This window comes from Erpetoichthys calabaricus, chromosome 5 (assembly GCF_900747795.2).
Source record: "Erpetoichthys calabaricus chromosome 5, fErpCal1.3, whole genome shotgun sequence".
NCBI lineage: Eukaryota > Metazoa > Chordata > Cladistia > Polypteriformes > Polypteridae > Erpetoichthys > Erpetoichthys calabaricus.
The window spans coordinates 112,269,715-112,558,072 of NC_041398.2; the positions used below are offsets into that span (position 1 = coordinate 112,269,715).

At 37.9% G+C, this 288,358-nt stretch overlaps 1 protein-coding gene across 1 annotated transcript; it reads right to left on the reverse strand.

Annotated features, from left to right (window-relative positions):
* Positions 1 to 230: 230 nt before the first annotated feature.
* Positions 231 to 204,169, reverse strand: LOC114652646 (putative methyltransferase NSUN7). Its single transcript, XM_028802998.2, has 12 exons — positions 204,037 to 204,169; positions 169,124 to 169,449; positions 151,206 to 151,264; positions 131,964 to 132,091; positions 130,119 to 130,271; positions 120,418 to 120,601; positions 106,027 to 106,237; positions 103,471 to 103,614; positions 103,255 to 103,356; positions 36,105 to 36,222; positions 21,217 to 21,342; positions 231 to 369 (listed from the first exon to the last, which is right to left on the reverse strand). The coding sequence occupies exons 2-11, from the start codon at positions 169,407 to 169,409 to the stop codon at positions 21,225 to 21,227; spliced, it is 1,503 nt and encodes a 500-aa protein (XP_028658831.2). The 5' UTR covers positions 169,410 to 169,449; positions 204,037 to 204,169; the 3' UTR covers positions 231 to 369; positions 21,217 to 21,224.
* Positions 204,170 to 288,358: the final 84,189 nt, after the last annotated feature.

Here is a 288,358-nt window from a genome sequence, read left to right on the forward strand (position 1 = left end):
TTTTCTGGGTCTCGCTGGCACAGGCTGAATAATGCTGGCACCTTTATTAAAGCTCCGCCGGGGACTCGTCAAAGATGGACCCGGTAGTCTCCGGGAGGAACTGGCCATATTAGAGTTTAATTGTGCACGATGAAAATTGTTGCCACCAGTATTGTTGTGCACTCGGCTGTTTGTTCCTTCTTTACATTCTTGGTTTATAAACTCTGCAATTTTGGCTTGGGTCCCGGTGCTGGAGAAGTTTAACCGTACTGTTGACTTCGATTTTCTTCTGTCTTTCTTTGGTGATTTTGGAGGGCTGATACCATCTAAAATTCCTTTTGCCATCGCCCGAGCTATAATGTGTTTAGGAGCAGTAACTGAAAGATCTTCCTATAAAAGGAAACATATAAAAGATACAGTTATTTTTAAGTTATAACATGATATAGAATCATCTGCAACCTGCTTAATCCAGTTCATGGTCATGGTAGCACTGGGTGCAAGGCAGAAAACAGCACTGGAAAGTCCACCACAGGGCTGAACTCGAACACAACTCTACGCAACTCTAAACTGAGTCGACATGATTGTATGTGTGAGTGTGATGGACGGCCTTCTGTTTGGCACCAGATGATCCCCAAGCACTTTAACTCATTTCGCCTTGCATTGACTCCACTTTAATAAACTAAATAAATATTCCTTTATATAAAGAGCAATTCAAAACAAACTGACCACTTTCACAAATGCATTACACATTGAGGTATCACCTGAACATGCAATATGCACTAAACTCTAGGCATAGCCTTAGTTTTTTTTGTCCTGATTTAGATGCCTGAATGTTGTATGCACTGCTGTGTCAGTCATTAATGCTGCTACGCTAGAAAGTCACTGGGACAAGTGACACTACAGGATTGACGAGTGACTTGAGGGGGCATATTTGTATGACTGAGGGCACCTTGTGCAGATTGGTTTAGACTACACGCTCGTATGATGCGGAGTTACTGACTTACACTTCTCCACTAAGTTTTCAATTTGCTTTGAATGCCCCCTGCACCTTTGTGGGCATTGTATGGTGACAAAATAGTTTTTTTTTAAATCATTAGATTTCTTTTTATATATTTAATATTTGCAGTTTTCTGATTGGTCCTTACTTCTTTACTTTTAAATTTTTCATTTTAGAACTTTTTAGTATATTTTGAATTCTACATTTTTACTTTTTTTGTACTTTATTTTTTATTTAGACGTTCTACTTTTTATATCTTTTAATTTTTTTTTGTTTTATCACTTTATTTAAATAATACAGTATATTAAATCTTTCATTGTGGCTAGAATGTTTTGAAAATTATTTCACCACAAAACGGCAGTGTGCAGGCAGAACCAAAAAGGTATTAACCTCCACAGCACTGATCCCAAGTGTGACTCGGGCTTGGAATTCTGAGTAATTACAGTTAACCCCAAGTCAACCTGGAGGGATCCGTAATGATCCACTTTACAATGTTAAGCCCAAATAACTCACAGGACTTTATTCTGCTGCTACCTAGGGGATGAAACACCATTATGCTGCAAAAAAGCCAAATTATTTGTATGTGTTTTGCCACTCTAAGGTAACATGATAACGATTCATGAGTGGGGCGGAGCCTTCAACCAAAGCACAAAGATATGTAAACAAAATGCTGTAAAGCCAGTTTTAGGACAAACTGAAACTGAACAATTAATGGAATCAAGTGATAAGTGATGACAATTAGTGATGAGAATCTGACATTGACATAGATAGTGAAACTGATGTATACGGTACTGCATGATTGAATCGACATGATATGGCAAAATGATTGCGATCAAGTAGAAGGACAAAAAAATGACGTTAGCCCTCTAAGCACTATTTACAATGCAGCAACTGTCAATGTTGGTATCCGGGGAAATGTGGATGCACTCAGCTAGCCCAGGGGTGGGCAGATTCAGTCCTGGAGGGCCGCAGTGGTTGCAGGTTTTTGTTCCAACCCAGTTGCTTAATTAAAAACTAATCCTTGTCAATTATTTAATTGCATGGCTTGTTAGTGCTTTAACTCTGCCATGTCAGGTCATTCTCATATCCTAGATTTATTTTTCTTTCTAAGGATATCATCCAAATGATTTGAAGTCTAAAACAGATGAGTAATTCTCAGTGCTTCACTTTTTTCTCTTCACTTTCCTTCCAAGTATTTAATTAAACCAAATAGTGCATGATAAATACACCCAGGTGTAAATGAAAACAAGCTAAATGGAGAAATGCTGGTCTCTTTTGTCATTTGCATGGTATTGCTAATTAGGAGCAATTAAAAACCAAGAATACAGCTGTTTAAGACTAAAATAAGCAATAAGGGTTCAAAATCTTAACGAGCGAGACAACTAAAGTGAAGCTGAAGTGTTACTTGAGCAATAAGCGCTTCTTAGTAAGCAACTGGGTTGGAGTAAAAACCTGCAGCCACTGCGGCCCTCCAGGACTGAATCTGCCCACCCCTGAGCTAGCCTATTATAACAGAAGGGGCACATCACTGACTGTGACTGTATCAAAACATATCACATGAAGGTCATATGCTGATTCTACATTAGTACAGCAGGGGACACTGGATATGCCTTTCATAATGTATTTATGTTGACGTTTTGGCATTTACGTGTTTCTGTTACACATAATAACATTTTTTGTTGTTGAAAAAACAGTCAAAGATTTTTACTTACTTTTCTGGGGGTAAACAAAAGAGGCAACAGTACAAGAATCTTTGAATTATGTCAGGTTAATTGTTGAGTTGTAGTTGAATCAGAGCTTCTGCTCTTTTTAATTTATATAAATGATTTCAATAAAATATAATTAACATAGTAGTTAAAATTACAGAACATAATACACTTGATGGATTTGCAGATATCATTGACCTTATCTAGAAAATAAAATTCTGCAATGGCCATATGTATATCCGACAATTTGTGTTAAATGTAAATAAATGTTACATTTTATGTGTAGGACATTCATAACATGAAATATAATTACACAGCTAGGGATGTGGAAGTGCAAAGTATGCCTTAAGAGACAGATGTTGGAGTCCTAGGAGACCCTCTGCTGGAGTCTGTACAGAAACACCAAGTGATATGGCGTGCTGTGCTAAGCCTAAGCCAAGGGGGGCGACTGTTATCACACACACAGCTGGAATACAGCATGCTGTTGTGGCCTCCATATTAGGAGGGGAAGTAGGAGATAACAGAGCTGGAAAGAGCCCAGAGAAACACTACTTGACTATAAGCTATGGGCAACAATTGAAGGAATTTAACTGTTTCATTCACACAAACAGAAACTAACAGCTGATACAAGGCACATGAGTCTAAAAGCAGCTGTCATGTTTATTTGCTACTAAGCACTTCATCGTCCTCACTAAGTCAGGTAGTCTAAAGTCATTGATATAATCATCCCGTCAATTAAACAGGACTTGAGGTCATTTTATTATCTGAGACAAAGTCATCAAAGACACCACGCTGAAATGTTCAGCTAAGGAATGAATGGTCTTTTTACATTTTTTCAAGTTTAGTGCTGAGTTATGCAGTGCCACAGTTAAGAAAGTATGAGGTTCCCTCTCACCAAAACTGCTCTGTAGTTCATTCCATGTTGGAGTTATAGCAATCATGCTCTACACTTTGGTGTAATGTTGTGACCAATGGCCCTAGTGTGATATGTTTGAGAATATAAAGTATACCCAAACAGCATTGTTCTTCATTAATTCTGCATATTTTTTACAAAATATTTGGCATATTAGATGCATTTGTGCCTTTTCTTCTAAAGATAAAAATCTTTTTGTTGCTATGATATACTTAATTGAAAATTGCTTACATTTTGTACTTTTGTCCACATTAAAAAATGAAATGAGACACACAGTGACACTTTCAACTTTCAAGTAAAAACAAAATGAGAACACTGAGGTGACACTGTGGCAAATTCACTTCAAATAGTATGTTGGCAAACCTTCACAATAAACACTATTACTGGTTGGGAAACAAAACCTTCTCAAAACTACTGTAATTCAATTCAGGGTCTTGGGGGATTGGAGGTCAAGGCAGGGTGGCAACTGTGAGAGAATAAAGGGAATCATCAAAGGGTAACATAGCTTTTTGTAAATGAAGTGTTCTGAATGCAGTACACATAAAAATAAATATATAGCATTTGTATTAAAAATAGTAAGAAGAGACTAATGCAAAGGTTGGGTAAACAGATAAATGCTCTAGGAGGTTTAAGAAGTGACTAAGTGTCACGTGCACAGTAAGACTTGTCAGTTGTCATGTATTCAGTTTTCTTTAAAAGAGCTGAATTGAAGGGAAATTTAAGGAAAAGAATGCAGTACAACGAGACTTCTGTTTTGGGTAATCAAGTTGGCTATGCTCTCTGCTGAAAACATGTCTTTTAGCCAATCAGAGTAAATAATCAGATGGTGTAAGCCAATGAACCAATATGAGTAAATGTTAGGATTAATTCAGTGCTATTATGAAAATTCAGTTATCAGTAAGTATGAGCTGCTGTCTTTGTTCTGTGACCATTTGCTGACAACCTCTGTCTATTAGTAGGCTGCTGCAAGAGGATGCCCAATTTTCAGCGTTTGTTGAAGAGAAAATAAAAGACAGCAATGCCTGGTTGCTGACTGAAAGAGGTCCTGGTTAAGGACAAGATTTCCTTCTTTAATATATTTCCAATTTAATTTGTACCACACAGGCCACCCACTAGGCTCAATCACACACACGTGCAAACACGGTCACTCACAGATCGCAGATTGACTACTCACACCCTTGGATTTTGTAACACGCCCCCTTTCTGTTGTGTTTTTATTTTAAGCTCAATTTTTTCGTTTAATTTCTGTTAATTCTTAATTATTGATCATCTATTCCTTGGTCCTTATCTTAGTTTTATCAATTAACTTTGGATGATATTCACCGTGTTTTATTTATTACAAATAAAATGATACATGGTACATGATGGCTACCTTAAGCACCTGTGGCGACATTACCTTGTGGTGGTCTGCTCTTTTATTGTTCTCTTGAGTTTAGGCTTTGCTGTCTTCTGAATAGTTGTTCTGGTAATTATTATTTGCTAGTTTTGCATCATTGCACCAGCTTGATTTCCGTTGGTTTGTGTGCTCACACAGATGCAGGAGGTCGATGAGGTAATTGAAGCGAGACGCACCTGCACGTGAGGGGGCAGTCTCTCTCAATTGCTTCATTGGCTTCTTACGGTACGAGATTGAGATGCAACACCCATTGAGGCATATAAGGGGGAGCCGGCACAAGGATCGAGAGGAGAATCACTAAGAAAAATGAAAGGAGGTTAAAAGAGAGAAGACAGAGAAACAGACAGGAAGATGGGAGAATGCCAGTGCGAGAGAGCAGGAGAGGAAGCAGGCAGCTGTGCGGAGAGCCCCCGGGGGAGAGTGTGGCCGACACTCAGGGCGTGATGAAGGGAATAACTCTGACTGAGCTGTTTGGAGCTGGGGTGAGGCAGTGCTGAATGGTGCAACTCCCTGCATAAGTCTGGGAAGGCAGCAAGAAATGGTGAGGCTCAGATGGGGAGCCCTACAGAAGCTATGGGCAGTAGGGACGCGAACCTGAGTTCGGACTTGGAAGCCCTGCTTCAGTTTTTCAACAGACCAGAAGCATAAGTGTCTGCCGTGGACGCAGAGGTCTGAACAATACAGAAGTACTTACTGTATATTCTTAGCTTTAAACACTGACAATGGGGAAGTAATTTCTTGTTGTGAACTTTACTTTTTTCTATTTATAATTCCTCACAGCAAACAGCAGTAGCCATAGATTAGTAAAACAGACGCATTTCTTGTCTATCAAGTTCACAACCCATATTTACATTTAAAACTGAAGTTCATTCTATGGCCTTGTACTGAACTAACCATGAAAGAAGCTCGTGGATTGAGACAAAATGCCTCAAAATAAAAGTGTGTAAATAAAATAACTGATATGCACATCACTGTTTTCTTCATTAGTCATCATGTATAGGAGTGATTAAAAATGGTCAGACTGCACAAGCAAAGCGATAATTCAATCTCGGATCCCAGCTGAGGAGAACAAAAGCTGTCAAGTGACTTATGCTGAGGAGACAATCAATAAAGGCTTTACTATTGGATTATCCTGCATAATGGCCTACTAAAAAATGACTGGCCAGGTTTTAATGCTATTTTATTCATATTTGCCAGTAGTGGGAATAACCACTTTGAAATGTCATAAACAATGTTATGTCTGTCTAGGGAGTTTTAATGTTTTTTCAATGTTTAGTTTTGTTGTGAAAGTAATTTTGAAATTTTAAAATACATTAATAATGCTTAAAGCCAGTGGCCTTCAAATCCCCATCAGTTTCACTGTTACTCAGCTATTTTGCCTATAGGTGATCTCATTTCATTAGATGGTCATTTTTTTTTCTCTTCAGAATTAATAATAATAATAACAATTCTTTATATTTATATAGCGCTTTTCCCACTACTCAAAGTGCTGTCCATGAAGGGAGAACAAGAGTAGCGAACCCACAATCTTCTTACCACAAATCTGAAGCGCTACCACTGCGTCTTGACATGGATTTCCTAAGACACTGTGCCTTGGGTGGTCAGTTAATCGGACAAATCAAAGGTATTAAGTAATTAACTGAGTATTTTTCTGTATATGTTATTTATTTATTCGTTTTTTTACTAATATTATTAGTTCATCCGTTCTCCTTACTCTTAAATATGCTATAATTGCCCAAGAATAACACATATTTGCCATAGCTCCTGCTTTTTCCAGTGATTGACCTTTGTTTTTGGTGATGGTCAGTGGAAAACACAGCTTTATAGAAAACTGCATGCTTTTTAATTCAAATGGGTAATTAGGAATTATGGGAATTTTAGGTATAAATATAATTTCACCTTGTAGCAGATGCTGAAAAACTGGTAACTTGTATCAGATTATTAACTGACATAAGGCATCAGTAATTTTGTACTGCTACAAAGTTTTGGAGGGTTTACATCAACAACAATATACACTTAATTGTGATATAATTTAAGCTACTATTACAGCATTGACGTTTGCAGGCTGTACATTTACACAACGTATTCAATGAATTGAATGTTTAAAGTACTGAACAGAAAGAACAGGTGAAAGAAAATAATGTGGTGAAGTATGTACAATGTTCACCTCCGTATAAACTTACTGAGGCATGTTTTGTGTTTAACTCAGAGCTTCAAGTGGGCTGGCATGCTGTACTGTCACTTCAGTGTTTCTGCTTTGTGAACTAGAGTGTAGCGGCACATCGCAGTTCCTCACAATACTGCATGTATCTCAACCAACCTATTCTTTGAAGTATATGTATGTAAGCACAATCAACAACTGAAATGTGACAGCCCTTCCCGAGTTTATATGTATTTTATACTGCATCACAACAAAAAGAAGAAGCCAACAGCGTAGAGACTGCTGCTTGTACAAAAGCACACGACTTGTTAAGCATATCTTCTTTGAGTTTTGCCAACCTTTGGTGTCTCCACTTTGCTTCTGGTAGCGGCCTTCATTTGCTACCCTATTGCTCTGCACGATTACAGCCCCGGTGCTCAAACTAAAAAAGCACACATGGCTTGACAATAGCACAGCATTGTTATCAAAAAATACTGACAAATAAAATAACAACAGTTGGCTAATTTTCTTTTTTCTATAATGTCACCAAATTTAAATTAAATCACTAAATGCATTTTTGAGATTTTGAGGTCTTTCGTTTTTCTCTACTGGGGGGGTGGGGGTGGTTTACGCCTAAGTATTGATATATCGATATGTTCTTTTTTTGCAGTTACTTACTGCCCTAGATGTACCATCCTGCCAAATTTCAGCTTTTTAACTAAATGAAAAATAGTGTTTATGTTGATGAGTGAGTGAATGAATGAACTTTGCAACATGTATGTAAAGAGACAGAAAAAGTACAGCAGTGTGATTTTTACGTTAAGACATTTGGAAATATTTATATTTTTGCTATAGCTTTAAATGTTTCACACTATTGCGTTATTTTCTTATTAATTTGCACTTTTCTGTGTAATTTGCTCCAGTATTTGTTTCCTGACAATAACAATTAATCATAAGCAGAGCAGACGCCTGGGCAGCTACTTTAGTGTTAGACCCTCTAGAGTGCTTATAAGAACAGAATTTATTAAATAAGCAGAACACATGTAAAAAAAAAACCAGAACGAAAATCATGATGATAATCAAAATTTTAAAAACCAAGTAAAAACACTAAATCATCCCGATGTAATATACATAAATTCTTGATACATTCAAAGAACAATTTACCAAGTTTGGTTTTGTCATTCTATGTTTGTGCCAAAATACAGAATCTGTGAAACAGCAGCTTGCTCAAGTAGACTACGGGTCCAATTCAAAACAGATGGTTGGAACAAAAACCTGCTGCCACATTTGGTCTGGGGACTAAGTCTGAGAACTGCTGCTTAAAGGTAACCAAAGCAAAAGCAAATATGGGTGGGAAGCAATTGAAAGATGTCTGCAAATATCATGCATTCATAGTACTCGATCAGTGGGCACATTAGATCAACTTTTACTGTAAACGCTTTAAAAATATTTAGGATATGTTTCTTTAGAAAATACAGGGTGGCGCAGGAAAATGGGAAATTTTCAATTGATATTCAATACCTGAATACACACATTACAAAATACATTTAATGATGAAAAGTATTGTACAGGATATGCAATTAATGATGGTCATCAATATTCATTCAAAATTCATTTTATGTTTTGAAGAAAACATCATGAATGTGTTGTCCATTTCTCTGTACACAGCCTGTTGTGGAAATTTTGCCTTGCGCGACATAACATGTTAAGAGGAATGCCAGCAGTTTCCTCTTCAATCCTCCCTTTTAGTTCAGCAATGGTTGCAGGATGTGTGCGGTACACTTGGTTTTTTAAGATGTCCCCAAAGAAAAAATTTACAAACAGTGAGATCAGGGTGTAGCAGTGCTACTATTAGTTAAAATCGCATCTCCCAGCAGTCCCTGCAGGGGCTGTTGGAGTCAAAGGTGGCCAGAGGGGCTTAAAAGGAGGTCAGGTGTCCAAAGAGAAAAAAAGGTGTTTTTTTGTTGTTGTATTTTGTGTTCCGTTTACCTGTCGGACTGCTTCCTGTTGATTAAGTCGTAATTAGTCTTTGTGCCCTGGATTATGTCGTTGTTGGGGTCTGGATTGTCTTCTGTCAACCTATGTGCTGACGACTGATAGTGGATTCATTGGCTTCCCTGTAATAAAAGGAGCGCTCTTGCACCATCCATCCGTCTTCACCCTTACAGTGTCTAGCGGTAGGACTGTTTTTTCACTCCCTTTCAGCGTGCAGATCTCTGGACTCACATTCGTCATCCTTCATTGCATCTGGTGTTGTTTCCATGGACTGTTGTGTGGAGTTGTTTGTGTTTATATGTTTAATGTAATATCGCCGTAGGGGTACAGGGGTGGTATTATTGTTTTCATTTATATTATTTAATTTCATTATATTCTTAATTGTTGTTAGTTCCCAGTGTGCTTTATTTTGTCTCTGTTTCTGAGAGTGTGCGGGCCAAGGCTGGGAGCGTCCCAGGGATCTCCTCTACAAAATATAAATAAATCACCATCATACTGACGGTGTGAATCTTAGCGGCACTGGACTGCTACATGGGGATCTCGGAGGCCATGGAATGTCACCGTTGCGTGAAATGACACACCTTCCAAACAATCGCTGCCATCAATTGTTGGGCAGTATGCGAAGTGGCTCCACCTGGGGACTTTTTTTTAAGGCTAACCCATTTCTTTGAAATTAGACGCCCATGTCGTATGAGCAGATGGAACACGATCATGACGTCCTAACTGGTAATGACGCCAAAATTTCATTTGCTCAGCAGTCACACTATCACCATTCTTATAAAAGGCTTTCACAGCAAATGCTTGTTGCGCACCACTCCACTGCTCCATTATAACTAATGGCAAGGTGTTCTAAATGAGGTCGCATTGGTCCCAAACAACTGCTGACGCCCCAGGGTTGCCAACATCTAGTTCCAAAATTTTCTGTTTCTTTGTGCCACCCTGTATAAACTCAACAACACTCATGAAAAAGTATGAAAAGCTTTCGTATCCCATGTTTGTATTTCTTACAGCGAATCCCAAAGTCTCTAAATGGAGCACACTTAGATGATGTGCAGACTCACTGATCACTGAAGGGGTAAGCATTGTGCCAGTGTTTCACCTATACAGATTTATTTTTATTCAGTTTATACCTTTTTACACTGTGGATTGCACAGTGGTGTGCTGGGGAGCACTGCTGCCTTACAGTACCTGAGTTGTGGATTTCAATCCCAGACTGGCCCTTACTTGTGTGGAGTTTACACATTCACCCCATAGCTGATCATTTTTTTCTGGGTTCTCAGGGTTTTCGTTCATCCTAAAGATGAACATTTTAGTTTAGCTGAGGACTGAAGTGTGGACGATATGTTTAAATAGATGTAGTATATGTAGTATGACCATATGTATACATCTGCAGATGACACCAAGATAGGTGGATTGGCAGATAATCTGGAATCTGTTGAATCATTACAAAGGATCATGGATAGCACACAGGTTTGGGTAGATTTGTGGCAGATGATATTTAATGTCAGTAAATGTAAAGTATTTCACATAGGAAGTAAAAATATTAGGTTTGAATACACAAAGGGAGGACTGAAAATCGAGAGTACACCTTATGAGAATGACAGTAGTTGTAATGGACTCTATCACTATCAACTTCCAGATAGTGTTCAGAAGCCATTAAGAAGGCTAACAGAATGTTAGGTTATATAGCACTCGGATGTGTGGAGTACGTCCAAGGAGGTTATGCTGAACCTTTATAATACACTGGTGTGGCTTCATCTGGGGTACTGTGTGTAGTTTTGGTCTCCAGGCTTCTAAAAGGACATAGCAGTGCTAGAAAAGGTCCAGAGAAGAGCGACTAGGCTGATTCGAGGGCTACAGGGGATGAATTATAAAGGAAGATTAAAAGAGCTGAGCCTTTTCAGTTTAAGCAGAACAAGATTAAGAGGAAACATGACTGAAGTGTATAAAATTATAAAGGGAATTAGTACAGTGGATCGAAACTGTTACTTTGAAATGAGTTCAACAAGAACACAGGGGCACAGTTGGAAACTTGTTAAGGGTCAATTTCGAACACACATTAAGAAGTTTTTCTTTACACAGAGAACCATAGGCACATGGAATAAGTTAGCAAGAAGTATGGCAGACAGCAGGTAGACAGTAGGACTTTAGGGACCTTCAAAGCTAGACTTGATGTTATTTTTGAGGAATTAAGTGGATAAGACTGGCGAGATTTATTGGGGTGAATGGCCTATTCTTGTCTACATTGTTCTAATGTGCATAAATACATCCCGTGATGGGACTGGCACCTCATTCAGAGCTGATTCCTGCCTTGAACCAAATACTCAAGCCTCAATGACCCTGATCTGGAATAAATGGGTTTGATAATGTTATTGTGCACAGTTTTCCAGTTATTCACGTTGTGAAACACAGTGAAGCTAAGCCCAGTAACCAAACATATCAACAAATAACCTTGATGTGGACAAGAAAGCTTTGACATCTGAGTTGTGTTCAAACAGTTGACTCAGACAGGAGCCCCAAAAATGGTGGTTTAAGAAAATTAGATTCTCTATCAAATTGACAAAGTTTATAGCAATTAGAATAATCCTAAAAAACATTGTGTTTATTTGAAATGATATCAGAAGTTGAACTCATTTGAAGATGGCATAGCAGTAAAAGTCACATTCAGTAAAACAGGTAAACACAAATACAAAATGGCGTTCAGTGTGTTAAACAGCGTGAACTGGGGGCTTGCTGGTGTGAGAGATGGCTGGCAGTTTATCCCGGCCAACATCCCCAGGGCGCTAGATGTAGTCTTCCCTGCAATATGGAGGTGCCCCGAATTCCTGCAGGGCATCATGGACAATGAAGTTCAGCTTCACAGCCCTGCTGGATACTGTGGGGGCCGCCAGGGGACACTACAGGGAGGCACAGGGATTTATATTTTCCTTATAGCTCGGAAGTACTCCCTAGTCATGGAGACAGAAGAAATTAAGTACTTCCGGGCTGAAGAAAAAAAAGAGTTTCCATCTGACCCGGAAGTACTATGGAATCACATGGACAGAAGCACTTCCGGGTCGATGACTATTTAATGGACTGTGGGAAACCCAGCAGATGGAGCCGGAGTTTGGAGGAAGTGCGACAGAGCTGCTGGGTGGAGAGGAGGATTTATTGTATTGATTATTGATTTATTATACTGAGTATTTTGGAGGTGGAGGTGCTTTGTGCACAATATTGAAGAAATTAAAATTATTTCTGATACTTTTACCTGGTGTCTGGACGCGTTGTCTGTGGGTTTGGAGGTGTTACGGCGCCCCCTATTGTCACAGTGGCATAGCTGGCAGGATTCTCTGGCCGTCTGTTTGGCAGAGAACCTGATAAGAAAAAAAATTTCTGTGCAAAAAACCCAAAAGACAGCGTCATGACACACAGGAAAATCGCCAAACCATACAACAGACCGTCATGGGGAAGAAGAAGACAAAACAGACCAGCAACCCAAGTGGAAGTCAAGTGCTCGACATTGCCTGCGGTCAGGACGAGACACGGAGTGGCTACGCGTATCGGGAAAAGCTTCCGGATGATGGCGACCAAAACAAGGTATGTGCCGGGGAAGACATTGAGAATATATTTAAAGTAATGCATTTTGTCCCATGCTCATACCTTGTAGAAGATCATCCGGAGGTTCTGCGGGAGGCAGGATATAATCTCGAAGACGGTAGTGTGCTCACACTCGATCATACGATCGAGGACTTCCGCATGCAGTGTGCTGGCAAGGGACACGTGACCTACCCCGAGGACTTCTGGGAAGGAGAAGTTCCATGTCCTGCTGCGTTCTACTTCGCCCAAGAAATGACGGACTTGGACTTTCCGAAGGGGAAGGGGGAGGCGAGCGAGGCATCGCTCACCCCATGTAAAGGTAAGGAGGTCCGGGAAATGACTGATCGGTCATCGGTAAATTAAAGCAGGCGGATAGCAGTCAGCCGAAAACGGCACCGCGGACCTCTATAGAGAACTCCAAATCCCAGCCGCCATTGCGAAACCCAACAGAGCACGTGCCAGGAGCGGGCGTGCTCATTGACTCACGGCCAGGAGGTAGGGCTGATGATGGCTCGAGCCTACCTCCAGCCGATTTAAATAATAATATGGATGTGCAGGAGCTAGAAAAACTACTCCAGCCCATACATATTTTCTTACAGATCGTAACCACAATTAAGAAGATCGTGGAGGAGCTGGGAGCAGCGGCTGAAGCGCCTTTAAAAGGCTGGATGAATACCTGCGGCGATTTGGTCGGGAGCTTCCAGAGATGATTAATTCAGCGGTACAGGTAAGGCTTACCGGTACCGTACATGAAACAGGGACGCAGAGTGAAACGGGCCCGCGATTAATTAGTAGCGGGTGCCAAGTAACCTTGAGCCCTACAAAAGACTCTGGAGTAATGACCGAGTCTCCGTTGGAAGGATCGATCGAGCCGGAGCAGCGGGATAGTGCTGCCACCCGAAGCAAAGTGATCCTGAAGACATCATTTACAAATCTAAAGGGGTTCAAACAGCAAAGGGTCTCTCTCTTACACATAGATAGACTCAGACTGTGAAACAACCCCAGATTAAAAAGGAGATCCCGAAAGAGAAATGAGGGTCTCCTGATAATAGAGGAGACGTGTCTGGACGCGTTGTCTGTGGGTTTGGAGGTGCGACAGCGCCCCCTATTGTCACACTGGATTATAGTTTTGAGATCAGCTTGGTCTTTACCATCCAGACCCCCGTTCAGACTCCATTTTTGGTAAACATAAAAGTTTTCTTATCCTTGTTTTCTGCCATTTGCTTTTTTTGAAGGGGGACTAAATGCTCTGGACTGCTGAAGGAACATTCCTTTTTTTTCCTTTTAATTATATGATATTTGATATTTGTCTCTTTTGATTGCTAATTTCTTATATCTGATTTCGACTTCTTCCCTACACCAGATGTTGTCTGAATAGGCTCTGGTGAGTTCAGTAGATCATAATTTGATCATAAATGGATGAATGAAAACCATCATTTGTTAAAAAAATGAAATGTTTCTAGCTTGTAGTCCAGAATGTGACTCTAATGCAGAGTTGTGATTTACTGGAATTTTACATCAAGTTTGAATGACTTTTAGTAATCTACTACATGTAATATTTGCTATTTAAAAAGACATTTTTCTAAGTTGCCTGTGCAATGTCAATTTAATAAATTCTTTGTGCTCTGTGTGTGAATCACTACCTGCTTCTTAAACGGGCTTTCTTTTTCTCCAACAGGACACATAATCCATTACATTCGCGATATTACAGTTCTCTCTGAATAATTAAAATACTGAGATGTATACGTGATATCTTTTTCATGATGATAGGAATGAAAACATGTTATTAAACATTGGAACACTGTGGCGCAGTGCTTGTTCATGTCTCACGCAAGAGGCTTCCTGCGCCATGCGCGACCTTCAGTGAAATAATTTATCACAGCAGTACTGTCTCTTTCAGACGTACTAACCTCCAATTCCTGTCCTTACTTTTCTTTCTCCAAATACCCAATCGCCACACAATCAGATATGTAATAGACGTGAAGCCATTTGTAAGCTTAGAACGCCGATTCTTCAAAACTTTTAAGGAACATTGAAATATCTTCGTAGTACATGTTTAATTACTCTATCCGTCTGTCTTTCCAGTGTCGCATCAGCACCAGCAAGAATACAACGCAATGCAGGAACAATCCCTGAACTAGCTAGCGCTGTGGCACCATGTCCTCACATGTTTAATTATTAACAATACAGATTATTTAAATGAAGTTAAAATTTTATCTGTATAATATAATCAACATATTTTGCTGCATTTCATCTTAAAAATGAATACCGTCATCATATGTAAATACGCGCTTTATAAAGTGGCGCAGGTTGTGCAATATTATAACTGTAGTGCAAGTTTACAGTGAGGTAATTGTACTTATAAGTAAACAGTTCTACAAGGAGCACTTGATGGACTGATTGAGTGCGTTTAGAGTTCTTGGGATGAAACCTTTTCTAAACTGTGAAGTCCGTACTGGGAAGTCTCTAAAGCGTTTGCCGTGGCTGAGGCAGCGTCTGCTTCATGGTGTATACTATTTCTCTTTCCGATCAGCTGCTGCTGTGATTCCCCACTCAGATACAGTGATATAAATACTCCGAGTGGTGCAGTGAGAGTAATATGGAAAAAGATGATCTGCTGTGGCAACCCTTAACGGGAGCAGCTGAAAGAAGAAGAAGATGCAGTAAGAGTTACAACGCTAAAGCAGTTAAGGTATTTGGAATACTATGGCTATTCCCTGGACCATTATATTGCTGCAGGTTAATTACAATCAGATGCATTACACTAATAAACAATATGCAGTTAGTTTCAGTGTATTTATAAAGCCACATCAGGAATGTGGGTCTAAGAAAGAAAGGGTGACCACGCAGGAACAGTAGCACTGCTTTGACGCTGGGTGCCGGCAGTCTGCAAAACCGATTGGAGAAATTGCGTACGCCAAGGTATGAGTTACCGTGGAAATGTGCGTGGCTTTACGGCAAGTTTAGGTTTTATACATCGCGATTTGAGCGTGGAAACGTTCGTACGCAACATTTCTGTGCGTACGCACCGTTTATACATGAGGCCCCTGGTCTGTGGAGCTCAATTAAATGGAAAGCACCTGATGAATTAAAGGAGAAAAACACACATAAACTGCTTTAATAAAGAAGTGTATAAAGAGGGTGAGGACTGTGATATGCTGAAAAAAACACACACACACATCCTACCAAAGGTGTTTAGATGACAGGTTTTGTTGGCCAACAAGTTTTACCTTTGCCTCTGCTGAGAGCTGCTGCCCAGTCACATCACTCAACTGACAATGAAAGGGGAGGAAGTGAGATGGCGCAGCTCTTTATTAAATGTCTATCAGGTTGTGTGAATTACCTTGCTATATAAGCTGCTGTGTAGTAACTGATCCAAATTTTAAAGTTTAAAAATGTGTATAAGAAAAACATTATCAAAAGTGCTTTACCATACTATAGCAAATGCATACTTTGCCATGTGCAAAATACAATTGTTTTCTTTTTTTGCCAAATCCATCCTGAGTTAAATGGGAAAGGCCATTTGCAGCTTTGAATGTGCTACTTTCTGTATTGAATTTTATATTTTTAAGTGGTCTTGAAGCTGCAAGCCTATGCTGGTAGTGAGCTGAGAAAGAACACAGAGGGAAAAAAACGGGTTCTCAGTCTACACAGTGCTTAAAAAACATTAGCATGAAGTTTTTCATGTGGACTTTTCCACTGGGCACCTAGGAGAATGCTCTAATTAACAAAGTGTCCAGAAAACATCCATGAACTTAACCACTGCTTTAATGAACTTACAACCATTTGTCATCTTGAGGAGTTGAATGCGTCTTCTTTTGACATTTATTTCTGTTGTCTATTTTAATTATGTTTATTGGTCTTTGCCTGCTGTTGTACCATGTACATCCACACAGGGGGCGCAGTGGTAGTGCTGCTGCTTTGCATGAAGGAGATTGTAGGTTCACTTCCCGGGTCCTCCCTGCATGGAGAGCACTTTGAGTAGTGAGAAAAATGCTATATACATGTAAAGAATTATTATTATTTATAGTAATGTCACTGCATTAATGTCCCTGTCCAACTGTGACTAACAAGTAAAGCAATTAATTGTAATGTAAGCTATAATGACATTAAATGAACTGAATTAAGATGAGCATATGGACTCAGGAAGGAAGGACTCAAAAGGAATGGCATGCCAGTCTGCTATTTAAATGGCGTCACAAGGAGGTAACAATGCTTAATGGGCTACCCTGCGTACTCATTGCACTCTATATTAAGTTTATAAATGTAAAGTTCAGCTCATTTATAATCCAAAAAGTTTGTTCACTTCATTCCCTTGATATTGTAGGCAACATATAAGAAAAAATATGCAAACTGAAACAGATGAAATTCTACCACCACCTTGGGGAATGAGATTAAGTAGATTATTCCAACCCTTAAAATATGGGCGATGAGTCCCTCGGTAAAAAGTGCATACAGTTTGTGAGCTGAGATAGTAGAATACAAAAGTGCTTTTTTCATCATTAAATATTTAAGGTCCACCTTCATCATACACTTGATTGAATCTTTTATTTGCTGACTCTGAATGAAATAACAGAATGTGGTTTGTCAGAAAGGTATAAAGTACTTGTATTATGGAAAAAACTCATCTTAAGGAATCTCACAAAATGCCTAATTCTATCATAAGACTATGTGAAATTATTATGAAATAAAAATTCTTCACGCCCACTGTCCTATAAAAGAAAAGACACTTAAAGATCTGCAACTGATGTTACGAAATTACTGATTTTAAGTAGAAAGTCTACTTGTTGAACACATAACTAAAACTAAATGTTGAACACATAACTAAAACAGAAACTTTTTTCATGTTATAGTAATAATGACAAAATGCTGAAGTGAAGTGTATAATTTATGAAGACTTTAGTCCAAATATGAAATAAACACTTTTACAAAAGGTATAATGAAACAAGTGTGCAAGACTATAACCAAAGAAAAAGAAACCATTCAATTCAAATCATTCAATTTTGTTGCTGTCAATGAGTAAAAACCCAAGCCCAAATTGTCAATCGACAGAAAGTTGACAAGTATGCTTGGCTGGTGCAGACTAAGACCTGCTGCATTGTAATCAAGAGGTTGTGGGTTCAAGTCTGAGCTTTCCTTGTATTGAGTAGTTATGTGTTCAACATTTCTTGCCTCGCATTTCCTGTCATTCAACATTTATCCAGATCGTTGTAGACACAGAACACACATGAATTGTATGCATTCCAAATAATAATATATTATTTACCCTATACAATTCCAGACACCTCACACCCAGATAAAGATACTTGAGTTGGGAGAACTTTGTGTCCAACTGCAGCTGCACCGGTGGGGAATGGGATAGCAGGTTGCTTGTGCTGACTGACATATTTACAAAACAAAAGATGCTGATGAAGAGGTGCGAAGGAATTTAAGGTGGCCTGGCATTACGATTTTTTCCATAGGCTTAAGAGATTCTAGTGTTAATGGGGTTTCAGTCTCACCAGGAAATATTTTCGGACCACGTCTACTAAAGACGGGAAGTACACCCTAGTGAGAGATAAAAGGAGCTTCCTGCCTCATGTGGACAAGCTAAAGTGATGTGGAAGGTGGATGAAGCTTGCCTGGAGGAGTGGAGCAGGCAGTGAGCAGTGAAAGACAGAGAGAGAAAGGAAGACAAAGATTATGTTTATTGTGCCGAGCTGTACTTATGGCTGTGGTGATGGGAGACACTTGCTTGAGAGAGTTTCCACAATAAAAGACTCTTTGTGCCTTTTAACTTTTATCTGTGCCTGTTTGTTTTGGGTGTTTGGGGAGCTGGAGCACCCACTGGTGTCCGCAATATATACAGTATATATATATATATATATATATATATATATATATATATATATATATATATATATATATATATATATATAGTGAAATATAGAGGCACTGTCGTCCCCTTGAACCCTCAGATCAGATGTCAGACACCAGATAAAAATCCAATTATTATTTATTTTATAATAATAATGTGCACCAAGCACCCTTCTCTCCACAATACTCATAAATAATCACCAATAATCAATAACAATAATCACAATCCTCCACTCCCAGACGCGTTGCCACCCTTCCACCCAGCTCAGCTCAACGTCTGGGATTTTCCCATAGTCCTTTTATAGTCCTTGACCTGGAAGTGTTTTGCCCTCTCTGTCCACGTGACTAGGAACACTTCCGGGTCAGAAAAAAAATCCTTTTCTTCACCTTTGACATACTTCTGGGGCGTAGGGAAAATAATTACTGCTCCTCCCTGCAGCACCTTCTAGCGGCCCCCGTGGTATCCAGCAGGGTTGTAAAGGAAAACTCCAATGTCCATAATTCCCTGCTGGCATTCGGGGTACCTCCATACTGCAAGGAGAGCTCCACCTTGGGGGTATTGGCTGGGATGAATGGCCGGCCATATTCCACAATATATTTATATATATATTATATAAAAAAATCTTGGGTCGAGATGTGATCATCTCAGAGAGACACTTTGAAGTCCCATGAGACTACTTGCATGTCACGCCATACTTACTAACAATTTCTCGGAGACACTTTAATGTCCCGGGAGACAAGGAAGTGAGACAAAAAAACAGCTGCTGTACAGGCTTTTAAATGATCATCGCACAGTGCAACATGCAGATCACGCAGCTCGTCCGCATCTCCTTAGTGTGCGTTCAGCTTTACCCCCCCTTCACAACATGAGCGGCAGAGACGCGAAATGGCGAGCGTGAAACGCATCCCCAGAGAGAGGGGTTGGGGGGGCGAGCAAAATGAGTAGGGGGCATATATATATATATATATATATATATATATATATATATATACATACAGTATATATCAAAGACAGGTAATAGACAGGTATTTTTGTGTCTTAACCTCTCTTTACTGTCTTCCATCTACTTTTATACTTCTCATCCTTGAAGGCGACTCTCAGCATGCCTCCTTCACCTTTCCTCCTCCTTGTCTTACACTTACTCTTTCAGTCACATTATCAACTACAAACTGACCAATCAGATTGCTCAGATGAACTGGATACACACACACAGACCTTAGCATTTTATCATATACTAGATATATATATGGTATGTGTGGAGAAAAGTAAAAAAACAGCTTGAATAAGGACAGAAGATAAGAATGCCTTGAAATGATAGAGAACTGAAAGTAAGACACAGAAGAATAATCAAGAAATAAAAGAACCATAAAGGGTAATGCAAAATGTAATAAATCTACACTGTGCTTTATCCCCCTTGTGGCTTGTTTATTTCCTGCTTATTCTCCTATTTTGCATTCTGATCTTGCAAGCTGGGTTTTGTTTTTAACAGACAGTTTTGATATCATTATTAATACAAGAGAATTCCCCAGATCAAACTGAAGGCTGCTGCTGAGGAACAGACATTTACTTCAGCTGGCTCAGCCTGTTATTACTATAAATCTCCAGTAGGACAAAACAGTATAGAAGATGAGGTTGGATAATTCTGATCAAGAGTAGGGAGGTAGTGGATTCTCTGTAATGTTGTTAAACAGTACAAAAAAAAGATCTCTTTAACAATAAAAATGAAAAAGCTGTTTTCTGTACAGTATGTTTATAGTCACCATGGGGATAGGATGAATTGTTCTATAAAAGGGACGATATATGCATACAAATCTGGTCCCAAGGATGTGACCCTTATATAAAACTGAATTAATTTTGGAATTTATGTGAATCTAAACAGTTAATCTGTCCAGGAGAAATTCTAAGTTTACTACTATATGTATACACAAAGGCTACTGTATAGAGCAGCAAAGCCTTTACATGCAGCAATGATGAGTGCGATCAAAGAACATGTTAACAGTTTTAAAAGTTAAAGGTCAACTGTACAGTTTTTTGTTTTGCTTAATGGTCACAACTTCAAACTAAGAATAAAATTACCAATTCAATCCTATACATTCTGACAAAACTTTTTATAAAAGGATATTATTTCTCAGACTCATATGCACTTAAAATCTATTTATATTGTAAAAAAAAGATAATTTATAATTGTCAACATTTCAACTGCATTAAGTCAGCAATGCAAATTTTTGGCGCAGATGTTTTCATGTCTCCATCTAAAACCTAAACACCACTTTTTTTTACTTGTTATTTTTTTAATTGACACATTTTTCAAACACATTCACCTGAGAAAACGGAAGGTTCCTGACAAGAATGCTTTTAACTGAGCTCTCAGTATCCAAGGAAAGTGTGAGCACCATTACTAACACCTTCAAGAATAGTGATTTTTATAGACAAATATATTTGGTGAGTACCAAACATATGAGAAAGATGTACTTATAGGAATAATTGTACACTGTGTTTGTTTTTTACAGTATTCAGCATAGAAAATGCAGTACAGTATTTTGACTTTTTTGAAAATGGCATACAGTATTCAAAATTAGACCTGTTAATGTTACAGTGCTTGCAAGTGAAATACAGCATTCCAGTAAACTCTAATAACAAAGGCTAATGATACTTACTGCTCGTGTTAAAACAGCCACAAAGCAGGCATTGGCAATCTCAGATGGATCCATTTTGAAAAAAAAGATTGCGGGGGGCTGTTTAGATCAGAGGCACAGGGCAGAGGGAGTGATGGTGGGCTGATCCTGCAGGGGTTTGGGAAGATACAAATTAATCCTTCATATAACATCTTCAACTAATGAAAAATGTTGTTTTATTCTAACAGACATTGGATTTTTTTCTAAAATTTATTATTAATTAGAATATCTAAAAACAGTAGAAAAAACATTAACTTATTAATTCCCAAACCCACTTAATCCAATTTACAGTTAAGGGAGCCTTTCTAGGCAGTACCAGGCAACAGTAAGGAAGCAGTGCTGGACAAGAAGTCAGTCCAACGCAGAACGCAGGGGAAAAAAGCACCATTGTACCATTTTACGATATAAACTAAAAGCTTTACACATAATAACTTTTTTATAATGATTTAAAGGGTGATATAGACAGTAGGAAACCCCTGTGCTCAAGTAAAAAATGTTGGCATTCATTGTACTCAACTAAAATATATTATAAAAAAGTGGAGGTTGGATAATTGTGAGCTTTTAACTTTTAATATGTGGTCAAACATTTTTGCAAATTGACTTTGCTGTTCCCAACACTTCTTCCTATTCTCGACTGTTTCTTGCCACCAGTCACAATAACTATAGATATATAGAACTTTATTTGCCTCAAAGGGGAAATTTTGCTTTTTTTTAGAAATATTAGAACAAGCAAATGACAAGCCTCCTCTTAACAGAATACAAGAATAACAAAAAAGAAGAAAACGTCAGACTTGGCTAATGATAAGAGAGCAGTCCCAGTGAGGCATTATGCAGGCGTACTGCTGTTGGTGTGAAGGAGTCCCAATAACGTTTCTTGACACACTTTTGCTGAACAATTTGTTGGCTGCAAGTGTCAGTGTGTCAGAGAGAGGAAGGTCAGTATTGTTCATAAAGCCACTCAGTTTTGTTTTCATTCTCTCCACCACTACCACCTCCAGCAGGTCAAAAATGTGTAGTGGGGCCACTTTGTTTCTATGTAAGTATGTCCTGTTGAGTGTTTGTTAAATGTGAATGACAACACAGGGTGCGCTGATTTCTGTTTGTAAATTGGGGTCGTTGTCTTTAAACAGGTTTACACTGATGCGGAGGGGCCTGTGGCATTTGTAGTTTGCGGTTTGTATGTACTGTACCAATAAAACCGGAAGAGAAGGATGTGGAGGGACTTTTCGAGTGGATCATTTTCTAATCAACATCATCTAAACATATTCAGTTACTGGACATTCGTAGCGGAGAAGGATGATGCTCAGCCACCAGACATAAGGATGGTGGTGGGTTCTTTTCCTCCCAATCCAGTCCTTTGATGCTCTTGGACAAGAGGCGCCCCTCCAAAGAGTGTTCTTCTGGACACCGGTGGTAAGACAGAATTTCACTATCCATATTCCGGGAAGCAGTTTATTGAATAGGAGTGTTCCGCACTTCTTTCCATCATTTAACCCTAGTTTCCATTTCCAGGATCACCCCCCATCATTTAGAGTAAGGACTTTTTTTTTCCAGGACTGTAATCGTCGTCGTGTGGGGGTTTGTTTGTGGGGGGTATTTAGTATTTGTAAACAGTTATTCTAGCAAATAAAGATCAATTTATATATTTGTGTGTTTGGTGTATTTAATCTTAAGGGTTTTTTTCCTGGGTGTTGTTAATATTCGGGTGGCAGGGTGGAAATTTGGTAGGGCTTAGGTGTTGGCCTGATTTTATCCGTCCCTCATTTTAAAAGCGTAGCTGCTTCCTTGCTACACAAATCTGGTAACACACTCTGCACAAGCTTTAAGCTGGGGGGTATGCTACAAGTGCATCCTGTAACTGAGTCTGTCTTCTTAATTAGCGTGTTGATTTGGTGGGCTTCTGTTACTGCCCAGAACATAACAGTGTAGAGATTCACACTGGCCATCACAGAGTTGTGTCTCTGAATACATTAATGGAGTGCAATCTCCTTAATAAACAAAAAGCTGGCCTGCACTTTGTTATATAGCTCCTCTGCACTATGAGACCAGTCTAGTCAGTGATTGATGTGGACCTCCAAGTACTGTAGCAGTGCACCACGTCCACATCCACTTAATGAACAGTGACTGGACATAGAAACTGTTTGGTGTGGTGAAAATCAATAATCAGTTCCTTGGTTTTGCTGAAGTTGAATTACAGACAATTCTTTCTACATGAAGTTTTCCACCTGACTCTTCTGTCCTTTCTTATCTTTTTGTCTTCTCTGTGTCTCATAATTAGATATATTAACCATATAAAATACAGTATGTGAACACATATTATAAGGTATATTTGTAGAGTTAACTGACTTGCAAGCTATCAAATGACTTTCTCCAGGTACTTTGTTCAAGTTCTGGAAACTTTAAATTTTACTTTTATTGGATATTACGTCTGTCAGTACAATGTTTTAGATCATAAAGCAATGTCTGCGTAAGGCGATGCTTCATACAGAATTTAATTTTCATTCAAAAATACAACCAGACACCAAAGACATCAGTGACTGTCTTCCTTATTTTTCAAAGGTTTACAATATCAGAAATGCAAATATCAACATCAAAATTGTTGTATAGAGAAGATTTAGGGTTTATTTATGGGAGCTCCACGAAACATTTCTGTATGAGATACACTGATGAGGAAACAGAGAGCAATCTTGTGGAAGAAGAGAACTCATTGAACATGTATCATAGTTTGACTCTTTAAATCCTATACATTAAAAAAAATCTGGGATCCCTCCTATAAACTTATAGTCAAAAATAAAGTATAAATTACCTTCTCAGCTAAAATGTGGTGCTATTTTGTTTTATTTAAACATAAAAATCATTAAACAGCAATCTACTGTGCATTTTGCAATCTTCCTAAGTGATCATACAGCAGGTGTGGGAGTGTTGCTGCAAAATCTTCCACCCCTCTTCACTCTGTACATAAACAGGTCCATGTAGAGCTGTGTTTTGTGTAACACTCCCTCTTAACCACCTTCTCAAAGGATTAAGTGCTAAGAAAAAAGAAAGTGACAAATCTGCAGTAATGAAGAGTTTTGGTTGTGATGTCTTGGTAATTGGACTGATAGCATTCTGTTTCCAGAGGTTTAGGCCTCATCTGACATCTAGAATATGCAGAGGAAACATCCGTCCACTTATTCCATCTAACTCAGAGTATTCTTGACAAGTCTGTTGGTGATTGTCCTTCCCAATGTCTGACTCATTTGATGCATGATCAAACCATAGATAGAAAGAGCTGAAAGTGAGCCTAACCATCATTAGTATTACCCGATCACTGTCTTTGTTATGAATTTCAAACTTAACCAAATTATTTCTCTCTAGAGTTATAGCTACACATTAAAATACCCTGAACGTTCTGTTTGGCAGTGGCTATAATTTTTTTTTTATAATCTGTGGCTCACTGTTATAGAATTTAAATTACATTTTTTAAATCAATACATGATAATTTTTACAATTTAATACAAGCATATTCTTAAATGAAGTTGTAACAATGGATTATTAAAAGCATAAGGAAAAGGACTGAAGGTAAATAAAAGGTTAACTGAACGCGACTTGAAGCTTGAGTATGTGAGGGTTGCCTCATCTTAAGAGGAACCATCAAGGTAATTAATAAGACTAAAATGAAGTAAATGAGTAATAAATACCCCCTTAAAAAGAGAGAATAAACTAGTGAGAAGCCCAACACCCCTATTACGAAGAGGTAACAAGATCAATGGGAAAACCCACAGGACACCCCTATTAATGAAGCGATGTTATGAAGAATTGACATGTATACGAAGTTACTGGTGGCTGTTGTTGATTGGCTAAGATGATGGAATTCTGCATATTAAGAGTCAGATGATGTGATGTATTAGATAAGGTAATGGTAATAGAAAAGTATAAAAGGGAATGAATTGTATTAATGATTACTCACTCCATGTACTGAGACATTTGTGCATATCTATGTGCAAATAAAGAATAGTTCTACATTTTCATCTGGTCTCCAAGAATGATTTATTTGAAAATAGAGGAAAGTTTTTTCCCACAATATAATTAGGGGATGCCTTATTTGATTGGTCCAAGCATATCATCACATCATCACAAAATGAAATGTAACTGGATATGTTGTGTCATCATCAGTATGATTATGAAAATATGAATCTTTAAAGACATTCACCAATCAAAATAATGTTGCAGGGTACTTGTCAGGCTGTTAAGTTACAAATGGGCCTACACAAAGGAAGGAGATGATTTCAGTGGGGATTTGGTTTTAAATATTTCCATAAAAAGCAGTCTGCCTTCAGCACTTTCACAGATGTCATAATGATAACAGTTCCCTAGAATTTACATTTTATTTAGTAAATGTTGATGTAAATTGCCCAAATTACCATTATGGGCTTGTGCATAACATTCGTGATACAGTCAGACATTTCAGTCACTGCTGCTGTTAGATGAATATTCAGAGTGGGATGAAAGATTTGTGAAACTCCCTTGGTAAGTAACTAGGAGTGGGGGTTAGTGAGACAGCAATCTAACATTCTTAGTGCCATAACTAATTTATACCATTGTGGTTTATGTACAGACTGATATGCCAACTGTGTGATTTATCTTTCTAAAAGATTAATGGATGGTGCACCAATTCCATCATTCATCACCAGAACCTCATCAGTTAACAAAGTTACAGTAAACCAAGTGCATCTGAAAAACATAAAAAGATGTGAAGCTCCTCCATTTCTTTTCACAATGATGTATCATTTGCTTTCACAACTAGTCTTTCAGAAATCCCCTCTCTTCTGCATCTTTTCTGAGTATATGAGCATTTTAAAAAACAAGGCAAAATAAAAATGAAGCTTTACTGAGAAACCCAGGAGCAAGTAGTTGTGTGTTCTGCTGTGTGTAATTAACCTAGATTGTTCAAGAAGACAAACTTCAAAACCTGAAGCCAGATGGAAGTAAATCCAAGTTACAAGACAGGAGGACATGAGCTTTCAGAACTCATTAGCTTCCCAGCAACGTCATCACATCTCAATCGCCAATAATGGAAGAGACGACCAATGCTTACAATTACAAAACCAGTACAAAAGAAGCACAGTGTGCAAAGCTCATCTTATATATTAATCTAGATAATTCTTAAGGAGTTTCTTTTTTTAAAATATGAATCTTATGTCAATCGCTGACTGGGAGACTGTTTTTAAATTTTATTTGGTTATGCTGCAGAATTTTGCCTACTTTTGTGTTAGTGTAATTTAAAATGTACAATTTGCATCTTTTCTGTAGAAATTTCTTTAATAGCAGAATCATTATGCAAATACCACATTCTGCTTGAAAGTATTAGTTTTGAAACTGGAAAGTGTAAATTGGCCCAGTATGAGTGAATCATCTATGCACACCAGTGGGCTCTGTGATAGGCTGGAGCCTCCTCTGTCATTGGTTCTTGCATTGTACCCAAGGCTGCTGAACACCTTCATGTATTTTTGACACTTCTTAGTCATGCTTTCCCAATACAAAAACAAATAATTTGAAATAATGCAAAATATGATATGTGCAATGGATAGTAAAAGGAGCTGATTCAGATGCTGTATAAGACAACTCAAGTGGAGGGGCTGATTGTCAGGATTTTATAACCATGTACTTTTTAAGGCCCATTTATAGAGCCTTTATCATAAAATGGTTTACACAACACTTGATGACATAAAATGTCCTAAATTAATCCCATCAACCTTAATTTCTGAGTCTACCTTATATATTTTGAAATAGACTTCTGCAGTTTATTTGTATTTGTGCTTTGTAATGACAAATTTCAGTTGAAAAAGTCTCAGAACAATTCAAAACTTTTATTTGGAATGCATGCTCAGTTTGCATACACTTTGGGAAAGCAGGTGATCACTAGGTTCAAAAGTCAAAAGCAAAACTTAAAACTTCATACCTAGAAATGTGAAAGTATAATTAAAGCAGAAGTAGTTCATTTAAATGGCAAAGCGTCTACCTGACTGTGGCCTCTGTGAAAGTAACTGTCACTTAAAGTTCTAAGTGCTAAATGAATAATGACCGTGTTTCAATTCAACACAGTAAAAAGCGCCTGGCGATGAGTGAGAGGAGATCTTAGAAAAATTAAACAACTGAGTACTATGTATTATAGATGGCAAGGTCAGTTTTGAAATGCAGTAAAGACAATGTGGGACTTCCTTTTGTTTGGGTATATTAAGACATTAGCAGAGTGATATGAGGAATGGTAGATGGATAAATAATTCTATTAATAAACTATTAAAGGTTTGAATCATTAAAACTAGAATTAAAGAGATGCTAATAAAGATTATGAAAATTAGAATCACTACTGTAAGTATGGAGAAACTTCCATTTTGATCACACCTGGGAAATGGACGGGGGTTTTCCACAGGAATAAAGCTTTGAAGGTTCAACACAGAGCACCATATTGTCTGTATTCAATGACGCAGAAAATACAAATCTTCATCCTAACTGCCAGGAAGTCTCAAAAATCCATATGCTTCAATCTTCTATATTATTAAGGATTATTATTATTAGATTTTAAAAAGTACTCTTTCTGTAGACTGCTATTAAAACCACAACATGGGAAAAATTCTACTTCTCTGTAAAGATATCAAAATTATGTTGTAATATTTGTATTTGCAAGATGTTAAGAAAAATGCAGGAAACTCTCTTTTAGGCTACTTAAACATACACACAGTTTTCATTTCAGTCAAGATTGGCTTGCTTCAGGAGTGGTGACGGTAACTGCAGGTTTGCAAACAATTTTAAATAACTGCCATTCACGGCTGAATATTACATTAGCAGACACGAAGTTAATATGATACTTCTGGGTGGAACTACAGGTAGTCCCCAAGTTACGAACATCTGACATACGACTTACGAACGGAGCCGCAGCTGCTCCTTCATCTGTCTGGGGACACGACTAGGCTCCTCAGTAACTGCCGCTCCGTAATCTTCGGCCTGGGGACGTTGCAAGCGGTGGCTGGACAGAGACTGGAGGGGGACGATTTCACTGCTCACGCAATGTAGTGTCCCTTGGGCAATTTCGGTTAATGAATGGTGTGGTGGTAGCCGCACCCCATTCTTTCTCAGTGGGTGGCTGGGTGGAACTACAGGTAGTCCCCAAGTTACGAACATCTGACATACGACTTACGAACGGAGCCGCAGCTGCTCCTTCATCTGTCTGGGGACACGACTAGGCTCCTCAGTAACTGCCGCTCCGTAATCTTTGGCCTGGGGACGTTGCAAGCGGTGGCTGGACAGAGACTGGAGGGGGACGATTTCACTGCTCACGCAATGTAGTGTCCCTTGGGCAATTTCGGTTAATGAATGGTGTGGTGGTAGCCGCACCCCATTCTTTCTCAGTGGGTGGCTGGGTGCACGGCAAGTGGTGACCCGGGGTCCATAGTTGCTGGGGCCACAGCTACCGCTCTTGTGCTGGACGGAGGCTTGATGGAGTGGTTTGCTGCCCGCCCACCACGCCGCTGTAGCGACTGTTCCTGACTGCCCCGTTCATTCTCGGTGGGGGGCTGGTGATGCTGCAAGTGGTGACCCGGTTGTGGCTGAACAGAGGCCATTGAGGGTGAATGGGGTGGCGGGGGGCAGCATTGTATAATGTGCCTCGGGGGGCTGCCTGTTGAATGGGGGTGGTGGTGGGCGATTCACTACCTGCCTCTGGCCACACCCCTGTTCATTCTCGGTGGGCAGACGCTGCAGGAAGCATATTGTATGCAAGTGGAAGCAGGAAGGTACATAGCAGGAAGTCGTCTCTCGTCAGTACACCAGATGGGCTGACAAGGGGTACCTTCCTGCTGTGATAGCGTGTACAGTGCTGTGCAGAAGAGCTCAACTTAACCTTTTGTTTTCACCCTTCAACAATGTCTCTGAAACACAAATCTGATGCAAGTGCTGGTGATACAGTAAAGAAGAGAAAAACTATCACCATTGAAAATAAAGTAGAAATACTAAAAAGGTCAGAGAGAGGTGAAACTCCATCATTCATTGGCAGAACACTTGGTTACAGTCGGTCAACAATAGCATTTAGGCGGAGTGGTGGCTCTGAGGCTAGGGATCTACACTGGCAATAGGAAGGTTGGCGGTTCGAATCCCGTAAATGCCAATAGGGACTCTGTTCTGTTGGGCCCTTAAGCAAGGCCCTTAACCTGCAATTGCTGAGCGCTTTGAGGAGTGAGAAAAGCGCTATATAAATGCAAAGAATTATTATTATTTATTAAAATAATGTACCTGTTCCGACTTACATACAAATTTAACTTAAGAACAAACCTACAGTCCCTATCTTGTACGTAACCTGGGGACTGCCTGTACAGGATTAAATTTTTCGGCGATGTTAAGATATAATCCTCTCCTCCACACCACATTGTGCTCCTTGCTCTTTGGCTTCATGGGAACTTCAAACTTCTGAAAAGCTTCCTGACATCAGATGTCTTTAAAGCATGTATGTACATGTGTGTTTTTATATTATGTGCTCATGCATTAAAAGCACATATATTTATTTACCAAATAATTAATAAACCTTTAAATAGTGGCAGAAGGGCCTGATCTGCATGTAAAAGTTAGGGCGGAGTGGTGGCTCTGAGGCTAAGGATCTGCACTGATATCCCGAAGGTTGCCGGTTCAAATCCCCATCACTGCCAAAAGAGATCCTACTCTGCTGGGCCCTTGAGCAAGACCCTTAACCTGTAATTGCTCCAGGGGCGCTGTACAATGGCTGACCCTGCGCTCTGACCCCAAGGGGTATGCGAAAACTAACAAATTCCTAATACAAGAAATTGTATAAGGCGAAATAAAGAACAAAAAAAAAAAAAAATGACAGACTGCACCTATCATGGTCTTAAAACATACAGGTAAGTGATAACAACACCTAACAACACTGTCTTGAAGTGGAAAAAATGATGATTCCAAGGTGCACTGTGGTGGAGTGATATGTTGCATATAAATTGATAGATATTTTGTATGTCTTTATTGGTAGAATTAGCATTTTATTTGTTATAATGTTTAAAGAGCAAGGAAGATGGACAGTTTTTTTTTTACCTCCAAAGTTTTAGGAATGCGGCTTTTTATGACTGAATTGCCAGCCATCTGTGACAGAGAGGGCTAGTTTTATTGCTTAATGACTTGCATTTCCTTTCTTGGCTGTTTGTCAGAGGGATGCAGACAATAAACAAAATAACTGGAGGTGCAGGAATACGCCTGAGCTATTCAATTGGCGAATGGCCCATGGAAGGTGTGCGTGTTTGTCAGAAGCTATACAGGAGCAATAAAGAGAGAGGCTTGCAAAGGCATGTACTCTCTGCCATTTTGCAGACCAGATGATGACCAGAAGAAAGCAGGCTGCCTGGGCCTGTGCAGATGATGAGCTGACCAGGAAGAATCAAATGAAAGCCTAAATTATTGTGCCACCTGAAATTACACATCCAGCATTATCATCGTCTCGGTTTACAAAGTCTATTTGCTTGTATGTCACTTGTTCTAATAAAAGGTATTACTTATAATATACAGTTAAAAGTGTAACTGTTTCTCCTGTCTGTTTTTCACTTTTTCATTAAAGAAGGGATGGGGGGAGGATATGCTGAACTGAAGTACTCTATTTGACCCCAGAGAGGTAAGTGTATGGATTTTGAAGCATTTTGGTTAAGTCTACACAATAAAGGATATAAAGGGAAAAATATGGTCACCATAGGACCCTACAAAATAAAATAAATACACAAAACAATGAATGAAATGCAATTACAATAAAATGAATCTTGGCTGAAACAGTTTGTGACAGATCTTTAAGAGCCTTAAGCAAACAAAGGAACTAAAAAATCATCACTTAATGCAATCAGTGTCAATGTGAAACAGTCAAATGCACTGACCTGATGTACTTGGGAGGATGGGAAGAAGACGGCCTCTGTGCTCAAAAAATGGAAGTGTCCAGGAGGTATGTATGTGTTGGGTGCTGCAAAGCAATATGAAGAGGGAGGCTTGCAAAGGCTTGCTGTTTCTCCATCCTGAAGAACATTAACACTGTCTCAGTAGGCATATTGAGACAGGGTGGTTGGCTGGCCCTGAGTAGATGATGGGATAGCTAAGAAGAAGAATTGAGTGTAACTACAAGTTTATGTGCCACTTGAAACTACACATCTAGTACTATCAGGGTGTACTATTTTAAACCAGTACTTAAATGTGTTCTTTGTTTATTGTTTTTGGCATAGTATCAACTAGCTGTCCCCCCGCGGCTCGTACATAGTAATGAAACAGGACAAACATTAAAAATCAATAAAAAATTTTTTTTTAAAAATTAATAATTTATATTGAGCAGAATTTATATTGATAGCTTTTGTATCCGAGGGCCCCTTGAAATGCAATATTTTTTTATTTTGCTATCAGGGGCAAGAATACAGTTGGAATCTCTTTGCCAAAAATATAAAAAGTTGGCAAGGTACCTCTGGCCAAGCAGAAGGTAGGTACGCTTCAACATCAAATGTTGCCACGGTACCTGACTGTATTCAACTCTGATGGGAGAGTGTCCCCCACGTGGGGAGAAGAGCAAGTGGCCGTGATATCTCTGCCAATGAGCAGGTAGCGTCTAAAACACATGTAGCTGTGATCTCTCAGTCAAAAATGTCAAACGTTACTCTTTAACAATCTTTAGATGATAATGTCTGCTGAACAAACACGGAGGCAAGGTACGCTCCAACACATAGGGAGAGGTAGAGTGATTTGAATGGAGGCTGGTGCATGAGTGAGGATGACCCCGCACGGCTCCCTACTCCTGAGGTCCCGCCTATTCCTTTCCCTTGGCCCACAGCCTGTCTCAGATTTGTATGAATAAATCGGTGCCATAACCAAACTATAATACTTAGTGCAATGAGAGAAGTCGCAAAATTAACCGGAATGTTTAAACAAATTATAGAAAAAAACCTGATCTAAATCCATTAAGTAGTTCTCTCGTGAAAAGCAGTCAGACATACAGACATTGGATTTTATATATAGAGAGACTAGTTGTCCCCCACGGCTTCGCCCACATGGTAATGAAACAGGACAGAGATGAGGGCCCTGCCCAGCTCCCCACTACTGACATCACGCGTCCTCCTCCCCTTGGCCCGTAGTGGCTGTCTCAGATTAGTGCAAATATATCACTCTTGCAAGAGAACTATGATTCTTAGCACAATGAGAGGAGTTGCAAAATCATCCCGAATGTTCAAGCAAATTATATAAAAAACCGCGGTCTAAATCAAATTAAGTAGTTCTCTCGTTCATTAGCTAAGTGGAGGTAAGGAATGCCCCAACGCTGATGCGTGAGTGAGGAGGGCCCACCCCCCTCTATTCAGCCTGCTGCATGTCGTTTGGATTCACGCAAATAAATCGGTGCCGTAAGTGAACTCTGATACGTAACACGATGAGAGAAGTTGCAAAATCAACCGGAATGTTCAAGCAAATTATAGAAAAAAATCTGATTTAAATCCATTAAGAAGTTCTCTCGTGAAAAGTGGACAGACATACAGACACACAGACGCTGGATTTTAAATATATATATATATATATATATATATATATATATATATATAGAGAGAGAGAGAGAGAGAGAGAGATGATATATAAATAAATGTGTAACTTACCTCCTGCCTGTTCTTTCACTTTATTTAATTGCCTGATGTTATAGATGTAAAAGGGAAAGGAGAGGAAGTCCAGGAAGTGTGGTAAGTGTATTGGATTTGAGTCACTCTGGTAAATTCTACATAATTTACAGTATAAATGGGGAAAATCGGGTCACCCTGGGACCCCCACACGACAAACCACCGTAGTACAGATATCAATCACTTAGTGCTACAGAGTGAAACATAAACAAAGCCTCTGTTAAGGTCTTAGGAGTGACTGATCAATAGATGACCCAAGAAGCCTTTTTTATCAAATGTTTCTAAAATGGGAGCTATATTGTCACAATTGCAGACACTGTGTTTCGTAAACTGCCCTTAAATAAGTATGTCAAAAAATAAATTAATCTTCACTGTCTAAGTAAAAAGATTTTTCTTTGGAAATGGAATATCTGTGGAAAGAAATTTCTTGTTGTCAGCTCTGTAATTCAGTCTCTAGATTTGCTCATAATTTATGTGTCATTTGACTCAGACTTGTCACTTAATAGTCATGTCAACTCACTATCAGAGATTTTCTATCTTCATTTCAGGAAGCCCATTATTAATATTATTTTTTAATATTCAGGAAACAAAAAAAAACAGATTAATGCATTCATCTACTGCATACACTTTATGTGAATTAAATGAGTTTTAATGGTTGGCTTTCAGCTAAAATCATTCTGCTCTTTACTTTACAATTGCCATAACTCAAAGCATGTAGCAGAGATAATGAAAAGAATTAGAAGGTATGATCATATTTTTCCAATTGTTAATTAAGTCCCATCACAGATTTCCAATTAAGCTGCAAAGTTGAAAAACATAATTTTTACTTATAAAGCTGTGAAAAGATTTCCTTTTACTTTGATGAACTTATTAACAATTACACATCATAATGTACTTTGTAATCATGTAAAGCAGCCTTATTATTCATAGTTTAAAGGAAATGACTCCAGGGAATAAGGCCTCAAACTATAGCCAGCTACTTATTGTAACAGACACTCCATTGCTCTCAGCTTTGAAAGCTGGCCCGCCATCTTACAACCAGTCAAACAATAAACTGTTTCTATTCCTTGTCCTTAGTCAGTATTTCAGTGTACTTTTCGATGAGATATATTCTTTAAGCTACATCATTCACTACTGTCATATGTACTGACAGTTCACACAATTCATTGAAGATTGGATCATCTGTCCACCGTTCTGGTGGTTTCTTGAGAAGGAACTACAAAGTTTGCACCATCTTTCATTTGTTTCTGCCGAGTCCCTGTCATAAAAATGGCTAAAATAGAAACTTTTACTTACTACTGTAATGTTCTTCAAACTCCTACTTTATACTAGAATGTATTGGAACCGTCCACTTATTACTAGAATGTTGTTTCTTTTTTTTGTTTACCAATCACTTAAGCCAATTAGGAAACCACAAAAGAGTACATACATAGTAACAATACAAATAAAATATTAAAAATTTTAAAGGTAAGGAAATTATCACTAATGGACAAAAATAAGCTTATAAACATCAGCTCTTTGCATTGGTTTGTGGACCATTTACAGTACATACGTAGTGAAGAGGGTTCATTGTTGCTTGCTCTAACATTACAACGGACAAGACACATGATCTAATTGACTTTAACTTGGGTGGCATTGATGGTGCCACATGTATGTGGTGGATCCAGCATCTCAGAAACAGCTTCCCCCCTTAGTTGTCATGCACTATAGTCAGTAGCTTTTACAAAGAATGGTGAGATAAACAAAAAACGTAGTGAGCAACAGCTCTGTGGGAGAAAGCAGCTTCTTAATGAATGAGGATAGACTTGGTCAAGCAAGCAGAAACACCACCATTTTGAAGCTCTTAATAAACAGAGGTGTGCAGAATGTTCTCTCTGAACACAATGCATTCAACCTTAAAGCGGATGGGACACAACAGCAGAAGATCATTCTGGTTTCTGGCACTCTTGATTTTGTGACAAGGCTTTTCTGAACAGCAGATCACTTAGTGAGATAGGATGAGCTCTCAGTTGCCTCTAGCTAGGAGCTCCTCTAGGCAATACTCTTACTCTTTCTGTCTAGTCCTCTCTGAGACAACATTCTACCTCTCTACTGAATGAGACCTATGTCAGCCAATCACTGATTTGTCCATTTAGCTTGTGATACGACTTTCCTGTACAGTGGCTTTATTTCTTAGCCTGGTTGCAAGTGCCATTAGATCAGCAATTCACAACAAGCTCTCCAGCTGTCACCGGTGAGGAGTCGCTCAGGGTGTCTCTCTGTATTTATTTGTCCTTCCAGACACAGCACTGGTGGGATGTGAATCTTGGGTTGTAGAAAACATTTCAACCAATCAGCTAAGGGAGAACCCCATCAGCCAGTAGTAGCTTGTATCATGCATGTGTGTCCAAGGTTCACCTTCTGGGATTGTCTGAAGTAAGCACTGGGACACCAGCGGGCGCGATCAACTCTTGTATCTCTCTTATCACCCACAATTTATAAAATACACCCACTGACGATCAATTGACCATGCCCCTATAATAGTGAGGCGGTCCCAAAAGATTGCGTCTCATGCAGGAGATGAGTTGCCTGCCTTACGTACTCCGACCCTATGACTGGACTGCTCTCCAGAGCCCATTATTTTAAAGCCAATGGCTAAACTTTGCTTTGTTAACCCTTTGAGCTATCAGGTACCTGTTGTTTTCAGTTCTTTTTTTTTCTTTGCAGGTAAATGGCTGGCACCCCAACATTTCTTTCCAGTCCTGTCCTTACCTCAACTGATGACAACTGTAAAATAGCTTTGATACACAGTGGCTCAATCATTTGGCATGACAGTGTGCTGCATCACTTACAGACCACCGATAGAAATCAGAAACATGTGGTTTGGCTGGAAACATACAACCTTATCCCAGAACTCCAGATGGCAAGCCAGCCAACAAAAACAAACACAGAAATATTTACTGGACAGCCACAGAGCCTCTCCAATAATATAAGATAGGATATTTTTTACCTTCTTATACAGTATCTTTGATCTGAACTGTATAAAACTATAAAAAGATTACAAGAATTTGAAGATATTAAAAAAATCACACCATATGTTAATATTGAAGCATACATTCCAATTTGTAAAACAAATGTCTTCCAACATTCGCACATGAAGTTTTTTATGACAAAATGTTAATCAGTAACTCTGGACTTTTAATATTAGCAAGTGGTGGTTTCCAATACCTGTAAGGCTGTAGTTTATTCCCGTCAGGTTGGTCCTGCAATATTTTCATCACAAGCTCTTCATTCTCTTCTGGGTAAACTGAACATGTGCTGTAGACGACAGCTTGCACTTTAGGAACTACAAAACACAAAAATATAGATATACAAAAAATGAACAACGTACTCCAGCTTGGAAATGTGAATACAGTAATCCCTCCTCCATTGCGGGGGTTGCGTTCCAGAGCCACCCGCGAAATAAGAAAATCCGCGAAGTAGAAACCATATGTTTATATGGTTATTTTTATATTGTCATGCTTGGGTCACAGATTTGCGCAGAAACACAGGAGGTTGTAGAGAGACAGGAACGTTATTCAAACACTGCAAACAAACATTTGTCTCTTTTTCAAAAGTTTAAACTGTGCTCCATGACAACACAGAGATGACAGTTCCGTCTCACAATTAAAAGAATGCAAACATATCTACCTCTTCAAAGGAGTGCGCGTCAGGAGCAGATTATGTCAGAGAGATAGAGAAAAGCAAACAAATCAATAGGGCTGTTTGGCTTTTAAGTATGCGAAGCACTGCGGCACAAAGCTGTTGAAGGCGGTAGCTCACACCCCCTCCGTCAGGAGCAGAGAAAGAGAGAGAGACAGAGTTTGTTTTTCAATCAAAAATCAATACGTGCCCTTTGAGCTTTTAAGTATGTCAGGAAGCAGCTGCACAGAAGGTAGCAACGTGAAGATAATCTTTCAGCATTTTTAGACGAGCGTCCGTATAGTCTAGGTGTGCGAACAGCCCCCCTGCTCAATCCCCCTACGTCAGGATCAGAGAAAGTCAGCGCAAGAGTGAGAGAAAAGTAAGCTGGGTAGCTTCTCAGCCATCTGCCAGTAGCGTCCCTTGTATGAAATCAACTGGGCAAACCAACTGAGGAAACATGTACCAGAAATTAAAAGACCCATTGTCCGCAGAAATCCGCGATATACATTTAAATATGCTTACATATAAAATCCGCGATGGAGTGAAGCCGCGAAAGGCGAAGCGCGATATAGCGAGGGATTACTGTATAATATCCAGATAAAACAGATGGCTTAAAGTGCAAATACACTGCCACAGCTGATCACACTGCAAAAAAAATTTCATAAAATATAATGTAGGTTACAATTAAAATGGTACTTTATTCATACAGAGACTGCACACTAAAACACAAGAATGAGATATTGGCTGCACTTCAGTGTTTAAGCTGTGGTTACTTTAGGAAGGTGTTTCATGCTAGCTTTGGTGGGTGTTTTTGGGAGCACTGTGAATTCTGTTGCCAGTGAGCTCCAAGCAACAAATTATAAAGCATTTAGTGCTAATGCAGAGGAATCTCTGAAATATTTTTCATGATAAAGTACATCCATTTCAATAATACATCTAGTTATTTCTCCAACACAATTTCCCTTTTATTTTTCACTAATTAAAAAATAGTTTGTCCAATAGATTATTTCTTTATAACTTTTCCAGTGTATCCTTGTAATTAGTATTATCTGTCTGTGTTTCCGATTTCTGAATATGATATGTATTGAACAGGGGCAATCACAGCAACGCCATACCAAAGGCCCCTTACAGGCAACTAAACCAGGATCCAAGCAGAACAATCCCAATTGCTGCACCACCGACATTAGATACATTATTACTTATTGGATTTTCTCGGCATATGGACCACAAGGGTTCCAGAAATGGACTCATGGATCAATGGACAGCTTGACAGTAAAATGAGCTTTAGTGACAGCAACAAAATTGCCTTCTGGCTTTTGATCATCTTCAAAATTCGACAGTTGATTGTCAATCAAATGTAAACACATGCAGATTCTTCAAAGAGCAACTTGATGGCTCATCGATTCAGTATGGAACAGTTAACACATCCTTTGCTGACTAACCTTTGAACTACATTTTGTAACTCATTAAATAAAACAGATTTGCTAAGACGGTGAAAGGGATCACTCCGCAAGTTATCATGGCTAAAAGATCAACTTTACTATCTAATGTAAAATCCCTCCTGAACATTTACAATGTCTTTCATTTGTTTTTATTCCAGAACAAATACTGGTGTTGCTTGTCTACTACTATTTGCTTATCCAGCTATGGTTTATGAGTGTTCTATTGCTCACCTGTACAAACAAATGAAATGCAAGCGGAGGACTGTCTCCAAATCTTATGTAAGTGTATAAGTGTGAACCTCTGTGATTCTCTCTGTCTCTCAATATGAATATTTATATATACAGTATATTCACTGCATTAAAAATTGCAGTACAACATCAGTAACCTGATTTACCACTGTTAATAGCAGCAGTGATATTTCTGCATAGCAAATAATTTACTTGTAGATGTAGAGGTGTAAAGGAAAAACAACAGACCCAACTGTCATGACATGCATGCTGCTTGTTCTGAGCAATTGACTCATTCATTGAAAGAGCATGTTCAAAATAATATAAGTGTGGAATATAATTAGAGAATTCATTAATTCTGTGAAAAAAACAGGTGTCATTAATTGTCCTTTATTAAGAAGGAAGGGAAGCAAATGTTTCACATATTGTTATAAATTATATTTCCTGCTGAATTGCTAAGTAAAGTGGAAAATTCCAAACATTGCTAGGAGGAACAATGAAAGTTGATTAAAAAGTTGATTGGAGAGGAGAAAACGTATAAAGAAGTGCAGCATATTATAGGATGCTCAGCTAAAATGGCCTCAAATGCTTTAAAATGGCAACCAAAAACCCAAAACACTCAGAAGAAAACGAGAAACTACTGTTAAAATGGATCGAAGAATAGTCAGAATGGCAAAGATTCAGCCAATCATCACCTTCAGAAAGATCAAAGATGATCTAAAATTACTTTTAAGTATTGTTACAGTCAGAAGATGTTTGATCGAAGTTAAGTTATCAGCATGAAGCCCCCGAAAACCACCATTGTTAAAATTTGCCAAGGAACACATTGATTGGCTCAAAGAGAAACGGCGTAACATTCTGTGGACTGATGAGAATAAAATTGTTCTTTTTGGGTCTAGAGGTCATTGACAAAGTACACTGTGAAGACAGTGAAATCAAGCTCTGTCAGGGTTTGATGGTGATTATCGATGAACATCCATTTTCAGGCCTCTCCAGAGATGTTCATTTAAGTTCAAGTCCAGGCTCTGAGTGAGCAACTCAAGGACATTCCCAGAGAAGACCCTAAGCCACTTCTGTGTTGTTTTTGCTTTGTGCTTAAGGTCATTGTCCTATTTGAAGATAAACCTTTGGCCCAGTCTGAGGTTCAGAACTTTCTGGAACAAGTTCTCATTAAGGATATTTCTCTGTTCAGCTTTCTCTCAACCCTGGCTAGTCTCTGAGTACTTGCGCCAGAAAAACATCCCCAAAGCATGATGCTGCCAGTATCATGCTTCACCACTGGAAATGTGCAGGTGATGAGTGATACCTTGTTACCCCCAGATGTGGCACTTCAGTTGAGTGTATCAGTTATGGTTGTTCTTCTGGAGGTTTCTTCCATCTCGTCACAGGTTTTCCACAGATCAACACTCATACCCAGGCTCTTCTCCCCCAGCTGCTCAGTTTGGTCAAACATCCAGCACTAGGAAGAGAGGTGGTTGTTCCAAACTTATTCCATTTAAGAATTATGAAGGCAGCTATTATCTTGGGAGTCTTCAATACTGCAGGATTTTTCTGTAACCTTCCCCAGATCCAGCCTTATGCCTTGGTTTTTGCTCTGATACATACTGTCAACTGTGTGACCTTATATGCAGGAGTGTGCCTTTCCTTATCAAGTGCAATTGAATGAATTGATCACAGGTGGACTCCAAACAAGGTGTAGAAACATGTCATCGATGATCAATAGAACTGGATTTACTTGAGAAATATTTCAAGTGTCATAGCAAAGGGTCTGGATACTTGTGTCAAAGGGACATTTCAGATTTTTTTTTAAATAAATTGGCAAACATTTCTGAAATACTATTTTCGTTTTGTCATTATGGGGTTTTCAGTGTTGATGTGGAAAAATAATAATTTAAATTATTTCAGCATAAGGCTGCAACATGACAAAATGTGAAAAAAGTTAAGGGTTCTGAATACTTTCTGAATTCATTGTGTATATATATATATATATATATATATATATATATATATATATATATATATATATATATATATATATTGTGATGGATGGCCTGCATTTCAGTCTGGCCGGGACGTCCCTCAACTAAGAGAAAGAGCCTTCTTAGGACACTACATCCCCCGGGACGCTAGATGGCAGCTCCCCTGGATGGATATGGTTCCCCGGATTCCCGCAGGGCAGCATGGGACATGGAGCCCGGTTCTTCAGTCCTGTTGGGTGCCGTGGGTGCCGCCAGGGGGACCTCACCAAGAAACCGGGGACTATTATGGTGACGTTAACCCGGAAGTACTTAGGAGTCACGAGGATGGAAACCCGCAGTACTTCCGGAACACCTTAAGAAGGCGTTTGACCCGGAGACAGAATACTTCTGGGTCATAGACTTTAAAAGGATTGTGGGAAACCCCAGCAGGTCGAGCCGGAGTTGGGTGGGAGTGTGACGGAGCTGTTGGAAGTTCAAGGATTGTGTTTATTGTATTATTGATTATTGATCTATTAAGGAGAATTGTGGAGTGTGCAGTGCTTTGTGCACTTTATTTGAAGAATATTAATAAAGAATTATTCTTGGTGCTTTTAACGTGTGTCCTGGACGTCTGTCTGGGGGGTTCAACGGGGGGCGCTTTAGAGTGCTTTATTCCACTATATATATATATATTATATATATACAGTATATATATATATATATATATATACAGTATATATATATATATATATATATATATATATATATACATATACAGTATATATATATATATATATATATATATATATATATATATATATATATATATATATATATATATATATATATATATATATATAATAGCTGCATAAGCCTGAGCTGTAAACAGCCTGGGGTCCTAGAAACTATTGAAATCATCAGAAAAAAACTGAAATGTAGATGTCAGGTAATTGAAAGGAACTACTCTGGGCATCTCTCTCCTAAGTTTCATTTTGCCAATTTGCTCGTCTTGCTTGCGTAAGAGTTTCTCTGTTTTCTCTGTGGGTTTACTTTGGCAACAGAGACGCTTTCTTCTTCCGACTCGTTCACTTGGGGCCACCTTGCCGGCTCTCTGAGCTTCATGCTGTAGTAGCCTTGCACTTCTGGGCTGGACAGACAGACAGACACGCACACTTCCACACGTAAACATTTAGTTTTCTATTTCCTCTGAGGTGGAGCCCTTACCCCGACTCCACCTCTCACTTCCGGGCCGGACAGACACACACACTTCCATGCGTAGACATTTATATATAAGATAATCAATCTGAAGATGTTTGACATAACAAAAAATTCATTAAAATCAATAAAGTATTTTAAGGATGTCCTCTATTTTTGAACCCTTTATTCTACTGAAATAAAGTCATAGAGTCTGATATTTATTTACATAATCAACCAGGCATGTAGGGAATTATAAAGGAACAAAATGTATGCCTTTATGCTGAAGATGATAATTTGCTGCTTTATATGAGAACTTACTTAGATTCATCACTTCAGTTTATTTTAAACTGAAAGGATGAGTTCTATAAAATCTCTGGATTTGGGATTAAATTGAGTAAGAATATATTATTTCCAGTTATAACCGCTAAATACAACTCTAGCTTTGAACATTTCCCTTTAGCAATTTGTTTCTGCTCTCATTCTAGGGATCACAATTACATACTGACTTCTGTAAACACATCTTTAGTAATCTTCTGTGGCACTTGAAAACAATTTGCTGGTTTTGCGTTCATCTAATATTAGCCTGGAGAATTTAGGTCAAAGCTACATACTGTTGGCTACATTTTTTCAGTGCTGTGTGGTTTATATAAAGAAGCCTTTCTTTAAAAAAACAGAAGACATAAGAACAATTGCCAAATAAGAGGAGACCACTCCATTCATCAAGCGTGTTTGCCTAGCTATTAGCTAACATGCCCTGACTGATATCTCATCCAGATTTTACTTAAAGGTTGTCAAGGTTTGTACAAGTACTTCAGCTTCATGTCTCATACTTCAGCTTCATGTCTCATACTTCAGCTTCATGTCTTGGTAGTTTGTTCCAGAGTCCTACAACTCTCTGAGTAAAGAAGTGCTTCCTGGCTTCAGTCTTAAATTTATTCCCCTTAACTGTTTGCACAGCCACAACTGTGTTTATATGGAGCAGTAAAAAGCTGTGATGATGAAGAATTATTCCTTAAGAGACCAAAACAGAAAGAAATGGCTAATTCTGAGCAGCAAACATCCACACTTTGAAACTTAGAAGATTAAACTGCAACTAGAATGTTATTTTTTCCAATGTACATTTTTTCCTTTCATTAGATATATTTAAAATTGTATTTTTCTACACGTTATAACATGATAAGAAAAAATAATACATCATTTGTTTGTATTGTTTAATTGTACAAACTTCATTTTTAGCAGAGATATTGCAGTCTTTTGTGTTGTGTTGTTTATACACTGAGCAACTCACTAAAAGAGATAAATACAATCTGAAAGAACAAAGCCTGGCAATCACTTAGACATACAGAACTGAGTTGAGTAAACAATTATGAGGTTGTGGTTACTTTTTTAAAATAATTTAAAATATGAGAAAAATACTTCTACTGTACTTCCAAACAGAAAAATTATACATATTAGTTGCGGACATTAGAAAATCATGTTTTTCGTTATTCCCTACTAATTCTGTGGTATTGTTATGGTGTCTGGAAACTTATTCCAACACGAAGTAAGAAAAACATTCAAAGTATATTTTTGGTAGAATTATTGTTAAAGTTTACAATTTATTCTGCTGTAATCTATGTAAAGGTTATAATTTTATAATGGGAGGCAAATATTCTGAAAGAGAAATGTTTGCCATTTATTTGAAATATGAAACATGAATATTGAATGAGATGTGAGACAGTTATGAACAATTAAATCAAAGTAGCAGAAAATGGCCAAAAATGTAGTAAGAGAGTTTAAAATTACAGAAAATCACATTTATATTGTAGGCACAATTTGATAACACTTCAGGATATTTTAACTACGTATTTTTGTCCCCTTCAAACATTACTGTCTACAAAAGTCAGAGAAAATCCTTAATCGCTGAAAGTCAGCTCCTCTGACCTTTCACTACATTTCAATTCTCATTCTCTCCTAATTGGTGCGAAACGAGATGCTTTATCAACTCTATTTATTTTACTGAATTACAATAAGTATTTTTTCTAGGATACTTTGAAAGTTGAAATAAATTTAAAAGAGAAAAAGAAAATGAAATAACTGTTTGCAAGCGGATCTATTTTTTTCATTTTTGACCTAGAGAGCTATGCTCAAAGTCTTTAAAAACATTAAGCTATGTACACCATCAAGAATATAGATTATGCCTATTAAATAATCATGCAATGAGGCAATTAATCAGGCACACAAGTTAATGACATTCATTGGTTTAGTTTTAGTACTGAAAATCAATAAAGTATCACCATGAACATGTTTCTGTTTGTCAGCTGCTTAGGAAAGATTTATAATCAGACTTTGTAAACTGTTTCACTGTTAATTTGATGCTCAGCTGGCTAAAAGGCTACTGGTCTGTGCAAACACACCAATTTCATAAATTGTTAAGTAGAGACATTTCACTCATAATATAAAGTTAGCTAATAATAAAAGCATTGCCTGACATTTGCCATCAATAAACAAATTACCTACTATAGCTCAGGGGCAACATATTAAGTTTTCATACTCTGTCAGCATTTAATTTACTAGCCAGTGAAAGCTGCTTTCAATAGTTCAGGAAAAGACACAGCCCTGCAAATCAACATATGCTCATGCCTAAGGAAATGGAGGTAGAAATGTTGGAGTAAACATTAATCAATTAAAAGTATTTAGTGCACTTGAGTATTTGAAAAATGAAAATACAGCTACTGTTAGTTATACTTCTGGTTATACAATGAACTAATCCTACTAGCTAAGAAATCACAGATGACTGAAAAAGAGAACAAACTCCAGCAAAGCAACAGAATGATAAGAAGATGATCATTCAAAATAGCATTTATTTGCTGTTTATTTTCACAAACTGTACAATTATGTGTGATGGTGTGTGTGTGTATGTGTGTAAAAAATGAGAAGGTGACATCACAGTTGCTGCAGTTAACACCTAAAGAAGTCTTCTAGGATAGAGAACTGCTCCTTTAGCTTGGCATACTGGTCACTTACTTTTGTTGCTTTTTACACATTCCCTTCTGACTGGCTACAATGGTCAGTAAACAGGCCCATTTACTGTAGGTCAGTAATGAGTAACATAAACATAATTAAGCACTTTAGAGCACTATGGCAGTAGCACTAGCCTGCTTTGCTATCCCTGCCAACCTCATTAATCAGTAGTCTTTTAAAATGAATAACTTCTGTTTTGAGAGCTCAGTCTGCACGTTGTCCCAGTGTCCACAACTGTGCAAAGTGCAACATGAAAACAGGCAGATACATGAATCCATTTATTTTCTAACCTACTTGCATATGTTAGGATCAATGAGAACCAGGGCATATCCCTGCAGAGTCTGAGATGGGTTTAAAAGCCATTCGTAACAATTTGTCATCAATCACTCCACTGTTTGAAAAATAACAAATGCAGAAAAATTCAAACCACTGGCAATCTACCCAGGCCAGATTGTCCCACCAAATTCAGCACAAGATATGACCAAAAGGTGGCACAGGGATTATTTAACTCTTTGAGCCGAGTAGGCTGAATTTTAGGCCAGCTCCAAAGAAGTATATTCTTGAATGGCCAATATAATAACCCACATATCTACCATCATAACCCTGCTGGACTTAATAACAATCTACTCATATTTGTTACGCTATGCTTCTATTATGCTACTCTACTCTCAAAATCTTACAGTCCGATGCTGCAGAGTCATATTTCTGAAAGGCTGTTACACCTCTCTGCCATCATAACCTGGCTGGTCGAAATGTCAGCTTTCACCACATTAGACTGGTCTTGTTACTCTGTTACACTACTTACACAAGTTACACTGCTGTTTTTAGCTGCAGATCAGTTTTGTTTTTTCTCAGTTTCAAAAGGAAAAAGAAAAGCATTTCTGTTATACTTAGTGGAGGATCAACTCAAAACAATAGATGCTTAGTGTGTGCAGAGAAATACAAGTAGGCAAGAGAACTTTTGCCCTTCAGCGCCACAGGAGGTTTCATTCCTCCCTGAGCTCCTCATAGTACATCTATGTTATACTGTGACAGGTGTACCGCCCCAGTCAAACTAACCACCTGCCACTGTCCTCAGAGTAGGTTGCACTTGCTCGAGGGAGTTCAAGTGCTTGATGCCAGAAGTGAAAGCCCCACGGGACATGGTTAAAACTGTGTGAAATGTTCTTGTGCATTGCTTCTGGGACTAAAAATCTGTTGAAAGGTGCAGTTTTGGTATTAGGACCCTACAATGAATGATAGGAAATTATCAAAACTGCGAGACTGAAAGACAACAAGATGGCTTGTCCTATAGTATTAATCAGTTGTTATAACATTGTGGCTTATCATCACATAATACATTTTATTTTTATAAATCAAAACTTTCTTTTGTGAAGGTTTAAGCTCCTCCTTGAGGCTTGCCAACAGCTGAGGGGAGGGCCATGGTTATAGTGCCAAAATGCTGGGTAGGAAAGAGTTCAAAGGTTTAGCACTAGAATCCCTGGAAGCTGCATGTGTTTATTTGATATTTGAACTAAAGTCTTCACACATTATACACTTCATGTCATTATTAGTATAACATGGAAAAAGTTTCTATGTAAGGTATGTGTTCAACATGTTCTTGCCTAGCATTTCATGTCATCCTACACTTACACATATCTTTGTAGACACAGAACACACATGAAATGTATGCTTTCCAAATAAAGATATATTATTTACCCTATACAACTCCAGGCACCTCACACCACCAATAAACAAGACTTGAATTGGGAGAACTTCAGCTCCGTCAGGTGTTTAGGGGAATGGGAAAGCAGGCTGCTTGTTGCTTGTGCTGATCAATAAATTTACAAAACAAAAGATGTTGATGATGAGAGGTGTGAAGGAATTTAAGGTGGCCTGGCTCCAAGTTTTTTCGTAGGCTTCAGAGATTCTAGTGTTAGAACTTTAGGATAACATGAAGGGATTTAAAGGCAAGTCTTACTTTGGTCAACATCAATGTGCATGACTGAACCATTGAAAAGAGATTGATCAACTCTGACCTACATTTGAGGTCATGAAGGAAGAATTTTTCTGCTCTAGATGGATGAGACAAAGGTAGGGCTGTTTGGCCACAATACCAGATGTCATGTTTGGCAAAAACCAAAAGCTGCCTTTCACCAGAAGTACATCATGGTGGGAGTGGAAGCATTATGGTTTGGAGCTGTTTTATTGCATCAGGGATTTGCCCACATATCATTACAGTGTCAACCATAAATTTAATATTGCAGACAGTACTTGAAAAAGAATATAAATCTGTAAAAAAGCTGAACCTTAAAAGGATGTTGCAACAAGTGAATATCATAAAACACTCAAGAAATTCCACAAAAGAATAGTTCCCAAAGAAGAAATGGAGATTTATGGAATGGCAAAGTCAAAGCTCAGATCAATTACCCGCTAGAAACACTGTGATGGACTTGAAGCAGACAGTACATGCAAGAATACCTTCAAAGGAAAGAGAGACGATCTGGAGTGAGGATAAAAGTAAGGTGGAAAGGTTTCTTATCTAACTGCCTCCACATAATAAGAAATGTTCAATCACTGTTAAATAAGTTGAATGAATTGTCACATCTCATAGTGGGTTACAGTAAGTTCAGGTACTGTGACATTTTGGGTAATGTGGAGAACCAACTTAAACGTCTTATTTCAGATGCAATTTTAATGCTGGATGGGTTTCATCTGATATGCACAAACAGAATGAAAAAGGGATGAGGGGGACTGGAGATTTAAGTTTAAGAACAATGGTAAAAAAGCAAGCATATTTTAATTAGAATTAAAATGTATAATCCTGCCATTGAAATGCTAATTGAATGTGTCCATGTCACTGCCTCCTGAAATAAGTTACATCACTCTTGTTAATGTTTATAAACTCAGCAAGGAGAAATGAATCACTCTGTTACCAACACTATAATAATGAATCATTCTGACATTAGAATACTGGTGACTTCAACCAAGGGGAACATTGGAAGGAACAAACCTCTATCATCATGTTCCCATTTGCGAACACAAGAAGTTGGACCCTGTTCTATCTAAATGGTCAATGACTTTAAATATAAACCCATGACACAAATGGGAAGATTTGACCACAGCTTACTGTCCCCCACAAACCGTCTTACCAAGACAGCAACAGCAGGCCTATTGCATCCAAACATGAAGTTATCATTAGTGAAATATAAATCTATATAAACATCAGGTAGCTGTGTAGGGTGAAATTTTGAAGGAGACTGATAGACAAACAAATAGAATAATTTGAAATATTCTGCCAAAGAGAGTGAACACTCTCTATTGTAGCTTTTGTTATATTGTATTGTTTTTCATGGTCACACAATTGAATTTAAGTCTTTTTGTGAATAAATGTTAGCAAATAATAATTTTCATTGTTATACTGTAGATTTTTTTTCTATTTACATTTACTGAAATGAGGATTACTTATCCAGTCATTGCAAATATAAGCATATTGAAGAACATATCTTTTTGCATAGGGTGCACTTACATTTCACATCACAGCAACTGTTGCTTATATTGCAGATTATTACAATATGTTCCTAATACCTTTTCGTTATCAGTGGTTTAACATTCATATGCAAATGTCACAAATGAAGGGGCATTAGAAATAGATACATTTGTTCCACACTGGCATCAAAAGACAGTACACTCCAGTAAAAACTGATCCCAGAGGTTTTTCTATTTATGCCACCACTATTAATGGTTTTAACCTTCATGATATCACAAATTACAGATGAGGTGGATGAACAGGGATGTGTATATAACCCAGGTTAACCTTTTCATCTTCACTGATCTGTCATCAATGTTAATTTTTTTGTAAACCAGACTAACTCTGATTCTACAATCAAATGAATTTTGCAGAGAAATGTGAAGGTTCAAGCCACCCATAATCTAGCACAGGCATGAGTTATCTATATTAGACTACAGCAAAATGCTTATGTGAAACAAAATGTTCACTATTATGAAATTTTTGTAGCATTGATGGCCCTTATCATGCTGTTGTAGCAGTGATTTACAATCAGTAGTCCACAACATGCTTGCCAAATATCTGTAGAAAATCTATTTGAATCGTTCCCAGCTCCGTGCTCCAGGGTGGTAATCTTGCTTGGCTATTGAATCCTTTAAGGTTAGCCAATTGTGTATTTAGGGTGACTTCCCAAGTGAGCTACTGCTGTTCTCTGAGATACAAATATAATCACTTTCTCTCTTTCCCTTTAAAGTAATGAAGTCTTTGGTCTGTAGGCTTGGCTGTCAATAAAATATACAAGTTCTGTAGAAAGACAAGATAATTTTTTCTTTCATTCAAGGTTTCATATCCAGGTGGAAATGGATTTAATAAGTGAGCTGTCTGTGGTTTTCTCCCTGCTACAGTACATCATTTATTTTAGAGTAGAATTGAGAATACATTTTATTCAATAAAAATGAAACAGCTTGATACCTTGGATTTTCTTCAAAACAAAGAAGATTAAATGAAAACTTCTCTCAGACTAAAAGTGCACAGTAAGAATGTTGACAGGTATTTTGAATATTTCTAGAGGTTTAGAATTAGAGATTCTCGACATTGTTTTAGAATTCATGATAGCTGCACAATATGATTAGAGTGAGACTGGAATGCAGTAAAGTGCTGCAGTAAAATGCATGAGATAATGCGGTTAATCCCTACTCCAAAAACATTCACTGTTTACTTATGTCATTTCTACATTTGCATTACACTCTCAACAGATGTGAAAGCGAACACTTACGAAGGTTTCATCTTTGAAGGTACATACAGACCAGCTTCCTCTACAGTTCAAAGACGCATCATGAGGTTAAGTGGCTGCTTTAAACTGGCAGAAAAGGAGAGTGTGAACTTGTAATAAACTGACAATCTTGTTCAGACTTGATTATGTTCTGTACCCAGAGCACTCTGCTTTTACCATTACAATTGACCAACATGAAGGCAGGTATACAAAATGGATGAGAGGTCGTTAAAGGGCTGAGGTTTGGTTTGTAAATAGAGAGACCTATAGATTTATCTTTTAATTTTAAATAGTTTTACTTGAACTAAACCTGTTAGTTTAGATGATGGTGCCAGACATGGTGTAACAGTGTGAGGCGGGTGCTCGTGTAGGATGTGTCTGGGTCAGGGAAAGCTGCACAAGGCTTTGTGTGCATGTATGGGGGTAGAGATGCAGATAATCTTGGCATGTTGCGGGTGCTAGGGAAACAATAGTGGGTTAGTTGCTGCAGAGTTAAAAGAGGCGGCAAGAGGCAAGTGAAGGTCATGAGGTAAGAGAAGAAAAGGGTACCTGGGCAGGTGGCCAGGTAGTTGCCTGGATGGAGGAGGTGTTGCGTGCTGGTATGTGCACATGAATAAATTGGTAGTACTAGTTATAGGAGTTATGACTGATTAGTTACGGTTAGTTGCACGTGTGGTGACGAGAGCTCCTATTAGTGGAGATGGGGATTAAAAGCTCTCAGGATTGGCTCGAGGAGTCTGCAAGCTTTTAAAACAGTGCTGCACGCCACGTAGTCAGTCAGAAGAGAATAGAATGTAGTTCAGAAGCGCTCCTGTCTGAGCTTGTTGGCTGCTTGTGCTAGCATCTTTCTGATTTTGCCAAAGGAGAAAAAGGTGGGGGCACGTGTGTGTAGCAGGAAGATCATTCTGAATAATTGGTATAGAGACATTTGGATTTTTTGCCAGAAATGAGACATAGAAGAGCATGTTAGCATGGAGATAGTTCTGGGGAAATGTACAATGAGCTGAGTGATAAATAAATAAATGGCTGATTATTTTTATTTGTGAGAAAATGTTTTTGCTGGAAATTGTGTGTCCTTGACTATCTTTCAAGAAGAAAGAATGGAAGAAGTCTTGCGCCTTTAAGTCTTATCTTTTTATATTTTTATGAATTTATTTTTTTTATATCACTTTTGCCGATATCAAAACACATGCACTTTTTTGCCGAGTACTTGCTTGGCACAGAACTATGAATTAGTAAAACTTTAGTTTAGGTACTGCAAAAAAGCATTTATTACTCATTTACTTTTATGTAACAAGACCTTAATAAAGGCTTCGTTTGGTCTTCATAACACTTCTATAACATCGGGACCGCTTATTCATCTCTGTACAGTGTGGCAATTTGACTTGTGGGCAAATTATTTGTTAATATGAAGGATTCACAGGTCTTATACTAAATAAGTAATAGTAAGAGAAATGTGTCTTAGTTAGGCCAACCTAGACAACTCCAAAGTGAAGATATGTTATTAGGTCACATTGCAGAGATGAATAAACTCTTTACTGATGCACTGGGCTATGAAGCCTTTGTTAAAGTCTTGTTACATAAGGGTTAAATAGGGAACAGATGCACTTTTGCAGTACCCTAAATTAAAGTGTTATCTTTGAAATTAATGGCCACTTGAAAAATAAACATTTTTTTTTATCTTTTATCTGTGATTTTCTCTACCACCTTGGTTTATCCTTGGTACATGAACTAAAATATGCCCAAAGTCTCTGCTGCAGTTCTTGCAGCAAGGAGCGTCTGGACTGTAAAGTTATATAACACTTGTGAGGTTAACTACATACAACAGTGGTCTTCTGCAATTTAGTATAAATGTACATACATTTTGAATTAAATAAATTGATTGCAGGATGTACAGCACAGTATGTTTGAAATCTCTAGTAAGATCTGAGTAGTTAGCAGCTTTTGGAACAAGGAAGAAACACTGCTTTGATTGTATCTGTATATTGTAGGAAACATTCATCCACACACTGTCACCAAACACACCCAGGACAGCCTTAGCATTAGAAAAATGCATCATATATGGGGGTGTGAGAGGACAAAGGAAGAACATGCAGACAGTGACCAAGCTGCAGATCAAAGTCAGCAGAACTAACCAGTATGCCACCCTTATTCATTACAATGCTTAATCCAAAAAATTGAATTCCTAAACACTCAACAATTAACTAAAAACTTAGAACAATAAAAAACAGCATTATATAAAAGTCAATACTGAACATATCAAATCTGCTTGAGCTAGCAGAAACAGAGTATGCTTCTGTTAAATTTACCACCCTTTGTTAATCCCTTCAAAGCAAAGCCTGTAGGTAATTATATTAGTTGAATTGAAAAACATACTTTTATATGTAGTAATAAAGGTAATGTAATTATGAAATGTAAGTAATATTACATTAATTTAATGAGTACATTACTAGAACATTGTTTGGTTAATGTGTCGCTTGTATTGTATCCATCCATCCATCCATCCATTATCCAACCCGCTATATCCTAACACAGGGTCACGGGGGTCTGCTGGAGCCAATCCCAGCCAACACAGGGCGCAAGGGCAGGAAACAAACCCTGGGCAGGGCGCCAGTCCACTGCAGGGCACACACACACACACACACACACAAACACACACCAAGCAAACACTAGGGACAATTAAGAATTTGCCAATGCACCTGACCTGCATGTCTTTGGACTGTGGGAGGAAACCAGAGCACCCGGAGGAAATCCACGCAGACACGGGGAGAACATGCAATACTCCACACAGGGATGATCCAGGAAGCAAACCCGGTCTCCTAACTGCAAGGCAGCAGTGCTACCCACTGCGCCACCCGTGCCGCCCCGCTTGTATTGTATAGCATAATATCTAACTATATTTTATATATTGTCATACACGAAGAACAGGGAGTGTCACATGGGTCGCTGTCAAGAGGAAACAAATGGGGAATGGAGGAACACCCACAGGATGAGGTCTGAAATCACTGCCAGAGAATTGTCATTTGCCCTACTTCTTCTACCTACTGCCCTATTTAAGGATCTCGCTGACCAGAAGTCAGTGTTCACTTTGTAACCAGTTACCAACAAGGTTGGATCTCTACTAGGCAGCTAATTACGTGCACTGAAAAGCTGTGCTTAGCCAATGTGCTGTATTTATCTACATTTATTTTTTGGATATTAAAGAGGGTATCCCAGACTTTGTGAATAAAATCTGGGTCCTGTTTAGTGTTGTCATGCTGAACATAAGTTTAATGCATTCTGGGAAAGCTTAAAGGCAAAGCAGGATTTAGAGTATTTTGCTTAGTTAGAAGTGCAGCTTTAGAATCCCACGAGAACAGAACCTTGACATTGTGATAATGACTCAGTAACATTATGTGCGTTTTGAGAAACTATAGGCTCTGCTGATGTGATGAAAATAAGTAAGGCAGTGTGAGAAGGGAGGGAAGAGCAACTGCATTTTTTTTTTGAGAATTTTTTCAAAAGATGTTTCCCTCAGTTCAACTTTTCATGAAGCCTTTAGTTTAGTTGCTGTTTTTCTGACACTTTTTGCAAAGTGCTTCATTTGTATCTAAAGAGCTGGTCCACCTAGAATATCTTGCTGATATGACAATGTAATCCATCCAGTCTGTATAATTCTTTGTATTGATTATATTTTGCTGCTATTGGTTTTGATTGCAAATATATATAATTTTTAACTAAAACCTTAAACTTCTTAGGTGTTAAAACCAGACTACTCTGGTTACTGGTAGGTGAGCAAGTGATCATGGATCCTACTAAGTGTGACCATAGCAAAGGACCTTACCCCGGCACTGACAGCAGTGTTATCCGCCTGTATTTGCTGCAATCCAGGTGATCATCTTTCCCTTTTCAGATAGGGACAACCAGAACCGTTATCCAGTCAGTTTGGATGATGCCCATTTCCCAAATGGAAGCAAAGATTGCTTGCAATGCCAGGAGGACAGCCTTTACCACCTGCCTGGAGAAGTTCACCCTGGATACTACAGATCCCTGCACTTTTCCCTACCCTCAGCTGATTCACCACCTGTGCAATAGCTAATTGGAGGATCAGTCTCAAGAACTGTGGACCCGGAGATGTCCAATGTCCTAGCTGGAGCATCAGCTTTAAACAGCTGCTCAAAGTAGCCAGCCCAGGGGGTTCACAACTTCAGTGTCATCCATAAGGACTGTTCCATCACCTGCCCTGACTGTGACTCTCCAAGGAATAGATTTGGATGCTTCGATTCCTCTGTAAGCAGGACGTGGGTCACTAGGCCATAAATGGTATGGCAGTTGCTCACAGATTCCTCTAACACACACCTCCTTATCTGCCCCCAGAGCTCTCACAGCACATCCTTAATGATTCCCGGTACAGACCAGAGTTTCCATCAAGGCCATGCACTATGACTCCTCTCAATAATATCTATACTAGTCCAGTTAGGAAAAAATAAACAATTTAGCATTATTCAGGTATGAATAGGGAATTATCCATCAAAAATGAGCAGAACATAAGAAATACATTTCCCAATTTTTTATAAAAGAAGAAATAAATGGAATGCATTACACAGGAGTAAAAAATATTTTCACAATATTTTAGCTTGAGAAAAATATGTTGAAGATTTTAAAGATGTGCAAGATTTTAAAACTGAAGAGTAAGACATGTTTAAGAGACAGTTTGTTTGTTCAAATCTAGTAAAACCTCCAGTCTAATGGGATTTTACCAATTGTTCAGAAAGAAATGAAACACGTTTTTTATAAATCTTCAGCAGACATTACTAGCAATCACTTTAGAAGAGGGAAGTGCCAGATGACTGAAAGCATTCATATGTAACTCCAGTCTACACACACAGTAAGCAAACTGTAACTATAGACCCATAAGCCTTACAACTATCCTGCATATAATCAGAAATTGTGTCGAAGACTGATTTTATTGATGCATTACGGAAAATAGCTAGTGTGTTCATAAGAAAAAACTAGCTCAGCCTATCTGTTAATCCGTTTAGTACAAGCCACTAAGTGTAACAGAGAAATTGTAAAGCATACAGCATAACATTTGGAAAGGTTCTGTACTGAAAGTTAATTCTGAAGCTATAATCAACAAAAAAACAGGGTATCTTAAAAACTGGATTTACAGCTGCTTGACACACTAAAGAAAATTAGTCCAGACAGCAAGATAATGCTCTACATGGGGCTAGCATTCAGACATCAGGGAGTGTGGTAGGAACATTACTCTTTCTGCAGTAAGTTACTTAATGACGTACTGTAGATTCTGGATGTTGTGAGTGAAGTGGTGCAATTTGCAGTTGTATCAAAATTGGGAGGAACACACATGCTGAAAAATAAAAATAATTCTAGAACACCTGGATATTCATCACAACTAGATAAACATGCAGCAAGAGTAAAGTGCTACAAGAAGGGCAGAACAGTATTTCCAAGGAACACTGATGCCTTATTGTCATCCTCCACGTAGTGGTCAGATCAATTAAGAAAGGCGCATAAGATGTTATTCTAGTTTGTAAAAACTGGTTGAATATAATCAGTGGGTATTATTGTCAAATTCTATAATATTATGGAGTACTGTGCACAGTTCTTGTCACCTTGCTACACAAAGGACATACTGTAGCTATGTTACACATTGTGCAGAGAACAGCAACCAAGTATATCCTAGGACTAACTGACATGCCCTACTCTAACAGGCAAAAAATTAAACTGGACATGTTTATGTAAGGAGCTAATCCAGGTTTTCAAACAGTTGTCAAGAATTGAAAGTTGAACAAGCTTTTTCAAGGAAAAAATGAATCTCATACTCAAGGACAAAAGTGGAAGTTAAGTTAAAATGCATTAGAACATGAAGGGCCATAGCAATTAGTAGCAAAATATGGATTCATGTCATTAAAGAAGAAACTCTGAGCTCTTTTAAAAAGAACAGGACAAGTTAATTACAAGCTAACAAAGGTATTTGATGGTTTGAGTGGTCTCTTCTTGCTTGTCAAATGTATCATGTTCTTCATTTTATCAGTACAGTAACAACCGATTCTTTCAAAAGTACATGACATATTCTGGTGTGATGATTTACCAAATAATTCGATAATTAAATTAAAACCTAGAAGTTTTAATTTGGAGCCTTTTCTTTAGGTTGACTTAATTATAAAGGCCTTTACTTTCATAGCTGACTGAGACTGGGATTGCATGGACTGAAAAATACAGACAGTTTGGGTTTGCTCTTTTTCTTTAGGTTCTGCCCATCTCTTCCTCTGTTCTATATCATAATAATGCCACTTTCCTTCTCAGCAATATATTTTCTAACTTCACAACATTGCAGCTCAAAATACAAACAGATATTGATAAAGATAAGTAACTAACTGAAGACTCATCCTACATTTTTATATCCCTTTAAGACTACTGTAGAACCTACAATGGCAACAGAATGCTCTAATCAAATTATTCACAAGCTATCCTTAAGACTGCTTTGTCAGCTAGCACCAATTCATTTTCTAGTTTAGTTTCTTCATATTTAATTTTCCTTTCAGGCAGAAAAAATAAAAATGTGATTAAACTATATTCTTTTCACCCCATTTATCTACTTAATGTGGACATGTTGTTAAGTACAATTCATAAAGTGAATTGATTTGCACACATTTGAAATTACTTTCATTTAAGTTTTGTGAAGAGTTAATAAAAGGTTATTTTGTTACTATTATCCATCTGTTTTATGAACCCACATAGCAAGATCATTGGAGTATCAAGCATGACTAATTCAAAAAATTGGCAGCATGGCATTTAAAATGGACAAGATATGAAAGGCAGAACATAGTCTATTGGAGATTAAAGTGAGTGTTTATAAAAATGCGTACAATATTCCTGTATCTATCAAAAATTTTACAAATGTATCACTCATTATTAAATGCTTAGGGTGCAGATGTGTTTATATACAGTATGAAGTACCATATGGCCTAAATACACTGTATATTTGAAAAGAAAAAAAAACCTGAAGACTTTCATAAAGCACAGTCTATCTTCCATCCATCCATCCATTTTCCAACCCGCTATATTCCTAACTACAGGGTCACGGGGGTCTGCTGGAGCCAATCCCAGCCAAAACAGGGCACAAGGCAGGAACCAATCCTGGGCAGGGTGCCAACCCACCGCAGACAGTCTATCTTGAAAGATCAAAAGAAACCCCCAAAAAAATTAAAATTATATAAATAATGTAACTAGCCAGAACAGGTTTCATATTCAACTGTACATTTTACCAAACACTCTGACAGTTCATAAGTTTATTCTTGCCATGTGGAAGTTGAGTTTAAATGCATTTACTCCTCTACTCCATATTAACTTTCAGATGAAAGAGAAGAATACATGAAAGAGTTTGATACTGTACAGTATATGTAGTGAATCCGGTGTGCCTCTGGCAAGAGGGGGAAGCAGAAAAGAAGAAGGCAGATTTTTTTATAAGTTAGACTTTTTTTTAAAGATTCCTGAACTTCTCAGCTGTGGTGAAAAAACAATGGAAAAATAATTGTCTTTGTTTTCTGATTGATTCTACAGCACAGTATCTATAGCATTGATAGCATCTAAAACAAAAATACATTAGGAGACAGTTTTATGAACTAAGGCAAATTATTTTAATAACAATGTAAAGCATTATGGCATGGGAGAGTTATTAGTAATAGTCATCACTTGAGTCATGGTGCCTAGGATTCTAAATAATTTAATTAGAATCACTTCCTCCTTAACTTTTTTTTTCTTAATAAGCTTGTGGCTAGTTACATTTCAGTGTAGGAATGGGAACACAGAAAAGTGACCACAAATTTACACAAGCATGTAAAACAGATATGTGACTGCGTCATGATCATTAAATCGACACATGTGTTATGGTGTGTTAGCTTTCAGGAGGGTAGCTAGCCTTCTTGACCGCACTGGTTTTCAAATACCCCTGTACAGCACCAGTTTTTCTTTTCTTTTCTTCTTCTGCTAATTATGTTACTTCATCTACAGGTTATTATTTTTATTTTAATTATCATTATTATTCTTTACTTTCCTTACACTTTTCTGCAAGATAGCCTGTATTTACCTCTACTTATGTCGCTGCTGCCTCTATTCAAGGTGACCAACAACATTTGTGATGCAATTGGTTACATTTCTTTTTTGTTTTTCCATTTGGAGCACAGGCAGATGAAGCAACTTGCTCATGGTCACACAGTGAACTTACAACTTTAGGGTTTGTAGTCCACAAGGCCTTCCTAAAGTAAAACCACACCATGCAAAAATGGTTTACAAAAGCAAACCATAAGATGGTACATTCTATTTGAATGATTAGAAACTAAAACATTAAAAAGTAATAGGAAACACAATTCAAAAACTAAATAGAAATAACTAAATATGCTGCATGAAAAATCAGAATTCAAACAACAACAAAGCTGCGTGACAGTTAGTTAAGTCAGTAAAACTGTTGATATCCAGAAGAAGAGCAAAGCACTTGGAAGTCCAGTCAGTCCTGAGATGCACAGGATACATGGTGGGCCTTCACGCGGTGCCTGGACAGGTGGGAACAGGCTGGGTGTTCATAGCTGACTGCACAGTTTAGGAATAACAACTGGCAATCATTGTGCAAATTTAGAATTTCTTGAAGAGCAACAGTCATCAGAGTGGCTGAAACAGAACAAAGGCGTCTTGTGGGGGCATACAATAACATCAGGGACTGAAAGCACCGTGCTACCGTGCTGTGAACAGACTTTACTATTAAAAATATAAAGAATCATAAAAATTAATGTAAGTTTAAAAAGTGTAAATGTACCTTAAGTATTGATATATTGTGTAAACTGCATTTTGTATTTTTCTATTGCCTGAATTCTTTTAAACTAGTTAAAGAGACATGGGGGCCTAGACTGCATCCTGACACAACGCAGGCTCCAGTCCTGAATGAGTGGTCTGAGATGGCTCAAGTCAATATCCTTGTTTCACAAAGAAGCTTTTCAGTATAACCTGATTATTCATTTACTGCAAATAAAAATATAAAAAGGAACAGGGTGCTTACTCACTGTAGCAATGCCTCTAGTCTGTAAAGCTGAGACTAATATTCTGCTCGTTTATTTTATGCTTTTAAATTTGTCTCTTTTGCACAAGCTTAGTGTAGCTTTATAGCGCCTCATTTATCATCAATGTGCATTACAGCATGAATTTGTGCATATATTGTGCACTGGAATATTTTTACAGAAATAGGCATGATTCATCATTTTTTTTAGTATGAGAAACCATTCTTTAATGTGAACCAATTTTAATGAGCTGCTCCACTTCACATGGACTTTTCCTCTTTTGCAAATGAATATTATTAAATGCATAAACGTTTTTATAATGTTCTGGTTCATACCTTGATATAATCTAAAAAATAATCATTGAAAAATTCATGCATCCATTTTCTAAATCGAATTATTCCAGTTAGCACTAGCACACCCTGTCAGTGACAAATACAAGGAAAGAAACCTCCCTTGACAGGAGGGGCACAGGACCTCACACAAGGGCACAAACAAGCGCATAATTCATAACACATGACTGTTGACCTTGATATTACAATTGTGATTATTATTTTTGATAATAGCATTACAATGAAATATTTATTTTGTGTTGCCAACTGTATATAATGTATTAACATTCATACTGTATACACATAGCACAGAACAGCAGGACCCAAGTTTACAGGATTTCTAGGGAACCACTAACAGAATTGTTAATATAAAGGTGTTAAATCTGTTGGCAATTTTATAGTAGTGCATAAAACACTGCTGCTTAATTTTTTTACATTAAAGAGAAAGCACATTTAATAGAAAAAAAACTGTAATACAGTATAGTACATACAGTAAATGAGTGATATTTAAGTACAGCTCTTCTTTCTAAAAACAGCCATCACCATCACTTAAACCATCTAAAAAATGTTAAAAACGATGGTGTAAAATTGGGGTTCTGCTGTATTAGGAAAACTAAAATGTATTTAATATCAAAGCACAGGAAATAATTCTCAAATTACATTGTAAGGTTAATGTTAATTTAACCACAATTTGATAGTTTTATTGTGTAGATACGTAAAAACATGAAATGAAAAAGTATGAATATGCCATAAGTTCATGAAGTATCGGGTGATATCACATAGTTACAAGCTACTGCCATTGTGTCCTTTGTATAATTGACTAGTATAGGTATACAACATCAAAACAAACAATTGTATAACATTTGGAGACTTAAATAACTGATTTGAAAATGTATTTTTTTTAGTTGAGTCAGCTGTCACATTTCTGTTTATTAAATATTTCAATTCAAAAATAACAGTGATAACAGGATGCAGTTACATGAATTAGTAGACTTCATTAAATCCATCTTTTAAACATTGCTTTACAATACCATATAGTTAGCCCAAAAAAGCTTGTGGCGGCTCAATAGCTTTCATAGCCTGCAAATTCCAATTCAAATTATGTAAAAATGGCTGGTTGTGTTTGTGTAAGTGTGCCCTGGGACCTCCAGTCCAAAATTCGCTTGTGAAATCATCAGTCACCACCTATGAACCAATGATATCTGGGTAACAATGACCTACTCAGAAACAGCCCCTTAACTTGTTCAGCGAGAGGGTGCATGAATCTGAATTTTTTTTAACAGATACATATGGACTCATAAAGCATCAAATAAACAATGAAAATGGAAGATCTTGGTAGAAAATACAAGGAATGTGGATTTTTGGTGCAAATCCGTTTTTCAAAATCTAACTGATCCATTTGCAATGGGAATGAATGACTGATACTTCACATTCAATTTTCAAATGAAATTCTTTCAAAATTTTCTACAGATCCTGAACCCAGCCTAAGTAGGCCTACCACCATGTATGACTATGTAACATTTTATCTGTTTAATGTCTTGGTGATTTTTTTTAAGTTTGAACTGCTGATATTCTTGTAACAATCAAGTGTAGTTATAATGTTATTCATGAAACATGTATTTGTGACAACTGCAAAGTCAATGCATAGCGATCTTGTTTAGCAGTAATTGAGATTAACCACCCTATCCATGAAAATATGATCAAGCTTTGCTTACATTTACATCTAACCTGACAGTTGATTCTTGTAGTAAGGTATTGTATTGATAGCCTTTGTTTTTGAAAGTAAATGGAATTATTTGGTCAGAGAAAATGATTGCAATAGTTTGTCACACATGAGCACTGGAGGACCCCCTCGCAGACTCAGTATGCAATAACCTGCAAAAACAAGAAGGGCTGCTACTGCTAATGTTGTTATCTCCTTCTTTCCCCACAGTGTTAAGAAGCCACCCAGTAAGGTATTTGAACCCCCCTTTCGGTCATGTTGCCATAAAACTCCAGATGTCTCAGAAAGAGGCCTCATTACTGGCTAGACTAACCTGCCAGATGAATTTCTGCTAGAGTGACTGTAACCCTGCTACTCTTTGTTTTCCTGAATTCCCACATACTTGAAATTCATTTTATACTTATGCCTGAGCCATTGTGTTGGGTGTTTGGTGAGCTGGAGTGCCCCCTGCTATCCACACACGGTACTTTCTAGAATACACCAGCATTCATGACTCTGTACATTCCAAACATTTATTTATTTATTTACCTAATCAGTTTTATTTTGTTGACGATTTAACACAATACTATAGGCAATACAATCAATAATGTTGATATACAAAAGCCAATTGCCCTTTCAAAGCTTTTCCCAAAGTTCCTCAATGGAAAAAAGAGTGTAACTTTTAATGTACAATTTAAAATCTTACAATAGTCTTATATTATAAAACACTGTCTCTCATATAAAATGTAATAGATATTATAGTCTGGCAAAAGATGTCTAGACTAAATTGTCTACTAAGCACTTATCACATCACTGAATAACGTTAAAAACTGTGTGCCAAGCATCCTTTTCTATGTTAAGCACTTCTGTACACCATTGAAACCAACAGGAATGAAAACTGCCAAGTGCATCCAGATTTTTGAATGTTTCCTCACACAGTATTATCTGCTTGTGTAGCACAAAAAGGTACGACGTTTTGCTATAAGGAGGTCACTTCCTTGTTGATTTAGCAAAGTTGCATGTTTAAATTGCTTGCTATCCATCAAAATCTAAGACAAGATCAAATGAAACACCCTGTACTCAAACACATCCAATGAAGAAAGTAATTTTGTTACAGCAAGATTAACAACCTGGTGCTAACGGTTTGTCACTTATATTGTTTTGCAGTGTCTTATCTTAAAATTCCAGCAATTGGGAAACAGTAGACATCCAAAGATTCAAACCATAAATATGTCACAGTGAAATATGACCATCAAACAAGCCACTAAAAATGTGATCTTTAAGCTATACCATTCAAAATGACTCATTTCTCAGGAATATAAAAATAATCTTGAAGCAACTGTAACAAAACAATTGACAACTGCATTGTCAGCACACTAGTTTTGAGCATGTTCATTTAAATCATTGTAAATATTAGGTGAAATGCCACTTAGCAAGCAGGCACATCAATAACCAGTAGCTGTATACAGTACTAAGAGGCTTTCCAATCCATTGTTAACTATAACAGATGCTACAATACATAGCAAGAGTTTCCTTTAAAGTTCAGAATCATATAACATGAAGAGGACAGCCATGGGCATAAATTTGGCATTTACAGAAAGTTAAAAGCTAAATTAAATGTAAGTACTGTATATTTCTGTGAAGTGGATACTTACTGTATGTAATTTTGGGTTTAGACCATCTGGAAACATCTGGGCTTGTGACATTGTGGATTATGTCCAGTTCACGATGGACTTCACAATATTGTTTGCAGGAACGTTTAACCCCTATTGAGTTAACATTGACTGGTCACCTGCCCTTTTGAGTAGACAGACATGGATGACTCAACCAAAGATTAGATGATTTAATCACATTTTACTTAACTTATGCATCTTGTCCTTTACTTTTATATGTTGCCAGTTCAAAGATGTAATTTATAAACATAATATTCACTTGTATGCTGATTTATATTTCCATTTACACCAAATAAAGCAGTGGAAAAAAGCAAATTACTGCAAATGTAATTACATTCAGTTCTTTTTGTGAATAGTTACTCTGAAAATAGTAAGGCATAAATACTCTTAAATTAAGGTTAACTGAATCCATGCAAAACCGCGGTTATCTTCACTCATCAAATGTCCTTTGTTTTCTATACACTGCATTCCCAAAAGTAGAAAAATTACAAATTAGGATGGTTTCCAAAGCTTCAGGATGTTGAAGTGCTAGTTTATTCTTTTGTCTCAAGCAGAATTGACCACTGCAAATGCTTTATGGTCAGACTGCTGGAATTGTTCACTGGCTAGTCTACAGCTGACAAGGCAGGGATCACAAAGGGTGACTCCAGTTAACTTACTTCACTGGGTTCCAGTAAAGTTAAGATCCATATTTTTGCATATTAATCTTTAAATAGTTTAGTTTCTACCGTACATTACAGAATTTATTAAATGTCCATACTACAGTGTGCAGACTGTGATCTCAAGAGGCAGGTCTCCTTTAATTTTGACAAATCTTGTGTAGGAGGGTGGACCTTCAGCTATTAGGACCCAAAATGTTGGATAGCTCTCTGCCAATATTAGGGAATCACTAATAGTCTCAGTGTGTACTTCAAATCTCCTTAATTTAGCATAGCATATTCTAGGTAGAGCTGCTCCTGTGCTTGTTTCATGCTACTTTCTTATATTGCTCTTTAATAGTATTATTTTTTAATTTGTTTTTGTTTTGACCTTACTAGGTCTTTTCCTTCTCATTTTTATGTGGTCCATGGTGGTATTTAGCATGCATCGGAGTGCATGTGTCATGATTTATGATGGACCTATTTTATGATGTCTTCTATCCAAATAAAACTGCAATCACCTTCCTATAGAATGATTATTTTTAGAAAGCAGCTTAAATATGAGAGAGCTGAAATTGTGACATATATACTTATGCAGAACATTCACTGTATATGTATATACATTGTAAGATAGGCGCTATATTGCGCCCGACCCGACACAGACTGGACACGGAGGAACTCGTAAAATAAATAAACTATTTATTTCCTTCCCCTGTGGGTGCACATCTTCCCCGTGTCCCACAGGCAATACACAGTCCCAAGCACAGCACTAAACACCAAATAAATCACTCTCTCTTCCTCCACCACTCCTCCCTGGCAACCTTGTCCTCCTCCTCCCGATTCTGGCTCCTGAGTGGTAGTCGCTGGCTCCCTTTATTGGGTACCAAACCTGCCTCATTGATCTCCTTAAAATCACCATCTTGAGACAGTCTGATGATGACAGTCTGAAGAAGACTTATTTGCCCTTAACAATAGTTTTTTTTTTTTTTGCTGTCAACATCATAATATACTGGGATCAGTTTGGTGCTTCACACCTTTATAATCTTTTTTTGTCTATAATTTTACAATGTATAACATAAACATCAACAGGATTTATGGATGGTGATTTTATGCCTGTTTTACTGTTCAAGGGTATGTCTTTTTATCAGGACAATATTGCAGTTGTTCATTTACCACTGATTTTCTTGGTTTCCAGTATGTACTGTTTGTACAGTACTTGATCCTCATTTTATACTTCTTACATTTAAGAATAATTACTAATGATAAAAAATGATATTCTTTTATGTTTGTAAAAACATCAAAATAAAAAATAGAAAAGGCAAAATCAAACATCAAGCTTCTGCTTACTGCATGTTGTGAATAACCTTAAATTGCCATGCCCTGCTGGGGATTCATGAGTGTGGAAGACAGAGAGAGATAACACTCACACATGCACAGCAGACCTTCATTTGATTAAATCCAAACACAACCTTTAACTCACTCTTCAAAATTGTGCTTTTCATTTATTTCTGGCAGTCATTGTAGTTAAACTTTCATTTACCAACAATACTCAGTTAATTAACTTGGTCCATGTAAGCAGAGGCAGAGACGTGTATGTCTGTAGATGCCAGTCCTGTGCAGGACCTAAGGCAACAAAGCAATGACGTGTCTTTATATAAGTGTTGTTTTAAGAACCACCTTTTGCACCACAAAAATAATGTGCACAGAAAAATGTAAATCTGCTAGAGAAAGATTAGGGAATAAATATACTGAAAAAGAATAAGGAAGGAAAAGTAAAAATGTAAACTGTCAACATGAAGGCTGATTGCACTCTTGTGATCTTTTGTCAATTATTGATAAATATCCTATCAAATAGCTTAGACCATGTTATATGAGTATACTTGGCACTTGTAACGTATTGCTTTTTTGTTTAATGTCAGATTGCATCCATATATGTTTCGTATTTTATTATTATACAACCTTGAATCTCAGTGGTTTTAATTGGGCTCTTTGTAAACTGATCAACAGAAAAAGACTCTTTAATGTTGAAGTGAAAAGTGAAATTATTTTGTGTTTTACACTTGTAATAACTGTATTTTTCACTCCATAAGAGTGAACTTTTTTTCCCCAAAAGTGGGTGGAAATATCTGTGCGTCTTATGGAGCAAATATTGAGTCACAGACTGTGATATGTATTAACTGACCTGACTCAGATGATGACAAGGGTTCTACATCGGAGAAAGAATGCGCGTCGCACTTTTGCCGTCACTGTACTTTGTATATGTACACAAGAAGCTCTGCAGTCTACTTATGACTTTACGCTGTACGAAGACAAGTAAATAAATCAAGTTAAATAGGTAAATAACATTCGATCTGGCTGTTATATACAAAGTACATCGACGGCAGCTTCCACCTGCAGCTATAGACTCTTCAGTACGCGAGCGACTCTCCATGCTAGTGTTTAGATCTGGATGATTCATGTGCCCAAAAAAGAAGTCTAACTGCATTCTCGTACCATTGCTTGCAAACTGAAGTGTCAGCATGCACTTTTCATGGCATTACACGTGTATTTTTTGAGCATGCCTGTGACAATCAAACACAGGAAGCTCTGCAGTCTACTTATGACTTTACGCTGTAGGAAGTAAGTAAATAAATCAAGGTAAAAAACATTAGATCTGGCTTTTATGTAAGTAACACATAAATGTTAATGTTTTGGGCACATGCACCGTCCAGATCTAAACACTAACGTGGAGAATTGCTCGCGTACTGAAGAGTCTATAGCTGCAGGTGAAAGCTGCCATTAGCAATGCCTTAGATAGAACTGAAGATAGTATCATTTATGAAGATAGCGAAGAAAGTGATATCAGTGATTTTGAGCAACTGAGCTTCATAAATTCTGACACTACTAATGAGGAGTTCTTGGGGTTTCCAGAAAACTATAAGAGTGCTTGAACCTTAAAGTATCTCCTCATTTGTTAATGACAGTGATGATGGTTCTTAATACCGCTGTTGACTTTACATGGTTGAAATATCATTCTGCTATATTTTATTAAATATATTAGTACACAATTTGGTTCAGAATATTTCTTTCTTGTTTTCCTCCTTTAAACCTAGGTGCGTCTTATGATCAGGTGTGTCTTATGAAGCGAAAAATACAGTAATTTAGATATCTTTGCAGTGATCTGTTTTCATTTCAGCATCAAAGAGTCTTTTTCTGTTGATCAGTGCCAAAAAAGCCAAAACAAATCCACTGTGATTTAATGTTTTGTAATAATAAAATATGAAAACCTCCAAGGGGTTGAATATTTTTTATTGTATATAAATAAAAGCATAGCATAACATTCTCAAATTTGTTTTGTACAATTCATGATCTCAGGGGTACAGAAGCAATAAAGAGTTCCTAAAATCTCCAAAAGCATTTCCAAAAATGCCCACTAGAGGGGGATTTCAGAGCCAAACCTCAGCTAGTAATAAGGACGCACTCAGGATCTTTACAAAATAAAAGAGTGCTCATTAACAAATCCAAGCTCTGTAGAGCACAAAAGGCAAAAGGAATTGCCTGAAGCAGAAGCAATCCAAGTCAAGCAAAATCTCATTGCAGCAATCCAACACAAGGTCAAAAACAGAGATTCAGAGATCAGGTAATTCAAAAAAGTAATGATAAATACAAGTAAACTTACACTCTTCACCACACTCGAAATAAACCACAGGAACTGTGGGATACTGTCCAATTATAAAGGGCTGAGGTAAGTTCCTGGCAGTAACTGGCAGGTGGCTCCACATCTTGAGTGACCACCCACCAAACACGTGGAATATAACAAAAACATTTTAAATAAATTAAAAAAAAAAAAAGAATGATCCACATAAACAACATAATCAAAGTATCAAAAATCAACAAAGGAGACATAAGGCATGAATTTGAATCCCAGCCAGGGAAGGAACCGTGGGTGAGACATGACAAGCAGCTGCACTAGGATGAGGCAGGAAACATTCCTAGACAGGATGCCAGTCTATCACAGGGCCTACTTATGCACACCCACACTCACACATGGCCAAACTGAAATCAGCAAATAACCTAACATACACGTGCTGTATTTCAGGATTTTCTCTGAGCACCACAGGAAAACAAATACAGACATAGGGAAAACATAAAAACTCCACATGGATAATGACTGGGCACATGATTAAAACCTTGGATACTGGATCTGTGAAGCAACATAACTAATCATTGTGTCATTGTTAGATTAGAGATTTTTACTGTAACATCTTCTGTGAGAGCGTAGTGAAATTCTTGTGTAACAGTTGCAGTGAGGCATAAATAAATACAATAAACAAATAAAAGTAGCAGAAGATACATAAATAAAGAGAAAAAATAAATAAAGTGAAATAAATATAGAAAAAAAGAGTGAAAAAGGTAACATATACAGTAGTATAATTTCACATAAAACAGCAGGTGAGTACAGTATGCAGTGCAGGGCAGTGCCCAATACAATTATTAAAACTGTTTAAAAACTATTTAAAATGTTTAAAAACTGGAAGTACTCCCGGATCTGACATAAAAGCGAGTCGTCCAACCTCCTCCGGTGAGTCAGAGGCGGGAGGCAGAAGGCAAAGCTTACCTGGAGGAGGTAAAGGAGTATTTATTGGAAAATTGTAGAATTGGTTTGTATACAAAGTATTTTACAAAGATAAAAAATTTATTTGGCACCTGGGATTGTTTAGTGTACTGTGTCTGGGGTTTTGGAGCTCAGTGGTGCCCCCTGTCTTTTACAATGTAAAACACTTTTAATCTAGCCCCACAATATTAAGTCCATCTGTTTCAGTCACATTATGCATTATGTACGCCTGTTGCCCAGATATGCCTTACATCAATTCTTTCTTTGTGCTTCTTGTTGCCTTTCTGTGTCGGTAGTTCCAGCCCTGTCGTGGACACTGGATGGCATGATGCAAAGATGTATGCCTCACAGTTTACTATCTCATACCAGCCACTTGCTCTTGTTTAATCAAACATTCTCATCCTCTTGTAGTTAGAGGATATTATGCCTGGGCAGTGGCACAGACAATAGATATACTTATTGCTTTATATATAGAGAGACAGGCTTTGCTGCATATTCCTAAAATTTGCCCTGCTAAAATAAAATGCTACTGGTTTTGTTTGAGAATATGCACTGTGCCAAAATACTGTGACATCTGTTATACTGAATTATGGTCACTTGACCCTAATGCTTCAATCACCTTTATCCCTTCAATACTATCCTGGATAATTACAGAATACTAAATCTAGATATGTCCCAAACCCCGCTGGTGCCTTAACATACCGTGTTAAAAAACAGTCACTGATTGCATCTAAAAACTCCCATTCTTGTGCTCTACTATTTTAAAGTCTAGATAGTCTAGAACAGGGGTCTCCAACACATCGCTCGCGAGCTACCGGTAGCTCACGATCCCTGTCAAAGGGTTAATGAATCCTACATAAATTTCAAAACTTAATTAGTCAAATTAGGGGTGGGCGATCTTTCCAAAAAATCATATTACGATCCTTTTAACACAAAATCACGATCCACAATCTGAATTGCAATCTATGTTTTCGATTTGGCATACACTTAAGAGAATATCCGGACTCAAACTCATCAAGACCTAAGTAGCACATTATTTTAAATATCAAACAAAGTTGAATTCAATTGTTCTTTCGTTCGCTAGCTAAGCGGAGTTAAGGAACACACCCCAAAGCTGGCGAATGAGTGAGGAGAGCCCCTCTCCTCGGCCCGCTGCATGTTTCTTGGATTCGCACAAATAAATCGGTACCACAAGTGAACTATGATACATAGTGAAATGAGAGAAAAATCAACTGGAATGTTCAAGCAAATTATAGTAAAAAAACAGATCTAAATCCGTTAAGTAGTTCTCTCGCAAAAAGCGGACAGACAGAAAGACATTGGATTTTATATATTATACTGTATATTAGTAAACCTTCAAAATAATGTGCAGTTAAAGTCTCAACAGCATTCTCAGCATTTCTGGAGCTTAGTAGAGCCAGATAACTATAAGAATCTTCACCAAGCAGCTCTGAAAATGTCTGCTTTGTTTGGGTCTACATACCTCTGTGAGTTTGCCTTTTCTGACATGAATGTTATAAAATCAAAGTTCTGAACATGACTGACAGATGAACATTTAAATGACTCCATAAGAGTGAACCTAAGTGGCTATACTCAGTAGTGTCAGTCATCTCACCAACTAAAAAACACATCACACATGCAACTGGACATGTGAATATTCTTTTGAAGTGAAACAGTGACATGTAACAAAATGACAAATGAATAAGTAATATCTGTGTATTTGTAATTGAATTGTTTTGTTTTGACAGCATTCATGTTTTAATTCAATAGTGTGAGATACACTAGAAAATGCATACTGACATACAAAATGCACTTGCAGGTGAACTAAATATTTTTTGTGATGTTTTAATGCAAAATGTGAGGTTGTGGACACCAACATTTTGTAAATGTTCAGGCAAAACAAGCTTATTCAGCTTGTTTGTGTTGAAATAAGCTATGAGTATAAACGTTAGAAAACATGAGTAGCTCTTTTTCATTTTCATTTTGTAAAAGTAGCTCTCACGGGAAAAAAGGTTGGAGACCCTTGGTCTAGAACAAGTTAATGTTTAGGTAATTAAAGTCCCCCATGACTATAATACCCCACTCTAAACTTCGCTTTTTAATATTATTAAACAGATTTAAAAATTGCCCCCCTTAATGCAAACAATAGTTAACTAAATGAATCCAATTTAGGGATATGAGGATATCAGGGGCCTATCGTAGAAGCATCATGTGCAAGAAAGAAACATTCTTGGACAGCTCACCAGTCCCTCATGGTCACAGACATACCCACCTAGTGCAAATATGATAATTATGGTAATAGAATATATACTGTATATCAACAAAATAAAAGCCTGTATATAAGTCAGGTGGACTGCTCATTGAGGTGGTGCATAACATTTTTATTCCAAGTGTCTACAAAGCAGATACTAAATGATATATGACCTTCAGAAATAGAAAACTGTATTTTTACCTATTAAGTTTCTACAACAAAAGTTGGAAATTGGGTCCCAGTATAATAAATTTAGAACTTACATCAATAATTATGCAAATTTAAATATTATTATTTAATCTATACATCCTAAATTAAATCAGTGTTTATTTCACCTTCATAAATTCAGATTGTTTTAAGTGAGAAGGGAAATCATGCTATCATTTAATGGCAGTGTGACCCAGTCACTTTCACTGCCTAAAATCAAAATCTGAAGAAACTCCAGCAAGTGGTCAGACAGCCCAACAGAGCAAGCACAGGTCAGCGAGTGATGCTATGAAAAATGGGAATCATCCCAGTTGAGGCTATATACTCGCCTTACTTTTAGGGTAGAGAGTTGCTACAAATCATATACAAATTATCCAAGTACCATACAGCTTTATATTATGTTTGTCTGAGGACACCAGTCACCACCTTCTTATTGTTTGCACCTATCAAAAAATGTCCCGTAGAAAAGAACGCTAAGGTTTTGTCTCCACTCCTTACTGAAAATGAACATAAAGTCACACAATTAAAGATTGATAGTCACCTATTCATTTTGCTTTTAATCTATTAAGGAGCTTAACACTGACTGTACATCTTCTATGAATGAAGTCATTTGTGAAATTTCCCAGCCTTGAGCAATACATATTATTGTAGTCTAAAAAATGTCTAGTTCTTCAAGATCAATATTATTTCAACTGTGCACTCTGCTTAAAAATTAGCATAATTCGGGTCACTATTAGATCAAATGAAATGCATCAATCATACCGTTCATTTTCCTGCAAAGTCCAACTAAACATGCTACTTTAAATTTTAATTTTGTACCTCCTTGGGGCTTTGCAGGCATACAGCAACAAATTTCAGTCAGAAATACTGATTTTATGCACTTTTCAACTCCAATTGACTAATGAAACAAATGTAGCATGTACCCTTTATATACAGTACATTGTACATACTCATTATATAAGGTCCATTTATCACTGAATTAGCAACTTCTTAAAATACTTAAGAGAAACTGCAAGTCACAGGATTTTAAAGAATCCTTTTAACTGCCATTTCTGAAAGCTAAGCTTTTTTTCTTTTCTTTTCAATAAAACTCTGACACAGAATGCTGAAGCACAGAGAAAAGCTAATGCAATAAATGAAAATGACAAGTTGAGATTCTGCAGTCACTCCAAAATGTTAACTTTTCACCTATGTGATTATTATTATTATTATTATTTTACTGTTGGGGAAGAGTTCTTCTTAGAGCTTAAAAGTTACCAATTATTCATGTTTTACTACCTTACTTTTGTACATTTTCTCAACAATAAGAACCTCAAATGTCAAATATTGACCAAAGACTCTTACTCTTAACTGCCTAATTCTTAAAAATCTGATTTTACTATAAAACATCCACTCATCTATGTACAATATCTAATTAATTAAATGTTGAGTAGTGAAGAGCTTGAGTCTATCCAATCAGCACCGAAAGCAAAATGGGAAGCAAACCTGGAGGGGTTACCAATCCATCATACTTACTCATAAAAGGCCAGATGAAAATTGCCAAAAGACTGATTTTTTTCTTACACCCCAAAGACAAGCATATTACAGTATTAATCATAAAGGATGTTTATATAGAGGACAAACAAGGGTAGTACTATAATGGTGCAGGACAAGAGATAGTGGAGGAAAGGACCACTAAAAAACAGAGAAACCACACTAGTAGGGAATACTTCAACAAATCAGAAAGTTAAGGCAGGGGTCACTATGGGGAGGATAACTTGTGGCCTCTTCCTAGCCCTCCATGGCCTCTCTCTTTCGCCCAGCAAAAGTTCAGGCCCAGCAAGCAACTGTTGGATCAACTTCCTTTTACCACCCATTACATACTGTATGTCCTCCAGGTCTTATCTCTCTCTCTATCCAATGCTGGCTGGTGCCTTTTTGGGACACCTAGGACATGCCATCTTTGCCTTCTCACACTGGCATTCCAAGCTATTCTGTTTCTGCCAGTGGAGATCCCTCAATGCACCACTCTTCTTTGTTAACATCTTTACAAATAGTTTTAAAACTCAAAAAAATCAGCAGATAAGCAAAAATATTGTGGCTAAGGGGTGCAAATCTGCTCCACTGATAGACTGAGGATATCGTTCCTCCCCCAAACTATGCGACTTTTCAATTCTACCCCTGGTAAACGTTAACATTATTCAAAGTTATTGTCTGTTTTTACCTACATTTTTATTACTCTTTAATTTAATATTTTTTTTTGTGTCAGTATGCTGCTGCTGGAGTATGTGAATTTCCCCTTGGGATTAATAAAGCATCTATCTATCTATCTATCTATCTATCTATCTATCTATCTATCTATCTATCTATCTATCTATCTATCTATCTATCTATCTATCTATCTATCTATCTATCTATCTATCTATCTATCTATCTATCTATCTATCTATCTATCTATCAAAACTACTGCAAATGCACAGAACTGATGATGCCTAATGCACAGCTCCACAATAAAAAGAATGTATCAAAATATGTAACACGGTATTATTTAATAGTAAACAAAATCAGCTTACCTGATGCATTCCTTATCCTCATTTCAACAGTATTATTACTGTTAATTTAGTGACTTGATGCAAATACAGTACATATATTGGATTTGCATTGTACAGTTAAGAGTTAACCCCATTCATTTCCAACAGAAATATCTGGACACCTGGAAGCTCACATGCTGTAGGTTTTATACAGTATATAATACTTGACCAAAAATCATGGAAGGTTTGAGAATATACATCTGCCAGTACGTATGACAATACTTCTACTACTCCAAATGTCCTGGATAAAGTCTGCCAGATATTGATGAAGGATCATATCTTGCCACAATGTTAATTCTGTCTTAGATTTTCTAGTTAAAAATTGCTCACGTCAGCTGCCTCTTGATATTTGCTCCACTAAATTCTCAAAATACCCACAGCATTTACAATATGTTAAATGCATTTAGAATAATCCTCAACAATCTTAGATGTATTAGACATGACTTCATACATAATTGAAAACCCACATAGCAGTGCCAATTTAAATGCTTAAATGCGGTGTTCTACTAAAGATACAAGTTGAATATGAAAGACCATTGATCTGTTTATTATTAATTTTCTTTTTCCATAACACAAATTTAAAATAATGGAAACAAAAGATGAACAGAAAATTTGTGGTTATCAAATTTTCTAAATGCACGTTATGCATGATAGGCTTGTGGGATGTCAGAATCTATGAGCATTTTGCATAGCACAGGACCTAACCTGGCCTGGATGTCCGTCTATTGCAGAACATAATGTACTGTACATCCAAACACTTACTCCTACAAGGTGAATCATCTTTATTGGGATATGGAACAAACAACAGGGTGCCTGAAGACAAAAAACAGTGGGAGACTGTTACTTTGTAAGGCTGTTAGCGCCTGTCTTGTGGCCCATGCTGTCAGAAAAAAAGTTTTTGTTTCCCTACAACTTGTAATGGACAGAGAAGGCAGAGAAAATGAATAGATGGCGGTCCTAAAATAGAAACGGGCAGCATGTGGAAATATTTTACTGGTGCGCAAATTTCAAGATTGTTTAGCATATTTGCAAAAACAATTTGTCTGTAGCATTAGAACACATGACACTAAGAACTATAAAAGAACCTTGGAACAAGCATTTGCATTTGAAACTAATTACACGTTGCTTCTGTGTATTTAAACCATGACAAGTGCCTCCTAAAGGCATATTTATTGCAGTAATTTAGAATGTTTACCCCATCACAATAGTTCCACTTTACAAAACAACACATTCTCCAAAACAATGTATGGCACGGAAAGTGAATTCTTAATTTCTGTAAAAGCTGTCACGTAAAGGAGAAAGACTGAAGCATGTTCCTATGACAACAACCTCATAAAAGTCTCCCTTTTATTCAGCAGCCACATTAACATGATATATGTTGGCTCTGGCAATTCACTGAAGTGTTAAATTGGGCATTTCTCTGCCACAGAATACGACTGCTGATACTCCTTTCAACTCTGGATATATTAAAGGAGAAAACACTTTTTTTCCAAAACTAGACAGTGCTCCTTGCAAAATGCAAGGTCTTGTGAAAAGATTTTGCCTCAGCGATAATTTTTTTATTTATTTAGTTATGCACATTTTAGAAAGAGTTTTCATTAAAAAGTGAAAGTGCACATTAACTCACGATGTTTTGAAAAAAATACAATTATACTATATATGATTCGATATCATGAAAGCTTATGTGGCAGCAAAGATGTCTAATTTATTATATGTGTCTTTATGGAGAGGCCAGTGCAATTTCTGCCACTCATATTTGCAAACCCTCTCTTGTTTAGTCTAGTAGTTTGGGAATTTGTGATGTGATGAAAAGCAGAATTCAAATGTTCCAACTTTAACTGGGTTGCTTAAAGACACTGGGCCTTGTATACGGAAATAAAAACATACACAAACACAAATCTGATTGTAAGCAAAGGAGTAAGACAACTTCTAATTATGAAGCACACAATGTGGAATAGTCGGTCCGGGGCTAAGCAGCATGGGCTCTGTTTTTAAACAAATAAATAATTGAATAACTGGCTTGACCTCCATGGGTTGGTGTGCATGCTCACGTGGTTATGGGAGGTTGGTGGGGTAACTGAGACAGAGCACACCTACACGTGAGGGTGTGATCTATTTTGATTGCACCATTGGCTTTCGATGGTCCGCAAATGAGGCGTTGCGCTCATGGAGGCATATAAGGGGGAGCAGAACAGAAAGAGAAAGAAGGAGACACAGGTTAAAGAAAGGAGAGATGAAGGCAGGGTGTGCAGACAGCCAGTTTGAGAGAGAGAGAGAGAGAAGGCAGGCAACTGGAAGGAAGTATCTAGTTAAGCGTGTGGCTAAAGCCACAGTAGGTCACAACACCTGAATGATCAGGGAGCGGGAGCGATGCAGTGCTCGATATAGCGACTCGCAGTATAAGTCTAGAAGAATGGGAGCTGCAAGGGTAACAGAAGGCTAGGTGAGGCGTCCTCTTGGGGAGCCATAGACTACAGTGATGCAAACCTCGCAGCGGGAGTTGAAGGTTCGGTATGGTGCCTTGCCAGTGCCACAGATGGCTACAGGAGCCCGATCCCAGGAGCAAGGTGTTTAGGTGTGGTGTTCTGCTGGGAGTCTTGGGCTGCAGGGATCTGAACTTGGTGGAGAACATTGACTGAAATGCCGCTTAGGTGTCTCCTTGTCTGCAAGGTCCTGTTTGGGAGTAAGCTGAGGAGACATCAGTTTTAAAGGGACACAGTGGATATCGAGTTTTAGACAAGAGATTCCTGCATAATTTTAACCTTGTTTTATGGATTATTTATCTGAACTGATTTTTAACCTCCATAAAGACTGTTGTAATATTGGATTATTTATTTATTTACTGAACGCTTGAACCATTGCACTACTTATTTGGACACTTTGATTTGGATAATTTAATAAAAGCACTGTATCACTTTTACACCTACCCCTTGCCATGTTTGTGTCCTCATTTTCCAGGCTCACAGGCAAACAGGAGCATGGAGCCAACCTTCAGCATCACACGCATACACTCACAAATTTGATTGTACAAGAAGTTGTGGGATAATAAATCACACCTGAGTGTAGCCAACATGGGCATGCACATTTCAAAATAATTAAAATGATAAATACTCAAGAACATGATATTTGATCAATATATAATTTCAAATTTCACATGACCATGAAATTAATTCACAAAAACAAACATAGAATGGGAAAGCAAGACAAAAAATGTAAGCGTCTTAACATGTTTCACAACAATAAACAGAGTAAGAAATGAAATCTGTTTGACTGCTTAAGTAGTGTGGTGTCAGGCAAAATTGAAATATTTTGCAACAAAATTGTAGATCTTTTTTTCCACATTAATTTTAAATTCTTATTAATTGAGTCACAAATAAATACATGAGAGAAAATATGTGGGCTGATTCTTGCCATACCTACAAGTAAAACAGAAGGAGATGTTTATGTAGTGATTGGAGTTTTGCACAGGTACTAAAAAACAAACCCAGACAAACTCCATTTCAGATATCCATTTCAATTCTATCCAAACCCACCTATACCCGCCACAGTTTGTCGTCATACAATAATTCAACTGTTTGTTGTAACTTAATAATGAATGAAGTAACTGTCCTCAGTAAACTGAGACATTTGTGTTCGAATGTATTTTAACAACTCTAGAGTTATGTGTTCGTATTGCAGATACACAGAGTTAGCAATACAAGCTCTTATGTATTCACTTGGGTTTCCACACATGTCCTAAACATATAGTAACCCTGTTAGGGTTGATTCTCGCTTTCAAAGGGGGCCTTTAATATACAAAACACATAAAACTGTCTAGAAAAGCATCCCTCAAAAATTAGCCCATCTTTAATTTATCCTGTAGGCAAAGTGACATCAATATACATCCGCAATGTTTTGAACATGGACACGTTATTTGCTCGTGCTTTTGTTGCAACATAATGTTATTAAATTTACTGCTGATTAAACAGGATTGTTATACTTACCCTTTAAAGATAGTTCCCTGATTTTAAGTAGTAGTTTTTTTGTTAAAAATCACTAAACAAAACAAATAAACAAGCAGAAAAAAAATCAAACCACCAACTGTATTCTGTCACTTCACCAGAGTTTATGCCAACAACACATGCAAGATAGAGTGTCATCCTAGACCAGATGCCACTACATCAGAGGCCTCTATCATATATAATTTACATACACCAGAGCACTTCTACAATCACTTGAAAAAAACAATTTGTGTGCTTTTGAACTATGGGTAGAAATTGAAACATCTAGATGACAATACAGAAGTACCTGAGGAATATGCAGTCACAGGGCACCAGTCCATTGCTGGGTCTAAACACCCACAGCCAAATGGGGCCAATTTAGAATTACTTATTCTTCAAACACATATCTTTGGTGGTTCTGGAGAAAAAAAAACTACTCAAATCATTCTTTACACAACTTTCAGTTAATTCAAAATGCTGCTACAGGAATTATTATAAGAACAAGAAAGTATGAACACATAACTCTAATTCTTAAGTCATCACACTGGCAGATTTCAAAATCCTCCTTTTAACATACAGTATAAAGCCTTACACTGCTTACTTATCTGAACTTATCATTACTTACAAACAAGAGCACACATTAAGATCTCAAGATGGTGATCTGCTTATGATTCCTAGGATTAACAAAATAACAGTGGGAGGTTGAGCACTTAGTTACATGGTCCCGAACTTGTAGAATGATATGCCTGCTACTATAAGAGAAGCCCATTCAGCCTCAGCTTTTAAATCCTGGCTGAAGACTCACTACTTTAGTCTAGCATACCCTGAGTAGAGCTGCTGATTAGTTGTGAATACTGCATCTCTGTTGTAAGTCATTAGTACTAAAATTTAATTAATATATTTATACACTGTTACTAATGCTCACCTATTCTGCTTCTCTTCTCAATATTCTCATAAAAGCCTAGTTTTTACATAATTAATTGCGCACTCACGGCTTAAAAAGGAGGCGTGGTAGTGTGGTCCTGAAATGGTTCCCATACACTAAGTGAGGCAAATGTTTCTGCGCTTAAGTGCACAGGTGAGGAGTCGTCCGCATCCGTAATTAAAGCCGGGAGCTGTTAATCGTCCCAGGATAAATAGGAGAAGTGCGAGACGGAAGAGGCAGAAGTGAGGGAGCAGTAAAAAAAAAAAAAAAAAAAAAAAAAAAAGAGGGATGATGAAAAGAAAGTAAGAGGCAGAGAGCAAGAGAGAAGCATTGGGGAAAAGAGATAGATAGATAGATACTTTATTAATCCCAATGGGAAATTCACATTCTTCAGCAGCAGCATACTGATACAATAAATAATATTAAAGAATGATAATAATGCAGGTGAAAAACAGACAATAACTATGTATAATGTTAAATGTTAACGTTTACCCCTCCCGGATGGAATTAAACAGTCGCATAGTTTGGGGGAGGAACGATCTCCTCAATCTGTCAGTGGAGCAGGACAGTGACAGCAGTCTGTCGCTGAAGCTGCTCTTCTGTCTGGAGATGATACTATTAAGTAGATGCAGTGGATTCTCCATAATTGATAGGAGCCTGCTGAGTGCCCTTCGCTCTGCCACAGATGTTAAACTGTCCAGCTCCATGCCAACAATAGAGCTTGCCTTCCTCACCAGTTTGTCCAGACGTGAGGCGTCTTTCCTCTTAATGCTGCCTCCCCAGCACACCACTGCGTAGAAGAGGGCGCTCGCCACAACTGTTTGATAGAACATCTGCAGCATCTTATTGCAGATGTTGAAGGACGCCAGCCTTCTAAGGTAGTATTACCGGCTCTGTCCTTTCTTGCACAGCGCATCAGTATTGGCAGTCCAGTCTAATTTATCATCCAGCTGCACTCCCAGATATTTATAGGTCTGCACCATCTGCACACAGTCACCTTGATGATCACTGGGTCTATGAGGGGTCTGGGCCTCCTAAAATCCACCACCAGCTCTTTGGTTTTGCTGGTGTTCAGGTGTAGGTGGTTTGAGTCGCACCATTTAAGAAAGTCATTGATTAGGTCCCTATACTCCTCCTCCAGCCCATTCCTGATGCAGCTCATGATAGCAGTGTCATCAGCGAACTTTTGCACATGGCAGGACTCCGAGTTGTACTGGAAGTCCGATGTATATAGGCTGAACAGGACCGGAGAAAGTACAGTCCCCTGTGGCGCTCCTGTGTTGCTGACCACAATGTCAGACGTGCAGTTCCCAAGACGCACATACTGAGGTCTGTCTTTAAGATAGTCCACGATCCATGCCACTAGGTATGAATCAACTCCCATCTCTGTCAGCTTGTCCCTAAGGAGCAGAGGTTGGATTGTGTTGAAGGCGCTAGAGAAGTCTAGAAACATAATTCTTACAGCACCACTGCCTCTGTCCAAGTGAGAGAGGGATCGGTGTAGCATATAGATGATGGCATCCTCTGCTCCCACCTTCTCCTGATATGCAAACTGCAGAGGGTCAAGGGCGTGTTGAACCTGTGGCCTAAGGTGGTGAAGCAGCAGCCTCTCCATGGTCTTCATCACATGTGATGTCAGAGCAACAGGCCGAAAGTCATTCAGCTCACTAGGACGTGATACCTTTTGGACAGGGGTGATACAAGATGTTTTCCAAAGCCTCAGGACTCTCCCCTGTTCCAGGCTCAGGTTGAAGATGCGCTGTAGAGGACCCCCCAGCTCCGATGCACAGACCTTCAGCAGTCGCGGCGATACTCCATCTGGACCCGCTGCTTTGCTGGCACGAAGTCTCCTTAGCTCTCTGCTCACTTGCGCTGTTGTAATTATGGGTGGGGATGTCTTTCCTATGCTGGTATCAGCAGAAGGATGTGTGGAGGGTGCAATACTCTGAGGTGAGTGTGAGAGTGGGTTAGGGTGGTCAGACCTGTTAAAGAAGTTGTTCATTTGGTTTGCTCTCTTCACGTCTCTCTCGACGGTGGTAGCCCGCTTCGAGCTGCAGCCAGTGATGATCTTCATCCCATCCCACACTTCCTTCATGCTGTTATTCTGCAACTTCTGCTCCAGCTTTCTCCTGTACTGCTCCTTCGCCGCCCTGAGCTGGACTCGGAGTTCCTTCTGCACGCGCTTGAGCTCATGCTGATCACCGTCATTAAAAGCCCTTTTCTTCTGGTTCAAAAGGCCCTTGATGTCACTTGTAATCCATGGCTTGTTGTTAGCATAGCAGCGTACTGTTCTTACTGGAACTACAATGTCCATACAGAAGTTGATGTAGTCAGTAGTGCAGTCAACAACTTCCTCAATGTTCTCACTATGAGATCCCTGCAGGATATCCCAGTCTGTAGTTCCAAAACATTCTCTCAGAGTATTCTCAGCCTCCGGGGTCCACTTCCTGAATGATCGTGTGGTTACAGGTAGGACTCTAACTTTTGGTTTATAGTGAGGCTGAAGCAGAACCAGGTTATGATCTGCTTTCCCAAGCGCAGGCAGCGGGGTGGCGCTGTATGCGTCTTTAACGTTTGCATACAGTAAATCAATAGTCTTATTTCCCCGGGTGTTACAGTCCACATACTGGGAGAATGCAGGTAATGTTTTGTCCAGCGTCACATGGTTAAAGTCTCCAGCGATTAGCACAAGCGCCTCAGGGTGCTGCGTTTGTAACTTAGCAACAGCAAAATGGATGATGTCACTTGCTGACTCCTCATCCGCCCGAGGAGGTATGTACACGATGACAACAATGACATGTCCAAACTCTCTGGGCAAGTAGTAGGGACGTAAACTTACGGCCAACAGTTCGATATCCCTGCAGCAAGTGGAGATTTTGACGTTAACATGTCCAGAGTTACACCACCGTGTATTAACATAGAGAGCGAGTCCTCCTCCTTTGTGCTTCCCACAGGTACTTGCATCTCTGTCCGCTCTAACTGTGCTAAACCCGGGTAGCTCCACGTTGGCATCTGGGATGGTGTTATTTAGCCAGGTTTTGCAAAAACACAACAAACTGCATTCTCTGTAGGTCCTGACATTTTTCACCAGCACAGCCAGTTCGTCGATCTTATTTGAGATTGATTGAAAAGAGAGTGTATGAACCAGCCAGCTGAGAAAGAGAAAGGTTAGTGCGGTCAGGGGTCCCAGATGGAGCGAGTGATAGGCGCTCGTGGGACAGGATTATATCCACTGAGTTAATAGAGGAGTGGGTACGTAGTCCGCCCTAGGGATCCAAGGGAGGACTTCGAGTGTGAAAAGGAAGACAGGAGGACAACCGACCCCGGGCGATAGAATGAGGACCACGGTGGCTGAAGTCTCTCCCACTGAATATACCTTGTGTGAGCTAGAGAGACTGAGAAGGAGCAGAGCTTGGCTGCTGTGACCCCAATGTTGTCAGCAGGATTTTAATCTCATTTTAGTCTTGTTTTAAACGCCTAGGATTTTTATCTGTGTTTTATTGGATTATTTATTTAATAGCATTTGGATTGCGTTACTGACAGCATTGGGTTCAAGAGCTCCATGTTCTTCTACTAAATTGTTTGCCTGCCTATGGAAAAGTCATCTTAGATAAAGGAGCACTGAAGTTACCAGGTAAACGCGACCCTTCATCAGACTAGCTGGCCAAGCACTGACTCAGCTGTGGAATAACCAGTAGGGGGAAGGCAACTTCTTGGACAAGGCCTCTAGGACTGATGGACAGATATTGTTGTTTATTAGTTTTGTTAATTAGTTTCTACTTTATTTTTGATGTATTTTAACAAATATGTATGCTCATATGTGAAAGTTCTGTATTTAGTGACAGGTGTAACTTGAGAGCTGTTGCAGTGCTCTGCCCCACACTTGGTGAGTTGTGCTGTGCAACAACAAAGTAGTTTGTATTGTTGTATTGCACTTCTAAGGTGGCAATGATAGATTCACCATCTAGCTCTGTGAAGAGGGTTACTTATGTTCTGTATTGTGTATTGTATTTACCCCATTTTTGACATACATTGCACACCCAACCTACCTGGAAGGGTGTCTCTCTCTGATTTGCTTTTCTTAAGATTTCTTCCATTTTTTTCCCCGCAAGTTTTTTTTTCTGAATTTTTTCTTGTCTTCTTAGGGAGACAAGGCTGAGGGGAGGGGGGTGTCAGAAAACATGGCCTGCTAAAGCTAATTGAGACATTCCTTTTGTGATTTCGGGATATACAGTACAAGAAATAAAAGTGCTGTTGTTGTTATTATTTCAAATTGCTTTATAATTGAGCTGCTACAATGGAGGTGACACCTAACAGGCAAAGATTCCAAAATGACTTCAAATATGTACAATGACAAATATTTATTATCATTACTTATTTTCATTATTATCACGATTTTCACTTATTATTATATGTTTTCTGTTCACTATAAAGGTATTTTATGGGCATGGAGGGGGGTAAAACTTGCTTTGGAGTATGTTTGGTAAACATCTACAAACATAGAAAGAAGGAGACAAGAACTGCTTGATGCTTTATCACTCTACAACCAGATGAAATGTGTGTATGCAAATCTAAGACTTGTCACAGGAAGTAAGCTAAACTGCATAATAAAAAAATTATGAAATTGATTGTAAAATGTTAATTTCAGACACCCTTATATGGTATGTTTGCTTACTTTACTTTGTAAATGTCATGCATTCATTTATATTTTTAAAAGGACTCCAAAGTAAATCTGACATTGTAATTTAAACCCTGGGGTTTTGGGTTCAAATGACACTAGATAGATAGATAGATAGATAGATAGATAGATAGATAGATAGATAGATAGATAGATAGATAGATAGATAGATAGATAGATAGACACTTTATTAATCCCCAAGGTGAAATTCACATACTCCAGCAGCAGCATACTGATAAAAAACAATATTAAATTAAAGAGTGATAAAAATGCAGGTATAACAGACAGTAACTTTGTATAATATTAACGTTTACTCCCCCGGGTGGAATTGAAGAGTCGCATAGTGTGGGGAGGAACGATCTCCTCAGTCTGTCAGTGGAGCAGGACAGTGACAGCAGTCTTTCGCTGAAGCTGCTCCTCTGTCTGGAGATGATACTGTTCAGTGGGTGCAGTGGATTCTCCATGATTGACAGGAGCCTATGTAACCCTAACTATGTAACCCTAAGCAAGTCACTTTACCTGTGCTTCAATTTGAATTCTTCAATAAAACGAGGAACATGTCAGAATTTTTCAGAATGTTATGTTATTAATGTTTTATGTTATTAGTTTTGTGTTATGGATTTTTTATATGCTGGTTTTTGTTTGACAATCAGTGCAGCACTTTGAATGTACCTATCATAAGGTGGGCGGTATCTATATACAGAATATAAAGTGATAGGTGTTGTCTGTCAGTCACACAAAAAATCACACACCCTGGAACTTTGTTTGATCTTAGTGTCAATTGTCAAATAATGCCGTGACATAGACAACGTGACCCATGATTTAGACATCTGGACCAAGGTTGCCCCAAAATTTGGCATTAAGTCCTTGTCACAGCCACTGAGGACATGGCAGCATGCAATACCTGACAGGAAGTACATGAACATACTGTAATGAAAGCTATGAGGATGCCAGACAAAAACATAACTGAGGCGGCTGTATACAAACAAATTCATGAAACACACTATTCAGGCTGCTCTTCGAAACGCACATCGGTGCAGCTCAACTTCAACATATGAGTGTCATTGCAAAACACAGTAATACATGCCACCAACCCAGGAAGAGGATCTACACCCGTGAATACTGCTGACAGTAAAACAGATTTCATACGCCACTGACATACACATTGACCGTGGGACATAAAATGCACATGGAACAAACACTGACAGTCACCTACGCAAACTTATACTCCACTCACAAAACAAAGTCATACACACCATTTGACCACAAAAAATAACACAATCCACAACCTCAGCCAAGCACCGGCCATGAGAAGAAGGCAAAACACCACTATGCGTACAAATCAAAGGATCAACCTAAACTGAACTTATCTTGTACATACCTGTTCAGTAGAATTGTTTAAGCAAACACTTTCAAAACAGGAAAATAAACATCTCTCCTCATTTGCTTAGAAAACTACAGGATTTTATTAATGCAAACAGCCATTATACCCAGGCCTTTACAAATGCATGAAAACTTCAGAAAGAAGAAAAATTACAAACATAGATGGACTTCATACAGCTTACAGAGATTAAAAAGTTCTTCGTCATCACACAATTGAACCTCCAAGCGTGAGAGCTCCTTGCTCGAATAAAGTATCACAGCGCTTGTGATTCCAATGGAAACTGCATCCTGTTCTTCAATTGACTATTGAGCTATTGGATTACCACATGCCATCTCATGCTCCTGGATCACATGCTTCAGTACTACAATGCTCGAAACTGCCATTTTAGACATTGCATGTACTTAATCAAACACTTCCATGACCTGAAAATACATGCAGTACTGTACATCCCTCCTGCTTTGCTTAGAAAAGTACAGCCATTAATGCTATCAGATCAAAGTCTTTAAAAATAGAATTTAACTTGAAGAAGAAACTACCTGCACGGACAAATTTAATTTACCATCCAAAAGCTAAAAAGTACTCCTCACCAATTTTACACAAGACCAGAGGTGGTATAATTCATAGTACTTTAGGCTTTTACTTAATGTTTCATCACATTTTTCCATTGGTTCATCTTTGTGTTTTCCAAGCTCTTATCTTTTTTCAATAAAACATTTTTTTCACTTTGGACTTCCAAATTATACCACCTCTACTTACATTTTTCATTTCCTTTTATTTAAGGAACAGGCGATCACATCCATAGTATCAACAGCTCCATATCATTGCCATCCATGACAACCTCTCTTGCTCATCCCCTAGAACACAATGCCTACGTGTTCCGAATTCATAATCAATTTGATCATTATATTGGTGGCTTTCACCCCTTTCAATTGCTTTTTTAATAACCAGAGGTCCACGCATTCCACTAGTATAAAATGAAATTAAATAAACTTTTGAACTTTCCATCTTCGAATAATGGAAAAGAGTTTAATATGCATTTCATTGCATAATTATTTCTGACAATTGTTAATTGTACATTTGGCGAATTTTTTCATCTTTAAAACTCCTTGCATTGAGAAGCTATATTTATTGTACATTGGAACAGGGAGGCCATTCAGCTAACTGTGTGACTCTACCATATAACCTTGAAATAAACCACTTTCTAAAAGAAAGGGTGCATATACTGTAATTATGCTACTCAAATATTTAGTTTTTTTTGTTTTGCTTTTTCTGCTCTTTTGGTAAACTTTAAACTGACCACAGCTAATCTACAACAGTAATGCATTTCTAGTTTTAATTAACAATGACAAAACAAAATTATCAGTGTTTAAAGAATCTGCTGTGTAAAATTTAACCTACTGTATTTTCCATCCATACAAAGTTAATAAGGATCAAAAAGGTGTGACCCATAGTGGAACAACCTTATAGAAGAGCAATTTTTCCCATAAGAAAATTAATTGTTGTTAAAGTGGAACAAGGTTAAGAAATGTTCTCCTTAGTACAACATTATGGTATCATGAAACTGCAAGAGAGGCACTGGAGTTTTATTTGAATAAAAAATGGTAAAAAAGCAATCATTTTATACAGTAAGTAAAACTAAAATGTGTGATCCAGACATTGAAATACTGACAAATTCATCCACATTACTGCTGAGGGACATAAGTTACATCATACTAGTTAAAGTGTATTAACTCTGCAACAGAAATGATTCACTCTGTTACCGGCACTCTAATGATAAATCATTCTGATGAGGATTCTGGTGACCTCAACCAAGGCAACTTTGGAAGGAATAAACATCTAAGAGTATGTTTTATTTGTGGACCCAACAAGTAGGACCTGTTCTGTCTAAATGTTAATGCCTTTAAATGTAAACCTGCAGTACAACTAGGCACGTATGACTTAGCACCACCTACAACCCTGTTATTGACATCAGCAGCTCTCTTGTTATCCAAGCCAGAAGTTCTTATCTGTGTTTGGGGGGATGTTGTTTATTATAATATTTATATTTTTTAAACTACTATAACTAAACATTTCACCACAATTTGCACTTTGTGTATATCTGTATATCAGAAATAAAATTGAATTTGATTTTGATTTGTGATTAACATTTTATTAAATAAAGACAAAATGACTGGAGATTAAAAAAAAAACAAAAAAACATAAGATAGAAAAGAACCCAACCCTCCCTTTCCCAGCTAGGCATGGCAATGTCTGCATGAAGTGGCACATTTTTCCATATACTTATGAGTTTCCACCAGGTATTCCAGTTTTCATCCTTATGATGTGCATTTTAGGCATGAAAAACCACCAACTCTAAATTGTCCCAGTGTGAATTTGTCCTGCCATTCAGGATTAGATCCCATGTTGCACCCAACATTGACAAAACTGGCACCTGCTCCACACTATGCTACACTCAATACAAGCAGGATAAATACATCTAAGCATTATTTACTATACTAAACTCAATAAACAGGATAGAAGTGTGATGAATATATCTAAGCATTATTTACAACTGTGGCTGTTGAAAATTGACATTTTTTATGTCTTGCAGTGAACTGGTGGATGAAGTGATATGCTGGCCTAACCAATAAATTATATTGCTCTTCTGTTCATTGATTATAATAAGATCTCTTTCTTGTTAATTTCTTATTGGTGCTAGATAAATATGATGCTTTTCAGTTTCCTCTAATACATATGACAGCTCTTCCTAGGATGCTACAATTGCCAGAGCATTTTATTGTAGAGGCTTTTAGGGCAAATAAAGATGCAAAACAACTTGATATTTTGTTGCTGGAGGTGGAAAATCTTATTTTTATTTATAGCTGTTGTTATATTTGTTGGGGCAGTTGGTAATTACTTTACCTGCAATTTTTTTATAAAGGCAGCAGCTGAATAACTCACCAAGACAGAATGCTGCACAAGTATATAAGACATTATTATTTAAATTACAAAACAATATCAAAGAAAAAGCAAGATTCTTCACATAAAAGGAAATAACAACTTGTTTATGTGACATCTGTTGACAATTTGGTGTTCTGTAGCTCCCTTTTTTAAATTCTGTGGTACAGTTTCAGTCTGTGGAAATGCATATTAGGCCACTCTCAGGTCATCTGAGAGAAATACTGTTGTCAGTCTATAAAGCAGTTGCTTTTTATTAAACTTCTGACACTTGTGTCAAGGTAAAAAAAGAGTTGGCACAGTTGATGGTAGAAATTTGTTATTATTGTTCGAGGATATTTTTCGATTCAAGTGCACTGTGCATTTCAAGTGGCATTTCATTACACACCAATACAGGAGTACTAAACTGCCACCTAAAAAATCATCTTGCATTTTTTCAAAGAATTCAGCATTCAGGCAAATCTTTGTAAACGATTCTGCTATTTGACCAAATTCTAAAATGGTGGATTTCAGATTATCTTTTAAAACCTTTTAAAACGTGATTACTGCTTTTAAGATAATATAATGATAATATAATATTCTCTACAAATAGCTGGTCAGCCTACAATCGTCTGAAATTAAAAGGGCTGCAAGATGGACAGAATGCACTGATTACCCATGCAATGTTATTTTAGCATTTAAATGTATGCTTATAAATTTGAAATGGGTGTGCTGAACTTAAACCCGTTTGTCATCTATAATTTTCTTTTTAGCCATGCCACACATTTTGCAAGTTGCCAACTAATTTTCTGGTATTGCAAGGAAGAATAGAAAACAAATCCATGCTTTAATCATTCCAAGCCATAGCCAAGGTTAACCTGCAAAATGGTGCAGGCACAGCTGGTGTAGTACTGTACTATGGTCATTAAGAGCTTGTTGACGGCAAATCCTTCTGTACACTTTAATCACTGATACAAGGTCGGTGCAGCCACTTTTTAACTAAAAAAGTCCTCTGTAGAAAGCATAAGGTCAAATAGCATAAGACAAAAGGAACAGCCTAGGAGGGCAAATCTGAGGGTCTGATTGAGAAGATTTGAATATACTGACAACCTTTCTTACTTTCCACATTAAAGAGAGAGTTCTTCATATAATGAATGGTCTTATTTACAAAACATGTGGTAGGTATATCTACAATACACATGCTCTACCTTCAAGAAAACATACCCTGTGAAAAGAAATACCTTGCAACCTTTTTGGTGCTGAATTACAACAGTTGTACCTGTCTAATCTTGATAAGGCTATCCCATTTGTATTGAGCTCCAACACCAGTAAAACTATTTTCTCCTTCCTTCTATTTTCCCAACCCTGGTTTATTCTTCTTGCTATTGTCCTCTGGCTTTGGTGTATAGGCGAAAATGTTGTCATTTAAATAATTGAAGAAGTCTTTTAGCAGCTCTAAATGTATAACCAGTGCTGTAGCTGACATCCTCACAAGGCAGGGGAGCCTTCAGATCCTCCTTACCAGACCTCCACAAAGTCAGCTACAAAAAATACATTTCATTTTTACAAAAAAAAAAAATATTTTGTGCATTTTTAGGTTAAACAAAACAGTGAAAAAATGGTATGTCACATTGTGTGATGCTACAAGCAACAGGTGGGGGAACGAAAAACAATGTAGAAAAATGAGCTGGTAGATAACAAAGAGATTCATCATGATAAGAAAAATAAAATAGCTGAGTGCTGTCCAAATCAAGGAACTGACGAAATAGGCCAAAGGAAACATTTACTTAAAGCATTAGTGAGAGAGCGAAATGGTAAAATGCTGCCCTCGTCATAAACAGAACAGATTACTGTATGTCAGGCGAATCAAGTGTCATGGCAAGTGTGACAGAAAAGGCTTCTTCAGCTTGTCCTTCTTGCCCACATCTTCCCATTACAGTTGAACATAAGCTTATGTCTAGTGATGTGCACAGCAACCTGATAGCCCCAGGCCAGGGTAGAAGTAAGGATCTGCAATATTTGAATAGAAATACTTTAAAAATAACAGTGGGGTCTGAAAATGTTTCATTATTACGTCAATGCCACAGCTGCTTTCCTCCGAACAGCAACAGATTGGCCAAACACAATGAGGGTTTAATTTAGACTTAAAACATTAGTTTGATGGGCAGCATGGTGGCGCAGTGGTAGCGCTGCTGCCTCGCAGTAAGGAGACCTGGGTTCACTTCCCGGGTCCTCCCTGCATGGAGTTTGCATGTTCCGGGTGCTCCGGTTTCCTCCCACAGTCCAAAGACATGCAGGTTAGGTGCATTGGTGATCCTAAATTGTCCCTAGTGTGTGCTTGGTGTGTGGGTGTGTGTGTCTGTGTGTGTGTGCACTGCGGTGGCCTGGCACCCTGCATGAGATATGTTCTTGCCTTATGCCCTGTGCTGGCTGGGATTGGCTGCAGCAGACCCCCGTGACCCTGTGTTAGGATATAGCGGGTTGGAAAATGACTGACAATTTCTGACCCTAGAAGAGAGGCAAATAAATTTGAAACACATGAGAACACCCATGTAGTGCTTTTCTAGAGGCCAATGAGGAAATAAAAAGTGTTAAATGCAGGAAATCGTCAAGGACATCTTGGTATCTTAATACAGGTCTGAGTTCGCTATGTTCGGGATTTTTTGTGTATATTTTCACTGCTTTTTTTTTATTATTAGTAGTTATCATCTAGTTTGAAGTGGCCTGATTTAGTCTGTTTATTCTGTTGAATTATTATTGTCATTTTTGTTCTTTCCATTTGTTATTCCTTTTCATGAATGCTGCAGTGTTGTTGAGAGCAACTGTGCCATTGTTGTAAGCCAATGTATACAACCTTGCATTTGATATTTTAACCAAAAAATGCAACATTAACTTTGGAGCTCAATTCCCATTTTTTTCATTCATATGTGACAAAGATCTGATTTTTTTAGAGAAGTATGATTAGCAAAAAGTATCATGGAATTAAATATTTTCTGACAAGGTTGCGTACATACTACAGAGAAATGATGTGAAATAAAGCAGCAAACAGCATCTTTTAGTTTTTATCTTTCTGACAAAATTGTTTGACTCACATTCAAGATAGACAGATTTGAATCAGGCACAAAATTTATCTGAACAGTCAAATTAAAAAAAAAAACAGATAAAAGGAAAAAAACAGGATATAGTTATGTCTAGCTACCATGTGAACTTAAAAGACTCACTCTTCTTCACCCAAGAACTTTCTTATGCCAACAACTGCTTCCAAAAACATCAAATGAGTGAGAATGCTACTTATGGCAATGTTAAATTGAGGTTCTCTTTTAAATGCTTTTTTTCTGGGAGAGACCCCATTTATGTTTTTACAGTGAAGCACACAAATTCTGCACTATGCCATGGTGTACAACAGTATTTTTTAAAGCTTTTATGTAATTAACACATTTAAACACTAAAGCATTCAAGGCAACAAATAAGAATCTATTTTAAAGGCATTTTTTAAACTGGGAAACTCCAGCCAATTTTAGTAACCACAGTCACATTGTAAAGCTGCAACATCCATTAGATATCTTTATCAATTTCAGCTTATGTTTTTTACAGCTTGAATCCTGTACTTTTTAAGTGCATTTAAAATGGAATGGGAGAATGGAAATAAGATCATTTAAATGATTGACTGCTAGTCCTGCATTGATTAAAGTGACATACAAAATAGGAGAATGCATTATTGTATTGTTACCGTAATACACTGAAAAAAGGCAGAAGTTAGAAATAATTCAATAGTCAACATTTAAAAAAGATACAATGAGAAGCAACACAGAAAGGAATTGTTTTTTTCCTAGATGTCAAAAAGATAGATCACTTATCCAATAAATAGTTCATCTAAAACAAAAAACATTATTCCCACTGTGCAATTCCATTTTTTGTGTCTGCTTTTCATTTTACACAAATATATGAGAAAAAAATCAGAAGAAAAGTGAGGGTATAATGAGCCTGTTAAAATGCAGATTACTTAGGTGGTAGACATTTAAAGACTTATGTCAAAACTCTGACATAATTTGCTTTATGAATTGTGCTACAGCAGTTTCTATGGAATGACATCTCTGATGAGGATTTATCACAGCCTGAGAAGACAAGCTGTCTTCAAAGAAATGATTGCTCAAATTTTAAGAGACTGTAGATCAACAATAGTTCATTCATGTTAAAAATAGGATTGAAAATGTTAATATTGTATGAAAGAATTAATTAAAAATTCACTTTTTTTCAATAGCTGCACAAAAAAAGAACAGGTGCTGTAACAGTAATGTCAAAAGATCAGACCCTCAATCAAAAGCTTTTCCAAAAGTCATTAAGCTTAATCTTAGTAATAACTTCATTCTGATGCAGTCCTGAGGCTTCAGGTCAAGTCTACTTAGCTTAATTTTCACTGCAGGGAAATGATATACCAGCAATATTTCTAATTAATACCTTTTTTAGCATATCAAGCTACAAGAAACATTCTTCCAAAGGTTTCTGATTGTAACAGCACTGCTGTGTACTGGTAGTGGTAATTTCCACCCTTTGAATCAAGGCTGCATGTTCAGATGGTGTACCTTCTGTGCACTGTTCACATTCTTCATGCGTTTCATTGTTGTTTTCATGCCCATTATATGAATACAGCTTGCCTTAACATTACCTTAAGTGGTGTGGTGTGGAGATGTATAATTCTGCATATTACCTCTAGTGCTGTAAAGCTGTTCAAAGTTTGGGGCAAAAATGTGAGAAATGGTGGGTTAATGCATACCCAAACATTGCTATTGAAATGCTGTATTTTCACATGATGTTTAAGTGAAGGATATTAAAGTAGAAAATATAGAAGAAGCAATACAAGTAATTTAAAAAGTCTTAGATTGTCCAAGATCAATGATTCGGCTTAATATCAACCAAGGCATGGCTTTCCTATCAATTAGGCTTTGCAAGAAAAGAATAAAATGGTGAATAAAATGCAATATAATGTAAAAAAAGTGTTGAATATAAATCAATAGACATTATGACATTAAATGTGAACTCGAATTTGAGAATTGTATGTAGTTCTCGTCACCCAATTTAAAAACAGAAATAGCAGAATTAAAAGATGTACAGAGAATAGCAACCAAAACCCCCTGAACAAATGGGAATGACCTCTTTCTACAGGCTAAAGAAATTGAAACTCATTTCTTAGGAAATAAGAAGACATAGTGAGGAGCTTTTCAAAATTGTCAAAGGCATTGAAAAAATTCACCCAGTAGAATTGTGAATCATGCACTCAAGGACATAGTCAGAAGTGAAGTCATAAGTACAATTACGGCGGGAATCCGGAAGTAAACTGTCATACAAAGATTTGTGGGAATGAGGAACAAACTAATAAAGTATGTAGTTGAAGAACAAAAACATTGATATTAAATACTAGGGCAATGTAGCTAATAACTACTAAAGCATGCTTGATGGGCTGAATGGTCTCATCTTGTATTCTATGTATGGAGCCCACCTCTCAGTGACCAAAGTGAAAAGTGACTTAGAAATTTGGCCTTAAATAAGGATGTATAATTGTATATATAAACTTGGCAGCTTTTTCTATTATTGTATAGTGATTAAGGTGAAAGAAGAAAAATAGCACTTTTAATTAGGGCTACTGTTCAATTAAAAAAAATAATCACAATTAATCGCACAAATTAAAATTCTTTATTGAAATTAACTGCATATTAATCACAATTTATTGTATTTCCTTCAAGCATATTAATATGTTTCTATAAGGCAGTGTCACACACGAGTGTTTAGGAGACAACTAAAGGGCATGAGTACATGTAATTCCCCGCTGGACCAGGGAGTGGCGAAGTGCACTAATTCTTTCTCTCGATCTCTTGCAGACCATTCTAGGGAAATCCCGCCCAGCTATGGGGCAGCCAACGACGTCACTTCCGGTTCCGGCACTGATGACATCACTTCCCTTACTGGCCTTTAAAGCCACCATCTTGTTGATACTAAAGCAGTTCTGTTTTGGACTCAGTCGTGTGAACATGTCTGTCATATTGAATCAGTTTTGCAGCCGGAAAAAATTATATGGGTGGCGGCCCCAAACCTTTGCAATGTCTTATGGTCATTCTTGTTACAGCAGAAATAACTGGAATTATTTTAATACAAAACAGTTTAAGTAATAACTTGCTTATAGATAATAAATTATTTCAGTTAGTTTATTGAACAGTTTTTTGTAACAGAAATAATTGAATAAACAGCGAAAAAGTACTAGTCAGCAGCTCAAAGTAATGTAAGTTTTTTTTTATTTTAATCCATATCACATTAGTGTAGCACTTTGATTGGTTCTGTCAATAATTCTACCTTTAAAATGATATGAAGAAAGATATTATTGATTTTCAGACTATTTTATCAGCCAGTTGCTAAAGCATAAAACTTTATTTGCACTGGTTGTTGAAGGGATGATATCCAGATACAGAAAACAAATGTTCACAGGAGACCAGTGTGGGGAAATGTTACTTTTGAATTGAACTTATTTACCTTACTCATTACTTACAAAGAAGTAGCTAAATATGTTATATAATTACTTATTATAAAATGCCATGTGTTACAAACTGTACTTTTCCTTTGCATTATTTTTCTTCTTGTAGAGATATACTTGTAATCATAATAAATCTATTTCCTTGAACAAAGAGAAAACAGAATATTGCAACATCCATTACTACTCCAATCCAGATCAAGAAAGATGATAACATAAAACAGGAAAAATTGAAAAAAATCTTTTAAATATGTAAAATAATTACGGATTATACCAGGTAGGAATATTTATTAAGAAGTTTCAAACTGTCACATTGTCAGAGAATGTATCATTCATGAATTGCAAAATAAATCCATCCATCCATCTTCCAACCCGCTGAATCCGAACACAGGGTCACGGGGGTCTGCTGGAGCCAATCCCAGCCAACACAGGGCACAAGGCAGGAACCAATCCTGGGCAGGGTGCCAACCCACCGCAGGACACACACAAATACACCAAGCACACACTAGGGCCAATTTAGAATCGCCAATCCACCTAACCTTCATGTCTTTGGACTGTGGGAGGAAACCGGAGCGCCCGAAGAAAACCCACGCAGACACGGGTAGAACATGCAAACTCCACGCAGGGAGGACCGGGGAAGCGAACCCAGGTCCCCAGGTCTCCCAACTGCACGGCAGCAGCGCTACCCACTGCGCCACCATGTCACCCAAAATAAATCCAACTTTCTTAACCATAAGGGTATAATGTAGGGTATAATGTAGGCTACAATAAGTAACATACAATTAAATAAACAACAACATATCATGTCTGCTTTGAGGAAGTCTGAGTAAGGTATAAGGAATTTCTGCTGTTTAGCTGCTCGGACATGTGTAACACCTGAACCATGCTGCTTCTGGCCAGATGTACCTGAGGGAGTGAGCTGATCCACTGTCATTCTGTCATTCTGTCCCCTACTCCCCTACCTTGAGAGCCTGTTTAATAGGCAGCCTTGGATTAGCAGAAATCACCATAATAATATTTACAGTGTGTATATTGTCTTGTTCTGGACATTCTACTATACTGTGCAATGTGAGGTTTTTTTTTCAATGTGTGAATGGAGAAATTATAATGATGACACACAGTTTCATAATATCTCGTAATATAAGTAACAAGTGGTAACTCTACTAGTGTGTGTGTGTGGATGAATATTATCAAGAAACAACACATGAAACAAATAAGCACCAGTAACCTGTTACTACCATTAACAGACCTGGATTCTTTTGCCGGCACTTCATTAACCACACACACATGAAGCAAGGTCAGGTTTATCCGGATTAAATTAATGCATTTAGGGATTGCATTAAATCATTTAATTCCAGAAATTTTTAACACGTTAATTGCATTTGTTAACAGCGATTAATAAGCAGCTCTACTTTATTAAGTCATACTATTACTGACTGACTTTTTTCCTATTGTTTTGTTGAAGAATAGAGTTTATAGCATTCTTATCTATATATATCTATATATATATATACAGTAAGTCAATGTATGTGTGTGTGTATGTATGTTCCAGCATCACTTCCGAATTGGTGGAGTGATTTTCATGAAACTTGGTACACATGTTTCTCATTGGTCGACTAAAAATACTGTAGAGTCAAATCAACCCTAACCCACCCCCTTCTGGGTAGGGTGGGGTGTGATCTTATGGTCTTGTATGCATGTTATCATCCAATTGACACTCTGAACGACCACCAGAGGGCAAACTGGAGGTGACTGCCAGCATTCTTTATGTTTGAGAGCAACCACGCCCCTGTTGCTTTTGAAATTAAATAGAGTTGGCCGGTTCCAAGCAACTGGATGATAACATACATACCGCAAGACAAGCACATTAGTGAGTCTTCATTGTTTGTTAATTTATTTTTTAACGTGTGTTTTTTTAATTATATTTTTCTCAAACAATTAAAAAAAAACAATTTATTTTCCTCCCAGGCAACGCTGGGTATGTCAGCTATTTTAGATAGATAGATAGATAGATAGATAGATAGATAGATAGATAGATAGATAGATAGATAGATAGATAGATAGATAGATAGATAGATAGATAGATAGATAGATAGATAGATAGATACATACTTTATTAATCACAAAGGGAAATTCACATACTCCAGCAGCAGCATACTGATACAAAAAAAATTACAATATAGTATACAACATTTTCAATAGGATGTTTGTTTCCCTAGAGTGTTGTGGTTTTTCTTATTTTTTTTGTTGAAAACATTTATATAGATAGTGCACAAAAAGCAATTGCTACACCCTGTTTTAGGCATTGATGACTTATTAAATTCTGAATGTCAGGATGTTGTGAAGGACAGCCGGGTCCCATGCCCGGCAGGGACGCCCCTACTGCATCCATTCCGGGGGAGCCAGCATGGGCAGCTCAGTACCTCCCCCGGGACACTTGGTGGCAGCCTCCCTGGTGGACGATGATTCCCCAACCAGGCGCAAGGCTCCATGGGACATGGAGTCCTCCAGAGCCTGGTTGGGGGCTTGGATGGCCGCCAGGGGGAGCTGCGTGGACTTACCAGCCCGGCTGGTCAATTCCTCAGTCCCACCCGGAAATGCAATTAGGCCCAGGTGACCAAGCACCTGGACTACATCCGGGTGGGGTATAAAAAGGCCAGCCACCACCACTCGAGAGAGCCAGAGTCGGGAGGAGGAGGAGGACTAAGCCTGAGGAGGAGGAGGAGTGGTGGTGCTGAGGTGAAAAGAAGTGTGGTTTGTGTGCAATTTAAGTACTTGTGGGACTGTGTTGGGCCCGTGGGACACGGGGAAGGCGTACCCCACGGCTGAAGAGAAATAAAAAGTCTTTTATTTAAGTACGTGCCTCTGCCGGAGTCTGTGCCGGGTCAGGCGCTATATAGCGCCTTTTACAATGTGCAGAACTCTGAAAAACATTACTACATGACATTTAGTGTGACAATTATCTAAGCTTTCAGAAGTCAAGCCCTCTACCTTTTCTTTAATGTTGCATGTTAAAAGCAGGAATACAAATCCACTCAATCAAAACAACAGAGTAAATGGAAGTGAAAATGAAAATAATGTGATAGCCTCTAGAAAGACAATTACAGGGAAAGTGTCTGCTCTCATTTTAGTGCTTCTTTAAACTGGCAAATAGGTTAAATCTGATAAACAACCTATTCTGGTTATACAAAATTTAAGTAATGATTACATGTGCTGACAGGTTTTGACCTTTACCTTCGCAACCATTTTATTCTCAATTGGTGAAGATTGGAACACACAAAATGTTAACGATTAAAGTGACCTGGCAAATATTGTATTGTGGAAAAAATAACAAAGGAAATACAATAATCAGTTCATTTTATTTCAGACAGACGTTCTTATAACATAACTAGCATAAAACAACACTCATCAAGAAGCTCTGATGCTTGCTGTATGGGGGTCAATATTAATATTTAAAATTAAAAAAGGTTGATTTTTTTTGCCATGTTTTTACTATGATTGTAACAGGATTATTCAGTGACATTTTTTGAAAAGGCTTAAAAAGCCCCAGGAGGTGAGGCACCCTGACTTCACTGCTGCTGAGTTCTCCATTTGGCTTTGTATTCAGTTGAGAAATAGAAACCCAGCAGTCGGGCACTGAGTTTGTTTAGAGGTTGCGTGATTATTATCCATCTTTGATTTATTTCTGGTTATTGGATAATCGCTTTGTTTCTTGGTGTTGCTGTTTGGGACTTGTTCACATTGGATTGCAGTTTAGGAAAATCATTTTGTATTTTTGGCTGTTTTGAGTACTTTGTTATGTTTTGGTATCTCTTGTTAGTAAATATCTTCATTTGTTAATATTCTTGTTTTAAAGCCAGAGTTTCTCTCTCACTTTTGATATATTTTTGGACTTTCTTAATATTTTTGAACTTTTGAAGTCATTTCTTTATTTTGTGGGCTGTATAGATTACAGCCTGCTGGTTGCAGTTGGGGTTTGGCCATTTTTCCATTTCTATGACTCTGTTAAACAACACAAGTTCTGAAATTATACTGTGACTTACAAAAACACTATATACAACACTACTTTTGTCAGGATAACACTACTCAGGTTATAGAACTGGTATCCTCTTTAATAAAATCCCTGTGTACGTCCATGTGTCCGTGTGTGTGTCTTCTGGTGAAGTGCGCATGCGCGGGGCACGGTGCGATGCTTCAAAGGCTGCCTGACGCGTCACACAAGACAGAGAGGGTGGGACCTATAAAATATCACGCGGCCGATCCAATCGGATTTCAGTAAATGAGGTAAGACCTAAAACATAACGCACGAAAAATCCAATCGGGTACTGAGACGCGGAGACCAGCTTCCCCAAAGAGGTGGGATTAGTGTTTGTTGTTGTGCAAGTGTTCACTCTGAGGATGTCAGATTTGCGATTAACAAACTTGGCCCGGTAAAGTGTAAAGTGTTTTCTTAAATATACGAATTTTCATGATATTACAATAGGATGACTTTTAAAAGTAGATTTATTTTCGCACACATAAAATCCGTTGCTGGGGAGACGCCATACATACAATAATCAGCTGCACGCCAGCACAGATTAAAATACTTGCTGGAGAGACGTATTACTGTGAGAGAAAATTAAAGGCACACAATACAGTAATACATATTACAGCCACATACAAGCCAGTATTACTGTAACAGAAAATAGACGGTCCTTTGCCATTTAATATAGACTGTTCCTACTAATGTTTATGCACTACTATTCTAGCGCCCGTTATTGTAACGGGCTTAATGTCTAGTAATTAAATAAATCCTTTCTTTCAAATTTAATTTCTTTCATATTTAAAGCAATTACTGTTAAGTGCCATTCTCTTTGGTAAGAAAGAGACAAAAGTTATTAATTTGAAAAAAATGTGTTGATGGTCAGATGGAACAATGACTTTCAAACTTAGAAAAAAAAAAGTCTATGATAATACTAAATTTGAAAGCCTGCTACTATATATACAGTCATCCCTCACCTATCGCGGGGGTTACGTTCCAGAGCCCCCTGCGATAGGTGAAAATCCAGAAAGTAGCAACCTTAAATTTATTTTATTATTTCTATAAACTGTATTTTAAAACCTTATAAACACTTCCCACACTCTTATAAACCTTACCGCCTTATTATGTCCACTTACAACTCGTTTTGCGCCCTGGTTAAAGGACACTGCAGCCGCAGATTTTATATTCTTTTCCTCCTTTTTAAATAAAACATATCCAAACCTTTTACCTTTTGCGGCAATCGTTAGCATCTTCCGTTGGCGCTTGGGCACGGCCCCTTTAGCAGTGGCAGGAGCAGATCGTTTTGGAGCCATAACGACTTGACTATGCACAAAGATAAACACAAAAGAGCAAAAAAGTTAACTCTTTACACAGCGAAACATGTTGATGCAGAATGAGTGAGATGAGACTTCCTGGTTAACGCAGCAGAATCGAATTCGGCGCACCGTTGCTCAGCCAATCAGCACACAGGAACTTAACTGCGTGCTCTGACTGGGTAGCTTCTCAGCCATCCGCCAATAGCGTCCCTTGTATGAAATCAACTAGGCAAACCAACTGAGGAAGCATGTACCAGAAGTAAAAAGACCCATTGTCCGCAGAAACCCGCGTTATATATTTAGATATGCTTACATATAAAATCCGCGATAGAGTGAAGCCGCGAAAGCTGAAGTGCAATATAGCGAGGGATTACTGTAAAAGGGGAGTGAATGCAGTTTTAGGTTAATGGGAAATATTTAGCAAAAAATTCTGTGGAACAAATGGTGTTCTGTGACTAACGAAATTTGGATCATTCACACTAGAAACATTTGTCCTCCAACTTGCTGGGAAATCATGGGGGTTGGTGACAGGATTGGCAGTCCAGCCACCATAAAAAAAACTTCACACAGCTCCGAGATGACAGAAAGGACTCCTTTTTGCTCTCCGCGGGAGAAGCTCTGCTGCAGCCGCCCATAGGAAGGCTGCTCAAATCATGAAGGGGATGGGGGAAAGCCCTCGGGAGCCCCATCCCCAGAAGAGCTGAAACCGTTAGAGAGCAAATGGGGTCAGGTCTGTTGGGGATCTGGGCTGGTGTGGTGCTGAGGTGTCGCCCGCTGCTTGACAGCACTCGGGTCCCAATTTGAGGCAGCCCATACAGATAGGCGCATGGAACGTCTTGTTTGTCCGGCAAGATTATCATCTTCCTTTGCTCTCTGGAGGAGTTGCGTAAACTCCGCATTTCAGTGGTAGCACTCTCTGAGGTGCGCAGACTGGGGACTGGCCAGATCTCTGTAGGTGGATACACCTTTAATTGGTCTGGTCGGTCTGATGGCTGTCATACTGGGGAGTAGCTGTTGCTGCAGCAGACTGGCTTCTTCTGATGGCGTCCGATGTCACTCCTTTCAACGAACATATTATGACACTCAGATTATGGCACTCCCTGGGAGCCTTGTCTGTTGTCTCAGTGTATGCTCCGACCACGGTGAGTGATGTGTTGGCAAGGGAGACATTTTATTCGCAACTTCGCTCATTGGTTGATGGGTGTCCATGGGGTGACACTGCTCTGGTCATGGGTGACTTCAACACAGCCACTGCCATTGACAGGGCTGGCTATGAGGATTGTCTCGGCCCCCATGGGTCTGGTGACCGTGGTGCAAGTGGCTCCATGTTCCTTGACTTTGCAAAAGGTCAGGGGCTACGAATTGCTGGATCCTGGTTCCAGCGCCCTGAGCCACATCGTTGGACTTGGTACTCCAATACTGGTGGTGCAGTGAAGGAGATCGATCACATTCTCGTGGGCAGACGCTGGAGGCTCTTGCAAAACTGCAGGGTCTACAGAAGTGCCCAGTTTGTGAATTCTGACCACAGACTTGTTGTTGCTACTCTTAGGATCCAGCTTAGGTCCAGTAGGTTACCACCTACTAGAAAAATGAGCCTGGACTTGACCAGGCTGTTTCTAACGGGTTTACCTGCCGTTTGTGTACGGAACTTGCAGATTTGGGTGCGACTGCTGATCCTAATGTGATATGGGAGACCATCCGTGACAAGACCCTGAAAGTTGCTGAGGGTTGAGTTGGTGTTACTGGTGTTCACAGAAGGAGGTATTTTATCTTCCAGGGCACCCTGGATATCATTGATAGGAGTCGCAGTACACGGCTCAATGGCAACTCTGGTCTGTACCGGGAACTGAGAAGGACGGTTGCGAGGGCTCTGAGGGCAGATAAAGAGGTGTTTGTTAGAGGAATCTGTGAGCAAGTGACACACCATCTGTGGTCTAGCAACTCACGTCCTGCTTACAGAGGAATCAAAGCATTACGCACACCCGAATCTGTTCCTCGGAGAGTCGCAGTCAGGGCGGCTGAAGGAACGGTCCTTACGGATGACACTGCAGTTGTAACCCGCTGGGCTGGCTACTTTGAGCAGCTGTTCAAAGCTGATCCTCCAGCTTGGATGTTGGATATCTCTGGGTCCACATTTCTTGAGGCTGATACTCCAATTAGCTGTGAACCACCCTCACTGAGATTGCACAGGTGGTGAACCAGCTGAGGGGTTGGGGAAGGCTGTAGGGATCTGTGGTATCCGGGGTGAACTTCTCTAACACTGCTCTCGGTGCCGGGTAAGGTCCTTGCTAGGGTTGAGCTCAATAGGAGCCGTAATCACTTGCTCACCTACCAGCGACCGGAACAGTCTGGTTTTACGCCTATGAAGTCTACCATCAACCGCATTCCTGGCACTGAGGGTTCTCATGGATTGCAAACGCGAATAATGGCAGAATTTCTTTGCAGCCTTTGTCGATTTTCATAAAGCATTCGACTCGGTTAATCAAGCTGCCCTGCGGGACATCCTGAGGGTTTGGGGGATCCCCTCAAGGTTGCTGGATATCATGAACGGCCTGTACACTGGTACTGTGAGTGCTGTGCAGAGTGGAGGCAGACCCTCTGTTTTTTTCCCATGTTGATTCTGGGGTTTGTCAGGAGCGTGTTTTTGATCTTACTCTGTTCAATGCTTGAATGGGCTGGATGTTGGGCAAGGTTGTGGGGTCCAGCGGCTGTGGGGCATCTGTTGGTGAAGAAAGGTTCACGGATCTTGACTTTGCTGACAATGCTGTGATCTTAGCGGAGTCAATGGAGGCTCTGATCGGGGCGCTCGAGAGACTGAGCCAGGAGTCTGAGTGTCTGGGATTGCGAGTGTCCTGGATAAAAACCAAGATCCAGGCCTTTAATGACCTCTTGGGCACAGCCATCAGCAGTGTGTTTGTTTGTGGAGAGAGTGTCAACCTTGTTGAGAGGTTTACTTACCTTGGTAGTGACATTCATGTCTGTGGTGACTCTTCTCATGAAGTCAGTAGACAGATTGGGAGAGCATTGGGGTCATGAGGTTGCTGGAAAGGTGTGTGTGGCACTCCCGATATCTATGCAAAAGGATGAAGGTCCAAGTCTTTAGAGTCCTGGTGCTTCCTGCCTTGCTATATGGTTGCGAGACATGGACGCTATCCAGTGACCTGAGATGAAGACTGGACTCCTTTGGTACTATGTCTCTTGGGTACCGTTGGTTTGACTTTGTGTCAAATGATTTACTGCTAATGTAAAGTGCCCTATAAATAAAATGCATCATTATTATTATTATTAAATGAGCGGTTGCTCATGGAGTACCGAATGAGGTGCATTACTTGCATTGTGAGGGAGCGTCAGTTATGGCACTATGGCCATGTGGCGTGTTTATCGAGGTTGATCCAGCTCATAGGATCCTCATTGTTGGGGACCCGAGTGGCTGGACCAGGCCAAGGGGTCACCCAAGTAACACCTGGCTACGGCAGATAGAGTGTCATTTCCGGAGGGTGGGACTGGACCGCGTGTCTGCCTGGGGGGTTGCCAACTGGGATCCCGAGTTGTTTCGTCGTGTGGTGGGTGCGGCATCGCACTGTACCAGTGCATGCTCCCCAACTTTTTTTTTTTTTTTTTTTTTTTTTTGTTCTTTATTTCGTCTTATACGATTTCTCGTATTAGAAATTTGTTAGTTTTTGCATACCCCTTGGGGTCAGAGCGCAGGGTCAGCCATTGTACAGCGCCCCTGGAGCAATTACAGGTTAAGGGTCTTGCTCAAGGGCCCAGCAGAGTAGGATCTCTTTTGGCAGTGATGGGGATTCGAACCGGCAACCTTCAGGATACCAGCGCAGATCCTTAGCCTCAGAGCCACCACTCCACCCCTTGACCTGACACCTGAAAAAAAGTTGTTAAGTCTGTGCTTTCCTTCACTAATTTCAAAATGTGTTTGTCTGTCATTTAGTATTGAAATAAATATCTTTAGTGGAAAGGAAAGGAAAAAAAAACTCATTTCCTGACATGTGTGGACATTTCATTGAGTCGAGAAACATATATAGTAGTTGTGCTTGTAATATGATGACAGTTTTGCCAATTAAGATGTAAATCTTGGTAATAGCAATCTTAACAGAACCTATATTCAGTACATTCCTCCACTGTGAGTGGAATGTGTATGTCCTAAATAGCAGGAAATAAAACAGGTAAGGGTGCTTGCTAGGTAACAGTAAGGATTTAGCTTTCCTGTGACAAAATTCATGATAAAATATGTAGCATATCATATTGGTGTACTCCCAGATGGGCTTAAAGTTGTGAATGACAAACAAACTGTAATTGCTTTTACATCACAACTAGCATGTAGACTTATCTTACTCAACTGGAAGAAACACTTTTAATTCAGTGGGTAACTGATGTTCTATACTATTTGAAATTGGAAAAAAACATTTTTACTTAGAAGAATTGTTCAAAACTTTTTTAAAATATGTCAGAATCTAATCAATAACATATTAGAATAAGCTTCAATTTCAGGGAAAATGATACTTTTCCTTTCTTGTTGCTTTTATAGAGCAGCTTTGGTTGTTGGCTCTCCTCTCTTTCTCTTGGGTTGGGGTTAAATTATGCTTTGCTTTGTTAAGTTTGATTGTATGAAATGTTATCTGCTTCTAATTAAAATCAATTAAAAAATACACTGCAGTGATGTAAATGACAATCAAAAATGTAATTAATTTTACTGGTGTGCGGCAGATTACCTGTGTTATGCAGATGCAGAAAAGACAGGAAAATTCTAAAATATGAACAAGGCTTTTAAACAATCTCTTTTTAGTGTGTTTCACTAAAATCACATGTCAAGCAAATGCAGGTGTCAATATCATGAAACTGTATGCAAAACAAAACTCTGCTGTTTTGCTTCTCAGTACTGATGATAAATAAATACTGTACGTGCATTTTTAGTAGATAATCACTTGTTCTTAGTCATATTTTCATAACTTACTGCTATTGTTCATGTTTTGTTTATTGATCACTATGTTGTTGTAGTAGTTGCATTGAATTGTTTATGTTTCTTTATAAAAAACAAATTTAGAATGCTTATATTGCAGGCCTTTCCGGTATATACAAAATACTATTACTTATGCAAGAATTCTAAAAACATTATTAGTAAGGAAGCCTGATTTAAACCATTTCATATTGTATTTTACAAGCTGATATTTTTTTCAATTTGTGCTAAACATGAAGGAAAAAAAAGAAAAAACTAACATAATAAAACTTATATTTTACTCTAGAGGAAAGCAATTATAATCTGAAACAACACCCCAGCAAGTATGTGCTATAATGATTCCCTCTGCCACATTTCAGTCACCGCAGCAGACTTACATTTTAGTGCATGTGTCAAATCCTGTGTTTGGCTCTCAACAAGGACATTCATTTTATCTTCTGATATTGATCCTTGGGAAAGGTCTTGGAGAAGTCCAGGATCTAATGAAATAAATCACAAGATGTCAATGTAAACCTGTCGGTACAAATAAAACAAATAATGTACAAGTGTAGCCTTCAGCACTAACAGGCTTCACAACAGTTTAATTGCCTTACCTCCTTTTTCATTTAGGATAAACTCAACTGGGTTGCTAACTCCAGATTCTGAGCACTGAGGCAAAAGCAAGATAATTTTAACCTTCTGTAGCCTTGAATCTGTTGGTTCAATGTCTTTGAAATTCTCTGGCAGCAGCTTTATATCTGTAGTAAAAAATGAGAAAGATATAGATGCCTTTACAAAGCTACATTCCTTACTGTGAATATGAAGTAGTCTACAGTGCAACAGCAAGGCAATTGAATGAATACACATTTTTTGTCAGAAAGAAATGTTTATGTATTTCATAAATCTTTTAGAACTGATAAACACAATTAAAAATCAGAACTGTATACATGACAGCATATTCACCACTTCAGAAAAATGCAACCATCCATCCACTTGCTAGATTAATCATCTTCATCAGGGTTGATATGAAGAACAGACAGAATATAAAAATAAATTCATGCTTCACATAATCATGACTACAATAAATGTGTAAAATGCAAAATTCTGAAAACAAATGGATAGTCAGTTCTAAATTGTATATCATTGATCTTAAGTGAGGCAACTCGGATGCCATCAAAAAGAAACGGCAAAGAAACAACGGAGCAGCAGCTCAGAAAAAGAGGTGTGATCAAAAAAAAAAGGGGGAAATGGAAGTGTTTTTGAATGATTAAATGATTCCACAAAATAAAAAAGGCAGAGGTTACTTTAGATGAGAAACATGAGAGTAGTCTGGGCAGGCAAAATTTGTACATAAAATACCAAGAGTACCACTAAATTAAACAGGACAAATAGGTTCGTACTCAACGATAAAACAAGACTCAAAAAAAGCAAAAGCAAAACACTGACAAGAGAATGCCTAATAAACTAGCTGTTATGCTAGTAAAGTGTTATTTGTTAGACACAAGGAATAGATCACTTTAGAGAAAGATGGTAGTCGAAACCTTGCAACATTACATTCACACAAAAGATACGCCCAACAGTGACAAACCAGAGCGCACTTTGAGATCTCAAGATGCCAACCTACTTAAGATTAAAAGGATTAATAAAATAACAGTTCTAGCTTTTAGTCACAAGGCCCTGAAGCTGTAGAAAGGTCTGCCTGATAATACAGCATAAGAGGTGCTCCTTCAGTCTCGGCTTTTAAATCCCTGCTGAAGACTCACTACTTTAGTTTAGCATACCCCGACTAGAGCTGCTGATTAGTTATGAATACTACATTTCAGTTGGTTAGCCATTTGAACAAAAATATAAGTAGTACAATATTTTTAAAACACTTTTCTGTTTCTGTTCTCGGTATCTGGATATGGCACTTGGTGCTCCTGCTCTACTGCCAGGCTGCTCTCTTGCACGTGGAAAAATCATCTCAGATAAAGGAGTGTTGGAATCATCAGATGGAAAGATTCTCTCATCAGGCTGGTCGGCCAGTACGAACTCCGCTATAGAAAACTCAGGAGTGGGTAGTGGCCAGTTGGCCAAGGTCTCCAGGACTGTGACTTTGTTTTTAACTTTCTTTTTTACAATTTAAATCTCCTCCATTGAAAGTTGCCCATAGTTCATAAATTAATGGACAGATATTGTTGGCTTCCATTAACGTTTCAGTTTCTACCTTGTTCTTTGAGTGTTTCAACAAATCTGCATTTGTATCTGTACTGGTTCTGTATTTATTAATCAGTATAATGTATACTTTTCACAGCACTCTGCACCTACACTCATTGAAGAGCACTATACAAAAAACAAGTTGTAATTGTAATTGTAGTGATCCATTGCATAATACCACCCAGTTCTACAGTGGCAATGCTTTATGATGTTACCAACAAATTAACTTGATATTAGAAAAAAGTACAAATAACAATACAGACAAAATCACAATAATTTTCTTTTAAATCAAGAAAATAATAAAGATAGTTCTAATGTCCTGCCTTGTGCCCTGTGTTGGCTGGGATTGACTCCAGCAGACCCCCGTGACCCTGTGTTCGGATTCAGCGGGTTGGAAAATGGATGGATGGATAGTTCTAATGAGTTTGGTATTCATTTGAGGGTTTACCTGGTGAAGGTACAATATCTCAAAAGGCACCATTGAAGATGTATATTGTTATATTAACAGGACCTACTGAATAAGACAGATAGATGTGTCTTTATGTATATTTGTGTTTTTGTGTGTCTATAGATAGCTTCCTGTTAACAAAATAATGAAACTGATGGACTCTCCAACTGCTTCACACTTTCTTATATAGTAAACAACTACTGTAAATTACATCATCCAAAATGAAATACTACAAGTAAATGAAGATGTTCATTAGATAGATAGATAGATAGATAGATAGATAGATAGATAGATAGATAGATAGATAGATAGATAGATAGATAGATAGATAGATAGATAGATAGATACTTTCTATCTATCTAATGAACATCTTCATTTACTTGTAGTATTTCATTTTGGATGATGTAATTTACAGTAGTTGTTTACTATATAAGAAAGTGTGAAGCAGTTGGAGAGTCCATCAGTTAAAACATCTACAAACATTAGTTGATTTTAATGTTCTGACAGATATACAAATGGAACTTACTTTTACACTCTAGTTGCATGAACAGATTTTGTAGTTGCTCCTGATCCAATTCTGATTTTACACCACATGCAAATAATTTGCCCGTTCCAAGATTAAGCACTGCAGACAGGTGAGTGACTGTCAAACCCGACGCTGCATTCACGATGAGGATATCATCATCTGGGTTCACCAAGGTCTTCACAGCATGCACAGCCAAACTACGAGATTTATCCTGAAAATATGGAAAATTACATTTTAATACTGTGGAGGAGAGTTTCTATGGTAAATATTATTTTATTGAAACAATAACTTTAAACCAAAGCAGCTCACATTCTCATTTTTTCCTTTTTCTTGCAGTGCAGAAAGCCCTGCCAATAGCTGCATATTGCTGTTTTATTTCAATTTAAGAGTTCCTCCAAGAAATATGTTCTTATTATAACATTATCATTTAAAATTTGCCATTGTATCTTAACTGTTTATTCTTATTAGCACAATATAATGAAGAAAAATATTTCTTATTGATTTGTATTCCATACTTAGTTTAGATTATTTTAATTTTTAATTAGCTTTTATTTCTATTTTGTTTTCACTTCTCTGATGTTTTCTATTATAGATTTTTATAGTTTAGAATAATTTCTCTCAATAAGATTAGTTTTCTTTTTTAACTTAAACAACGGCCATTAGATGAACATTAAGAAATGCAAGTGTGTAGTGCTAAGATCACAGAAACACACAGATAATTTAAGCGCATAAATCTGAAAAAAGGTCCCTTCTAGCCATTCATTGTATCCATCTTGCAAACATTTTGTAAAATGTGTCTAACTCATGATGTAGCAGTGTATGCCTAGTAAACGAGCAGACTGTTAATTTTAAAGTTTGAATCAAGTACTTCACAGTAGCTTAGGAAAAAAGTAACACTGAACATTCCCGACTCAAAAAATAACTGCAGTTGCCTGCTCTCTTTTTCAGTTACATGGACTGTGATGAACAGATACAAGCTTTCTGTAGACCTAAAGAACATGCTTGTTGACCAGTGTAGCCTGTCATTTTACGTTCTGCAGCAGATTTGTGTTTTTTGAGACTGTCACAGTTGTCAGTCTCTATGTAATCATTGTTGTTGATGTATTTTGTTTTTAAATTTTCACATACCTTCTCTTAAACTGAACTCTGTAAAGTACACCCAGACAATAATTTCCCATTTAAGACAATTCTTGGCTCTGTATCAATGTTCAAGCACACATTCATTCTAGCTAATACACAACTTTTACACACATTAGGCTATAAAACTATATAGTGAAAAAGGAGCACACAGTGAATAAGGTTCACTGTCTGCTGAGAGTGGCACTTAGAGTGGTAATGTCATTTTAAAGTACTGGGTTGGCTTGAACACAATTTGTTTTTGTTAGTTATATTACTCTGTGAATTCTACAGCTATCTATTCAAAAGTAATAATCTGAATTTTGTATACATTACAGAAAATACATTTATTAAAGTGGTATGTTTATTTAAACCATTCCGGCACAAATATTCATTCATGAAGCTGAACAGATATGGAGAATGTTGCTCATGACTGGAATTTAAAAATAACAAAAAATCTACCAGAAACTTAACCATGTACATTTGGTATTAGTACATTACATAAAATTAGGTTGTTAAAAAATATTCAAAGCTGAATTAAAATTGATAAAGATCTATTGTCTAAGTTGCTATCCTCATCATATTCTGAATTTACAGAACTGACTACTGGCCAGAAATGCATTCGATATTTTAACAAGTAATGCTTTCCATCCTTCCATTCATTTATGATCAAATTGGCCTAATCCACCAGAACCTAACAAGGAGGAGTCTTATTAATGAAAGATTTCCTCTCATTATTCTTTTCATGGCTCCATGCCAGCCCAAGGGGAATTATATTGTCTCCAGGATCAAACCTACAGTAAATATGAAAATGTTACTTCGCAAAAAAGACAAAAACAATAACAAGAAATTGAGAAAAAAACTGACTCAAATGATGCAAAACCACTTTGTCACCTTCAATAAGCTAGCAATAGAAATGAAGGATAAGAGAATGTTTAAGCATACAATAAACGGAGTCTGATGAGGGGACCACGTAACTAACATGTTTTGCACATCAGCCTAATACTTTATATTTTGTGTAATTTTTAATTATATTTTGCATTGTTAGGGTAACCACTCAATTACATCATTTCACAGAATAACAATTACTACAACAGACTTGCCCTTTGACTTAATATGAATCCAATTTCCTGATCATCAATAAGGTCAGCTACTGTAAGCTGCAAGAATTAAAAAATGAAGTCGGCACTCCACTCAGGAGCAGATTAATGCTGTATACATAAAAAGAAGAGGGTGGAAAACACATACATATTTCAATGCTAGACGAAGTCAGTACTACAAAAGTACATCAAATTAATCAATTCTCATTGCGAAAAAGAGGCAGGGTTATCTTTTGATAATACACAGAATCAAACATTTTATACTCTGTCTCAGGGAGCTTTTGCTGATGCTTCCCCAGTTATAATTCACTTCATTTTAAATGACAAGTCAAACACCATTGTGGCTGATGACTAATAGTGCACAATGACTAATGACTAATAAGGGGTATATTTCAAAATGAGTCGGCTCCAAATAACATTGTAACATTTAGTACACTTAGCAATTTTTTCTTTTTAGAAAAATATGTCATGGTGTGCATACAGTATAATGCAGAACACAAATTATTTTAACTGGATTGAAAAACTGTAGTTTTGTATTTTGGACAAAGTCTGAAACTATTCCATTTCAACTTTGTATTACACCCTGTAGATTGAGAGCAAAATCATAAGCTGCATTTTTGTAGTCTTAAGAGTCTTCTAGCAAACTGTTCGATGCCTCAGTAGGGGAAGGTATGACCTTACCCAGATGATGTTAACCTGGGATGGGCAGATGATGACTTCTGGGGAAATTGTCGCATAGTTGAAGGAACACTTCAAGGATCTTCTCAACCAGGTGGACAATGCCCTCCTGCCAGAAGGCAATATTGGACAAGTCCAGTTGGGGGTCTGCCATCACTGTAGCCAATGAGATATTGAAAGTGCTGGGCATGGTTTACAATTACATTTATTTATTTATCCAAAGCGACTTACAATATTTGAGATACAATTGGTTACATTTCTTTTCTTTTTCTACTTGGAGCACAAACGGATGAAGTGACTTGCTCAGGGTCACACAGTGTGAGTGGCAGGATTTGAACCCACAACCTCAGCGATAGAAGTCCAAAGCCTTAACCACTGCACCACACTGCCTACCTTGTTTGCTTTGGATAGGATAGTTAGCCTGGTTATTTAATGTCTCATGAAAGGTGGGTAAATCACCCTGGAATGGAAGACTGATGTAGTGCTCACCATATTTAAGAAGGTTGAACAGAGGGTGTGTTCCAAATATAGAGGGCTCACACTCTTCAGCCTCTCAGGTAAGGCACATGCAAGAGTACTGGAGGGAAGACTCTTGTCTGGTGATTGAGCCAAAGATACAGGAGAAACAATCTGGATTCCATACAGGCTGTTAAACAATAGACTAGATTTTCTCCATGATGCCGTTGCTTGAGGGTACATAGCAGTATGATAACCCAGGCTCTCAACATATGCTGTGGGAGGTACTGTAGCAATATGGTGTGATAAGACTGTTCTTGCGTGTTATTCATTTCCAGTATGAATGCAATGAGAGCTATTCCAATACTTGGCATTTGGTTTAATCATTCGCTATGGGTGTCAATGTCTTTGGTTTAAATTGTTCACTGTGGGTGTGGGATTCTGTCAAGTCTTGGTCTTGTCACCACTCCTTTTGATGGTTTTCATGGACAGGAATCAAGGTTGTGAGGGCGTCCAGTTGGGGAGGCTGGGGTAGCATTGTTCATTTATGCGGATGATGTTGTCCTCTTTGCTTCAACTGACTATGACCATCAGCATGCACTTGAGCAATTTGCTGCATAGTGTGAAACAGCTGTAATGTGGATCAGCACCTCCACATCTAAGATCATGGTTCTTCCTTGGAAAAGAGCGGATTGCTCTCTCTAGGTGAGGAGGGGGACAACTGCCCTTAGCGGAGGACTTCAAGTATCTCAGGATCTTGTTCACAAGTGATTGTAAAAGGGAATGTGAGCTCAACAAACATATAGGAGCAGCCACAGCTGTCCTATGGGCACTGAACTAGTCCAAGGTGGTGGAGCAAGAGAGGAATCTAATGGCAAAACTCTTGGTTTACCAGCCTACATTACTGTTCTCATCTATGGTCATGAGCTGTGGATAATGACCAGATTGTGAGTATAAACAACAGGATATTTTTTATTTTCACTCTTTGGTTAATAGGGTGAAAAGTTCAGTGATTCAGGAGAGCCTCTGCGTAAAGCTTCTGGTCCTCTGGAATGAGAAGATCCAGTTAAGGTGTTTTGGGCTTGTCATAATAATATCCCTGGGTGACTCCCCCAATAGAGATGGGTAAAACCCACTGGGCTGAGACCCTGTGGCAAAACCAGGACATGCTGGAGGAATTATATTTGTAGGCTGGCTTGGGAATGACTGGGAATTTCCCAAGAGGAGTTGAAATTTGTTTCTAGAGACTGGAAAGTCTGGACTGACCTGCTTGACCTGATGCCACCAAGACCCTCCCTGGGAAAAGTGGGGGTCCACCACCACATTTATTCCTACCCATAAAAGTTAGCATATAAATAAAAAAAAAAAGTTTTAAACAACACTTTAGATAATCAATAGGAGAACAGCCTGACAGCAAAACAATATTTTTGTGAAAATACAAAGATAAAACAAACTGTTGATCAAAAAACTACATTAAAACTGTCTGTAAGTGTATGTGTGCATGTGTGCACGTGTGTGAGATAGTAGAGCTCACTAAAACTTGACTCTACATGCTTTGGCCTCAGCAGGCCTCTCCACTGAAATGATTATTACTCCCACTTCCAAAAAGACAGCAACAAAAGCAAATCACACTGTCATTTTTCTGACTATACTGTATACCATCCATGATCTACTTATCCCTTCCCATTTTTCATTTAAATGTAATAATTAGTGTTAGCAAATTGATGGCCATTGGTATTTAATGGATAAAGTTTATTTTTCACCTGAACTGGCCCCATCCTCACCAGTGGATAGCGAGTTTTATTTTGGCCAGACAACGGGGTCGTCATTCATAATGGCAGTGTTGTTGTGTTGGAGTGGAAGAGGCTCATCTACATTTTCATCTGGTTTTTCACTGTCGCTTTACAGGTAATTTCAGTGCAATTATTTTCACATTCCACTTCATCTGATACTGCAGAAGGAGTGGCTGCTAGGCCTCCACGTGCAGCACTTATGCAACCATATTGTGGGGTAAATTCAGGAGCAGCATGGAAGAAAGATACAAGTTTCAGGATTTTTTCCTCAAATTTTCCTCAAATGTTCTCTTTTATCTTCCGTTTCTCTGACCAGGAGCGACAGATATGTTCCATTTTATTGTTGTACACCTATACTCAGCTTATGTGGTTGTATCTTGAGTTCTTGTGAATTCTTTTCTAACTGGGTGTCTGTTACATAGTGTCCAGTGGTAATGAAAAAGTACACTTTTCCCACAAAGAAGGGGAGAGGTGTATTCAAACAAGAGCTAAAGCATACTTGTTCAATTCATTTGTTTTTTTAATAAATCCAGGAAACATAAATAATAATCAACAGTTAATGTGTAACTTTCATTGTGTAGCAGAGGACCAGGGGAGCCTGCCTATCCAAAGCATTACCTCCCCCGGAGCACTAGATGGCAGCCCCTGTGGGTTGCAGCAATGCCTAGGACCCATACAGGGCTTCATGGGAGTTGGAGTTTGGTGCAGCCCTGTTGGGATCCATGGGCACCACCAGGGGGTGCAGTAGCTGCTGCTGAGCCCTACAGAGGAGCTCTTCCGCCACATCTGGAAGTGCTGCCGGAAATAGGTCATCAAGCACCTAGAGCACTTCTGGGTGCATTATAAAAGGAGCCAGCAGCCACTACTTCAGAAGCCAGAGTCGGGAGAAGGAGGACAATGCTTGCCAGGGGAGAGTGAAAGAGAAAGAGAAGAAAAAGAAAGAAATGGGGAAAGAAAAGAAGTGTATTGTGCTTTGTGACTGTGTGTTAGACTTGTGGGGAATGGGGAAGGCATTTCCCACAAGGGAAAAGAAATATAAATCACATGTACTGGTATAACTGTGTCCTACGCCTCTCTGTGTCGGGATTGGCCTTTACAATTGGCAATTAGGTCTTTAAAGGGACCCCTTTCTGGTGTGGGGCCCTAAGCAGCTGCTTACCTTGCTTATACACACATACTTTTTTCCTCTCCCAAATACAGTGCATGTTGAATTAATTCAAAACTGACCATGAGTAGTTGAGCTGTGTGATGGGCTGGTATCCCATCCTGTAAACCTGTCGGGTATTAATGCAAAAAGTGGGCACAAAAAATCTTTAGTTGAGTATAAATTCTTTTTTAATAAATTGTTATGATAAATGGAATGGTAGTACTGTAAGGAATTCACTACTCAGACATTGATACAATTTATTTCAACAAACTGGACTGAAAAAAGTCTAACATATTATGTATTTTGTTTATTTTAAGGATTAAAAAAAAATGGAGTTTATATGCTTGTATGTGGTGAAGTACAATTATGTATGGATCTACAATGTTTAATGTATTCTAATTAATTAAAACTATTTAAAAATGTAGATAAAGTAATAAAAACTAACAGAAAATGCATTTTCAGTACATTTAAAATGTTGTATGTGACCCCTGAGGACAATAAAAATGGAGATTATAGTGGAAGAAGCAAAAATGAACATGTGTTTTACCATCTGTGAACGCATGCAAAGCTTCTGTACTCATCCTATAATGTCTGCTGTACCTGTAGTATCTTGACCCCACTAATATTTTGAAGAATGCCAGAATGGATTCTGTAGTATTAATTTGCTTTATAAAAATCAAGTGATTAAATATGCATTGTATAAAACATACATACACCTGAATATACGCTTTTTTTTGTTCAATTTATATGGCGATGTGCAAAGCTTCAGATGGACCAATGTGAACCGGCAGGTAAAATACTGTATAAGATAATAGCACAATTTTAGGTTTGACATATTGGTATTAACCAGGCTATTACCAATGACTGATAATATTAGTAAGTAGGCCCTGCACACATTATAATTACATAGGGTTAATTTTCATAAAGTAGACATTGGTAAACATAAGAAGCATAAATCACGATGGTACATGAGGTGTTAAAATTGTAAGTAAATAAACACCACTTGATGGCATGCAAACCATTTCGTAATAATATCTCATTTAACAAATGTGACCTTCCGTTAACGACACACCTAAGGTAAGATTTTTATTTCTACATACAGTACATTAAAAAGTACTCACTGAAGGGTTCTTCACTGGATGCTTCACAGGAAATCGTTAATGTCTCATTTTAGTGGGTATTAAAATTTCTATTTAATGTATGCATCGCTTAATCCTTGTAAAGCGTTATTGAAGTTAGCATTTCAAAATTGTACCTCTTGCTCTGCTGTACACTGCTGTACAGAAAAACTGTGTTTTTGGAGTCTGGCACCCCTCCAGGCAAAAACAGTGACAATTAATTTACACTGATACAGCAATCTTTCAAAAATAGAAAATAAATTTCAAATGGCAAACTTTAAATTTATTTGGTAATTGCTGAATGCTCCACTTGTGGTGCCTCCTCAAGACAGACTGTCCCACACTGAACTGAGGTCCAAGGTAAATATTGAAGCAGAACTAAGGGTCCTGCTGCTCAGGAAATGCCTAAATTGAAATAGCAACACTTACTAAGCAAGGATCAGTTCCAGCTGCACAGAAACTGGACTGGCCAAATATTCCATTCCAGCTTTACAAAGAAAACTAGAGGTGTGGGAATTCTTATACAGAGAACAATCTCATTTATAGTATCAGATGTAGTATCTGATCCTGAAGGGAAATATGTGATCGTCATGGGTAATTTATTTAACTACAAAGTGATTTTGATAAATATATATGCAACCAATGTGGATGATAGGGACTTCATTCAAAACATATTTGCATCCATTCCCAATGTGAACACTCATAAAATTATAATGGCTGGGGACTTTAACTGTGTTTTAAATCCAGACCTAGATAGGTATCCTGCCACAGGAGAGATGACTTCTAACACTGCAAAGACAATTACACAGTTTGTACAGTAACTGATCACAACTTGTCAGACCCTTGGAGATTTCTGAACCCACACTCAAGAGCATATTCCTTCTACTCACCAGTGCATCACAACTACTCAAGAATTGATTATTTCTTTGTAGATAACAATTTCTTGCCTACAATTAAATCTTGTAAGTACAACGCTATTGTTATCTCTGACCACAACCCTTTGATCATGGAGCTAAAATCATTATGCCCCACATACTCATCTCGTAGCTGGCGTCTTAATCCACTTTTATTAGCAGACGAGAACTGTACAAAATGTATATCCAAGCAAATCGATTTTTTTAGAGACAAATACATCCTCAGAGGTTTCTGGAGGAATACTCTTGGAAGCCATGAAGGCTTTCTTAAAAGAACATATTATCTCATATCTTTCCCAAGAACTAAATTGGAAACCAAGAAGGTATCAGAACTAATCAGTGAAATTACCAGATCAAGAACATGCCAGATGTCCAAATGAGGCACTTCATAGGAAAAGACAGGTTCTGTATTCAGAACTCAACCTCTTGATAACTAAAGAAACAGAACAACTCATTGGAGAGAAAGCTAATAAAATCTTAGCTCAACAAATTCACAAGCAGGAAGTTCGCAATGCGATCTCAGCAATCACCAACACAAACGGAGATAAAATCATTGACCACAAAAATATAATGCACACATTTAGAGATTACTATAAGTCCTTATATTCTACTGAGTTTGAAGAAGACAATACACAACCTAATGCATTTCTGGATGCATTACAGATACCACAACTAGATACTCTCAGTGCTGAGGAATTGGATAAACTTCTAGCACTATCAGAATTACTAGATGCTATAAACTCACTTCAGAGTGGGAAAGCAGCAGGCTCGGATGGCTGCCCTGCTGAATTTTATAATTAAGCTAGCTCACCTTTTATTAGCAACATTCACAGAAACTAGAGACAATATAATTCTACCTTAAACTTTTCGCCAAGCATTAATTACTGTCTTTTCTAAGCAAAATAAGGCCATATTACAATGTGCATCATACAGGCCAATTTCACTTCTGAATAATGATGTTAGGATACTCTCCAAAGTCCTAGCTAGAAGGATCGAGAAAGCGCTTCCTTAGGTAATATTACAAGACCAAACTGGATTTGTTAAGGTCAGACACTTAGCTTCCAATCCAATCAAATGCCTGTTTAGTGTAATATATTCACCCACAAAGTCTAACACCCCAGAGATATTATTATCGTTGGATGCAGAAAAAGCATTTGATATGGTTGAATGGAACTACCTTTACATTTGTGCATGGTTCAAACTACTGTATACCAGTCCAGAAGCTTCAGTTTGTATTAACAACATTAATTCAGACTACTTTAAACTAGACTGTGGTACTAGACAAGGATGCCCCTTGTCACCACTGCTTTTTGCAATCACCATTGAGCCCCTGGCAGTTAGTTCACTGTTAAAATGCTTATGAGATACACATAAAGGGGATTATTAGAGAAGGGCTTGAACAGAAAATTTCTCTATATGCATATGATATGGTACTGTATAAATCAGATCCACAAAATACTGTGCCTGTAGTCCTAACAGCACTAACAGAATGACAAAAGGTTTCTGGTCTCAAAATTAATTTGAATAAAAATGTGCTCTTTCCAGTGAATTCTCAAACACAAAATATTAGATTGGACACTTTCCCTTTTATCATTGCAGATCAATTTAAATACCTAGGGGTAAACATCACAAGTAAACATAAAGCTCTTTATCAACAAAATTTTGCCATCTGTATGGAAAAAATTATGCAAGACTTGCATAGATGGTCTACCTTTCATCTCACTTTAGCTGGAAGAATTAATATTGTCAAGATGAATATCCTTCCTAAGCTTCTTTTTCTATTTCAAAACATTCCAATATACATAAATAAATCACTTTTTAAGAAATTAGATTCAACCATAACTTCAATTGTTTGGAATTCAAAACATCCACGTATCCAATTGGCGACCCCACAAAGACCTAAGACAGAAGGTGGCATGGTTCTACCTAACTGTCGGTTTTATTACTGGATGGCAAATATACAAGCTAAAAAAACCTGGACATTGACACAAATAGATGAACACTACGTATGCACTTCTTTATATTCCTTGCTTTGTACCCCAATAAGTACAAGTTATCGCCAATATACTAACAACCCAATTGTGCTTCACTCACTCAGAATATGGAACCAATGTAGGAAGTATTTTATGATAGAGAAGCTTTTATCTGTGGCACCTCTGCATGAGAACGACCTTTACCCACCTTCTCAAACGTTTGCAGTTTTCAGTGTCTGGAAAAAATTTGGAATTAAATTACTTAGAGATCTGAACATTTTCACAGGAGGCTGGGGGATAGACCCAGCCAGGATGCCTGGAAGGACAGGGGGATGACGTTTGCGTCCTCCGGGCCATGAGGGGGCAACCGCCCTGGATCGGGAGAGGACCACGGGAAAGGAGCAAGGAGGCTCAAGCCCGATAGGGCCCATGGCCACCACTAGGGGGCGCCCCAAGCCTCAGAGAGGCTGGGAGGCATTCACTTCCGCCACACCCAGAAAGATGGATGAAGAGCCTTCCAGGGACACCCGGAGTGCTTCCGGGTGCAGGGGCAGCACTTCCGCCACACCAGGAAGTGCTGCCGGAAGAATGTCATCAGGCACCTGGAGCACATCCGGGTGAGAATAAAAGGGGCCGCCCCCCTACAATCAGGGAGCTAGAGTCGGGAGTGGGAGCAGGACGAGGCTCCCGTGGAGAGAGAGAAGAAAGGCAGCCCATGGACATTTGAAGAGAGTGTTAGGAGTGTTTGGTGCAGGGGCTCTGTGTGTTGTGCGAAGTAACGAACTGAAAATAAATGTGTGTTTTGATAAAGATGTGGCCTCAGTCTGATGGTGTCCGGGCATGTCTCACAACATAGACAACGTCTTTGCATCCTATGAACAATTACTCTCCAAATGTAAATTTCCTGCAGCACATTTCTTTCACTACCTTCAAATCAGAGACTTTGTTAAACAAACCCTGACCAATTTTCCTTACCACCCACATACCCCTATTCCAGAAAAATATTGATCAGAATGTTCGTAAAATATAAAAACATTTTACAGTCCCTCCCTTACAAAGATCCCAGAGTACAGTGGAAAAAGGATCTCTCACTCAACATCTCAGAAAAGGAGTGGAAGGTGGCAATGCACAGAATTCACTCGAGCTACATATGCGCAAAGCATACAATTATTCAACTTAAAATTATATATCAAACACATCTGTCTCGTTTAAAATTGTCCAAAACTTTTCCAGGGCAAGATCCAACCTGCAAACATTGCAATCAAGTTCCAGCCTCACTGGGCCACATGTTTTGGGTGTGCACCAAATTAACATAATTTTGGACCAAAATCTTTAAATGCCTTTCAGACAGCCTTGGTGTCGCAATCTCTCCTAATCCATTAACAGCTGTGTTTGGTGTACTTCCAGATGGACTTAAAAGTGAAGGACAAACAAACTGTGATTGCCTTTATTACACTATTGGCATGTAGATTAATCTTGCTTAACTGGAAGAATCCTAACTCACCTCTTTTAAGTCAGTGGGTAACTGATGTTATATACTATTTGAATTTGGAAAAAATCAAATGCTCACTTAGAGGATCTTTATAAAACTTTTTCAAAACCTGGCTGGATCTAATCAATAATATTTTAGAATAAGAATTTAAACTGAGTAAGCAGATTCTCTCCCCTCTTTTTAATTCTATTTATTTTTATTCATTTATTAATTTATCTATTTACTTATTTTTACTAGTTTTACTATGCTCTCCTAGCTCTCTTTCTCATGGGTGGGGGTTAATTTGCTTCGGACCTAGTTTTGTTAAACTTGACTTGCTTATATGGAATATTATTTGATTTTAATAAAAAAAAAAAAATGCTTAAAAAAGAAAAAAAAAAGAAAGAAATAGCACACTTCAAGTTTAGAACTGAACAGCTTTGATTTGAAAAAGGACAAGCCACAATAACAGCAAAACAATAGAAAGACTGCACATGCATTATATAACTCATACTGTGTAGTGCATGTCTGGTAGCAGCAGGCCAACCAACAACTGAAAAAAATTATTTCTCCATATGTAGCATGACTGGACGTAGTTTGTAGATAACCATGAAGGTGACTACGGACTTCATTTTTGCTTATTACTATTACTATGTTACAGTGCTCAGTTTTTCTTTTTTATTATGTATTGCTGGCCTTATGTTTTTAGTCTTGTGCTATAAAAATCGGTGAGAAATTGTTGCTTAGGTTATGTGAAGAGAGATATAAAGAAAGCTTTTTGCAAAAATAGAATGTGGGGAGTGGTGTGAAGTTCCTAGTTTTACATTGATTGGTTTATTACACTAAAACAGTATTATATTAAAGTTACAAAAGGTATTGGTCTGGAGCACATGGGACTTCTGAATGCTGTCCTCCATAATCTTCAACCCTGCTGGATGGTGTTGATGCTGTCAGAGAGAGTTACAGGGATCGACCACCCCTACTTGATGACTCTTCTGTCTGACCCGGTAGTACCTACTCTGGACTTTGCCCAAACATTGGAAGTAATTTGCTTAAAAGTGCCCTCTGCCTAACCTTGGGGAGTCAGAGTTGGGAGCAGACAGTTGTGTGAAGAAAGAGAAGCTGGGAAGAACAGAAGAAAGACTAAGGATATACTGTCCCTGTATATACAGTGTTGTGTAATGTATCTGAACAAAATAAAAATTATATTTGACCCCATGACTGTATCAGAGGCGGCACGGTGGCGCAGTGGTAGCGCTGCTGCCTCGCAGTAAGGAGACCTGGGTTTGCTTCCCGGGTCCTCCCTGCGTGGAGTTTGCATGTTCTCCTCATGTCTGTGTGGGTTTCCTCCAGGTGCTCCGGTTTCCTTCCACAGTCCAAAGACATGCAGGTTAGGTGCATTGGCGATCCTAAATTGTCCCTAGTGTGTGCGTGTCCTGTGGTTGGCTGGAGCCCTGCCCGGGATTTGTTCCTGCCTTGCGCCCTGTGTTGGCTGGGATTGGCTCCAGCAGACCCCCATGACCCTGTGTTAGGATATAGCGGGTTGGATAATGACTGACTGATTGACTGTATCAGTTGTCTCCAGGGTTTGGGGCTCAGTGATGTGCCCTTTTTGTCACAATTACTAACGAAAGTCTCTTCTTTTGACTCCAACATGGAAAGATTAACTGGACAATAAAAGAAACATACATAACACACAACTTAAACACTCTTATTTTGCCATTGCTGGACTAAGGAATAGGTTCTGAGGATGGCTGGTTTGAATCAGCACACTTCATTCCTCCTCACACTCCCATTGTCTTTCTAACCTTGCTAACTGCCAATAAGCTTTGTCCAATAGCTTCTAGTTTCAAGATTAACATGCATTGTAGCAAAGCAATGATTCATTTTTCTGAGCCATCTGGTAGCCCCTAAGAAGCCTCTCTACAAACCTGTGATCTGAAGACAAATTAAAGGCTAAGGTTTCTAGAATTGCTTCAGGATTATGTGCCTTTGCCAGTACTTAGCAAGGCCCATGCAATGCTCTCCTGAAAGTCTCTGCTGTTGTTCAGCATCTTGGCAGACGTGGACCTCTCCTGGGAAAGAAATTCAAACTGACTAAACAAAACAGGACTACTTGCATATACACTAGACATTTATTTTCTAAATGTATCCCCCTTTATGTTTTTACACCCCTTTCCCCAGTCATTAGTTCAGACCGCTCGCCTAGGGCCGAGTACAATGATGAGAGTTTTTAGGGACTTGTATAATGTGAAGTAACTAGGGGGATATCTGATCACTTCAAAAATGAATAGGCAAAGCTCTCCTTACCAGTAGATCTGTGCTCTGGGATTCGGTCTGTAACCAGCTACAAATATTTCACATAGAAATATATGACACAAGAGATGATTTTAAAACTTGTTCAGAAACCACAAAATGTCTTTGCAACTGCATATTATCACTAACAATCAGTATTATTTTTGGAGTCAAACTATTTTTTCAATAAAATAAAACACTCAGCACAACAGAAATATGAATTAAAAAGGTGTGCATATAGTAGTTCTAGTTATTAAGATACATTAATTCCAAGTATAATACAGGATGTTACAGTAGGATATATACAACAGCAATAAAAGCTTTACTCACCTGAATAACTAGCTTATTGTCTTTAAAAACCTCCATCCCGCAAAGGTCATATTTTAGGTGAGCAGGGAAAATCAACAAATCCTCACAGTGCAAGTCCTGGCAGAAAGTTAATCCCTCAAATTCAGTGATTGATTTCACTTTTGAAAATCCATCTTTCTCTAAGGAACAGCAAACATCTTCAAGGCTACAAATATAAAGCATATAAAATACAGCACATTAATTACAGAATGCTAAATTAGCTGTGTTTTCTTGTACCGTTTTTTAAAAATCTGTAAATTCAAATGATATTAACATAATTTTCAAGAAAACATTTTTCAAATAATACTAACTCCACTTTACTTTGTATTATTTGCCATTAGTAAAGTCTAACATTGCTCGATACACACAAAACAGTAATCACATTTTCAAAAGCATGGGTCTAACATACAAAGCTTCATATGTTAAAGGAAATGATTGAGTGAGAATAGCTTGTTTAGTCAGATAGTTGCTCATTCCATTTTTTATTGAAAAACTACTTGAAATACCCAGCATTGCTCAGGTACTGAATACAGTATTTGTATGATGGGTTAAAATAAGAAAGCAAATAGTTATGTGTTTTTTAAACATTGACCCTTATGATAAACTGTTACTAAAGGTTTATATCATTTTAAAAACCATAAGACAGTACAAAGGCATATTATAGATAGATAGATAGATAGATAGATAGATAGATAGATAGATAGATAGATAGATAGATAGATAGATAGATAGATAGATAGATAGATATCCTCTGGGCACTCCGGTTTCCTCCCACAGTCCAAAGACATGCAGGTTAGGTGGACTGGAGATTCTAAATTGGCCCTAGTGTGTGCTTGGTGTATGGGTGTGTTTGTGTGTGTCCTGCGGTGGGTTGGCACCCTGCCCGGGATTGGTTCCTGCCTTGTGCCCTGTGTTGGCTGGGATTGGCTCCAGCGGACCCCCGTGACCCTGTGTTCGGATTCAGCGGGTTGGAAAATGGATAGATAGATAGATAGATAGATAGATAGATAGATAGATAGATAGATAGATAGATAGATAGATAGATAGATAGATAGATAGATAGATAGATAGATAGATAGATAGATACTTTATTAATCCCAAGGGGAAATTCACATACTCCAGGAGCAGCATACTGATAAATATAATAACTTTGTATAATGTTAATGTTTGCCCCCTATTATCCCTATTGTTATTATTATTATTATTATTATTATTGCATCATAGGGATAGGTGTCTTCAAAAATCCTCATTTTTTGACACAAATGTCCTCATTTCCAGAGAAAGAGAGTTGGTAGCCCTAATCACCAATGATATGAATCTTGCACAAAGAAAACTAATAATGTAAGATATTGCACATAAGATAAATAGAACAGTATTGCAGTAGGTTGTGATTATTGTACTATGAATTACCAATGATATTAAATATTACACAAACAATAATAATAATGTAGATATTGCTCATAGGACAGATAGAGCAAACATTGCGCTGGACTGTGATTATTTCACAGAGGATTATTGCACATCCAAGAAAAGGTGAGTGGGGCAGGGGGAGAGAGAAAGAGAGAGAAATTAGAGGGGGACAGAGATACAGAGAGAGATGATCAGTACATACTGAGATTCACTGTAGTTATGGGTCCCAGAAAGAAACTGTCCCTGAGTCTGTTTGTCATTGATTTCATACAAGAGGGAAACAGGTTAAACAAGTGAAAACCAGGATGTGAGGGCTCCTTCAAAATGTTTTTTGCCCTGCTGAGGCAGCAGAAAGTATACAAGTGTTGTAGAGAGGGCAGAGAGTAGCCCTCATCTTCTGAGCTGCTTTGATGAATGCCAACATGCTCTCTATGGAGGAGCAGCAAAATTTCACAAATAGCTTTTGATCCAGGTTATTCTTCCTAAGCTGTCTCAGGAATGAAGTTGAAACTTCATAAACACTATACGTTAGGTTAAGTGCAATACACATGCACAAATTCCTGAATGTTCACTCAGCTGTGGTGCTGGTCCCCCCGTGACCCTGTGTTCGGATTCAGCGGGTTGGCAAATGGATGGATGGATGGATGAACAATAATATAAATACAAAATTTCATGAAAGTAGTCATAGCCGTTTTTGAGTGATAGGTGATCTTTCTGTTGTTCCCCATCACACTAGACCCACAAGCCCACCATCATTTCATTGAATCACTGACATATAGCTTTCACTATAAGAAGGGCTGAACCTAAACACTATGCCAAATTCACTACCATCTGCTGAACCATTTTGTTGTGATACCACAGTTTTGGATTTGCACCCTGCCAATTACAACAATTTGTCAATGGAAATTTTGAAAGACCTTATGTTGTTTTATACGTATTTGCAATACCTGCGCTACTACAGGACTGTGCTAATAATGGAGATATATTGTATAGGGGCATATTGATAAGGGGAGGGCAGAGTATAAGAGTTAGGTGGTGAACAATGTTTCTTGATGCCAAGAATATTGTCTGCAACTTAATATTAGCAAAACCAACTGGATATTGACATTTGATGCACTAAACACCTTCTAGTCAGGGAGTAAATGTGGAGGTATGGAGGTAGTGCACTGCTACAAGTACCTGGGGGTCCACATCAGTGCTGGGCTGAACTGTTTAGTAATGCAGAAGGACTATATAAGAAAGAGCAGAGTAGACCCTTTTTCTTTTTAGACTGCATTCCTTTTTTTTTTCTTTAAAGCCAGTGTAATATTCTACACTGTGGTGTGCTGGGCTGGTAACATCACTTCAAGAGAAGCCCACCGAATCAACAAGCTAAAAGGGCAAGCTCAATTATAGGATTCACTCTGGACTCCCTTGAGGTAGTAGCAAAGGACAGAATTAAAACAAAACTAAGTGCCATTATGAACAACACTACACATCCTCTCTCTGACACATTAACATGGAGTACTTCCAGAAAAAAATTATTTAGCAGAAGTGTGTTAAGAAACAATACTGTGGCTCCTTTATATCAACAGCAATATGTCTGCATAACGCGTTACTGGGAGTGCTCACATATCATTAGTAAAGTCAGAGGTTTTTTATTCTTTTTTGCAATTCTTATATGAGTTGATGAAAGGGGTCGTATGTTGTTCCAATATTTCTTGGTCTTCCCTTGCAACAAATAAAGCATTATCTACTGTATATAGACCATAGGGCATCTGTTGGTGAAGAAAGATTCACTGATCTTGGCTTTGCCAACGATGCTATGATCTTCGCGGAGTCAACAGAGGCTCTGATCAGGGCTCTCGAGAGGCTGAGTGAGGAGTTTGAGTGTCTGGGCTTGTGAATGTCCTGGATAAAAACCAAGATCCGGGCCTTTAAGGACCTTTTGGGCACAGCAATCAGCAGTGTGTCTGTCTGCTGAGAGAGTGTCGACCTTGTCAAGAGATTTACTTTCCTCGGCAGCAACATTCATGTCTCTGGTGACTCTTACTATGAAATCTGTAGAAGGATTAGGAGGGCATGGGGTGGGGTCATGAGATCGCTGTAAAGGGGTGTGTGGCGCTCCCAATATCTTTGCAAAAGGATGAAGGTCCAAATCTTTAGAGTCCCCGTGCTTCCTGTTTTGCAATATGGTTGCGAGACATGGGCGCTATCCAGGGACCTGAGACAAAGACTGAACTCCTTTGGTACTATGTCTCTTCCAAGAATCCTTGGGTACCGCTGGTTTGACTTTGTGTCAAACGTGCAGTTGCTTAAGGAGTACCGAATGAGGCACATTACCTCCATTGTGAGGGAGCATCAGTTACAGCTAATTGCCCACCTTGCCCTTGCTGTGGAAGATAGATAGTCATTTCCGGAGGATGGGACTGGACCGCGTGTATGTCTGGAAGGTTGTCTACCAGGATCCCAAGCTGTTTCATTGTGTGGTGGATTCGGCAGTGGATGCTCCTAACCTGATCTGACTGTATATACTTGTATTACTAACAGAAATGCATTTGAAAACAAAATTTCTGAAAGGCATGTTGAAATATATATGTGAATATTCATAAATAAAAATGATATACCTAACTTTGTAATTAAATACTGTAGTTACTGTATCCATCAATCAAGTTAAACCACAAAAACAGAATGGACAATAAGGATCCGTAAACAACCCTATGTTAAAGCATACTTGAGGTGAGATATACAATATATAATTAATGCAAAAAAGTAAAACATATTCATTGGTGATTTGCATTTCCTGAAGCTAAGTAAATAATTATTAACACACAGTTCTAGGAGATACAAGATAGAGAATTAATATCACAAGGCCAGATTATATTGTTCAGAAGGGGTGACAGGAAGCCATTCACAGTAAATCGTTCAAAACAGCAAATATACAGTAGTTCAATTTACAATTACAGCCCTGTTACACTGTAAGGAAAGTCTATTGGACGCACTCATTTTTGGTATAAAATCTTTTTGTTTTGGCAGTTTTTCTATGTATCACAGCTGGATCAATAAAAAACCATTGGAATTTTATCTTTAGTAGTCCAGAGTTATCACTGCCACACTATTCTATTTCTCAGTTATCAAAACTCCATGGATGTTTGATAATCTTTATAGTAAAATAACACCAAGATAGCACTACTTTTGTTATAAACACAGACCTCTGGAACCAATTATCCAAGCTAACCAATCCCATAGTTCATGACAACACTCCATACAATATGAGAGGTACAAAAGTGCAAATTCATATTCTTTTAAGAAAGCCTAGAAAGCGCTGTCTGGTTCACTTTACCTAACTATATAATACAAACACCTAGACAAAAAGAAAAACGTTTTATTCATTTGCAGTCTCATACTAGTAAACAAGGATTAGGCCATTTAGTAAACAGAGAAACCCCAGAGGCTTGTTATCTAAAGATGCTCTTCTCACCTCAGCAGCATGCAAGCTGGTGGGAATACCCGGTGAAGGTGACTGATTATATAACTGGGCTGAATTATTTAACAGTTGTTCATTTTAAATAATAAAACAGCACTGAGTTTTGCTTTTGCATTTTTTAATAAAATATCAGCACCAATCTCCTGATATTATACAATAGATAATGTTTGGTAAAATAAAATTGTAGAGATTTGGCTCAGGCATTATGAATCTCTCAGGTTTCCTCAGATGTTTCTATTTCACTCCATAGGATGGCACATTGATAACAGATAAAATATGCAGTTCAAATCACCATTTAACAAAGCATGAGGAAAAAACGATCACAAATTCAACCAAATCCAAACGACACCTTAGAATAACTGAAAATTTTCCAAAAAATGACATCAAGGATACACAATAAAAACTTTAGTTGATAAATATTTGTATTTGATGGCATGTACAAAGTCACAAAATTTTCATTTACTGTTCTAGCACACACTTATATGAAAAGGTCATAGGATATTGACATAGTTAAAAATTATTTAAGGTGTAGTTATATTTTTACTATTTGATTATATATATATATATATATATATCAACACAAAACATATGACTCAAAACAGACACGCTAAAGACAGAAGGGACTGTTCTTAGTTCATGTAGAGGTTCTATGGAGTTCCTTCATATTACAAACTTTTTTGTGTAGTGTTCCTCTGTTACAACTTGAGTGTGACATCTCAGTCAACTTGTCCTTGTTTGCTCGAATGCTCAGTCTTAAGAAAAAGAGGACGGCATCAAGAGAGAAAAAAATCGGATAAAATGGCAGTTATTGCAAGACACTAACTACACGTGCAAACCAGGATGTTACAGAACAATGGCATGTGTAAAGATTTAGTTAAGAATGAGCAAAATGCTCAAAGGAGTAGAGGGAATTGTCAGGACCTTAAGTCAGAAAGGTACATTTTTATTTTCTTAGGAGCAGGCAAATACGTTGTCAGGAAATGGGCAAAAAGTCAGCACACTGGGAAGAAGTCAGAATATCAATTGTTAAAATTGTGAAAAAGGTGATTTTTTAAAAAATCTAAGTCATAATTCAAAGTCAGAAGTTCAAAACCATAAGAAAGTGACGATGTAAAATAAATTATTAAGTTCAGAGAAGTATTTTAAGATAATTATCCTAATACTAGGACACCACAAAATAAACAGCAGTCGACTAAATAAACAGCAAGCATTACAAAACCTCTGATTCCTGACAGCATGATTTTAATCAAAACTGTCCACACTGTCTCCTCCATTGACTTACACTATTGTACCAGTTCCTGAAGTGGTACTCAGCTGACCTGTATTCCACCTGGGCAGGTTAAATCTAGGGTTTCAACTAAACATTTGGACTTCTAGGGATGTACCACTAAGGTGCAAAGCAAAAATGCATTTTAGGATTACATTGTTATAAATCTGGAAGGAGGGATAACACAGCATTTTAGATTGCATTTAGTGATGAGAATCTGATCCCTTTCAATGATTAAAGCAGAAGCAAAAGAGAGGTAAAAAAGAAAGTAGGCATTCTTTAGGTGTCCCGAAAATGAAAATAAAGTAGGGTTACCATCTGCTTAAACCAATAGACTGCAAGTTAGCAAAGTATCAAAGAACGATAAAATTAAACTCATTCTGTCTTTTAGCCTGATGATCATTATAGAGATTTGGCTCCTATTATTATAATTAGATTTTAAACCTTTATTAACCTCTTACACCCTGTGGGCATTTTTCAGAAATTTCTGCCTGAGGGGAGAACACCAAAATAAAGCCTTATTATTCAAAAAATAAAGGAAGGAGAGTCAATTTTTCACTAAAACCTGAAAGGTAACTTTTTGTTTGTGTCAAATTTAAACATTCCTTTATTTAGAGAAGAGCAAATATAGCAAAAAATAACCATAACACAGTGATTTTTTCAAACTATTGCTTTATGATACAGTATTTCTCATATACAAGAAATGCCAGGTCAGTTTTTTCACCTCTGAGGTGATCCCAGACATGTCAAATGTACCTGTTTAAAGGTTCATGTTGGTAACACAAATAAATAAATAGTTATGGCATTTGGCACCATTGGCACCCAACTCACCTCCAGATCCTTTCCAGGTATGGATGCCCAAAATATTAATACAAATAATATAAAATTTATGCAAAGTGATGTTAAAAAAATGATATCAAATGTAAATAATTTCTCATATATGTTTATCATATATGTACACACACACAAACACACATTTTCATGTATTTTGCTCAAAATTGACTTTCTCCTTTATTCAAACGTTGGAATGTTACCTATTGTTGGAAACATCTCAGTCACAGCTATATAACGGTATAAAGCTTGCGAAGGCATAAGCTACTGAGCCAGAGCCACCAGCACAGAAAAGCCAGCTTGCTGATGCCAGTCTAACAAGCCCAGGCGTTCTTTTACAGACGATAACTCACAATCAGTCCAATGCAGAAAAACGTGGTTGGGCTTGTTTTGTTCAGAAGCCTCTGCTATAAATTTTGATATATGACTTGCATATATTCGTTGTTATTTTGTGAAGTTATATGTGAGAACACACGAAAATTCAGATGCGCACGGTGAGACGGGGGGGCCATTATGTTGGGCTGGCTGGCTCTCTTTGTTCAAACATGGCCATGTGACTATAGTATTTAATTATCACAATGGCTACTAAGAATGTTTACAATTTATATTTCTTCTGTATGGATTGTTGGGGTCTTTAGTATTTGTTAGAATGTCACTTTACTTAAAAGGAAAGAAACATGATTATTTTAGAAAGATGTGGAGGTTCCATGGTCAGTTGATTGAGAGCTAACTGTCTTAAACCAGAAAACTGGAAGAACAAGAGCTACAGGATTTTGATTTTTCTCTGTTTTCCTCTCTTTAAGAATAAAGGCCTTCTCTACTGAACACTTGATTTAAGGTATAGTTGACTGTAAACCCAAACATATTACAATATTATACAGAAAGGAAGAAACCAATTATTAGCAAATTCATTAATGTTCTGCCACAAAGAGAATTGAGGAAGATTTTTATGAAATAGTATCAGGAGAAAAAACTGTCAAAAAGTCTGTTAACCCAAAATCAAAACTAATCTGACATCAAGACTAAAAGTGTTGTGACAAAGAGCAAGGAACATGGCAAAAGGATGTGAGAAGGCTTCAAAGTGATCATAATGCAGACCAGGACCTTCTCTGACCAAGTCACCTTAAATTAGTCAGTAACAAACTACTATCTGCTTGCTTTGGCCTAAACAGGCCCAAAAAAAGGTAGCTGGCTGGCAATAAAATGCAAGATACAAGAGATGTCTGAAAAATATATCAAAATGCCTTACAAGGGAGAGAACGATCAAACTTTGGCTAGCAGATATAAGTAAAACAATGCAAAGAATATTTATTCACAAAGTAGAAAATCTAACAAAAAATGCTCACATGGACAAAAATGAGTATACCAATATACAATCCAATATGCAAAATCCAAAGACAGAGCAAAAATATCAGAAAGAAAAATGCCTAGAATGATCTGATGCTTAGATTCTCTAAATGAATCAATAAATAACCACAGGCAGATACCAGCAGAAATGACAATAGGGTGGCCCAATATCCTTGGTTTCCACCAACAAAGTACACAGAATGGCAGGACAGGTAAAGTAACAGTACAGTACATAACTACTAAATTATAGACCAATATAACAAGTTACATAAAAACACAAAAAAATAATAATTAAAAAATGACAGAAAAACAAATTAAATGCAAATCTGGCTTAAGCACAACAAAAAACAGATCTAAAAATCAAAATTAAAAAAAATCAAACCACAGAGTCTTAGCTAAGAGATCAATGAACAAAAACGTAACAATCAAAGTTTCTATCCACAAACTTGGATAACCAGGAAGTCTTTGAGCTTTGAGCTGACCTCTGCATCCATGCATTACAAAACGACATTATGGAAACACGTTAAAATATTTGATGTTTTTGAATAAAATATTTTACAAAAAATTATCAAAAGAAAATTCATCAACCTACAAAACACTTAATTGTACCAAAATATCTAAGACAAAAAAAAGCCGAAAAAATGTATAACAAAAGCAAATCATGACAATCTCTTTCAAATGAAATCTTGATTAATAAATAACAAAAAAACAAATGCAATCGTAATCAGTATGATTAGTACCAAGTGTTGCATTTTCAGGTATATTGTCAAAAGTATATCTGGTAAAAAGCAGAAGCATTAGGCATGTTTGGGATTTGTCTGATACATCTTAAACATAAATCCAATTGTCACATTAAGCCACAATTTCTGAGGCTTTTATTACTTGGTGCAACTCTTTTGTTCAGTTTATTTTATAAAAGGCACCCTAATAATACCTTAAAGAAGACCTGGAGAACATCTCATATTTATGTCAGTAATGAATACAGGTGCATGAACACTACAATATGAACACTTTTTGACAAACAGTACAAATCTCCATTTATCTTCTGACCCCAAATACTCCTGTGCAAGGTTACTGACTGCATTTGGGGCAAGGCAGGCACCAGCTCTGGAGGGAATGCATGGCACTCACTTATACTGGGCCAGTTTAGCACATTGTTGCAGTGGAATGTGGGATATAACTGGGGTACCTGTAGAAAATCCATGGAGAGGATATGTATTAAGCATACAGTCAGGGACTAGACTACGCTGGCCTGAAATTTGAGTACAGGAGCTCCAAGGTAATAGTACTAACCTTTGAATAACCATGTCCTCCTGGTACAACAGAAAAAATACAGTTGTAAAAGAACGGATATAAAATTACCTTGCTTTGAAAGTATTCACCCACGCATAAAGGGGAAGAGTTGAGGCATTCTCTTGCTTTTTCCTTACAGTTTCAGGCAAAATAAAATCAATAGAAGGAATGTCATGCTTAATACGACAGCGAGCCAGGGAAGCAGCCAGTTTTGTTTTATAACTGCAACAAAAATAGTATTAAATAAAATTAGTATCCATTTTTAATCACTGAAATGAAATATTGGCAACACATTTTCAGAAAGAAAGAACTGAAAGGAAACTTCAGCTGAATACAAAAAGCACATGAAAAGGAGAAAACAACATTTTTACATTTGTATCTTTACATTTGAAAAGCTGCTTAACTCTTTGAGGGCTGAATATTTTTTCCAAAAAAGGATGGTTTCACACAGAAACCAACATAAAACATCTGTTGCTGCATGCTGTGGCTGCTAGTTTGCCAAGAATGAGTGGCAGGCTTGCTGCCAGGCTGTCTTCACATAGCTGGGACTGCAGCAACGGTGGCCACGGTCACAGTGCATTACAATCTGGTTTCTACGTCTTATCATTGTTAAGTGTCAGTTCACCCCGGCAAACATTGTCAGTACCATGACTAGCTGGGGACCGATCAGCTGAAGCTGGAACCTCACATTCGTTTTCGATCACTTGTATCAAAATCTGACAAGTCATAGTCCAGTTCAGAGATAATAGACAAGACGTCGCCCACAGAGTATTTTGCTTTTCGCATTCGCTTTGATCTCTCGCCAGATGTCAGTGCCATTTTTGCCATTGTGTGCGCCTTGCTACTCATGTGAGCGCAAGGAATCTCGGTCAAATCTAGCATTCCTTCTAGCAACGAGAGTTCAATGTAACAGTTGGTTTTGTCACAGTTTACAGTGGATTACCATCGTCAACTCCTCCTTTTGACAAAAGTCGACATCAGCCCTGAAAGAGTTAATCCGGTTATTTGTTGCTCTTTATGATGTGGAAGGATGTCTTAAGTACATGGAAAAAATCCAGGCAGACATGGGGCGAATATGCAAACTCTGCACAGAAAACAACCAAATGTTGAGCTTCAAGCATGCATTTACATTGAGACCAGCTTCTGTTTCTTCTTGTATGTTGAACTGGAGGGTGGTGCTATGATGGTGAGACCTGAATGACAGCAGCCAATATATAATAATATAATATTACAATATAATTAGGCCTTGTAAAAGAATTCAGTCTCTTTATGTTTCTTTCTACAAACCTGAAGTAGCACCACGGAGAACACAAAGTAAAAAATGAATAAATAAAACAATCAAAGCAACCCCTGCAGCTCTACTATATCTTCAAATACAAAGCATTATCATGACTGAATCTTCATTTCCCACTAAGGCACACCACAAAGCAGTCTCCTAATTCACATTCTGTCTCTTCTAAGATTTCTTGCTTCTCTTTCCATGTCCAACGCAACCCCAAAACTATTTTTCACATTGGCAACAGACAAACTTTAATACCTTCCTCAGGGGTACTTCTGGGCCTTTAAAGTACCTGGCCTCTAAAGATAGCAGGGTATTGCATGTCCTATTTGGAAAGTGTCTGGTTCCTTCAGTTTGTAATGGTGCTATTCTCATTTTGGTACCCTGGATTTTCCTCTGGGAGACCATTCCACCCATTACCACCCTCTGTTTACACTGAATATATTCTGTATACATGTGTGCTACCTGCTGCAAGTTTGTTTGCATTCTCTTGCTCAGTGGTAACTTTTCCTTTGCCCTGTGCCATCAAATTACCTTCTCAGTTCCTGGGAGGTCCTCATAACTGTATTAAAACAAATATAAGTTCTGATAACCTAATAATCCACAAAGGAAATAAGTGGAAAAAGAAAACATACCTGAACAGATATTTTTCCACTTGTCTTACATCTTCAATCTCCTCATCAGAACAGCACACCCTGGGTTGAAAGTTTCGGTCTTGGAAGTCATACAACATCACCACAACTAAGCTGTTAAGGTCATCAGGCTATGGGATCAATTAAAATGGTCAAAAAGTTACATCTTCCACATAAAATTAGAATGGAACATTGCTATTTTAGTTTACAAGTTTATACTGTATGCACAGATGTTACAAGTCCATGCCTACAGTATAAACAGAATATGTCATGAGAAATAAGCAAAAAGCTCTGACATATTTTGCTATGTACTGTACATTTAATTTTGACACATAATACAATTCTAAATGTAAAAAACGAAATCATAGAAGTATAGATTAAAATGCAAAAAAGTTTACCATAGTTGTACAGTAGACCCCCGCGAAGTCACGGTTCAGAGTTTGCGGCCTCAGTCATTTGTGGATTTTTCCTTAGAACCTATCTAATAATTGTTAGCAGAAACCGCAAATATCCTCCGCAATTTTTATGGCTTTTTTCGTGGCAATACTGTAATGTAGAGAGAACAGGAAGCAACTGTAGAGGAAACGCGGCTTGGTATGGTGAAAGTAGCCAACAGAATTTGAAACTGTGACTCCCAGCAGTCCCTGCAGTGGCTCTGATTGGTCTTCTGCTGAGGCTGCTGGGGCTGTTGGGGTCACAGGATGTCAGCGTGGCTTTTAAAAAGGGTGCCGGTGACCAAAAGCAAAAAAAAGTTTTTGTGATTTGTGTTTCAAGTTCCTGTCTCTCTGCATGCCTTCTGTTGGGTTACCAGTACTTATTCGTTTTGTCCTGGATCGTTTTGTGTTTGGCGTCTGCATTGTCTGCTGTCTGAACTGTGTATATGAGGACTGTAAGTGGATTCATAGCCATCCTGCAAAGAAAGAAGCTCTCCTAAACCCGTCTTCACCATTTCAGGAACTATGGTGGGACTATCTTTACATTCCCATTCAGTGTGCGGATCTCTGGACTATCTATTTTCATCATTACATTTCATCCGTTGCCATTTTTCATGAACGTTTTCATGATTTACTGTGGGTGTTTTGTTGGTGCTTTGTTGAATTTAATGTGTAATCGCTGTAAGTGGAACAGGGGTGGTATCGTTGTTTTCATTTATTTCATTTGTCTTCACTACATTCTTTATTTGCTGTTTGGTTACCGGATAGCTTTGTTTTTGTCTCTGTTTGTGAGTGCGTGCGGGTTGGGTCAAGGCTGTGTGCGTCCCTGGAATCTCCACCATAAAAATAAATAAATCGCCGTCTTCTTGACGGTGTGAATCTTAGCGGCACCAGACCACTACAGCATTATTCATTTCTCCTTGCTGCTGATTGACTGTGATGCATCTCCAGCTGAGTGTTCTTGTGTTTTCCGTTTTGTTCCTCTTAACCCTTAAATCGCCACAACCAGCTATAGTTGTTTCCCAGTGCCATTTGCGAGCAATAACATCGGTATTTTACATTCTAGCACTGTGGGAGACATCGCAGTACAGTATACAGGTTTACCTTTACATTCTTTTTTTAGGTAATGTATTAAGATGAGTTTGAAATTAAAGCAAAGTGTTTTGGGGGCATATTTAGGGTTTAAACTATAAAAATAGTCATTTTTTTAAGAACATCCAAAATCACAGTTTTTCACAATTTGCGGGTGCTCTAGGAACATAACCCCCACGAATTTTGGGGGTGAAATGTAATCAGGTACAGAAAACACAAGTCATCGTAGAGAAGTGACCTATACCTCCAGATAAAATTAAGATTACATTTTTCAAAAAACGTATTCCTAAAATGCTTCACTTCTCAAAAGCATTCATACCTCTAGAGTAATTCCATTTATGCTAAGGTCCATAATTATTTTTGAAGAATCTCCCATTCTTAATATTTGTGGTGGCCACAGCTTCAGCACTTCTTAGCGGTGTAATTGGATAACTGACTTTGCTGTGACTTTTGGGTCACTGGACCTTTATGTCTTCAGGTGCACCACGAAGAATGCTGAATTTGTAAGCATGCTAATCTGACTTAAAACACATCTAGAACTAAATCATTTATTCAAATAAAGCAAATAATTTGATACTTATGTATTAAGGCCGGATAGTTGTGTGCAAATGTTTAGGTATAGGTTGAAACAGTTAAATAAGACTCCAAGCATTTTGCTTTTTGTGTCATCATGAAAGAAGCCCTCAACTGAGGACAATCAGACCTTTAGCAAACACATGGCGAAAAGTTGGGTGAAAAATACAAAGATTAAAAATGTAAATTAAAGATGCTGGATATCTTGGGAAAAGGATGTTAAGGATATAGCTGCCGGGCAAGATGAAAAGAGGAAGGCCTAAGAGAAAGTTTATGGATGTGGTGAGAGAGGACATGCAGGTGATGGGTGTAACAGAACAAGATGTAGAGGACAGAAAGATATGGAAAAAGATGATCTGCTATGGCAACCCGTAATGGGAGCAGCTGAAAGAAGAAGAAGAAGAAAAAGAAAGACAGCAAGCAAATGGAAGACAGAATAACACAGTATGTGAGCTGGGATCTTCTATAGAAACAAATATCTTACTTTACATGAAATGCTAATATGCGTAGTATACAACTATTTTTTTAACAAATGCAATATGTCATGGTATAATTATGTGGTACTGCTTGCTTAACAGTCTCCTGAATATTCTCTTTGCTGGTATTTGCATTTTTGCAGAAAACAGAGAAACCTTTCTTTGTAATTATTTTAAACATTGTGAATGCCATCAAAATAAGGCCAACGTAAAAAAAAAAAGGAGCACATCAAGAGCACACAATTAAGCAAATAGGAAACATACATGGGTTGCCTCTCTAGGCCTTATACCCCAAGAAAAATCCCAGGTCTCTATATTGGAGTGTCTAGTCCAGGGGTCTCCAATTCCGGTCCTGGAGGACCACCGTGGCTGCAGGTTTTCATTCTAACCCTTTTTTTAATGAGTGCCCTGTTTGTGCTGCTAATTAACTGCTTGTGAATTAATTTTAATTGAATTGCTTTTTTAAGATTTGTTCCCTGAATTTCTTAATCATTCCTCTGAATTGCTTCATTTCATTCCTTAAATGGCACCCAAATAGAAATAAAATTTGAAGTGAGGGATCCAACAGAAGACCAACTAAGTTAGGGTCTCAAACTCCAACCAGCTGCTTAATGAGGTGCCAATTCTTGTCGTTAATTAAACTAGTTCTTTAATTCTGTGGCTTGTTACTGCTCTTGTGGTGCATTAGCAGACATTTCTGAAATTGTTGATTTTCTCTAAGAGCTCTGTTAAAATGTTTTGGGGACCTGAGTAGACCAACATTCCAGAGACCTTCATCGTTCTTTATTTTCAGATATTGTATGATGGGCACCAGTTGTTTTGGCTCATTTTGTATCTTATTATTGATTGGTTGCTAATTAAGGAAAAAGAAACAATTAAGGGATCCGAGTCTTCAAGAGCAAGTTAATTAAAATTAGTTCAAAAGAAGTTAATTAAGAAAAGGGTTGGAATGAAAACCTGCAGCCACGGTGGTCCTCCAGGACCGAAGTTGGCGACCCCTGTTCCACTCCCCATCTTTTATCATCACTCAGAACACCTCCAGCATGTCCTATACCTTTTTACTTATGAACATCTATCTTCTCTTCCTGCTCTTGCTAATCAAACTCTTGTCCAGCTGATCTTCCAACTATTATTATGTATTATCTGGAGCAATGACTCAAAGTCCCAGTCATACAGTAGATCACTTCAGGGGAATGTCTTCTCTCTTTGGTGTCCAGAATGCCCTTTGGAAATCCTGGAGCATTCTCCTATTGACACCAGGTATCCTTACAGGTCTGAGCCTAAGCTCTCATTCAAAGGAACAGAGAACTACCTCCTCCGTGATATGCATGGGTCAACTTGTACTGCTCAGTACCTGCTTACTGCCCTTGTTGAGCTCTGAAGAGCTTCTGTTCTATTCTGTCACTTAGAGACTTAAAAAATTCTATATTTAAGACCTAAATTCTCTTATTATAGATCTGTGTTTTGTAAGTGTGTAGTATTTATTTTTTGTATACTATCAATGCATTATTTGACTTATCCAATTTTCTTTGCATGTAACTGCTTCTTTAACTTCGAGATACATCCAGTGCATGGAAATGTGGTATAGAAATAAATGTTATTATTATTAAATTATTTATCATCCCCAAGTGCAATATGTCCTGTAGCCACCCCCTATAATTCCAGTTCTGACCCAATACTACTCTACAACATGGATTAAAGTCCAGTAAGTTAAAATGACATGAATTACTTTATTAATTTAAAATTCTATTCAATAATTTTAAAATAAAAATATACTATTGGAGAACCTATTTGTATAATAATGGCCATTATTACATCATTAGGTAGCAGGTTTACTGAAAAAAGTAAACTGCATTATTTTCAAACTTGAAATATAACAGGAATTGTTTCCAGGAGGTTAATTTTAGGCTTTGTTTAAAAAAACCTACATATACAAAAATCCTGAAAAAATGAAATATAGTACAATTTAAATAACTTTGGATTCGGCTGGCATGCCATTCTGTAGCTAAACATGCCATTTTTAAACCAAGGGATTTCAATCCTACTACAGTTTTCACATAAACCTGACAACCATGGCCACATTTTAAGAATAAATGGATTCTTTAAAAAGGGTGAAGTAATTCTTCTGGAAGAGTAAAAATTAAAGTAGTCCATTTTGTAGGCAATGCCCCATGTTGTCAGTTTAATGTGACATCTTGAGCTATAGGGTATTTATTTTAGAAGAGACAATTTAGACTTTTAAAGCTCTAAATAAAGATAAAAATGGCTTCACCCTTTCCAAAGAGAAAGCCCATACTTCTAAATTTTTAATAAAACAAGCTCAACTTTCTCAGGATGGGATGCTCATTTTTATTCATTTAAACCTTTAGAGTTGTTATTTTACTATATGAAGATGAAGTTACTGTAAATATACAAATTAAGGAAAAAATGGAAAACATTTCTAACACTTGGTTATGTTAGTGGCATTTACTGGTGTTTTCAGTGTGCAATTAATTGTTCAATGTGATGGTGCCAAGTGACACAGCCCCAGTCTTCTTGTATTTTAAGTATTAATTGTTTGTCACACACATGAGCATAGGAGGAAGCTAAAAGGCTCAAAAAAGGATAATTCCATGCCAGACCAGTGGATGGCAGAGTACACTAATACTTTCTCTTTTCCCTCTCCAGACCAAACACGGGAAAATAAGCGTGGGCTAGATGACATTAATTCCAGATCCTGCCCGGACAACATCATTTCCGTAGTTCCGACCTGGACAACATCACTTCCAGTTCTGGCCCAGACGAAAGCACTTCCGCTCCCTGCCCGGATGACGTCATTTCCCCTGCCCGGCTTTAAGACCGCCATGTTTTTGTCTGCCTGCCAGTCCTGTTATGGACTGATGTCTATAAAGACCCGTGAAACCAAATCTTCTCTTTTTGACACTCAATTTCAAGTATATGGGTGGCTGCCCCCAAACTTTTTTGCTGTTATTTGCTGTGTGATCTGAGTCCTTTCACACCTTATTTAAAACTAAACCTTACAATATAAAAAAGTTTTTTAAATAGCACACACATATACATACTCATATATTCTCAAACCTGTTTAATTTAAATTCACGCTCATTGAAAGCCAAAGCCCTTCCCGGCAGCACTGAACACAAGGCAGGAACCAGCTCTGGACAGGGCACCACTCCATCACAGTGCCCACTCATGGACCACACAGCCATGGCAACTTGCATTAGAAATATACAGTTAAAAGACAATTCAGTCTTTTATATATTAAGCTATGTGCTGAAACCTGTTTTCCCAGTTAGGAGTTATATGGTGGCAGAGCTATTTCTAGCAGCATTTGTCAAAAAGAAAACATAAGAACACTAAAATTGTGACAAATGTGAGACCATTCAGACCATTAAACTAGTTTGGTTAAATAACAGCTAAGCTGTCCAAATATCTCATCCAGGTACTTTTAAAAAATACATGACTTAGTAATTTGTTCCAGAGTCCCATGGCTTTTTGTATAAAGAAGTGTTTCATGGCTTCAGGAATATTCCATCAAAAAGGGTATTTTTTTATAGGTTACGTACCCCTTGTACTTTGTAGTGATGACTGAGAAAAGCTTTTAATCTCTCGTTTTCAGTGGCAAACAATATGAAAAACAGTCATGGAAAATAAAAAAATGTCTCATTACTCATGTTGCATGATGCACATGTCAGTTATCCAGCCGGTTGCTCTCCATATGTAAAATACATGCAGTTCTTGGTAAAGTATTGTTAAATGGATGCTTCTGGAAAAATCAGTGCACATTAGAAACAGCAAACAGAATCACATGGAAATAATTTTTCAGTATAAAGCTCCTCCTCTTACCCTCGTTCATTGGTCAGGCGTCCCATCTTAAATTCAAAAAGACAGTTCCATGTGACTTGAGTTTCCTATATATAATGTGTGCTGATTATTCCAAAAGCATGCATTTAACATTGTTTTAGCAAAAATTACATGTGTTTTACATGTTGTAAGCAAATGACTGGATACCTGATATGTGCATTATGCTACACAAGAAATGTGAGATGTTTTTTTTTTATTTTCCATGGACATTTTTCATATTATTTGCCACAGTACAGCACTGCTTATCATTAGCTTCTATTATATCATAAACTTTTTAAAATCTCCATTCTCCATGAAAACATAAGATGGTGTTCTCAAATACTTGATTCACTATTTATTTGAAAATCCATCACATAGCAGGCTAATGCATATACCCACAGGGGCCAGCTGAAAAGTCATTTAAAGACTGTGAGATCACTCTTACAGTAAGTCCATAAAAATGGCACCAATATTTCCATGTCTGCACACTTAAAGTACACCATAATATTAAAGAACTGTTATAAAGTAAGTAAATTGTTGCTCATTCTGTAAACTTCATTGATTTTGCATGTTTATTTTCCTTCAATATCTGTAGCTCATTTTGTCAGAAAGCAATCTTCACAGCTGTGAAAATGTAAAAGTTTCTCGGATTCATTTCAGTGGAATGGAATTAGCTGTCTCATTTCCAAAGATTAGTTGTTCCATACTTATTCTGTAGCCGGAATTAGGCTCACCTTAACATGTGTGCTGATAAACTCAAGCAATGTAGCTATGATTAACAATCTCAGAATTAATTACACTGCTGTTTTTATATTGGTTTAAATGAGAACAGATATTTATTATCAGTATTTCTATCACATCTACCCTTCCAGTACTATACAGTATTTTTCATGTTAAAATCCATTTACCAGAAATGTAAAACCCCAAAAGAGCTTTGCAACAGTACCCAACATCACAGTTATTTTTAGATCTCAAAGAGCACCAAACATTTTTAATTCTCAGTAATTAAAAAATACCTCATCACAAAGAATACAGGACCTTTTCAGAGATTTTATAGCTAAAGCAATTCTTTTGTAATCATTAATTATCTTCATTATCAATAAAATAAGGAAAACCTATCACCACGATTGTTGGGTACTGAACCAGCTGTTTCATTGGATTCACAACATATATTTTATGGTTCAAGGAATTAAATTTCAAGCTGTGTCATTTAGAGTAAAGGATTCTATTAGCCTTTACTCATTTACTTGGTACTAGTAGCACCCTAGCTCAATTGCTTCAGATAATGAAATTAAATTCATATTGTGTAGTAATTGCAGTATTTTTTCTTCTAACACTCACAAATGGAATTCTCCGAAAAGGACCCGAGATCATCTAGTGGTTACGATTATTATGAACTTCAAGGTAAGTTTGGTTGTGGCCCTATAGATCTCCAGAACATGGCATTTCTTTCTCGTGTATGCAAATGACGATCACCATAAAAAAGACTAAATCATCCTACGCAGCCAGCTCTTCAAGGTTAAACTTTATGAGCTGCAATTCAGTTGGAACAAAATGAATTTTGAGTGGGTATTCATGTTGCCTCACCTTACTGAATTCAGCCAGTAAAACCGGCATCTCCAGTGACATTATGAGAATGTTTATTTTCAGGTATTCTATAGGTGCACAGAAAAGATTCTTTGAGTTATACAGGCAGTTTAAAAATGTAAATGTATCCTGTCAATTGATTGGAATAACCCCTCTGTATGTCTAAAGATTACACTACACTAAAACGTTTTTCCAATTCACTGAAAATATCAGATTCTCACTTGCCACACAATAAAAAATATTTAAGAACTGAATGAAAGTTTACAACAGAATAATTAGTCTAATTAATAATTAGGAATCTAAAAGAATAACACTGAAAGATTCTTAAATTAAAAGGCAAAAAGCTATTGTGGGTGGCACTACAGAATGACTTTTCATTATCTGTAATTATGAAAGAGGTAAAACGGTGGCAATGCCACCTAAAGGCCTGAGTGATCTAGGTTCATACCCCAGACAGTTTGTCTGCATTTTTCTAATTTTCCCTTTCATCTGTATAAGTGTTCTGTAGGCACTCCTATCACGGGTTGGGTGTAAAAAGCAGTAAATATCAAACATACTCAGTGTGTTACTGGGTTCTATGCATTTAATAAGCTTTGTACTCATATAAATTGTCTTCCTATGAAATACTAGGTGATCTACCAGGCATTACCCCAGAATATTTGAATAATGGGATATGGTATGAAAGAAAATATTTTTTAAATGTTGACCCTTTTCTCATTGCTACCTGAAATGCAAGTGTCCCATCCATTATCTACAGTACCTCTCTGACAACTATCAATTTCCCTTCTCTCATGAGTCGAACATTTGTTCTTTTTGTGACTGGATTTCATAAGTGTGGTAACTCCTTACCGGGCTGGTATCATGAGTACTACTTCATTGAATTTCCTGCTTTAGTGTGGTTTCACAAATAGATGTGTAATCCCACATTAATAAACTGGATGGCCTGCTGAACCCAAAGTCCTCAGACAGCAGCTATAAAAGGGCAGACTGGGGTTCACAGAAGGACCTCCTTATAATTATAGGAGTCATCAGCAGTGGCGGTATTCAATAGTGTTACAAAGATGCCATGATGCTGTATTGGCATTGAAACCTAAAATTATAAAAGTGTCATGATAAAATGGGCCTGCATAAATGTCTGCCATCAAGAAACAGTAGTTACTAATGTCGTCTTCAGTCATTCTCTTTCTGCCATTATCTGAACAGCGACTCAGCATGTTTCATTGTGCTTCATTGTGGCTTATAGCCATTGTACTTAGTAATGATATGCATATGTACAATAGTGTTGACTTTTTCAAAATTGTAAAGTTTTGATTTGATAAAAAATTCAGTGTCATCAGTTCATTTCACAATTATTATCACATGTACACAATTTAAAATTCTATCTGCTCGCTTAACCAGCATGCACCAGATGGCCAATGTCATTATATGGCAACACGATTCTCCTGCCATAGGTTATGTAAAACATAAAATCACAAAATAATAGGTAGTGGTGAGTGAAACTGCCAAGTTTGTTTTCAGATTCAGTTTTGCAAAACTGACGTTTCATTTTATATGCAATTTCATATCCGTGAATTTCACTAAAAATTATGTTTTGGAGTTTTAAAGTCTTTTTGGGGATGGAAAGACAAGAAAACTGCTTCTTAAGATTTTGGTAACACCATACATCTCTTTTTGACCTGTATATTTCCAAAAAAAGAGTCCAGATGAAAATTATTGGGAGAAAAACTGTCTAATGGGAATTTAATATGGTAAAACACAACCAATGCTGAGACAAAAAACACTCACCTGCTGCCCTGATGGCACTGTAGTCCTTGCATGGGCACTGGTTTATGGGTTGCCATCCCTCCCCCTAATATGCTACATACCCTATATTTTACGTTGGGCCAACTTACATGAAAAGTATAATAAAAATCAGTTCTGCTGTTTTTGCATGATTTTTGTACAAACAAACAGACAATCACACAGATTATTTTTTTTATAAATTATTATTATCATTATGACTAAATAACAGTACTCTGCTTTCTTTTTTTATGCATTGCTTGTGTTTGCTTTCATTCTTCTTCATTATAAATCCAAAAGCAATTCAAAATTGTTTGTTTAGCAGGGAGTTCTAGAGAGAGAGAGAGGAAAAACTGCTAGTTAGAAACTAATTGCTTTATTATACCAAAACAATATTATCCTGAGATTCTAGAAAGTGTTACCATATTCTAGCATTTTGACCTGTTCAGCCCTGAGACTTTTGAATTGCGCATTGTATAAAAATTCAAAGCTTCTGCACACTTCTATGCATCTGGAGAAAACAACAGCTGAAGCTTCAAGAGCTGCTCAACTAACTGCTCTGTTCATCTCTGTCGACTTTAACTTTGGCTCATCCAACTCAGCCTAAATGTGGATTTGTATTCCTTTATATAAGTTAAGTACAAAGTTATCAATTGTGTTGTGATTGATTTGCACTTTTGTGGCTATTTTGATGTTGTGAGATGGCACTCTAAGCAAAGTGACCTTTTCACAGTAGGAATTCAAATATTGAACAAGGTCCATTCATGGAGCTAACACTTTCTCCTCAGTGATTGGGTTAACTGGTTCTGTGTGAATGAGTGTGGTGTGAGCCTGATTTTGCTGTTTGTTAGACTAGTGTCCAGTCAAAGTTTTGACCCTGCTTTATGTGCACAAGACCTGGCACACAGATATAGAAAAGTTATCCTGATTTTACTTTTCTTTTGATAAGCATCTCTATGTACAAATAATTGTGACCTGAACAGAATAGTCTTAATAAAGGATGCTGTCAACAGTATACTGTATCAGTTTTTATTAATCCCAGAATAGTATTTCCCCATACGCATATCAGTTTTCAAAAATTACTGCAGGAAGCTAAAATCAGTTGTGATGGGCGGCCATGGCCATTACCTGGCCAGGATGGCAATGAAATGGAAGGCCCGGGGAAAGAGTATCGCTGAGGCAATACCTCCCTTGGGATACTACAGGGCAGCCATCCTGGGCAGCTGTGGCACCTCAGATTACCCCAGGGCACGCTGGGAGTTGGAGTTTGGTGAAGCCATGGGTTCCATGGGGGCCGCCAGAGGGAGCTGCAGAGCCCTACAGTGGACTTCCAGGTAATACTGGTGAGCCACCTGGAGCACTCCCAGGAGCTGAATAAAAGGAGCTGCCTCACTCAAGGAGCCAGAGTCGGGAGAAGGTGGATGAAGCTTGCCAGAGAGGGAGTAGAGGTGGAAGGACGGAAGGACGAAAGAACGGAAGAGAAGAAAAATAAAAGGACTGAGACTTGTACTGTGGTGCACTGTGCTGTACTCTGAGGAGCGGGAAAGCGGCTCCCCTATGCAAATAAACAGTGTGTGCTGTGTGACAACTTGCATCTGCATGTCTGTGTCGGGTTAGGGCAGCTATATGCACCCCTTATGCATCACACAGTACTTACTGTAAATGAGAACACCATTTTAATACATGCAAGTGAAGTGTTTTTTGTCATTATTAACAAATAAATTGCAGCAAAACATATTATTTTTAAGCAACAAGTACTTATATGTCAGACTCCATGATTTTACTGTGTTTTGTTGGAAAAATACAAATTTAGAATATAGTACTATAAGTATAATTAATGACATGGAGGAATTTTACATTAACTCTGTTGTGTACATAGTAATGTATAGAGTTGCTTACAATAATGAGAGTATTAATATTATTTTTAAAGAACACACAAGAAAAAATTAACTTGGCATTACCCCTTCAGCTTTAGAAACTGAAGCATTTAATATCTCAACAAACATTTAATAGCCGTTGCTTAAACAAATGGTCATCCATCCATTTACTAAACCAGACTAATTCAATTTAAGCAAACATTGAAAAATGATTTCTAAAGTTATTTTTTAGCAAAATCAAATTTGTACTTTATGAAGGCCTAAAGGGAAATAATTTATTTTCTGGAGAATTTTGCACAGTGTTCCACATCAATGGAAGTTTCTGATGCTGATTCATAAAGTATGATGGCATACAAGAAAAAGAGCAGCAATGATTATAATAAATGAATAACAATTACAAAGAAGAATGTGCGTGGATATTAAAATGATGGAACAAATACTGAAACAAAACATTAAATAGTAACACAAAGTTGACACAAAAAGATTTTCTTAAAACACTGATTGCAGGTAGTATGTATAAGTAAGGCAAGTCAAATGATCATCTAGAGATATTTAAATAATTGAAGGAAACTCACCCAATAAGCTGGTTTGCTAAATATTATATTACTAGCTGAGAAATTATGGATTACTGGTCTAGTGTTTTAAATGCAGTGTTGCTTACATTCAACTACAAAAGCTGATAAACAAAATTTCTAAAGACTGTTCTCCGAGGCTTGTTAATAGTCTTACAAAGTACAGGTTACAAAGGAAACTGTCAATGTCTTATTCTGAAAGATGGCAAATAAATTCTGGGTATCAAAAAATAATCATCATTTGCATGTTGTAATTTACACGCTGCTTTTTCTCTTCCTTGTGCATCTGTTACTTTTGCTCTCCTTGGGCGCATTACTGCAGCTTCTCTTTCTTATCTTGCCTTATGCTGTTCACACAATTCCTTTCCTCCAGCTTGATGGACTCTCTCTGCAGTGCTTGTTTGCGTATCATTGTCCTCAGCAATTTGGGCGAAGTGCTAATTTGAAAGATCTTTTCCATGAATATTTGCAAAACTGCTTTCACTTAAAAGCAAGCATCCTTATTTATAGCTGCTGGATGAACAGAAATATGTCTATATTTTATTACAAATTGGCCTGGTCTGTGATAAATTGTGGACTATTGGTATAGTGTTTAAATCTAAATGCACAGTTATCAAATAAGCTTAATTCAATTGAAACAAAACTGCTTTTACCTGGAAGACAGCTTAATTTAATTGTCACTGCTGAACAGACAAAAATGGCTTATGTTATATTAGCATGTTTGTATTTGGTTTTCTAAAAATGTGTACTTTCTGACAAGAAATAAAATTGATTACACAAATGTAAACACTCATAATGATCCAAAACAAGAGGTTCAAACTTTAAAATTCCAATGAAGATGTATAAAAATATAATTGAAATCACTGATTATCAAATAAATTGGAAGAATAACTGAGGTGCAATTGACTTTGATATGCTGTTAGTTAACTATAAACCACATGGTTTATATAACAGATTTTAAACATAATCCACAATCAATAAGAATCAAGGCAGGTTTGGGGAAATAAAATGAAAATGTGAAAATTTAAACATCAAATATTTAATAAAAAGTTGATTTATTACAATTCTTCATAACTGAATTAGACAGAACAGGAATAAAACAGATGGAATTTTAAACACTCCTTTGAGGGAGCTTCCTAATTAAAGGGTTAACAGAATCCAGACCACCACTAGTGTACTCTTATGCACTCGACTCTGTCAGATTTTGCCAAAGTTACTACAGAATCAGCAAGTGCATTTACACATATATAAAGTTTTTTGGTTTCAATGCCACAGTGCTAACGTACTCAACTGAAAAGAAATATGGAGGACAGGAAGTCAGACATCTGTAGAATGTGTCTAGGTATGCTACCCAAGGTTACTGATCTAAAACAAAAAGAAATTGAACAGAAGGGTCAAGGAAATTTCACCAAGTGAAAAGAAGAATTATATTAAGATGAGATCCAGTCATTTCATGAAAGATGGCAATGCATCTGATTTAACACAGATGTACAAAGTGCCTTCTGATTTCTTTAGCAAATGTATTCTTCTTTCGTCTAATTTCCATCAGACATCACATAAAGAATTCACATGCAAAAGATTACATACTCAATGTGACATTAATATATATATAAGCATTTACTCATCCCTTATCGAAACATATCTTCTAGTTCAGGAGTGGGGTGAAACCCTTTCCAGCAACATCAGATACAAAGCAGCAACCAGCCCTGGGCAATGTTCCAGGTCATTGCAGGACACATTCATATACACACAGGACTCTTATGGGTGAGATTTAGAGTCAACAATGGAGGGCAGGAAGCACACATAGACACAAACAGAACATACAGCCTCCAAAGAAGTTCCCAGGAAAGACTCTGGAGTTCTTAGACACTAGCGACTATGACGCCCTAAACACAAAAAATGTAAAACATTAACAAAACACTCTCAAATATACTTAATTCAACTTGATAAAATGAAGTTATATTATTTAATTTGATAGCTGACTAACTTTGCTCAAATATTGTAACTTAAAAATTTCAAACTGGTTCTCTTTACCACAGTAGTTTCCTATAAATAAATATGTTAAAATAACGAAAAGCAAAATTCAAAAGTTTATTTACAAAGATCTAAGCAAAATAGAAATATTTCAATAAAAAGGTGAAAACTTCCTTTAAAAGTTTTTTTTTCCTTCAGTGCTCGCCTACAGCTTGTGAAATATTTATCCTGTTTGAGATTTCATTCAGTGCCACCCTTGTATTTGGTATTACATTCTCGTGCACAATGGCAGATTATATTTCTTGGTGTCATGATTTTGCAGAGCATTCTCTTTGCAATATGCATTTTCTTTTATTTAATGTGTGCCAAATGTTGGGTGGTGCACCATGTAAATGTACAAACGGGGATGACAAGCTATGTAATATGTGATGTGTGATGATAACACACATGTCAGAATAACACAGTGTCAGAAACGCTTTTAAACAGCCACACTAGTATTCCAGAGCAATATATAAAGTACTATCCCACTAGTAAGGTATAATCTTATGAAACTTCAGTCTCAAATGTGTCATATAGTGATGCTTGCTAAAGAGAGAACCAGGGCAATCAATCAATTTCCTTTCCTGCTTAACCAGTTCAGAGTTGTGTGGAGACAGAGCCTTTGCCTATAGTACCACCAGATGGAGGTGCTAACCACTGTGCCAAAGTGCTGCCGCAAGGGATGGGTATTTTGAAAAGGTAGATCCTCTTTATCTTGTATTGTCTATAAAAGTCTGAAATGTAATTTGAAACATGAAAGAAATCATCTGTTTGTACCCATGATAGTGTACTTGTACATGATAGTGAACCTTTCATCAACACTCTGGTGGCCAAACGCTTCCATAATTCTGACATCATTGCTCCATCATATCTTCCTTTTTGATGGCTTCCTAATTTTCTTGTGCTCTTATTCCTAAGAGACTTGGTTTATTCCCTTTCTAAAATAGCATAAAATGCTTTTCACTTGATGACATTAGATCTCCAAGGTCTGAAAGATACATTCCAATGTAAATGAGTGAGTATGAATGCTAAAAAACACTGTATTTGTAACTTTATTTTATATTGCACATTCTCGTATAACAGTATCACTTTCAAAACAGTATTAGTGAATTTCCCTGGTAATAACCCTTGTAAGGGTTTCATTTCACACTCCATTTTACATGAAATGTTGGCTTGTTGATGAGCAATAAAAAGCTACTGCTCCAAAAGATGAGTGTGAATGACACATTTCATAAATAAGATTAATAGCAGAAGTAGCAGTAGTGCATACAGAGGACATATTAAAGAGGGGCCTGATTAAAAAGCTCTGAGCCTGACCTATTCAGAGAAACAACTGTTAAAATCAAACAAGTTTTACTTTTTCATATACTGTTACATACATACTAATAAACCACACAAAGTGTTTCTGTGCCACTGAAATAATGTGTGCTGTCTTGCCTGTGCAGCCCCTCTTCTGTTGCAGACTTGATATCTTCATCAGTTGCATAGCATGTTGCTTGGAAGCAGTCCATCAGATCTGTGAACAGGTGGTAGTCGCACAGTCCCAGGGGTCTCATGTATAAAAACTATGTGTGGATCTGTGTGTCAAAATATGTTTACGCAAAGACACAGGAAAATGTGTACACCAAAAAAACAAAATCCAATTCATAAAACCTGCCGTACACACATTTCTATGTAATTTACCTTTGTAAATCACAATCGTCTTGTAAATGTGTGTGCATGAATGTGCCTCGAGCCCTGCCTGTTTGCCACCCTGAAATAACCATATATGAATTATGGGAATCAACCTCATACATATACAGTCATGATGCTGCAGAACTCCACTGGCTAATAGAACAGCCTCCCTCTTGGCACCCAGTCCTATGATGCACTACACAACTGAGTCTGCAAGAGCATGTGCAGGATTGTAGGGTCTTTCTTCTGCATTCTGGGAGAAAAGCGTAAGGTGTCACCATCTGAATGGGTAGCCACCATCGCCTGCACATGTAATCACATGATTGGTGTTACAATGAATAGTACAGGCCATATGAAAAAATGAGGGTTCAGCCAATTACTTTACCAACAAGCCAGCCACAACGTTCAGCACCGTCATGTCTGCCAAAGCTACTTTGCCTCAAAATAAATTAATCATAGGTTCACCTAGGCTATTGTGCCACAACATTTGTCAGTCTTGGCATCACAGATGACCTGTGCATTAATGCAATGTCACAGTTTACAGTTAACAAAAGCAACTGCATTCTTGCAAGGTGCTCTTACTACAATATGAGTGTAGTAAAGTGCTCCGATTACAATAGAAGAACTGAACACTGCTATAAATTGCCTACTTATCTTGGCAAAAACATACTATTTTTTATGTATGTTCACCCACACCGAAAATTGAATGTAGTCTTGTCAGTCAATGGCTTCCAGCACAGCAGGCATGACGGAGTGAAGGTATTTATAGTGTGAGTCGTCACTTAGCTGGTTTGGCTGCATTGCTCTGCTTGATCAAAGGTGTCGTCATTTCAGTTTCTCTGAAATGTTGTATACAATTTGGTCAGAGTTGCCATAAATATACACACGTGCTCAAGTATTATTTTATAAATCCTGACTTTTATGTGGTAGGTTGTGTACACACATTTCAAGCGTCTTTTTGTGCATGCTCAAGTTCTATAAATCTGACCTCTGGCCTGGAGAGCAAGTCAGGAGAGGCAAAAGGATCAAATATAAAAGGTTTATTGAGTATACAGTGGTGTGAAAAACTATTTGCCCCCTTCCTGATTTCTTATTCTTTTGCATGTTTGTCACACAAAATGTTTCTGATCATCAAACACATTTAACCATTAGTCAAATATAACACAAGTAAACACAAAATGCAGTTTGTAAATGGTGGTTTTTATTATTTAGGGAGAAAAAAAAATCCAAACCTACATGGCCCTGTGTGAAAAAGTAATTGCCCCCTGAACCTAATAACTGGTTGGGCCACCCTTAGCAGCAATAACTGCAATCAAGCGTTTGCGATAACTTGCAATGAGTCTTTTACAGCGCTCTGGAGGAATTTTGGCCCACTCATCTTTGCAAAATTGTTGTAATTCAGCTTTATTTGAGGGTTTTCTAGCATGAACCGCCTTTTTAAGGTCATGCCATAGCATCTCAATTGGATTCAGGTCAGGACTTTGACTAGGCCACTCCAAAGTCTTCATTTTGTTTTTCTTCAGCCATTCAGAGGTGGATTTGCTGGTGTGTGTTGGGTCATTTTTCTGTTGCAGCACCCAAGATCGCTTCAGCTTGAGTTGACGAACAGATGGCCAGACATTCTCCTTCAGGATTTTTTGGTAGACAGTAGAATTCATGGTTCCATCTATCACAGCAAGCCTTCCAGGTCCTGAAGCAGCAAAACAACCCCAGACCATCACACTACCACCACCATATTTTACTGTTGGTATGATGTTCTTTTTCTGAAATGCTGTGTTCCTTTTACGCCAGATGTAACGGGACATTTGCCTTCCAAAAAGTTCAACTTTTGACTCATCAGTCCACAAGGTATTTTCCCAAAAGTCTTGGCAATCATTGAGATGTTTCTTAGCAAAATTGAGACGAGCCCTAATGTTCTTTTTGCTTAACAGTGGTTTGCGTCTTGGAACTTTGCCATGCAGGCCGTTTTTGCCCAGTCTCTTTCTTATGGTGGAGTCGTGAACACTGACCTTAATTGAGGCAAGTGAGGCCTGTAGTTCTTTAGACATTGTCCTGGGGTCTTTTGTGACCTCTCGGATGAGTCGTCTCTGCGCTCTTGGGGTAATTTTGGTTGGCCGGCCACTCCTGGGAAGGTTCACCACTGTTCCATGTTTTTGCCATTTGTGGATAATGGCTCTCACTGTGGTTCGCTGGAGTCCCAAAGCTTTAGAAATGGCTTCATAACCTTTACCAGACTGATAGATCTCAATTACTTCTGTTCTCATTTGTTCCTGAATTTCTTTGGATCTTGGCATGATGTCTAGCTTTTGAGGTGCTTTTGGTCTACTTCTCTGTGTCAGGCAGCTCCTATTTAAGTGATTTCTTGATTGAAACAGGTGTGGCAGTAATCAGGCCTGGGGGTGGCTACGGAAATTGAACTCAGGTGTGATACACCACAGTTAGGTTATTTTTTAACAAGGGGGCAATTACTTTTTCACACAGGATGTAGGTTTGGATTTTTTTTCTCCCTAAATAATAAACACCATCATTTAAAAACTGCAGTTTGTGTTTACTTGTGTTATATTTGACTAATGGTTAAATGTGTTTGATGATCAGAAACATTTTGTGTGACAAACATGCAAAAGAATAAGAAATCAGGAAGGGGGCAAATAGTTTTTCACACCACTGTATCTGCATTGCCAAATGACTGACTAACCTTTTAATTTCTATTTTTATGAATGTCTTTCATATCCACAATGACCACTCAGCCCTATCATCACTGTAGCCTTGATCCCCCCTTTTCCAACCTGCATACCTTACCATGTTTACTCTATGTGTAGAATATGCCTAGTGAAGGCTAAACTATGAAAATGAAGAATTCTGACCATTTTTTTTTAATTAAACTTAATATTTGCCTTTTTTTTTACTCCAGCACATGAAAGTCGACTCATCCTTTCCTTTAATTCCATTATACAGTATTTAATGTATGTTCTACCTTGGCATGTCTTTCTCCTCTGGTGCTTATTCTGATCTGTGTTTAAAATTAGACCCACTAGCTGGGCAGAACATATATATAGTGCCCTTGATAATAGGTTTCTTCATTATGAGAAATTATTTTAATGAGGAGTCCCACAGAACACAGTACAAATTACACGCCCCGAGCAAGTCAGCATGGAAGTGGTAAGAAATCATTCCCATTGACTTGGAAACTTCCTCTTCTTTTGCATGCGGTTTAATAAGTGATAAGATATCTTTACTAAATGTACTCAATCAATACTTGAGTACAGTATGCCATCAGTAACTGAGATGGGTCAGCATGCAAGATATAAGCAAATGCTATATAACTTACAATTGTTTGAGAAGAGTAGAAATAGCTGTCAACCAGCAGATCTTCCAATAAATCCTGATCTGAAAAACAAAAGAACAACACACAGTCAATGATAAAAGTAATTAGCAAAGTAAACATTAAAAATAGTGTGATTGACTCAATTATATAACAAGTATCTGCAGATTTGTCAAAACAAAACATGTACACTGCATTACAGGCAGAACATAAGAAAATATTCTGATAAATGGTGGTGCATGACACAACTGAGATTGATGAAAGTCTGTTCAGTTGGAGCTTACAAAATAATATCAAGTTAATGTGCTACTTTCAACTTCATCACGGGGAAACAAGGCTCATATATTTCAATTTACTAACATCTGTCAGAAATGTATGCTTTACAGGGCTTGTTTACAGCACAGGTTTGTCTTAGAAGATTTGCTAACAGTTGGCATGGAGGACTAGTTGATTCTCCCCTCTGTATATTTCAGGTTGAGAATTGGTATGTGTTGTGATGTGATTTTTGCATATAAGTTGCTAAATATTTTGTATGTCTTTATTTGTAACTTAGGCAATGTAATATTGGTGTTACATTAGTGAGAAGCATTCATGTTTACAACTGAAGAAGACCATCACACCATGAACTGAAAAAGACAACACAATGAAAAGCACAGCTCGGCAGCCATATTTAGGCAGGCATGCGGCCTGTTCTAAAGAAAGCAGACCACCAATGATGCCTTAACTAGAGACATTTTTAAGTAACTAACAAGTCTATGTGCCACCTGAAACTACACATCACCATATATCAGGTCGTATGGTTGCCAATATTCAAATGTACTTGGCAAATTGTTATTATTTCTTAATATTATCGATAATACATTATTTAAATTGTAACTTAACTCCTGCTTGTCTTTTACTACACCTAATTACCTGAGGTTATAGATGCAGAAGGGAAGGTGGGGAGAAGTTATATGGTACAATACCCGATAAACAGTGGTAAGTCTGTGAGATTTGAGGCATTCTGACAAAGGCTACATATTAATAATACAAAAAGGGGAAAGTAGAGCAATATATTATTCTACCAAGACAAAACAATATGTGTACATAGACTTGGAGAAAGTTTATACAAGTTTTAAAGCTTTAATTCTATTTATAAACTAGCAAAATACCCGCGCTTCACAGCGGCGAAGTACTGCTTTAAAATTTTTATTAAGAAGAAAAGTAATCCTTTTTAAACTGAGGGAAAATATACCAATAATTATTTGTTAAAAGGATCTCTTTGTATACCACGTTGTCAGTTCGGCCCTCCAGTTGTAATATGACCAAGCTGTGCGCTGAGCTTACTTTTGAGCATGCAATGTACAGTTGGCCATGTGAAAAGCAATCTTGCCTCAAATCAATGGCAACCTTTTGTAGAGTCTGTCCCTGAGACTTATTAATTGTCATTGCGAAGCAGAGCCTTACTGGAAATTGGAGGCATTTGAAATTGAAATGGGTTTCATCAATAACTTTGCATCCAGCTTTTGAGAGTTTAAACATTAATGAACATCAAAGTGTCCACTACTCAAATCGTCACCTGTGAATCTAAGATGTTTAAGAGGCATTGGCGGTTGACCAAAGATGTAAAATATTTGGCCATTTTGGTACACTTGAAAGCGACAACCGAACAATTCAGCAGCAGCCATCAACTCACATGCAGAACCATAGGTGAAGGGCTTAATAATTTCACTCTTATAGTGCTCCTGTGTAGTATAATTATCTCCTGTACCGTCATCAGTCCACATCTTGAACCTGTCCCAGTCATTCAATACATAAGACACAATGTTCCTCCGGATATCAAGAGTGAGCCCGATATGGCCGTGCAATATGTAACACAGAGAATGGAAAAGGTAGTCGCCATCTCCGGGCATGGAAACCACTCGGTAAGTGACAGTTCTTTGATCAATGGTGATCACCTCGATAGACATGTTAATGGGGGTACGGTTGGAACGATAAAGCTAATAGGTACCTGAACAATGTAAACTAAGTCTAAAATACCTACACAATAACTATAATCGTAATAAACAAACAATAAAACAGCGGAGAAGCCATGGATTAAATAAAAAGGCTGCAGTTATCAGTTGGGAGACGTGAATACCGTAGTGAAGCAAGGAAAGGAATGAAGAGACCGGAGCGACGGACGGCCTTATATAGGCAGTCAGCCAACTGCATGGGAGGCGTGGGGATGGGGGACCCAACGCCGCCTCACACAGCAACCGAGCTGCAGGCTATGGACGTATATATGTACGTATATATGTACGTAAATTAGCGTTGGGAATCCGCGTACCAAATTTCTTGAAGATGGGCCCATAAGTAACAAAGACCATTGGAAAGTTCAATATGACGGCAGACAGTGGCGTCATACCACCAAAATAAGTACGTACATCGGTTTCGGTTAGCGCAGGGAAGCCGCCTACCAAATTTCATGAAGATGGGGCCATAAATAAGAAAGTTTAACATGGCGGACGTTGTCGACTGTTATGACCGTTACGCGTAGAATTTCAAAATGCTTAACTTTTGTAAGTAAGCTATAAGGAATGAGCCTGCCAAATTTCAGCCTTCTACCTACACGGGAAGTTGGAGAATTAGTGATGAGTGAGTCAGTGAGGGCTTTGCCTTTTATTAGTATAGATTAAATGGCTTTTACACACATATTGAATGCAAATAGGAAAAAAATTGGGTGTGTTACTTTAGTGTGTGTTTATTATTCAAACAATCAATATATTGATACACAGCAACACAACAATCATGTGTTCATAAAAAGGGACTATAAGTTCATGTGTTGGTAGAAAAAGAAGTGTGGAAACAGTCAACTGTTACACAAAGCAGAGAAAATTCCATGTTTTCAGGTGAAGGATGCCTGCATGAAGAGGTCTTATAGCACTGCCAGTCATCCAAATGTTTCATTTCCTCTTCAGCAGCCTTTCAGAAGTTTAACTGTATATCTCTATTTCACATCAATATTACACCCTGTACAGCATACACAGTTAATACACTGACATGGAGTTATGGCTTCACTAGGCTAATTTTAGAAGTTCCTGAATATAAAAGCTACTTTATGTTTAAGAGAAAGTGATGGTTATGCATTACTTTCTTTAATCCTCATAACATACTGTAGTTTTCTGCTTTAATTTACTGTAAACATAGCTGTTCTACTTTTATTTCATTTCTGTTGCAGATATCCATTCCATATCAATGGTCCTTTGTTTAGCTGATATTTGCAATTGATTTTTCTTCAAAATTATACTTTTCATAAAATTTCCCCATCAAGCTAAAATATTGCCACAAGGTGCAATATGGATTGGTTTCAGTTTGTCTTGGTCTAAAAGTATGTGACTTCTTGAATGGGGACAAGACCCATTCTCATCCTTTTTAATCTCAAATGATGTACACACAAGTAACACTAGAGCCTCCAAGATTCTTACTCCAAAAATCCAACAGGTAATTCTGGGTTTCTATATATTAGTCTTAGGACACCTGAATCAGAGAACTAAGGGCTAGTGGCATGGTGGTTGATGCTTCCAACTACATATTCAGCAATCTGGACTCAAATCCTTAGTTTGGGCGCACAAGTGTGGAGTTCATCTTCTCTTCTTTATCTCTTACATCCCAAATATATCTATATTACATTAACTGGTGATTCCAAATTGGCCCTGTGTGAGTGTACCCCCTTGTCCTTGGTGTCTCCTGACATCCAACCTTACAAAATGTGATAGGAGAACATTTAAGAATAAACTCACCTCCATTATTATGGTTAGATTTTCTTATAGGGAGTTTACAAAATTATATTTTTACAGCTTGCAACAATAGTATTTGATTTATAGGAAATGAAGAAATGTGCTTACAATAATGCTAAAATAGCTGGATGTCTTTTTTCCTTAATATAATGTCTTCTTCTGTGAGTTGGGCAACTTTACTTCTGCTGGCATTCAGACTATACTGTAGTTCTAGAAAAAGTACAGCTCACTGGTTTCTGTAGTCTCAAAAGAAGAATGGTCTTCAAACTAGAAGCTGTACTGGCAAAGGTAATATTAAAAAAAATTATTCCAGTTTTAAAGAGTGTTTTAAAATAGCTTTAATTAGTTTTTAAATAAACATACAGTATCTAACTCTAAATGTCCAATTGTTGTATAATTATACTTCTACTGTATATAAATGTCGTTATAGCAGAAGTGCCCTTAAAATTTAACAAGAGTTTCACAGTGAATACTATAGAAATTGATTTGAGGCAAATGTAAATATAGTTTTTGGTTAATTGAATGTAAATTATTTTTTTTCTTCTGGGGAACCACTAATGTGTGTAGATAAGAACATAAGGAGGCAAGTACTGTAATAGTTGCATAGGTAATAAGTTAACAAAATTTAAAAAGACATTGTGAGTTTTCTATTGCCCATATTCTTGTTGTGGGACTACTATTAACAGTTATCATGCTCCACTTTACAGAGTTTATATTACTGGGGAGACCAACAAAGTGGTAGACTATATTGGGAGACACCATGATAAATCACAAGTTTGAATTACTAGCTAATTGATTGATTGCCTTTAGTGTCCACAAGTGGAAGCTTTCTTCATCATTTATAAAAAACACAGAATATCATTACCATGCACAGACATATTATGGTGGCACTCCAACTGTCACAGTTCGACAAATATACCATGAAAAGAAAAAAAACAGTATTAAGGCAATATACTATAGAGAGAGGATATGCACCATTCCAGCAATTCTAAACTACGGAAGTTTGCAAATAAGTGAAATTGTATGAGATTTGCCATCTAAGTTGCCAGCTAGCAATCTACCAAGCAGACAAGAGCAGTTATTAGCTTTACTATCATTTTCCTAAAAGGCCATCACCTCAGTGTCTTCATAGTAGTCAATTACTACACAACACTCTCCTAAAGTTTACAACAAGATGTATGTGACAGAGGAAGTGCAAAATGGACTTCTGTGTTATATCATAAGTGTTGTCACTTTCCATGTTTATGGACCCAGCTGAAAAATGGCAAACGCTGTAGTGACTTTGTGTTCTTGGACAATCCTTACACATGGGCTCTTGTCTTAGTCCATAGTCATTATCTATCTTAATGAAAAGAAAAAGAAGTCTGTGCAAGTTTTCTCTACTTCCATAACCTCTAGATGATCACAGTCCAATGCACCAGCATTTCTTCTTTTAAGACTAGGTAAAAAAAATGGAAATAGTGAAAGACTAAGAAAAGAGATGACAATAATTTCACCTTGCATCCATCAAACGTGTAACATGTATGCACTTCCTATGACACCATCACAGACCTATAATATAAAACTTCTACAATACCAAAGAACCACTATAGTGTGCCAAGTCTAGAGTAGTTCTTCTACTGTATTATGATACCTGTCTTCCAGTTTAATGAGGCAAACTACAGTAAAAGTACAGTAGATTGACTTTCATTTCTTTATAGTTGAGATTCAAGAGAAATAAAGGTACATCAGTACAGACTGTGAGTACATTGAAGTGTCTCTGCAAAAACCATTCAAGATGTATTGTAACCAAACTTTAAACAAAAAAAAAACTAATTCAGGATGAATCTCTCACTCTGCTGTTCATAATGTCAAAAACATTGAAAGAAAAAAAAAGAAGAACTGGTCTGACAGAATGTACATTTTACAGGTATTAAACACAGTTTTATGAAATACATTTTCATAAGGATTAACAGCATAAATATGCAATGTCTCATGTAGTCCTTCGTCACAACCGTCTACTGACTTCATGCTAACATACATTGCTTCTGTTTTAAGTTTTTTGTTCTTGCTTATTTCTGCCTTTCAAATCTTATATAAATCTATATTATTGGAATTCACCCATTATTTTCAATGAAGTTTACCTTCATTCTGAATTATATATATATATATATATATATAATATATATATATATATATATATACACACACATCTGGTCCACATTATCCAGTATAAAATGATGTTTATTATATGTGTGCAAATCCAGGAATAATTCAAGCAAAAGGCAAAAAAAAAAGTAAAGTCGATTCATGCTTCTGCATACCTGAATCTGCACTTGTGTGCCCAAGCAAAATGATGTAATTTCAACATCAATCCAGACTACCACATTTGCCCAAAGAACTTTCTGCACAGTTCCACATATTGTGTCTTCAAGGACTCGTCCATATTGCTGTGCTTGTGCCAGAAAAGGCATACCCCCAAACAGAAAAATGTATGAGCAAGTTGTGTGGCAGCAACACTTTTAAAAACACATTATGAAATGAAAATCATCTTCTTTGTGTGTAAATGGAGGTATATGCATACAATGTGTGCTATGTTGTGCAAAAGCCCTCATTCCTACTGGTGAAGAACACAGGATTTGGAACATAAAGGGAAATAAGTATCCAACACAAAAGCTTTTTATGTAAATAGGAAATATTTACACATATTCAATTGGAGCACAGATTCTTCTCAGAATCACATTGCGGGCCAGTGTTAGGTATCAAACCTGTAATCTTTTGCTTTGATGTTCAATACCTTAGTCACTAGCTCACCGTTCATTATATTTCTAATTGAAATGTTTAAGGTCAAGTCTGTATTGAATTTATATGGAAAAAAGTAATTTATTGTTTTCTGATAGAAACTTTATCTACTACTGGGTCACCAGGAACCAGGGCCAGAGACAGAGATCATCACTGCAGCTTCAGCTGGAAAGCAGGAAACAGTTCTGGAGTGAACAATTGTTACACAAATGCAGACAGCCACACTTGCTCATACCTAGGGCAACTATATTTTGTCTGTTAACCTAATACACACATCTTTGGGATATGGGAAGAAACTCAAGTTCCTGAAGTCAACTCACACAAAAATTAAAAAATCATGACAGACAGTGCCTGAATCCATGATGGTTACAAGTCTGCATGACACAATGATGGCACAATACATTTTCTGCACTTTATTAGTGCAACTAAACTTTCCATTATGTTTGTACTACATTTTCCTGTTTGGTATTTATAAATGAAGACAAATGTACCTTTTAAAAGGTAAGAGGCTAGTATAAATGTTAAGTCAATAAAACTGTGATTGATTACTGTTCAAACTATAAATCTCTGTGCATATCCTGAACTGATGCTTCATCATCTTACTTCAATGGAATTACAGCTTAGATGTTGCTTGTACAAAATTTAAATAGCCATGCATCTAATCTTAAGTAATTATATGCGCTAAACATGAGGAAAATGTTCTGAAGAGTAAACAATAATTATCTGTAAAGAAAATAAAGCAGTAGAAAATTGACAAATGCCTCATACACGCCTCAATAGACTATTCTGAAGCATTAATTACATATAAAAAACATAAATACTAGAACTATCAAAACTACCATTTGTAGTGTTTACACATTTTAGTGACACACAAATATCCTGAAAGAGAGTAATTTAGGTAGGTCTTTTACTTACTAATAGAATATATTATAAAAAAAACCTTAAAATAAACTTATACTGTACAAATAAACAATGATATTTTGAAATATGCAGTAATATTTCAGAATGACAAAATTGGCTGTTTAGAATACTAAAATACATTTTTTAAATGCATAAATATATTTTTGATGCATTCATTTGTAGATTACAGTTTAGAATATCAAAAAAATTATACTTACCAAGGTATGATGTTAAAAATGTATTAATACATTTCCTTTAAAAATACTCGAAATACAATTAAGGAGCAAATATATTTTGCAATTATTAATCTTTCATCATATATTTCAAATTAATATATAGTTCCATATTTATCTGTCATATAAGCTACGACATACCTCAAAGGAAATAAAATTGTACAGTATATTAAGATGATTTTATCATAATGTATTTCATTTGGAGAGAAGGCAACTATAAATTTGAGAAACAATAAGGAAAATAGTCAAGGAGATCTGTAAATAAGGTTAGCAAATATGATTATAATTAATAGTAATAATGTATTTTTGTGTAGAGCCTTTTCTGCTTTATACCAACAAACTTACTAACTTAGCGTAAGCAGTCCAAATGGATAGGCTACCTGCTCATGGACAGCTGCCTTAAGCACAGACATTTACTAGCTCAGCACAAGCAGACCAGAAAGGTGCTTTTAGACCTGAGCTACACATGTGCCAATCATCAAAGCAGATGCCCGTTCATTGCACTGCTTTCTATTGAATAAATGAAATAAATCAACATTAACTCATATATATTATTGCAGAATAATGATCAAGAAGGAAAAGTAGATAGGTACAGCCAACACCCTCAATCCCAAGATGAGGCCTCTTTATCAATTGTGTTGTCAGGATGTTGATTATGAGATATGCTTAGTAACATATGAGAAAGATGATTCCAAAAAGGGAGGCAATAGGGGTGTTCAAGAAATTGAGATCCCACATATCTGTCTCCAATATTCAGTATATTGAATCTTGTAGTTAGTAGTCCCTGTATAATAGGAGTTAAGATGAAGTTTGAACAGGAAAAATATAAGCTTCAATTAATAACATTCAAAATACTGGATGCACATGAAAATGGAGTGATTAGATACAAAATCTTTCTATAATTCATACAAAGACTGTTAGATTACTCAACAGGACTCAAGTCATATCCTTCAGTTTTCAGTAGATAGGTATATCCTCTGGCCAACTTAAAAATCAAGCAAGCTTATATTTATAATGTGGTGAACCTATAGGTTGGCTGCATGTGTTTTGTTTTTGGACCAAATTTTATGATACTGTTATATGCATCAGCTGCTCAAACACCACTTCCCTGTCTGGCCTTGTCAGCCATGATTGATTTAGAACCAACACAAGACTCAGTTTCGAGATATTCTTTTTCTGTCTCTTCCTTAGCCAGTTTGCAATGAACTCTGTGTGAATCCTGAGGAGTGCATATCTCCAGACAACATAACTCTAAGGAATGGGAAGATACTGAGGTCAAAATCACAATTTATTCTTTAGAATCCATATTTATAAATAATACATTATTAGTGGTCACTGGAAAAAAGTGAAAACAATATAAGTGATTGATAAACACAGATGATTGAATATGATTGGAAGATCACTAAACAGACATTCTTAGTCTTCTCATGAGTGATTTGAGGATTCCAGGTCCTCCATCTGTTTAGCACCCCATCTCTCTTCATATTGGTTCATTATTGCTAACAATTGCCAAGTCCGTATGCACCCTTGGGGTGGTGATCGATGACCAACTGTCCTTCACTGAACATGCTGCAACAGTCTATCGATCTTGCAGATTCACTGCAAAATCGGATTATATCTGATGGAGCATGCAGCACAACATCTGGTCCAGGCTTTGGTCTTATCATATTTGGACTACTGCAACTCCCGACACGTGTCACGAAGCTGTATATGGTTCAAAATGCAGCAGCATGTCTGTTATTCAATTAGCCAAGACAGGAACATGTCGCTTCTCTCTACAGCTTTCTATATTAGGTTTCTGAAGTAGCATGTATTAGGTTCAAAACCTTGATGCTTTCTTGATGAGTAGTCAATGGGTATACGTATATGCAGTACGGAGACACAAGGTTCTATGATCTAGTGATGCCTTCTCTGAATGGAATCAAATTTCAAACCAGACCTTTTTTACGTGCAGCTCATAGCTGGTGGAATGAGCTTCCTTCACCATTCAAAATGCTAACTTCCTCAATGTGTCCAAGAAGCCTTTGGAGACTCTTTCTATCTGGCATTGGTTGTTAAGATTTTGTAACCAATGCAGTGTAACTAGCTCACATTTTTGTCTGAGCTCTTCACTTGTGGTGATGAATTTTGTAACCTTAACCCGTAACATTTTTTCCCCAAACAGTCTTCCAGACTGATGGTTACCCGATTATGTTGATCTCTTTTGTAAACTGCTTTGGAAAATGCATCTGTTAAGTAATTAATGTAAATGGCTTCAGATTATGAGTTTTACCATCAGTATTTAGATACAGTAACTATATCAGTAGAGACAGTCGCTTTGACCAGAGATCTAGCCAGATCTCAAATTTACGATACTGTCAAAGTTCAAGAAATAATCATACATGCAACTTTATTTTCTTGATGCCAATTATGAATTTGTACAAAGTAATATGACTATGCCATGCAGAATTTCATTTGATCATGATGCTTGGATCTTATCTGAAGAAATTAATTAAATGCTTCTGTGTGCAGAAGCAATTGAGTACCACCTGTTGATGAAGACACTGGTGATAAACTCTAGAGGATCAACCAAAGAACCAGCAGCTTTCCTAAAAATGGCCGTGGATGACATGCCATTCCAACTGGCATACTGTAACTGCTAAAGAGTTTCAAAAGTATTAGATATCATACTAATATAATTCTGAATTACACAGTCAAGTTTTGAAATGCTAACATTGTCATTGGTTTGTTTTATTTACTAAAAAAGGATTAGCCTCAACAGATGCCTTTTCATAGTGAGACAGAGTGAAAGAGGGAGAGCTTTAAGTGAGATCGAACAAAGCTGTAAGACCATCTAGCCAACAGGAGGCAGCAGATGGTCATTTGCTGGTGAAGCTGTGTCCTGGTTACTCATAGAATGACAAGGTCTGTGAGGAGAGACAGGAGGGCGGGGGCAACACAGAGTTTTTGATTTGAAATGTTAAGACAGTGTCCCTCTGATAAGGATATGAGCCTTGGAATGTATGCACTGTATGTACAAATGAAGGTAACCAAAGCTCAGGGGCACAGAAATTCCAGTCCAAGGTTGGTGCCCCTGTAACCAAATAAGGACTGACACTGACCCGAGATTTGGTTCAGAAATGATCGCAATTGGAAGTTTAAGGCAACTTCAAAGTCAATGTACCAAGTCTGGAGGTAGGAGAATGGCTGGTATTGACAGAAGGGTAGGGAGTTGGGGGAGGTTTGGGGTGGTGGATATTGAAATATTATGAAAATATAATATAATATGAAATATTAGTGGGACTGTGTGGATATAAGTTCAAGATCCAGATGAGCAGATTCAGGGCAACAGATGCTTTCTTTCTGTTCTTCTTATTGTCACTTTTTCTTTAGTCTTTGTGTGTTCTTCACTGTGTAATGTACTCTGTTGAAATTTTTATTTTTGATCATTTGACCTCCTGGGTGTTATTCTAGCTGGAAAGGGTCATTCAGAGTGTGTATCATCATTAAATAGTAAGAGGTAAAAATGCTTAACATCAAAATAAGAAACATATCTTAAAAAAGACTTACTACAAGTGAGGAAAGTATTGTTTCCTAAATAAAAACAAAGACAAAAATGTATTTTTCTACATAAAACCTTTCTTTATAAATTATGTTTTAAACTCTTTCAAAAATGTGCAATTTAACTGTGTACCTTAAAATAATGTATTATAAAACTTGAAAACCAGCCATATCATTGTAATGATCGGAAACATAGTATCTCAAAAACATAACACATTAGAGTTATATTTACAATCAAATCATCACTCCCACAAACATGAATGAAGAAACATAACATCACTTGTAAATTTTAAATAGATCACTGGACCACCTTGACAGCTCAAAGTTCACTTAAAGGTAACCCCCCTCCCTTTAATCAACCTTTACTATAAAAATCCATACACTACAGTATCTGAACGGAAGCTCTGAACCACACAGTGAAAAAAATTATGGGATAGCCCTCATTTTGTAAGTACGTGAAAATATCTCGTATGTATGAAATATATTCGTGTATGTACGAGATATTTTCGCGTACATACAAGATAAGGGCTATCCCATAATTTTTTCCACTGTGCGCTTCAGAGCCTCCGTACTCACACACCCACAAATAGAAAATAAAAAAAAAATAAAAACAAAACTTCTTCAGTGAATGCAACATATTTAAATGTATTTGATGGAAAAAAAAATAAAAGCTGGAGCACAAAAGGACAAGGGCAACCAGTATACTCAGAATCTCATTTCGTAAATCTTAGTTTCTTCTCAATACAAATTTTGATACAGTTGAAAAAATGTAGATTAAAAAAAAGAAGAGAGGTCCAATCTCATATTGGTATAATGCAAACTGTCCAATTATTGCTTGACTCTTTATACAGTTTAAATCTCAATAAATTACAATAATGCAGCAAAGTAATTGTTTATAAGATTAGCATTACTTAATTATTTTCTTGTATAAATTGCTTTTATTAGTATATCTAAAGATGATGCTTAGATCCCAGATGCTGGGACTTAACATTTGTTGAGGAATATGACTTTTATTAATGTTAAAATGCTTTAATTTTCTTTCTTTCTTACTTTCTAAGTTTGTTTGTTAAAAATATTCATGTACAATAAGTTTTCACATTACTTGAACTTTTGATCTCACTAAAGTAGCTTATCTATCCACTAAAATGTAAATGTTAGCAGAGGCAGCAGATGTTTAGAACCTCAAATAATCATTTTTCTCAGTTTTTCACATGCAAAAAAGCAAAACCCTTGACCATTTGTTATCTCTGTGCATGCACACTTTGTGAACATGTACTTATATGGTCTGTCAAAATGACATGGGGCAGAGTAGTATTCGCCTTGGTCCTGATTAGCTTTCAAAAGCCATTAGTTTAAAGTGAAAGAACGGAAATGAAGAGAAAAATCAGGAAAAAGAATTCAGAACACAGACACCAAGACAATGTAGCAATGTCATCTTAAGAGTCTGAACGCCATCACATTGGATTTGCTGGCCAGTATCATCTACAACAGTTCCTGCAAGTTGTATTAATTCTTTGCTACACTCCGTTTTTTACTTTTGCTTTTTGTCCCATAAAGAATATTTGCTATAATGACTGAATACACATTTATTACCTGCTCTCCTCGTTGCATTTAATATTTGATCTATCCTGCTGCCTAGGGAATAAATAAATCAAGAGAAGACATGCTCTAATAGGGAAGTGAAGCACAGTAGCATCTGGGTGCAGAACAGATCCATTAGTCCCAGGTTCAAGTGTATTGGGGCTGCAGGCTGTGTCTACTTCAAGGCCAGAGGCCTCATGTACAAACGGTGTGTACGCACAAAAATGTTGCGTACGAATGTTTCCACGTTCAAATCGCGATGTATAAAACCTAAACTTGGCGTAAAGCCATGCACATTTCCACGGTAGCTCATACCCTGGTGTACGCAAGTTCTCCGCTCTGTTTTGCAGACTGCCGGCACCCAGCGTCAAAGCAGTGCTACTGTTCCAGTGTGGTTTCCCTTTCTTTTTTAGATCCACATCCCTGACGCGGCTTTATAAATACAATGAAATTAACCGCATATTGTTTATTAGTTTAACGCATCTAATTGTAATTAACCTGTAACAATATAATGGTCCACAGAATGGTCAAACTATTCTAAATACAATAGCTGTTTTAGCGCTTTACTCTCACTGCACCTTCTTCTTCTGCTTTCAGCTGCTCCCGTTAGGGGTTGCCACAGCAGATCATCTTTGTCCATATTACTCTCACTGCACCATTCGGAGTATTTATATCACTGTATCTGAGTGGGGAATCACAGCTGTACAGCAGCTGATCAGAAAGAGAATTATCGGTATACAGCATCAAGCACACACTGCCTCAGCCATGCTGTCTATTGAACTGCTCTCATATGGCAAAAGCTTCAGAGCCTTTCCTCGCGGTTCAGAAACAGTTTCATCCCAAGAACTATAAACGCACTCAGTCAGTCCATCAAGTGCTTCTTGTAGAACTGTTTGTACTTATAAGTACAATTACCTTACTGTAAACTTGCGATACGGTTATAATATTGGACAACCTGAGCCACTTTATAAAGCACGCATTTACATATGATGACGATATCATTTTTAAGATGAAATGCAGCAAAATATGTTTATTATATTATACAGATAATACTTTAACTTAATTTAAATATTCTATATTGTTAATAAATAAACATGTGAGGACACGGTGTCGCAGCACTAGCAAGGAGCTGGCGCTCCGTTCACGGATTGTTCCTGCCTCGTGCTGTATTCTTGCTGGGACTGGCACGACACTGGATGGATAGAATAATTTAACATGTACTACGAAGATATTTCAATGTTCCTTAAAATTGCTGAAGAATCGGCGTTCTAAGCTTACACATGGCTTGACGTCTATTACAGAGCTGATTGTGTGGCGATTAGGTATTTGGAGAAAGAAAAGTAAGGGCAGGAATTGGGGGTTAGTACGTTTGAAAGAGACAGTACTGCTGCAATAAATTATTTCATCGAAGGTCGCGCACGGTGCAGCAAGCATCCTGCGTGAGGCATGAACAATCACTGCGCCACCGTGTTCCCATGTTTAATAACATGCTTTAACTCCTATCATCATGAAAATTATATCAAGTATACATTTCCGTATTTAAATTATTCAGAGAGCTGTAATATCACGAATGTAATGGATTCTGTGTCCTGTCGGAGGAAGAGAAAGCCCAGAAGCACGTGGTGATTCACACACATACAGCATATAGAAGATCAAATACAAAACAAAGCATTTAACGTGCTACTTTAGTTATGATGGGATTTGAGAAACTAGTAAATTAAACGATTTTAAGATTAAGTTTATAATGTTCTACTTTAAAGACAAAATATACTACATGATTAAAGTGGAAATTTAGAGATTAAAGTTGACATTTCAAGCTTTTTTTCCACTGTGTGCCTATTTTATTTTCTCTGTGCCCTATGATGCTATGACACAGCGACTTTGATATCTGACAACTTCTTTTTTATTTCGGGCACTGTGCGACTTTGTGAACTTGAGCTTTCGAGTTCCTCCGACACTCTATGTCACTCAATCAACTTCCTTTTGTTGTTTATACCACTGTTTAAACCAATAAATAGTATGTTTTTCCTTGCCTCCACTTGGTATTCGCTGAAATTCTTCTATTCCCCCCATGCTTTTGCCATTGCCTTTTCACAGAACGTTGAGCATAAAGGCTATTTATATTGATTTGCATATTCAAAGAGGCATAATTCTGGGAGGAGATGAGGCGGGACAGCATGCGCGGACACGTGCGTTACTTTTCACGCTGACTGGGATTTATGTAACAGAAGAACATGGAAGTTGGCATTTGCACAGATTTATGCATCTGGATTTTTTTATGCGTATGAACATTTCCGGTTTTGTGCTTACACCATGTTTAGTGTGAGTTCTACGCACAGCATTATACATAAGGCCCCAGGTGAGTACAAATATAAGCGAACAAGAGTTGTGGTTCTACATAACAAAGCTAAGATAGTGTTGTGGGGTGCAAAATCTGTGCATTTTGGTTTATATTTTCATTATATTTTATTCAAGACAAAACAACAGATGAATTTAAACACAGGACACATCAAAGCATATCTTCTTCCCAATTGTATTTAATTTTTAAAACAGCTGTTCAAGCAAAAGAGGAAGACATGGCAATGCCTCATGCTATCAATTACTTTATAACCTGAGAAAAGATGTACATCTGGGACAACAAGTTGCTAAATGGGTTTACAGTCTGGAAAAGGAAGACATGCCAGTAGGTACTGAGCAACAACAAAAAATGTTTTATTGTTTAGGAAAATGGACAGTGAATTCAAATATCATATTGACAGCCAGCCAATCAGAATATCTAACAATCACATGTTGCAAAACCCCCTGGTAGAATTTTATAATAAATATGCCTCGTCTGAAGAGTGACATAGGAGGGAGGAAGAAGAAATGACAAAGACGTCAGGAGAAGAGAACAGAGCGACGTCAGAAGAGGGAACCGGCAATGTGTGGCCTTTTCCATCTGATCGTCAGAAAAGCATCTAATGAACAACTACGAGTGCTAGATCACAAGCCGCCTGCAACATTCATCCTTGTCATCTTTACTTTTTCGTAAGCTTTTTCGAAAGACTATATATATCCAGACTTTACTATCAGTCCTATTTTCTATTATTCTTTGCTCCACTGGTATTATTATTCCTGTAATAAATACCGTGCTGCTTTTAACTTTCTGTCCTTTGTCTTAATGTCTATAGTGACTTAAGTAATAAGGTAGATTTCGTTGAGCACCTGGTGCAGCCTGAGGTTTGCCATTACCTCTGTGCTGTGAGGTTTATTAAGGCTGTCGGTGAGAGCTACACTCCATAGTAGGGAGCACTACATAAAGTGAGGCATTCTTCACTGATAAATGGCCTGTAGTCAAAGATGCTGAGCCTTTGTAAGTTTAAATGTATTCTTGGAGACCAAAAGTAATATTTAGGTCTGAGATATCTTTAAAACATCATATGTTGTTCGTGTCGAAAATAAGTAAGTCTCTTGAAGTACTGAGAGAGTGACGGGTTGTGTTATTCCTAAGGCACTTGTGTTGTTTAAAGTGATAGTGATTAACCAACTGTGTGTGTGTTATTCATAGGGCACTGTTGAGTTTCTGTGTGTATTTGTATAGCTATGTATGTATGTGTTAATCTTAAAGTGCAACAGTAGACCAACCCGGTAACAAACTTGATGAGTGCACTTACCCCTAGGTAAGTAGAGGGAAATATCACGATAATACAGATAGAATTGCATCAAAACTCATCAATGACATAGTAATACGTAAAGAGCTGAAAATATGAGAGCAGCCTGTTAGGCAAAAGATAGGAAAAGTTTAAAAGAAAACTCCAGTGTTTATGAAGTTATTTTTCATAGTTAACTTGCTGCACACACTTTTGCTCTTAATTTAAGCATAATTTAAAATAATAAATACATAAAAACACATCTTTCATCCATATTGAACTTATTTTGCAAGTATTAAGATGCTAGTTTTACATTTCTTTTGATGTTCCATTGACAGCTATTGTTAGCTGCTAGGAGAGATAGAAGTTTTTTTTTTTAATTTAAAAGAAAATCCTTTACTTAATAGTACTAGGTTTCAGAGGAAAATTAATGCATGCTATGACTGCAAAAACATAAATTTGATTATAAGATGTTGAACTCTGTCCATTAATATGCTAAAACATGAATTATATTTAACAAAGTTATAAAGTAATTGTAAGAGCCAATCTTAGAAAGTAATGATTTAAGTTAAGTTATATTCATATTAGTATTTGCTTAGTCATAGCCATATGGTATAGCCTTTTACCCCCTGTAAGTTAATAAGAGATAGAATTTTCTTGCTATAACTAAAATACAGTGTGTTAATTGAGTCAGGAACTGAAAAACCCATTTACAGCATAGAAATTGGATAGCATACACTTTTCAGACCATTTTGAAGTGGTTCAGAAATGTCTAGAAGTGATTTTAAACGTTCAAAAATGGTTCAACTGTAAGCAAACAAAGAAACAAAACAAGATTTATAAGCTTTAAACAGAACTTTTCTTAACAAAAACTTTGCTTTTTTGCTATATCAGTTTTTCCTTTTTTTGTGTGAACTGTTTTACTTTGAATTTTTACTAAAGCTTTTAAAAATGAAGATATTTTGTCTGTGGAATCATTTTGACGTGCCAGGCTTTTGTTGATTCCCATTTACAAGCTGGAGCTGGTGAACTTTGGTAATTTTGGGGAAATGCAGCTACAGTAATAAATTGAAGTGAATGCTTCATAAAGTTGACAATTAAATCCCACCAAAATTTAAAACCTTTAAAACACGAGACTTTAAAGTATATGTGCAAAATGCCACCAAAAAGCAAAAACAACAAATCTTCATTATTACAGGATTCAAATTTCAGCACATATTTGGTTCTTATTATTTCATGACATTTTAAAAACATGTTAATGCAGAATTATTGTAAATGAAAAAAATCAAAGAATTTTTGTGAAAGAAGTGTGCAAAGCAGTATAAGTAACAAGCAACATACATCAAAATGACACTTTTATTGTGGACATTGTGCCTGTTGAGTTTACCCCTGCTGCAGCTAGAATATATGGTTAATTAGTCGATTAGTAGAGTTCAGACAATGTGTCAGCATTTGTAACAATAAAAATTAAATACAAGAAATAAACACAAAAAAGGACTTACACTTCAAGGCACTGAATGCTAGTTCAAATGACAGATGCTTGGACGTCTCATCTTTTATTTCCATCACCGGCTCCTTTCTGACAGTGCCATAACTCACTAATTTACGATCAAGAGGCTTTTCCACATGAATATTCTGAAAAATACCAGCTGCAGCAAAGTAGATGCAGTCCGGGTAACCACAGCTCTGACCATCAGACCATGATAGTTTCTCCTTGCAGTCTGCCTTTTCTGATATGCTCATTTCTTCAAAGCTAGCAATGCTGACATTTGGTGACAGTAAATCCATGTCACTGTTTCTGGTTGACAGCTTGGATGACTATTTTACTCTGCAAAATGAAAGTAATAGATAGAATGTTAAAACTGTATCAAAAACACTCTATGATAAGTAAATAATACTTTTATTTGGAAACTTATCAATGCTAGAATTAAAGTGTGATATTAAAGAGTAGTAACATTCATTTTCTACTCTATACAGATACTACCTTGCCATGATACGGCTTGTTCTGATAACTGAAAGGTGCCATTAAAATACAAGTAAGTCACTAAACAAACTGAATTCAATTAACTTGACTTTCTCAGGTCAATTAACTTGACTTTTTCATGTCAATTAACTTGACTTTCTGAGGCATTTAGAGTGAAAATACAACACTTTAACATCAATCAGAAACCAGCACAATGAGCAGGGCAGTACAGCAGCACCTTTTGGCAGATATCCTGTAGCCCGATACGGATAGTGTGACCCCGCACCCCATGACTGGCACATTTCTGAAAGAAACAAACAGGCACCATTGACAAAGACATTTTCAGAAAAGTCACATCTCCATGGTATCACCAAGTACAGTGATCACCATGTTGTACATTTTGCATCATTTCCAAGTGTGTCACTGTAAGAATTGAGTAAAAATAATGTTTCCTTTATACATAACAATGCTAAGCTAGTGGAGACAAAAACAACCAACACTAGGGACTGTTATGCCGTGATTTTTCCCCCTAAGTTAAACCATTTATTTCATTGATCTGCATTTTGATAAAATGAATAAAAAAAAAGTTATTATTAGTTCTGGTTCTGACAAATAGCATGTTAAGTTAAAGTAGAAATTATTTGTCTAAGATAATTGTGAGAAAAATAGGCTTAGTGTGTACTTATTTGTGTATTGCAAAGGTTTTTTAGAAGAATAGAATCATTAGAAATCTGAAATATTGTAATTAATAAAATAATGGCATTCTGGTATACTATTAATATGCTTTTAATCCACAGTATAATATACATGCCATACATTTTGTTTACTCACACATTCTGACATCCCAACTATACACACTCTAGTCACTCAGCTTAATGCTTATATCTATCCATCCATCCATTTTCCAACCCGCTGAATCCGAACACAGGGTCACGGGGGTCTGCTTGAGCCAATCCCAGCCAACACAGGGCACAAGGCAGGAACCAATCCTGGGCAGGGTGCCAACCCACCGCAGTGCTTATATCTATCAACAGCTTAATTGTAGGTTGCTTTTTCTCCACATATCTAAATTGACTGAGCCTCACAAATATTTCATCAGTGAAAAAAAAAAATCATACCATTCATTTTCAAACACCATACAATTCAATTAAGGAGTCTCAGGGAAGAAACTGGCTCCTCCAGAGGGCCCACAACACAGCTAATTCTCCAGGCTGATATAAGCACTGGGAGTGGACTGCGAGTCAACAGCATTACCTGCTACAGCAATCCAATATCTAAATACAAAACTAGATTTGTATTAAAATGCTTAAAAATATTTTAAACAACTGAGGGAAGAACATATAAAGCAAGACAACCATAATAAAAAAAGATTATGTGCAGAGGGAGGGAGGTATAAAATTGATTAGACCTGAAAGCGTTTTTAGTAAATAACTGATATAAATTCATTTTGACTTTGACACAACTCATACATTCTCTGCTTTAATATTAAAGGCTGGTGACAACAAAGGCACTTTAGCTCTTATTTCAGGATGACCTGACTATACACACTTTGACACATATTATTTAACTACACTCTGCATACTCACTTGAAAGCAGGTAATGCTGACTGGGAAAATCATTCAGTATTCATCACATTGTAATGAGAATGCAGCAGAATAATCACTTTTCACCCATTGAAAAGATTCTCTGAGTTGCCAGTGTGCGATCTTGCCTTTCTGATGTCCTCTTTAATTAATCACAATCCAATAATCTACTCACTGATGACATACATGGCAATGGCTCTGCAACTGCTCCATAACCAATCCTTCATGGTGTCACACATGTGCACCTGGGCACCAGCTTCCTGGCTTTAATGATGTAAGTGATACCACTTCAGGACAAGAGGGGGTGTTTTGCGCTAACTGTATCTTCTCTTTCCACCACAGTGCTAAGAAGACACCCAAGGAGGATACCTAGCTTCGCCCACAGCACCCAGAACTGGCACCACCCCTTCCACCTAAGATACCATTAAAATGGGTGGCCCCCAGATAATGGCATTCATTTGGACCCAAGCCATCAATGCAGACAGAGCTCCCACTGATGGAACCTTATTTAAAATATTGCAAAGCTGATCCAAGCCATCCTTTGTGCCCAGGTCACTGTTTTTGTTGATCTTTGTGTTTGCTTATTAAACTGGGTAACCTGGCTAGTGCTCCAACATTCGTTTCCCTAGGTCTGTTCCTCATGTAACAATGGTCTGTTTATGATCTTTCAAGCTACTCACTGTATCATGCTCCCTGGGAATGTGTTTTTTTAGAATTGTGGCTCATACTTTGAACCTGTATATTTCTCTTTCCAGTAACCAAGGTGGAGATATTAAGACAAGAGAAGTATCATACAAAAGAATAGGTTTAACATAGGTTGAAAAGAACACATTATTTCAATTATCTGCCATTATCTGCTGTAACTTTCTTTTATAAAAATGGAACTGTATGCCTGCTCTAATCCCTAAAGTCTTTAAGGTTCGTTTTCAAAATCCTTACATTGTCACAGTGGCCAGGAAAAAGTCTTCAACTTTTAGTAAGTCTTACACAGTACATTGCAGACGTATATATACCAGCTAAATATGAAGTATATCAGGCTCACAGATCATAGTATCATTAGTGCTTTTTAGTTAAAAATTAAGATCAAACTTTATTATAAAGCACATTTAAAACAGCCTAAACTGAACCAAAGTGTTGTACAAGATAAGCTAAAAGAAACTATTAAAATATACTAGCCAACCTGCGGCATAGCATACGCCACATAATTATGTATTGATGGGTGAACACTTCCTGAAAGACACAGTTGTCCAAATGGGGTTGGTTTTGAGGATATGACGACTGTAGGTGAATGAAAAGATGTAACTGTGGAGAGGGCAACATACAATACAGCGTTTTAAACGCTGCATTCACATCGAAGCATAGACACTGCTAAGACCATAGGATACCCCTCGCAAACTGTTTTACACGCTGCATACAGCGATTCATATCTGCGACAAACAAATTGTTTTACACGCTGCATACAGTGATTCACATCCGCGACAAATATGGTTCTTCTTAGATGGTGCTGTCGCGTCCACCCTCACTCTCGAAGCATACTCACTGCCTGGTCATGTGCCCGCTCGCAAGAGCAACTAACAGAGACCTGCCCACCAACTGTAAGACCATGGGATACCCCTCGCAAACTGTTCTACACGCCGCATACAGCGATTCACATCTGCGACAAACAAACTGTTTTACACACTGCATACAGCGATTCACATCCGCGACAAACATGCTTCTTCTTATGGGGTGGGTTTGAGGATACGACTGTAAGGGAACTCTGGAGAGAGCAACATACAATTGTCCGTGACTGAAAACTGGAGGACTGCCGCCGCGTCCCCACCTCCCAGAGTGAGGGACGGGGCTGGACAGCGGGCGCGCGCGAAGGGCGGAACACATCCACAACAAATATGATTCTTCTTAGATGGTGCTGTCGTGTCCACCCTCGCTCTCGAAGCATACACACTGCCTGGTCATGTGCCTGCTCGCAAGAGCAACTAACAGAGACCCGCACACCAACTGTAAGACCATGGGATACCCCTCGCAAACTATTCTACACGCCACATACAGCGATTCACATCCGCGACAAACAAACTGTTTTACACGCTGCATACAGCAATTCACATATGCGACAAACATGCTTCTTCAGAGGTGCATGTGGAGTGTAGCAGAGACGAACGCGAATGACACCCTGTTTTGTGAGTTGCTGCATCCGAGTTGGTGGGCGTGGCTCCGACCTGCATGCTTCCATGGGTGTCTTGCTTGCGCTGGCGGCAGCTTAGTGAATTATATATATAGATTCACATAAAAAACACATTTGTGACAAACCGTACATATACTCAAAATACACCCCCCACACACACACATACACAGTTATAATCATCGATGTATACGAACCAAATATACAAACACAATATTCAACCTCTTATGGGGTCAAAGGCCAGCAAACAGAAATAAGTCTTTAATGATGACCTAAAAGTAACTAATGTTGGGGTACACCTAATCTATTCAGGGAAGCTATTCCAAAGAGAGGGCACGGCCACTGCAAAAGCTCAACCCCTCTTCCCTTTACTTCCATCTCAACATTTTACACCATTAACAGTATCTGGTCAGTAGACTACAGTGCTCTTGTTGCCATATAAACATGAAGGAGGTCTGAAAATTAAGAGGAAGTCATTCCATTCAAACATTTAAAAACAAGTGGCAAGATTCTAAAATCAATTCTGTAGTGGACCAGAAGAATATTGAGTGAGGTCACTAAGATGTGGTCATGGTTGCGAGAGTCTGTCAATAGACAAGCAGCCATGTTTTGGGGGAGTTGCAGACATCGTAATGATGCCTGATCAATACATACACACAGAAAGTTGCAGTAGTCCAAGTGTGATGTTATAAAAGCATGGATGGACTTTACAAAATTATTAAAACAAAAAAAGAAAGGCATTTACTTTAGCTAAAAGTCTTAGCTGGGAAACAATTGCACTTAACCAGAGTTAAATTTGATAAACAGGTACATTTTTAAACTCTGGATGCACAAATTAAAGCTAATTTAAGACAAGCTACAATTTATAGTCCAGATTTCTTTCCAAATGGACATCAATTTATTAAAAGTCACTCTTCTCTATTCCAAAAATCAAGTCTTTAACAACAAGCATCAATGAGTATCTGTATACTGATGACACCACTGTGTGGGAACATTACATAACTGCAGACTTCTTAGCAGTGTAACTCCTGCTCTTAATTAACATTTAAACCTGTCTCTCTTACCCTCTTGTTGCATGACTCTCTATAATTCATTCTCCTCATAACTATATTTTTTCATCTTATTGTTCGGCTTCCTTATTATATACTCCACTTTTGGCTTGCACTTGTGATTTTGGATTACTTCTTCCTTAGCTACTACAGGCATTCCGATCCTTTTCAAACAGTTCCACTGGCAGCTTTTCATCTTCCCCACATGATGGAAAGGTCCAACATGCCATGGAAGAATTTGATGCTTGGATGACAGATGCGTATGGATGTGGAAGAAGAGGTGAAGATTTGCCAAGGGAATGTATAAGCTTTCTATGGCATTAAAAGTCATAACCAAGGTATATGATAAGACAGACCTTATTTAGAACATAAGAAAAAAGCAAAGTCATGTTAACAAGACTACAACGTTTAGGCCAGAGCTTCATCTATCCATATTTGGTGGAGTACTTTACACCCTTTGAAGATTATCTGCAGCATAATGTACAAAGCCATCATCTGAAATGTACAAATATAAGTCACCAGAAGAAATAGGTTTCTTTAAAATCATAAATAAATCCAAGCTCAATGTACTCTTCTATTTAGACACTACGACTAAAACTAAAATCACCTAACATAAGCTTCAAATACTAGCTATGACATCTGGACAACAGGCATCAGTTTCCATAAGTAGGTTTTCTCCTTGCTCAGTCAAGGTGAACAGGTCAGAGGAAGCATTACAAAGACATCCTGAAGAAAAGAAATGTAATGCTGGCTTCTGAATTGGGCAATGAAGAAAACTGTTCTCTGGGAAAGTTGTTAAAGTTTGTGGCTGTGATTAGCATCAAAAGCAAAATAACAAAATCATGACAGTCTTAACATATTAGCAATTCTACAACATTCATATCACTCAAACAGCTACTAAACTGTGACAAAGTCAGTCTCTAAATGTCCTAGTTCATCATTTGAACGCCTGTGAAAAACGGCCAATAAGGAGGACAATGGAGTATAATGTCAAAGCAAAGTTATTATAGTTATACATTTGTTGGTCCGTAATTAAGTTGTGGACAGATAATACAGAGCACATAAAGATACTACAAATGTCAGTTTCTTTGCCTAGTTTGTCAAACAAATCAGTTAATATTAATCAGTAAGATGTTGGTAGCTTCACCATTTTCTTAGAAATCCTATGCAGTGACATTGACAAGAACCTGTGTAATAGCAGAGACAAAATAACTAGTAGGTAATACTGAATGCTGACTCCAGGTTTTAAATTGATAAATTGTTTTATTTATGACAAAGAAGCAAGAGCTCATTTCTAAGACAGTCAAGCTTGAGGTACACAAGACTGTGATTTTACCTTGAGTCCTTTTTCTTAAATATATTTCAGTACTTTGCTTCTACTGTTATCATGAGTGTCTGCAAGGAGGGACAATGGGGGACAGGTGACAACTGCAAAGCCAAGTGATTTATTTTTCAGTACTGTTGTCCTTGCATTAATGGATTTGGACTGGAATTATTGTGCCATATCTATTAATCATACTGTGTTTTCAGCTTTTACTTTGCATTGTAGGTTTTTACTCTACCCTACTCTATCCAAAAGTGATTCTGTTATATCTGCATTCAAGTGCATTACTCCCATCAAAATCCTTCAGTCTGAATCTGCCTCCAAAAAAATTTAAAAGGTGCACATGAGCACGATGGAGAAGTTTACATTGCCCCAACATCCAGAAAAAATGAAAGGCACATCACAGGCAGATGTGTGTCAAGGCACCGTAGGTGTTTAAAACTGCTGTGATTATGATTTTTCATTATTATTTTTGCCCCACTATTAAATGAATAATGTTTACAAAGAGGACAAGAAGAATGTAATTGCACCTCCACCATCCCCTCAACCCAAACACGGTTCCGTTTTTCACTCACTAAGTAACCATTCTTTGAATATTTTATTTTGCTAAACATTATATCCATTCATTATGTGCTTTAAATGTTCATTTATATCAAAGTGTAGGAGGAAACATAATTTGTTTCAGAAAGTGAACAAAATTGTTGTATTTGCATTTGAACTGCAACTAAACACACACACTATTGAGTCTATGAAGTGTTCAATGTTTTGAATAATTTATATTAGGCTGAAATCTTTGGTGGACTGTAACACAGGAGTTTCCATTTGTGTGTACATTTTATTAACCTGGTCAATAACTGGATTCCGAGGGCAGTGAAATTTATCAAATTTAATGGAGGAAAAATGAAAGTACGACTACAACCTTCAATAGGTTTTGACACCTCTTTGACATGTAAATGTCAGACTTTGGACTTGTTAAACTATGTTGATTTTTATTAGTATTTGACAAGCGAATCTTATTGCTATAACATTACATGTAACAGAGTGGAAAGTTATGAAAAATGTGATAAATTGGCTACGTTACATGCACATTTATTTGGATGTGCATAATGTGTTCACCTAACTAGTATTCATTAGCAAAATAATGTACTGTTATAGCTTTAACGAGTTTGGATAAGTGCTGACTACATCAGTTCAAGCAAGATGGATTTGACAGTCATATAATCACTCTGGGATTAAGACTACCACCTCACTACCTCTACCTAATTCATCCCCACTAAACACGCATATACTCACAAATTACGAACATCACATAAGCAAAGCATAAATCAGGTACAGAAATTACAGTTGAAAAATGTCCAAAACTTTTTATTGGGTCAACATCACCTCCCTTTTCTGTTCATTTGCATATTACATGAATGTTGCAAACTTATGAGCACAACAGAGCATCTGCTGGAGTTCAACTTTTTCTTTGACATCGCAGTAAACAAACTTAAACATTTTTACTTTGTGGTGAAGAAGTGAAGCTTAATGAGTGTTTTGGAGCCAAATAAAGAAAAAGACTGGAAACTGTTTTTTTGTGTGTCTTTTTTCCTGCTGCTGCTTCATTGTCTGCCATGTTGTTGGTTGTTCATGTCAATGTTAGTGACTCTACAAAACTGGACTGCACATTGATGTTAAAGCTGCTAGAAACAGTACTATCACCCCTTTCTTGACCGTTTACGAGGTCATTGTCATAGGTCTCAACTGCAGTATTTGTGGATTGTTCAAAGTACTTATTCAAATCATTATTTTATTTACCTTTTTAATGTCAGGTATAATTCTCAGCACAAAGGGAATTTTGTTTATATTTTGTTTTTACTTTTCTTTTCATTGCACTATTTGCAGTGTTTGAATGACCATTCATTTATTCTTCTGTGGTTTGGTAACACATTTAAAGTACAGTCTCATAGTCTTGTAAGAGAGAGACTTATGAGACACCTTTTCAGCTCATGTCCCACTTATGTCAACGAGCCTGTCTGATCACACAGGTTTATAATAAGGAGGATCGACATGATGTAGAAGTGTGTGCGGGATAACGGATGTGCTGTGAGAGCCTGTACTGCAGACATAAACATGCAGACTTTTCTTGTTATATTGCATTTTTTCTCTTGCATATGCTAAAGCTCTGTTGCCAGCAGGACCTACAAGTATACAGTGGAACCTTGGTTCACGAACGTCTCGGTACACGTCCAAATCAGTTTACGACCAAAAAGTTCGCCAAACTTTTGCCTCGGTTCATGACCACACACTCGGTATACGAACAAGCCAGGTTCCCTTTCAGTTTGTACATGTTCAGTCTCTCCCTGTGCATTTCCTGTGCAGCGAGCAAGAGAGAGAGTGAGAGAGCGCGACACACACACACACACACACGCACACACACACACACACACACACAGGCAGCACGAGAGAGACAGACACGCACACACACAGAAGCGCTCGAGAGAGGCACGCACACACACAGGAGCACGCTAGAGAGACACACAGGTGCTCCAGGCTTGCAAAAGAGAGACACACGCACACACACACAGGCAGCGCCAGAGAGAGAGAGAGAGAGAGAGCCGCGCACACACACAGGCAGTGCGAGAGAGAGACAGACGCGCACACACACAGGAGCGCGCATGAGAGAGAGAGAGCGAGCGAGAGAGGGAGGGACGCATAAGGTAGAGAAGGATTGTTTTTGTTTTCAGCTCTGTTTACAGTGATCGGTTCGTAGCCTGCACTGTTGCAATGTTACTTTTCTTGGTGGTTTATTAAATTACGGACTTTTCAAATGTTCATTTTTACCCCTGTGCTTAAAACTCATTTAAAAAAAGTGTTTTTAGCGAGCGGTTCCTAGCACTATAGCGCAAACTCTTGCAGTGTTAGTTTTCTCTGTTGTTCAAGGTTTTTCTCAGTGTTATTCAATGTTTTTAGATTTAGTTTACTATTACGCTGTGCATTCTATGGTATACTTAACTATATTTGTGCTTAAAAATTAAAAAAAATATATATTTACATACAGTTCGTAGGTCTGGAACAGATTAATTGTATTTACATACAATCCTATGGGGGAAACTGCTTCGGTTCACGACCAAATCGGTTTACGACCAGAGTTTTGGAACGAATTATGGTCGTGAACCGAGGTTCCACGGTTCCACTGTATATACATAACACCAAGTGTTAACTAAATGTAACTTAAAGCTGAAAGTCTCATTTTAGAGAAGCTACCAATATAATTTTCCATAGTTAGAATGAGGAAAATGAGTAACGAACACCCTTCCAGAAAGCGATGATAAACTGATGGAAAAGCCCATCAGTACACCCCTTTTATGAAGTGGTCCTAAGATCAATACCCCCCTTAACAAAGAGGTGTTCTTAATAATGGGAGAATAAATATGAGTTTGAAATTACTGGTGCTGTTATTTGATTGGAGGAGGTAATAAAGTTCTGCATATTAAGAGTCAGATGACGTGATGTATTAGATGAGGTGATGTAATTAGAAAAATTCAGACGGATCAGTAGGCTTTGCATCCTAGGAACCAGGTTACCCAAACTATTCTATAACATTTCAGTAATTATCTACCGCTCTTTCTGATAATAAAATAGGTCATTATGATAGCAATTGATAAGAATTCATAATTAATTTGCAGAATTACAGTATTTGAGGGTTCTTCTAGTGTGCCTCTTGTACGATTTGGCTCAAAAACTAATCAGCACATCGTCATCTCATAGCAGGCTTAAGTTTCAAGTTTGGTATTTTTCCATCCAGTTATTTTAGCTCTAGACCGTCCTCAAGAAACTGTGAGACAAAGACAGATACACGTCCATCATCAAGATATCGATGTTTTCAGTAACAGGGGACCCTAAAACATTGAAATCTGTTGAAAACTGATGTATTATTGAATTGATTGCTCATTTCTTGGACTGAGACATTTGTGCATAACTCTATGCAAATAAAGAAATGTTGTGCATTCTCATCTGAGCTTCATGACTGCCTTCTTTGAAGATGGAGAAAAGTTTATTCCATGAGAGGCCATAGGGTGCACACCCAAGTTACCCTGATAGTAGATTCAGACATGCGTATTATAATCTTCTCTATTCAACCTCACAGTCTTTGACTTTACCTACTTATTGTAATATAATATCACTAACTGAAATGCTTATTGTAAAAAAATGCCTTTTAAAAATCAATAAATTAGATGTAATTTGAGATTACTTTCTAATATAGTTGTTTAAGATCAACCACACATACTGTTCACCTCTCTTTCTTATTAGTTATTTTGGTTTTTATGAACATTCAGTTACTTTGTGGTTCACAAACATTTTTACCCCCATGCTAAACTTTCTTTCAATGGCCATGATTGTCTTCTACAAATCCGTATCTGTATGATAATACAATATACGGAAGAGGCAAATTCAATACTTTTTTAATGAAGGAAGATATGCAAGTTTGGTTAGTTAAGCTTTTAAGCATTTTTGCCCGCCATAAATGTATTTTCACCAGTACAGTACACCCCCAAAATTCACGGGGGTTACGTTCCTAGAGCACATGGTTAAAAAAATGCCTATTTTTATAGTTTAACCCCTAAATATGCCCCTAGAACACTTTAATTTAATTTCAAACTCAGCTTAATACATTACCTAAAAAAAAGAATGCAAAGGTAAACCTGCATACTGTACTGCTATGTCTCTCGCAGTATTAGAATGTAAAATACAGATGTTACCGCTATATGTACTGTAATTCATGCAAGCGTGTTTTCATTGCCAGAAGCCTTAGAAGGTGAAGAGCATTACAATGGCATCTTGGGGCTTTAACCCTTAAACTGCCACATACTTGGGGGTTAATGCATCCCTGGACACCAAATACTTTTTTGCTGCACTTTAAGTAAATGTCACAATTCACAAAGAAAAAGTGAAATTTTAATAGAACACATTTTTTTTCCATGCAAAGAGCATCACAATTACTGCAACACTGATCATTTTACACACAGCTAATGAACTGTAAAAACTATTTAAAAAACTACTGGAACAATATGTACAAAATGCAGCTGACGCCATGGATGAAATTAAGTAATTTGTTGTAAGTCGCTCTGGATAAGAGCGTCTGCTAAATGATGTAAATGTAAATGTAAATGTAAGTAAATCACCGAGCCAACTGCGCTTGAACTGGCAGCACACAAGCACACAGAGGAAAACGCTGATGCTGTCTCAATCCCAGAGACAGTGAGGCTGCAGTGTGTCATGCTTGGGTCACAGAATTGCACAGAAACACAGGAGATTGTACAGACAAGAACTTTACTCAAACACTTCAAACAAAAGTGTCCCTTTCAAAAGTAAAACGAGCTCAGTATGCAGTTAGTTCTCGATTAAAGAATAGACAAACATCATATGGGAGCACAATGGGAGTGGGACCCCCAACAAGAGCAGGGGATGTCTGGGGGAGGAGAGAGAAACAAAGCAATCAGCCAAAAAGGACAGGTGCTGTTCAGGCTTTTAAGTATGCGTAGCGTCGCGCGAGAAGCATATCACGCAACAGAGCAGCAAGTAAGCCCACCAAGTAAAGGAACAATGTGAAAGTAGTCTAACAGCGTTTTTTAAGAGGGTTTTTTTGAGGAGTGTCCATGTCTTCTAGGGGTGCGCTCAGCCCCCCTGCTCACAAGGGGCTGGCAGTGGTCATGAGCTGGCTGCTCAACGAATGCACGGCACTGACTGATCAGCTCCTGCGTGTTCACAAATGGCACTGGGAAACGACTATAGCTGGTTGTGGCAGTTTAAGGGTTAAGAGGAACAAAACGGAAAACACAAGAACACTCAGCTGGAGATGCATCACAGTCAATCAGCAGCAAGAAGAAATGAATAACACTGTAGCGGTCTGGTGCTGCTAAGATTCACACCGTCGAGAAGACAGCGATTTATTTATTTTTACAGTGGAGATTGCAGGGACACACCCAGTGTTGACCCGACCCACACACACTCACAAACAAAGACAAAAACAAAGCAATCCGGTAATCAAACAGCAAATAAAGAATGTAATGAGAACAAATGAAATAAATGAAAACGATACCACCCCTGTTCCCCTTACAGCGATTACACATTAAATACAACAAAGCACCAACAAAACACACACAGTAAATCATGAAAAACATTCATGAAAAACGGATGAAATGTAATGACGAAAATAGTCTAGAGATCCGCACGTTGAATGGGAATGTAAAGATAGTCCTACCGCTAGTTCCTGAAAAGGTGAAGATGGGTTCAGGAGCGCTTCTTTCTTTGCAGGATGGCCATGAATCCACTTACAGTCCTCATGTACACAGGCAATGCAGACGCCAAACATGAAATGATCCAGGACAAAACGAATAAGTATAGATAACCCAACAGAAGGCAGGCAGAGAGACAGGAACTCGAAACACAAATTACAAAAAGTTTTTTTTTTTGCTTTTGGTCACCGGCCCCCTTTTTAAAAGCCACACTGACATCCTTTGACCCCAACAGCTCCAGCAGCCTCAGCAGAAGACCAATCAGAGCCACTGCTGGGACTACTGGGAGTTGTAGTTTCAAATTCTATTGGCTACTTTCACCATCCCAAGCCGCATTTCCTCTACAGTTGCCTCCTGTTCTTTCTACAGTACAGTATTACCACGTAAAAAGCCATAAAAATTGTGGAGGATATTTGCAGTTTCCGCTAACAATTATTAGATAAGTTCTAAGGAAAAAAATCCGCGAATGACTGAGGCCGCGAACTCTGAACCGCGACTTCGCGGGGGTCTAATATATATGATTAGTTGTTTCCTGTACTCTGTCAGCATCTGGCCTTACTTACCACCTTAAGAGACACAACTTCAAAATACATCAAGGGCTACACTGAGGTCTAGACATGTGTGTATGCATTTACTAATTCACTGTATGACATACTGTTTTTTTACTGTTACTATATCATAAATATTTTAGCATTCTGGGATTTATGCACTGTGTAAGGAGTAAATGGTCTTCAAAAAAGGACATTGGCAGGGCTATTTATGTCTACTGACAGTTACGTGTGACCTTGAATGTGAATCTGAATTAAAATGGCTTAAAGGAAACCAAAAAAGATGAAAAAAAAACTTAGTTCTTTAAAAATATTTCAGTTAACATTTGATATTCATCTATGAGGTGCCCTGCAGCATAGTATGAAGTTCAGTGGGTCATGAGATTTTCTTAATAGGTGTCTCCTTGTGAAAGACTTATGCAGATGTCCTGGCTCTTTTTTGTGGATATAATATTAACTAGTACTGAAAAGTTTCTAAAACTGCCAACATTAGGAAAATTATTTGTCCATGTATTTGGAAAATATATAGTAAGGATGGAAAGAAAGCCAAATGATTTACTGGATGCTTGCTAAATGACACTTATGTGTTGCCACCATGATCATACAAGGTTTTACCACTCAATAATTTGTATTAATTTTGCAAAATACAGTAAAAAGGAAGAAGTTAATATTTAATGCTTGAAGACCATGTTTTGGAAGGTTAAAAATCACACTACTACCACCAAGTAAATATGAAGTTCATGAGCAATAATGGGTAGATTAACTAGGGTTATTTATGGAGTTTCAAGGGCACATGTTATTTAAAAGCCTAAAGAACATACAGGCAAAAATGCAGACACACTGAGAAGTGTAATGGAGAGTGAGTGTCACCACATCTGTAAACAAACTGAATTCTTTAGAGCAGAGAAAACAGATTTGTGACCTTTAGTGCACAACAGGAATACTTCAGGCTACTGAGAATTGTAATTTATGAATACAGTGTGGTTTAATGCTGCAAACCCTGACATGTCTGTAACAACGCCGACAGGGAAAGCAGCATTAAGTGTTTGCAGATAGCTGAAAGAATGACTGATATAAGGAGATTTAGTCTTGGACATTACTATTCAGAACACTGCCTAATGATGACAGTGCAGATAAAGGCATGGATAGACAGCAGGGTAACCATGCTAATAACGAAGAAAGCCTGATAAAGTGAAAAATAGATTTAAACATTATAAACATTGTCAAGAACAGGCCATTAAGCCAAAGAAGCCTATCCATGCTTTCACCTAGACTGTCCAAAATAACATCATATTGAGATCGGAAGGTCCTACAGTCCTTTTTTTTTTTGTTCTTTATTTCGCTTTATACAATTTCTTGTATTAGGAATTTGATAGTTTTTGCATACCCCTTGGGGTCAGAGCGCAGGGTCAACCATTGTACAATGCCCCTGGAGCAATTGAAGGTTAAGGGCCTTGCTCAAGGGGCCAGCAGAGTAGGATCTCTTTTGGCAGTGACGGGGATTTGAAACGGCAACCTTCGGGATACCAGCGCAGATCCTTAGCCTCAGAGCCACCACTCCGCCCTAACTACTCTCTATCATACTACTTGGTAATTTATTTCATGTGTCTATGGTTCTTTGTATGAAGAAAAACATTTAACATCTGTGCCAAAATTACCCTGAACAAGTTTCAAACTGTGTCCCTGTGTTCATGTTGTAGAACTCATTTTAAAGTAAACGCATTGCTCCACTCCATTAATTCCTTCATAAATTTAGAACTTTTTAGAAATTTTTTAAACTTCAGTCATGTTACCTCTTAATATCTATTTGCTTAGACTTTAAAAGTTCAACTCTTCAGCCTTTCCATGTAACTCATACCTTTCAGCCCTGGAATCAACCTAGTCAATCTTCTCTGAATAAAGATTAGTGCTGCTATGTCTCTTTTATAGCCTGGTGGCCAACATTTCATGCAGGACTCCAGATGAAGCATCATCAGTGCAGTATAAAGACTAAGAATACACTCTTTTGACTTGTACTCTAAACACAAGTCTATATAACCTAACACTTTGCTAGCCCTCCTAATTGCTTCTGTACAATGTCTAAATGTAGACACTGACAAGTCCACTATGACTCCTAGGCCCTTCTCATAAAGGGCACTTTCATGTTTCAGATCTGTCGTCGTGTATTTGAAACATTTTTACTTCCTCCGTGTAATGCCTTATGTTTAGTTACTTTAAATTTCAGCTGCCATAAATCTACCCACACAGTGGGGGAATGCAAGAGAACAGTGGCCCCAGCACCTAGCCAAAGGGACACCATTTTTAACATCATCTAATTCTGAAAAGGTTTCTGACATCATAACCCTTTGCTGCCTGTGCTTGAGGTTATTTTGTACACACAGCACCCTGAATTCCTGCTTTATTGAGTTTGATGCCTAGGCTCTCATGTCGGGATTTATCTAAACCATTCTAATAATCAAGATAAACAATATTATATGCACATCCCTGATCATCTCATTTTGCTGCTTGTTCAAAGAATTCCAGCATATTAGTAAAACACAATCTTCCCAGTCTGAACCCATGTGGACTACTTATTGTTTAAATTTTTTATTTACCCACTGCAAAGTTCTCTTTCATTTCTAAATTAATTTTAAAAAATAATTTTTTAAATTTCAAGACAAACTTGTCCTGCATTAGATGTAAAAAAATGTAAGTATGTTCTACTGCTCTTTGGCCATCTCCACACATACACACAAAATTTGCCCTACTAAAGTTAAACTTATCAGTTTTAGTTTTTGGAACAGCCATTTCTACAAATACTGAAATGTATTACACTATGATCACTAGACTGTAATTATTCAATCACCTCTAGCCACTGAATTCTATCCTAGTTATTACAAAATATTCAATCTACACATGCTAGACAGGCACTTATTTCGTCTAAAAGATCCTGCTAGTGAACTCCACTATTTGTAAGGTTAGGCTATTTAACATTTGGCATATTAAATTGCCCCAAACCTATAATATCCCCCTCTAAATGTGCCTTTTTAATATTATTAAAAAAGATGTACATTATAACTACTGTCTGAATTGAGGGAGTTGGGTCTTCAACACACTCCCAATATCAGACTTCTATCCCTAAAGCTTTTTAGTCAAATCCAGACATCCTCACTAAGATGTGGCTTGTCATTCAACTGAAGACACCCCCTTCCTTTTTAGTTCTTCCCACCCTTCCTAAAAAAATTTGCAAACATCCATGTCATACTCCTCCCCATTTAGATTATGATATCATTATTAATCTCAGCTACAATACAACTCCTACTGATTTGTTTTATTCTTGATACTCCAAAGCATCACAGCAAGGGATTTTTAATGTATTACTCATTTTACTTTGGCTCTTTGGGCTACAAATTCCCAAGTTACCTTATGTATTGATTTTTACAATGCTGTGCATCCCACCATGTGAAGTTATAAACCTGGTCCCCATTCCCTAGTTTAAACAATCTACCAATCTCCAATACATTGGTACCCCTCTGGTTCAAATGTAGTGTACCTTCTCACAATGGAAAAGTTCCCATCTGTTCCAGAAGGAGTGTCAATGCCCCATATACAGCATAATAAAACAGGAGACACATGCTGAACCTTCTAATCTCCATAGTTTTATTAGGGCTGGCATGTGGCCAAAGCATACCTTGAGAAAGAACCACCTTGTCAGTTCTAGTCTGCAGTTTGGCATTTGCATCTTTAAATTTGTTTTGTAGAACTGATAGCCTGCACTTACATTTGCCATTTGTTCCAACATAAACAAAGACAACTGGTACCCCCCCCAACTCTGGCCAGGAGCCTATTAACCATTCTAGGGAGGTCTCCCTACTGTGTATCCAAAATGTAAAATAATACACTGTATGAGACTAGAGCAAACCTATGTCTCAATCCCCATAACGATTAAGCCCACCTCTATCATTACCTCTCTCTTACTAGGGATGTGTTTTGAGGTGCCTTGTTGGGTATACACACATCTGCCTACTACCTTAAAGTTAACAGAGTTACCATCTAGATCTGCAAGGTGCTGAAAATGATCTGACGCATCCACCTTTGGAGATGATATACACTTTTCTTTGCACTTAACTCACTATCGTCTACCTCTCTGGTCTGGAGTCTCTTCCCATGCCACACTGGCAGAATACACTATCTCTCTAAAGTAGATACAGTATGGTCATGATCTGCCAGTTCTCCAAATTTAAGAATTTAAATATCAGTTTAGAAGAATTGCTACAGTTATTTAACACCTTCTTCCCCATTAAGCTCCTGTAACACACTCACTATGGCATAATGTGGCTTGCCATACACTCACCAACCCTTGACCACCTGCTGTGTGTTTTTGTTTGTAGTTACTAAACTTTAAATTTCTCCTGGTTGCTCCTCTAGTTGAACAATTTCCTACTGCACAGATCCCTTATTGCTTCCTTACTTACAATCCTGGTGCCACCACCTATTGTTTGAAATTAAATTAAATTCCACACAAAAGTAACCACTCAGAAAGCACTTCATCATCAAGAAAGGATGACATCAGCATGCCAGCCAGTCGGCCACCAGACCAGATATTGCAACCAAATAAATAAATCTGTACATTTCTGATACTGTAGCATGGAATAAAAGAGAGGCAAAAAGCAAAACCTACATTTACAGTGAAGTGCATATTTTTTTTATTTTACTCACAGTAAGGCACATATGTTTTTTTCTTTTAGTTACAGTAAAATGTATATCTTGTAGAATTTGTAAATGTTATTGGTGTTTGGCAAAAGGGAACCTTCCCACCAATATCATAACTTTAAATGCACCAACAAGGTTGCAACTTTCAGCAGTTCAAGAAATAAAGCAGAATTGAAAAATCAGTGATTCATTGAATGCAACAGCTGTTTTATTTTAAGAGCTTTCTCATTAAAATTATATACATTTATTGTAAAAGAAAGGAGATGCTAAGAAAGATACTTAATGTTTTGTGGTTTATTGAACAGATTAAAATTAAATAATGCAAAGTTCAGTTCATATGCTAAGATCAACACAATTAACCTTTTTTTTTAAAAAAAACTTAGCAAGTGAAATGAAGTGTTATAAATATATTACATTTTCATTAATAAAAAGTTCATCCCACTAGTATCTTTCAGACCTCTGCAACTCCCACCACACTTGTACATATGTCACATTAAGGTCTATGCAGGTCCTTGTCTTTCTGCTTAACCCTCTTAGATATTCCTGGGTGTGTGGGTGTACAAGATCAAAATTCCAAGAAAGAATAATACCAAAGAAATTTTGAATTAAGACATTGAAGTCCACATCTATACAAGGCAAATCTGAAGCAAGTTTCTGAACCATGACAGGAAGCCAGACTCCCACATAAGTAGGAGGTAGAGACAGAGGCCCTACGTGGAAGGCTTCTCAGCCCACAATATAACCTGAGAGCTAAGCGCTTGTGAGGCAACAAAAGCAATTACCATGGCACCCATGTTTAGACTGCCCAAACAAATGAAACAGATCCAAAATGCACAAAGAAGGTAAAATCATTCTCAAAAAATATTAAATAATGTTAACAAACCACAACCTGCTAATGATTTCATAGTTACTCATTTATCTATTAAGCAGATGTTTCTTTTTTTTTTTTTTTATCCGGAGTTTAACAGGACCATTTGCATTGTTGAATCCTATTAGCAATGGTAATGCACCTTCAGAAGAATATCTACAGTCAGGTCCATTAGTATTTAGACAAAGGCACAACTTTCATAATTTTGGCTCTGGGCACAACCACAATGGATTTGAAATAAAGCAATCATTATGTGATTGAAGTATAGATTTTCAGCTTTAATTCAAGGGGCTTAACAAAAATATTGTATGAGTTGTTTAGAAAAGAAAGACATTTTTATATGTGGCCCCCCTATTTTCAGGGGCACAAAAGTATTTGGGCAAACTAACATAATCATATATATAATGATCACTTTCAATATTTGGTTGAAAATCCTTTACAGTCAATGACTGCCTGAAGTCTGGAATCCATGGCCATCTCCAAGGGGTTTCCACTTTAGTGATGCCTTGCTAGGCCTTTAATGCAGCTGTCTTCAGTTGCTGTTTGCTCATTGGAATTTCTGTCATCAGTTTTATCTTCAGCAAATGAAATGCATGTCCATTGGGTTAAGGTCAGTTAATTGACTTGGTCTTTGAAGAATATTCCACTCTGTTGCCTTAAAAGCACTTGGTTTGCTGTCACAGTATGTTTTGGCTCATTGCCCATCTGTACTGTGATACCCTATCAGTTTTGCAGCATTTGGCTGAATCTCAGCAGATTAGGGTATAGCCCTGAACACTTCAGAATTCATCTTGCTACTTCTACCAGCAGTCATATCATCAATAAACACTAGTGACGGACATCCATTCACAGCCAAGCATGATCATGCCATAAAACTGCCTCCACCACGTTTCAATAATGATGTGATATTCATCGGATCTTGAGCTGTTTTTTTTCTTTTCCATGCTCTTCTCTTTCCAACATTCTCATATATATTGATCTTAGTTTCCTTTGTCCAAAGAAAATTGTTCCAGTAGTGGACAGGCTTTTCAAAAATGTTTTTTTGGCAAAGTCTAATCTGTCCTTCCTATGCTTGAGATTTACAGTGGTTTGCACTTTGTGGTCTTTACTTTCATGAAGTTTTCTCTTGGTTGTAGACTTTGGCAATGATAGATCTACATCAAAGGGAGTGTTCTTGGTTTGATTAAGTGCTGTGAAAGGGCTCTTCTTCAACAAGGACAGAATTATGCAATTATCCAACACAGTTGTCTTCCAGGGTTGTCGAGACCTTCTGGTGATGCTGAGTTCACCAGTGTGTTTCATCTCTTTAACAAAGTACCAGATGGTTGATTTGACCACTCTTTGCATTTCTGCTGTCTCTCTAAAGGGTTTGTTTTGTTTAATCTGCCTAATGATGGACTGTTTTTACTTTCATTGATCTCATATTGAGAGTTCACAGTGGCAGCTCCAACAGCAAATTACACATTTGGAATCAATTCCAGATCATTTATCTGCTTAATATTTAATGAAATAATGAAGGACCTGCTCCCACCTGGCTATGAAACAGCTAGTCAGTCAATTGTCCATATACTTTTAAGCCACTGGAAATGGGTGGAGGGGCTATACAGAAAAATAGCTGTCATTCCTAAACGACTTACAATATTTTTGTTATACCCCTTGAATTAAAGCTGAAAGCGTACACGTCAATCACATAATGATTGCTTTATTTCATATCCACTGTGGTGGTGTACAGGGCCAATATTATGAAAATTGTGTCACTGTCCAAATACTTATGGACCTGAATGTAAGCTGAAGCCGAACAAAAGTCAGAATGGAATTCCAATGACACTGACCATGAAAAAGCAACAAAAGATTCTTCAGTTGTTATCTAATTTTAAGCTTTATTTTCTAATTAATTTCTTCTAATTTCAAATCGCTAGGCTTTACAAATTGCATTCAAATAATTTCACATAATGAATGCCACGTTGTAATTCTTATATTCATTAAATCCAATTTAAGCATTTTTAATTACTGTGCATCTTAAATCCTATAACTGAATGTATTACAACTTTTTTGACATTTTAAATAGTGATTATAAAAAATTCAAATATTATTCCAGAATTCTTTTTAATCTTTGAGACTTAAATATCCTCCAGATATTCTAAGACAATAAAAGCCTTTAGACACCATTGGGCTTTGAAAATATATTTCATTTTTTCTCAGGTTTTCTTAGTAGGTATACTTTGCTCAGCAGTTATTTTATTATCAGCCCAAAACATAAGTAATTATGCAGTTAGCGATCAATAACCTCCTGTAATAAATTGGTGCACCCTGTCCAGGTCACAAAGTAATAAGTACTCAAACAGAGACGTATTTGAAAGTGTCAGTGGCTGGGAGTTACAGAGGGATGACAACAGGAGAATAAGGTCAGCACATGATCACGCACTGGGAAAAATGGGAACATGTTGCCCTTAAAAAGCAAGGAAGCCACCTGAATGACCCCAGCTCTTAAACACTTGGGGTACAGAGTTGACTGAGGCAGCCAAGACAAATTATAGCCATTAGCAGCAAAGGTATAATTTTTTTCCATGACCATGAAGTGGTTTGACGTGAAGTGACTCAGATACCGTGTTGCCTTAGGCCACAGAATAAAAAAAGTCTAGTAGTAAGTGAAACGCTGGGGTTAGTTCTCACTTATATTATGATGAGACCATAATTAAAGGAGAAAAAGAAAAATCTGACATGACCAGCACACAACTTTCCTGATATTAAAACCAAAAATACATGCAGGATGCAGTACCATTACTGTATTTGAAAAGTCTCAGCTTTCAAAGCTACTATGGAATAAAGTCAAATGGTCACAAGTTTACAAAAAGTCTTTCTTTCAAAGCCCTAAATGCACACAACAAATTTAGGGAATTTTGTGTTTCTGAGCAAAAGTTTGTTATTGGCAGTTTTGGCTTTATAAACCTTTGTACTTTCAAAACTCTAAGCTGAATAGTATGCATTTATCCAAAACAAAATCTGCTCTTAAGACTAATGAGTAGTCCATAAAATTAAAAAAAACTGGTCCATTCATTTGAGCTATAGTGCTGATTAACATTTTTACTACACATTTTTTTTCCAAAATTGCTCAAAACACGTTCAAGGGATATCAAAATGTGCTTTTCCACTGAAATGTTTTCGTTAAACTTTCTTCAGATAAAAAAATATGTACAAATTAATAATAGAGAATGAACAAGATACAGTATGGGATGTGTGTAGGTTAATGTGTTTCATGGTACACTGGGGGTACACAAGAAGAGTGAGCCACTGGACTGTAAACAAAGGGATATCCCATGCTAGGAAGATCCAGGAGAGAAGAAGGATTTGTTTTTTTTTTCCACGTCCTTTGTAGCTTTTCCTATTCATAAGTTTTCTGTTAGTTTTTTTTTGTTAATAATCACCTGTTTTGATCTGTTGTAACTTCTTTGCTTTCCTTTGGGTGTTAAACAATTTCAGAAATGTACTCTATCCTGTTACACACAATACATAACATTAAAAGGTAGCCAATCCTAATGTTCATAACTTTTAATGGTCATATTCTGACACAAGTGCTCTCCTTCACTACTATAAAACTCAAGACATGGTCATCAAATCTGTGTCATATCCTCTAATATGCTCCTGGTACTTGGCACAAGGTGACAAGGTATCTTGGTTTGTGCCCAACCTAAAGTATCACAGTTCTACACACTTATTCCATACCTTAGCCATGATTGCCACCAATGCGTATGTCTCCTTTCCTCCCTTGGCCAAATGAAGGAACTTTGACACTTGAGGACATTCAGAATGTTCCAGCTTCTAAGGTTTAGTTTTCATATTCCCTCTGCCACCTTTTTCTATATGTAGTATACTGTGGCAGAGGGCCAGGGCCGGGGCAGTACTTGTGTCTCACATCTCAATGTGCCAGGTAGGGTGGCTGGTATGCCCCCTGGTGGTCCACAATAGCTACGATTTGTTCTTAAGACATGCAGTGTTTCACTATTCTTTTTTCTTCAATCTCATCCTTACATAAATTTTCTCATTCCTTCTCTACTACCCCAAAACCTGTGGCAGCACTATATAGTATTATCTGCAAAGCAACTTACAATAACTTGTGTCTGGCAGAAAAAGTACCCTCAGCACACTCATTATCTTACAATTTAATTTTTAAAAATACCTCTCTTTCCTCCAAAAATCTAAATAATCAACACATCTTTTCAAAATGTGCATTATTTGTGTTTAATACCCCACAAATGTTACACTCTGGAGCTAGCCAAGGACCCCATCTGTCTCCTACTGTATGCACACTTTTGGTTCTTGGGGACATTTATACATATGTTCTAATAGTATCTTCCAGTGTTCACCTTCCGGTCTGCAGTTCCCAGTCCAGTGTTCCAGTATTCTGCTGGTTAACCTACCCCTTTTGGTATCTAGATTCTCTTCTCCTGTTTCAAGAAGAAGCTATTATGTTTAGCAACAATAGCAGCAAAAGCTTTATATTATCATGCTGGAAATCTATGGAATGTCTTTAATTTGGCGTTTGGAAATTTTGTCTTCTTAATTTAGCCTTTCTTGAGCTCTCTGCAGCATCTATTAACAGGTCATTAAAAAACGGATCTCCATGGTGCCTGTAGTCCAGGACCAGGTAGCCAGCAATTGCTATTTCTCCCCATCTTTTTAAATCCTGATGTTCCTTCTCTCTGATGGGCTTACTATAGTGCTCATAACTCATTTGAGGACAGACTCAGCCATCCTTTTGCTGCTGCCTTTTTGCTGCTCCAGTTTCTCTTAATACAGGGTTCAGCTGGGGTTTTGACAGTGGGGTGCTGGTATGGGGGTATTTGCTGTGGATTTGGTGGAACACTGAAGCATGAAAAGGCTTTTTATGATTTTTCTTAACGATTTGACCTGTTCTGTACTTTCTCCAGCATTTTATCCTAATAAAAATTGGCCATAAAACAAATTCAGCATATCATTTTTCTGAGGCTGTTGATGCTTTTTGAACATCACCATAAAACCTTTAAATAATTGTTTAAGATTTCCAGAATCGTTTTGAATAAAGACATATTTTTTGGCTTTTCTCTTAAATTCATTTTCTCTTAAATTCAACTACTGACCACAGGCACATGAATTAAAATTTAATGTCTACTTGGTTAACTTTATCGATATATAGTCTTCCTTTTTCAGAACTAAAGAAATGTAATTTTCTTTGCTGGAGGGGTAAGACGTGACCTTTAGACACTGGGACAAATTTGCTGCACAACAGCTACTTGAATTTCATTTTTGACGATCCTGTTGTCAGTAGTAACCAGTATGCCATAGTTCTTTCTAGTTTGTCTCGGCAAAGAACCTCCAGAGGGACAGCTGGGGCTCTGAATGCTTCGGTGATTGGGAGCTCGAGTATGTCATTCAGGGCACACCTCTAAAGGCTTAAAGTAAGACACAAGTGGTTAACCCCATCCAAGTAGGGTAAAGTAGAAACATGAAGTTGCCTTTTCAGTTTACTGCTTCCATGATGACCTTTATTGTCACCAGTGAGGACAAACTGCTAGACAACCATCACATCAAATCTGACATTGCTTTTCATAGGAAAAATGCAAGTACAGACTGAAATATACAGGTCCAATATGATGCTAATCTTTCACCTGAAACCCTATGTTTTGGTTTGATTGGCGCCCTCTAGTTGTCACTCAATATTAAACTACAATATGAACATACAGCATAGCTAAGAGGACTGCATATCTATAAATAAAAAACTGGACTTGGGTCACTAGTAGAAATGTGGTAATTTTTCAGATGTTAATGAAAGTTTATGGTCATGTAGTGCAATAATGGCAGAAATAAAAAGTAAAATAAAGTAAAAAATATTGTCTGTTTTGACATGGGCATTTAATATGTTATCACATTCATACTGCAAGTACAAACATCGCTATTCACATTCACATACCCCTTAGGGGAAGAATTTCATTTGTGTTTCCCGCTTCATAATGTAGCAACAGATTGGGAGTGGCAGGGCAGAGAGATATCATTGTGGGGCCCATCAAAGAATGGTTTGACCATCTTGGACAAACTGATTTATCTTGTGAAGCAAAAAACACTGAAAATTAAGTACTGCTCAAAATCAACACATAAAATAAAAGTTCAAACAGTATGACAACAATACCACATGAATTAGTGAACACCAACATTATTTAGAATACTTACAGTTACACAAGCAGGTTTTTTAATACTTTTCAAAAGAGGTTTATGTATTAGATTTGTGGCATTTGTTGCATTGAGATTTAGAGTAGGCAGTGTGGTATTGTGGTTAAGGATTTGGACTGCAGACCCTGAATTTGAGGGTTCCAAATCCTGATTCTAGCACTATGTGACCCTGAGCAAGTCACTTCAACTGCCTGTGCTCCAACAGGAAAAAATAAAACAAATGTAACCAGTTGTATCTCAAATGTTGTAAGTCAGTTTGGATAAAGGTGTCAGCCAAATAAGTAAATGAAGAAGAGATTAGCTAGGTAATAACACTTAAAGAAAAGTAAGATTTAATTGACAAATCTAATTAATTTAAATTTCTACAGTTATAAATTGCTAATGTTTGAACTTTCCAAATCTCTCTTTTTTATAACACTACTGCTTGCTTTGCTTGCCCACCCCAAACACAAGCCCTACCCCCCCCACCCCCCCCCCCGGAAACACTATACGCCCGCCACCTCATGTTTCTGCTGCTCGCATTGTGAAGGGGGGTTGCACGCATGCTAAGGAGATGCGGACGGATCAACTGCTGGCTTGCTGCTGCTGTCGAGCTGCGTGTTCTGCTTGTCGTGCTGCGCGACGATCATTTACAAGCCTGTACAGCAGCTGTCCTTGCTTCGCTTGCCCACCCCCTACCCCCCCGGGGTGCGCAATTTGCCAGCCACTTCGCATCTCTGCCGCTCACACGTTGTGAAGGGGGGGGGGGGCTGAATGCACACTAAGGAGATGTGGACGGATCAGCTGCTGGCTTGCTGCTGTTGAGCTGCATGTTCTGCTTGTCGCACTGCGCGTTGATCATTTGAAAGCTTGTACAGCATCTGCCCTTTTGTCTTACTGCCTTGTCTCGCGGGACGTTAAAGTGTTTCTCGCAGGATTCTCAAGGGATGTTAATGTGTCTCTCGTGTGACATCAAAGTGTCTTCCGAGAAGATCACGTCTTGACCCAAGATTTTTTTATTATAATTGAGAGATGTGTCCTCAAAATAAGGCCACCTTTGTGAAATCAAACTTCCTAGCTAAATATAAATCTGTTATTTCACCAATCCTGTTAAACAGCCTTTGTTCTGTTGTTTCGACAGTGCTTCACATAACTGATTAGTCTTTGATTTCTTATGCCTACTTACCAATGTGGAATTGGCCATTAAGTCTACAATATTTATTGATTATTGGAGATTGCATCCTGTTCACTCACCAACCATTCAAACAGTATGTGTTGAAGGTGATTTCATATTTTAGGTATAATTTAACATTACTTTGGCTTAAAAAAACGAATGAATAGTCCAAATTTTGCATTTTGCTGGTTCATTTTCAACAAAGCAGTAGGCCGGTTTCATAGCCCCATTTCTTGTAATATATTACAAGTTGTATTATTGGAGAGGTTTTCCTTCTGCTTCATATAAGAGATGAACCAAATATGTCTGGATAAAATAGTAGTTTTGAAATACTAACTAAATGCACTTTTTAATGAACATATGGAGCAACTCATATTTAGAACTACCCACAGGTACAGAGATGGCCACTTGGTTTGAATCTTGCCTAGGTATTTACTTCCCACAACTATAGCTGACATTGTGGAGATTTCTGCACACATTCCAAAAGCAGCCAAGTAAGATTATCTGATAACCTCATATGAGAAAATGTAAATGTATTGGTGGGGTGACTTGGCACATCCATGGTTGGTTCCTGTCTCATGCTCGATGCAGGCAGGATGTGACACTGAACTGGATAAAGCCAGTCAGAAAATGGGTGGATCGTTAGATCCAGAACTGAAGTTGTGTCCATTACACTCAAGGATTAAGGCAGATGTTTTAATGCCATCATTTCTAACTCCCTATTTGCCTTAACGAAGTAGGTAAATCCCAATCCTCTTTTAAGTTAAACCACAAAGCATTTTTAAACTGTGAATTTCCCCTTGGGGATTAATAAAGTATCTATCTATCTATCTATATATCTAAACAAAAGGTTCTAAATTTAAGTCCTGCCACTAATTGGCTAGCTAAGTATTTTCTAGTAATTTAACAATTTAATAAAACAAGAGGGAGAAACTAAATATTTAGCACAAAATTATGACCTCTTCTCATGAATGACAAAACTGAATGTCAATACCTAAATATCAGGGTTGTTCGTGTCAAGGGAGTCTACAAGGATCTGATTAATAATTTCACAGGTTAAACCTCTAAATCAGCCCAAGGAAGAAGTAGGCTACAGCCTGAAACTCTGCACTTTTCAACCATGCAATCTTTAGCCATATCAAGTGTCTTGTTGGATATCCCACGAAATGGCTCAAGAAAGATAGGCCTACCATAAAATTACATCAGGAAGTATAAATCAAATACAAATAAAATACAGTTAGCTGATGAGTGATAAAACAGATTAACCATTAACGGACTCACATAAGGCAACAATATTACAAACTACTATTTCAATCCAAATATAAACATCCTTTTACACCATCTCACCATACACATTATTATGCAAAACAATATACATTATGTATATTTATCTATATACACTCTTTATAAACATAAGTACATATATTTAATTTAATCCACTTCCGTGTCAGGGCAGGCTGGAGTCTATCCAGGAAGCATGGGGCATTAAGCATGAACCAGCCTTTGAATGATCACCAGTTCATCTCTTGGTGAAGCACACATAGTTTCAGTTTTGAATCTCCATTCATCCTAATGCAGTCTGTATTCTTCCCTTGTCAGAATCAGATGTTGTTTCCCACGTGACAGAAGACATGTGAAGACCCCACAAGGACAAAACAACTAGGTGCAGGATTCAAACCCAGGATTCTGGACTCATAAGTCATCAGTGCTTAAGACTGTGCCACCCTGTTTGCAACATTTTTATTAAACATACACACACACACACACACACACACACACACACACACACACACACATTCAGTCCCTGTATACCAAAAATATACTGACATTTATTAAAATTTTAAAAAAAAATTGGGGCACAGCTAAATTAAGAGACCTTCTCAGGATCACACAGTGAGTCATAGATAGGGAATAAATCAGAAACCTTGTGGGTCACAGTCGAGTATCTCAGCCACTATGCCACTGTGTGTTAGAAAAAGATCACCAGAAATACAAGCAAGAACCTTAATGATTAGAGTACATTTAGCACCTGCAGCAGCATAAAGTCAAGATTCAAGCTAAAATGGATCTGCAAGCAAAGATTAAGCTTCTGTAAGCATCAATTAGTCATTCATTCATGGCTCTAATTGGGTTTTGTAATTTAATTTTGTAATTTAAAGTATATAGTGGAACCTCGGTTCACAAACGTCTCTGAACACGTACAAATCAGTTCGCCAAACTTATGCATCTGTTCACGACCACACACTTGGTGTACGAACAAGCCAGTTTCCCTTTCGGTTTTTGCGCGCCAATGATTTGCGCACGTGTTCAGTCTCTCCCTGTGCATTCCCTGTGCAGCGAGCGAGAGAGCGTGACACACACACACACAGGCGCGTGAGAGAGACACACACACACACACAGACACACGAGAGACACACACACACAGGCGCGCGAAAGAGACACACACACGCGCACGAGAGAGAGAGAGAGAGTGAGCGAGCAAGAGAGAGAGAGAGGGAGCTGGACGCATAAGGCAGAGAAGGCAGTTAAAGAATGCACCAGGCTTTTTTTTGTTTTCACTTCTGTTTACAGCGATCGGTTCGTAGCGTGCATTGTTGCAATGTTACTTTTCTTGGTGGTTTATTAAATTACGGATTTTTCAAATGTTCATTTTTTTCCCTGTGCTTAAAACTCATTAAAAAAAGTGTTTTTAGCAAGTGGTTCGTAGCGCTATAGCGCGAACTCTTGCAGTGTTAGTTTTCTCTGTTGTTCAAGGTTTTCTCAGTGTTATTCAATGTTTTTACATTTTGTTTACTATTACGCTGTGCATTCTATGGTATAATTAACTACATTTGTGCTTAAAAACTTAAAAAATATATATTTACATACAGTTCGTACGGTCTGGAATGGATTAATTGCATTTACATACAATCCTATAGTGGAAAATGCTTCGGTTCACGACCAAATCGGGTTATGACCAGAGTTTTGGAACGAATTATGGTCGTGAACTAAGGTTCCACTGTATTAATAAAAATTGTGCATTTAAGAAGTATGAATGGAAACTCCATACTGAATAACAAATGCAATAATTCTTCAAAGTATTCAACAACAGACTGTTCTAAAAACTGGTTAACAATCTAACTAAGCTGACACCACATGAAAAGAAATTTCACATAGCCCGCTTGATTTTTTTCCTTTATGGTGTCATAGGATATACATAGGTAACTCGTGTACCCTGGATACATCACTTGGAACCTCCATGAAATTCATGGAAATGTAACAAAAGTTTTATAGCTACAGTACAAGTGTTTTAAGTGTTGGCATTCAGTTTTCATGGGACAGGCTATGATTACTTCGGCGTCTAGGCTGAATTGCCTTTTTATTCCTTCGAGATGTTCTTAAGACAGGACAATGTATGTGATAACTGTGCAGTTTACCATAACATTAAATAAAATACTTTACATTAAATTTCACCTCATTATTTATGTTTTCTAAGGAAAAACATCACATGTAAATGAATGTCAAAAGTCAGGGAAAAATTATCTTTTCAACTTTTCCTTTTTATCATTGCCTCTGTTCTTCCACAAGAAATTTAACAAATGAAAGCAATGTTTAAAAAGAAAAAGGTCATCCTAATAAAACTTTTTATTTCCAGGTATATTTTTAGCGCATTTTAGTTGATACAATTTCATTACCAAATTATACATATATATTGTACATTTATTAGAATTTACAAACCGATCATCTAGCTTCATGCAACTAATGAAACAGCAACGAATTAATTAGAAAAAAATTTTTCACTAGGAAACCATCCATGCATGCCAATTCTGCATAAGCTATTAGATTTTTCTAAGAACAATAAAAAAACAACTTACTAAAATATAACATGGATAAATAAAGCATGTTAATCATTTGGTTTTCAGGACACCACTAACAAGTTGTTCATTTAATTAATCAGCAGAGTCGCACATTGAATTAGAAGGTGACATTGTGCTGAGAGGATTAAATGAACCAAACGTCTTAAAAATAAGAATCAGAGCAGTGAGTGATACACAGCTCTTGAATATTTACGCCTTAGCTGAAAATTAAACATGATTATCTGTCATGTGCAATTCCTGGAGATAAAAGGTACAAATATTCATCGTTGGAACCAAAGTGATGGACCAGTTAAATGTTGCTAAAGAGCTTATTCTTTCAATTAATTAATTTGTTTATTTAATCATACATTATAATGTACTACTTTTGAATTTTAGGATGAAAAAATCCTTGTTAAGGGGAAAATTATCAACCTTCACTCTTTTACTCTTTAAATTATTCTTTAATTTAATATTGTTTTATTTTGTATCAGTATGTTGCTGCTGGAATTTGTGAATTTCCCCTTGGGATTAATAAAGTATCTATCTATCTATCTATCTATCTATCTATCTATCTATCTATCTATCTATCTATCTATCTATCTATCTATCTTTTACATTTCTCATCACTTTTTATGTGAGAAACAGCACTGGTATATGTAATTTTGCAATACATTGAATCTTTTTTGATACATGTTAGTATTTTGTAGCCAAGACTTCAACATTTCTAGGTTATTTTAGTACATGTAAAGTACAGGAAAAGGCAACATGCATAGATATTGCAATCCTCAAAGTGAATTTACTCCAACAAACAAAGAATTTAGAACATGAGTGGAACCGTTATTTTCTGTCACCGGAACTATTCTCTAACTTTCAATGCCCTTTTATCCTGAACACATACATTGTTTAAATTAAAATATTAGCCATGACGTTCACAAGAACAAATAGTCTACAAAAAAGAATTATGGTACAAGAGAAAAATGAATGCTTAATTACTTTCTTCTTGAGTTGCCAAATGCCTCCTGATGGGTGCTACAGCCTGGGTATGTGCTGTATTTGTAGAGCTAATAAGTCAATCAAAACTGATTGATTTAATAATAGAAGAAAGAGAGGGATGATCACTGGGAGAGCACCAAAATGGCAAATAAATAAAAAGAAAAGCAAAACTTGTAGCCTCGACCTATCTTACACATTGAGTCAGTCCCAAACTGAATTAAATTTTGTGGTAGTTCATCCACTTTTGCTCATCTCAAAAGACCACAATCACTACATTATCATCTTCCTTTTCTTTTATTGACATGCCTTCACCCCAACATACTTTTGGAGTCTAGGCTCAAAAAACCTTTAAAAATTCACCTGAGGTTAATTTCCACATCCATTGTGAAAATCATTACTGAGGTGATAGATACTCATCGATACTTCTCGCAGTCCTGAGACCCACTCTGTCATTAAAAGTGGAAGGCACTTATGGCAGATTCCCTGGCTACCTGCTTTGCATAATGTGGTAGATTTGCAGTAATCAAACTGCCTGGAGGAATCCATCTGGATTCCTGATCATACCCTCCTTCCTAGCTTTTGATGAATTTCAGAGAGGGCTTACATACTGTACATAAAAGCTTACACAGGAATTTACTGAAAGTACAGAAACACTGAAGCTATTTATGTAAAAGAGAGCTCTTTCAGCGATGAACTGCAAAGTGTTAAATCCCTGCTCAGGGTTGGACAGGGCCAACCAACATAGCAATGTTGGTAAATTGAGCCGACAGCATATAGAAGAAATGACATGACATGCAGAGCACAAATGTTTAACTTCTGTACACAAAAAAGTTATCATTTTCTTATGCTGTTTAAGGTCTAATTCATCAATCAAACTTCTACCAGCACATGAATTGAAGGCAAGTTTCCTGGAATCTGCAAAGCAGATTCTTAGAGTGTCTGTAAGCTTTGACAAAAAGCTAGTGTGAAATGAAACATCAGCCTTGGATGACAAGCCAAACTGAGGCTTGATGGTTTTTACTCTGACATGTTAGCTACAAACCCACACTACTGTTATAAGGAGTACAAATATTACCAAGTAAGGTACACTGCTCCACTGTTGACTACTTTTTCATTTGCATCTCCATGTAAATAAGTTGTTGAAAAACTAAAAAAAGAATATAAAAACTAAAAGAGTCATTTGTAGCACAGTGCTGCCTTATAGATCAAGTGTCTTAGGTTCAAATCCCATGTCTAGTCATTGTCAATGTGGATTCTGTGTTTTTCCGCTGTATCTGTTTGGTCCATCATCCCACATCAAAGACACACTGGTTTGGTTACCTGACGATTCCAAGTTGGCCTGGGTTTGATGGTGATGGTGCATAAGTTGTTTTCTGCCTTGTGCCTAGTGCTGCACTTACCTCTTATGACCTGAATTGGCTTAAGTTGGTTTGAGAATGTTAGGCAAAGATTAAGGACATGTTACCTTAATAACATTAAATGCAGTAAAAGAGGAGAATGTAAAGCTGCATACGCTCCACTGCCTATGAAGTTGTGGACTTTATAAGTAAAAGCCATATTACAGGCCATTTCTATGACTGCAGACAGACACCACAAACATTAAGCAACAAGTTTCATTAACAGCAAGTTTTGGCCTCTATTTTTTAGGTGGCTGAAGCTTAAAGCAGCAGCATGCAGGTTAATGGTCGCTTTAGATAAAAACACAGTGCTTGCTCACTCAATTGACTTATTAACTCATATCATACTTTTGCACATTCTTAATCATTTAGGTGACTAGATGTTTGTAGCAAAGCTTTACAATAATGAGGATGACTGAATCAGAAAAATTGTAATTGTCAAACAGATTTAGAAGAGACAAGTAACAAAACCATGAATTCTACTGTATAATGTTGAATATGCAGATTTAACTAAGAATGAAATCAGCACAACCCACTGGCAATGAGTAACCAAGCCTCCACCCAGCCTCCATTTCCTAAATCAGACCTGAGCAGTGCCATAGTGAAGCTGGAGCCTATCCCAGCAAGAGAAAAGGTTCAAGGCAGGAACACAGGAACAATCTCCGGGCAGGGTGCCAATTCATTGCAGGGCAAACACAAAGAAACACACACACACACACAACACATGAGCATACTAGGGCCAATTTTGCTAATTCATCTAACCTGCATGTTTTTGAACTGTGGAAGGAAACCAGAGTACCTGGAGGAAATCCATGTGAACACAGGGAGAACAAGCAAACTCCACACTGGGCATCAATTACAGTGACTGAGAAATTTGAACATAAGTGGTGCGACTTGTACAAGGAGAGCATTTAGTACATCAATCTTGATTGGTTAATTAATAGCTAAGATGTCCCAATAGTTCAGCCAGATGTTTTTTAACAATTGTCAACTTTAATTACATGATTTGATAATCTACTCCATATTCCTATGACTGTTTGTATTAATACATTTCTTTCTGTTTGGATTCTCCCTTTAAATATTTTAAGACAGACAAAATCTGTCTCTGCTACATTCTGCCTCTCTACAAAATCTAATTTTGGTTACCTCTCATTATCAAGGCATTTCATACATGACTCGCATGAGTGAATATGCATGTGGCTATAACTCAGGCTTCTCATTACTGAAGTACTTAGTGTAATGCTTGGTGTAATGCAGGTAAGCACATACCAAGAAAAAGTGATAAAAAAAACATTTACAACATAACTGCATCTAGCTCTGGAACTTAGTGCCACTAACTGTTTGTGGCTAATTTTTGCTATTAGCTTTAACTGTTTCTATTCTGTGCCTTTAGCTTCATCTGGTCTCTTATGACATGAGTCTTTATGTGGTTTTGAAATGTATCGTATGTGCACTGGAGCACAGTCAACGTTGTTCTAAATTTCTGTTGAAGGCAAATGCATTGAACGCTATAACTTTGCCTTGTGAATATAGGAAATAGACACAAGGCTTAAATTGGGGGTAAATATTAAATCACAAAATTAGCACCCTCTATCCACTTAGTGACCTGCTTACCCATTTAATTGTGAACGGTATGCCATCACGTCACTTACCGTACACACAATCACAGTCATTCAAACGGGGTCTGTCTAAAGTTACCGATTAACTTAATCTGTGGGTCTTTATAATATGGGAGGAAAAAAGTCAGTCAGGCAGGCACGGAGAGAACGTACAAACTACAAATAAACTACTTTCATACCGGGATTTGAACTCAAAGAGTCTCGTGTACCCATAAACTTAATCTCTTTTTTCTGTTGTTTCCAGAAAGGATTCTAATCGATACAACCCAACATCTGAAAACCAAGCAACTAACCTTTCTAAAGCCTACTTAACCCAGGCGGTCGGAACCTTTCCCCGGAGTGTTGGGAACAAGGCTTTTTTTTAAGGAATTAATTTTAGCGATCGACTTCGGCTGAAAGCAGAACGAGACCAAATGTCACAGATGTTCTCTCATGAGGTACCCGCGAGTATTAGAACTTCCCTATATTTTAATCCGGGGGCTTGGAAAAGTTTACCTCACAGTTCAAGTGAAACAAATCCTGCTGCGCAATTTTATTGAATGAAAAATTATTCTGAAGTAATGCTTTTTGCTCTGAAGTTGCCTTTTAACAGATTCAACATATGAACGTGTATATTTTATTTTCAGCAGTTGACAGTTTTACTTTGTCGAAATGTCTTTTAAAACAACCAGAATCGACACATTTTATCTGCATCACAACAACATACAGAAACTTCTTCGAAACTCTTACCAAAAGTTGTGTCCAAAAGTCGGAGCTCTGATGCCCAAAGACTGCCGGTGGCGATGCTCTTGGATGCGCTCTGTTTTCTTTTCTGTTCTCCCACAGAATCCTTCACTGCGTCCCAGGCGGCATCCCAGCTGCGACCGAGGGGCGGGCCCACCGACACCGTAGAGGCGGGAGTATTCAAATATAGGCTGTACCATCTCTTTCGGGAAGAAAGGTAAAATATTAATGTCCTCTTTCCAGTCAGCGTTAATACCTCTACTTTTTACTTTTGAAACCATCATCTTTCAATGTGTACGAGTGTATATAATCTTCAGTAAATATTTTTCATAAATACTTTGTTGTTCTGTACAATTGGTACAGTCGCGCTTCCATAACTACGGAAACAATGTTGAAATCACGGCATTATCTCACCCCTGCTGCTTTTAGTGTGTTGATTATAAGGTCTGCTCGGAGGTGGCAGGGTGAAGTGATTTTTTTAAACCTGGTGTGACAGCGGTATAGAAACCTTAGAGGTAAACAAAACAAGTGCAAACTTTTATATGAGACGCACACGAAAAGGCGATTCATTGTGGATTATGTACAGAGGGCAGCTTACGTAATTTAATGGCACTCTGCAAATAATGGGTCAGATACTACACAATGGTCAGGACGAGGTCGTGCAAGGTTTATCAAAGGCAGCGACCTTCCCCGAGTTAAACTAAATTACCAAGTGAAATCATACTTATGCGGAAGCTGTACCACTCATTATGATATTAACACGTCACTCTGCGATTGCAGATTATTTATTGTGTTTTCACATTGCATAACCACTGAATGTATTTCATTAATCATTGTTGCGTTACATCCCACGCAGTTGAGGACAGGTGATACCAGTCTTCAAACACTTGTCATCTGCACGCGTATATTTCAAACAGTAACTTTCTATCCACCCATTTACTGATACGACATTAGACAATGCAAACTATAGTGTATATAACAAATAAAAAGTTTCAATTATTCAATCTTACTTATATATTCATTTTCTTACATATGGTGGAAAATAACCATTAGGTATGTGAAAAATGATTATTGTATAATACCTATCGATCAGTTGAACTGATTCTCGCACTTAGGATAATAATATTGACTCTAAATTTGTGAACAGATCACAGCTGCCCAACCTTCTTTGAGTCCAATTTACAGTGCAAAATGGTGTGATGGACACATAGCTTTGAGTATTTGAATTGTTGAATGTTAAAAATACAAAATAGTATCTCATATTTCCAGAAGCAGAAGGAGTTCATCAATGTTGTTGATTTGCTTATCTTTATGTTGCTGTAAGACATTTTAGCATGCAACCAATGAAGAAGATAGTTAATACATTTTGGTAATAAAAACACAGGTTTGGGAGTTTAAAATAAATATAAATTAAAATAAACTGTAAAAGTAATCACAGAAAAATTACCTATTGATCACTTGTTATTAGTAGTTTAGGGTGGTTACAGGTTTTTAAGTGTTGAGTAATAATCATCTTTAAAGCACCTTTATAAACATCCTAATTTCATTATTACCGTAAATTTGTCCTCAGAGCAATATTCAAGTACGTACACCCTGTGGTGTTTCAACATTAAAGGCTGCTGCAGCACAGCTCCACCAGATGTTGTGCAAAATTATGCTGTGTATTTACTTATCTCAGCAATTTAACCTATTATTAAAATGTTTATAACAACCTGCAGCTTTTCCTTTTTAAGCAATTTTTTCTTTTTCTTTTTTTTTTTTACAATTTTCTATCATATGCTCAAGGTACTTATCTAAAAAAATCTTGCTTCTTGCATTATGTGACATTGCCATTGTGTTGGGTGCTGCAAGGCTGTTTCCGGCTGAGGGGCTAAACCAATTGGCCCTGCAGTGTTCTCTAGAGCCATGGGCATGTGTGCGTATGTGCAATCTGAATTTGAAAGTTTAGAAATGGGGCTTGAATGTCATCGCCATATTAAAATGAAGGCCGCCTGTTGTTGTTTTCAATCACACATTTACATTTCCAGTTTGAGCTTTTTTCACTCAAGTCCATACAGAACCTACTGGCAAAAATATATGAAAGTTTGTACTATTTGTTTCCCTAAAGGTAGCCACAGTAGTTTGAAAAAATAAATAAAGGCGATCAATAACAGGAATGCAAAGTTCATAAACCATTACGCTGCATCTTGATTTTCATCCACTGCTAAATTTGAAAAAGCCACCAAGGAAGCCGATATGTGCTCCTTCCACTTTGTGGAAGAGAAGTCAGGAGTGTGACGCTTCTGTTACAAAGAAGTGCAGAATCCTGGTGCAGAAAGAGCAGGTATGTACTGTATGTAGAAAATAATTTTTGAAATGTTTGCTGGCTTTGCGCTGACCACAAGCATCTGCTCACACAGTATTTAGAACTGCTACTAGACGTGTAGTCTGCAGCTCAAGCTGTGCAGTGTGTGTAGTCTCCATATTATTTCCATGTTATTGTGACTTGTCCTTTTTCACTTCATATTCTTTTGATCCTAACCTTGAGGTTTTGCTATTTCATTTTAGGCAGTTTATAGCCAGCTACGGGCCTTGGCCATCAGTTTGCAGAAGTCAAGCTGACCATGCAGCTGGTGGCTTATGGGGAATGGAATGTGGCGAAGCTAGTTAAGAGTCTTTGGTGGTGTTGGGGTGTTCAATAAAAACAATGCAGCTGCAGAGTGTTCAACGGGGAAATTGCCTGACTGTGTATGTACATGCATACATGATCTGCACAGCTGGTTTCTTCATTGATCCTCTGTGTGTCACAAAGCTAAGCACCTCAACTCACAAAGTATATAAGGAGTCTGAGCCGAGAGAGATGGGAAACAAAAATGAAAGAAGAAGAAAAGGGAAATAAATCAAGGCAGAGAGTTAGTGAAAAGGATGATGAATAAGATTGGTTTTGTGACCTGGTGCAGTTCACAGGAGGAATAATAATAATAATAATAATTCATTACATTTATATAGCGCTTTTCTCAGTACTCAAAGCGCTAAAATGGTGCTAAAGGGGTGAGTCACCCCTGATGAGCATCAAGGGAGCACAAGCAGCCATATGGCTTCAAGGGTTGGATGCTTAAGAATGGTGGTGGGAAGACAGAGCCAGGCTTTGGGCATCCCAGCGGTGACTGGCTAAGTTGGCTGGGACATAAACCATTTAACAGATGACCATGCTTGCTGGTGACTCAGCCTCGAAACAGTAGAGAGAGAAGATAAGGAAAGCACCCAATTTTTTACTCTTTGGTTTTAGTCTTAATTTTAACATATTCATTTATGGAAGGATATACTTATTGACTGATTTTATCTCCCACATGAGCACTGGACTTTATGCATTCTTTATTGGCTATTTATTGATTGAAGATTGCACTGCACTATTTATTTGGACACTTCCTGATTGTGAATTAACTGCACTTTGCACATTTGCACCAACCTTGCTTGTTTGTGAATCCTCATTGCACTACTCCATCTTGCCTCATGACTAGTGATGTCCTGGGAGCAGTTGATGCCAGGATGCGGGGAACCCAGGGTATTACATTTGTCACTAAATATTCAATGGGCTGAAGAAGGCATATGATTGGAGAAAAAAGAAAAAATATATAAATCAATGAGACCAGAAAGAATCTTCAGTTTATGAGGTCTGTGTAACCAAGCAAGCGTTATTTCAGTAAACATATAGCTACTTTCATCAAAACTATTTAGTTATTTTTATGTAAGAAAAAACTTCTTAAAATAGCCTCAGTATCCCCAAGTTTCAGGTCTACCAGTCAGATCAGGTGCACAAGGTATAATTCACTCTAAGGTTCATCAGCTTTGTTATGGCTGTAACTTTAGTTGGCGTACTGATAGCTGAGCTTAAGTCAATAAGCAGAATTTATGCACAAGTGTGTTTTATGTCAAGGTGATTTAATGCAGATTTGAATGCATTTTGTCTGGAATTCTGAATTTAATATGGACCATGACCAATGATTCAAATCATTTCATGATGATAAGTGTAAGTGCTACTGTGGGAAATATAGTATGAAACAAGGAGGTGTTGAACTCATCAGAGAAGATGCTCCCTGCTAAACCATGCATTAGATGTATAGCCAATGATGTTGGCTGGCCTTGCAGCTTTATGAATGTTCACCTTCATCTAAGATCTCCTCATATCATGTATGAATGTTATGATAATACATGAAAGAAGATGATGAATTTATAATATTTAATTAAATAGTAAAAATCCACAATAACTGTAGTATTTATACAGAATTCAAAATTTCAAATAAATAATCAATAGAAAAAAGTACAAAAGAAAAGTGAAAGAAGGGTAAAAGGCATAATCTAGTAAAAGGCAAGACCTAATACACTAAAACAAAAATCAAAATCCAGAAAACAAGAGCTAAATTCAAAACCAAAACTTCAAATCAGAAATGGTTCAACAGATTTATTAATGGAAATGCCAATAATGAAGCCAGCAAATTACCAACAAGAGCTAATGCCACAGCACTTAAGCAGTGGCAGCAGGTGCCTTAAATGTGTTCTGCCAGAGATAGAAAAAAAGCAAAGACAGAACAGGAGATTGACAGTATAAAAACCCAACAAAAGCTGGTTACTGAAATACAAAAATACAAAAAATACCTAAGTTCAATATGGGATAATAAAAATCAAGTCAAAGATGCATGCTGAATTTCCTAAGCCTTACAGTTGACTTAACACACCAATAGCAACCTAAACATTATGTTTGATATTAGTCAGAATTTTGGATGACCACAAAGTTTGCATTGCCGACCTTTATACCTTTAGAATTGTGATCTTATAGGTCGCAAGTTCTGGTTGTCCAGTTATTCTAGTCCAGACATTCACCTGTGGAATCATTGGTCACCAGCCACAAACCCATGACATTTGGGTTGCAATGCCATACCTAAAAGTAGCTCCCTAACATTTTGGACAAGACAGAATCTCCCTCTCTACAAGAGCTGTGGAACGTAGTGCACTATATGGAGACATCAGCTGAGCTCTCAATCAGTCCTCATCTTGTGTGGAGTCACATCAAATGGCCACACCAGTAGTAGCAAAAAGGCTAACATTAGTACAGAAACACCAAAAAAAATGGAAGTGTCCCCATGGAAAAAAAGGAGTGCTCTGAGATGTGAGATATTTTTAGAACGATAGCACCAATCTTTATTCAACAAGATAACATAAATGAATTGTTCACATTCCACAACACCCAAATGGAAAGGTTTGAAGGTTTCTAATTAGGCATGGTCCTTATTCCTTGAGCGGTTACAACATCATTAAGGTTCTTCTTGATGTCACCCTTTGCTAATAATATATTCTTGTATGTTAGCTTCTTTCCACTCATTGGCCACTAGCTTTAACCTACCTCAATCAGTGCAATTGGGAAAGCCATCTAACACATACTGTTAAAGAGCTGTCTGTTAATTTGACTTATTTCACTGTATGCCTCATTTTAATTTTTCTGCAATGTTTCTAAGAGTCAGTTTTGCCTTATTAGGCTGGTGAGTGAAATATCCTGAAGAGATTATTTGAATTTCAGCAGAAGCAGTATTCAGTCTTCAGCTTGCCTTTGATCATTGTGACATTCCCAAGTGTGAAATCCTGCATAGAATAAGCATTTATTAACACTCTATATACTTATCCAAAGACAGTGAAGCAGGATGTTAATGATAAGCCATGTGATTTATACAGTAAACAAATTTTGGAAATTAGCATGTTTTGTCATTTGTCATCAGGAAATAAAGCACAGCAGCCCTGAATTAAATGAATGTTATAAGGCTACCCTACTTTGGAATGGCTCAAAGGTAAAATGCATACGAAATTATAACAAATAGCTGAAAAAGCCACAACAGCACTAAAAGAATGTCAGTTAAATTTCTTCTGCCCTTGCATATTAAGTAAAGTGTACAGAGCAAATACAGCAAAACAATTCTCATGTGTGTTTATCATCCTACTGCCAAAATAAGCACAGTATTTTTTCTGTGTTCCCTGGTGATGTTTTCAGATAATACAAAAAGAATGACTCTCCTTTGGGATATTTGCATTTTATGCTATTCATTCAATGTTGTTGTTAATAGAGAAATAATACAAGCAGGAATATGCAATACACAGCAGGGAGAAGGCTACATAAAGCCATAAGGAACAGAGGGAAGCCCAGAATGATGGAAATATTGTACAGTCTTGACACTGGAGGAAGGAGGACACATACATGGAAATGTATGTCCTGCTTTGTGTTAGGTGGTTCAGGAGAGCAGTAGGTAGGGAGGCCTACCAAGGAGAGAGGAGCTGGCAAATATGATAGTGTCAACAATAATCCTCAGAGACACCAGAGAGCAGATGATTCAGCATTCTGTAGAAATTCCAGACCCTCAATGTAGACTGAGAGAAAGAGAGAAAAACTGATGAATATAAATCGAGGGACATTATGCTTAGACTAAATAATGTACTAGTGAGACCACATTGGAGTGTTGTGTGTAGTTTTGGTCACCACAGTACACAAAGACATAGGGGCACTTCAAACTGTGCAGACGAGAGCAACCAAGTGAATTCCAGGACTTAAGGACATGTCCTACTCTGACAGACTCAGAGAATTAAACCTGTTTAGTCTCAAACAGAGGAGACTATGTGGGGACCTAATCCAGGTTTTTAAAATCCACAAAGGCATTAATAAAGTAGATCCAGTGGGAATTCTTTCAGCTTCAGGGTGAATCATGTACTCAGGGACATCAGTGGAAATGAAGGAGAAGTGCATTTAGGACTGAAGCCAGGAAGCATTTCTTTACACAAAGAGTTGTGGGACTCTGGAACAAACTACTGGGATATATAGTGACATGTAGTTGAAGCAGGAACCTTGAAAACCTTTAAGAAGAATCTGGATGAGATACTGGCTTAGATATTAGTTAAACAAACAAGCCTGATGGATTGAAAGATCTCCTATCATCTGTCAAATTTCTTATGTTCTTATATAGAAAGCCAGATCAAGGAGGAAATGCCAAAGGTATCAATACCGGTCCACTAGGGGGCACACAAATGTTAATAGATGAGGCAGTGCTGATGAATGTTTAGTTGCCTTGAAACCTAGATATTTAACGACAACTAAAGTCTCAAAGATGCTTTGACATCTAGAACTACTAGAAGCAGTTCAAACCTGGTGTTGCTCTTGCAAAAGGCTTCCATTAGATCCCAGAAATGATTCCAAGGCTTGGCAGGAAGTGACCTCATGATGGGAACTGAAGCCACTTGAATGGCGGGGCTGTTTGAGTTTAGGGTTGGGAGATCAGTAATGAGCAAGCACTCAAATTTTAAGAGAGGCCAACGTCTAAGAAGCTGTGAGACAGCAGGCAGAGAAAGCATTTGATCTGGTACTTTAGAAAGTGGGTGAGCCATCCCATGAGGTAAACCGCATCGAAGACCTGTAAAAGTAGACCCAGAATGGCTTCAGGTATTCGTATCTAATGCTATCCCTTTCTTTATCCCAGACTTGCACTTATTAAATATAATAAACACCTCCTTTTTGGGCAGTTTGGTTTCCTTGAATTTATTCTGGGTTATAGACATTCCCTAAGAGCAGCCAAACCCTATGCTCATAATATGAAATTGAAAAGAAATTACTGTATTTTTACTTTGGTTTTAACTTCTTTGGTATAGTGACTTTATATAAAATGTTCATTTATGAAATTAAACTTCTAGAAAAAAATGAAAATGCCCTTCAGTACCCTCCACATTGTTTCTGCTGGGCTTACTGGAATGAGCTGCTCCATGATGGAGTACCCTAGTCTGTGCCAGCAAATCAGACTGTACCCAGCTCCTGTCCTTTAGAGTGTCATAAGTTTCAGTGGTCAGTCCACCTCTAACACCCTGGACTGCAAAGGAAAGAAAAATACATTAATAAAAATGAAAAACAAGTTATTTTCATCTTTAACAGTACTAGAGACTTGTGTTTTCTGAACAGCCCATATTTTTGGTTTTGTAACCAACCTTACTTATTTCCTCAGGGCTTCATGCAGACATAGTGGGTAGCGCTACATGAACCTTGGCTGAATTTTTGTTATTATTTCAATGAGTCCACTGGAAGCGTCTTCTTATAGCCTCCATGTTGGGAATGATTTGCTCAGTCCAGGTGCAGTGTGCCCTGCCATCCAGTCTGGGGTTGATGTGTTACCAAAGCCATGCAAGCCTGCATTAAGCATGCACTTTCAGAAAAAGATAAAAATATTACAAAGAGCACTCAAAAAAGGCAATCATTGAATGCTAGTAAGCTGAAGCTGCTAGGTAGTTACAGAGTCACTCATTTTTGAATGAGTTTGCAGCTTTTCCCTATTCTATCTATTTCACTTCTCAAAGTGTACAGAAAACATTATTATTAAAAAAAAGTTTAATAGCCTCCACATTTTTTAGATCCAATTTCTGTCTAATTGGATTTTTCTTTTTTTCTGTCTTTCTGTAATTTCCAACATAAGACAATGTTGCACTAACGTTTTTGTCATGGAGCTGTGCTGATTCTGTCCTTATTTATCATTAGTTTAGCCAACTTATTTATCCAAGGTGACTTACCAACATTTGAGATACAATTGGTTACATTTCATTTGCTTTTCCAATTGGAGCATAGGCAGGTGAAGTGTCTTACTCATGGTCACACAGTATCAGTAGTGAGATTTGGACCAACAACCGCAGGGTTTGAAGTCTTAATCACTTTGCTAAAATGAATGGCTGCTATTTAAGATTTCAAGTAGTTACGGCATAGCGCTTTGCGTTCAAAGTATGGCCCAGGCTCTATATGTGCATTTTGGCAAATTCTTCTTGTATCTGCATGAGCATTCAGCTCACTTCAGTTTTCCTCTCACAAATATGAACATGTTTGGTTAACTGGGGTCTCTGAAAAAGTCCAGTATGGGTTAGTATGCCCTGTGACTGACTGGCATCCTATTCAGGGTGAAAACCCTGGTGCCAAAAGAGCTATGGGCTCCAGTTATTTTAAACTTGCATGTTAAATCTGGATGACTTTTGGATTCATTGATGTTTCATACACTGGTGCAGTCAAATTAAATTTCTACACTGCAAAAAATGAAATCTAAGCAAGTGAAAAGTATTTATTTTATGACATTAAATATTGTTTTCCATATTGTAAGAATTATTGGCTGATTGAAAAATTTGTATTTATGATTATTTAGCTTAAGAAATCTTGTCAAGTAATTTTTGCTTACCCCATTGGCAGATTTTTCTGCTAAATAAAAGCAAAGCAACTCCCATTTAAAGGTTTTTTGTCTAGTTTTTACATATGTATTTTTTGCAGTGTATACCACTTCAATGAACAAAATCTGAGTTGCTCATAGATGCTGTCGGCAAAACACAGAACTAAGATAAAGGGATGTGGCACCCACAGACAAAGCCTGTATAGTATAGAACAAAGGAATAAACTGGAGAAAGATGACAGGGAGGAGAATGGGGTAGCTCCACGAGCCCCAGGACCGGAAGTGATGTCATATGCCCTCAAAATATTGGTCACTACATTTGCAGAGGGAAGGATAGGAGAAATGTTACAAAGCAGCAGCAAACCCTGGCTTGGGCTGGAATTACAAGTCAGCAAGTTATGTGTGACAGTGGATCTATTAGGAATATGGTGTATAACAATCAAATATGTATGAACTTTGCTAAAAAATTCTCAGTGTTTCCTTCTTGCACTCATGGTTGCTAAAATACAATATGACTCATTATGACACTGAACAATGTTGAAAATCTTCATAAAAAATCTCCTTCTCCTCTGTAACACCTGTTACCTCTGAGGTTCAGTTCGAGAGATCAAAGTTACTAATCTCCAAAGTCTCTCCTGCATACTCCAGTAGGTGAAATGAGCTAAAATGATCAAATACCTCAAATATATCTCCTTTGAAGGTGCCTCTAAGATTAGCTCTTCTTGCATCAGCTTTCTCTCCCAGTTAATGAACAATACTCCACTGTACAATCCATATCCATATTACTAACCGAAGGTTGTAAACCGGATATGGACGCAGGGCGCTGGGCTCTGGGCGCAGGGCGCATCGAGGTGCACGCCCACTGCCACACTGCAACGAGCCTGCCACAGAGAAAACCAAAAAAAAAATTTTAAAACGGATATGGATGCAGGGCGCATCGAGGCGCACGTGCACTGCCGCACTACAACGAGCCCGCCACAGAGAAAACAAAAACGAGAGGATTCAGTGCATATGTGAATCACATTACAGTATTACAGTACGGAATCCCCAGACGTCCAAACTACACGGTGTAAACCGGATATGGACGCAGGGCGCAGGGCTGAACTTGCTGTGCTCCACTCTGCCAGCAGTCGGTGTCAGCAAAGGCAACGGAATCACGTCTCCACAAAACGAGACCGCTTTACTACAGATATGCGTATGTACTTAAATGACAGTTCCCCAGACGCACCCACCCTCCATGATATGTCATCCATCCAGATATCGGACGGAACAGAAACTGATTGCCATTCTTGGATTTCCGATTCGCTAGCGAATCGCAGGCTTACTTGTTATAACTGTTATCCTTAATGCTATATGATTACTCTTTTTGCCTTTCTAGCCCAAATTGATTCTGACTTCATTTTTTTTTCTATAAAACCTATCCTAGTCTACACAACAAAAGTTGGTTTTCATACCAGCCCCGTCCCAAGTTCTGTGTACAAAATGGTCATCCTTGGAGCTGTGCATTTTACAGACATAAATCAATGGTTACTGAAATAGATTAACAGCTTCTGAAGATGTATTTGCAGTTACTCTGTCCTTATCCATGCTTTCCTGATTTAGATATAAAGACCACTTCAGCCTCAGAATGAGCTGTACATCTCAAGAAGTGATTTATGTATGTGTTTCTGGTCATATTTAGTACATGATATCATTAAGGCTTTAAAATAGGTTCAGAAAACAACAAAACATGAGAATTGGTCTAATGGGATTTAAATTCAAAAGAGAGGATTAAATAACAGCACAGCTATTGTGATAGAGAACAAAAACAGGGTTAAAAAAGACAGGTAATAGTAGGTTTTGTGGTCACAAGATTTATAAACAAGATTAAGCTTCTCTTACTGCATTCATAGAACACAGTGCCTCAGCAGAGGTAATGGATTGGGGTCACTACGCCCTGTCAGGAAAAGAGGCAAAAGGCCCAGCATTAGGGAATCTGACAGACTGGACATTTTATTTTAATAGTCTCACTGAATATTTATTTGATATTAAACCCTTGATGGGGAAGGTCAGCACAAGACACTTAACAGAGCAAAATATATCACTTTCTATCGATTGCCCCAAAGTGTTGTAAATAATTACCAACAAAACATACTTCAAAGAAAGTACAGCATTCAGTTAAAAAAACAATGTCCATGTAGTGTTCATATTGTACAGAAATATATATATGTATGTAGTTTATAAATGTACACATACAAAATTATTGAGATCAGAAGTCTGTTCACCTTTATTGAAGATGTCATTTTTATTGATATAAAGGATGAAATCAAGACAAATCATGATGGACTCTTTTTCATCTTTAGTGTTTGTTATCCACAAAATGAAGACATTTTTAAAAATGGGTGATTATTAGAAAAATTTTCACTAATACTGCTGAACTACTTTGACTCCAGTAGTAGGTCTGTTTGGATGGGTCTCCATCAACTTGCATTTTGTAACTTTGTCCTATTTTCATTTTCTGAAGATATTGCATTGATTCAAACAGCAAAGGAACCTCTTGAGCATAGGCCTTTCTAGGTGACAGGTTTTCTATAGGACTTAGGCCTGTGCCAATCCATGACATTGATCTTTTTTTAGCCATTTCTTGATTGTGATTTGCATTGTTCTCTAGTGCCAAGATATCCTGACATTTGAGCTCTTCATTTTCTCCTCTATATCATCCAATGTCATCACCTGAAACTGCTTCTCCTGGTAACAGTCATGCAAGCACGTCAGCCCAGACTTCCCTGTCCTCAACTACAGACTTGCAGGACTTCCAGGAAAATTCCTAGACATTCCTAAGCCAGCTGAGAAATATAATCCTTCCAGTAGGTCCAGGGTCTCCACCCGGTGGAATATGCCCAAAGCAGCTCTAGGGGTAGCCCCCAAGGGGGAATTGTTATGACTTGCCTAAACAACACACTTGACTCTTCTTGATCTGGAGGAGCAGTGACTCTACTCTGAGGCTCTAATGAGTGTCAGCCTAGGTGCCCTGTAAAGAAACCTTACAATTTCATTTTTTTTTGGTGATTACCCACAGCTCATGACCATAAATGAGGACAGCGGTGAAGTCCAACAGATAAACTGGACTTTTGTCTTTAGACTCGGATCTTGCTTCACTACCGTGGACTGGTACAGTGCTCACAAAAGAGCTCTTGCTGCTAATATTTGCTGGTCGTTCTCTGGTTCAATTCTTCTATAACTTGTCAATGAGCTCCTGAGATACTTGAACTCCTCCACTAAAGGCAGGTATTCCACCTCACCTGGGGCCTCATGTATAAACGATGCGTACGCACAGAAATGTTGCGTATGAACGTTTCCACGACCAAATCGCAATGTATAAAACCTAAACTTGGCGTAAAGCTACACACATTTCCACCGTACCTCATAGCCTGGCGTACGCAATTTCTCCACTCGGTTTTGCAGACTGGTGGCACCCAGCGTCAAAGCTGTGCTACTGTTCCTGTGTGGTCACCCTTTCTTTCTTAGATCCACATTCCTGGTGCGGCTTTATAAATACACTGAAACTAACTTCATATTGTTTATTAGTGTAACGCATCTGATTGTAATTAACCTGCAGCAATATAATGGTCCAGGGAATAGCCATAGTATTTCAAATAACATAACTGCTTTAGCGTTGTTACTCTCACTGCATCTTGTTCTTCTTTCAGCTGCTCCCATTAAGGGTTGTAACAGCAGATCATCTTTTTCCATATTACTCTCACTGCACCACTCGGAGTATTTATATCACTGTATCTGAGTGGGGAATCACAGCAGCAGCTGATTGGAAAGAGAATTATCGGTATACAGCATGAAGCAGACGCTGCCTCAGCCATGGCAAAACGCTTCAGAGACCTTCCTGTATGGACACCCTGGCCAGGATGCTTCAAGGGACACGGTCGAATGCCTTCTCCAAATCCACAAAACACATGTGGACTGGTTGGGCAAACTCCCATGCCCCCTCAGGATCCTGGCCAGGGTGTAGAGCTGGTCCAGCGTTGCACAGCCGGGACGGAATCCGCATTGTTCCTCTTGAATCCGAGATTCGACCATCGACCAAACTGTCTTCTCCAGCACCCCTAAATAGACCTTACCGGGGAGGCTGAGGAGTGTGATCCCCCTATAGTTGGAGCACATCCTCCGGTCACCCTTCTCGGGTCTGCCAAACCAGAGGCACTGCCCCTGATGTCCATGCGATGTTGCAGAGACGTGTCAACCAGGACAGCCCCACAGCATCCAGAGCCTTGAGGAACCCAAGGTGAACCTCGTCCACCCCAGGGGCCCCACCACCTTTGAGCTTTTTACATGAGTACCTCAACGACCTCGGCCCCTGATATGGACGGGCCCCCCCCCCCCAGAGTCCTCCAGCTCTGCCTCCTCTAAGGAAGACATGCTGGTGGGATTGAGAAGATCTTTGAAGTATTCCTTCCACCGGTCAATAACGTCTGCAGTTGAAGTCAGCAGGGCCCCATCTCCACTGTACACAGTGTTGGTGGAGTACCGCTTTCCCCTCCTGAGGCGCCTGACGGTTTGCCAGAACTTTCTTTGTGCCGCCCGAAAGTCGTTTTCCATGGCTTCCCCAAACTCCTCTCTTGCCCGGGTTTTTGCCTCAGCAACAGCCGATGCTGCCACACGCTTGGCTCGCCAGTACCCTTCAGCTGCCTCTGGAGTCCCACTGGTCAACCAGACCCAGTAGGACTCTTTCTTCAACTTGACGGCCTCACGAACCTTAGGTGTCCACCACCGGGTTCGTAGATTGCCGCCACGAGAGGCACCAACAATCTTGCGGCCACAGCTCCATTCTGCTGCTTCAACAATGGAGGCTCGGAACAGGGCCCATTCAGACTTTGAAGTTCTGCCGGAGGTGGCAGTTAAAGATCTTTCTGACCGGTTCCTCCGCCAGACGTTCCCAGCAGACCCTCATTATACATTTGGGTCTGCCTGGTCTGTCTGGCAGCCTCTCCCACCATCTGTTCCAACTTACCACCAGGTGGTGATCATTTGACAACTCAGCCCGTCTTTTCACCTGAGTGTCCAAGACATAAGGTCGCAGATCCGATGACATGATTACAAAGTCAATCATTGAGCTGCGACCTCGGGTTTCCTGGTGCCAAGTGCACTTATGGACACCCTTATGCTCGAACATGGTGTTCGTTATGGACAATCCATGGCCAGCACAGAAGTCCAACAGATGAATACCACTCGAGTTGAGATCAGGGAGGCCGTTCCTCCCAATCACACCTCTCCAGCTTTCACTGTTGCTGCCGACGTGAGCATTAAAGTTTCCCAATAGGACGATAGTGTCCCCAGGAGCTGCACCTTGCAATGCTTCTTCCAGGGACTCCAAGAAGGCCAAGTACTCCGAACTGTCATTCGGTGCATAAGCGCAAACAACAGTCAGAGTCTTTCCCCCAACTTGAAGGCGCAGGGAAGCAACCCTCTCGTCCAACAGGGAGAACCCCAACATACAGGCCTCGAGCCGGGGGCCCATAAGCAAGCCTACCCCTGCCCGCCGCCTTTCACCCACAGCAACTCCAGAGTGGAACAAATCCAGCCCCTCTCAAGAGGAATGGTTCCAGAGCCCAGACCATGCATAGAGGTGAGCCCGACTATATCTAGCTGGTACCTCTCAACCTCACGCACCAGTTCAGGCTCCTTCCCCACCAGAGAGGTAACATTCCATGTCCCAAGAGCCAGTTTTGGCCACCACCCATATCGTATTGCACCCGACCCCTATGGCTTCTCTTGCAGGTGGTGGGCCCACAAGAGAGCGGAACCACGTCCCCCTAGGCCTGGCTCCAGGGTGGAGCCCCGGGTACCCTTTCCCAGGCAAGTGAAACGCCAATCCTTGGTTTAAAGTCATATGGGGTCTCAGGATCGAGTTAGTCTGGATCTTCACCTCAGACCTGTTTGCCTTGGGAAGCCCTACCAGGAGCATGTAGCTCCCGATAACATAGCTCCAATGACCACTAGACCATGCAAGCCCTTCTGCCACGGCAAGCCCTCGATCCAAGAAAGAAACCGTTTCACGTACTGACCTGAAATTTGGTACACATATACTACATGACGTCTATTATCCACTTTCGAGATTGATTTCGGGTTGATTTCGGGTTGACCTCCAAGGTTATTCCCCTTTTTATTTTATTTTATTGTAGAATCAGCTCTTGGCAGTGGCCAGCAGGGCGGCCTTGCAGTCCATGTGTACGGGCACCGTTCTCATTCCCTACCACCTTTGCCGTCACTTCCCCAGCCTCTTCATATCTTAAATCATTCTTGCTACAGATTGAAGACTTAAGTGCCACCTTAAGTGAAAAATGAAAAGAAACCTACCAAGTAATTGCAACACAAACACTGACTTAATCAGATGCCGACGAAAGAAGAGAAGAAGCTGGAGAAAAGAAGAGCTGCTCAGGAAGCAGCAAGCGCATCAACTTTCTGAGCAAATGAATACTAAACGTACAGAGAAATAGGATGACAATTATAAGTCAAGTGTATTCACTGCATGTTATCGAGCAGTGCGCCATTACTGGTGTTTATATAATTGCTTTCCCTTTCCATTTATTTCCAGAGAGGTGACGTTTTTGCACTATGTTAGTTAACTTATCTAAAAGCAGGAGAAGGCGCTGCTGTGTGAATTGTTTGCACGTGCTCTTTGCCCAGTGTGTGACTCACTTGCATTGAATGGCTGTCAAACGAATAAAAGAGAAAAATATACAAGATATGCAAGTTCAAGCAACCGTGCTGAAGGTAAAATTGCAACAGTAAACTAATTCCTAGTTAACGACACACAGAACATTTATCCATTTTAAGATGCAAATTTGCTAGTTTTTTCAATAGGAAATTTTAAAAACTTTAAAATTTGTACATTGCAGTCTGTTTGAGATATAGTAACAAACAATGAACTGTCATGTGTCACATATGAGGCAGCTAAATGGTTCAAAAAAGGATAATTCCATGCTAGACCACGGGTAGAGTTCACTGATCCTTTCTCTTTTTCCTCTGATAACTGGCCATGGGAAATTCCACCTGGGCGTGATGACGTCACTTCCGGGCCCAATTACATCACTTCCAGATCCGTACCCAATGACATCACTTCCGGTTCCTGCCCAGATGATGTCATTTCCCCTCCCAGGCTTTAAAACTGCCATGTTTTGTATGTCTCGCCAGTTCTGTTTTGGACTAATGTCTGTTAAGACCTTTTTGAACAAACATTTGCTTTTTGACAGCCTATATTCAAATATATGGCTACCCCCAAACCTTTTTGCTGTGTTGTTTGAATTGTTTCACACTTGACAAATTCCTTTAAAGAATAAGTATGCCACATCCCAACAAAACTGGTCCACTTTGAGCTGATTCATGTGGACAGACAGACAGACAATCAAACAGATAGACAGACAAACATGGACTTTTGCAAATGGTACTTCACACATTCTAAGTGAATGCACCCTAAAAGGGAACTTTTGAAATTTCTTACCAATAAATGTTTAGAAAAAGTACATTTTCTTAATAGTTTTTTTGAAAACTGTGATATTTTCACTTGTCTTGAATGTGCTGCTTAACTAAAAATAAAAAGACGGTAAAGAAAATAGACAACATACAAAGCAGAGCCAGACGTACCTTTATTGACTTAGTCAATGTTTAAAAAGAATATAAGCATAAGGATATTAACTGCAGTCATGAGACTTGCCTTTCCTCTTTATGGCCAACTGGAAAATGAAAATGGTCACTGGGGCTGTAACCGTGGTCTTGTGAGGCTACAAACTACTGTTCTTCTGGGTCAACATGACAGCTGAAAAAAAAGTGACAGAAAGCTTTGATAGCTTTTGGCATTCTGACCCCAGCACTTTAGTGTTCCCTTTAATACGTTTGCTGTGGGGTCAACTTAGTAGTCACACTTTTGTCAACACACCTTAAAATGTAAGTATTATTTGAATTTTAAAAAGACAAAGTGTATAGTCAGTATTCAAACTGTGTAAACATAAGTCATAAAAATCTTGCATTTGCTGAATAACTACTGTATGCCCCACGTATTCTGATATGTAAGCCAATAAGCAATTTGAATTTGCCTTATTCACTGTATTGGACTTGGTACTTTTAGAACAGTGAGGCTGTTCAACTTTAAGGTTTATCTGCGTTTATACCCTGTACGCTGCTGAATCTCTGCTATTTTTGTAAAGTTCAGCATGACTTTATTTTTCTTTTGTCACCAAGCCATGATTTTGCGTTATAATAAAATGATTCAGATATGAAATTTAGAAAAATAGGAAATTTGCTATTCATTGTATTAGAATTTTTTTCAGATTTCATAATCTTTCATTGGTGTTTTGTTGAGGAGGTTACATATAATTTTACCATAGGCAATGTTTAGTTCCACTGCTTTTTTAGAGTTTAGTATGATTTACTGTACTGTAGGTTCTGAACACATACTTTCGCCTGTTAATATCGTAAGATTTGTTTGCATTGTATTATAATGCGTATAAGTCATATCAGAGTAAACTTCTTAGGCAGTTTTAGGCATTATGTGTGTAATTCTTTGTAGATGTATTGAGAGTCAGTAGTAAGTACAGTTGTTCCTTGTTTGTCTAGTTTGGTGAGAATGCACAGAATCTTCCTAGTCTCAATAAAATATTGAAAAGTTCGATTTTAAAGATTCATGCTAAGAAATAGGTATAATGGAAACATGCAAAACAATCTTAGAAGAACGTTAAATAAATGCTTTAGAAACAAGTTCAAGAGAAAGTAGTTGGTGGATGCCCAACGACTTTTCTTTTCTTTAACATTTCTGGAGTTTTGTTTTCATTTAATCTGTTATGAATTTGCCAGGTCTTCTGTTATTATGATTTCTGTAATAGCATACCTTTCAGACGAAATCTGTTCTCAGTCCTTTACTTTATATTTGACAACTCCTCCTGAAAAAAGGAGTATTTAAGAACACTTTCACCTTTATCTAATTTCGCAAATATATTCTGCTGAAGCAACCCAAAACCTCATGAGCCTAAATTATATGCAACTAGAATTGAAGCGAGCACATGGTTGTAAACTGACCATGCTTTTGTATTTAAATACTCAAGAATTCTCTTTTGTGAAGCAGCCTTCCATTTATTTTCAAACAATGTTCAAATAATATGCAGCTCAATGTTAAAAACTACAGCTTTGGTATTATAAAATACACCTAAATTCTGACTAATTTGTCTTTTTTGTGATATTCAACTATTGAACCAACCAAAATTCAAAATATGTAGTTTTCTTTTAGATATTCTATAAGCTATATAATCAGACATTCTTCAATGGTGAAAGCATTTTAGCATTTGAGAGAATCTCAAACATGTTTTATATATACAGTAATCCCTCGCTATATCGCGCTTCGCCTTTCGCGGCTTCACTCCATCGCGGATTTTATATGTAAGCATATTTAAATATATATCGCGGATTTTTCGCTGCTTCGTGGGTTTCTGCGGACAATGGGTCTTTTAATTTCTGGTACATGCTTCCTCAGTTGGTTTGCCCAGTTGATTTCATACAAGGGATGCTATTGGCAGATGGCTGAGAAGCTACCCAACTTACTTTCTCTCTCTCTCTCTCTCTCTTGCGCTGACTTTCTGTGATCCTGACGTAGGGGGTGTGAGCAGGGGGGCTGTTCGCACACCTAGACGATACGGACGCTCGTCTAAAAATGCTGAAAGATTATCTTCACGTTGCTATCTTTTGTGCAGCTGCTTCCTGAAACGACATGCTGCACAGTGCTTCACATACTTAAAAGCTCGAAGGGCAGTATTGATTTGTGCTTGAAAAACAAACTCTGTCTCTCTCTCTCTCTCTCTCTCTCTCTCTCTCTCTTTGTCTGCTCCTGACGGAGGGGGTGTGAGCTGCCGCCTTCAACAGCTTTGTGCCGCGGTGCTTCGCATACTTAAAAGCCAAACAGAGAGAAAAGCAAACAAATTAATAGCGCTATCTCTGTGACAGTCACTGCTCCTGACACGCACTCCTTTGAAGAGGAAGATATGTTTGCATTCTTTTAATTGTGAGACGGAACTGTCATCTCTGTGTTGTCATGGAGCACAGTTTAAACTTTTGAAAAAGAGACAAATGTTTGTTTGCAGTGTTTGAATAACGTTCCTGTCTCTCTACAACCTCCTGTGTTTCTACGCAAATCTGTGACCCAAGCATGACAATATAAAAATAACCATATAAACATATGGTTTCTACTTCGCGGATTTTCTTATTTCGCGGGTGGCTCTGGAACGCAACCCCCGCGATGGAGGAGGAATTACTGTAATATAGGGGTACTCAAACGGCGGACCGCGGTCCACAATCCGGACCGCCAAGACGTTTTTGGCGGACCGCGACTGTCTTCTGCGTAAGTCAAAAGTCCGAATATAAAAGCACCAAAATTATTGTTGTTTTATTATTTACTCTGTAGCAGGGTTGCCAACTGGCATTTTTTATGCCAAATAACTGAAATCTGGCATTTTTGAAAACTGTTTGGCATATAAAATTTGCGTTTGGTCTACTGGCATTTTTTGGTCTTTTTTACAATGCGAATTATCCACCAAAGTCAGAGCTCCGTTCGCATAAGATCGACGCCCTTAAGTCGTCGTTGGTAGCGAGTTCATCGCTGATGACGAAAGCGACCACCACACAATCAAATGTTACAGAAGCTTCGCTACGCATTGTTTGGGTTCTTGGCAGACATAAGAATGCATTTACTGATGCAGAGGTTGTTAAAGAATGCATGATGTCTGCTTCTTCGGTTCTGTTTAGCGACAAAAAGTGTGTTGAACTGATTCAGCAGATACCATTATCACAGTACTGCTAGTCGTCGTGCAGATGACCTTTCTGACAATAGATAGATAGATAGATACTTTTTTAATCCCAATGGGAAATTCACATGTGGTCGGTGGTCAGTTAATATCAGATCTTAAACAGGCTGAATTGTTTGCTCTCGCGTGCGATGAATCCACTGATAAAACTGACATGTCTCAACTCTGTATGTTCACAAGATTTTGTGATGGCCATAATTTTGTTGAAGAGTTTCTGACATTACTACCGCTAGCAAAACAGACCCGCGGTGAGGACGTGTTTTCAGCATTATCGCAATTTATGCACGCAGCTGGATTGGATGTAACAAAAATGGTTTCCCTTACAACAGACGGGGCACCAGCAATGACTGGTAAAGATAGAGGACTTGTCACTCATATGAAGGCACTTCAGCCCAACCTTGTTGCTTATCAATGCATCATTCATCAGTCTGCCCTCTGTTCAAAACTTTGTGACGAACTGGCGGAAGTGATGTCAACTCTTGTGAAATTAGTGAATTTTTTACGATGTAATTCGTCTCTGCAGCATCGTCTGTTTCGTTCTTTTCTTGAAGAGATGTCTGCAGAATTTGGAGATTTGCTGCTTCACAATGACGTCAGATGGTTAAGCAAGGGTCGTGTGTTGGAAAGGTTCTGGAATCTCCGTGAAGATGTAGCTGACTTCCTGCAGTCCTTGAATACAAAGAAGCTGCAGAATTTTTAACATTTATTCAAGACAGTGACAAGGTCGCACTACTGGCATTTCTTGTTGATATTATGGGATATATAAATACACTGAATTTGTCACTTCAGGGTGCAGACAAAACTGTTGTCGAATTGCAAGAAAAATGTTGTGCCTTTGAAACAAAACAGCATTTTCATCAATGACATGGAAAGTGGCAAGATGCTGCATTTCCCAAACCTGAAGAGCTACATGACAGCTGATCAACAGGCATGTTTTCAGTTGATTTCCACATTTCTACATCATTTGAAGGTCGAGTTTGATGAACGTTTTAAGGATTTCAAAAAACTGAAGCCTGTGTTTTTGTTTGTTGCTGATCCTTTCATTGTCCAGCCTGACGGTGAATGGACTCAAACCTGTCACTGTTGCAAATGGAAGCAGTTGATTTGCAAGCTTCTCACGTTTTGAAAGCAAAATTGAACGAAGTCGGCATAACAATTTTTTGGTCAAAGTTTGTTCCAGATTCTCAGTATCCTGCTGCAAAGAAACTGGCGATTTCCGTGCTCACTATGTTTGGTTCAACATATTCTTGTGAGTGTGCATTCTCCATTATGAACACTATCAAGACGAAACATAGAAGTGTATTTACCGACCAGAACCTCAGGAATGCAATAAGAATTGCACTGACTGGTTACTCACCGAACTATGCTGCCATTATGAAATCGAAACAACAGTTCCACACTTCACACTGAGTGACAATCATTTATGTACTAACTGTTGTAATTGGTGTGTTAATTGCAAGTAGTTATGTGACTTTTTTGAATTGTTTTCCATGTTTTGTGCATGTCTTGGTCTTCTGTAAAAATTTTATCATTTGCGTTGAATCTATTACTAGCCTCCTACAGACCTACACCTACAGTCCTACAGACCTACACGGTAAACCTGGCTATAGCGGACCCCGATAGTTGGTGGCTAACTGAATGTGGACTGGCATTCAAAAACTTTGAGTACCCCTGCTGTAATATATAAATGACAGCATATGCACAGATTAAAAGTGACCCCTTGCTATGAACAGTGCTTTATGTAATCATTCTTCTACCTATTAATGAAAGACTTCAATTTAAAAAACAACATGCAAAAAGCACACAAATAATAGTATGTACAGCTCCATGGAGTCTGGGCTACTGTCTGTCTCTCTCTTTTGTGCTACATGAACAGTTTGACAATGTCCATGAAGACACAAAACTAGCAGATGTCAGCATTCAATCTGTTGTAAGTGAACAAAATGAAGAGATTGATCACATGTAGTGGAACTGAACAGAACTAGATTAACTTGTTATTGAACTCATTTTATTAAGTGGTATGGGAATCTCTTCTATACTGTGGAATTAAACCGTAGTTGTTTAAAATGTATTTGCTTAGTTGAATGTCAGGTGTTTAAAGAAAAATTCTCATTTACATCAAGACTACAATTACAGAGACATTAATTGCCGTTTAGGGCATTGAGTTTGACATAAAACACATTTGTCGCATCCCACAATTATTGCTTTTATATCAGATCTTCTTAATAGATTGCCTCATAACACCTCATGGGATTGTCATAAATTTGCATTCAAGTACTTTTTTTTAATGCAGAAGATTGTCGCAAAACAAATTTGTGTAAGTTCTTTAATATCCCCAGTGTACCATTCTTCCTTATGAAAGCAACCAAAAAAAAAACAATGTCACAAAAATGGTCTGAAGGAAAAATAGTTGCTGGTCTAACCAGACAAATAAACAAAGCTAAAATAATAAATAAGTTAATATCCAAGACTTCCTAGCCTCAATAAAATACTGAAAAATTCAATTTTAAAAGTTCATGTTAAGAAATAGGTATAATGGAAATATGATAAACAATTTCAGAATAACATTAAATGAATGCTTTAGAAACAAGTCCTGGAGAAAGTAGTCGGTGTACAACTTTTCTTTACAACTTTTTCTTTTTTCTTTGAAAGAAAATCTGTATAATTGTGCCTTTGGTGAAGAGTACCGTGAAGGAATAGATTAAATTGCCCTGGTGTCAATGGTTTCTTTGTGCTTTGGTACACTATAGGATTCTAAAGAAGGCAAACTCATTGATAACACTGAACTCAGGAAGGCATTCCAAAAAATGTAATTACCTGGAGGAATATGATCAAGGCTGACGGTGTTTAAGCAATCACAGTATGAAAGCAACGCCTAAAACCCAATAGGAGAACAAACACATCATAGAAATGAGCAAACAAGGTACACTTTGGTGTAATTAACTGCAGTTTACACATGCTAGTTGCTTTTAATGCTTCACTAAGATTATTATAGGTGTTGCATCAATACATTAATTAAATTACTTCTTATTAAGATGATTCTAAACATTCCTTCCTGTGTTGTTTATCTTTACCTGTGTGCACATGGTACTTAATTTGTCTCTTATTAACTGTTTTAAGCCACATAATTGTTAACATGAAGCATATCAGTCTTTAAATTAAAGTTAGTAAATAATCTCCATAGCTTATTCAACACTTAGCATTCTGACAATCTGAACGCACTGTGGTCTGCAGGGGGTGCACTAGCCGCCAAAACCCAACACAGACAGACACCAAGCTCAGCTGATGAAACACATTTATTAAGTGGGGAAGCGCTTCTCCCTCACTCCCCACAGCAGCACAGTACAGTAAATATAGCACACTCTCTCTGCCTTCTTTCTTCTTCTTTCTCTTTCTCTCACGTCCACCTCAGCTCCTCCTCTGGCAAGCTTCCTCCCGACTCTGGCTCATCTCTGTGATGCAGCTGGCTCTTTTTAAGCCACACCCAGTAATATTCCAGGTGGCTCATTAGGGAGGTCTGGTGATGTGGCATCACAGTGACGTGCAGTGAAGTAAGTAAAATAATGTATGCTAAATATGACTTTATTATTTAGGATTATTGGGAAAAGCATTGCTTTTAAGTGAATAAAGTCTGTGCCTAGAACTAAAACAGGAAAGCTGGCATGAACTCATAGATCATAAGGGAGCTACTGAACTGATTCATAGGATGTTTTTCAGAAGATAGCATTAAGTATTTGAACTGTGTACACATAGATTAAAGCTTTCTGGGGAGATAAATGTAAAAGCAAATATCAAGAAAGTTATTACTTTATCTAAGTACTACTGTAGTTGTGCTACACATCAAAGACAATTTGAAATCTAAGTAATCAATGTAGACCTTAATATTAACGTTTGCAGTTTATCATCTATTGGAGTGTGTTTTGTAATGCATATAGTAATAAAATGCATTGTATCTGCTTTTTCCAACAGATGCTGCATCACAAACATTTGTAATAATAAAGTGCATTACTACAAATGTTTGTGATACACCATCTGTCTGTTGGAATGACAAATGCAATGCATTTTATTACTACAAATGTTTGTGAAGTGCCATCTGTTTCAATGACAGAGAATTAGCAGTTGGACAGACTCATAGATACACAGACACTTATTCTTTTATTAAGCTGTATACAGTATGTTTAAGCTCAGAAAAACTAACCAGCGTGTATACGCTTTGTTAGACATGGGCACTTAGGAGTCACCTTCAAAACTCTGAAAAAGTAGGCAATTCCACTCTAAGCCCTAAGCCAGGTGCCGGCATTAACAGACTCTTTTTGTCCATAGTTAAGAAGCTTAATGACTGAAGGAGCCTGGCTTCTTTCTTTCTTTCTTTCTTTCTTTCTTTCTTTCTTTCTTTCTTTCTTTCTTTCTTTCTTTCTTTCTTTCTTTCTTTCTTTTCCCTTTGTGCCAGCTTGTTGGAACTTTTGCACCCTCATGCTCTTGTTATCTTGCCTACATTTTTTTTTCAAATTACATGGGGCTGTCGGTTGACTCCCCAATATTATGTTCATAAAACCTTATCTTTATTACACCATATAATAAGATGTGAAATAAGGTCTGGGGATTTTGTAACATGTTTCTCATATTTAGCTAAAAGTAACTTCACTTTGTCTATTTTCAGCTGCTGAGAGATTTCACATAAAACATCCATCAAAGGCAACTCATAAAGAAAAGGAAAGGATATAAAAAGCATTTTCAGAGACATCAAACCTGCCAGAGAGAGAAGACAACCCAATCACAGTTGACATCTATAGAACCGTCTTAGTGCTCTCTAAGATCTCACATTTGGAACACAAAAACTACAACAATTAAAGCTGATATGAACCTTTCTATGTGGCCCTGATTTGAATCATTCAGGTCGTATGGTGTTCATATTTAACATTTATGTATAGTTTTCCTACAAACAAACCTAAGTAAAGGTTTCTGTTAGAGTATTTGTGCAGCCCTTTCAGAGTTAACTATATGAGAACGGACTACCACATCCATGAATCCCGATAGGAGTGCAGCTCTTGAAGTGGTTCTTGGCCTTTGATAAGGTGTTCTGGTGGGTAGCCTTTCAGTGAATTGATCTGAGAGTGGACTGCCATATCTGTTACTGGGTGGGGAAATGATTGGCCCTTTCCAGTATTAACTTGTCCACCAAAATAAAAATAAACTTAAATGTCAAAGTGCCTTTCATGAGCACTTTTTCATGATAAAACATACAGCAGTTTTACATTCCTTTGTGGGAGTTCCTAGGTGCTCCCAATGACCCCAGTGTATCTTGCACCCAATATCTTCCAGATACCTGTAGGTACTGGATCTCTGCATCTATGAAATGAGACTGAAAATGGGTGGGTGTATGGAAAATAAATTAAATGTACAGTTAACTTATATGAAAACAAAGAGACATAGGTACCGGACAGACACAAAGACAGACAGACACACACTTATCCTTTATTAAGTGGATTACTGTCATGAGTGTGGAATCCAGTGAAATTCTTACTTGCCTGTACTAATCAGTTTGCAATACAGTATTTGTAACTCTTAATTTTATTTAAATGCATTTGTATTTGAATTTAAAAGTATAATCTAGATATGAGTAATGTAGAAAAGAATAACCTTGTCCACAAGAATAATTTTGATGGTCTCAATACCAAATGTATTCCACATTTTATACATGGTATCCTTTAAGAGAGGTAAAATATAGGATTATCTTGTAATGGCACAACTGACAGTAAAATGTTTGCCTTCAAGTATCTCCTACACTAGTACTACATTCTAAGTACGTGCTGAAACATAATATCACACAATAATTACTGTAAAGCAGGATTTTGAGATACTGATTAATAAGTTTTACTATATTTACACAAAGCATATTTTTTGTAGTAGATTATTTATTTGATTGTATGGCCTGCGAGTTGCAGCAGTCTTATAACAAAAAGGCCAGCTAGACAGTTTGTGTACTTTAGCCAAGGGATTATGAAGATGAATACTTACATAAAATACCTTTTACACAAAAAGGTGAGTGATAAATAAGTAACACAGCTAATTGGCTAACATGTTTACCTAGGAGGCTATAAGCCTAGCCCTTACAAACATTTATTTGAGCAGGATAGGATGACTAAACATTGCAACCAGAGTAATTAAGCCTTATGTCTACAACAGAGGTCACTTCCTGCTGCACTATGTATGTTTGCTATTGTACGTAGAGAAAAGCCAAGCAAAATGACACCTTTTATTGGCTAACTAAAAAGATTACAATATGCAAGCTTTCGAGGCAACTCAGGCCCTTTCTTCATCTTGTCTGAAGAAGGGGCCTGAGTTGCCTCGAAAGCTTGCATATTGTACTCTTTTTAGTTAGCCAATAAAAGGTGTAATTTTGCTTGGCTTTTCTCTACATTCATAATGGCTAACACGGTACAACACCCTAGTACTTTGCTATTGTATATAATTAAGGAAGTGTAGAAGATAAGATTCGTTGTTCTTCAGAAGCTGTTATCACCATATTTAAGTATATTATACAGAAATAACGGACAGGAATGAGATTCTTGCATGTTGTTCTTCAAATCTTAAAACAGATAAGGATTGTCTTCATTCATTTCAAGCAAAATTGAATATTGAAGCTGACTTGAACACACACCCCACATATCCACCCTGTCTCAGGCTTGGCGCACTGTAGCTGACCTACTTGTTGACCTTGACAAAGTGTATGGGGACTCTGTTTTACATGAAAGCTCTTTAGAAGAAAAATAGGGCCTATGCTCTTCTTAAGAGCTGTCCATCTGACTGAAATATCTCCCTGTCCACAGTACACCACGCCACTCAGTGATGGAAAAACATCTGATTGAACATCAGAAGAACAATGGTTTAGCAGATGAACAAGGTTTTATATGTTCTGGCTGGCTTCTTTTGTTGAGTAAACAGTCTGAGTGTTCCAGGAATAAAGTGAAATACATATCTAAGTTGCATTTTGAAAGTTGCCTAAATAAAGGACACATTTTGGATTCATGTGCTAATGTGTATAGGTAATAGTATCTTCTGATCTAATATAGACCCCTCTGTTGGATTGGATAATTTTAATGCTTTGAAATGGTTAGGCCAAAGTCAGTGTTAGTGAGCAGATCCAATTTTAGAACGTAAGAACATTACAAAAGTTTTGATGAGAACAGGTTATTCAGCACACAGGCTCACCTAGATTGTCCAAAGTAACATCAAGTCAAGATTTGAAGGTCCTTAAAATAAGAACTAGTATGAGGAAGAGTGAGGATGAAAGCCATTGCTTAAACCAAGTGGAATATTTAGAAAATTGGTGCATTAAGTATAAATTTACTCTGAATGCCAAAAACACAAAACAAATGATATTCAGCATAAGAGGTAGAAATCTTCATATTTTCCTATCATTGTTATGGGGTAGGATGTAGAAATAGTGACAGAATATAAATACTTAGGAACCATCCTAGATAATAATTGTAATTTGAATATTAATACAAAAAAAAACATATACAGTAAATGCAATCAGTGCTTATTTCTATTCAAACAATTTATGGTGGACAAGGACCTCATATTTTTCTTTTACCACAGGTGTGATCTAGTCTATCATCGCTTTCAGCTTCATGGCCTGGTTCAGCAGTCTGACAAATTAAAATTTTAAAAAGCTCCAGCAGATTACCAAACATGCAGCTAAACTTCTTAGGGCTTTTTTCAACAACTTTGTGTTATGTGAGGAAACTGAAAGTCATTTCAGCTGATGACAGAAAATTACATACAGAACCTCAGGACATCAGGAAGGATAATTATTTTAAAGACCTACACAATCTGCACCAGAAATTCCTTTTTTTGCCATAATATTATGCATATATAGGTCGATGTTTTTCTACACAGCTCTACATCTGCCACAGCCGCACCATTGCCTGCTTGGTTAACTGCAGGATCATCAGCAGGGGACTACCATTCCTTGGTGTCTCCCCTTATCCTAGAACATCTCTTGAAGGTGTGGTAGTGACCAAGGATGTGTCCCTGATACCCACTGGCAGCTAACCTTTCCTCAGGAGTCTCTCACTCCCCAGGCCTTGTCCTTCCTCCTCAGCCACAACCACACGTTTGTCTTTTCTACTTCTTCTACAAATTCCCTCCTTGCCTCCTGCAGTCCATCTCCCCATAAACCCAGGTTGTGTTGTTGATAAGCCTTAGAAACTCTCTGGCTCCCACCTCAACCGGGCAGTGACTTGACACAATCTGGCTCCTTTGCACTCTTTGACCAGGTCTGAGTATTTTACTTTTTTCTTCATATGTACTGGGTCTATCTCTTCATCTCACTGCACTGCAGTTCAGATTTTACAGCTGTATTTCTAGCCGCAGTGAGTCACTGGCAATCTCCCCTGGAAAATGGAGCTGCTTGCCCAGGTCCACCTCCATTTTCCACTCTGCCTCTAGAGCCGTACATCTTTTTAGAGATAATAAAACTTCTAGGAGTGTAGAGTTTTTTCATATGTATCATGTAAAAACATACTGGTAGAAATAGAAAATAATTTGTTTTCAAATAATGTAAATATAAAATTTCTGTGAATGTTCTAACCTGTCTTGTTTCTATTTCTTTTTTATTTTATTTCTGTCTGTTATTGGATGCAACTGAGAAGGCAAATTCCATGCTTTCTTGAGCAAACATGACTAAATAAAAACCTTAACCCTGAATCTTTTGAACCTTGAGTGGAGTCTGTTTACATGCTAATCAATCTGACCACCTCAGTGTTTCAGATAGTTGTCTGCTGTTGCCTTTCTTTGTGTTCTGTCAACTGGTGCGTACATTATGAACCCTGATGTCACATTCTCAGGTTCACATAACCCAATTCCTATCAGCAGTGGGCACAGGGCAGGAAACAGTTAGGGCCAATTAACATACATACCCACAGTCCCACAGGGGATAATTTGGAATTACCAATAAGCCTAACATGGTCTTTAGGAATGAAGGGTAAAACCAGGGAACTGGGAAGAAACAAGATCAAACGCAAAGGCAACTTTATTTATATAGCGCTTTGTATAATGTAAAGTTACTCAAGGCAGCTTTACAGATAAAACCAAGCAAAACAAGTTATAATATAAAACTGAATGCAAGTAAGCAATACAATAGAAAATAATTAAAAATATGTGATATTAAAAATAATACACAAAATAATTGAATTAAAAGCAAAAAAGGTCAAAAGCAGAAGAAATAATTCAATAAAATATGCCTTAATTCAAAATTAATAAAACAAGTATGAATACTGTAGAACAATAAACATAACAATACAGTGCATCCGGAAAGTATTCACAGCGCATCACTTTTTCCACATTCTGTTATGTTACAGCCTTATTCCAAAATGGATTAAATTCATTTTTTTCCTCAGAATTCTACACACAACACCCCATAATGACAACGTGAAAAAAGTTTACTTGAGGTTTTTGCAAATTTATTAAAAATAAAAAAATTGAGAAAGCACATGTACATAAGTATTCACAGCCTTTGCCATGAAGCTCGAAATTGAGCTCAGGTGCATCCTGTTTCCCCTGATCATCCTTGAGATGTTTCTGCAGCTTAATTGGAGTCCGCCTGTGGTAAATTCAGTTGATTGGACATGATTTGGAAAGGCACACACCTGTCTATATAAGGTCCCACAGTTGACAGTTCATATCAGAGCACAAACCAAGCATGAAGTCAAAGGAATTGTCTGTAGACCTCCGAGACAGGATTGTCTCGAGGCATAAATCTGGGGAAGGTTACAGAAAAATTTCTCCTGCTTTGAAGGTCCCAATGAGCACAGTGGCCTCCATCATCCATAAGTGGAAGAAGTTCGAAACCACCAGGAATCTTCCTAGAGCTGGCCGGCCATCTAAACTGAGCGATCGGGGGAGAAGGGCCTTAGTCAGGGAGGTGACCAAGAACCCGATGGTCACTCTGTCAGAGCTCCAGAGGTCCTCTGTGGAAAGAGGAGAACCTTCCAGAAGGACAACCATCTCTGCAGCAATCCACCAATCAGGCCTGTATGGTAGTGGCCAGACGGAAGCCACTCCTTAGTAAAAGGCACATGGCAGCCTGCCTGGAGTTTGCCAAAAGACACCTGAAGGACTCCCAGACCATGAGAAGGAAATTCTCTGGTCTGATGAGACAAAGATTGAACTCTTTGGTGTGAATGCCAGGCGTCACGTTTGGAGGAAACCTGGCACCATCTCTACAGTGAAGCATGGTGGTGGCAGCATCATGCTGTGGGGATGTTTTTCAGCGGCAGGGACTGGGAGACTAGTCAGGATAAAGAGAAAGATGACAGCAGCAATGTACAGAGATATCCTGGATGAAAACCTGCTCCAGAGCGCTCTTGAACTCAGACTGGGGCGACGGTTCATCTTTCAGCAGGATAACGACCCTAAGCACACAGCCAAGATATCAAAGGAGTGACTTCAGGACAACTCTGTGAATGTCCTTGAGTGGCCCAGCCAGAGCCCAGACTTGAATCCAATTGAACATCTCTGGAGAGATCTTAAAATGGCTGTGCACCGACACTTCCCATCCAACCTGATGGAGCTTGAGAGGTGCTGCAAAGAGGAATGGACGAAACTGGCCAAGGATAGGTGTGCCAAGCTTGTGGCATCATATTCAAAAAGACTTGAGGCTGTAATTTTGTAAATTTGCAAAAACCTCAAGTAAACTTTTTTCACTTTGTCATTATGGGGTGTTGTGTGTAGAATTCTGAGGAAAAAAATGAGTTTAATCCATTTTGGAATAAGGCTGTAACATAACAAAATGTGGAAAAAGTGATGCGCTGTGAATACTTTCCGGATGCTCTGTATGTTCAGAAATAAAAACAAATGAAAAGCCAAACTAAAATGATATGTTTTAAGCTTAGATTTGAAAACTGTAATAGTCTCAGCATTACAAACCAAGGTGGTAAGCTATTCCATGAGTTTGGGGCCCTGAATACAAACCCCTTTTTCACCTGCTGAGATTTTCTCTCTTGAGGTATACATAACAGGCCAGTGAAAAGGGTTATAAAAACATAATAAACTCTTTAAATAGCTAGAGGCCTGAGAATGGATTGCCTTATAGGTCAGTAGTAATAAAAAATGCAAAATTTGACTAGTAGCCAGTGTGAGGCAGCTAAGCCAGGACTCCATTTTCTTAGTCCTTGTAAGAACTCTGGGAGCAGCATTTTGTACCAACTGGAGTTTATTCAGCAGCTCGGCAGATCACCCAGTCAGCAGTGTATTACAGTAATCAAGTTTATATGTAATAAAAGCATGCACCAATTTCTCAGCATCATTGACTGACAACATATTCCTGAGCTTAGCAATATTTTGTAGATGAAAAAAGGCAGTTTCATAGATCTGAAGTATATAGGGCTTAAAAGACAAGTTTGAATCAAAGACACCTTGGTTATTTTAAACAACAGAACAGCCATCAAGGTAAACAGTGGAAAAAAGAATGAGGAAAGAAAAATGGTCCTAATATCAAACCTTAAGGAACAATATACTGGACTTTACTCCTCTTATAGTAGCATTTATTAACACAAAGAAACTGTTACCTGTCCTTCAAACATGGACCGCGAAGCCTGACCACCAATGCCTATTAAATTCTCCATTCTCTCTGGCAAAATGTTATAATCAACAGTGTCAAAGGCTGCACCTAAATCTAGTACAACTAACAGGGAAACACAGTGGGCATCGCTAGTAGCAGTAGAAGTAGTAGCATTGTCACATGTAAAAAGCCCAATGAAATTCTTATTTGCATATCCAACAGTAGTGTGGACATCCTAGTTTTGGGATAATTCTAAATGTAACGCTGTAATGAGTTCTTCAAATACCTTTTAGTTAGGTATTTTGAGTTTCTAGTTTGAATAAGACTATTAATTTTTGAGTACTAATTTTTAGTTCTTGTTCTGTTTTTAACATTTGTGATTCTGCTGCTTTAACTGTCTTATGGTCCTTTTGACCATGTCTGTTTCTTCTCCTAAAAAACTGTTTTCCCTCTTTTGTTTAAAATTTTGTGAACACCTAGGTTTAAAGTTGATTCACAATAGGATGGCCCTCGTTATATAATCATGTACAGTATAAGCATAACAAATAAATAATCAGTGGACAGTGTGACCATATAACTCTATAAGACTGTAACCAAATAACTCAAACCTTTTTTTTCAGATGGCCTTAAATTATTTGTGTCAATTCAAAATAAAAAGTTTTACAATTTTATTTCACAATTAATTTTGCATTTAATAACATGGTTATGGTGCCATGTGGAATTTAATTGTGTTATTATTTGTTACTTTTGATTAGGTTTTCATTTATTTTTATCGTTACATTCCGCCATTTTGTAAACTATTGTTTATAGTTGTTACCTCGGTTGCTACCATGTGACAACAGGAAGTGTGTGATGTATGATGTCATCACTGCCCCTGCCTAGAGGTCAGTGTTGTGCACTTCCTGATTGTCCAAGTTTGAGAACAGTGCTTGAATGCGTAAAGCTACATTTATTTTGAATTTAGAATTAATGAACTTGACAATATATCTTTTGACATCGGCTTCTGATTAGTTTCTAGGGTTTGGCACTTAGTATTTTTGTAAAAGTTAATGGTTTAGGAAAATCTTTTTACCACAAATTTAGTTTATAGTTTAGAAATTTGGGGTACAGTTTCATCTTCCCAGTTATGTCTCTTTATTGATTTATCAATCACATTTTCATCTACCTATCCCTGAACCTTTTAAAAAATCTTTATTGTCATTTTGCTTCTTTCATGTTACATTTTAATTAATTAGCAAAATAATGGGTATTGAAACAAGTCAATGTGGGCGAAATTTAACATCTTATTAAAGAAAGAAACGTCCTCTAACAGGACAATTCAGTAATCAGGCAGGAGAAAAGCTGTTCATTGTATCTTTTAATTACTCCTCGGCAAAATGCCTTAAAGGGACCATTCTTCAAAAGCAGTACGTCTTAGTCACAGCGACAGAGGGAATGACGTACTTCCGGGATGAAGAAGAGGAGTTTTCGCCTGACCCGGAAGTGCTGGGAAGTCACATGGACTGAGGGAGCAGAAGCACTTCCGGGTCATGGACTATAAAGGACTGTGAGAGATCCCAGACGGGCGAGCTGAGTCAGGAGGAAGGGTGGCAACGCGTCTGGGAGTGGAGGATTGATTATTGATTATTGTATTGTGTATTGATTTATTGGAGTATTGTGGAGTGGAGGGTGCTTTGTGCACTGTATTGTGTGAATAAAAATAATTATTGGACTTTTCACTGATGTCTGGCGTTTGATCTGAGGGTTCAAGGGAGTGATAGCGCCCCCTATCTGTCACAATATATATACTAGGGGTCTTTGCCCCCTGCTTGCTTTGCTCGCCAACCCCTCCAACCTTGCGCTACATGCCAGCCACTTCACATCTCTGCCACTCGTGTATGTGGATTTCACTTTCACCAAACAACAAATCTTTTAATTCTCGCAGATACGACTTTTCATTGAGAAGAAACACTACTTTTCCCTGATGACACAAATTAGACGATCTACAAGTCTCCAACTTAAAGTTTAAATCCGAACAATATATTCGATCTCTTTTCGCTGTTCCGTTATTTCACGTAATAATTTCTGTTTGTTTGCGCCAATGTGATCTTTACTATAATTTTTTTGAGACTTTTGAATTTTAGTACTTTCATTATCTCTAACCTGCTCTGCATGTGTATCGCGGCAACGTTTTTGAATTCTTTATGACATTCTACTTTGTCATCTTCTCTTTGTCTTTTATTTCCCGCCTCGGGCGTGGTTAAATCTCTTGGCACAAAGTCTCATCCCATGAACGTATCTCTCTGAAAAAGTCACATCTCATCCAGGCTAAAAAGTCTCGTCTTGTCCCAAGATTGTTTTATTATAATATCATGTAAGCATGAATTTCATTACACTGTGTACACATGAAAGTAAACTTGACCTTGCAAATGAACTTAAATGTGGTTGTAGGACTGAACTGAAGTCAGATGTGTGACTTATGTGGACATCTTCAGGGGGTTGTATGAGTTGTGAATGTAGAAATACACTAGGTATTGCATCCCTGATGTGGTCTTAAGGATTAGGTAATATCAAAAACGTGATAGTTTTTTTTTCTTCAAACACAATGATCTTATTAAATATTTTGTAATATGAAGCTTTTTAAAAAATTAATTACTTTAATATATTCCACCTGGGAGCAGCCAGCTCTGTTGCAGCATTTTATCACTAAATAAAAATGGCTAAAAGCACTGTTTTTATTAAACTTTCATTCAATACTTCCATTTTTCTAACCAGCGAACTGATGATATTCATTAAGTATTTGCTTAGTATGAATTTCATAACTGCTTCACAGTTCACAGAGAGTTTTTTATTAAACAACTTTGCAAAGAGAAAGGGTTGTATCGATGTCAGAGGTGAAAGTAGACATGGATGGAAGCGGTGGTGGATGAGAAGCAGGGACAGATTAGATATTGGGTGAGGCAGAAATTTTCTCCATGGGCCACAAACTGCCATGGGCTGTTGTGTTGGGGGACTTAGTTAATTGGTTAATTGATTTGAAAGTTGGAGTGTTTTTCAGGTTTTACTTGGTTTAAAGAATCACTTATCACATTTTTGTTCATTAAAAGCTTTTGTATCAGTGAGTCATATAAAAAAGAGATAACAGAATGCTATTGTATGTGCTACTTGAGTTCTTTAAATACACACTTTTCAATATCATGAAGGTAGCCCAAATATGCGTGTGGTGGCTCAAGAGCTTTTACAGATGGTATTCCAATTCAAGTGAGGAAATGATGGCATTGATCTGTTATTGGTGGTTGTTGGTTGTGTGGAGGTCTGTGACAAACTGTAGTTAAAATTACCTTAACATATTTATTTTTTAGATAAGTGCCCAATGGAGAGTTAAGATCTCTGTTTAACTCATAAGGTAAGATTGTTGGCTGCTTTGAACCATGATGGAGAGCAGGTCTAGACTTTTTCCAATAACATAGTGTCAGAGAAATAAGGAGTGAAATAGTGAATTATTATAAAGTGCAGAAATAATTCAGCCATATGTTTTAGAGTTAATTAAGCACAGTACATACTGTTTATATAGTTGTTGACTCTTTGCTTACAGTGGTTACAGTTGCTGACTTTATGCTTAGAGCTAATATAATTCCTTATCTCTTACATTCATTTCTAATTGCTTTTTTTTCTTTTATGATTAACTTACTAAGTAAGCTGGTATACCAGAGGCATCCTGGCAGTTGACTATGTTGTACTCAGTTTTGGGATTAGTTTTGACATCAGCAGTGATTGTCAGATAAAAAAAGAGGAAAGTATATATTTCTGAAGGCAAATTTGAAACAGTAAACTAATCTGTAAATAAAGTCACACACAAAGGATTAGAAAGAAGAAACACTTACATTTTTCATTGTTCTTGTTAATTTTCAACATGTCCACCATCATTACTAATACAAAGGGTAATACAATTCTGTAGTTCTCGGAAAACATTTTCAAGCTGATTTTCAGTAATACCAGCAATCACATCTGTTATCCTAGCTTGCAAGTCTTCTAAAGATCGAGGTTTGGTTGAATAAACATAAGTTTTCACATGTTCCCATAAAAAGAAATCCAATGGAGTCAAATCTGGCGAACGTGGAGGCCAAGAAAATGGTCCACCACTTCCAATCCATCTGTTAGGAAATTTCTCATGTAGAAACTGTCTAATATGCAAAGCAAAGTGACAAGGAGTACCATCTTGTTGAAACACTGTATTCTCTATCAGTCCTAATTGTTCAAGTTGAGGAATAAAGCAATTTTGCAGCATTTCTAAATAGCTATCACCATTAACAACACACCCTTCTAAAAAGAATGGCCCTATGACTCGATTTTTTCCCAAAGCACACCACACATTAACTTTGGGAGAATCTCTTTCATGTTCAACAGACTCATGTGGATTTTCAGTTCCCCAAATACGGCAAAAATAAAACTTCTAAAGACAAAAAAAAACTAGTTACATCAAGCTTTCTAATCCTTTTTACGAATTCTTTCTATCACATATACTTACAAAGTTACAACTATTTTAATTTGCACACAGACTTTATGGACACCCTGTATAGCTTGTTTTTACTTTCTGTATTGGCTTGTTGTAATGATGAAGGTGGTAAAACTATCATGGAGTGAATTAACTCAGTTTATAACAGAAGCATGAGCTCTTATTTTGGTATTTGATTGTTTGAGCTTATCCATGTGAACTGTATGCATATGGCATGGCACACAACTTTACTTACGCACTGGCACTTTAGTGTATGCAGCCTTTGTCCTTTGGCCACCACAATGCAAACAATGCAAATCCCAGGCAAAATAAAGTGCCTCAGTCTGATCCTGATGAATTTCTAAGATGGCAGACTTTTGAGTTTAGTCTTTAAGCTTATCTTTTACCACAACTTTATGAAGTGATTACTAGATCAACAGAGCAAAACAAAAATACACCTTGATATGCATAAATAAAGTTTGCAGTAACCAGAACCTCAGTAATCCAAGGTGTTTTTGCTATGCATTCACCAGCAAAAATAGTTAAATCCAAGCACATATTTAGGATCCTTGGCTTTATGTAATCATGGCGAATCATGGCAGGCAGTGTGTTGTACTGGTTAAGGTTTTGGACCTCAAATCCTAAGGTTGTGGATTCAAATCCCACTACTGGCTCTGTGTGACCCTAAGCAAATCACTTGACCTGCCTATGCTCCAATTGGAAAACCAAAAGAAATATAACCAATTATATCTTAAATGTTGTAAGTCACCTTGGATAAAGGTGTTAGCTAAATAAATAAATGTAAAAATGGCTGATGTGACATCACTTCCAAGCACAGACAGTCATAAATACATTATGCATCCGGTGCATTACAAATACAGCCTGAAAATTTGACAAGTAAACAAAACACAGAAGGGAAAAAGAGTTGGGGTTCTTGAGGAGGTCTTCATTTATTGATGACAATGAAGTGTTCAAATGCAATGAAAATAGGAATTAGATAGAACAATTATTATTATTATAGGATATTATCCTGTTTCTTGCTTTGCTCAGTTTTCCAAGTACAATGTGAAAATGAGAAGAGAGCCTAGTTGGTGGAAATTAATCTTGTTGCTAAGTGGTGTGGTAAAAATTTGTTCATCATTGACAAACCAAAAGCACCGTTAACATCCGGAGGCCTGTCTTTTATTACCGTTAACAAGACTGCTGTGGAGTGAGCACTTTTAGGTTTTTAGGGGTCAGTAACACAGATGATCTCCCATCATCATCTCAACACCACCACTCTTCATCATCCTTCACTGTTCAGAAGGGTAAGCAAGTCAATCTGTCACCCTAGATCCTCACGTACTCCTACAGGCGCACCAGAGAGCATTCTGACCATTTATAGCACAGTTTGGTGTGGTAAGTGCACCATGACAAAGTGTAAGGTCCAGCAGAGGGTGCGTAAACTGGTCCAGTAGGGCCATACTTCCATTTATGAGGAATATTTACAAGAAGAGATGACTGAAGAAGGCACCTTCCATCATCCCAGGGTTCCCACACTCCATTAACAACCTGTTTTCCAACCTGCCAATCCAGGAAGCCATGACATGTCATGTGGAAGTGAAAAATACACTGAAGATTCTCACTTTAAATGAAGGCTCTAGGAGTCGATGGATAGGTAAACAGCGTAACAGCTCAATAACACGGACTCAACCCAATTAGGCCAAATCGAGCTGAGCCCCGAACAGTCCAAAAATTGCAGTTTATATAATCATTTCTTATCATTCTGACCTCACTCAAAACAGCTTATTCACTGCTCATTCTGACTCCCTTCTGCAGCTGGTCACCAGTATTTTTAGTGTCTATTGTTTATTTTTCTGCTTCGCTTATTTTTTGGTCGGCCTTGAGCTTGCAGATGTTCCCCCTCTTCCACTCTTGGGCTGTCTTATCTTATCATTCCTTCTTCCTTGGTCCTCGAGCTAACAATATATTGGTGGCTAGAGCTAAGCTTTAATTAAAAAAGAAATATGGCATGTGCCTTTATTTAACCATTCATTTAGCAGGCTTGACTTGCATTAATATTTGCACTTAAGGTTAATGCTTCTACGTCTTTCTATATTTATTTATGCTAATACATGAATAAAATAATTTCTTATTTTCCATAGTCACACCAGCCAACTTTCAAACAGCTTTCCCCCCATGCTATTTAATCTGCTAACTGACATACAGTCATCTGCTTGACTGAAATGAATTGAGCTGACTATAGCAAATGTTTCAGGAAAGATTCTGTTAAGCAATTCGCAAATGTCTGTAAAAGTTTACATATCTTTACTGTGATCTGACAGGTAACATCTAACAGTTTTTACAATACAGAATCAGTTATAGCCTTTGTCTTTGATAGGTTAAAGAACTTGTGAAAGTTTACATTGTGAGCCAAAGGAAGGAACTGAACTGACAGCCAATTACACAGCAATGCTAATTACTGCCCCAAATTACCACTTACTTATAACTAGTGATTGGTTCCAATCCCTTTGAGGCCCTCTTTGAATTACCATTATTATCTAATTGCTGAAAGTTTTACAAATGTATAATCAAGAAATCTAGAGTGAAAGAAACAAATAATAGAATGAATATACTCAAAAAATATCTTTGAAGCTACAGTCAGAAATTCTTTGTCAGCAGCACTTAAGACCAGAAGAGAATGGAGTGACCAAGCTTTTCTGGTTCTTTTCCCATCCTTTTGGATGCCCAGTTGATTGCATTGTTAATGAGATGGGCACCATTCTAACTGTGGCTCCAGTCTTAACCTGACTGGACAGGGGACCACATTGCATTTAGTTCAAATATTTTTATAATGTGCAGTTCCATCTATGAGCCCAGCAAGCTATATAGTAATCTACTACACTATGTAATAAAACACTAAGATCTGTGTGTGTGTGGTCAATTTGGCTTTGGTGGCGCAATGAAAGCTTAGACACACAATGAAGAGAAGAGGCATAATAGACACGCTGAGAGAGTCACCTTTAAAGACGTAAAGTATAAAAGTGGTCAGGAGGCAGCCAAGACGCCTTGAAGTAACAGAATCTGAGAGGCAGGTTTTATGGAAATGCGGTCAAGAGAGCTTCAGACACACAAGGATACTGACGAAAGGCAAGAGAAAGGAAAGATTTTTAATGTATTCTAATACCTGTCTTTGAGAGGTCACATCACTAGTTACAAATATAACATAAAAAAACAATGAAAATAAACTCAAAACATAATGCAATATACTATATCTATTCTATATATAAAATCCTAAGCCTAAAAGTGCAACGATTTTATGTGAAATTTTTATGTCACGTTTTTTGTCATGCTTTATATCGGCTTATTTTAAAACCTACATATATATGTTTGGTATCATTCTTTTCAGAATTTATCGAACTTTAATGTGATGTTGTTAGATTTTCAGTTTCTTATTCCATTTTTAAATTATATAGTAAAAAATATCAAGAACTCACGTCCCGTGAGACGAGACTTTGTGCCAACAGATTTAACCATGCCCGGGACTGGAAATAAAAGACAAAGAGTAGATGACAATGAAAGCTGTTGTACAGGCTTTTAAATATTCAAATTGCCGTTCAAAATGCAGATCACGCGGCAAGGCAGCAGCAGCAATCCAGCAGCAAGCCAGCAGCTGATCGAGCAAAGAGGAGGTAAAAAAAAAACTGTATTTGTTTCCTATTGTATCACTGTTTAAGAGGGGGTTTCGGAGGAGCTACCGCGTCTCCTTGGGGTGCGTTCAGCCCCCCTGTTCACAACACGAGCGGTAGAGATGTGAAATGGCCGGCATGTTAGCTCTGGCCAGGTGGGGGAGTTGGCAAGCGAAGCGAGCAGGGGGCAAACCCCTTAATAATAATAATTTTTTGCATTTATATAGCACTTTTCTCACTACTCAAAGCGCTCAGTACAGTATATATATTCTATATTTATAATTAGAGTGATTTAAAAACTCAAACTCATCTAGTTAGTCAGCATTTTGAAAAGGTTTCTGCGTGGGCAAACAACATCAGTGACATTTGGATAAACGATGTCTGAAAACAGGCCATTCCATTATGTTGCTTTTAGTAACTACTGGTCATTAAAAAGCAATATAAGAGAACATCCATCCATCCACCCATCCATTTTCCAACCCGCTGAATCCGAACACAGGGTCACGGGGGTCTGCTGGAGCCAATCCCAGCCAACACAGGGCACAAGGCAGGAACCAATCCCGGGCAGGGTGCCAACCCACCGCAGATATAAGAGAACAACATGAAACAAATTGGTCAGCAGTTACTTCAAAATATTGCTATATAAAAACAGTGAGTCTTCAATCCTTATTTAAACAAAAAACAAAGGACATTCATTAATATTGGTAGACAGAGTAAAAACAATGTCATTTTTATCTAGTCGAAAACCCACTGATAACCTAAATTTTACTCATCACTGCACTATTTACCTGCATTTGGACTAAGTACGTTTAAGTGTTTAAGAGCTATTTATTATTACAACAGAGCTACATGGCACAGTAGTTAGCATTCTTTCCTCATGAAGTTTGAATCTGGTGCCCAGTAACTGCCCATGTGGAGTCTGCACATCCTCCCCATATTTGTAACATGTTTACTCTGGGTATTCCACTTTTCCTCCTTTGTTCCAAAGATGGCCTACACTGGCCTAGTGTGGGTGTGTCTGTGCACATGACTGGGCTCTGTGATGGACTGGTAAACGACCCTGCCTTGTGTTCAATGCTGCCAGTACAGTATATAATGTGGCGCCCTATGACACTGTAAATTTGAAATTATCATCTGTTTGGTGATTTCCTAGAGCCAACTGTAACTTTATCACATTTATTACATTAATTTATTTAGAAATTATGAAATTAGATACTTGTTGGTGAAGAAAAATATTTTTTTCTTTGTCGGGGTAGTATAGCAAAGTATAAATAGAATGTCTTGGAAGCTTCTTGCAGTAGCACACTGTGACAGTTCTGATTTAACCAAAACATTTTAATCCATTAATACAATACCTTTTGGATTGTATTTGCAGTTAAAAAATATATTAATAAAGAAAAAAAACTCTCATTTGATTGAATGAAATTTCACATTAAAAACTGCACAAAAGCAGGAATTGCTTGCTTCATTACACAAGTTCCTATCTATGAACACTTTTCTTTAAACCTTAGACATGAGAAGATGGTCGACCTAGAATACAGAAGCACTCTGATTCTTTGTGTAGTTTCCCCCCAGAGATGCCGCTCTCTCACCCACTCTTGTCTAATAATAGCAGTACAGCTGTCTAGTAACCTACTTCCTTTTTGATCAGACACCGTCATCAAAGTCACATCTACTTGATTGATGTAAAATGTGTGTGCCACTTCTGGGCATAAGGTGGTCCCATAAAGGCACAACTTAGCTGATCATATAAAGATAGGACATAATTCATTCAGGAACCAGTGAGCAGAAATGTCAAAACCTCTAGATATTTGCAGCGTTTGCTTTAAATTCTTACCAATTTCTAAATTAATTATTTCAAATGTGAAAACAAAAAAGCAACTGTGTAGATTAACATAGTCACATTAAAGATAAAACTTGTGTTCATCCAGATGTTTACATCAGTGATCCATCTTTACAACAGCAAGATCACCAACCTATTGACAGCCAACAGCTCTGTACTACTGAAACTCCCTCATGGCAGAACTGCTGTGTACGAAGTCTAAGTGGACAGATGGTGGACTAAACAAAAAAAAAAAGTATATTTATTTAATGTAATGTAGCAGTTGTCACACGTGTGCCTGGGGACCATCTTCTTGGCATTGCCAAGGTAAACGATACTTGGAAAGAGGGAGTGCTCATGCTAACTGTCTATCCTTTTCCACCTACAGCTCCAAGTAGACACTAAGTGAGGGCAACTGAACCTGCCGCAGCACCCACCGCAGGCCCTGCCATTTCCAGTTAGGGCTCTATAAAATTAGATGGTTCCAAGAGGATGGTATCTGCTATTGGACTTGGAACCCAACCTGAAGCAAACTCCATCGTGTTGTCATAGCTTCCACAAGTAACAAAGCAATTGTATTTATTGGGCTGAAAATGCTGTCTTTTTTGCTGGGACTACAGCACCCAGTTTTGTTTCATTTGACTGTATTAAAAAGGGTCACCCAGTTGGTGCACCCACATTTTGAAGCGATTCGTGCATGTCTGTCCTTCGGTCACAAAGTGCAAAAAAAATAAAAGGTAATGTTGCCTGCCAACAAAAAAGCAAAGCATGACAAAAAGAAGTTTTATTTAAGGAAAAATAACCTAACAACAATATGAAAATATGAAATAGTCTAATCTTCTGTTTCAATAATTACTCATATAATGTTAACACATATCTTATACACTTTTAACTCTATCACAAACCCCCTATAACAGAACATACATGCATGGTCTGAGGTAAATGTTGCTGTACACACAACAAAGCAAAAAAGCATATATACAGTATATACTGTATATAGATAGATAGATCCACACAGTGCCTTTCCCAAGGCTTTTCGGCCTTATTCCAGGCATGCACAGGTGCTTTCCCTGGTAAATTTCGACTCTCCTGACACACTCCATAACCAGCTGCTCACTCCTCTAATTATTTATCTAACCTTAGGGTCACCAGAATTAACACCAGGCAATTGACTTCATTTTAGTAATGCCTAAATGTTCTCCAAGTACAGTACTTTATCTAACAAGGAACTCTGAAGAGCAGAGGGAATCACCACTCGGAGGCCCCAGTGAACACTCATTTTCCATTGATAGCTCTGAACTCCTCTGACAAAAAGGCTTTAAAGCATCCTCATCATGATACCTGACCACCTTGCTTGGTATTGAGTCTTTACTTGGTTCAGTACTGTAGTTGGTACTTGCACCAAAATGAAGGCCCACCTCTGCACTTTACCACGGCTTAGAGTGGAATAGCCATTTTCAGTCCCAGCGTCTTACTTAATAAGGGGCTTGTGATAAGTAATTAATTCAAATATTCTGTCATATAAATATTTATGAAATTTCATTATGATGGCCAGTGCCTCCTGGCTCTAAATCAATACTGCTTAAGTAATTTCAAAACAGCTTCTAAATTGCTTAAATATTTTTGATGACCTCATTCCATTATTAAAATATCATCTCGGTAAGAAATGACTCCCGCTAGGCCCTGAAGCACAAAATCCAAGAGACACTGAAAAATGGGTGCTGCACTAGCTACACCATATGGTCATTTATTCACTTGGATTACGCCCTTTTGTGTATTAATCGTTTAATACATCCTTCTGCTCGCATCCAACTCCACTTGCTGATATGCTTTATTTAAATGTGTTTTGCTGAACTGTTTACTATTGGAAGGCCTGGCAAACAAATCTTGAGCTTACAGTAACAGGCAGGCATCCACCTCCAATCAGGGGTTAATGGTACCTTTATAGTCCACACAAACGTGCATTTCCATGGGCTTACACATTCCTACTATAGCCAAGACCAACACCGCATTAGACACTGGGCTTAGAACACCTTGTTTTATAAGCTGGTCAATCTGCCTACTTACTGCTTCTCGGAGTGCATATTGTACATGTCTGGCTATCTGATTTGATATGTGCAATTTAGCCTGCACCCCTTTCACAACACCCAGTTTCCAATGAGAAACACAAGCACATTGCTACAACAGTGCCTCGATTTGGTCTCTGACTTGACAAATTCTGGACTCTCTTAGTTTAAGAAAGCGGGGGCCAATTGCACCCTATTCGCACATATCCATTTCAAGTGACCACTGAAAGTGGCTGACCCTCATTTTTTACTTGCACTATTAATTTACTCAACACTCTTAAGTCCTTAGCAGTATACATTTTCAAAGTTACATCAATATTGTGCAGTGGAAATTTCTTAAAATTGCTATTACACAGTTTTTTCTGAAATTAAGGATTAAGGATATTGTCACCCTAGCATCAATCTGCATTCAGATTTAACTGCCATTTATTTTCAGCTGCACATACTCACTGTTCAGCATAAACAGTTCATGTATTACTGTATTTCTGTCTCACTGAAAAATCTTTCACAGGGGAGCAAAATTTTGATCTAGACAAAAAAAAAGGCATCTTCAGATATTGACAAGTTCTTAAACAGCCATGCTCAAGTAAGTGCCCCCCCTGAAATCTTTCCCATTCTTCTTGTGAATGCTTCAAGCCCCTGTGACCTGAACGTTGTCACTTTGCTGTCATACTGGTGCTGGGTGATGTGTTTGAAATCCACATCAGCCAATCCCATCATACTCACTCATTGTAGTTGTTCCAATACTTTTTATTTCTGCCCTTGAAACACTGAGGAAGATAGCTCCTCTTTCTTATTCCACATGCTTGAACAATCTGTTGCTAATTGTGAATTAAAATTCACAGATCTATGAAAGGGGAAGAAAAAGCGCGTACACCTGATGAGCTGCAATTAGGGCGAAACACATATCGTGTACTGTTTGCATTATTTGGATGGTACTGCAAAAAGCATGGGGTCCTAGAAACTATTGAAATTGTCAGAAAAAAATTGAAATGTAGGGATGTCAGGTAATTGAAAGGAACTACACTGGGCATCTCTCTCCTAGGAGGTTTCTTTTTGCTGACATGCTTGCATTGCTTGTGCATTAGCGGCTAAGCAACTGTCTTTCTTCTGAGGTTTCGTTGTGCTGACATGCTCACCTCACCTGTGTATCATTGAGGGGTGGAAAAATAAAAGGGACACCGTTTTGCTGATCTGCTCACCTCGCTTCTGTATTAGCAGCTAAGCGAGTGACTCTCTCTTCGGAGGTTTCATTTTGCTGACGTGCTCACCTCGCTTGTGTATCCTTGGAGGTGGAGCCCTTAACCCAACTCCACCTCTCACATCTGGGCCGGATAGACACACACATTTCCACGCATAGACGTTTATATATAAGATATATACGTAATGGTGGACAGTCGGTGCCCTTATCCAACCAGGATGCCTCCCTAATGGAAGGGAGGGGGAAAAGTCTGCTCAGGAGATTATCTCTCCTGGATCGCTTGATAGCAGCCACCCCTGGGTAGTTCCGCTGTCATGGATTCCCACAGGGAATAATGGCTGTTAGAGTTTACTGGCTCAGCCTTGTTGGGATTCTGGGGGTGGTGCAGGCACTGCTGAGCCCTACGTTGTCGGGCTCCAACCTCACCCTGACGTGCTTTTGGACCACACTTATAGAACTCCAGAAGTACTTAGCCAGCTGCTACTGTTCCAGGAGGCAGAGTCAGGAGAGAGGGACAACAATGCTTGGGAGGAGGTGTGGAGGCAGAGAGACACGGAAGACAAAGTATTGCTGTGGGCTGATTTGTACTTTGTAGTATTTGTGTTGCTGCAGTGGGAAACGCTTAGGGAAGAGTTTCCTATTAACTCCTTTGTGTTTTGCTGAACTTGTACTGTCTGTGTTGGGTGTTGGGGAGCTGGAGCGACCCTTTCAGGCCACTATATATATATGCGCCCTGCTCACTTCACAGACCCACCCTCCTAGGGGTGCACTATGTGCCAGCCACTTCACGTCTCTGCCTCTCGCGTTGTGAAGAGGGGGGCTGAACACACACTAAGGAGATGAGCTCGCTCCTCCGAAACCACCCCTTACCACCTCTTAAACGGTGACACAATGGGAAACAACTTCTATGCTCGATCAGCTGGCTTGCTGCTGCTGCTGCTGCTTGTGCCGTGCTGCGTGATCTGAATGTAGCGCAGCACTTTGAACATTTAAAAGCCTGTACAGCAACTGTCCTCCTTGTCTCGTGGGACGTTAAAGTGTCTCCAAGAAAATCACGTGTCGACCCAAGATTTTTTTATATAATAGAGATATATACATATATATATATATATATATATATATATATATATATATATATATATATATATATATATATATATATATATATCAGGAGTGGGCAATGCCGATCCTGGAAGGCCTCAGTGGCTTCAGGTTTTTGTTCCAACCCTGTTCCTTAATGAGAAGTCAATTATTGCTGATGAAGCACTTAGTGCTCAAGTGATATTTTGATCCTTCATTTTACAGGTCTTGGTTGTTAAGGTTCTCCACCTTTAATTGCTTATTTCAGTCTTAAACAGCTGCATTCACTATTTTTAATGACTCATTATTAGCAATAAGATGCAGATGACAAAGGAGTCAGCAGTTCTCCATCGAACTTGTTTCCATTTACACCTGTGTGGATTCATCATGCACTATTTGGTTTAATAAAATACTTAAGGTAAAAATGTGACAGACTAAAGATTATTCATTTTAGGATTCAAGTCATTTGGATGACATCTGAGATTAGCAAGGATTGGTTTCTAATTAAGTAATTGGGTTGGAATGAAAAACTGCAGCCACTGCAGTCTTCCAGGACAGATGTTACCCACCCCGATATATATATACATCCATCCATCCATCCATTATCCAACCCGCTATAGCCTAACTACAGGGTCACGGGGGTCTGCTGGAACCAATCCCAGCCAACACAGGGCGCAAGGCAGGAAACAAACCCCAGGCAGGGCGCCAGCCCACCGCAGATATATATACATACTGTATACATATATATATATATTCCCAGAAGCAGAAGATGAGGCGATGTTACAAAGAATACGCACCCCCAGCCAATGATTTCCTTCTGATCTTTATACTGTACTTCAGGAATGATTAAACTGTTCCATCAATGGGAATCATTTTGTCCCAAAGGTAGCAGCATGTGTATTTACAAGCTTTTTATCAAGGCTTTAGCATATGAAATCCAATTTACTCCCGGTTTTAGCCTGTACCAGGTTCAAATCCCTAATTCTAGGTCATTGTGACTCTTTTTATCCTCTGTTATATCATACATTATCATACAGCATGTACCAACCACATTTCTAAGGCAGCCTTCAATGTTTTTTCTTATGATGGTGTTGCTGCATGGCTTCATGACTGCCTGTTTACCAATTCCTAAAAAAATACAACAACATGACTTTGGCCACAGAGAAGCCATATTACCATGTGACAAGGTGTGCACTCATGCTGTGCGTGTGTCACATGTCACACGCTTGAACTTTAAAAGTAGATGTCAAACACACCAAAGATTCAAATGTTTTGCAAACATAAAAGACCCTGTAAGTAACTAGCACTCAAGTGAACAGTAAAACAAACGAGTGTTTAAGGCAGACTTCTATCTGTCTATGTGTTCACTTTTGCTCTTAAAAACATTGATGCCCATCGCTTATGACAGCAAAAATGTCTTCATTTTACTCCCAAAAATATACTCAAGAGTCACTGCCACTTGCACTATTTATAAGGATGTTGATTATAAACAAAAATCTCCACATGCAGAAGTACTAAGGGGGCCAAAGTATACAAAAATGGTGTCTTTATTATGATGAATCTAAAAGGCAGAAAGAAAGAGAATGCAAAAATGGAAAAGTAGCAATAACTTAAGATAAGATATACAAAATCCTGGGCTTTCCTGCATGGGAACCTTGAACCTATGTCACCCTCCTGGAGTACTGCAGCCACTTGCTATCTTTAAGATTAACAATAAATCACTCCGGTGAGGAAACAAAACATCTGCTTTATTGTTACCATGTTGATTCATTGGGGCATAGTAGTTAAGGCTTTGGACTCAAAACCTGATGTTGTGGGTTTAAATCTCACTTCTAACACTGTATGACCATGAGCAGGTCACTTTACCTGCCTGTAATCCAACTAGGAAAGTAAAAGTACATATATTCAATATTACAGAGATAATGTTCTGGCTTTGTTTCATTTATTTGTTAATAAGTGCTTGACATCATGGCAGCCACATTACATAAGATGGACCATGTAGATAGATAGATAGATAGATAGATAGATAGATAGATAGATAGATAGATAGATAGATAGATAGATAGATAGATAGATAGATAGATAGATAGATAGATAGATAGATAGATAGATAGATAGATAGATACTTTATTAATCCCAAGGGGAAATTCACATACTCCAGCAGCAGCATACTGATAAAGAACAATATTAAATTAAAGAGTGATAAAAATGCCGATAAACATAAATAAAACAAAGGGAAGACTTTGTAAACAGATTCTAGCATTTAAGCAAATCAATTTACTTTGATCCCAATGTTGACTTAGTTTGTTTATAACTACACATGAAGGTTGCTTACTTCAGTCCTTGTGAAACAACATCTGCCTATTCTAACAGTTCTTTTGAAATGAACCTAAAAAGATTTCGGACGGATCTCTGCCACTTCACTTATTGCTCGTTCTCGATGATTCACATGAAAGTTCTTGAAGGGCACAGCAACTGATGTTGTTAAGTGTGGTTGTTACCACACTTATGTTGCTTTATGATACCGTCATGGTTTCATCCCTTGTTAAAGTGTGTTTTCGTTTAATGTCAACTTTTTTGTTGTTTTTTTAACATTTTAAATGTTGTTTTGGCTTTCTGAATTTTCTTAATTAACATCTTATTTAAAGTGTTGATTTATATTAATATTTGTTCCTTTTTGTATTGTGCCTTACGCAGTTAAGATGGAGCCTCCTGGAAGGGGGCTTCCCAACACTGCAGCGGAGGAGTCGCCATCTGGCTATTATATTGGGCTTTTGTGGGGTTGGTTTATTGTTGTTAGGCTCTCCTAACATTTGTTTCCCTTTGACCTATTTTTATTTTTATTTTTGTTTCTGGGTTTTGATTTTAGGATCGTGGACTTGTTATTTTTAGCCTTTTTTTGCACAATTTTTGATAGCTTTTGTTTTGGTTTTGCTTTTATATCATTTTTAAAAATAAACTTTTTCATTATCAAAGAAACTCTGTTTTTGTTATTTGGGCCAAATGCATTACAGTGGCACTCTTCCCTTTCTAATTTTTAACTTTTTTTTATTTTTAAAACCTTCACCTCTTTTTGTTGGACCTATGGGGGCATGAAGCCTGCTTCTGGAGTTTAGTGTGACGCTTATTTTGCTAGTAGGCCTATGGCAAAGCTAGGGTTCTTCTCTTGGCTCCTACTTAAAGTGATTCTTTTTTGTCCTCTTTATGTTCTTTTCATGATGATTCATTGTTTTCCACTGTTTTTATGTGTGTTCACATATCATGCATGAAGCACCTATTGCAGGGATGGGCAAAGTCAGTCCTGGGGGGCCGCAATGGCTGCAGGTTTTTTTTCCAATCCAGTTGCCTAATTAGAAAACAATCCCTGCCAATAATTTAATTTCATTGCTTGTTAGTGCTTTAAATCTGTCATATCAGGTCATTCTCATATCCTAGATTTTTTTCCTTTCTAAGGATATCATCCAAATGACTGGATGTCTAAAGCCAGATGAGTAAATCTCAGTCCTTCACTTTTTTCTCTTCACTTTCCTTCCAAAGTATTTAAATAAACCAAACAGGTGTAAATGGAAACAAGCTAAATGGAGAAATGTTCGTTTCTTTTGTCATTTGCATCTTATTGCTAATAAGGAGCAATTGAAAACCAAAATACAGCTGTTTAAGAATAAAATAAGCAATAAGGGGTCAAAATCTTAATGAGTGAGACAATTAAAATGAAGCACAAGTGTTACTTGAGCAATAAGTGTTTCTTATTAATCAACTGGGTTGTAACAAAAACCTGCAGCCATTGTGGCCCTCCAGGAACGACTTTGCCCACCTCTGGCCTATTGCAATAACACATGTCTATGTGTCTGTATGTCTGTCCATGAAAAAACTCTGCACCCAGTGGACCAATTTTGTTTAAATGAGGCATACTTATTCTTCAAGGAGTTTTATTGTGACAGTTCAGTTTTCGTTGTTATATCCTGAACAGATCAAAGTTTCAAATTTCAAAACCTCCTATTGAAAAGCATTGGCAAATCTGTGAACTTGTCTACTTTAAAACAAATAAAAGTTCTGTGCGGCTTCAACTACAAATTGCTTTATTGTTTCAATTTTACCATGAGAGCAGTTACACCAACCTGTATATTTTGCACACTTTCACCTCAAAGAGCCACTACTGTCAGCAAACAGATCCCCAATACAAGTTAATGAAACACCAGCAGACTGCCTGCACGTGTTGTAAGTTACTTGCTGTCACATGTGCGGGTGGTTTAATGGGCACCTCTATAAGGCCTCTATAAGTCCAGCTGGGTATGCAAGGAAATCTTTTCCTCAGCATGTTGTTTTTGCTTTATGAATTCTTCCTAGTCATTTGACCACAAATGGAAGAGAACCAGTGCACCAGCATTTCTCTCGTTCCAATATTTGAAGCTAGTATTTCCCATTGAATGGCACTGGTTAGTAGACATTTTGTGCCAGTCCAGAAAATGCCTGGCATGGCAAGCATATTAACCCCATTATTGCCTACTGCTGGTCTGCAAAACGCTGGCCATGGATTGTCACCCATCTGTGGAGCTACACCACCAGTAAACCAGTAAGAAAACTGCTCTTCTATCTATTATTAATCAACCAAGCCTCTCAAAACCCCATGGAGAAATCCCCGGTCCATGAAGAGATTGTCTAGCTAAAAACACTCCACTTGTCAAAAAGTTTGAAAACCACTTTAACTTAAATAATACATTTTATGTTATATTTAAACAGTATCACAACAAGGAACAAGAAGCAAATAAAAACAGAGCGCCGGCATTTAATTTTTTACACTTCAAGCACTATGTTCATTTGGGGAACTGTTTTCTTTTTTCCCTGTGCCCTGGTTCCTCACTGATGATGAAGAAAAAAAGAAAGCATTATGGGAACAGGTTTTATATGTGGACATGGATGCTACACAAATGTCTAGATTTGGGACTTTGAAAATCTGGTCAGTCTATAATTATCATCAGAGAGTCACATTCACCTTTTGTTACAACTGAACAGCTTTGTAAGCCCCATTTCATGAAAATTACTACAGCTAGACATGCACAAGCACAGGAACTAATTACAAATTTTTACTCATTTAAGTTATGATAAATTGGCACAATGAGTGGAAGCATCTCATACATGTTGTCATGGCGAATGAAGAAGACATTCCTGTTAGAGTATGGCAGAGATGTGTGACTGAGCTTCATGTTAAGCTTGGAAAGTGTGTAAATGAAACTCTTTAAATGTTACAGTAAGCATACAGTGATGAAATCATTAGCCGTGCTGCTGTATTTCAGTGGTGGAAGCAGTTTAATGTTGGCAACAAGAGTGAGTGACAAAGCATGCTTGGGGAGGCCATCAAGTGTCCGTGCAAATGTAATTTTGCAAGGTCCATCCATTAATGATTTTTTGAATGAGAATGAAATACTGTTTTGCATAACAGTTTAAGGGGCAGCACGGTGGCGCAGTGGTTGCGCTGCTGTCTCGCAGTAAGGAGACCTGGGTTCACTTCCCGGGTCCTCCCTGCATGGAGTTCCCATGTTCTCCCCGTGTCTGTGTGGGTTTCCATCAGGTGCTCCGGGTTTCCTCCCACAATTCAAAGACATGCAGGTTAGGTGCATTGGCGATCCTAAATTGTCCCTAGTGTGTGCTTGGTGTGTGGGTGTGTGTACCATGTGGTGGGCTGGTGCCCTGCCTGGGGTTTGTTTCCTGCCTGGCACCCTGTGTTGGCTGGGATTGGCTCCAGCAGACCCCCGTGACCCTGTAGTTCAGATGCAGCGGGTTGGATAATGGATGGATGGATAACAGTTTATATGTTTATGTTTACATTACTTATGCTGTACCTAATGTACATTGTCTGCTGTGGTGAAGCTCTGCTCTGGTATTGAATGTGTTATTAATATAGTCCATAGCATTTTATTAATTTCATACTAGGGGGTTTTGCCACCTGCTCGCTTTGCTCACCAACCCCTCCCCCACCCCACCAGCGCTATGGACCATTGTGAAGAAGGGGGTGAACGCACCCCAAGGAGACGCGGTCACTCCTCCAAAACCCCACTTAAACGATGATACAATGGGAAACAAATAACAGTTGTTTTTTTTACCTCCTCTTTGCTCGATCAGCTGCATGGCTTGCTGCTCCTGCCGTGCCGCGTAATCTGCATTTCGTGCGGTGTTGCGAATGTTTAATAGCCTGTACAGCACCTTCTTGTCCCCCAGACATCCTCAAACACTATTCGATCGCTTTTCGTTATTCCGTTAATTCACCGAGTAATATTTTCCGTTTGTTTGTGCTAATGCGATCTTTACTCTCATTCTTTTGAGACTTTTGAATTTTCCTACTTCCATTATCTCTAACCTGCTCTGTATGTGCATCACGGGACTTGCTTCCAAAGGTTGTAAGTAGGACGTGACTTGTCTGTCTCACGGAACATGAAAGTGTCTCTCTTCAAAAGATCTCTGTTCAGTTTTTTTTATAATTGAGAGATATTTCATATTTTTATTATTTTACTGGAAACATCTGCAGCTGAGTTCAAAGCCTTAAATGCATTTTTGGCAGGTCACATTTTTGTTCTAGATAAGTTGGACTTAATGCTGCTCTTTGGTTAACTCTGCTGTAGTTTGGTCTGTTCTGTTGATGTGAGTTCATCTGCTGGAGTGTAGCCTATCTGCTCATAGTGGCATAGAACTCTTGTTACAAACATCTTCAGTTTAATGCTTGACTGAGTAGTGCATCAGCATCACTGCCATTTGTTTACTTTAAATTAATTTGATTTCAGCTCAACAAACCATTCAATTTTATACTGGAAATGCTTATAGACAGAAATCCAAATGACCAGTGAAAGATCAGGCTGGGCGAGTGGTCTTTATAAATGTGAGCTAAAATTAAGAGTAGAGGTATAAATATACAAAGAATGGAGCATAAAGTATATGTCTATCAAGCCAGTTAAAGCACAGATCACAGAGTTGTATTGATTGCTGATTACTTTTTATTTTGATTGCCATCAGCGCCCATCATACTCTCTATAACTTCACTGCCATCTTCGATTCAGCAGTCATTAAAGATGCTGCTTTATTTTTATTGTGCATCAGAGCAAACACAATTTTTGATCAATAATTGTTTGTGAATATTTCATATTTACTTTGCCAGCAGGACATAAAGTTACCTCTAAAGGTGGGTAGAACCTTTGAAGCTCAGTGACTGCCTGTCTGGTACAGCACTGTGTTGCATTTTTGATGTGTGTTCAAAATACTTTTTTTTTCTTGCTCACATGGAAGTAAGCATCATGTTGGCATTTTAACAAAGCTAGCTGTTTTAACATAAAATTTGTACAAAATTCTGCCATTGTTTTTCAGTCTATTTCCAACCATACTGTATATGATAAACCTAAGTGTGGTGCAAAACAATGAAGTTAGCTGACAAAGAAAGGAATTATGGGTATTTCTGCAGCAATATCAATTCTGAGATAATCACTTACAAAGATGTTCTGGCGCAGCAGTTGGGTTTCAAATCATGCAGGGGTTCACAAGCTTAGGTTATGTATTAGTTCCTCTGGGTAACACCAGTCGTCACATTGGAGGTCATTCCCTCTTCACAAAAATAATTTGGATTTCTGCTAATGTGTTACTAAACCAAACATATATGAGGGATAATTCATAAGGGGTTAAAAATATAGCAAAGACATAATTATTATTGTATTTCTATTATAACACTGCAAAATACAGGCAAACATCTGTGACCTGTGCGCTACCAAAGCACATCCCATCTGTTCATTCGTACAATCAATCAATCTTTATTTCATTAAACATGTTTCACTGTGGTCACTGGTATACTTCATATGAATGGAATGATGTTTGAGACAGACATTTGCTTAAACATACACTGTGAGTCACTGGGGGATTTGAACATCTAGCCCACTGGACTCACATTCAGCTCATAGTCAGTAGGCAGACTGCTATAATTCCTTCTTTTTTGTTTCGTTTTTTATCCTTTCTATGGTGTAATTACAGAGCAAGAGAGATTCAAGCTGAAGAAATCACAAAGGAAGCACAAAGAAATGAACTCATAGACATCGTGTGACCTACCATATCCATTACAACTGAGTATCAAATATCAAGTTTGGGCTGAACAAATTCACCTAAACTGGTTTGTTATTTTCTTACTAACCAGAGCTGTAAATTTGTTGAAATGCAGGCTGCTGGTATCTGATGGGCTTTTTGGTCCATCGGTAATTTCTTAGCCCCTCAAACAGAGTTTGAATAGCTCAAAATGTTTACACAAAGAAATAACACATGCCTGTTTCAGAATGCTATTTTGTCCAATCATGTATTCATTGCTTGAATCCACTTTATCCATGATATATGCAATCTGTGGAATGTGGGAAGAAAAGCAGAGTAACTGGATAAAAAAAATCTTGTATATACCCAGTGGGGAACACACAAACCCCACACAGCCACTCTAAGGCCAATGTCCTGGAGATGTGAGGCAGCAATACTAGATTTTGTACCATCACACCACTCAACTTTAATTTTAGCCATCCGTCCATTATAATTGAACCCTAAGCATACTATAATTGCAGGATGCCAACTGACTGGCATTGTGCTTATTTCACTCCTTTACTTCAACCCAGTTTGCTACCAATAAAGGACTCTGTAAGATTGTCCTTTGGTGTACTTATGGAATGAACAATCCAGCTTTTGGCTCCCTAGTAGCAATTAGACAGAGACTGACTTCAAGATTTTACTATAAAAATCATATTTATTTGCATGATAACCAACAGTAAATAAAAATACAATGAATTATACAACCTGCAGGGGTACATACAGTCATCATTCAGTGTCAGATGACATTTCCAGATGGCCCAGTTCCTTAGTTACATATTAAATACACTTAATTTAAAAATGAAATCAAAAAGGTTTGTTCTTGAACACAGAGCTCCTTGGAAAATGTCCAGCAGCTAAACAGCAGTCGATAGCAAACTCCATTTAAATGTCCATGGCTTCTCTCAAAATGTTTATTTTTGCAACTGATTTCTTCACTAAGAAAATGACTAAACTAAATGCTCCATTTTTGCAACAAAACAACTAAACTGAGAAAACTCATTTTGAAAAAACTAATAAAAAGCTGCCACTCTCTCTCCCCTTTCTTGACGAAAGTGAGTATCTGACCTTCGTTATGCTAGCACAATGGCTAACATTTTAATTGTTTCTCAAAGCACATGATGTTACTAAATCATTATCACACAAGCTCAAGGTTATTTTCCAATGGCGACCAAAAGTTACTTGAAGCTGTAAACAGAAAAATTTAGTACATAGAAAGTTTCCACTGCTAACAACCACACCCCACTGTGACCTAATAACCACTTTATCATAGTAGAGGATGTGCAGACATACAGTGCTTATTTGTTCACTAGAGATCAGTACTTAAATACTAAATACCAGATATTTAAAATTAATTTTAGATATCTCAAAATTTTATTTCAAGATATCTGAATAGCATTTTGAGATATCCAAGCACATTTAGAAATATCTCAAATGTATTTCCAGATATCTCAAATTAGCTTCCTATTTATCTTTAGATATTTGAAAATCATTTTCAGATATTCCAAAATAAGCATTTTAAGATATCTCATTGCATTTAGAGGTATCTTAACATAGACAGACACATTGAAAGAATAGGAAAATATACAGCTTGTTTCACCCCCAGGACCTCAATGGCAGACTGGTCACTGACTGGGATTGCCTATACTGTCCAAGCTTACTTCAACACAGTTAATCACCGGTAAAGGATTTCACAAAGGCATCCCCTGGTAGGCATAAGGGACCGCAATTGGACAAGGAATAAACAATCTAACCTCTTGGCCTGCTAGTAGTAGTCAGACAAAGAAAAACTGGCTTTAAGTTTTCACTAACAAACTACATTTACACGCATCAAACCAACAACAGTAAGTACAAAGTGATCCATAGAATCACACAACTTGGGTGGGTTAAATCTTCATACAGTCCCACCAGTAACAACAAGATGGTGGTAAACATTCCCAAATGGCTCCTTTTCTTAGTTGTAGATTATGCATTTTTAAGCAAAACAAAGGAAGAGATAGATTAATTTCCAAAGAAGAGAGATAAGACTCTTTGTAAAGTGTCAGTTTCTTTAACAGACAGCAGCCACCCCTGCCTTCTTCACTAATAAGGACATAAAACAAGACAATCTGACAATCCAAGGTTATCATCTCTGCTAAAAGGGTGTGCCAAAATTCTATTGTTTAAAAAAATGAATTGCAGAAAATACTACAGGACATCTTCTCACTCAGAGCACTTGTCCCACACTCAGCTCAAGGTTAATTCCCCAGGACTTAAATCTAACTACGCAAAACATTCCCAGGAGTGCTTTGAGTAGTGAGAAAAGCGCTATATAAATGCAAAGAATTATTATTATTAGGATACACTGAACTCCTGTTCAATTCTCCAAGTCTCAGGCAAAAAGACTATTACCTGACATCTGTCAGCTGAAAGGTTCCCCTATACAGGCTGTAAACATCCTTGTACATTTCCATATTTTGGAATGCTTCCCTCCACACAACCCTAACTGTAATCTCAGATCTTTGAACACTGGCTTGCTCAATGTGTCAAGAGTGAAGCATAAAAGAACAGGTGAGGTGGGCCTTTTGCGTTTATCCACTTGAAATCTAGAAATATGCCAGGCTAGTGCTTTGTTGCCACCTTTAATACTGTGAAGTGGATGGGTGGTCCAACTATTGATGAGGTCTGCTCTATCAGATTTTATAGTATAGTCCACCTTAACAATAATGAAAGACTTTATCATATTTATAATAATACAGGAAAAGGTCAGTTAAGGGGTATGTGGCCAGTGAGGTCTTTTGGCCTTGGAACCCCTGCAGGCTTATTTTCTTCGTTGTCTGTCTGGCTGGAGTTGTTTTTCTCTCTTTCCTGGCCATCTGACCATTGTATTAAACTCTGAATTTTATCACTAGGACTGTTAGAGACTTAAAAACTGTGCTGTAGAGATAAAAGTAATTTAATCTTTGTTTTATTTAGTTAAGGAGTCTTCATTTTGTATTTATGTGTTTTTTTATTATTATCTTTAGCAATTTGTTGGTATTGATTTTTTGATTAATGTATTTATCCTTTTTCTTGGTAATTATAGTTCTTTTATTTCATGTAAAGCACTTTTAGCTGCTGTTCTTAAAGGAAAATGTGTTACAAAATCAAAATTGTTGTTGTTGCTCATACAGGAACCATGTCAGATTACAAGTGTAAAGAAATCTACAAGAGATCCGACAGACAGATAACTGGGGGAGCTGCAGGGTTTAATTTGTTTTAAAGTGCAGATGAAGCATACAAATGTAGTGCCAGCAGATGCTTTGTATATTCTCAGTCACAGTCCTCTCGTGTAATGGCCAGTCTCATTCTCATTCTCTAGAAGACAATACCAATACCCTGCTGTGTCCCCATAAGAGACTACACTGGTGATACATGTGTGAAAGCCACTCAGTAGCAGACCCCATCTTTTAGGATTTTTTTTCTATTACCACTAATATTCAGGTAATCATTTAGACCAGTGGTCCCCAACCTTTTTGACAGCAAGGACCACTTTATTAGATGCAAATTTTTCCACGGACCGGTCGGGGGGGGGGGGGGGGGGGGGGGGCAGTTTTATACACAATTTACATAACATTTCTATTATTATTAAGTTATTAAGCAGTTCGCATATGTTTGCAACCTGAGATTTTTCTTCTTTTTTTGCATATAACAAAGACATATGCTTTGCATTTGCCATTCCAAAAGATTGCACATCACAAACATTAACACTGTTTTTACAATGTTTTTGTTTGGGGATCGTTGTGCAAACGTGCACATCTGAGCTGCGACCACAGATCTAACTGCTCTGTGGATGATTCATTCAGGCATTTCAAGGTCACTTCGTTGTAATGAAAGCATCTGCTGAATGTACTTCGTAGTAACGCGATTTCTATAGACTCGTGTCATATGGGGAAACTGTCGGGACCATAAAAATACTTTGTTGTAATACTCTCTCACCTCGGTCTCTCTCCTCTCTCTGCGCCGCTGCAAAGCCCTGCCCGCCAAGCGTTCTGAAAAGTCTGAGTGAGTCTCCGTTGCCGGCAGTTCTCTCGCGGCCCGGCTGTCAGACGGCTGCGGCCCGGTAGTGGGTCGCGGACCGGTGGTTGGGGACCCCTGATTTAGACCACTTATAGCAAATTTTGACCTTTGCTATTTGTCAGACCAACATATGAAAAGAAAGAAAGAAAGAAAGAAAGAAAGAAAGAAAGAAAGAAAGAAAGAAAGAAAGAAAGAAAGAAAGAAAGAAAGAAAGAAAGAAAGAAAGAAAGAAAAAGAAAAATCTTCTTTAACACGGCATAGAGTGCGCCATTAGATTTAGCACCTCTCAAAAAGATGAGATAAAGGTATAAAACATTTTCTTCTCCTCTCTCAGAGGTTCTGTAATTTTAACTTTTGATTAAAAAATCAAATTAAATTTGGAGGTACATTGAAATACATTTAATATACGTTAAAATGAAATCTCATGGGGCATGTTGGCCTTACATCTGCAGGGACCTTTGTTCAGGTCTGTCTTTGTGCAGCATGCATCCTGTCTATGTGGGTCTTCTCCAACTATTCTGGTAGCTCCCCACATTTAACTCAGCTAATATCTCTCGATAGTCTCCAAAAGTAGAACTGTAGGTATGTGTATGTGAGTATGCTTTAGGATGCACTGATATTCCACAGTTGTCCTGTCCACAATATTTTTTTCTTGAAATGAATATGAATAATACTGTATATGTTAAAAGAGACAAACTGTGCAACTATTTTAATATATCTGCAATTAATTTAAAATATCAAAATAACTCGCCAGCAAGGTGATCACAAAGTGAATGAGGGGAAAAAAAACACTTAATAAAAGATATGAATGAAAGTTAAGGAAACAGACAAAGACATTGCCAAAAGGACTGGAAGCAAAGTTAAAAAACACCAGTATAGAAACTGAAAGGCCCAAACCAAAATGTCTAATGCATAGATAGATGGATAGATAGATAGATAGATAGATAGATAGATAGATAGATAGATAGATAGATAGATAGATAGATAGATAGATAGATAGATAGATAGATAGATAGATAGATAGATAGATAGATAGATAGATATGAATAAATGTCAGTAAACAGGATGGTAGATAGATAGATAGATAGATAGATAGATAGATAGATAGATAGATAGATAGACAGACAGACAGACAGACAGACAGACAGACAGACAGACAGACAGATAGATAGATAGATAGATAGATAGATAGATAGATAGATAGATAGATAGATAGATAGATAGATAGATAGGGGCACTGTCGACCCCTTGAACCCTCAGACCACACGTCAGACACCAGATAAAAGTCCAAAGATGAATATTTATTATAATAATAAAGTGTACAAAGCACCCCCACTCCACAATACTCAATAATCAATCACAATAATAATTCCTCCACACCTCCCAGCAGCTCAGTCACCCTTCCTCCCAACTCGGCTCAATTCACTGGGGTTTCCCAGAATCCTTTATAGTCCTTTACCCGGAAGTGTTTCTGTCCCTCAGTCCATGTGACTTTCTATCACTTCCGGGTTAGGTAAAAACTTTTCCTTTTCTTCAGCCCGAAAGTATATCATTTCTTCTGTTCCCGTGACTTGGAAATACTTCCGGGCTATATGGAAAGTACAAGTCCCTGGGCCTCCCTGCAGCATCCCCTGGCGGCCCCCACGATATCCAGCAGGGCTGTGAAGAAAAACTCCAAGGTCCATGATGCCCTGCTGGAATTCGTGGCACCTCCATGTTGCCGGGAGGGCTCTATCTGGCGGCGTGGGGGTATTGGCCGGAGTGAATGGCTGGCCATATACCACAATAGATAGATAGATAGATAGATAGATAGATAGATAGATAGATAGATAGATAGATAGATAGATAGATAGATAGATAGATAGATAGATAGATAGATAGATAGATAGATAGATAGATCTTTATTTGTCCACAGGATATCGTCATTACTGCACGGTCATTTTAAATGAGGATCACATGATCATGCAGAGTGTCTCGGCCCAGGCAGTCACGTGGATGGCAATGGTTATTGCTATTATAAACAACATACCTATGGCCACAAAAAAGGTTCACCTGCAATGAAATCCAGTTTCAAAATGGCACCACATTTAACATCAAATTCATTACGATAAAAATAAGCAACTGCTTTAAATATAAAAAAATAGATGGCCAAATGATTAATATTGAGTTTTCAGGTAAAACAAAAACAAGAATCACAACAATATCTCAAATGCAATCAGTGTTTAATTGATCAAAGTAATGGAGTGGGAAGTCATGAATGTCACAATTTTTACACAAATTTAATGTATTTTTTTAAACTGTTTTGATTTTGATATACCGTACAATTATGACATGTTTGAGTCTTTGTAGAGACCTCACCCATTTTGTTTTTATATCTATGCAGCAAAGTGGTCAAACAATTATTGTCCTAGTCACTGAGTGACATCAGGTTTAAGAAACTATTTAGGGCATTGACATGTATAAGGGATAAGGGAATCACAAATATGTTCATTGCTTCCTTTTTTGTTTTCTGCTTTTATTTTTAATCCTCTGGCATTCCTTTCATAACTCCTTTACTAGTTTAACGTATCAGGTATGGGCATTTTGGTTCTAATCAGGTTTCGACTTTGTCTCTGTTAAGACCTGGAAAAGCTCTGACTTCTCGTTAGGTCATTTTGATACATTTTTTCTGGCCATTGAACTTTAAAATTTCAAATGCCAAGTTTACAAGCTTCACTTTCATATGTGTGTTTTTGTTTAACATATTCGTTTGAGTAAAATGTAAATCTTAAATAATGTATTGTTAAGTGCATTACGCCTCTGTTGTAAAATTTCAGCAGATAGTTTATGGATCACTAACAAGAACTGCATGGCTACTATGGGCAGCTTCCTAGTAGGCACCATAATTCACATCATAAACATTTGCTTGGTTTGCTGTTGTCCAAGGTTACAGATTTTCACCACGATCAAACACTGGTTTATTGATTTACAATCTGATTTCTGGTAACAACTTATAGCTTACTATGATTAGATGTGATTCTCAGTCTTGCTGGTTTGGCTCTATTTGAATTGTGGTTTTGCTAACAACTCTTAGCAATTCTTGTTTGACTACTGTGCAATAACTGATAAGCCCTCTGGATTTTAATAGCAATCCACAGTTTGTTCTAATTCAAGTTTCAAAAACTATGCACATCTTCTGTTCTGTTGCTAATAATGCCTAGTAGTTGCTCTCTCTCTCTCTCTTATTTTGTCAGCAGGCTATTTGAAGAGAGCAGATGGAAATTAAAACGTAGGCAGCAAGCGTCTGTGCTGCCTTGCAGACGAGCCAAGTTCTCGCATCTGGCTTAACTAGCATGTTATAAAGATGATGCTCCTCATTCATCTCCTGGTACCTTTATCAAAGAAAATCTTTACACTACTTCAACAATCACAACAATGGATCACCTAAAATCACTACTGAAATTTCTTTTTCCAACCATTCATTTTCCAAACCCAGATTTATGTGGATTCAAATGTGATACAAAGGGTATTTCATGTAATTTTATTTACAGTCATGGTGGTACAGTTCTGATTCCCATTCTGGTCAGTGTGGGTGTATATCTGAAGCGGCCCAGTGAAAGTAAGTGGGTGCCTGTGCAGGTGTGTGAGAACTGGCATCTCATCCAGTGAGGGTACTTGCTTGTGTCTGATCCTGCCATTATAAACTCCATACCCCACCATTATGAACTCAAAAAACTGGGTTTGGTCAAATTAATACGGTAGATAAGATTGCTCTTGTAATGTACTTTATCTTACTATATATTATTGTATTCATTTTGAAAGTGCCTAGCGATGGTTTTGTATTGGAAGGGCACAATATAAAATCAAAAAGGCTCTAACTTGATATGAATAACTACAATAGAGAGTAGCTCACACAGATTTGTGCTTTTTTCAAGGTTGGGTTCGGCCAGGATGGACTCTAACCCCCCGCGTCCCTGGAATAGAATAAGCAAAAGTTGAAAATGGATGAGTAATTTAAAATCACCTTTAAACAATTTCAATTTTAAAAAGTATAAAAATACAAACATAATCCTTGAAGGCAAAATATTACATACTTTACTCAATGCAACACAAGCTTCTACTGTACAATATTTATTTGTTACCTTCTCTAGAAGAATTAGCTGTAGAGTCCACTGCTGTTCAAAATTGCTGCCCCACCATGTACATGAATAGGTGAGTTGTTTCCCTTTAAAAGACTATCTGCGTATACAGACACGTGCACTGAGTTTTTGGCAGCAGGGTCCTGCAGGAGTGTGCTCAAGCTCTCCACAGTCAATTATTGAAATAAATAGTTTTGCAAATTGAAATTCTGTTTCCAATTCAGCAGTGTAAATGTACCTCTAAGCCAGGCAAGAAGCTCCCTGCAGTGACTTTATTGACAGGACAATGCACAGAGCAATTATGAACACTTTGTTTTTCTTTTTGGGAAAAACACCACAAATAAGCATGCTTGATTGAAAGAAAACACTTGACTTTGAAAATGAGCTGTTAAATGCCAGAAAAGAGCATCTTAAAAGCCATCACAAATTGAATTGTAACAGCTTCACAAAAGATGCTAAAAAATACACTCAGATCCAAAATTAGTTATTGGACCAATGCGTCATCTAATGTATTTTTTTAAATTGTTGCTTTGCCAACTGGTTAACCAGTTTTGGGATTTTATAAAGCTGAATGTATTTCAGTTTGAATAAGTGTGAAAAAAGGGATAAAATAAATTTGGAAGTTTAATTTTAAAGGACAATTGCTCCCAAAAGTTTATTCCACAGTTGAAATTTGTGTTTCCTTCCTTGGTTGCTGACCTGGTCTGCAATGGCTTCTTTCATGCGACTTCATACATCTGCCTCATGCTCTAACTACCTTCCCATTCATGCTGTTGATTCCTCCTTGCACCACTCATTCGGGGTCAAAGGTAACAACGTCTGTGCTCACTTCCCTTAGTTCTGCAAGCCAATCCAAGACAGGATCCTTCTGGTGGCTTCCCAGCAGCCACATATGCAGTTACAGTAAGTGCTGTCTAGTCATGTCACCCTTTCCAAGCTCTGCACCTGAATAAATTTTGTACCATTTGTTTTGCAAATTTTCTGCAATTTTGCATGAATTGTTTCACTCATCACCACTCATGAGCCTTCTTTGAATCCAAGAAAGGACCACGGAGTCCAACATATCAACTTAGGGTGATTTATTGTAAAGCAACATACATTATAGGGAAAGTATTTGAAAAGTGCTGAACAAAACAGAAAATATAATAATAACCCTAAATAATAATAATGTCCCTATGGGCCTAACTATACTTAAGGAGGACTTTTTCTACTTTGTGTGATGGATGATCTAATTCTCCTCTTGTATCCACTTCTTTCCTACATCCCGTCTAACTCTAACAGTTTTCACAATGCATTGGCCTCTCTTTCTCACACCAGATTTTTTAGTAATATCTCAAAAACACAGAATGGGAAAAATGTCTTCAAGAAATAATAGGTATTGCCATTTCAGGAACAATTTGAACCAGAGATGTAATGATTCACACTAAAACAAAAAATAAATAAAAATAAAAATGCAAAAAAAATAATTAATTAGCAACCCTGGGAGCAGATCCAGACAACATGCACGATTTCTATGGCATCAAGCCATCCTCCAACATATTTTTTGGTATATTTCTGTAGAATACATAAATGTCAGGCATTGATAAAATCAGGAAAGTGCAGACAGTCTGAAAGGGCTGGTAGTGAATTTATCTTAAAAGGTATAAAAGGCAAAGGAGAGAATTCATCAGTAAGTTTGATGTTTTGATTATAAAGTCAGCACCTTTGAAACAGGGTGAGGGAAGGGCTCCCCTTCAAAAGTAAGGGGCACAAACAACTCAAAAGTGCCACTTGGACCTAAAGAGGCAGTTGCTCAAGTCCCCAAGATACCCCCTACTCACACAAATATGCCCAATTTCTTTGAATTCAAAATTTGGATCGTGCAGCGTGTCTATGTTGTATGTCAATTCATCAATGGCCATGAATATACAGTATGATCTGTCTGATTGACCCCATCTCCTGCCTTGGACATTGGATGAGACTCTTGACCAATGAATGAGGGGAACAAGCAGATCTTCAATTCAAAAAGGCCATCCCATGTGGACTTGCATTTCTTGTATATAATGTTTGCTGATTTTTCCATAAGTATCTATCCATCCATCCATTTTCCAACCCGCTGAATCCAAACACAGGGTCACGGGGGTCTGCTGGAGCCAATCCCAGCCTACACAGGGCACAAGGCAGTAACCAATCCCAGGCAGGGTGCCAACCCACCGCAGGACACACACAAACACACACTAGGGCCAATTTAGAATCGCCAATCCACCTAACCTGCATGTCTTTGGACTGTGGGAGGAAACCCACGCAGACACGGGGAGAACATACAAACTCCACGCAGGGAGGACCCGGGAAGCGAACCTGGGTCTCCTTACTGCGAGGCAGCAGCGCTACTACTGCGCCACCGTGCCACCCTAAGTATCTATTTAAAAATAATTTATCAAAAAAAGAATGCATTTTTCACATTTTGTGCATACAACTGGACAACTAACATGTGAATTATGCAACACAAGTAACACAAGAGTTTTTTTTTTTCTTTTTTCTATTTTTTCACAATTTTCGGCATTGTACAGCATTGGTCACAATTGGGTTCTATTAAATCATTAATTTTTCTACATTTACTCTGTATGAAAATAGATTAAAAATTTTACATGGGGTAAGTAACATATAAAAATATATCATTTTTAAGTGGAAAATTCCTTTCATGAGAGCTAGTAAACATGTCTATTTCTGAGTTTTTAATGATGGGATAATGCCTCTTTAGAGTGTTTTGATAACTGCTATTAAGTACTGAAGTGATTATGCCCATTTTAATGGAACTTACCATTAGAAAAAAAATGGGTTCAATGGGGTCAAGATCTTTTTGTAATCTTTGATACAAATTACAGGTCTCCTAAATGCATTAATTTGTTCCCATTGAAATGAATACTGAACAAGCTGATGAAAAATCTTACAAGGGGGTTTTCAGTAACACATTATGCTTGGAAAGAGGAGAATAACTGAATTAAAAACTTTTGAGCCCAATAAATTTTTTTAACAGGACTGAAAAAAACACTTTTTTGAATATTTAAAATATATATTCTAGAAATTGAAAAAAAAAACTGAACAGAAAATAAGTCTCAAAAGCTACAGCTCAGTGTTCTTAAACTATAGGTTGCTACACAGTGATGGGCTGCTACCTGATTCATCCAAACACAAATTCTGTGCCGAATGATATATCTGTTTATTTATTGGGGGATCATGCAATCTGAGCTGTTGTCTGTAAGTAAATAAGCCAATTGACACTTTTCTTTCTAGGATATAAAACTATAAAAATACTCCAATGACAATGACGGTAGCAATAAATAAAACAAAAAAATAAATTATATATAATCAGCTAAAAGTTGCAAAGCATCAAAAAACACTTCAAATAATGCCCACTAGAGGGGGATTTACGGTGAAAACTTCTGCTAGATAAGAGCGCTAACATAAGGGCTTTAAAAAAATAAAACATTTTATTCACACAAGTCTAGCCCAACTAGGAGTCGAAAACTGGGGATCCTATTCGACAAGAATAGTCACGTGGACTATCCCAGAGCAGACTGGGAACACCTAAAGAACTACAATCGATCATATGACCATGAGGATTACCTTCCATTTGCCGAAACTGGGCACATGATCTCCCCAGATGGATTATGGGAAGGAGAAGGTCAAAAACAGTCCATAGGTGAGGTCGTCATTTCCCTGACGGAATCAAGCTCTCTGAAGGGGAAAGGGGAGGTAAGCGAAGCAGCGCTAGCTTTAAATAAAGGTAATGAGGGACGGGGGATGACTGAATGGTCCGCCGCTAAATTAGAAAAGGCGGAGCGCAGTCGGCCGGTAGCAGCGCCCCGGCCCTCTAAAATGCGAGACTCCAATTCCCAAAAGCCTCCGCGAAACCCGTCAGAGCACGTGCCGACAGCGAACGTGCTCATTGGCTCCCGGCCGGCAGGTAAGGAGAATGAGGAAGTGATCCTACCTTCGGCCGAATCAAATAACTCTATGGACGTGCAGGTACTCGAGAAACTAATTGAGCCCGTACAGAGTTTCTTCCAGATGCTGATGGAGATCGAGAACAGGATAAAGGAACTGGGAGTGACGGCCGAAGCGCCGCTAAAGAGAGTGGAAGAATACCTACGGTGATTTGGTCAGGAGTCTCCCATTATGATTGATTTGGCGGTACAGGTAAGTTGTACCGGTACCGTACAGAATAAGGGGACGCAGAGTGAAACGGGCCCGCGTTTAATAAGTAGTGGGTGCCAAAACATTGTGTGCCCTACAAAAGAGTGTGAAACAATGACCAAGTGGGCGGGGGAAGACCCAATCGTACCGAAGCAGCTGGACAGTGCTGTCTTCCAGAGCGATGCGGATCTAAAGACGTCCCCACCGGTCGTTGTTAAATCAAGAGGGGTGCAAACAGTAAAGGGGCTCTCTTTTACTAATAGAGAGACTCAGACTGTGCACAAGCCCCAGAGTAAAAAGGAAATCCCAAAAATAAAATGGGGGGTCTCCTGATAAAGTAGAGCTGAGAACTGAGAACTCAGCTGTGGCTGTGGAACTCTCCTCGGTGGACAAAGGGGTGGAGCGGAAGTTTCCTGACTGTTTCCAGTCTCGCAGAGGGAAACCAGTAGGAGAACGGCGGCTGTGTTATGAATGCCGCCGACCGGGCCACGTATGGCAAAGTTGTCCTTGGAGGACAGGAGATCAGAGGTCCTTTTTAAATAATATTCCTCCAAGGTTCTCCCGGGAGTTTTCTGGACGTCGCCAAGGCCCGACCAACACCTCATCCTGGAGGAAGACCTCCCTCGCGGGGCTGGTCGTTCCGAATTATAATTCTTCACTGGGGGGGTGGGGGGAAGTATTGTGGAATATGGCTGACCGTTCATCCGGGCCAATACCCCCAAGCCGCCAGGTGGAGCTCTCCTTGCAGTATGGAGGTACCCTGAATGCCAGCAGGGAATTATGGACATTGGAGTTTTCCTTTACAACCCTGCTGGATACCACGGGGACCGCTAGAAGGCACTGCAGGGAGGAGCAGTAATTATTTTCCCTACGCCCCGGAAGTATGTCAAAGTCACATGAACAAGAGGAATGATGTGCTTCCGGGGTGAAGAAAAGGATTTTTTTCTGACCCGGAAGTGTTCCTACTCACGTGGACAGAGAGGGCAAAACACTTCCGAGTCAAGGACTATAAAAGGACTATGGGAAATCCCAGACGTCGAGCTGAGCTGGGTGGAAGGGTGGCAACGCGTCTGGGAGTGGAGGATTGTATTGATTAGTGATTGATTATTTATGAGTATTGTGGAGAGAAGGGTGCTTGGTGCAGAGTATTATAAAATAAATAATAATTGGATTTTTATCTGGTGTCTGACGTCTGATCTGAGGGTTCAAGGGGACGACAGTGCCTCTATCTTTCACACTAGATAACCAAAAAAACAAAATGATTTGCACAAATGGGTTGTAGAATTCAGTCTTGGATAAAACGTCTTAATTCTGATGACATTGGAGGTTGTGCACGCTCTGTGGACCATTTAAAAGACTGTATTGGTAACAAGGTATGCTAAAACTCCCAAAATTAAACAAAACGGCATCACGGTAAAACATGAAAAAAACTTTAAACTTTGTGCAGGCAGGTACTGTGCAGTAGATCTGACCTCAGAATCCCTAGGTAAGACATTAACTTTGCCACAGATGACCACAGAAAACTAGATAAAAATTAAAGAAGGATGCCAATCATAACATATGTAATGTCTTCAGTGAAGTTACTCAGGCACCTCTGTAGGACTGTTTCCTTTTTTCATTTATATTAAAGGTAATGATTCTCATTTTATGGCAATAGTAAAAATTTGAAAGTAAAAAACAGTGAAGAGGCATCATAAACTGTTCAAACAACTTAGACAGTCCTCTAAACTGCACTTGTAAAACACAACCCCCAGTGGCTTATCATCTACCTGAATGTACCATTGAAGCATGTTATTGGAACATTTTCACTGGGTACATTAAGTGTGACAACCACAATGAATAATCAGATACTAAAAAAATATAAACTAAGTTATTGCTTTTGAATGAACAATAAAATGTAAATGGTTTAAACACAAGAAAGCCGAAAGTCATTTATAAGGAAATGAGTACATATACAGATACATCACTGTCATATGCTAGAATGAATTATTCAGAAATTAATATAAACAAGAAAATGTTTGAACGGCCTCTTCTGTGCACTTTGTAGTGGCTTATTTAAAAGTCTGAGTATTTCAGAGTTGCTTTTGAAAAATTGAAACATAAAATAAAAGCAGATATTTTCACATGGTTATTTAGCTCTTGGCCTCAGGTAACAGAAGGATGAGGCCTGGTGTTTACCCTAAATATGGTGCCACTTGGACCAGTAATCCTATTATTTGTAGTTGGGCTCCTGATAATACACATTAAGACCTGCCCTTTCAGTACTGCTTATTTATTCTTTATATATTGCATCATTTTATTTTTTATTGTTTTTATTAAGCATGGCCATTGTCACACACGTGCACATGAGAGGCACCCAAAGGGCTTGAATGACAGTAATTCTGAACCAGACTGAGAGGTAGCCAAGTGCATTGACTCTTTTTCTTGCCTTTCTGCAGACTGTTTATAGGAAATTCCACCTGGACCTGATGACATCAATTCTGGTTCCGACCCCTTTGATGTCACTTCTAGGTCCGAGCCTATGGATGAAGACCCTTCTGGTTCCGACCCCTTTTGAGGTTACCTCCTATACTGGCCTTTAAAAGCCACCACCTTTCTTCTGTCCCCTCAGTTCTGTTCGGGACTCTGATCTGTACGCTTCAGTACACCAATTTATTCAATTTTGCAGCCAGGAAACAATATACAGGTGGCTGTCCCAAACCATGCTATGGCTCTTTGTCAAGTTTATGACACCATGTTCTTCAAGGTATCGATTCTGGTTGTCATCACGTTATCCAAGTTGTACTACATGTGATAACATTTACAGCCAGTGCTGTTTGAGATGGCAACATTTACTTTGGGGTGTCCTAGAGTTGAGATTCAATTCAAAATCTGTGATATCATTCATTCTGAACTTTTTGCCACATTATTCTAAGAGATTTTAAGGTGTTTTGGGTTTTGGCTGCAAGTCTGACAGTCTTCCCAGTTATGACTGTTAGCCCATTCTAATGACAATTCTTCTTTCCTCTTCTTAAATAAAAAAAGTTTATTTTCTGATTACAATTATTATTGCCTTTAGCAACCAGTTTTCATCTTGGCACCACAGTAATTCACCCTAAGACCAAAAAGAAATGTTTTGCTTTCCTAGTACTGGCAGCCTATAGTTGAACCTAGCAGCCCTAGGACTGAGGTTTGCACTGTTTCTTCCTAAAGTGTTAGGCTAATGAAAATTAGTAGGATGAAGATAAATGAGCAGAAGATGAGACATAGTTAAACAACAAAACTGAGGTGATAACCATGAAAATCAAAAGTATCAAACCAGAACATTAAGCAAACATTGAAATTAAGTTTATAATGCAAGAGATCAAACCCTGAGAGATATCTTTATAAAGTAATCTGCTCATAAAGGCATACTATTTGCATTCTCAGATAAGAAAACAATGTGTTAATTCCCAACCATTCAACCCATCACATCACAACGTCAAGGTCATTACCTCCATAGACACACACTCATAGAAACACGGGAGCTGTGTCCTAATGACGAGTACACAGAAAAGCAGCACCCAATAACAAAACAAAATGGCATCAGAAATTGTACATAATATTTAATAATATAATATTTAAACAAAACTTTAAATACCTGAATTCACGGCAAACTAAAAGCATAAATTAAATTCTTGACCTTTAAAACTCTTATCAGGTACAACAAATACTTAACATTGTTATAAGCAAGCCCACAAAAAATGAATATCTAAAAATGATCACAACATAAAGGAGTTCTTGTGGAGACTATTCTAATGCAGATCTGCAAGTGTACTTTGAATCATTGTTGTAAAAAAGAGGAGAGAATTTTAGCCCAGTAAATTAATTATAAATCTGGATTCTATTTTATTTCCTTAACTTTTTTCTGTTGGAGGCAGTCTCCCATAGTTAGACTTACATCAAGGTAACTGAAGCACAATCGTTTTCAGCAATAGAATACTACAGTTTATTGATAAACAAAAGGATTATAGAAATGTGATAACTGCATAAATATCAGCATAGAAGACAGGACACAAGACAGACATACATGTAACACAGAAGAGACCGTCTGTTTATTGGCTGATTAGAGATCTAATTTATCTTGGCACTGATGAACAGTTTTATGATGTTGTGTGGAGTTGTTGCTCCGAGTTCATTTCTTTTTGCACTGGAGTCAACTCCTTCTCTTTGTGACGTGGTCCTCTGTTCCCTGGTGTTCTGTGCTTTTCTCTGTTAGGCCTCTTCAGCTTCATAGGGGAAAGCATTACTCTGTCTGGCACAAGAATTTAGCTGAAGTTACCTTCTTGGAGTAAAGGCTGCTTCTCAGTTTTCTTAGACATGACTCAGTTACTGGTACACAGAGCTTGGCTTTGCAGAATGGATCTCAATTATTCAAAGAGAGAAGAAATGAGTCCAGCTACTTTTTAAGTAAGGTGTAACCCTGTGTGATTGTATCAAGGTCACTTCCAGCTACAGAACCAATGCCTGCTCATAGCTGTGTTACTTTGTCCATCAAAATGGCCAATGGTTGAATTAATAATAATAATAATAATACATTTTATTTATACAAGGCGCCTTTCAGGGAACTCAAGGACACCGAACAACAATAAATAAATAAATAAATAAATAAATAAATAAATAAAAGACACAATTATAAAAAACTTAAAACATCAGAAAATCTAGAAATTAAAACCAAACAAAACCATTATAATCAGGAGGAAAAAGAAAAAGCCATTTTAAACAGATGTGTTTTAAGTTTACATTTGAAGGATGAATATGATTTGATATTTCGGAGATCCGCAGGCAATGAATTCCAGAGCTTGGGAGCAGAACGGCTGAAAGCTCTGCTCCCCATGGTGGTTAGACGGGCGGGAGGGACAGTCAGATGGGTGGAGGAAGAGGATCTAAGGTTACGGGATGGAATGGCAACATGAAGAACGTCAGACAGATATGGAGGGGCGAGGTTATGGATGGCCTTAAATGTTAATAGTAGAATCTTAAAATCAATACGAAACTTAATCGGGAGCCAATGAAGCTGTTGCAAGACCGGAGTAATATGGTGAATAGATGGGATTTGAGTGATGATACGTGCTGCAGAATTCTGGACTAACTGAAGCTTATGAAGAGATTTATTCGGAAGACCAAAGAGGAGTGAATTGCAGTAGTCCAGCCGAGAAGTGACAAGACTATGAACAAGAATGGCAGTGGTGTGAGGAGTGAGGGAGGGGCGAATGCGATTAATATTACGTAGGTGGAAGTAAGCAGACCGGGTGATGTTATTAATGTGAGATTGGAAGGATAGAGTACTGTCAAGGATGACACCCAGACTCTTGACCTGAGATGATGGGGAAACAACAGAGTTATCAATAATAAGAGAAAGATTATTGGTTTTGGATAATGATGATTTGGAACCAATGAGGAGAACCTCAGTTTTGTCACTGTTTAATTTAAGAAAATTCGAAGAAAACTAGGATTTAATTTCAGCAATGCAGTCAATAAGCGAGGGTGGTGGAAAAGAGGAGGTGGGATTACCAGCAAGGTAGAGCTGGGTGTCATCAGCATAACAGTGAAAATTAATGTTATATTTGCGAAAAATATTGCCAAGGGGAAGAAGGTAAATAATAAAAAGAAGAGGCCCCAGGACAGAGCCCTGGGGCACACCAGAAGTAACAGCGGTGGGTTGGGATGTGAAGGTTTTAAGTTGTATGAACTGAGTGCGGCCTAAGAGGTAGGATCTAAACCAATCAAGTGGAGTGTGGGTAATGCCAATCAGAGATAATCTATTAAGGAGAGTGGTATGACAAATAGTATCAAAGGCCGCACTCAGATCAAGGAGGATGAGAATAGTGATTAGACCAGAATCAGCAGCCATAAGGAGGTCATTAGTAATTTTAACAAGTGCAGTTTCTGTACTATGAAGGGGGGCGAAAACCAGACTGGAACTTTTCATATAGATTATTGTGAGATAAATGGGTGTGAAGTTGGATAGCTACTATTTTTTCAAGAATTTTGGAGATAAAGGGCAAGTTAGAAATGGGGCGAAAATTATTGAAATTAGTAGGATCAGCACCAGGTTTTTTTAGTATTGGGGTTATAGCAGCAGTTTTAAAAGATGAGGGAATAATACCAGTAGTGAGAGAAGAGTGAATGATGGCAGAAATGAGAGGGACTAGAGAGGGGAGGCAGGCTTTAACCAGAACTGTAGGCAGGGGGTCCAGCTGGCAAGTAGATGACTTGGATTTGCAGATGAGATCTGAAATTTCAGAGGAAGTGGGAAGCTGGAAAGAAGAGAAAAAGTGAATAGGCGAGTGTAGTTCAGAAGGAATACAGAGAGGATCTGGACCAAGGTGCTGATGTATCTTTTGGATTTTCTCGTTGAAAAAAGACATAAGAGAATTACAGAAAGCAGTTGAGTAAAGGTGAGATGGTAAAGAGTCTGGAGGTTGTGTAACATTATTAAGTAAAGAAAACAAAGTCTTGGTGTTACCTGTATTACGAGTAATTAACTGAGTGTAATAATTAGACTTGGTTTGAGCTATACAATCCTTATAATAGAGAAGATGATTTTTATACATCTCTTTGTGGACAAAGAGTCCGGATTTTTTAAACAACCTTTCAAGTTGTCTTCCCTTAGCTTTCAGAAGCCGAAGTTCAGGCGTAAACCAAGGGGCAGAAAAAGAAAAAGAAACAGAACAGGTTTTTAGCGGAGCCAGAGAATTAAGAATACCATTAAGACAGGTGTTATAATATGAGACCAGTTCTATGGGAGTGGATAAATTATAAAAGTCCATTTCGGAATCGATTCTAGAAAACAGCAAATTCAAGTTAATATTCTTAATGTTGCGAAAGGCTATGAGACGTGGAAGCTTAGGAACAGAAAAGGTAAGTTTGGCATTAAATGAAAGAAGAAAATGGTTGGTTATAGTGAGTTCATCTGCTGTGAGATCAAAAGGAACAACACCAGAGCAGCAGATCAGGTCCAAGATATGTCCTTTACAATGAGTAGGAACATCAGTGTGCTGCTGGTATCCAAAACTCTCCAGGCAAGATAAAAAGTCTCTAGTGAGAGGGATATTGATATTGTCCAGATGTACATTAAAATATATATATATTTGGGGTAATTACAGATAAATGAGTAAGGAAGGTAACAAGATCGTTCAAAAAATTGTTGTTTGACTTAGGAGGACGGTAGACAGTTGCAATGATGGTAGGAACTGGGCCAGACAGTTGACACACAGTCGATTCAAAAGAGCTAACAGCAGGAGCAGACAACTGCATGACTTTCCACTTCTCGCGATAAATAATCGCGACACCTCCTCCACGACCAGAGGCACGGGATTGACAAGTGTAAACAAACCCCGGGGGGGGTGCATTCATTAAGTTGTGAAAAGTCTTGAGGTTGCTGCCAAGTCTCAGTTAAACAGAGAAAGTCAAACTTACGGTCAATGAGGAGATCCTGAATGAGATGTCCCTTGCTCGTGAGTGAGCGGATGTTAAGTAGACCAAAGCTGACAATGTTGCTGTCGCATTTGACAGTGGTGTTAGTCGACCGAGCTAAACTGGCCAACACGCTATGGTCAGCGTTCCTATCTGTGTTGTGTGGACGGTGCCGAAAATCAGACCAAAAAGAGTTAATTCCTTTCGAGACGTCCGTTTGGAATCTCCGGCGAGACCCACGGTGGATGTATCTCCGACGAGGGAGAAGTATGACGTCCGGGTCGAAATACAGCACCGACAGCAGAGGCACAGACTGGAGAAGACGCAGTCGAAGAAGTTCAGCAGCTGGATACTGGAGGAGGCCAGTCGCAGGTTGGATAACGAGCGACAGAAGACTCCAAACAAGCATTAACCAGGCGATTATCCTACCAGTCCACATTGTAGGTGAGGAGGCCAGAGGCAGCTCAGACGTCCAGAGAATAAGCCGGTAAGTTTCAAATGAAACGGAGGTTAGGCTGAAGCTAAATGCATACACAGCATATACAGCCACGCAGAGATGTCAACAAAATGGAAAAAAAAAAAAAAAATACCCACAAAATCACAGTCTAGTTACCGGCGAGCAGCGGCGACCAGTCCCGCCAGCGTTCACTCAAACCGGAAGTGATTATAGATCTTTAGGTGTTTGACTGGCACCTCCATGTCACAAGGAGTTTGCAGAGATGTTATTTCAACTCTGATTTACACCTTTGTTATCCGATAAAGTACAGGGTTGACCAAGAATTTTACAAGCTACAGTTAAGACATTTTCTTAGAAATACAGATTTAGGGTGAAGTTGAATTTCTCAATTCCTGTTAAATCTGCCGTCTTAACAGGCAGTCTGTGCTACTAAAAGCCTAGTGAAATGGGCAATGGCCACTTTGTCCTACATTATTTTACTTCATTACTTCAGTTCAACTTACAGATGCATGGCTGATATTATCCTGAAGTATCTTCTGACACAGGATAGAATTCACTGTTTCAAGATGATAAGTATTTTGGACTAGCCATGTGTGCCCAACTACGTTGCGCGTGTTAAAGTTGTCTGTGAAGGGCTCCATGTTTAAACGCGGCTGCCAGTCGTGAACTGGGCCCTTCGTCGTACAGCATTATGATTTTTTATAAGGGAAACAAAATTACTAAACAAAACCCTTGGACATTGATTCGATAGGAACGGCCTACTCGGAATCACTGTCCGAATAGTAATTATGTGGTGGTGTAGGAGCATTTCTGCTTCTCTCCGTTCACAGTCCGTCTCATTTTCATGATGCTGTCATTTCCTCTCACGATCTCTTCTCAACCTTTCTCCAATCTCGCAGGTTGCTTTGTGGCAATCCAAAGAGTAAGGCAATATACACGGAGCAATGGTTATAAAAGGGGGACACATAGGTATCCAGGCTCTTTAAAGCATAAATAGGGATCACTTCACTGACATGTGAGCAAGCCACGGTACAACTGTGAGACGCGCAGCACTCACCGGCTACAACGTAACAATAATAATTTCCAGAACGTGCTGTTACGTTGTCATTCATTTTACCCACTGTCTTTCTTTCAATCATATGTTATGTAGGTACGTACCTTTTATCTTCGGCAATCTCATTCTCTAACCAGGCCTCAGGAGCTAACCAGCGTAACACTGTCCACCACCCCTTTCGTTATTCCGGCACATTTTTGACATCCGTGAGTAACAACAACGTACTAAACTGGAAGGTGGTCTACGCATGCATGGAATTTGCGGACAAACAAAGATCAAGATCCAGATGAAGATTATATATAAAGATTAGTTAATTTAAAGCACAACAATTTGTTTAGTTTGAATGCCTGTGTTTTGAGGTGTGACTGGAGTACTACAGTCTTCAATAGTATAAGCCTGGAGGAGATTCTTAATGCAATGCCTATGTTTTAGCTGTCTCTCTACTGCCATCTAGTGCTTCTTCTTCTAATTCATTCGCGGACAAACAAAGATCAAGATCCAAATGAAGATTATATATAGAGATAGTCTTAGTGGAGATATGTATGTGTTGTGCACAAATTTTACCAATGTACACAATCATAAGAAATGCATCTTATTGATGGCTCACTTGCAATCATTTACTGTGGATATAACTTAGAGATTCTTTTTCCAAAATGTTGTTAGATGACTTACGTTTGCACTCTTTCATATAATTTGGTAAAATCTGGAGTCATGTTACTGGATAATACTGTTTATAATACAGATTCTACTATGTATAGTGAAAGAAATATAGTATGTTACTGGAAGATTGCACTTGAAGTGTAGTTGTTCACATGATGCAAACTGTCAACATGGAGATCTTCAAAGATTCGGATTATGAGTGACTTCCATGAATTGAGTAGAGAATACATTAAAGATGTCAGGTATACATATTTAGCATGCATAGGAGCAATCAATAGAATCATGTCAGTTTTAAAAAGTTTGCATATTTGGAGGAAGTGGTGAACCATGGGATTACTGGTTAATTGATGACAATTATAACTGACCAACAACTGACAAAGCAAAGCAAACTTAGAATTCGCTGAATTGTATTTCTTTCCAAGACTGACTAAGCAGTTAAAGTTTCACTATTTTTCCTTCCTTCCATAGTCTACAAGTATGTATATTAAGAACACAGTGGTAAAGTTGGAAATTTTGCAGTGGAATGCACCTTTTTACTTTAGGTCTTTGCAAAAGTATCATTTTTATACATTGCAAATGAACAAAATTATAATTTTAATGTATGTTTATATATGATAGATAGATAGATAGATAGATAGATAGATAGATAGATAGATAGATAGATAGATAGATAGATAGATAGATAGATAGATAGATAGATAGATAGATAGATAGATAGATAGATAGATAGATAGACGTAGAGCATGATATCACTACCATAAATAGATACTTTTTGTTTAAGTTCTTCCTTGTAAATTGCCTGAATCTCAGACTATTCTGGAAGGTGGATAGCCAAGGGTTGGAAAGCCATAGAACGTGGTATAGGTGATGCAATGTTAGCACTGCCTTATTCCAAATCCCAAGAAATATTTTGAATTTCTATTATTTATATGAACAGCAGCTTCTGAAATGGAGTATAATAGTTTAATGCATGCAGGCATGTTAGGTCCAAACCCAGATTTGTTTAGGACAGTGAACAGATACTCCCACTTGTCTCTATCGAAGGCTTGTTCCACACAAGGAAATAACAGGACTTAAAATGAGCCTAATTAAAAATAAAACAAACCCTAAAAGTAATAAGAGAATTTATTTTTTCTAGCAAAACCCCTTATAGATTCGCATACAAACAGCATACAGGCTAGTAAAAAATAAAAAGAAACAGAATCACAACAAGTGTGAGTCACACATGAAACCATAAAACACACACGTACCCTGTACATACACGGCCTGGTATCTATGACAGGATGAACTATTGCTTTCCTTCTCCATGTTGTGTAGTGATGAGATTTTCACTAGAGTAACATTTTATTCCAAAAAGACACAATGAAACTATTTACTTTAGGGCACAAAATATCCATCCAAAGCAGGAGACAAAATGATGGCATCTGATGCAATATTGTTATTATATTCCGTTATGTTACTTTATTTAATATGTATGTTTGTGTATAGGGTGGTCCAGATCTAATTATGCAATTTTCATTATGCTATAACTTATTAAGTTTATTACATAGAGAGTTCACAGCACCTGCCCTGCACATAGAGATTTCACTTAAAATTCTTTTTATTGCCGATAGATAGCAGCACCTGCCCTGCATTCCAAAATGGTGGGGAGACGGTTGTCAGTCGAACAGTTGCATAATTAGATCGTAGTATATCATCAAAGTGATTCACATGTATGCCACATATTATAGACTACTTCATCATATTTAATATTCACTCATTAGTTTTCCTTTAAAATAACATCTCTTAAGTTTAATATTATCACAGATGCACTGTACATAAAGTAACAAGGACAAAGCATTCAAACAGAAGGTGCTCCATAACAAGTTGTACATTATACCTCAAATCTAAAAGGCTTCCACATGCTTAGAATGGCGATGCTGTCTCCTTAATTCCTAAATCACAAGTTTGAATAGAAGGGACTGAATGTACTGGCACCAGCTGTGAAATGCATACATCAGTAATCACCAAGGAACTAATTTTTCCAAATACGCATCTTTAAAAAATAGCGGCTTCACAGACTACATTCAGTTGCTAATTGCTAGTCTAATTGTTAATATGTTGTTGAAACATTTATACGTGACAAGTCTGTATTTGGGGTTAGTAAGATTTCTATATCCTATTGGAAGAATTCTATTAGTATATAATGTATATTACAAAAAAGATAAAGCAGCATAAAGAAAAGGTCCAGTGGAGAGTGACTAGGCTGATTTGGGTTATCGAGAGGTATGAACTGGTTGCTTAGTTTAAGCTAATGGAGACTAACAGTTTGCCTCATTGAAATGTTTAAAATCCTGAAAGGGATTAGTACAGCGGATAGAGACTTGTTACTTTAAAATGAGTTCAACAACAACATGCGGACAGTGAGAAGTTTGTTAAAGTTATGTTTTATGGAAATGTTAGAACATTTGAGTAGTGAGAAAAGCGTTATATAAATGTAAAGAATTATTATTATTATTAAAAAGTACCATAGACAACTGGAATAAGTTACCATGTAGTGAGGTAAAGAATGGGACTTTAGGGACCTTCATATCTTGACTTGATGTTATTTTAGACAATCTAGTTGGATTGGATTAGCAAGCTTGTTAGGCCATTCTCATGAAAAATTGTTCCAGTGTTTAAGGGTAATGTAACAGAAAGCTTTTATGTAACATTTTCAGTGCATTAAGCTTTTCGGTTATGTTGCAATTTGTCTAACTGTTCTAAGCAGGAAGTGTTCATTTTAGTGTGCAAGGTTGCACTAGGGTCAGAATGAAGTATCAGGTATCTTCTATGTATCCTAATACAGGATGTCCTAATGTCCCATATATGGATGTATTTATATTAGAATAGCATGTTACCAGCTGTGGTCGAGCAAGGGAATACACAAGTACAAAATAAATATAAAATATTATAGGCACACCTCTAACTCCATCTCCTCTGGTCTGACTGAATATAAAAGCCCTCAACACAGGAAGGCGGTGTTATTTGACCAGCTGAACTCGTGACAGTCCCATCACTGCAATGAACATTTTTGCCATCCATCCATCTTCCTACCCTGCTTATCCAGAGCAGAGGCATGGTTGTGTTTAAAATTGACAAATAAATGGGGTTTCCATGATGCAACCTCAATAATTACTTTTTAATATGATTAATGAAAATTTATTTAACGGTTTTATGTAGGGACAATTTTAATTTGGGGTAATCTTACAAAGAGGGGTGGTATTAACAGTATGGGTGCATGCAAACTAATTAAAAATATTGTTTACAGGATGTGTGTGCCGGTGCCTCGGTCCAGCTGGACTGTATTCCTCCTCTACCCTAACCAACCCTTTATTATGTCACTTTGTCATTATTATAACAGTGAGATCATGAAAATCACTTATCAATATTACCTGAACACAGGTGGGAGAGTTTCAAGACAGTATTGGTAATATCATCTAAAATATATACTCACATTTTTGTATAGTGCCATTCATAGAAAAAAATACTCTCAACAGCAAACAGTGATACATTTGAAAAGAAAGAAAAAACACAAGAATCTTTAATTACGGCACATATTCCAAACATAGGTCAAAGTGTCATAAGTATTTACAAATGCACCTTATTATTTTGATTATACGTAAATAAATAAAATAATAGTTCAGAAAATGTGATAGCAGGTGTATATATCAACAGAAACATAAAGGGCTTACTGAGAGTATTTCTCCACTTGAGTGGCTATAGTTTTGCCTAATCAATTCTGTAGGGGAAATTCAGACACCTTAATGATGTCGGATTTTTCTGTCCATGCACAGAATAAACATTCTTGTAATTAATTGGGTGTGTGCTTCTTCCATTGGCTCCATTATTAAGTCATTAACGTGCCCTGCAGATTTCCTCGCTACAGGATTTTGTGTGTCAAAGAGCCCACCAATCCCTTTGTTTTTGCTTTGAATGAGTACTGTATTTCTCTGATCGCTGCTGGAGGTAAATCTAATTTTTCAATCTTCATGCATTAAACCTTGACAGAGAAGCAGCTGCCTAATCTCAGTTGGTGAATGATTTTTTTAATAAATACCAAAAAACATCTGGCCATGCTAGTTATATGCTATGAGTAGATAGTCCTTAGTTTACAACATCAGTTAACGTATAGTGTGCTTTGTTCTCTTAAGAATAAATATCACTGTTATCACAGTAGTGAGAAGTCAAGCAGAACGACACAGTTTATTGGCTAACTTAAAAAGATTACAACATGCAAGCTTTCCAGGCAACTCAGTATTACATCTTGCCTGAAGAAGGGGCCTGAGTTGCCTTGAAAGCTTGCATGTTGTAATCTTTTTTAGTTAGCCAATAAAAGGTGTCATTTTGCTTGACTTCTCACTACATTCATATTGGCTAACACCCTACTACTACTGTTATCACAGAAAGCACTTGGCTCATAAAATGGCAAATCGTAGTAATGGGCATCTAGTATAGCATTTAAAGTGTCTCCGTCTGGTCTCATTGTCAGTGTGGAATTTAAGAACTTTGTGTTTGAATATTCTTTATACTGTCAGCAAGTGACCAACCCAAATGTTTCTGTTGCTTTACAAAAAAAGTGACTACAAAAAGACACATGTCCCATGCCAGAGACTAGAACTACTCAGTAATCTGTATAAAGGAAAAAGCCTGTCCACTGTCTCATGTTTTGTTTTGTCTCTTATATTTGGGAGTCGGTGCTAACTGAATAGACTGGGATGAACTGATGACCATTTAAAGTAAAAGGAGAAGGTGCCCTCATATTAATCCTACATATATTGAATATTACCAAGGGGGTTAAAAGCATCAGAAGTACTGAGATTATTATATAAACCAGACCAAGAGTGGAGAACAGAAGACAGAACAAAAAAGATCCAAAGGAAGAGGATGTCACACTGGAATGAGTAGCTTGTCATAAAAGTGTCGCCACACACTCCCTTTTATCGCCCTAACATCTTTATTTCCTATCAATGAGCCTTTGACCTAATCTCTCCTGTCAACTACAGACTCAATATGTTCTTTGCCTCAAGGCCATTATAGTAATTTTGAAGCAAATGATCCACGCACAACCAGAAAGGTAGGTTTGAATATTTAGTCTGGGAGCTGACGTCAGAATAAGAACCAAATTAACAGGTGGGAGTTGTAAAGATGATCGCCTTTTAGTTTCAAAAATAAAAACGGAAGGCAAAAAATCAAGTTCAGAAAACAAAATAAGGTCAAATCCAAAATATTCTTATTTTCATTTTACTCACCAACATAGATGGTAGAATAAAATTTCAAAAGATGGGATAAATGGTGCACCATGGTGCCATCTAAAATAACATCTGCTTCATTAGGACACAAATAATTACATCACATGAGACAAGCAATATGGCAGCACCTACAACAAAGCAAAGTACAAAATACTGTCCTTAAAAATTTTACATGTAACATTAAAATATTAAATTACAATGCTTGCAGTGGAAGTGCTGTGAGGTAAGATGGAGGCTGAGTGAGAGAGATAACTCTGGTGGTGTCACCAGGAAGTGCTCTGTTTGGTATTGTTTATAAGAAGTCCCTGTGCAAAAATCAACTGGCATGCTACCTTAAATTCACACAGTAGGGAGCTGCTACTGGAGAACTTTGTAATCCAGATGTCGTGGGTTTCTGGCTGACCGCCTGGGATACATTCTGGGTAATTTCACAACAGTATTCTTGGTGTAGTTCGCAGGATTTGCTCTTTGGATGGGTGGCGTGTGGAGGCAGTGCTACAAAAGACAGTGTGGACTGGGTCAGAGAGAGTTGATGTCATCAGGAAGTGCTCCACTTTGCAATGCCTGCAGCCTGTCCCTGCACAGTTAATGGAGTTCTACTTTAGCTTACTGTTTATGGAAGTTGCTTTTGAGTGTCCTGTTAATCCAGATGATGCAGATTTGTGGCAGACCACCAGCAGATACAACAGTGCAAAGTTTGCGACCTGGGGTGCATTGTGGGTGATTCCACAACAATACACGGCGTAGTCGGCAGGATTTGCACTGAAGATGGATGGAGTGTGGAGGCAGTGCTGTGCAGTAGAGCGTGGGCTGAGTGAGAGAGAGAGCTCAGCTGACATCACCAGGAAGTGCTCTCCTACAACTTGTCCCTGTGCAGTTAATAGACTTCTCCTTTAGCATATGCCTTAGAGGAGCTGCTTCAGAAAGTCACTGTAATCCAAATGTCTGAGGTGTGTGGCTAGCTACTAGAAATTAAAAATACACAATTTGCAACCAGGAATGGATTGTGGAATGATTTCCATGACAAAACAATGCTCCAAAATAATCAAAACACCCGAATCTCATGTTCTAGAGTATTTCTCACAGAGATCACACTAAATCTCTTCTCGTGTTCATTTCCATCCAAACCCCAGAAAGCAGTTCCATGGTCAAGGCTGGACTGAGCATTTGCTGCAAGAACATCATTCTAGGACTCCTGCAGCTAGCCCCTGTTGCCACCAAAGTTCTTAGTCTTTGGTTGCACTTAAATGCCTAATTATCTCAGGCAACCTTATCGCTGTTCAGTCTCGTAAAGTGACAGCAACATCTCATGTTTTCTGGGACTATGTGTACTCTAGCAGCCAGCAACTTTCCTGCCCCCCATGAGATTTATTTCTCTCCTCCAAGGAGGCATCTTAATTCTTTCCATTATCAAGTGAAACCCCTTACTACAATCTGGTGCCCAGAAAACATAGCAACTTATTACCAGCTGCCCCAGCCTCCCTCTTTCTTTGGCTAATCTCTGGCATCTGCCTTCTGAGGTAACATTTCCTGCTACTGGCCATGCCACAACTCTCTTTCTAATGTAATGGTACCCCTATTTATTGCTCTTTCTGGGCACCATGCCTTACAGTTGCACCTGCTACTCATTGGCATAGAGAGCTATTCCCTTTGTCCAATTGTAGATATCTTTGGCTCTCTCTGCTAGACAACATCTTTGGGATTATCTGTTGCCACCTTGTTGGTACCTATGCCCTTGGCAGCCTTTTATCAGGCCAACATTTCTTCAACAATCATTTTTTCCTTTTCATAAATTTCAATTGCCAGCTGAGATGGAACTCTTAATCATGCCACAGTTCTGTCTTCTCATCTGTTGGTATCCAATGTTGATTTCCGGGCATTAATCCAATGAAGGATCATCTCATGCCTCACATCCACTTCTGTACAACTAAGCCAGAAAAAATCTGTAAAGGCAATAGACTGATAGAGGAGCATAGTTTTGTGGTAGGACCACTTTGATAAAATATTTTAATGAATATGTGCACCAGAAACAAATCCTTGTCATGTAATTGATTGGTTCTTTTTTAGAACCTTTGTCGTTAATGGAAATATTCTTTGTAAGTGTGAGGATAGACAATTATTATTTCTATCAAAATTAGATAACATGGCTATTTTAGTATCTTAAAAAGTCATATAGTAAAATGCAAAAAGGAATTGAGGTCAGATGTAGAGGAGTGATTTTATGCCTTGGAGCTACTATTCCTCAGAAGTAAAAAAAAAAAATATGATTGACTGGCAATTTTAAAAATGTGGTCCATTACTTGGTAACAAGCTGCGCATTAAAAACTGCAGAGCTCCCTACAGAAATAAAAGGTGCAAAAAATGCAATTATGGAAAATGTAAAGGGGTGAAAAGTGATACTTTGCTGTCATTTACACAGCTGTGCCAGCAGATGGTCAGAGCATGTGTAGACCACTGGAAACCTGACATTGAAATGAGAGGGACTGGCAATAATTTGATGTTATTGTCTTTACTGGTGCAGTCTCACAATTGGGGTTTCAGTTTTGTGGACTAGAAAAAGAAATGAGAAGATTTATTCAGTGTACCAGCAAGTAAAAGGAGTCCAATGTGTCAGGTGCTGCATACAGTCAGGAAATCTCAGAACATTTCTGAATGAAATTCCTTTGTATTTGAAATATCTCATAGAAAATTTGAAATACAACTCCTTATTAGACATACTGTCTGTTTTGCTGTTTCAGTTAACACTGGGATTTAGCAAAAACTACGAATGAAGCAGTCTACTATCACCTAGGGAATTATCATGGACAGGGTCAGTGCCAGGACAAATTTAGTGGGCAGCACTGGGGGGCCAATGCATGCTTATAATACAATGATGCTAACTGTGGTTCTGGAACATGAAAAACAGATCTAAAAGACTCTGACAAATCAAGCTAAAGGGAATATAGGGGTTATTGTCTCAAGAAATGTGTGGCATTTTGAAAAGTGCTACTGTATATTGCAGTAAGTGAGAAGAACCGGTGCAGCACAATGGTTATAAATTAGCGTTACTTTCTCAGACTTTCAGCTCCTTGGGTTGGATCTGTAATGCAGGGTTTTTGTA

Coding starts and splice junctions, on each gene's coding strand:
- LOC114652646 (XM_028802998.2), bottom strand. CDS start 169,409: ATGGATTTACTGTCACCAAATGTCAGCATTGCTAGCTTTGAAGAAATG. Junction 106,238..120,417: donor ACAATAAGCTAGTTATTCAG/GTGAGTAAAGCT, acceptor CCATATTTTCAG/GATAAATCTCGTAGTTTGGC. Junction 103,615..106,026: donor CATGCAACTAGAGTGTAAAA/GTAAGTTCCATT, acceptor TTTTTACTACAG/ATATAAAGCTGCTGCCAGAG.